Source organism: Sphaeramia orbicularis, chromosome 5, assembly GCF_902148855.1.
Source record: "Sphaeramia orbicularis chromosome 5, fSphaOr1.1, whole genome shotgun sequence".
Lineage (NCBI taxonomy): Eukaryota > Metazoa > Chordata > Actinopteri > Kurtiformes > Apogonidae > Sphaeramia > Sphaeramia orbicularis.
In genome coordinates, this window is record NC_043961.1 from 30,693,078 (window position 1) to 30,981,435 (window position 288,358).

Below are 288,358 nucleotides of genomic sequence, written 5' to 3' on the forward strand. Positions count from 1 at the left end.
ACAATTTTATGTCCGTATTCAAATGTTGTGAGGTATGCTGGGTGATTTTAACAGGGTCCCAGCTCACCACAGGCCGGGTCCCAGCTCACCTTGGACTAAGTCAGAGCTCACCACAGATCTTCACAGGCCCGATCGCCGCCAAACTCGCCAAATGAATAGAACCATTACCTGACTATCTACTAGGCACAATTTTATGTCCGTATTCAAATGTTGTGAGGTATGCTGGGCGATTTTAGCCTCTCATGCTATCGTACAATGGCACCACGGGTACAATGCCGCTAGTGAGTTGTAATCATTATTGTAGGAGGGGTTATACGTAATCCTTCAATTTATCAAAAACAATCAAAATCAACACAGCTGAAGATGACTGGATTTCAATCAACAGAAAAGAGGTGAAAAATTGTAATCTGCATACTTCTAACAAAAGTTGTCAGACAAATGTGCAGTAAAAAGATATGAAGTAGGAAGAAATGAAAATGAACATATCCAAGGACCATTCCACCAGTGTCCCATTTGTGCAGGGCAAAGTTGCCTTTTCATTATTTCCATATGCATTATTAAAATGTTTTTGTTCTTCACAAATATTATAGGCTATATTAGGGTTATTGTGTCAGTACCTCTCACCAACAGTCGTGGCAAATGTGCAATTACTTGTTAAAATGTTGGCTTTGCATTATGCTGTTTAAAACTGCCTTCACTGAACCTGTAACTCTGTTATGCTGCTGTGTTGTACCATAGATTTATGACTCCATTGACATAATGAGCAGGTATAAAAATTGATTAAATGACTGAAGCAAATTGCCCCAAACCAAATTGAAAACAATGGATTGCTCAAAGGAGAGTAAACAGTTGTACCTGCTCTGTGGGAATGCTGTACAGGGTAAGTAATGCTGATGTATGTGAAGAATGCAAGTAAAACTGTCTTTAAATACCTGAGAGTTTCTGTAGGTTTCTGGGGGGTATAGGTGCTGCTTTGATTTGATTTAGCTACAAAATATACAGTGTCATAAAATATTTGACTATTATTCTTACAACACATGCAAATTTGTATTTTGTCAAACTTCGTTGAATTTCATGTTTGATGTTTAATGTTTTTTCATGCTGTTGTTTCTTAAAAGCCTAATCAGATCCATGGTCTGCAAATGCCATACATACATACAATTCCTACAAATCCTATATACATTGCATCAGTTACATACTCTTAGACGTAAGAATGCCTATATGTACAATCCCTATAAAATACAAATTTTAATAAATAAAATATATATTTATATAAAACATGCAGGTTATAAATTTCATGTTACAGACTTGAAGTAATCCTTCACATTTTTGTGTGCCAAAATAAGAAGTAACTACTGTATGTAACAAAAAAGACACTCTTCATTTGACTTGAGTCATATGCACAAACAATAAGGTGTTGAATAAAGAAAGCCCAGTGATAACCTCATTGCAGAAAAAATATTCAAAGATTTAAAGATTTTGTACTGTCAATTCACTAGATGCACAGGACATATAGAGAAGTGAGATACTGTTTCTCTCTCCCCTTGTTAAATGCCATGCATTTAACCCATAAAGACCAGGTGCTACTTTTGTGGCAGTTCCCAAATCAATTTTTCCTCTCTATTTAACCTTTCTTAAGTGATTTATTACCATTTATTGTAATATTATTCTCTTTATATTGCATTTTTTCTATGTAAATCAGATATTTTCCTATATGTAATTCACTGATCATGTAGCTAGATGTTCATAAAAGCTCAGATTAAAGTTGAGCGGTTTTATATAAAAACAGAGAAAACTGAAGAAAAAGTGAATTTTCAGCAAAAATATCAATGACTGACCATAAACCCAATGTGTCCATCCACTGTCATTGATCCAACTCCATTGGTTTTACTGGTGAATCAATGTTGTAGAAGATGACGGTGTTTCCATGTTCACTATGGAGCCTCTGAACATCCAAACAAGGTCATATCTGATGACCATGAAAAGATGACAAACTGCATTTTACCTGAATTATTTCAATGTACTGATAGATTTAATGGTTCAGAAGTTATTAAACATTTTAAATCAATAGATGCTTTTGGTTGCCAGTGGCTTTTTGGGTCTTTATGGATTGAACTAAAGAGGTAAAATAGAATAAGGATAAATAAGTGGCATAAAGAATAAATTATAATACAAAATAAAGTATATATATCAATCTATTTAGGATTAACCCTACAGCATGTTATTATAAGGGATAAATGTCAACTCAGCTCAACTTTATGAAACACAAAGAACAAAGACTGCTGAAACAAAGTGCATTACATCAATAATAAAAACTATCAATTTTAAGAATAAAAACACTAAAACAAGAGTCTCATACTGGGTCAAAAAAGAAGGAGTAAAAATAGGTCATTAATAAATTAGTTAGTCATGTTGTAAGCCAACACAGTGAAACTCAAACAACTAATGATGTGTAAATATGTTTCTTTTGTGTTGTACAAGGAGGTCGCATGAAGTGGGGGGAGGAGGAGGAGGAGTCGCAGGAGTACAATGCACTTACTTTAGTTCAGTGTTATTTTTGTTATCTGAAGCTTTTATACTGAAAAACACCATATCCTACATTCATCATTATACTGTGTTACAACACCTTTTGTCTTAGATTCATTGATTTTGCATAGTCTAATATATAATCCTACAGATTGCATATGTTTCCTCCAGTGTTGTAGCCTCCGGTTACCAGAAGCCTGTTCCTATTGTTAGAGTTGAGCTGCTGTAACCATCCGCCCGCCCTCCGTCCTGCCGCCGGTCAACCCACTGCTAACGTCTCCGCCGTCGTCACGCCATTTTCCACTGACGACTGAGAGGATCGAACCGGCCGGAGAAGAGCGAATAATCTGAGCTGTGAACCGCAACAAATACGGTACAATCAAATGGAGCGTTTAGTAAATTCAAATCGTATTTGTGCCTTTTAATATTTTGTGTGTGTTCCGCTTGATCAGACGGTGACTTATTTCATTGTGGTTTTCCGTAGTCGTTGTAAAAACTAGGCCGCGGAAAGACAGCCATTTTAGCTACCGTCGGCTAGCTGTTAGCATCATTAGCTTCGGAGCGTCGAGACATAATTTAATGTTAAACACTGGGCCCACAATCATATATAACTTGTTGTGTATCAAACCGTACGTTAGTAGTCACATTATTCTGATGCTCTCGTGTCAGTTGCTCAAAATTAGCTATCGTGAATAAACTGAACGGTGTTGCTTTAGCTAACCATGCACGTCTTCAGTTAGCATAAAGCAGGCCTAGCTCCATTTGCAGCCCTTCGCTCAAAGCGTGTTCAAGGAAATACGCGAAATACTACATGCATTTGCGTATTTTGCAGCACGTTGATGTGAGAAGCAAAAAGGCGCCATGCCTCTTGTGTAATTGAACTGAACAATTAACCTAAAGAAGCCTGAATAATTTGTATAATATTATACTTGGATTCACGTCGTGTTTTGTACCCAGTTTTTAAGATTGTCTTGAGATTTTGTGTCTTTGTGTTAATATAGTTGTATCCCCCGAGTAATGTTCAAGTATATCACTTTGAAAAAAAAAATTTTGGGTGTTGTGGGTACTTAATTGTATATTGCCTGGTTGGTTGTTTCATTGCAGACAAATGCAACACTACCTCGGCCAAATTGCCTTAGGGGATAAGGTCGGATGTTATGTGAAATCGGTTTGTCAATATGCAGAAATATTAAATCAGTTTTGAAGATCTGTGGACTTAAAGAGGGAGAAGATGAGTCTGGTTTTTGAACAGGCTCAAATGGAAAGAAACAATACTTGTGGTCAAATGTGTATTTATTTGTTTTTTGTGTTATTGCATCATTAATAACCCACTCTTGGACATTGTTTTTCAGACTCCATCATGCATCGTGACTGTCCTCTAGACTGCAAAGTCTATGTTGGAAACTTGGGCAACAATGGAAACAAGACTGAGCTAGAGAGAGCATTTGGCTATTATGGCCCTCTCCGCAGTGTTTGGGTGGCGAGGAACCCCCCAGGCTTCGCCTTTGTAGAATTTGAAGACCCCAGAGATGCTACTGACGCAGTACGTGAGCTCGATGGAAGGTAAGTAGTCTTTAAAATAATTTTAAGACCCAAAGCTGAAGACAAAATCAAGTCTTGTTTGAGGTTTTAAAGATTGATAATGACTGTGTGGTTATTTTTATAGGACTTTGTGTGGCTGTCGGGTGCGAGTAGAGCTGTCCAATGGTGAGAAGCGCAGCCGTACTCGTGGCGCTCCCCCCTCATGGAGCAGACGTCCTCGAGATAGAGATGACTACAGGCGTCGTAGCCCACCTCCAAGGCGAAGGTAACCCACATGTTGTTTGGCGGTCACCACTAGAAACAAAGAACGGATTTATTTTATCTGAATCCTGTTCTGTGACTTACTGATACCATTCTCTTACCCACAGTAAATTTCCTGATAATTGTTCATATTTTTCAAGTCAAGGTTTTTTCTAGTGTGTAATCTTTTGTGCTGAGTATACATTTGTTTGCAATGTCTTAAGGCCTGCAGTTTCATTTTCATTACCATTATGGGTTAATTTGTGTGGGACCAGAATCTAATAGACTTCAATAACCAAAAACATGACATAGGATTAGGACATTATAGTAGGTTATGTAGCAAAGCCATTTCTGATTCAGAATGCATCTTGAAATCTGGCCATTGATAGACATTAATCTGACCTGAAAGACTGACAAAGTCTGTTATTATTGCATTCAATTACAAATTAGATCCCATACAGGAAACACTAATTTAAATTTGGGGGGGATTTAAGTGCCAAATGTGATGCCTTTTTTTCTCTTATTGTTTGAGGATCCTTTTCATTTTTCATCTATATTAATAAGAATGAAACCCGTTGCAGAGCCACCACCATGCCTCTTCTCACCACCCTCAATCAACTAGTCCTCTTTCAGCATCATGTGACTGCTGACCATCGTGCCCCAATCAGCTTGGCTGGTGCTGTCACATGACCCAGGCATGGCCAGTCGTCAGGTTGCACCAGCCCATTGGTTCCTCAGCATGCCGTTCTCAACCTCCTCCTCCTTCAACCTTAACCCAAACGGCAGCGGCCCACCTCACATTCCCGACCAATCAGCGTATTACGTTCCCAAATGTCTACAACCTACCAGCAGCAGCCTTCGGCTAACCAATTAAAGCAGGAAAAAAGCCACAGCCAGCCCCCATCTGCCTGCCACCTAATCACCTTGCAGCATCTGGCCAGTCCTATTCAGCCAATTCTACCTACCCGGCCGACAGTCTGCCTCCCTTTCGTCATATCTAGCTTGTTGAAAACCAAAAATACTAGTAAGTTTTCCTGCTTCATTCAGTACACTGCTGATTACAGTTTTGAAAGTGAAGAGACAGCTGGTTTAAAAAAGGTTGTTCTTTTTTTTCTTATTTGAATCATTAGTTTGTCATTTTGTCGTCACCCTTAACTGTAACTTCTTATTTTAAAGGGCAGTGGTCCAACATCAAATGTCTGGAACTTCACATTTCCAGAGATTTCGATTATAGATTATCATCTGGTCTCTCTTGGGGCTCTGAGCAGAATTATGAAGTCACACGAATCAAAAACTCTTCTCAACCCCCCAGTGGATACCAAAAACATTTTTCTGCTTTACGGTTGGTTTTAGCAGAATTGAGTCTGGTTATTCTTAATGACCAGTATACGATTTAGTGACTAGCTTCAAATTTCCTACGTTCCCCTTTAAAGTGAAGTGGACCAGTTTGCACAGATGGTGGCCTGTGTGTGTCTGTAACTTCCACACTATGGCCATTCCCACAGCACAGTGTTAAGAGAGCTGGTAGTCCCATCCTTTTCCACACTTGTGTATTCTAAATTAAAATACATTACTTTCGTTATTTTATTAATATTTTACCTCTTTGCCCATAGGTTAGTGGTTTTGGTAAGTTGAACAAAGATGAACAGAAGGCAGATGTTGAGTTCATGTACTGTGGGGAAGGTGTTTTCTAACCACCTACCATCTTTATGGGCTCGGTCCACTCAGTTTTATTTTTGACATAAATGTTCTTTGAAAAAACACTTGAATCATTTATTTCCATTTTTGAGTTATTGAGGTAGACAGAGGGCTTCGATTAAGGAGGCTCACATTATAAATGGATGTGAATGCTGTGGAGCTCTACGGGCGATCAATCAGTCTGTCTTTGTTTGTTAACATGTCTGTATTGTCCCTGCGCAGATCCCCTCGCAGGAGGAGCTTCAGCCGCAGTCGAAGCAGGTTTGTCACAGTTTCTTTATGATACAAAACAAGTCTAGTGTCAGACCCTTACTAGAATAGAAAAGGATGACATGACTTTTTTATTTAAGTTGGTTAATGTGAAAGGATGCTGCTTCACTTTGCAGGTCTTTTTCCAGAGACAGAAGGAGGGAGAGGTCCCTCTCTCGGGATAGGAACCACAAACCTTCAAGGTCCTTTTCACGATCAAGGAGGTTAGTAAAATGTATAGATGGTAATCTGTACAATAGAGAGTAGATCTGTTGTAAATACATTTGGTAATAAAGTTCACCTTTAAGAATGAAACTCACTGCTAAACTGGCCATAAATGCAGGTTACTTGAAATGCTTAAAATGTTGCTTTGGTGGTTTTGTCAGTACTTCATTGCATTCTGATAATGCTTAACTCTATTTTTTTTTCCTTGTCTCTTCACAGCCGCTCCAGGTCAAATGACAGAAAATAGAAGGATGTGTGTCAAATGCAAAGGGAGCTAAAGAAAACGGTTGTACAGTGGTTGCCGTTTCATGTGATGGACTTACACATGACTGTGTAGTCATTTTGCGTTGGGTTTTTTAAACAATCAAGCATTTTAGTGTCCTTCCCCCTTCCTCATCAGTCGTCATTTTTCATGTGCATTGGGTCAGTGTGCACATACAGGCCTAATGCCCTGAGTCACGTCTCCCTGTTCGGTTCTGAACCAGTTGTGGCACCCAGCATTCCAGATCACCAGTATATCTTTAAGAGCTTTGGTTTCTGTCAATGAATGTACTGTGTATTATGACATGTAGTGTGATAGTTTCCCATCTTCATTGTTAAAATGCCAGCTTTTTTGTGTTTGTTTTAAAGGAAGGATTGGAATAGTATGTAAGAAATTCCCTCCTTTTGATTGTCTATACGCCAACCTATTTTCAATGTGTTACTTTCTTACTTCATACTGAAGGTTTCCATCTGTTAATGGATGGTTGGTTGTAAAAACAAAAAAAATAGTAAAGAAAGAAAAAAGCACCCTCAATCAAGATGCAGATCTATAGCATTGAAGAAAACGGTGTAATAAACAAGGGTAATTTTTGTGTATGAAGTTTTCCATTATTTTTCTCTTTGATACTATGTGAATGGTCTGAATAAAAAAATACTGGTTGTTTAAAAATCTGTTTCTCATTGTCTTCCTGAACAGGTTTTACAATATTGACATAATGCCTCCTCTTTTCCACCAGAGGGCAGCACCACACTATTGCTCCACAACAGGACTTGGTCTGGAAAGTGTTGAATCAATCTAGGACAAATCTGAAGTAATTAGCATTTTGCTTATATGCTACATTGCGGAATGAAATGCATTAAAGAGCTTATACATGAAATGCTTCAAATTTGTTTCTTCTCGTAAGATAGTCTTGTCCAACCATCACCTCCCCTCAGACTGAAAGTCATTTTGTGTTTTTTAACTTGCCTGAACTGTACGGAGAGCTGAGTCTTTCTGAATAATCTCTTACTCTTTTCCAGTTATCAGCAAAAATATTTTATACTGTTGCAGGTGCAGATTCAATCTAATTTGCAGTCACTGAATTCTGTGTAAATGCACATTATAGCATAATCATGTTAGATATTCTAGTTTAGATAATTCCATTTTCTGTCAGTGTGTCCATAAATGCTTTCAGTGTTTTTGTAATCTCAAAATCAAATTATATGTAATTTGATCAAGTGCATTTTCTTGGTGTGTAGAGTTACAGCAAATTGTTAGTGACTCGAGTTTATAAATCTGTCTGCACATGGTTTCTGCTGCAGGTTTTTATTGCTGTTTTGTACATTTCTGTTCCCATTAACACAGTGTAGTTCCTTATGTCACCTGGTGGTGCTGTTGAGGCTCACACTGCACATCAGTTTTTTTTTTTACATCTGCGACAAACAAGTACATTAAACTACTGAGAATGGTAGTCCAAATTTATTATAAGAATTTTAAGGTTTTGCAAAGATCCAGGTCCCCTGTAGATATCTGTATTGTTAGCAGAAACATAGGCCAGTTATAGCTGATTAAAAAGTTTGTTCAACCTTCAAAGGCCAAACAGTCCATCAACCAAAAGCAGCAACTTATCCAACATTTTTAATAATGATCCACTAATTATATCACTACTTGTAAGTAATTGAGGTAAAATACAGTTTCTCAGCTTTTCATCACGATCAGATGGTGAACATGGAAACACTCATCTTCTTCAACACTGATTCACGAGTAAAATGACAGTTGTTTTTATGTTTAATGTTATGTTTTGCAGAAAAAGTCACTTTTTCTTCAGTTTTCTCTGTTTTGATATAATAACCTTTGAATTTACTCTGAGCTTTAATGAACATAATCAGCAAATGAAACAGAAAAATGCAAAATACAGAGGATGATATTATAATAAATGGTGATAAATCATGTAGGAAAAGTTAAATGTGGAGAAAAAATCATTTGGGCATTGCCAAGAAAGTAGTTCCATATCTTTAAAAGGTTAATGACTTCAGAAGTTTGAAGTCTGTGAACTGAGCTGCAAAAATGCAATATATATATACATATATATATATATATATATATATATATATATATATATATATATATATATATATATATATATATATATATATATATATATTCATTAACAGCAGATGTTTTAAAACTTAATCTATAGAGACCCAAACAGCCACTGACAAACAAAACCATCTACTGATCTAAAATGTTTAATAACTTCTGAATCTCTAATCCTATCGATACATGTAAATAATAGGTGTAAAATACACATCTTTTCATGGTCATCAGATTTGAACCGTTTGGACGTTCAGAGGCTCCATAGTTACTGTGGAAACACCATCATCTTCTACAACATTGACTCTCACCAGGAAAACTCCTGTAGTTGGATCAGTGACAGTGGATGGAGACAGTTGGTTTATGTTCAGTTAATGACATATTTACTGAAAAAGTCACTTTTTCTTCAGTTTTCTCTGTTTTTGATATAATAACCCTTAACTTTAATCTGATCTTGTATGAACATCTACATGATCAGTGAATTAAATACAGGAAAATACCTGATGTTCACTGAAAAAAACACAGAGGATTATGTCATAATAAACTGCAAATATGGAGAACAAAATATTTTGGAGCTGACACAAACGTAACCCTGGGTCTTTATGGGTTAATTTCATAATTAAAACCCTATTCTTTCATCCAGACTCTGAAACTAGTTTGATTCTAAAATATAATCCAGTCTTGACTCTTGGATTAATCTGTGTGTGGGAGAACTGATCCTTCATGTTACATTTCAGGTTTCTAATTATATGAGTGTTATCTTACATTAGAGGTTTATATGATTTAACATCTTGTGACCCAAGTGGAATGAGATGGTTTTTAGTTATTTGTCAGGGTGTGTGTTGAAGTCCTCAGAAACTGACCCGGCAGGTTCAAGCCCCTTGTCTGTATGTGTGTCCTCAGATTCCCTCCTTATGTGTCGTACATTATGTTCATGTGGACCTTATGTAAGCAGGTTGACTTGAAGTTTAACCCTTTCACCGGCTCTGATAAGCGATAAGACATCCAAACAGAAGTGTCCTTGGCTGGTTGATAAAATAGTTCTAGTGGTGAACAGAAGAATGTGTTAAAATGTGCACCGAGAGTGGGTTAAATCTTGAGTTTTTTATGAACCCACTCACTCATATTGAGTGGATGTATTTTTTTCATTGTGATTAATGTGAGTAAAATAGAAAACACAGATAAATAGTATTTTCACTCACACAGTGTCATACATGGAGATAATGAGGTTTTTGTCATGTTTTATAGCCTTTATGATAATAATAATTTTTTAAATAAAAAATATAATAATAACAATTATAATAAGAATAGTAAAATAATAATAGTAATACATTAAGTCATGTGTGAAAAACCGTCTAAATGTAGCCGACAGTCGTGGATCTGTTCATTCCCACAGTCATTAAAAACACCCACCAGTGTCCCACCGCCCAATTGCTTTTTTTCCGTCACACCCCCAGTCCACGGCAGCTCCTTGTTCACGCAACCAGTCCACGTGAACCGGCACAACATCAGAACATGAGGATCTCAAATCTGCGCGCGCTTTTCCACGAGTTACTCAAGTCTGCGTGACATCATAGAAGTGATGACTCATGGTATCCACGGAGACGGGTCTCACATTCTAGGAACCCGCGGAAATCCACGCAGAGACTTGTGGTATTTCCACCCACTGTTATGTAACAAAGATCCTTAGAGATATAGAGTCTGTGTTTCAGGCGCCCACGGAAGAAAGTAGTCCACAGTGACGAGTCTGAAAAAAAAAAAAAAAAAAAACACTTCAGCCTTTCAGAGCTAATTTTAGGTTTTGTCAGTCTGTGGAGGAGGAAGCATGAAGTAAATTTCTATGTTAAAAATAAAGTCTTGTAAAATGTACTGTAATAAGTATTAGTATCAACATATACCGGAAGAATAAATGTGTAAATATTGCATTAATAAAACAGAAAAATAAAATACAATAGTACAGGGGTGTCAAAGTCATTTTAGTTCAGGGGCCACATTCAGCTAAATTTGATCTGAAGTGGGCCGACCCAGTAAAATAAAAACATAATAATATATAAATAATGTCAACCCCAAACTTTTCTCTATGTTTTACAGTGAAAAAAGTAACATTACATTATGAAAATGTTTACATCTACAACACAGGTGTCAAACATGCGGCCCGGAGTCCAAAACTGGCCCGCCAAAGGATCCAATCTGGCCCCTAGGATGAATCTGAAATACAAAAATTACACTGACGATATTAACAATCAAGGATGTTGAAATCATTTTAGGTCAATTCAATCTATAGTGGATCAGACTTGTTAAATGTTACTAATAACCTATAAATAATGAAAACTGCAAACTTTCCTCTTTGTTTTAGTATAAAAAATTAAAATTAGGGGAAAAAAAGTTACATTTACAGACTATCCTTTCACAGAAAATATGAATATCCTGAACAAATATGAACAATATGAAATGTCTTAAGAGAAGTATGTGGAATTTTAACATTCTTGCCTGTTACTAAATCTTTAAGTTGTGATGCGCATGTATAAAGGATCATCTTAGGCGTAATATTATTAACATTGCACTTTTTTTAAAAGAATTTTCAGGTTGTTCATATTTGTTCATGTTATGTTCAAGTACGGTTCATAGATTTTCATCATGGAATTTTACTTCTTTCACTCAAAAACATAGAGAAAACTTTGGAGTTGACATTATTTATCAGTTCTTATCCTATTATTTATATTATTTTACTGGTCTGGCCCATTTTGGATCATATTAGGCTGAATGTGGCCCCTGAACTGAAATAAGTTTGACATCCCTGATCTACAAACTATCCTTTCAAACAATGTGAATAACATGAACAAACTGAAAACAATGTGTAATTTTAACACTATTATGCTTTAGTTTATCATTTCCACATGTACATTATAACTTACAGATCACAGTGGATCTACAGATACACACAATATTTAGTAACAGGTGGAATATTATAAAAAAAATTGCATTTCTCTTAAGACATTTCAGGTTGTTCATATTTGTTCAGGTTATTCAGATTTTTTGCAAAATTATACTTTGTTTTAGTGTAAATACATGAAAATATTTACATTTACAAAGAGAAAAATTTGGAGTTGTGAGTATTTATAAATTATTATGAGATTGAATGTGGAACCTGAACTAAAATGATTGTTAATATTTTAGTGTAATTTTTGCATGTCACAAATTCATCCCAGGGGCCGGACTGGACCCTTTGGCAGGCTGGATTTGGTCCCTGGGCCGCATGTTTGACACCTGTGCAATAAAGTTTTATTGTCATTGTTTCAATACAATGGGAACCAATTTAGCAGCATGTTTCTCAGCATTCACAAGTAGAATAAAACATAGAATAAATTTGATACACTTAATGTATATTCACTTCATTTTTAAGATGGTTTTAATGGCTTGGAAATTTTAGGAAACTTAGAATTTATATAACACACCATAATGCAATAATATATGCAATAAAACAATTATAAACTAACTATACTTTTTGGTAGCTTTATCAATAATTATGCTAGTAAATATTTTAGGGAAGTATTATTGATGGGCAGAGTAAATAGCAGCTAATAAATACAGTGATATAGAGTATAGTGCCCAGCCAAAAACAAAGGTCACAAAACTATATTTTGTGGGTCTGCTAAATGTTACACAATACTTATGCAATTTCACAGTAAATATCAGACTTACTTCCATCCATAGCTGCATTACTGTTTTGTCAAGATCTTACATTGATAATGGTAGATTCTGACTGCTTGGAAAATCTTAATCACATTCCAAAGATTCTCAAGTAGGATCAGGTCTGGACTCTATGGTGGCCGATCCATGTGTGAAAATAATGTCTTATGCTGCCTGAATGACTTCTTTTTTTTTTTTCTTTTTTTTTTACAATTTGAGCCTGACATTGTTTTTTTGGAATATGTCTGTGCCATCAGTGAATAAAAAAAATCTAGTCTTCCTTTTTTATAAAAGGGAAGTGGACTGTGTGTGTGTCTCAGGCATCACACGAAAATCCAGAAAGAGCTGACTGCTGCAGTTTGGCATACTGATGTGTTTTTGGTTAAGGAAAAGACTAGCAAAAACAACAAGTTGATAGGACCAATATTTTGGGAGATATTAGTAACTTTGGAATACAGTAGCCTGCCCAAACTCATAAACCCCTTTTACACAGCATTTTTGTTCCAGGAATATTTCCCCTTTATCCCAGAACGACGTCTGTGTAAATGAAATGGTGGCTCATTTGGTCCCACCTCTGTCACGCCTCTGTAACGCCTCTGGAGGAAGTAACAGAGCCGTGATAAAGGTGGAATCACGATTCTGGAATGCTATGTAAAAGGAACACCACTAGTTCTGCAATCAAGGTGTGACGTTTTGATGATGTATTGCATGTGTGACCCCCCATGCCAGAGGAATTTATTAATGAGCGCGGGCCGTGTACAGTAAACAAACATATCAACGCAACCAGAAAGATGTCAAACTGGGGAGACGCCGAGATCCATGAGCTGTTGTTGGTGGTGGAGGACTCTATCCATGCTAACATTTGTGGAACGGTGAAAGACAGGCCAACTCTGAGAGCCAACATCACTATGTTTAGGGTATTTTCAACGCACAAGTTTTACGTCACAGTATACACTGCGCTGCATCACCATGCCTGTGATTCCAGAATACAAGTCCACTGTGTAAAAGTCCAGCCTGTCTCACCTCTGTCCCTCCTTTGGCCTGGCTGTCGAAATCGGTCAGTGGTGGCATAAAGGCGGGAACAACATCTCACCTTTTTTCCAGGATCTCTGCGTAAATGTGACTATAGAATCATAGAATTGAGGTGGGTTACCTAGCAACAGATAAACAATAGGGCCACATTGCCATGGTGTCAAATTACATGTGCAGAAACAGAGATACCAGCTGAGAGGTTATTCAACTGAAAATGCCAGTGGAATTTGCCGAGAAAGTAAAGGAATGGACTGTATTAGAGGATCTAGAACCTGTGGGTCCCCATGGGTCAACATGCTGGTTCAGTATATTTGGATTCAGCTGACGTTTTTAAACACATAACATTGCTGAACCTAGACCTGACCAACTGAATCAACCCCAGATCATAACACTACCCCCACAGGCTTGTGCTGTAGGCACTAGGCATGATGGGTAATCATTTTATCATGTTTTCTTCTCATCCTGATGCACCCATCATAATGGAACGGGGTCAGACTGGACTCATCAGACCACATGACGTGAAACACAGTCCAGTCTTTATGCTGTTTAAGAAATCAGAAGCTACTCACTGCATCAGATATGATTTTTTGTTTGTTTTTAATCAGTAATTATTGTATGGATAGCTTTTACCTGTTTGCTTAGTTAAATCTAGGTAGTGTTTTTTTTATTTTGTTTTTTTTTTTTGGCTGGGAAGTGCAAAACAATATTTGTCTTCAAAATATAAGTGAGAGCTATAAATTTACATCAAATACAGTACAACACTAAATATACATGGGAATAATATTTGAGTTAAAGAAGGTTATTGTTATAGTCCACCTTCCACTTCATATCTGTTTTTTAAGGGCAACACAATTTGATCAGTATGTCAGTTATTGTGAACAGTTGTTGTTGTGACGTATGTTTTCTTGAGTATTAAGAAAAATGCACAGATTTCAGATCACGTTGAAATATGATTTTTTTTTTTTTTTTTCAACTTAGACATAAAAATTGAATTAGCACAGAACAAAATACAAGCAAAGATACACAAATGCAACTTATATTTTACATCTTTTGAACAGTCTTTACTCAGTGTTACTGAAACTAAAATGTCGTGAAGTGTACATTGTTCTTTTAAGTCACAGCCTTTTGGGGTTGTATAATTGAATAGGCTGACATTGGGATTAATTGTGCAGCTCTATGTCTGTCTGTCTGTCTGTCTGTCTGTCCTGATCAATGCAGCCCAGTTTGCGGTGTTTTATTAAGCTCATGCAGAGACGTTAATTAAAGCTGTAAGCACAGTGAGTCTCTGTCTGAACCAGTAGTCTGACGAGTGTTAATGTTTATATGTGCGTTATGCAACTATCACAGTGGGTTGCCTAATGAAGTCACCATAAGCAGAGCTCCCTTGATAACCTCATGTCTCATTTGGTTAAATAGTTAACCAAACGGTCCTGCAGAGACTATGTGCTTCATGTGGTTTTGTGTGACATGAAATTTTTCACTGTGTATGCAAAACAAAGGCCTGACTAAAGTGCAGCACATAGTGAATAAGGCAATTTGACGGGCCCCACAGACCCTCTGCACTGCAGCTGCCTGAGCAGAGAGATAATAAAGTGTGTAGTCAGCTGTACAAATGTCGAGGCTTTGCACTACAGCTGCCACTCGCTCATAAGCAGCATTCTCTCATTTAGTTTACTTCATTAACTACACTACCTACATGTATACTCATTGTGAACGGCCTCCAAGTCTAAGTGTTTTGCTCTTGTTTCCCATCAGCCGCTGCTTAACAAAGGCCTCAGTGTGGTGTCAGCTCAGATGGGCCTTTATACACTGCATTCAACAGTTAGGGCTCATGCTGTCGACACAGTGGGAAGCCGGAGGAGTTATCTACTGGTTGACTAAACAAACTTGGCCTCGACCGAGTGGGTGGATCAAACTTTTGAGGACAATACATGGTCAATGTGGGGGTTCAAGGCTGATGGTTATTGCACATCCAGAACAGTAGGTTTTAATAGTCTGAATATGGGTACCAAAGCCTTCTACTACTTTGTCCAGTCAGTTTTTCTGCCTCAGAGGCTTAATCAAACTAGAAAGACAAGACACTTTGAGTACTTATCACCCCAGGGCTCCATCGTCCTGTAATTCAATCCAACAGCCTTTTTCGCAATTCACAAAAACATGATAAAACAAATTCCAGCTGCTGTCATTTTTCATGGATTTGCTCCAAGATTTAATGTGTTTATCCATGCACCATGAGGTAACATTCACCAGCAGTACCGTGCACTTTTTATTTACTATCAGATTTGACTTCACTGTTCACATTATTATTATTGTATATTTTTTAATAAATGTAGTTAGTGTTAGATTCCAATGTAAACTGGTCGCATTCCTTAAAGCAGCATATGACTTTCATTACAATTTTTTTTTTTCAAATTTGTAAAACCCTGAGTGATAGCCTAATTATCACTAATGGGAATGGGAATTCCACGCACCAGCAATTTTGCTATCTTTTTGTGAGTGCTGAACCCACATGTCACCTTTACCTCCATCCACAGACTATACTCAGTCTTTAAAACAACCCTGTGTCATGGTGGATGTGAATGATAGGACTTACGAGCATGGTGCTGAAGGGAGGAACGGACTTATTAAACAAACAATACAACGGAGAAGGATAAACATAAAACCTGGGGATGGGGGCAGGCAGAGTCCATAGAACTGAAGAAGGGTGAAGAGTCCGGGTTATGATGATGTGCGGTTGACAATAATCCAGCGCTGCATGGCTGCAGAGATTAGCTTTTTATACAGCCCTAATGAGGCACTACAGCTGTATAACATGGAACAGGTGAATCTGATTGGAGAGGGAGGGGTCGGCGGTCATGCCAAAGCAGACCGTGACGCCCTGGTGGACTGTATAATTTTACGTTGTAGTGATCTGGCTCATTTCTTGCCAAATCTGTGAGAAACTGCCATTCGCCATTCCCACAATGCACTTCATGGTTAAATTTCCGAAAAGGCCAAAGTAACATTTCAGTTTGTTATGTAAAGAAGTGGACTGTGTTTATGATGGAGTCATCTTCGAAGTTGTTCACCATGAGGGAAGTGATTCAGGAACATAAGCAAGGAAAGACTAATGTATTAGTGATAATTAGGCTATCATTCAGATTTTACAAATCTGAAAAAAAAAAATTGTGATGAAAGTCAGACACTGCTTTAAGTGACCGCATCTACAAAAGCAGTGAAATTATAAGTGTTCATATCATTACCTTCAGTAAAAGTATTAATACACAGAGTGAAAAATTTCCACTTCAAATAAAAGTTATGCATTAAAACCTTCCTTTAAAGCTGAAATGTGAAAGTATTTTTGATATTCATTGTGCAGTAAAATGGTCCCTGTTAGTGTTTTACAATTATGTATGATTATTTGGATTAATTTTAATGGTGCAGTTGTGTATAAGTTGCATCTGAGCTAATTTATAGCATGTGAGGGACTCCTTACAGAGCAGAGCTGTGAATAACTTCTGTAATGTGATGTAAAAATCACATGAATTCTGAACTGACTGTTCTGAGTGAGGACACTTTGAAAAAGATCAGCTCTGTTTCTGATCCTGGAATACAGAGGAAAACAACTAAACAAACTTACAGCTACAATCTGAGTCACACATGAGGGAAAACTATCCGATTTGTGCCACTTTGGAGTGCACTGTGAATGTAGTCTGATTTTCATGAAAGTGCATGCAGAGGTTTTTTGTGTAATCATGCTGACAAGCAAAATCAAAAATAGACATGGCTAAAAATATAACCTCCATGGGAGAGGCAGTCAGGAGCAAATAATGTCTTGTATAAGTATCTACATGTTTCTGCTTGTGCCTTATCAGGGTTTGTTGCTCTATTCATCTACTGTGAGTCATGGTTGCATTTTCTTTGTTTGTTTTCTTTTTTGTATCGGTATTGCACTTACCCAAGTAGTCTACTTTAATTGTTTATTTTTCTTAATGACACTTGAACACGTATTTAACAACTTTATTAACTAGTTATGTTTCTGATTTAAAATCTAAGTAATGCCAGCATTAAAATATGGTGTTTTGTATAGAAAGTAGTACATCAAATCATACTTAGATACAGTAGAAATCCTGATTACGCTTGAATGCATCAGTGATAATAGTTCAAACATTCACTCATATATGTTTGTTGTATTTTTAAACTATGCAAAGCACTATCCTATTCTGTATCAAGTACTTTTACTTCTGATCCTCTTTTACTGATTTTTCTTTTACTTCTTTACTCTTTAATTTGACGTCTTAGAGTAATCTGTTGATCTTTATTATATATTCTTTTGCATTTGTACATACTTACAATAATGACCACCAATAAACACCGCCGTATATGTATAAAGCATAATAAATATCTATAATGTTATGTTCTATCCTGCAATTCTTGTGCTATTGTATGGATAGTATGGAGGTAAACTCTTGGGTATATTTTTGGATTTTGAGTTGAGTTTTTCTGTTTATTTATTTGTTTATAGATTGTATTCTGGATAAACAGTAGCCCTCTGTATCTTTGCATCTCAAACAGTCTCACTGAACCATGTTACAGTAAAATCATTGTGGAATCAGATACAAGCAGAAGATGAAAATATGTGAAAATTAAGCTTGTTGTACTCTTAAACATAACACTACTGCATTCTGTATGCAGTATCTTTACATCTGACTCTTTTATTTAATAGTTTCAGAGTAATCTGTTAATTCTCTTGCATTTTTAGGTATTGACAATCACCAACAAACACAGCTGAATGTTGTGTACTGTAAAATAATTCTATCTTGCAACTCTTGCCCTATATCAGGGGTGTCAAACTCATTTTAGTTCAGTCTTCAGTCAGTTCAACTTCAAATAATTACTTTTGTTTTACTGCAAAAAAAGGATAATTACATCATGAGCATGTTTAGCCTTTAACATAAAAATAACCTATGAACAACCTGACATATCTCAAGAAAAATAAGGGCAATTTTAACAATGTTATGCCTGTTACTATATGTTTTGTACATTTGTAGATCCACTGTGACCTTAGAGCTGTAATACATGTGTAAATGATAAGCCGAGGCACATTATTGTTCTTAATATATTTCAGGGTGTTCTGGTTATTCACATTTACTTGTGAAAGGATAGAAATGATCATAATGGAATTTTACTTTTTGTACTAAAAACAATCAGAAATATTTTGAGTTGTCAATATTCAAGTAAAATGTTTGGATCAAATAGCCTATTCTATCTTTGCATCTCAGTCATCCTCACTGGACCATGGTGAAATCAGTGTAAGATAGGATATAAAGACAAGATAGAAGGTGTGAAACTGAAGCTTGCTGTAAACCACAGGTGTCAAACATGTGGCCTGGGGGCCAAATTCGGCCCGCCAAAGGGTCCAGTCCGGCCCTTGGGATGAATTTGTGAAATGCAAAATTTACTCCAATATATTAACAACCTTTTTAGTTCAGGTTTCACATTCAGACTAATTCAGTCTCAAGTGGGCAGGATTCAGTAAAATACTATCCTAATAACATATAAATAATGACAACTCCAAATTTTTCTCTTTGTAAATGTAAATATTTTCATGTATTTACACTAAAACAAAGTATAATTTGGCAAAAAAAAGGTGAATAACCTAAAATGTCTTAAGAGAAGTAAGTAAAATTTTAACAATATTCTGCCTGTTACTAAATGTTGTGTGTGTTTGTGGATCCACTGTGATCTGTAAGTTATAAAGTACATGTGTAAATGATAAACTGAGGCAGAAAATTGTTAAAATTACACTCATTTTTTTCAGTTTGTTCATGTTATTCACATCTTTTGAAAGGATAGTTTGTAAATGTAAACCTTTTCATAATGTAAATTTACTTTTTTCTGCCCTAAAACATGGACAAAATTTTGGAGTTGACATTATTTATATATTATTATGTTATTATTTTACTGGTGTGGACCACTTCAGATCAAATTTAGCTGAATGTGGCCCCTGAACTAAAATGACTTTGACACCCCTGCTGTAAACTCTATTCCACAGGTGTCAAACATGCGAAATCTGGCCCGCCAAAGGTTCCATTCCGGCCCACGGGATGAAAGTGCAAAAATTAACCTGAACAGTCAAGGTTGTCAAAATCATTTTGGTTCAGGTTCCACACACAGACCAATGTGATCTCAAGTAAAAATAACAACACAATAACCCATAAATAATGACAAATACAAATTTTCTTTGTCAAAAATTATGTGGAAAAAATTTGAGTGAAAAAAATAAGATTATACTGTGAAAATATTTACATTTATAAAACTATTTTTTCACAATAAAATGCAAATAAATACATAAATATAAACAAAGATGAACAACCCAAAATGTGCACTTTTAACAATATTCTGCCTGTGACTAAATGTTTTGTGCATTTATGGATCCACTGTGATTTGTAGTTGTGTTAATAATAAGAGATGTAATATTGTAGAAATTGTTCAAATTGTAGTTTCAAACTCCAAAATTTTAACAATATTCTGCCTGTTACCAAATGTTTATGTAACATTGTGTGTAATCTACATGTATAAATGAAAAGTCGAGGCATAATATTATTAAAATTGCACTAATTTTTCAAATAAAATATCTGTTTTTTCAAGTTATGCACATCTTTTTTTGTAAAATGTAAATATTTTCATAATTTAATTGGGGTTTTTTTGTACTTAAACAAAATGAAAAACATTGATTTGTCATTTTTTATAGGTTATTAAGTCATTATTTTACTGGTCTGGCCCGCTTGAGATCAAATTGGGCTAAATGTGGCCCCTGAACCAAAATGAGTTTGACACCCCTGCTCTATTCTGTATCAGGTACTTTTACTTCTACTTAAGTAAGCAAAAGATGTTATATTCTATCCAGCTGATCGTTCTGTACATTATAGTCTTTTGGATCTTCTTTTTTTTTTATTTCGATCTGTGTCCTTCTGTTAATTTGTTTCTAGATTGTATTGTGGATAAATAGCAGCCTCCTCTATCTTTGCATCTCAGTCATCCTTACTGTGCCATGGTAAAATAAGTGTGGGATGAGCTATAAAGACAAGATAAAAGGTGCAAAACTGAAGCTTGTTGTAAACTCTATTCTGTTTTAGCTACTTTTACTTCTACTTAAGTTAGCATTAGATTTTGTTTTATTTTGTTTGTTTGTTTTTCTCATGCCTATACTTTTTTATTGCTTCCATGCTGTAATGCTTTTAATGTTTTATGTAAAGCACTTTGAATTGTCTTGTACATGAAATGTGCTATATAAATAAACCTGCGTTGCCTTGCCTAGCAACAGATGTTATATTCTATCCAGTAAATTGTTCTGTATATTATAGTCTTTTGGATCTTCTTTTTTTTTTTTTTTTTTTTTTTTTTTATCTTGATCTGTGTGTGTTCTTCTGTTACTTTGATCTGTGTGTGTTCTTCTGTTACTTTGTCTGTAGATGGTATTGTGGATAAATATCAGCCTCCTCTATCTTTGCATCTCAGTCATCCTCACTGGACCATGGTGAAATCAGTGCGGGATCAGATATAAAAACAAGATGAAAATGTGTTTGTGTCTTTGAGAAGTCCGTTAGATCCTTGGTAAACATGAGATCATCAGATACCAACATCTTTCCCAGTGGAACACAAAAACATCCACAACTCCGCTCCCCTCCTCACGCATGCGCAGTGAGAGCAAGAGCCGGGGGTAATCAAACACACACACACACACGTCCCGGACTGGAATTTCCTCTAACTTCAGAGCCAGCCTTTCACGTGTGCTCATGTGTTTACCGGGCTAAATCCACGTGTGAGCACAGAGACCCCACCTCCACATAGCTGAGAAAGATCCACGCCCACAGGAGTTCATAAAAGTTTAGCCCGTCCGTGTCTGTCAGAAACCTTGGAGACAATATCAAGTGTTGAGGTTGAGTGGCTTTAGTTTAATAGAAGGGTTGGGTTTGATTTCATCTGCCTCAGGCATTTGATTAGAATTTGATTAGAATTCTTCTGAACCATTAAACACAACAACAACAAAGAGGAGGAGGAAACATTACACTTTCTGCCAACAGACTGAAACAAGGAACTTAAACTGAACTAACATGTAAGTACAACACTTACTGCAGTTTTTTTCTTGCATGAATAATATGTGAATAATATTGCAATGACCTCTAGAAGTGTGTCCTATTCAACTTGTACATATTGGGATGTAACACAGACTATATGTAATATTTAATACATAAGAAACATAACCTGTACATTTATTAGTCTTCCACTTCTTAAATATTTATGTTTCCATCAGCAGTACCTCCAGAAGCCCACTACCTTTATAGAGACCCAGTAATGCATGTATGTCCTCTGTAGGGGACAAGTTTCACAGCTTTACAGAAAAAAACAAAAACTGCAAAATAAAATAATAATAATAATAATAATAATAATAATAATAATAATAATAATAATAATAATAATAATAATAATGATAAAAATTCTATGTGTAAAAACTGTTGGTTCATGCTGTTTCCAGACCTAAAACTAAAACTTTTATTTCTTTGGTCTCAATATACTTGTCTTTTTTAATGTTTTACTTTGTCTTCTAAGAATTCTTAAAAGCTTCTAAAAAAAAAAAAAAAAAAAAAAAAGTTCTTTGTGCATGTGTTTGGTTGAGGATGTGGGAGTCGGCCAGGACCCAGTACCAGCCCAGTTTGGACTGGGAGACACGAGCTCCGGGCTCACGTGCAGCAGTGTAGTAAACTGGGCAGGGTCTGGTCTGGTGTGTCGTCTGCAGATTCCGGGTGTGAGCCGGTTTCTACCGTCATGCACGAGTCCCTTCTCTCCCGCCACAGTCTTGAATCCCTCCTCTCCTCCCCTCTTCTCCCCTCCCCATAGCCGGATGCCTGACGTAGCATCCCGTGACGTGGGGCAAAAAAAAGGGGGATCCATATAGTGACTCACGTGTGCTCCCCAAATGTTCCCACACCCTTAAAGTATGATGAAAATTTAAGCAAACTGGGAAAAGATCAGACTTTATTTAATCAGACTGATAACAGGTCCAGTGTTATGTAACTAAAGGTGGGAAGGGGAGGGGAGGGGACACTGACACCCACTACCCACTCTATTTCACTGACACCATTCAGGAAACTTAACTGTCTTAAAATGGCATTATTAATAATACATTGTTTCCTATACAGTCTTTTTTTCTCCTATTTATACACATCAATAATAACCTTTGACCACATTAAATGATTACATAAGGAGTCCCAGTTACATTTTATCTATCAACAATAAGTCACATTATTTCATGAGAAAAAGTAAAAATAGAATATCCCAACTTTATCTGTAACAGTGTACGTATTGTCACCTTCCTAAAATTATTATAATTAAAATCAGTCTTTAAGATTTTTCAAGAAACACAACAAAACTTTACCAGAAACAGAGTATTTGTTGATTAAGGCAAAAGTCGTCAAAAAAAAAAAAAAAAAAAAAAAAAATAGGAAGGTGACAATATACATGAATGTGTTATTCAGTATTCTAGTATTCCACCCTCCCAGACCCCTGAGACACCCCCCTCCTGCCTGGGATGACGTCACAGCTCCACCTCTGTCTGATTCAAAAGTGCACTATTCATTCCTTAATACTGGCTGAACTCTCTGTTGCATTTATTTATTTATTTATATTTGTCAGATTTGTTATTTTTATTTATTTATTTATTTACTTTTTATACTATTATTTGTATATTACGCTTTGTATCTTTAAATCTACGCATTATTTTCTTAAACTTATATGCTTAAATGCGTCTTCCCTTTTGACGTCTGGTTGTTTGTTTAAATTTTTGTACTGTATACTCAAATGTTTTCAATAAAGTTGAAAAAAAAAGTGCACTATTAAACAGTACTTATCCAATAAAACAGTCAATTACCCTAATAGTGCTACTGAATACAGTATTTGTAGTATTTGACATTAACCAGTAAAAACTAGAAGAACCTGTTTCTATTGTAGACTTTAAAGCATTCATAAGATTGTTGAGAATGAATGAACTGCACCTCCCGGAAAAACACCACCTTACATGATGCACATGACTGATGAGGTCATGGCCAAGTCAGGTGATCTAAAAAGACAAGTTTATTCACTTTTTTCCTTGAGTATGTTTGTTATTATGCAGAACATAATTTCTATAAAACCCAGATGTAATATGTTCGTTGCACTGGTTGCAAAGATTTGTGTCCTAATTTAACCCAGAGTCTACTGGAAAAAGTCATTGTACTCACCACCAACAGGATTTATTAGTGTACTTTACATTATTAATGTGATTACAATGACCTGTCATCTGTCAGGGTGCTTTAGTGGGATAATTAGAGGGTCTGGGAGGGGTTTCTCCTGATTGTTTGCTGAAATAGGAATCTTGCCCAACCCTTCCCGGATGACTATAATGACATATTATCCTCCAGAGACCCAGCTGTTTCCTTCCTGAAGCCTGTACAGTAAATGTCATGGCTGTTTAACCCTTAATCTCATTGCAGTCTGTGTTTGCATACATTGTCCTGATGTGATCTATGGTAGATTTATAAAGTCTTTGCATTAAAGTTCTGTTTAAATGAATCATTCCTGATCAGCTGCTTATTGAAGGTTGGACCATTGAGTTGACTCCCTGTCTGTAAATGGACTATTAGTGACATCTTGTGGTGACTGTACCAGCCTGCAGTCAGTGCTGGGAGTGTTTGAGGACTTGTCCTTACATGTCTGTGTGAGATTATGTCCAGGCATGTACCAGTGTTTCACATAGGAGGGCCCAGTGAGTCAGACCTCTGTCTGTCTTATAAAAGCTGAACAGTGACACAGCAGGGCTCAGATGATCTTTTGTTGTCAGTGAGGAAGCTTTATTAGAATCTGCTTAGAGCAATGGTAAGCCTTTTTTATTTTAAACAATTTACATTTTTTATAATTTCATTCTTTTTTAATCATAAAAAGAAGGCGTTTCAACATTTATATATAAAATGTCTATTTTTTTAATTACACAGATATCATAGTTTAACCTTTTGTCTGAGAAATCTGTGCATCTTATTTTTTCAGAAATAGTTTTGGTAGCTGTGTATTATATAAGAACTGTCACCATCATTGTCCTTCCAGTCCTGGTGGGTATTCTCCACCCAGAGGCACTGACAGCGATGCTTTGTCTTCTCTTTTGTGTTTCCTGCAGTGTAAAATTATGGCCACTCACAAACGGATCCTGAGCTCCCTGGGGAATGGGCCTACCCGAAGAAACCTCTTTGGCCCAGTTGACAGAGAGCAGCTGACAGTGGAGTACCAGGCTGCCCTGCGGAAAGACCTGGAGGAGGCTTCACGACGCTGGGGCTTTGACTTTATCTCCGATAAGCCTCTGGAGAGCAGTGATTTCCAGTGGGAGGGGATCCCAGGTACCAAGGTGCCCCTGCTGTACCGCTCCTGTATGTTCGGTGTGGGTCCAGCACAGGGTCGCAGTGAAGTGGTGGCAGCAGTTTACCCTAAAGCAGGAAGGGTGGGTCCATCAGAAAGTGAGAAGGAAAACATCCTAAGAACCCCAGAGAGATGTCCACACAACCTGGAGAAAACCCCAGAGAAAAGAGAGAACACAGGACTCAAGAGGAAACAGACTAATATAACAGGTACATATTCTAATATTCTAGTCATGTTCTGAGACTGCATACTAGGGCTGGGCCACGAAACCAGAAATGGTCTGTTGTATTCAGTGTTATGCACAATTCAGGAGTTTAACATTAAAAACCAGATTTCTTTATCTTTTTTCTCACCGACTTAGCCACCTCATTTCTAGTTTTTACCTTGTATATATCCTTTATATGGTATATATTTATTCTACTCTCTTTGGTATATCTTCAGTATCCTTTGAATATTTTCAGTATTCATTTTTATTTTCAGTGTTTTTCAGTATATTTTCATATAATTTCGTGCTGTATCTTTTTATAGTCTTATTTTTGCATAAACAGAACAGATCTGCTAAACTGATTTTCATTGTTCCTATAACAGTGATTATACAGATCTATTCTATTCTATTAGACATATATGCTATTTGTCTGATATTGATCTCTTCAGCAAGAAAGGTCATGGTTTAGCAGTTTGCCCAGCCCTGTTTCTCACCTCTTGTACCTATGAATGAGCTGTGTCATAATGACTAAATTCTCTTTTCTTTATTTCAACAGATTTCTATCAGGCTAAAAGAAGAGTAGTGGGAACGCCGAGGAAATCTGGCGAATGATTCCTTTTTGTTTTGCTTTTTTAAATTTTTTTTATTTTTTGCAGTTTCATGCAAAGGTGCCAAAATACCCACATCCTCCCAGACCGTACTACACTCAGGACTACACAGACTCTGCACAATCCATCATGTGGAGGATTTGAACTCAGTAAATCATGTCAATGGAAGGGACCTCAGCTACGTATAGACCTCAGCTATGTGTATTACTACAGTGTAAGGTTAATTAGGGTACTGTATTCTGTCCAGTGGGGTTGGTTTTATTCCAGTGGTAAGAAGGGGACATTTGAGCAGAAAGGATTAATGTTAAATCTCTGGAATCAGTGGATTTATCCTTATTTGAATCAAGGGCTTGCCAAAGTGTTAACTGACATTTCCTACTGTACATTCCAACGCGCTGAAAATGCAGTCACATCTCTGCTTCTGGACATCTCTGCTTTGTAGAGACTCTGTACCTCGGGGATGTGATGAATGAAAACAGAGCTGTACACACTTGAAACAGATGTCATGTGGGCCCGTTTTGGCTCTTGAACCTAAATCCACTAATGTTTTTCTCGTGTTTTTTTTTTAATTTTTTTTATAGTGTTTGATATGAGCTGTGTCTAAACCAGGATTTTTTACAAGCACTTCCTATGTAAAATGTGTCATATTTTATATGTGCAGATGTACAGTCATTATGATTTACTCATAGGACATTTCTTGAAGAGTTGTGATGTACTGTACAAGTTGTTGCTTTGGGTAGATAATGATCAACAGGAGTGCCAACATGTCCTCCGCCATCCCCTCCATCTGCTGTGTGTTTCCAATTGCAGATCTTCATAAACTGTTCAGTCCAGACCCTGACATGTACAGCACCTCAAATCATAGGTTATGAGTGTAACTCAAAGTCATTGGAATACTTTAAACACCTATATTTAGTTTTAGTTACATGTAATATATCAAGAGATTTATCTATAGATTTTAATGCAGCACTGTTAAGTAGCATATTCATTAAAACATTGCAGTATTGCACATTTACAGCCAATAGGTGTTGTACTAAGTACACAGTATCAAGTGCCTTTATGGCATTTGGTTCATTTTTGAAGCTCCATAAATGACAATCAGACATGTTCTCAGAAAATACTGTATTATTTACTACGCTGCAGTAAAAGCGCTTTATTCTTTTCTATTTGGAAGCACGGTGCAATTTAACAAACAGTTATATCTGCCTCAAGCAAAACATTTGTTCATGACACTTATTATTGCCTATTGATGGCAAATCCTGCTGCTATGGGTATTCTGAATGGGTGTCGAACAAGGTCACTGCATCTTCTTTGCTCATTAACTGACAGATTTGAATTGTTCATCAAGCCAGCATTACCCCAATACAGAATTGCACTTCTGTTTGTAGATGCTTGAGCACAAGTCCTACATATTGTGTTACCTTAAAAGCTACAAATGAAAAATCTATCCTTATTTATTGTCAAAAGCTATGCCTTATGTTAATTTAGTTTTGTTTTAATTATTATGAGAATTCCAAAATCAAATAAAATGTTGAAACAAAGTTTCCTGGTAATGTTTCACTTCATTGTTTTTATTTTTGCTGTGTGAATGGCTGAGACGGTGCCTTGAAAATGATTGCTGCTGTTAAATTGTTTTGCCAATCCTGTCTGAAGGGAAAAAAGCAAACATGAGCCACATGTCCAAGTACTGGACTGGACTATTTCTAGTTAATTGTACTTCATACATCTACATTTCAAAGGTATTTCTGCTATACAATAATTTCTGCTAATTAAAGTAATCAGAGGTGTATAATGTACCTAAAATTAATTTAATATAACTAAGTTTGTGCTCTCAAATTCAAATTAGAGGTACCTTAAATATTTCATTATAATTCTGTAGTTTTTACGTAAACATTTAATCAATGTATAAATCTATGATCCACTTCTATAGATAAATACACTCTAAAGTATATGACAGGTTATGCATCATCAGCTGACTATTTTAAGCACATTTTGCTGATAATATTAGGTATGTGCTCAGTGGGAAACAGTCAGTTGAAGGTGGGTTGAGCACAGCAGCTGTGTAACAACTCAGTGCCATAGCTGCTGCCCTGTGGACTTAATTATAATGTTTTAAATGCATGTGTGTGAGCGCCTGCATTTCTTTTTCTTACAAACTTTATTCCAGCTTTGATCCCTGGTGAGGATGGAGTTTACAGGTCTTTTTGTGTCTGCCAAATACAAGCAAGTAATGTAATGACTGAAACCAAACTGAAGAAGCCCAGAGAGGCTCAAACAGGCTCATGGAGCGATGACACCACTTTGTGTTTTTTCTTTCTTTGTGAGGTGAAACATTGTTCAGACATACACTGTGTACTTTGGCCGCAAATCACTGCAGTCCCACATCAGCACACATTGGGTGTATGTGTTTATACTGGAGGGTTTAGGGGATGAAAGGCCCACAGCAGGTCCATCCATGGGCCCCGCTGTGCTCCCTCCTCCTCCTCCTCCTTCTCCTCCTCCCTCTCCTCTGGCCTCAGCAGCACACAGGCACCTGCACGCCTGCGCTAAGCTCTCCCATCCCCCCGCCCTTCTCCCTCCATCATCTGTCCCTTAGCTCGCACATCCATTATAGGGCAGGACAGCGAGCATTTGCATCTACACTGAAAGAGAGAGAGAGAGGGAAGGAGGGAGCGGGGAGAGCAGGAGAGGAGGTAAGGGAGAGCAGCAGAGGGAGGCGGAGGGAGCATATGACAAAAAGAGGAGAGAGAGAGAGAAATAGATCAGAGCGTTAGAGAGAGAGAAGAGAGGGAGTGGGAGGCTGCAGATATCGATGCCATTAACAATGGAGCTTTAGGATCCAGGGAGGTAATAGTCAGCCAGACAACGGCTGAGGGTAAAGATATTTGAGGAGGGGGGGTTCTCCTCTGTGAGCTCAGGGGGAGGAGGAGGGTGGAGGAGGAGGAGGAGGAGGAGGTGGAGGAGGATGGGCCTCGAACACAGACTTGCAATGGCACTGCAAAAATTGGATTAAAGCAGTATGGTAACGTTTCTGATTTAATTTCTCGCTGTGCTGCTTGTGTCTCATCCTCATGTGTTCGCATCCACGCTTGTTGACGTCCATCGGCCGTCTCTCATGTCACAGTGTGTCTCCTGCCGAGTGCAGGCTCAGGCATACCCCATCCTCTTGTTTTCATGCCATAGACATCTGTCATCTCCATCCTCATCTAAAGCCCCGCTTCTCTTCTGACCTCCATGAGCCTTGATTCATCAGCCTGTGCTTTTCAACAGAGCACCGTTACGTTAGAGCATCAGCCATTGCTTTTGCCTCTGCAGCTGTATGTTGTTTTTGTTGTCTGCTTTTATATGCAATGTTAGAGACTGCATCCCTTGCTCTTATATGAGCTATTGCTTTGCTACTGCATAAGCATCTGACTTTCTCTTACAAGATCAGAAAATGATAAATCACCAGGGGCCGCAGTCATCTGTTTTTCCTCTCCATTACAATTTGATTGTAACCTACTTTGTTTGCCTGCTCCTCTATAGCTGATTGGGAACAGCGCTGGATGCTTGTGCTCATTTCACACTGTCACGCAAATAAAATACTAATAAATCCTTGCAGCGTCCCATCTAGAGAAATTAGAGCAGTGCTATGAGATGCATGGTGTCATGTGTCTGCCTGCGCTCATGTTGGCAGAGTCTGATTACAGTGTTTTGACGTCAGGCAGAGGGGTCATTAACAATCCCACCATCTGCCAAGCTACATATATAGAATGTATTACTGCCCAGGGAATCCCCTCATGGATCAATGATATGTCTGCAGAGGAGTCATTGTTTAAGGGGATTATAGCATCAGACTATTGTTTTTAGATGAGGAAGGGCAGACACACAAGTAGGCTGATGCCAAAAACAGTAAGCGCTGTAACATCATTATCTTTAACATGACTGCAACATGCATCTCTCATACTGTATTTCCACAGCAATAGTACAGTACAGTAGAGTATTTTGTATTAACGCTGAGTTTTGGTGCTGCACTAGAAGGGAAGCAGAATAACTCATCCAGTTAATGCATGGCAGATTTTCTGTGTACTCTCTGATGCTTCCACCCAATCAATTAAAGGCATTAGCGCCACAGTAACTAACACACTAATACATGTGCTAATGCATTTTTAAAAAATCCACCATCAGTGACTGTAATTATTACATTAAAATGTAAAATGATCATCTTCAGCTGCAGTCTAAATAGCGAATAAGCTTTTTTTTGCAGTGATTCTTGAGCTAAAGCAGCTGCATTTCTTTGACTTGAGTAAAGTTTTGTCCATGATACTTTATGTGGTGGACACTTTACACCTTCTTGTTCTCTGATTCCCTTAGCTGGACAAGAGCGAGGTGGCAACTCTAGGCTTACCCTCCACCACCAGCCATGGAGGCTCTGACAGTAACATCAGCACAGACGGAGCAGGGGCGGCAGCTGGGGTCACGGGTGCTGAAGGTTCAGGGGCCGGAGAGCCACAGCGGACACGTGCTGCTCTGGAGCACCTGCAGCAGAAGATCCTGAAAGTCACCGAGCAGATTCGTGTGGAGCAGGAGGCTCGAGACGACAACGTTGCAGAATACCTGAAATTGGCCCACAACGCCGACAAACAGCAGGCATCCAGGATCAAGCAGGTGTTTGAGAAGAAGAACCAGAAGTCAGCACAGACCATCGCACACTTGCACAAGAAACTAGAGCACTATCACAAGAAGCTGAAGGAGATAGAGCAGGTATGTGAGCAGATGTGGAGCTGCTTTTTTACCTCATGATAGACACTAGTGCTTTGTAAGGACGGTTGAGTCCGAAAATAGACTGATGATTCTCATCCCCTAACATCCATTTAAACTGATGCATCATCCTGTGTCTCACCTAATTCTCATGCAAGACCTGCTTCCCTCATCTATCTTCCTAAAGTTCTCTCCCTTAAACCTAATCACCTCTGTCCTGCCTTTGATCCTCCACTTCTCTGCTTCCTCATTTCTCTTCCCTCTCTACAGAATGGACCAGCTCGGCAGCCCAAAGATGTCCTGCGGGACATGCAGCAAGGATTAAAGGACGTTGGAGCCAACGTTCGTGCAGGAATAAGTGGTTTTGGAGGTGGAGTAGTTGAAGGAGTCAAAGGTGGAGTATCTGCACTCACTCACACCGCTGTGGTCTCCAAGCCAAGAGAGTTCGCCAGCCTCATTAGAAACAAGTTTGGAAGTGCAGATAACATTGCTCACCTGAAGGACACACTCGAGGACGGAGTTGGGGGACACTCTGAAGACACCCCCACACCCCGTGCTCTGAGTGGAAGTGCCACTCTGGTTTCCAGCCCAAAGTACGGCAGTGACGACGAGTGTTCCAGCGCCACATCAGGCTCTGCAGCGGGTAGTAATTCTGGGGGGGCTGGAGGAGGAGGCGGAGGAATATTAGGGCCCACCATGGGGAGCCCCAGATTGGACGGGCACCATCACCACCACCATCACATGCACAGCTCCTGGGACTCTCTACTTGAGGGCCTGCAGGAGATCAAAGCCAGCCAGGCACACATGGAGGATGCCATCGAGGACATGAAGGGCCAGCTGCAGAGCGACTACTCCTACATGACACAGTGCCTGCAAGAGGAGAGATACAGGTACTGACTCCAAAAAATGACCACACAACCTGCAGGATATGGCAAATATGGACTCATGGAATGATTCTGAAGGAGGGTTATTGTAGTTAATGAATACTCAGACTAGAAGTCAAAAATAAGTTAGATTTAAAAAAAAAAAAAAAAAAAAAAAAAAAAAAACTACAACAAAGTACAATTTCAGGCAACATCATCTGTGTTTACTTCCATGATTTGTGCTGTGGATTTGTTTGACTTTAAAGAAGAGATTTTAGAAATAATTTATAAAACACTTAAAATATTCATTAGACTTTTAATTAAACTACTTTGCACATTATTGAATCTTTAATTAAACATTGGTTTTGTGTCAATCATAATTTCAATCACAACTTCTTTTTTCATCTATAAATCAAGGCTTCCTCATAGTGAAACATGGGGAACTAAAATTAAGTAAGAACTAGGCTAAAACTAGTCAGTTCATCAAAATAAAACCAAAAAATTACTCATGCAATGACACTTAAAAAACAAACTGAAAGACTAAACAAGAATAAAAAGTAATAAAAATGTCAACATTAGAACTCTTAAGACTTTTAAGAGAAAGTTTTGTGTGTCTATGATTTTGTGATTTTTGTGGTGAATGTCCAGGTATGAGCGACTTGAAGAGCAGCTGAATGACTTAACAGAGCTGCACCAGAACGAGATGACCAACCTGAAACAAGAACTCGCCAGCATGGAGGAAAAAGTGGCCTACCAGTCCTACGAGAGAGCCAGAGACATTCAGGTAAAGCTCCTGCAGATAATGACAGAATGGATGATTTATGGACACAAATACGTCCCAGAGTATGTGATGTCCTACTACTGTACATTGACACACTCACACACTGCGGTCACTCTGTGTGTGTTTGTGGATTTGTGCACACAGGAGGCTGTGGAGTCATGTTTGACCCGCATCACCAAACTGGAGCTTCAGCAGCAGCAGCAGCAGGTCGTCCAGTTGGAGGGAGTGGAGAACGCCAACGCCCGAGCTCTGCTGGGAAAACTCATCAACGTCATCCTAGCGCTCATGGCTGTACTGCTGGTCTTTGTCTCCACGTTGGCCAACTTCATCACCCCGCTGATGAAGACCCGGGCCCGGGTGGCTGCCACAGTCCTCCTGACCCTGCTGCTGTTCGTTCTGTGGAAGCAGTGGGACTTTGTGGAGACGTGGCTGCTGCCCAGCTGAGCTGCCGGGGGGACTCCAGACTTAGCAGCAGAGAACGACAAGCTGGTTTCAACTCAGTCACCTCAAAGGATTCAGAGACCAAAATAGCACTTGCTCCTTCTGAGTGAAGATGGAGTGTGTGAGGCTGTCAGGGACAAAACATGGCACTGTGGAGAACATGTGCAGAGAGCTGAGAGGTGTTTACAGTGAAATACAGGAATTCTCTGCTCGCCAAGAAGCAAGCATCATCTCATCTCACCTGATATGTTGGTGAAGTCCAATCATTGATCACATCGCTGTCACCAAAAACTCTTTGGATCGTCTTTTTCTAATTATTTATGACAAAGACTCGAGCGACTTCTAATGACTGTAAAATGCTGACCATGCTGTAAACTTCATGTTGAAGCTATAGTATATTTGAGAAGAAAAAGTTTTTTTCATGAATGTTATGTACTCATGCATGTCCTCATATGTGCATTAAGATGCATCTAGCTGGCATGAGTTAACATTTCATTAATGACTCAATGAATCTTCTAAAACTGCCATTTTGTTGTCAGAAATACAGTGCAGATATGTTGTATTCATTCCTGGTTCTGCATCCTGTTGTGGTGTTGAAGCAGTGCTTTTAGGCACATTTCTTCTTTTTGTCTTTTTCTTGAAATCAAATGACCTGTTCTAAGAAATGTTACCTGAAAACATCATTATAATCCAACAATTTCTGTCCATAAATGCTATTTCAAAACTACAGTTGTAGAACACCAACTATTTACAGTGTCAAATTAACTGGCATGTCAAAATGTATCAGAGTTTATATCCAGTTTGCAAAAAAATCATTGCTGTTTTATTATACAATGTAAAAAAAATAAATGATTTCATATATTAGGCTGATCTCGAATATATCCTAAGCTTTCTGTTTTTATTCTAACCTTTTTTAGATAATAACATGTTGCAATAGAACAAATTAATAGTTTCTAATGAGCTATCCACTATAAAGAAATTAAAACAGATCATGGCGTTACTGAGGTTTTATTGATAAGCAAGTCCTTTGATAATTGGACCATATGATACACATATAAATCATTTGTTCATACTTTTTTTCACAACCTGACAACTAACGGGTTATTATTGCTCAATGTGATATTTATAAATTATACATTTTTAAAGTCATCCATCGCAAAACACAAATGTTTACAACTTTTTGACTTTATAATAAAATGTTTTAACTAAATTAACAATAATCAAGGAAAATCAATGTTAATATAATAAAATACGAAATTTAATAAAATAAACCAACCAACCACATAATGTATTCAGCAGTTGAGGATAAACTCCGTGCAGTGTGTTTAATTTGACACATCATCTTCCTGTTTCATATTTTATTCTACTGGAGCAAAGCCAGTTCAGTTTTACTTTGTCACATCACAACATTTGCCTGAACAAACAGAGCTACTTTGTGCTTCACAGTGCAAATGTTTTAATTTAGGACATTAACAGTCTCTTATATTACTATTTCAAGTTGTTAATAAAACATGAAAAGCAATACTTTGTGGTTTCCGAATAGCTTCATGTTTTCATTCAGAAGCATTTTGGACATTGGTGTTGGAAAAAAAACCCTCACTAATAATAGATTCACTTGATGATCCGTCAGTAGAAAAGCAGTACAGAGTACAGGCCTAATCTTCAGAGATGAGTTGCATTTAGAGCCCTCTCATCTGCAGCATCTTGGCCTGGCTCAGATTATATTTATTCATGGTTTCTGCGCTTTAAGAAAGCATTATAGATGCTGAATTAATAGCTTCACATCAACTGTCGATCCATCTGCTCATCCTGTGGATTATTTCAGTACGACTTTACCACCATTTATTTTAAGTCCATCTGAGTTGTGAAGCTTAATTAGTGAAAAGATGATAGCTGACACATTTTTGGACTATTTATATAAACTATAGTGTCACTGAACCTTTTAATGCAGTCACATGATGCAGGCTTGGCTCACATCTATGGTAAGTCGTACATTATTACCTCCGCCAGGAGGTATTGTGATCACTTTATTTTGTGTGTTTGCATGCGTGTTTGATTATTAGCAAGATAACTCAAAAAGTCATGGATGGATTTTCATGAAAGTTTCAGGAAATGCTGATACTGGCACAAGGAACAAATGATTAAATTTTGGTGGTGATCTGGGGGGGTAGATCTGTCTTGGCGGAGGTCTGCGTTCTCCGAGTGCTTTTCTTGTTACAATGCAGTAACTTTTAGTTAAGATGGTGCAATTACAATACAACTATAGTTTATGATAGAATGAAATGATGTTTTAAAAAGGAACACAAGAGGAAAAAAACATTTCACATTTGTCTTTTTAATAATTACCGTCAGGCAAAACCCATAGGACTATTACATTTATGACAGGTATTCTTACATTACAAGACAGAACTCAAGGGAATCAGTGGCATGGCCACGCCTGACCACTAAAAAGTAAGACATTCACCGTCATTAGATTGTTCCAACTTTTACATAGAGTTCACAAATGTAATTTGCATTTGACTCGTATCAAACACAACAGGTTTTCTGGATTACCTAGCAAATTCTAAAGACCTTGATAGAAACAGCAGAGTAGAAAAAAAAACGTTGTATAACAAGCAGAAGAATTCCTGATTTTATCTTAATTACCTGTCAAGATGCAAGATGTACAATATATTGCTTTCAGGTGCTCAACTTAAAATGGGTAACCCAAGTCTGCCCAAAACACATTCGTCAGTTCTGCAGTCTGCCCTTTAACTCATCTCTGACCTCCTGCAGGAAAAAAGCAGGGGCCGGGTGTCCAGCCTGGGCTCAGACTACTCTAACTGTCCCACCACAGCGAGAGCTGCCATTTAAAGAACTTACAGGAGCTAAAAGATAAACAATCACAAAAATAGGACAAACAGTATTAGCCCCTCCTCAAAAGTGCAGCTTTCCCACCAAATCATTCTCTAATAAGTGTCAAAAACTCACACTTTTTTTCCACAAAAGTGAAATGTTAAAAAATATATCTAAAAACAAAAACACTTCCTGTTCACTGAGAGCAAAGGGCAGAGGCTTCAAGCCTAAGACACAGTATTCAGTCACAGCAGTACAGTTGAGGAGAGGATAGATTGAAACATATGACACAGGGATGAGTATAAAAAGTCTCCACAACTGACATTTCACAAGAATTAAAAAAGTTGAACAGGAGGCAACAAAGAGACTGGACTTGAGGCTGTAATATCAAAATCTATGCAATCATGTTGGCAGATGTACCCCTTAGAATATTTAGTGCACTGGGATAAAATGTACTGTTATATGTAAAGAGCACACCAACAACATGATTACGAGAAAATGCTCTGAACTCCAGAATCCATGCTGCCTTCAGATGTAAAATGCTGTCTGAAAAGAGCGCCTGGGTGTTTATAAAAACATGGACACACAGATTGGTGTTCAGCAGGACACAGTCTGTAATGCTCCCACAGTCTTCAGGCCATAAACCAATGTGCTGGTCCCACAGGCTGAGAAACCTGTGACCACATTTATAAAAATGTTTCTGATTTGATTTACTCAAAAAAAAATAAAATCATGACCTCATTTAGTTTTCCCTCTGTTTAAATCCTTTCCTTTCAAATTACAGAATGTACACCTCTGATTTTTCTTTCTCTTTTAGATTATGCTACTACGCCTTGACTGATGCTCATAGCTGTCCCATTGCCCTCATTGCCATCTTTTTTTAGTAAATCATTTCAAAGTAATGATTTAATAACACCTGGGAACACACCAGAGAACATTTTCATAAATGCAGTCTAAAGTTTCCATGTTCAGGTCGACATCACAGCGAGAGGTACAGTACCTAGGCAGACCTCTGGGTATAAAAGAGAATATAGGCCTGAGTGTTGCACACTTCCTCCACACTGCAAACCTTCATCTCAGAGTCATTACAGTGGACCCAGAAACCTGAGGACACAAACACACACACACACAAGTTGAGTAAGAACACAAAATGAGGATGTGTGAAAGAGTAATTCAAACCGGGTCCATCCTCTTCCTCACCTCCTTCTGTGTTGTAGCAGTATGCGGTGTAGTGCCCTGAGCCGAAGCCTTTGCCATGATGCATGACTACAGCAGACAGATCGTAGATGTAGCCTCCTCTGTGGACGGAGTGACCTGAGCCTGTGCAGCAGTAAGGTTTGATGTTCAGAACCTGGTCAAAGGCCACATGGACGCCGATTTTCTCCCTGTGGTTCCGCCCCGACCATCTGCCATACAACAGAGACTATTTATAATCACTTCATAGGGATCCAAGCCTGCTGCTGATTTAAGAATTAACATTCCAAAAGCAAGCAAAAATGTTCTAATAGTGAATAAAAGCAATTCCATTAGAAAATCATTTAACAATAAACACAACAAACAAATCCACATGGGATGCAAAACTTGCCTGAAGCGTTTGAGGTGCAGCCGTAGAACCTGAGGTAAACGGTAGATCAGAAGCTGCTTACGTGCCTCTGACAGAACTAAGGGTTTGTGGGATGTTTTCCGTCTTCTTTCTAATCAAACCATTAAAGAATGAAATGGTAAGTATGCAATCAAAATGTTTTGGTAGAGGTGACACGTTTACACTGTACATCAGTCTGCAAAGAAAGATTTAGTGTGATTTGTAAGACGCCTGGTATAAAGGGCTGTCAACAGTGAGCCAGCTCTCCTTGCCTCACCGAGTAGCTATTTGTGTATGCAGAAACTTATTTTACATACATATTGATGTAGAAATGTAATAAAAACAAATGCCCCACTGATGTAAAAGCAGTTTTTTGCAACTTTTCAAAAGTTTGCTTTAGATTCACTTTACATTTTATGGAAACACTTCTGTCGTGGTCCTGGTCTGTTACTGGCTGAGGACCTGGACAAGACAAACGTCCCACAGCTGCAGGTGATGTCTCACAGTCCAAACTGGGTTTGTGCTCTGGTGGTATAAACTCCTTTTCTGATACGGAGTGTATTGGACCAAATGCAACATTATAGACACATGATCAAATTAATCCTTACACAAGGATTAGACATTTGTGTAAACCTTTAGCCTGAATCAGTTCAACTCTGGTTCAGTTAAAATTATTTAAGGTGGTAGATTGTCACCCTGAATACATTCATGTCTAATGTTAATGTAAGAACTTATCATGTTACAAGAACACGTCTATGCTATACATGAGAAACAATGTACTAACTGTTGCAGTGGTTGCAGGCATAGATGCTGCCTTCAAGAGCCTCCATCTCCGTAAACTTGGACAGCATCTCAGTGAGGGTGCAGCTGCGCTGGTAAGCTGTAGAGCCTGAGCTTTTATTGATGCTGTGATAACGCTCTGGAAACTCCAAAGACAAATCCCAGAATGGCTCAACTGTGTTAGACTTGTGCTTACAAGACAGACATGTCACCTAGATAACACACAAGGACAAGAAAACAAAGACAATGTAGTTACCACACTACAAAGAACAGGCCAGTGGTTAAGCAGTAACTGTAATAAAAGTGATCCTAGATAAAAGTCAAATCACTGAAAACAACATAACACACAGAAGAATAGTAAAACATTATTTAGAGTGAAATGACAGAGGAATAAACCAGAAGAATTTCTATAGAAATACCATTACAGGCTCAGTTTCCCAGACATGGATTAAGCCTCGTCTAAATCTAAAAACTTTTGTCTGTACATGTTAAACTCTGAATGTCGCAAAAGTGATAAGTGAATCATGCAATAACAAAGTGCACAGTGTGTGCGTCTCACCTGGCTGAGTAGCTGCCCATGAAAGATGGTGTTAAGAACCTTTAGCACTTGCTTGGAAAGTTTCCTCTTGGTGATGGGGATAACTATCCTTCGTTTGGACCCTTCTGTGTCCAGCTCCTGCTGAACTTTATCCAGCAGCTCACACAAGAACTCCTGGGCATCCTGCTGGTCATACCCACGGAACGCTGGGATGAGGTTCCACACAGAGTGTAGCATGGCAAAAGGAGATACCAAAGACCACCGGCCTGACCACATGACCCTGAAAAGTGTATGCAACTCATGGCACAGAGACATCTGCTGGCGAGTAGAGCAGCGAGGCTCTTTGGGCTGGACCAACTCCGCAGCCTGCGCAGGGGGAAGTGGGGTGCTTTCTTTTTTATCCACTGGCAAATTCCAACTGGCTGCCTTCCCCACGCGTCCGAGAGGGCATCCAGTCATTGCTGTGTCACCACTGCTGACTACACCTCCTGTTACACCCTTCATGTCCTGTGAATGATTGGTCTTAGCCAGCAACTCCTCAGTCTCACAGAGGTCCAAAGTGAGAAAACACTCCCTGAATTTCTGCAGGTGGCTCAGCACTTGCAATATTGAGTTCATATAGCATGTGTTCCCCAAGTTGCGCAGACCAGTGACACCTGGAGCCAGTCTCTGTCGTGTTGCGGCATGTGTGGAATAATACCTCCTCAGTTTAGCAGCTCTGCCATTCTGAGGGGCCTTAGGAGACAGGGGCATTAAGGAAGGCTTCTTGGGAGGAGGAGGTAGGCGTTCTGGAGGGTCGCGAAATTTGCGAGGAATGAGTGTGATGGTTGAACGTGGCGCCTGAGTAAGAAGCCTAGCACTCTTTCTGGGAGGAACATTACCAAGCTCTTCCATGAGTCTCCTTTTCACCTCTTTCTTTTGTCTTCTAGCTTCCTCAAGTTTCTCTTCGCGCTGATTCTGCAGCTCCTGATGTTTGCTCATCCACCTCCTCAACATCTTCCCTAAGAGAGCTTTCCTCCTGTGGCGTGAGGCCAACTGCATGCCAGGCTGTGACCCACTTTCCCCAACCCAGGGGGTACAATCCCCTCCAGTTGATGAGCGTAGGGACCGTCTACCTGGGCTGCGAACAGTAGAGAGTGCACCTCTGAGGAGTTTGAGGTCTCCCTCTGCATTATCATTGAGTACATAGTCTCCACAGGCAAAACAGAAAACATCCAGCTCACGCACCTCCATAGCCAGTGGGTGCTGAGACTCCTGAAAGTGTTTCAGTGAGTGCTCCTCCATGAAACGTCCACAGGCCACATGGGAACACTTTAGGCATGCCCACACGGAATCGGTGGTGCTGCAATCCACACACTGCCATTTTTGAGGATTGAGAATGGAATGGTCGTGGCCCAGACGAAGGCGTCCCACGTGTTTACAACGATCCATCTCTCCAGATACACATGTGGCCTCACTGATAGGACACACGTCCTGCAACCAAGCAGCAATTCATTCTGAGGGAAATACACAAAAAACAGACCAAATATGAAAAACATTCCAAGAATCTGTTGAAAAGGCTTACTGACTCATGCATTACAAAAGATACATGATTTTAGACTACATGAATGTCACAAAAATCAAAACACTAAATATATTACATAAGTAATTACTTAAGTAAATTGGCCTTGTGACAACAATTGACACAGAATTCACAATACAAAGTTTAACAGAAAAAGCACAATATATTCATTCAGAATAAGCTGTATCGTTTACTTACTGTAAAAATAATTTGCTCGACCAGGTTTGGGACTACACATCAGAGAACTCAGCAGCACTGTTCAGCTCAATCACCATACCTACTGTCAACCAACAGCACCAACGGGAACACTCTGAGAAACAGGGATGACATTCAGTTAACACTGTATATCTACATTATAATTACTGTTCATAATGAAGTCCGATTTTGTACCAGGGCTGTATTCAATGGGCACAGCTCGCCTTAAACTGCATTTGAGAATTTCTTAAGAACTTTGTCTGGCAATCTAACATTGTGGGCCTTGATGGTTCTGTACAGCATCTTATGTAATAGTCATTGATTGTAAAGTGTGATTGAAAACCATAGATTTGTAGTTAAATACAACATGAACAACTGTAGCACAAGCATAATGTTATATGTGGCCAGTTAATGTTTAAGATTGATTTTCAGTGCAACCATGTTTCTCGTATTTCTTGAATGACCACAATATAGTCAAACATACTTAAGTATTTTAAAAGGACATGATTACATATAAATCTGCTGAAACAAGAGGAATGACAACAAGTCTATTAAGACTGTGTGCTGGATTCATTTAACTGTCTGCCTTGATGGTACCCTGTTGTGTCTTTTTTAATTTATGTTTTTCCTGTTTAAAACCTTCATTACTTTAAAAACTGAAGTTGTGATCCAAAGACGCCATTAAGTTGCATGCAGGTGCAACTGGTTTGCAGTTGCATTGCGGTGCTGTGTTGTGCTGTGCCATTACATGTTAGTCTGTACATTAAAGCTCTGAAGCTTTAATTAAAATGTGGTATTATCCCCGGCTGCAACTGTCCGTGTTTTAAAGCCCGTTGTCTGGCTCCGACTGGCTGGCTTTTATCGCCATGCTAAGCTACCACACCAACACCATATTCACCCAGAACAAAGAACAGTCAGAGAGCCACTCTCCAGGAACATCCAACAACTTTGTTGGTCTGAGGCAGCCCACCAAGCTTAAGTTAGCTAACACCGCTAACCGCTAGCTACGACAGCGCTCCTAATCCAAATTAGCACTGCCCTGCAATATACAGGGTTAACAATACACTTTGTTAAACACAGAGGATTTGCCTGGCACAAAGTAGTCAGGGTTTATGTTACTAGCTTGCCAAGGTAGCTAAAGGCAGTGTTAGCTAAACGGCTAACTGGTTTGCTGAGGACAATCGAAGTTAACCTAATGGTTGTTGATGGTCGCTAACGTTAACTGACGCTGTACGGTTTAGCTCGCTAGCGAACTGCGCCGTAAATCGTTTAAAAGTCCCTGGTGACATTCATCACAGAAAGCCGGTTAATGAAGTGTACACTAACGCCGGGCCCTATGTGTGTTCTTGTCTACAAATGGAAAAGCTGGTTAACGTTACCATCGCCAACATCCATCCATCCGGTACACTCTAAGCTGGTTGTTGTCCTCCTCTCTCAGATTGAACAACCCAACTCTCGATCCGAGCCCAGACCCCGCTGCTCTCATTGGACTGGGACTGAGCGGCAGCCGGCCTCTCATTGGCGGAATGGCGGAACAACAGGCAGCAGGATGGACCGTCCGTCCGTCCACCCACCGAGGCCACATGGAACAATAACCGAGGCTGGACTGCGAACCCGGGCACGGAACAACTGCCTGCCGCTGAGCCTTTGACCCCTGTGTCCCTGAAATCCCTGTGCGCCATGTGTCAGCTGCTCTGTGCTAATCTGATGAATGTATTTAGATGTATGCTCCTGTTTTACACCAGCCACTGTCTAAACTCACCCTGATGGCTGGGCATTATGGAAAAGCTTTGTTTAAGAGTATTCAGGGACCTGACACTGCAGGTGATAGTGATCCAGTGTCAAGTCAAGGAGTAGTCCAGTAAAATTCCAGGCAGAAATTATTCAAGTGGTGTGTCTCAGACTCATCCCAGTAGTTTGGGGTATAGTTCATTTAAATGGCTAATGTTACACCCCACTTCGATTACGACAGAAAAATGCTTTCTTAGGAGGAACCTTGATAAAAAAAATATAAGGTCTGACTATTTCCACCAATCATTTTTTCTTTCTTTTTGATTAACACGTTTTACATTTTTGCAGGTGCATGATTGCTGTACTAAAACAGCCATGTTTTTAATCTAACCAGTCAAAGTTTACATGCTCACAGTCCACTCAGGTACAAATAAACTTTATTTGTGGATCTGCACTAACTCTCACAGGTGTTTTCCCTTTTGCACGATTAGACCTTTTTCCCAGGACTGTACACTTTATACAGTGTATGGCTGGCACATACAGCTATACTCAAGTTTCTCTTTGTCCTGTCATTTTTCCTGCAGCTGCCAGATAGGATAATTTACATTATCTTTTGTCACACATGAACTTCAGTTACCTCAAACCTGAATTAAACATAATAACTGACAGAACCTGTAGGGGTGAAGATAAAAATATTACACTCTGAAATATAATGTATAAAAAATGAATATACAACCTCAAAGCTTGTACTTGGTAAATAATTATGCCAAATTGCATTTAAAATTAAATGGGAATTAAAAAGTAGACATTTGTAGCGTTTACTAACTCTATAACAAGGCAAAATTTCAGAGAAAGTTATGTAATCCTGAGGGATTGTCATAAAAATGACTCCATTGTTTTGTTAGCTATGTGCTTCAGATCAAATAAAATGAGTGTACAACAGCAACAAACTCCTTTTCCAAGTTTTAATAATGTTGAAACTCCAGAAATGAAAATAAAAAATTCCAGGCTTTAAAAAAATGCCTGCATACCATACTGATCCATAGGACCAGGATTAATACACCACCAGTACAAATATAAAAAGTAGATCTCTCCATCAGAACTGCTCAGTCAACGCACATTACTTCCAGTCATTTGTAATTTACGAAGTTTGTTGAACAACTCCAGGTACTGAGTCATGGTGTCCACACTGTCTGCTGGGGCGAAAAGGCCCTCGGGTTTAGCAGCAAACACAGATGGAAGCTCAGGGACACTGGAGCCGAGAAAAGACTGCATAAACTCTTTCATCAGATTCCAGCAGTCGCCTGGAACCACACAGGGACAATACTCCACCTGAGGAAATACAAGAGTTAATGTAGCCACAATCCAAAAGTTAATGTTTCACTTTAGTCAGTGTCATCTCTAAATGCAATATATTTACCTCCACTGATATCCCTCTGGCACTGGAGCTCATTGTCACTGTACCAACTTTAATTAAGAAGTCACAGTAGCGATATCTTGATCCACGACACTCCACCTTATGTCCTTTAGCATTCTGGAAGTGGCTTTTTAACTTCACCATTAGGACATCGAAGTTTGCATCTGCTATGAGGCAGGGTCCGCCTTCAAACAGGGCCATGCAGCTCAGGGGAGTTTCAGAGTTATGCATCACATACAAGAGCTTGGAGGGCTGACCTGTAGATAGATTCAATGTCAGAGATATTATGTTTATTTTGTCACTTTAGTATTTCACTTCCACAAGGTAACCCACTTTAACACAACTTCTTAAAAATAGGTATAGTCATATTTAATCTGTTATACTATGCCTGGTAGTTGTAGTTTGTGCAGTTAATTGTTGTAGTCTTACAGGTGCATAAACACACACTAAAACAATACTTTAGTAGGTGCACTACCTGGTCTCAAAATCTGAGATCCTCAAATGTATCATAGTTTGTTGATTTTAACATGCCTGTATCAAATGCATATGATAACAAAGACATTCTTATCATTTAAAAAGAAAGTGTCTCTAAGTCTTCTTTGATTTTTAAAGTTCCAATAAAATGTCAAACTTATATTTCTGCAGTAGATGAAGTTGATTAGCAACAGCCTTTTAATGATTGTAACAGTTATATAGCACCAAATCAACAGATTCAATAGATTTTCTGGAAAGGCATCCAGTTAATGACAAAATTAATCATTAATTAATGTGATTATTGTTTTTTGATTGACCACTAAAGGTTTGGCCAGTAAAATCAAAAAATGTATTGAAATAAAATTGAGAATTGCAATTTCCATAACTACAGGTGATGTTTCTACTTGCTTGTTTTGTTTAACCAGTTGTCCAAAACCCAGAGAATAAATTTATAACATCAAATCCTCATATTTTAATTACTGATCTATATCAGTGACTACTTCCTCTTCTGCAATTTAAATAGTAGCTATTTTCGTGTGCACTTAGATAACCTATTCATGATTTCAGTAAAAGATGATGCTGTATGTGAAGAAAATTCAGTATTACCGCTGACGTTTGCTGTTGCATGGTACGTTTCACAGTCCACACAGAAGCTGCCCTGCTTCACAGCTCCCAGCTGCTCCAGCTTCTTGTGCAGGATGTCCACCGTCTGCTGCACACTCTTCCCCTCCGCCACGGGCACCTGACACACACTTCAAACACAGCGACACATAATGTTACAAAACGACAGTATCATCTATACGTGTGTTTAAAAAAAAAAAAAGCCGAAGCTGTTGTAGTTCAACTGTGTGAATTCTGATGGGAGCGGGTCCGGTCTGCGGAGCATCATAGGGATAAAACAGGAGTAATTACATAGGCACGGTGATTTAGACGGTACAAGGCTATATAGAAACGCTAAGTTATAGATGTATCGATACAATGCACTGTTTCCTGAAGTGTTAACATGTAAAAGATCGATTTCTGTCTCACCAAGTAACCCCCATTGATATTTTGCCTCTTTCTGTTTCGGACTGTGCGTCTGTTGACTACTTCCGGGTCAAAACTAGACTTCCGGTAATGCAAAATATTGTTCGTTTAATATTTACGATTTAAAGCTACAAAGAGAAACTCAAAAAATAATTTCAATAGATTGTGGAAATCATGCTAATGTAATAAGCATAATTCAAACACATAAGTGTATTTTATAGCAATTTCTACCTGGTAACGTTTCTCGCTGTACCTACGTCACTTCCTTTTAAAAGAACATGTGCGCGTGTGGAACGACGACTGTTTACAGTATTTAGAAATACTTCACATTACCCTTTACATGCCAGCAGATACACACATATCGTTTCCACACTGTCGATAAAACTACAGAGATGCCTAAAGTTAAGAAATCCAGGGGAGGAGGAGGTGAGAAGAGCGGAGAAGCAATGGCTCTGGCCGACCAGATCCTCCAGGCGGACAGTATCAGAGCCCGAGGCCGGGTGAAGATCAGAGATAACCGGGCAGACAACGAAGACACGTACGTAGACGAGCGTCTGTCGAGGAAGATCTTACAGCAGGCCCGAATACAGCAAGAGGAACTTCAGACTGAATATGGCCTGGCACCAGAAAAGAAGAAGAAAACACCAGTCACTTCTCTGGGTAAAGACTCACCAGCTCTTCCAAAGTATTAAGTTTCTCAGTTGAATCAGATAGGGAAAGAATTCACTGTGTACCAGGTGACATGTATTGATTTATAGTGTTCTACATTTTATATTCACTATTTTTAATGTGCAGAGAAGAGATATGCTTATAAACCTGGGATAATGTATGTGTAAGTATTCAGATCTGTATGAACAATCCTGCTTACATAAAAGTACATAAACATTAACTATTTGTAGTTTAAGTACTGGTTTATTCCCTCTGACTGATATAATATTATGTTTGACTTCACTAGTTTACTACTGTAGTGCCAGTGTGCTCTTATTATTGGATCTGCTGGAGATGGAAATGGTTTGAACTACTTTAGGTCTAATTTTGTCAACAAGGGCATCAGATACCTCTGGTTTTCGGACTTTATTACTAACCTGTGATTCCTTATGTGATGTTGAATGATTTGAACATTTACTGAAATGAAACCCTGCAAAAAAAAAAAAAAAAAAAAAAAAAAAAAAGCTTAGAAATAAAAAACAAAACAAAATGATTAAAAACAAAAAAATCACTCTTGGTTAGAGTTAACATCTGAAATGTAAGCCGACCATACACTGTTTTTTGTAAGGCATCATAAGACAAAAAGGTTGGAAACCACTAGCTTGTTATATTATCTGTTGTGTCAAATATTCACCTGAAAACTACCTATAATGTTCAGTCAAATGTGGTGGAGTGAAAATAGGATCTCCCTCTAAGATGTTGCACAAGTGAAAATGCTGAGTTACTTTACGTCACTGTTATTAATTTGCAGATTTTAGTTTTTTCTTTGACTATCACTGCAAGAATTGTAGACAAACAACTAAACATATTACAGTCAATGCTGTGGAGAGGACACTTTAAATAGATACCCTTTACTTTTATGTGATAATTGCTTTATACACAAGCTTTAGTTTATAAAAGTAATTTAAAGTAATTATTTCCTGAGTTTGGAATGGTTATTTATTTGTGGCTGAATGGGTGCAAACTCCCAGCTGCTAGGAACCACAATCTTGTAAAATCCTCCTGGACTATAGTAGCAGCATATTAAACTATATTTTCAGGATGGTTTGACTTTGATTAGGACATTTGTCTTGTAATCATATTTCAGGGCCTGACACTCAGGATGCAGACTCAGATGAGGAGTGGCCTGCGTTGGGAGAAGCCGGTACTAGTGGAGCCGATGTTGGATTTGATACCGAGGTTGTCGTTGACCCTGATGATGAGAAGGCCATTGAGATGTTCATGAATAAGAACCCACCAATGAGGCAAGATGTTGCATCAGCATTTTTAAAAATCCAATCCTCTGTGTGTATATTGAATTTAATTGACCCTCAGTTTATTTCTAACACTCTGGGTTTTCAATGTTTCTTATAGACGGACCTTAGCTGACATTATCATGGAAAAGATCACAGAGAAGCAGACGGAGGTAGGAACAGTGATGTCGGAGGTGTCAGGGTGTCCAATGCCTCAGCTGGACCCAAGGGTCCTAGAAGTGTACAAAGGTGTCGGTAAGGTGAGTTACTGCATTCTACTGAATTGCCGTGAAGTAAATGCACCACAGATACAGAATAATGCATATCAGTGACAATGAGAGGGAAGAAGTAATGATAAATTCAGTCATGATTAACTAACACCTAAACTGTGAAGCTTTGTATTCTTTTTTTTAAAATTTTTTTATTATTATTTTTTTAAAATTTAGTCTCATCAGAAGTTGGCTGATGTGGTTCACATATTTTTCATTTTTAAACACAGATTACACAAGTGATGCAGGGCTCCCATGTAGGGATGTAACAATTACCAGTATAATGATAAACCGCGGTAAAATTGCCAACACTTAGTATTACTGTTTAAATTCTAATTATCGTGATAATCGTGTTTGATTACCGCAGAAAACGCCTATGTAAAGATATGCTTTTATGTCAAATATTTGAGTATAGTTTTAATTTATTACAATTTTGATTTTATATACTTAATATTTGGAACCAGTATTCACTTTTAAAGTCTTTGAAAAGGTTCGTTAAGCATCTTTGTGTTATTTATGCAATAAAGTATATACATTTTTCAAATCGGATTTTATATATTTTTTGTGTGTTTTCTGTCCTTTTGTGTTGATATAGTAGGTTAAGGTGAAAAAATAATAGACAGATGAGACAGATGAAGTTGTGCTGAAAACAAAGATACCAAACATGGGTATAGTAAACATTTGTTTATATAGTATATAAAGGCAAAATCAAAAGTACTGAAAAACGGCCAAAATAGGCTCAGACCCCTGAGGGTTAATATTTGAATGTTTCTGCTGACAGAAGGTACATTGTGACAGTTATTTGATTTGGGTTTTTTGTTGTTGTTGTTTTTTTGTTGTTTCTTTTTCCAAAATACAACTTGGTTAAATTATTTCAGTGTGTGTATAAGTACTTTTTGAACATTTTGAGCACAATTTCAACAATACCGTGATAATAATGATAACCGTGATAATATTGGTCACAATAACCGTGATATGAACTTTTCATATCGTTACATCCCCACTCCCATGCATCCTCCAAAGTCCTCAAATATAGGGAATTCACCCAAAAAATAAGGCCTTGTAGTAAAATGTCTTAAAGACATTTGCTCAGACATGGGAAATAGCTTTTTCTGATTATTTTTTGACATCATAATTTAGAATCTCAACATAACTGGTAACGCACCAATTTAACAACAGTCATACAAGACTTATTCTGCACAATGTTCCCAGATTCCAAGGCTGCATTTGTATGGTTCACCCTTAAAGACCTAGAAGTGTTTTTGTGGTGCCTTCAAAATGTAATTTAAAATGTTCCTGTGTAATTAGCATTTTATCTATCTACCTTTTTGTCAGTGAAAAGCAGGCATTTTCAGGTATATGTAATTTATTGAGCATGTAGATGTTTAAAAAAGTCAAATGAGAGTAAATTTAAAGAGTAAATTTAAAGGATATGGTATCAAAACGGAGGAAAAAGAAGAAAAAGTGATTGTTTCAGTAAAATATATTAACTCTTTAAGTGCCAGACAGTTAAGGGGCTAATAAGCCTTAAAAGTGCCGCAGAATTTGGCCGTTTTTCAGTATTTCGCGTCGTTTTAATAATATTTGAGGAATCCTGCAGGAAACCGCTCGGTGACATCCGACCGATTGCTGATTAGATCCAAAACGCACCGGACGCAGCCGATTCATTATTGATCGTAATTTGCATAATTTATAATAATAATAATAATAATCTTTATTTATATAGCACTTTTCATACATTAAAAACTGTAGCACAAAGTGCTTTACATATCAGTTTAAAAATCAGTACTGCCCCCCACCCACACCCACCCACTCACCCGCACACACACACACACACACACACACACACACATATACATGCAAACCCACAAGCTCACACATAGTTAAGAAGACTGACTGAGCACGGGTAGACCAGAACAAAAATGTACAAGTAAAAGTAAAACATCAATTTAGGAGGCGCTGTCTCAGGGAGCCATCCGCACCAGGAGGCAGCCGCCGACCCCGGCGACCAGGCACCAGCAACACAGCCCCGCATCCCAACTAGTGGGAGACGGCCAACTGGGACCCCCACCCACCAGAAAGGAGCGGACCCCAGTGAGAGAAGGCACCACAGCCCCCGGAGTCCACAGCCGCCCCCCGGCATGGAGGGCTCCCTCTGATGAAACACTGGAGAATAAGAAACATTAAAAAGATATAAAAATATTATTCGGTCGCGTGACCTCAAATTCCCGTCTGCTTGGTCTCAAAAGGGGGACACAGAAAGAACGTCATCGAAATGTGAGAAAGAAATGGGGGTGGATGGTTTGTTTGTACACAAATATGGCGTGTTCTCCAAAGCCGATCTGATCGGCCCGTGGCACTTTACAGGTTGTTTTCGTAAAGCCGATTTAATCGGCCCATGGCACTGAAAATGTTAATAGCTGAACATAAAAACAAGTGCCCACAGCCATTGTCATTTTTCAAATTACATGGGTTGTATTTGTAAATCAATGTTAAAGAGGACAATGGTGTTTCCATGTTCACTATGTAGTATCTTAACGTCTCAGTGGATCATATTTGATGCTACTGAGAAAATGTTTTTTAAATTAATTATTCAAGTGTATCAACAGGATTAGTGGTTCAAAGGTTATCAAGTATTTTAGATCAGTAGATGCTTAGCAGTTGTTTAGGTCTTAGAGGGTCAATAGCTAATAATGCCTTTTTTTTTTTAGATTTTCTTTACTGTAAAATTGGCCTTAAACGTAATTAATTTCCCTTGAATACTACACAAAAATATGAATCTGCATCATGCAAGTGTGAAGACCACCTGTAGTGCAGTTAAATAATAATTGTCATTTCCATTTGTTTGTTTCAGGTTCTCACAAAATATCGGAGTGGTAAACTCCCAAAGGCTTTTAAAATAATCCCAGCGCTGTCAAACTGGGAGCAGGTTCTGTATCTGACTGAGCCTGAGACGTGGACTGCAGCTGCCATGTATCAAGCGACAAGGTAAGAATGGTGTGGATGATTTTACACAGAGAAAGTCATCACACATGCAACAGGTAATTCAGCGCAGTTTAATTTGACTAATTTGTTTTGTTTTGCGTTGTTGTAGAATCTTCTCATCCAATCTGAAAGAGCGAATGGCTCAGCGATTTTACAACTTGGTGCTGCTTCCTCGAGTAAGAGACGACATAGCAGAATACAAACGACTTAACTTTCATCTCTACAGTGCCTTGAAGAAAGCCTTGTTCAAACCAGGAGCTTGGTTCAAAGGTAAAATTACATGTTTAAGGCATTACTTTTGCTGTCTAAAACATGACAAATTGTTACTAAATGAGGAAAAAAACATGTTTGAAAGCCTTGTTCCACTGACTGCCCATCTAAAAGTAACTAGTTGAAACTTTATACATCCTGATATTCCTTGTAGACTTTCAGAGAGTAGCCTTCATGTAAGGTGTCACTAACTATTGTTTCAGCAAATGCTCAGTGAATGCTAGAATAAGCTCCCGTTACATATGACCTTTGGGAGGAAAAATGGATAAAGAGAATGAAAGCGAGGATTTGACAGCTTATAGCAAAGAAGAAAATACAGGCTTTCTGGGACGTGTCACATTTTTAATTCCACTTCTAAATTTAGAAATGTATTCTGAGGACATTGACAGAGGATTAGCTGCTGTCCATTGGGTAAATAACACCATTGGTTCTGGAAGCACAGTAATTAAGACACTCACATTTAATTGGGTCAAAATATCCTTAATTTATCTGCAATTTGTTTTTGGCCAATGATCGTTGAGGAGGATCTTTTTTTTTTTTTTTTTTCTTTAATCCTGCCAGTCCTGTGCGATCACAAATTGTCCCAGTTTGATAGGACTATTTTCCCCAAACATCCCATGACCCATATTTGAAAACCACTAGTATGAGACAGCACCGCTAGGTGGCGGTGTTGGCCAAACATACACCATACTGAACACTATTGTCAGTTATTAGACAATTGACTGTTAAGGTTAGAGGTTTTACATTGATCGTTCTTTTAAATTGATATAACAATGTAATTTTTTATGGAATTTAACTAAACAAACAAACTAACACGTCCAGAAAATTGTTCAGAAACACTTTTCCATCAGGAATAATTGTCACAACGATGAAAGTGCAATTGAAGTGTTTTTGTGTAAAGCTCTAGTAAATGTTTAAAGTGGCAGTTTGCCATTTCAGCTTTATTAAGTCTGAGAGGATATAATATAGTATAGGTATAATAACATGGGCGTGGAGACTAGAGTGTGAAATGTGAGGACATTTACTTAGCAGAAAGGCTTAATCTTCTTCACTTATGTCACTTATTGTTACATTAACATCAACATTGTTTTTCAGAAAGTTCTCTTAATATGGATTTGACATGAACTCATTACTTTTGGGGGATTGGGGAATGAACAGACTGTAAATTTAATATTCTGGCTTTTTTTTTCCACATAGGTATACTGATTCCTCTCTGTGAATCTGGGACATGTACTCTCCGGGAAGCGATCATTATTGGAAGCATACTCACAAAGTGCTCGATACCTGTTCTCCACTCCAGGTAACATTTCCTCTCATTAACACACATACCAGCAGATACGTGTCAGCGCCACATGTTTGAAAGTGATAGTTTTCAGCTTATCATCAGGTGCCACAGTTAATGAAAGCGTAAAGTTGCATAAGAGGGTTGTATAACCAGCTTGCATGACAATCTTTTCTGTCTTTCAGCGCTGCAATGCTTAAGTTGGCAGAGATGGAGTATAATGGAGCCAACAGCATTTTCCTGCGCCTGTTGCTTGACAAGAAATACGCCCTGCCTTTCCGTGTCCTAGATGCCTTGGTGGCTCACTTCCTGTCCTTCCGCAATGAAAAACGTGTGCTTCCTGTGCTGTGGCATCAGAGTTTGCTCACCCTGGCTCAGCGCTACAAGGCTGACCTGGCATCAGAGCAGAAGACTGCACTGTTGGAGCTGCTAAAGATACAAACACACCCTCAGATCTCAGCAGAGATTCGAAGAGAACTGCAAAACTCAGAGTCGCGGGATCTTGAAATTGGGCTCCCTGTTACAGTTGAAATGGCGTGAGGAGTCTTTCAAGTCAGATGCATCCTCTTCATCCTATGGCGGATGTTGGATACTCATGCTTTCTTTTAGCATGTGTAAAATGTTAATGCTTGATTTATTATTTCTGTTTGATGGACAGCAGATTCCAAGATCACACTGACTTATTACAGTGTCTCATAAATACATATTCTGGCTGGGATTGCACATGTAGAAATGCACATCAGTAGTGATGTAGATGTGCATTTGCAGTTCAGTAATTGTTTGGAAACACACTGTAAAACTGGCATATGTATTCATTTAATTAAGAGAAATTCTGTTGTTTTTGAGGCAACAGCTTGAATTAAAAAAAATGGTTTGAAAAGGATTTTTTTTTCTTTTCATTATATATTTGAAAATTTCAAGAGTAATAAGATGGCAAGAGCTATTTACACCCTGTGTGGTTGTTTCTGTTAAAACATTTACTTTTTGTGACCTCCCTCTGTGCCTCATGGCCGGACAGTGTGTTGAACTTTAATGAAGCTCCTGCACACAGGGTTTATATTTTACTTGTAATAAGATGAATATTACACGAATATTTAATATTTACCCTCAGCTGCGCAACGATGGCCACAATACAAAACCTCCTATCTGAAAAAAATCACTTTTTTCAGGAAACAAACAAAAAAAAAAGTGGATCCTGGAGGATTCTGTTGGATTTCTGTAAATTGGCTTAGAGTCTGATTTTGACCAACTCTATATGTAAAGTATCATGAGGTAACTTTTATTATGATTTGGTGCAATATAAATAAAATTTGTTTTTTTTTTTCTTTTTTCACCTTTATTGAAGCAACACCAAGTGACACTGATTGATGGTTTAGTTTTATTATAGTATGGTCTTTGTTGTTGTCAGGTGACCTTCATGTCATAAGAAAGAGCGGGATTATCTTGCAGATAGACTGAGAATGTGTAGTCATCCTTATTCTCACCATTTAATGTGACTACTCAAAATCTAAAAAATTTGCAGATAGGTTTTGTTTTTTGGCCATCGATAAGACAGTAAATGAACATTTTCTTCTTGTCCATGTTTGGGTGAAAAACATAAAATCTAATTCTCTGTGGGAGGCCTAGCAGTAGGGCAACACATCTATTTCTTTGTATAAATTGTTTTTCCTTTTTGCAAATCGGGATTTATTTAATTGAAAATGCCTCTATTAAGTCAAATGAATCCTTGAAGTGCCTGGTAAACCACTTTAATACACTTTATAAACAGTTATTGGACAATAAGCTAACGTTAGCATTAGCTAAGTAGCTATTGTTAAGATAACGATGTAGCTAATCTTAAAATGGCGATGTAGCTAAAGGTGCTAGCGGCTTGGAGCTAACGTTAGCTTTGTGATGTATTTTATGTTGGGAGCAACAACTTATAAGTACTTAGCAGAGGTGAGCTCGCTGCTTTATTGAACTTTACTAGTCGAATGGATAGTGGTAGCGGTGAACAGCTTCAAAATGCTTCAATATACAAAAATAAAGAAGTGGTTGTCCGGGCGGGATCTGACCCGGTTTTGACCCGAGACCACCGGGCCCTATATCACCTGAAAAGCCTGGAGAAGACCGGCCAGGTGTCCCCCTACTTCGGTGGAGTCCAGACAGACATTCAGCCGGACATGAGGAAGATACTGACAGTGTGGATGTTTCAGGTAGGAACACTGAACCCATGTGTTATTTAGTTCACGCCATGTGCGTGATGTGATGATGATGATGTAAATGCGGTTTCCTTCCTCCAGGTGTGTGAGGAGCAGAAATGTGAGGAGGAGGTGTTTCCACTGTCAGTGCATTACCTGGACTGTTACCTGAGCCGCCTCTATGTTGAAAGATCGAATTTGCAGCTTTTAGGGAGTGTTTGCATGTTCCTTGCCTCTAAAATGAGAGAGACTGTCCCACTGACTGCCAGCAAGCTTTGCATCTACACAGACAACTCAGTGTCAGTGTCTGACATCCTGGTAAATGAACCTCCAACATTGATTTACACATTTAGAAAGTCAAGTCAGGATCATCTGTCTGAATGGGATGGAACTACTGTAGTGCAGAACATTTGGAAACCTTGAAAGCAGGGGTCCTTCAGGGGCCACAGTGGGATCTCAGCTGGGTCGGACCAGTTATAACTATAGTAATCTATGGGTAACAGTCCAAATTAATCTGTTTTAGTGTGAAAAAAGTCAGTCATCAGTGGGCCCCCGTGGCCCCCCCACACCCGATCATCACCAAAATTTAATCATTTGTTCCTTGTGCCAGTATCAACATTCCCTGAAATTTTCATCCAAATCCGTCCATAACTTTTTGAGTTATCTTGCACACAGACAGACAAACCAACGCCGGCAAAAACATTACCTCCTTGGCGGAAGTAAAAATACAAGAAAAACACATGTAAGGTGAAAAGAACGTGCATTTTAGAACATTAGAACATCACTTTTTGAACACTCCAACAACATAAGTGCAGATCCAGACACCTGTCAACATCCACATAGTCACTTTGAACATCATTCCTTACATTAGTACCATTACTTCATGGTACCTAACAAAGAAAGCAGTTACACTCACTGTTCATGTAGAGGTGGACCTTACAGACCCCGCAGACCACATTGGACCTGACATTGTTGCCTCACTGTACCCACTGTGAGTTGATGTCACTGTCTTGGAATGTGTGCGGAAATGACCAAAAATAGTCACTTGCCCGATAAAAAGTTAAGAAAAGAACTGCACTTTCAACAATATTATGTTGCAGCTTATTATCACAACCTACAGATCACAGTGGATCTATAAATGTATAAAATATTTAGTAACAAGCATTATATTGTTAAAATTGCAGTAATTTTTCTTTAGACATTTCAGGTTCATATTTGTCAGGTCATTCGGATTTTATTGTGAAAGGATAGTTTGTAAATCTAAATAATATCATCATGTAATTTCACTTTTTTCACATTAAACCAAGAAAATTTGGAGTTGTCATTATTGATATGTTATTATGCTATTATTTCACTTGAGATCCCATTGGTCTGTATGTGGCCCTTGAACTAAAATGATTTTGACGCCCGTGACTGTTAATATCTTCAGTGTAATTTTTTGGACATTGCAAATTCATCCCACAGGCCAATTTGGCGGGCTGGTTTTGGCCCATGGGCCTTATGTTTGACACTCCTGCGCTAAGTAAGGTATTAGCTCTGTATCTTATTTATCACCACCATTAATTATTAATTTATGGTTAGTTTAATGTAACGGGGGAAAAAATCCAGAATCCGATTGGCCAGAGCCTATTCAATCAATCCAATCCCAGAAACACTGGATTATTATTATTTATTATTAAAATGTTACAAGGATGGGGGGTTCTTATTTTGTGAGAAATAACAAGAGAAATTTGTTATGACTTGATGGTGTCCAGCGTCCCAGCAGTGGCATTTTTATGGTAGATATGTTGGGATGCTTTGTGTGTTACAGCGGTGGGAGGTGTCTGTGGTGTCATGTTTAGACTGGTGTCTGGCCTCGGTGGTACCGTCTGACTTCCTGGAGCCAGTTCTTCTTTCTCTTTCTTCTATTGAACCTCACCATCTTCCAAACATACGCAAGCTTGTTCACTCCTACATTGCATTGGCAGCCATAGGTAAGTTACATAACTGAGTAAATAAAAAGAGGAGGCTTGGGATAAACAGGGAGTGGATAAAATATTTAAAATATTTAGAGAAATATGTTTCCTCCCTAAATTTAATTGACTGATCATTTGTTTTTAAGGCAGGTTTATCAGACTCTAAACACAGCTATCCTATATTTCTTTTGAATCACACATATTATTGTAGTTGGTTAAACATTAAGTGAGTGTTGAATACAACTGTGAAATAAAGTGACTTGCTACATGGTGGACAATGGGCACAAAGCAGCCATAACTTTGATTACGATGTGTCAGCAGTTCATTTTGGAGCTGAGTTTGTGTAATCCTGTATTGTCTGCTGTGAAAGACCTGTGTCCATCCATTCAGCTGGCTGATTTCCCACGAATCTCTGTGATGTTGCCCGAGGCAACAGGTCACAGGGATACAGTCAGTTGGGCTGTGGTAGCCACACCAGGACATGACACCCATAAAATTAAGATAAATCCTGGTTCCCTACATTGTAATCGATTCAAAAGGGTGTCTGAGTGTGGATTGAATGGCTGATTTTTCTTCAGTCTTTGTCCTGCCTGAGGCCATTAGGTTTATGTGTCAGATTAACAGATTTTGGGAAACAAAAGCTTTTAAGCACCTGTCTTTGTCTTTCAGGGTGTGTCTGCAATTATACCTTCAGTGTAACTTTCTACCACACACAGATTTTACTGACATGGACACTACTGCATTAGATTTATGCCTTTGTTAAGTGACGTACATAGTAGCCATCAGTCAGGGAATACTGTTAGTAATACTTTTTTATGTATAGTAATCTTTTACCTTTTATTGTCAGATTGTAGGTTTTTAGAGTTTTTGCCCTCTACCATTGCATGTGCGTCGGTGAGCCTTGCCGTGCAGAAGTTGAAGTTATTGGATGTTGTCAGCTCTTCTGAATCCGTGGTGACATTTTTGTCCAATCTATTGGCAACTAATCTGGTAAGGATAATATTTAACTGATACTTTCAAACACAGCGAAACCATAACATTTCACTATCTTTTGACTTTGCCCCTTTGTCAACAATGACTGCTTTGTTTGTGATCATTTCAACCAATACTCTGATCAAATACTTCCAAAAAGTGCACATCTCCTCCTGTGTAACACTTGTATTTATCAAGACAAAAATCCTGCCCATATTTTTTTTTAAGATTAACCTCATGGTTGTCATTCTTTTCATTTGACCCTGAACAGAACTCTGTCCTCCTCTGCTGTGAGCAGCTCAGGAGTGTGTTGGAGCTCAGCCTTCCCTCTTGTTTCCAGACCAGTGTTTGTGGATCAGAAGACACAGGTCAGGGGTGAACTACACCCCCACTGACACTCAGGATGTTGTGCTGACATCAGCAACATCGCCTTAGAAAAACAAGCTCTAGGACTTGTGTATTGCTAGGATGTAGTAAAAAATAAGAAATTACTAAATGCCTAAATTCCATGAAATGATCTGTGTACAAGTACATGTGGGTATTCATCTTACCTGTTTGTGCCTTTTTTTTTTTTAGTTAATTTTCTCTGACATTTGCAGAGTTAGCAGTTTGTTTGGATTCACTAAATTTGAAATATGTGAGTCTGAAAATACTCTCAAGTTTCATTAAAATGTAGTGGAATCTTTACTGTGATTAAAATGCACATTCTAAACATTGTATTCAGAAATGTCAATGAACTTGTACTATTATAATGTTGGCTTTACATAAACAGTTAAATAGTATGTGTTTGTGTTAGGATTCCATACTATTAAAATCAATTATATTTATTTACTTTAAAAGGTCTGTATATAGGCCATCAATTACACAACTTGCCAGCACTTGTTTGTCTGTTCATTTTTATTTTTTTTAATGATTTACTCATTCCATCACAACAGCATGGCAGATAATACAGTCATAAAAAGCCAGTAACTTTGGCAAACAGGATTTTTTTGATGCCAACAAAGGGGAAAAAATGCCCACAAGCCTGCTACATCTGGGACTAGCAAAAACAAACACAATGACATGAAATGCATCCAGTTTAGACCTATTTTCCCAAAGCAGACAACTTTTTCCAGTGTCACACTTAATAAATGATAAGACATGATGTGAATAGCTCAGTCCTTACCATTAACCATATCCAGTTAAACACCGATTCCTGATTTATATGCCAAAAGTAACCCTAGTTTATATTCTTTATATTCCAGTTTCTGAGCAACATTGTTTGGCAGTGTGAAAGCATTATGCAATGTCTGTTACAAGAACCCAATACTCAAACAGGAACAAATGGTTTGGTTATCAGGTTTCGATTATCTAATAAAATGGTATTTCAGGCACTTGCACGTTATAATGTCAATCCAATTAAGTAACTCCAGTGTGCAACATAAAAGTTCACACTTAAAAAAAAAAAACATAGAGGTGTCTGATCACCAGATGGTATTTCATGAGGCAGGATTAACATATCAGCCAGATATGGAAAATATAATAAAATATCTCATACTTGTGTAAAAATGCACGACTTAATGAAATTTATTAAATGTGTACATGCAGTTCAGTCTTTTATTGGAAACCTAACATTTAAGTGTTAAAGATCCAGCTGAGCTTTTTTTCTTCCCATATGTGACTAATCTGCTAGTCCGTCCTTGGTACTCAATACCCCAGGCCTCTAAATATATTAAACTAAATACAAGATGAAATACGCCCGAGCATCAATATTTAACTGAAAGGTTACACAAGTTGAGTGTCACATTAAACCTTGATGAAGCTCATAACACGTGTCCTTCGAATGGACGTAATGAGCTCCACCTCCCTGTGAAAAACACAGTCCGTGGCCTCCTGTGCATCAGGTTTGGGAGCTAAAGCAGGTTGTACATGTTGTGCAGGTTGCTCTTGTCAAGTCATTGTGCCATGATTATCATTCAAGTAATTATCCAAACTTCAAACAAGTAATTTCAGGGTAAACAACATTGAAAAGTGCTCTGAGAGCTTAAGTCCCTGTTACAAAAAAAAAAAAAAAAAAACACCTTTAAATTAAGATAAAATGTTCAATAACATTAGCAAATTTGCTCTTTGGTTTGCATGAAATGTCGATTCCCTACATCCTAAAACAGTAAAAGCCACAGTATAAGCAAAATATGAAAAAAGCCTCAAATTTCACTTGTATCTTTTCGGTCTAATTCTATATTATTTTATTGTCAAAGATGATCAGCTATAAAGAAGCTAGAATCCAATAGAGATATTAAGTCATAAAACACCTATTCAACTGTCCTGACACTATATATGACTGACTGGATTATAGAAATATGTTGCAGTTCTAGTAAAAGCTCAAGCGTGACTGCAAATTTGACTGCTGTTGAAGTACTTGGTTCTGCAAACTCTGATCATTGTTTTGGGTTCCAGTGTCAAATTTTGCACTAATTACACGTTTGATAATTAGCACTCAAGTTGATATTGGAGCTCTTTGTTCACCAACAGGTCTCTTTTGAGACACCTTCAAATGGACATCATCTCTTCTAGATGGCTGTTAATCAGGTTCATAAAACACTGTGCCACACTTGTCATTAGTCAATGACCATCTGATGTACAATCTGATGTTTCACAAGAAGTTGTGCCACTTTTTGGTTCTGTGCAATTCCTTAAATTAAGCACAATATTTACCACAACAGTGTGCTGCTAATTACATAAAAAGAACTTGGCTTTGGCTATGTTGTCTTTAGCTCAGTAGTTTACAGTCACAATAAAAAGTCTTAATTCAGCGTCCTTGACTAAATCCTGATCTTTAGCTGGGTACAGTGCTTCGTAAAACCATGGCCTGTTTGTAAGCTTCTGTTACATTATCACAGTCCGTGATTGAAAAGGCACTGTCAGCCACTCCAGACTCATAGCAGTTCCATGGCCTCAGACGGCCATCACTGAGTATGCCGTCTTCCTGGATGTCTAGCAGATTGTCAGCAGAGACACATCCTCTCATGGTAGCCTTGGCTGGTTTGTCCAGCGGTGTTGGTGGTCCAACACGGTCTGGTAGATCCAGCTGATCAAAGGACTCTGAAGACAAAATGCTGTCCTCGCTGATGGCCCCACTTGGTCTCAGCCTGGTGCCTCCATGAGGTAAAGAAGCTGCCAGCTGGTCTAGAGAGCCAAACTCCTGCAGTCCCCCAGAGGAGAACTTCCCATTGCGCTTCAAGATGCCCTTCCTGTAGGGTGGGGCTGAAGGGCACTCTTTAGTTTGGGGTACCCAGCCACAATCACTGTTCTCCGGAGATGACGAGTAGTAGCCTGACTCCTGCTCTGTGGACTTCTTCTTCAGGATACCTTTGCGAGGCAGTGATCCAGCTGAAGGGGCGTTGTCTGGTGCAGACAAACCCAAAATGTTCTGTGGTTCTACTGAAACTACAACAGGAGTTTCACTTATCGCCTTCTGTTTGACACTGTTTCGCCTCTTTAGGATACCCTTAAAGGGGCGACTGTCTGTGCTTCCTTCATGAATGGTCTGAGAGACATTGTTTTCCTTTCGTGACCTTCTCAGAGAGCGTTGCCGGACTACTTCTCCTCCACCACCCTGGGAGCGAAGCAGGCAGCGGACCTTTGAGCCGTTCTCCAGTAAAGGTCGCGATGTGCGACGCAGCCAGCTAGCAACACTGGCCAGGCCTGCAGGGTGTGGTGTGGATGGAGAGGCGGGTGAAGGCGTCTGCTCCACTGGACTGGTCTTCATCTCGGCCAGTAACGGCTGCTGGTAGCCCCAGTTGAGCCACCAGTGTCCTGCAATCTCCTCTATTGTAGCTCTGCGCTCTGGATTTACCATTAACATCCACCGAATCAGCCCACATGCATCTGAGAATTAAAAAAAAAAAAAACAGTCAGTTCAGTTTGTTCACAAAACAATTAACGTGCAAGTGGAATATTAAAGATAGAGATTGGATGAGTGAAATGGGAGGACTCCCTGATAAGCTATGTGGAGCTTGAGAATAAGATCCAAGACACAAGGTAGATAATACTCTTAAAAAAAAAAAAACACTCTACATTACTTAATGGACTGAAGACATGTTCTGTAAGGGTAAACACTGGTTCAAACAGTTGAGAATAAAATAGACACATGATAAATTAAAATCACTGTACATTTTATACGGATTTTAAAGTTGAATAAGTTCCCCACCAATTATGATGTTCAACCATTACCATATTTCAATATTGTTTGCTACATATTGGACATTTTTAAACATTTAAGACATAAAATTAACTAAAAACAAAACTGTAAAGAAACAAACTATAAAGATAATGAAGTTCTAATCTGAGATTCACACTCACCAGATGGATTGGTGGGTTTTCGATAGTTTCCAGTACTAATCTGCTGGACCAGTGTTTTATGGTTGTTGCCATCAAATGGCATAGTGCCATGAACCATGGTGTATAAGAGCACACCAAGAGACCAGGTGTCCACCTCTGGTCCACGGTACGGCCGCCCATTCACGATCTCTGGGGAAGCGTACAGTGGGCTGCCGCAGAAGGTTTGAAGATACTCATCACCGTGGTAGAGGTTTGACAGGCCAAAGTCTGCGATCTGCAAGAGGAAAAAAAGAGGTGGATGTTACATCATTTGATCACTCACAAATAAACCAAGTTCCTCAAAGTTTCCCATGTGTGTCATCACAACCTCTCATCAACTACTCATAGAAAACACTGATTTCACATTTTAAATAGTTTACAGTGAATCACCTCTCTGTTGTTCATGATCATGTTACAATAAATCAGCGTCATTTATACTCTTACAGAATAAATGAAATGTAAAAAAATACTGCCTACAAGATAGTTTAATGATCACGAACCCTGTGCCAAAGTGTTTAAAAGCTCACTCGTTTCTGTGCGGGGGGTGTTTTCTTACACCTACCTTAACATTACCACTGCCATCTAGTAAAATATTTTCCAGTTTCAGGTCCCGGTGCACTATTCCATTCTAAAAAAAAAAAAAAAGAAAGTCATCATTATTTTGCATAATAATACGTTATGAAGATCATATCTCCACCCGGGCCATTACTGGAAGATGTCTATATTACATAAAAGGATTAGTTTTTACTGGGTCAGACGCACATTCTTTTCAAAGTGAAGATTTTTTTTTTTTTTCCTGGTATGTGAGCTATGCTTCATTGTCCTCCACTCTGCAGGGGGGAATGCCTTTAACTTGGCCTCAGTTTAGATTTGGTTTGGCTTAAAAAATGCAGGTCAGCTGCTTCTTACGCAGGCACACTTGTTGTAGCAACGGACTCATCCTTTGTGGGGTGTTATGTAGCATTCATTTATTGTTGAGATGCACTCATGAAGAAAACAATTGTGTGCGTCATAAAGTGATAACAGTACGGGGTTGAGATGCCCTATTCCTGGCTGATTTAAATGTGGGAACTTAATGTGTGACAAGATATCAGTGCTCTGCATAAATAAAGGCAGATGGCTGGCATAGAATAACAGGGCAGTTCACCCTATAAATATTGTCAGCAAACATGCATGAACTTTGTGCAACTCGCTGCACAACAACTCTAAAATATTGTTTCGATCAAATGTTCATAATTACACAGTCCTGTACTAAGACATAATGTGTGTGCGTGTGTTGGTAGAGCCCTTCTGTTCCATCACACCCTCATTAGAGTGTGAGACCATGCGTGTGTGTGTGTATGTGTATGTGTGTACTGGAGCTCCTGGCCTTTAGCCCTGACACTAACTCTCCACAGACCAACCGCTCATTTTGCCCTGCATCGTTCTCACAGCCTCCCTGTTCAGTGACAGGCTGACAGTGAATAATGCCCATTATGTAACTTTGGGGGTGCTAGCGCCCTGGAAAAAAAAAACAATGAGCTCGAGCAGCCGGTCTGAGTGGAGCTCTGCGTCATTAAGTCTGACGGGTGAGGACAGACAGGGCTGCATTTTCATAGTGTGCACATACATAAAGACATAGCTCCACTGTAGCTTTTATGCAACACATCATTATTAGGTAATGTACACTTGACTCTTTTTTCACATGGCTTTTATATGGTGGGTAATAAAGATAAGGCAGGAGAAAACAGCCGTACCTGATGGCAGTAGTGCACAGCTGACACTATCTGTCTGAAGAAGTGTCTGGCCTCCCGTTCAGAGATGTTCCGCTTGTCACAGATGTAATCGTACAGGTCTCCTCTGCTTGCATACTCCATCACGATCACAATTTTGTCCTTGTTTTCAAATACTGCAACACCAAACAAACCACAGAAACCCACTTATTGAAGGTTATAAATAGCCCTACAGTTATTTTGATAATTAGGAATTAGCTTTTATAGGACTGTGGGCTAATACTAAAGCTAATAAAAACAGTTTCCAAAACAATGAAACTACATAAAGAACAAACTAAAATGACAGATTGGCAGATAAAAAAGATAATTTTTAAAAATCAGAGAAGCATTTGCTTTCCCAAACTATTGTTAACGGTTCATGGAAGAAAAAACTGGCTTTGCACAATACTGAACTTTTACAGAATAATAGCTTTCAAGGTTTACCACATAACACCTGAAAACCTCAAACTAACATTAAAACTATGCTAAAACCAGCAAATTTGGAAAATAAAAAAGTAAAAGTAAAAGAATAAACTTCAAGACTAAATAAGAGTTTGTGAAAAGGTCAAAACTATAAGTCTGGCACCTATACAGCAACAGACTTCAGTTATATAAACTTTCTTTATAGACTAGTTCTCACTAATTTGCACAAATAAAATTAAATCTAACAATCGAGCACTGAGGAGGAGAGCGCTAAACGATGACCATCTCATCAGGCATGAGGGGCAGCAGAAGACACGAGGCTCTGCACAATAGCCTACAGCGCTGATGGGGTATCAGTGCTTATGTAACCTTGCAACTGTCCCTGGCACAAAGACTTGCGTGACCCAACTCTAAATCTAAACAGAGACTGATTGAAAGTCATCTTTTTTCCCCCTTCAGGCATACAGATTACAAAAGTCACTTAAGTTAAGCAATGGAACACAGGCTGAATACGAAAAAAGATGATATTTGTGCAGACGTTCATACCTTCATAAATGGTGATGATGTGCGGATGACAGAGTGAGGACATGATCTCAATTTCCCTGCGGATGTGAATCAGATCCTGCTCATCCTTTATCTTCTCCTTTCTGATGGACTTTATGGCAACCTTAAAAGGAGAAGTAATTTTAGACTTTTAGAACAAAAGAGCAATGCATTCCAGCTGTAATGATTCACTGATGAATAAACTCTACACAATAGATTGTGGGATTTATTTATGGCTAAAGGCCCTTTTTGCTGTTTTTTTTTAGCCCCACCTCCACCATAATTTCGCTGTTGTCTTTTTATGTAGCCTCTTATTATTCACACACTTTATGATACTGCAGCTGGCTGTGACTAAAGAAAGGAAAATCTATACACCCAAATAGACTTTCACCTTCATTTCATTGATAACAGCAAAGTTATACCACATAGCAAAACTGAAGGACTTTGAGATGAGCCAGAAATTTCTTGAGATGGTTTACAAGAATCTGGTATGGACACTTAGATGTTAACAAATTGTTCAGAGTTGTACTACAATTAAAATAATGGGAAAACTACAGATGCAGCTCAGTAACAAGTACCTGCTGAGTATAAAAAAAGCTCCTGACATAAGTGATGCATCTTGTCCAATGAGCTCGAGAAAGTGTTTCAGATTACAGAAATTCACAAAAAATATTTATCTGGAAATCGTTTGTTCTAAGTACAGTTATAGTGTTAAATTGATGAACTGAATTAACTGCTTGTAATTGAACCCAAGGTTTCTTTTTTCTTTATAATGATTTTTGTGTAAATTATGTTTGTCTGTTAAGTTGATCCTGTTTGTTTCTGTGGAACCAAAGATAATTTTCCACTTTGTACATGATAAAGTTCAACCTCACCTAATCTAACCTGATCTAGTTACTGTAGACCTAACAGATACACCTACACAAATTGGAAGACACTACAAAAAGATATCAAACTCACTTTATTTTTACCCTGAACTTCTTTCCTTGAGTTTTGATGACTGCCATCATTGGATTTTATTACTTTGGAAAATTACATTTTCATTATTTCATCACTATTATGTATTTCACTGCGTTGTGTGTTTTAAATACTCAAAACAAGAAAAGACTGGATTGAATAAAATGAATGAAAAAATGATACTAGAAATGAGCATTATTGGGCTTTAGGCTGCTGACTGGTCACCTTCAGCTCTAAGAAATTACCTGGATTTGTAATTTTCCATTACATTGTTTAAGTTCTGAAAGAGGTTTCTGGATCAACTGTTTGTATTTAATTATTTTCTATCTAAGGCTTGTCCTCTGCTGTGCATAACAAAGGCCAATGAATTGAAAATTCTGTTGTGTTGTATCCAAGAACGCGGAGTATTGTCAACTGTAATGAAATCCACTGTCTCTTGTTATGTTTATCAGCCTACGGGATCCAAAGCTCTTTAAATCTGAATGTAACCTGTTGATGTCAGTATTCCAACACCTCTCACATCCAGAAAAATGTGTCTGCATTCAGGTCTTTAGGTTGGATTTGTCTATTTGAGGCTCAGATGCCTGGGATTCCTCTGTGCGCTGAGTGCGTCACCAGTCCCCCAGAAGGTTAAGAGGTGTCGTAGGGCACCAGATGCCACTGGAGGTGGGGTGTCCTTGTTTCCTCTTGTTCCAGGCCCTCAAGGCTACAGACGCGAGGATTGACTGAAGCAGCGACTTGTCATACAGTTATCAGTTTAACCGTCTCCCGTCATGAGTCACCGTCTGGCCCGGACGCTGCCGTCATAACCAACTTCACACCACACAGACCTTTTTCCTGATTCTGGGAACTGAGGTTTCCTGCGTTTGTTTGCATTTCTGTCAGACAGGCTGACCTCCCACTCATGATGAGTTCACACCCCTGTGAGGTTATCTGTCTGTGTGCGGTCTTTGTTGCAGTCGGTCTGTTCCACGCAATACGCACTTTAAGGTTGAAATCTCTGATATTTGACACAAGCGTACTGTGTAAATACTAAATACTGCATTTTTTATGCATCAAATCTGAAAAGTTCACTATCGATTGGTTAAGTGCTTAATTGGAGCGTCTGCTTGGATAAGTGCATTTGGCTGAATAAACCCCCTTTAACATCCCCCCACTTAAATGGATTATGTAATCAAACATATGTGGTAGAAGACAATGACAACAGCTGTAGTCAGAGTGCACAGTGCACGCAAGATGAAGCCATCCTTTGTGTTGTGTCACCGTGTCAAATTACATACCTTTGTCCATCTTGTTGACAGATCTACTTTAAGTCCACAAAAAAAAAAAAGACGTCTCTGTTGTAACTATGCATTCTAACTGTTCTGTAAGCTCAATGTTCACTTTGAATTTAAGACATACATTTTTTTACAACCAGTATTTCTGAGAATGGAACATGAGGCATGCAGATGAAGTAGCTGCCAGAAGGGATAAAACTCAGACTCCAAGTCATTTCCAATAAAAACACAATGCATGTCAGGCCATGCACGGGATGGGTGTGTCCACAGGGCTGAATATTCACCTCTACCTGTTTACTGCAGGTACCTTAAGGGGAATTCCTAACACTAACTTCCTCGACTTCACTGCACTCTCACTCATAACAAACGTGACATTTTAACAAATATCAATGGCCAGTAGCATGACCTGAGAGCAGACAGAACTGCTGACAAGAGTTCACTTCTGGGCCAAGTATCTGTTGTTGAAAGTACTGGAATTATGACCTACTGGTAGTAGGGCATCTGCATATTTGGTGTATTGTTTCATCTGGATTACTTTATAACCTCTGTTTATGATATGATGCTTCAAATATAAGGCTACGGGAAAAAAAACTTAATCCAGAAGATGCAATTGATACTTAAATCCATTAGCCTATATGTATAATACACATGTAAAATGTAAATATTTGGTAAGGTCTTTTAGGTTTAATAATGTAAAAGGTGCTATATATCACTAACAGTATTGGCTTTACATACATTGAATGAATTAATTAGAGACAAAGACAGAAATGATGTTTTATGACATATCAGCATCAGCCAAATTCATCTAGAGTTTGATGTTAGGTGAATTATACATTTGGATTTTTACTTTGACTAAATTCAGTTAAACAGTTTCTAACCACATTGCTTAGTCTCTGACTTTACTGTCTTTCATGGATAGGGAAGGCGATATCAGCGATTGACTTTCTCCCACTTCAGTCTGGCATTATCATTGCAGCCTTCACACAACTTCTAGAAATAATCCCAAACTGTCTTTTTCTTTTTTTTTCTTTTTTACTGTCTGTCAGATTTAGGCTGGAGTTAAAATCTTTCAAGCAAATTCCTTATCATTTGTTTGCCAGCTCCTCTTTGTCTCCTTTAAGTCTTATCTCAGTCTAGCCTGCTTTAAATAACTCCCATTTCCCCTTAGGTCATGGGGAACTGGAATGCACCTGAAAGGCTACTTGCAATTTCCCCTTTCTTCCTTTATCACCAGGAACTCGGAAAGTTACCCAACTTTCCTGCTGGAACAAATTCACTCAACATTTTCAATGAAAACGCCTTTCCTTAATTCATTAGAACTCATTCAGCAATACTTTGATGAACAAACCATGAGGTGTTGATGAGATAATGGTTCCAACTTGCATGTATTCATTTTGATCTGAGAATTATTGTTTAATGGTCATCAGTGTCAAACTCATTTTAGTTCAGGGGACATATACAGCCCAATGGGATCTCAAGTGGGTCAGACCAGTAAAATAATAGCATAATAGCTAATCTATTAATCATCTGAATCTGAATACTTTATTAATCCCAGGGGAAACTTGTGTTACATTTGCACCATGCAAGTATAAAAAAGTAGCAGTAAAGAAATTATCAATATTTATTAAAAAAAAATTAAAAAAAAGACAACTCCAAATTCCAACCTCCATCATTTAAACAATACTATGCCTGTTACTAGATACTGTGTGCCTTTGTAGCTCCATTGGGATCTGTAATGCACATTAGAAGTTGAGATGTAATATTGTTAAAATTGCTCTTATTTTTCTGAAGAAATTTGAGGTTGTTTGGGTTATCCACATTTTTGTGAAAGAATAGTTTTTAAACTGTAAACATACTCCTAATTTAATTTTACTTTTTGCACTAAAACAGAAAAATGTAGAGTTCTCATCATTTATAAGTTATCATGTTATCATTTTACCGGTCTGACCCACTTGAGATCAAATTGGGCTGTATGTGACCTCTGGACTAAAGAACTAGAGAATTAAAACAGTGGATGGGAGACACTGGGTTAGTGTAAAATGACACACTTTTTAATTTTTTTATTAACACTTTCTAAATTATGAGTATGTATAAAAACATCCAGAATATGAAAAAATAACAGAACCCCCTCTAGAACAAACTATACTTGCTTTGTAACACACCTCAGCACCAGGCATACATTGTCTTTTGGTCATTTTACATGGAAAGAAATGGGTAATACAGGTTTTAACACAGACAACTGAAACCAAAGCCTTGTGTTGGTTTTTCTACTGATGACAAACCTGTGTGCAGACTGTCTTCTATAAATAGTACAGTCTCTAAACAACAGGTGGCCACTGGGACAGTAGAACAAACAGACCTTAATACTGACTGCAGATGTGGCTGTACTGATAAAGGCATTACAGCTGGTCCAAATAATAGAAGTAAAGTCCAACACAGTCTTACCAGTCTGCCGGACCTCTCCTTGGCTTTCTTCACTTTGCCGTAGGTGCCTTTTCCGAGTGTCTCCAGAAACTCGTACCTGTGTTTGAGGTTGTGTTTGTGGTGATGTCTCTTCACCGCCTGCTTCTTCCCGGGGGCCTGGGACGCGGTTTTCCCGGCACCAGGAGCGTTTTCATCGGGTGAAATTCCCCCGACGTGGCGGCTAATATTCAAGCCATCCATGTCGACAAAAGTCTGTGTTTTTCTTCTTTTCTTCGCTTATTTTCGGACGCAGGTGTCGACGTTAAACCGCATTCCTTCGCGCGAGCCCTGCTGGTTTGCGTCCTAAAAGTGTCCCAACTCCGACTTAAAGAGCAGATTTCTACTGATAAATGTTGGAGACGAACGGGTAAACGTCTAACTGAACTCCACGGTGTGTGTTTGTGCTTCTTCTTTGTGCTGGGACCCACTGGCACTAGCTGCAGGTTTACAACATGCTGAGCAGCGGAGTGGAGCGGACACGTCAAATAGTGCAGGAGGCGGGCCAGGTACGAAGGAGCGCTTGGTTATAAACACCTGGAGGGACCGTGATTGCAGATAATAGTTTATTGTATTGTTTGTGTGTGTGTGTGTGTGTGTGTGTGTGTGTGTGTGTGTGTGTGTGTGTGTGTGTGTGTGTGTTTTGTTCCCATTGTTTTATTAATGTTTACCACCATAAGACCTCTGTATTTCCAATACGCAAAGTAAAACAAAGTAGTCTATATGGTTTAATGGCGCTTCTTGGTTTGAAGTACAATCTGTTGTACACTCTGGTACACTAGCCATAAAATAAATATAAACATCCTACTTACACAATTTAAAGATGAACTCAAAGTAGAAATGTGTAAAAACAAACAAACAAAAACAACAAATAAATAAAAATACACAATGTAGACGTCGCCGTTGTTAATATCGGGTTGCGCGGAGATATAAACTGAGCGCACCATATAAACCACAGGTGTCAAACATGCGGCCCGGGGGCAAATCCGGCCCACCAAACGGTCCAATCTGGCCCGTAGGATGAATTTGTGAAATGCAAAAATTACACTGAAGATACTAATCAGTAGTGTAAAAATCATGTTATTTCAGGTTCCGCACATACACATATAAACTGATTAGATATCAACTGGGTCAGACCAGAAAAACACTGTCATAATAACCTATAATTAATGACAACTGCAGATTTTATCTTTGTTTTAGTGTAAAAAAGAAAAATTACATGAAAATGTTTACATTAACAAACTATCCTTTAACAAAAAATGCAAATAACCTGAAGAAATACGACCGACGTAAAATGTCTTCAGAAAAGTAAATGCAGTTTCATCAATTTTATACCTGTTACTAAATGTTTTGTGTATTTGTAATTATAATGTAAGTTGTAACGCACTTGCATAAATGATAAACTGAGGCAGAATATTGTTAAAACTGCACTTGTTTTTCTTAAGACATTTCAAGTTGTTCACATTATTCAGATTTTTAAGGAAAAGATGTAGATATAAACATTATCATAATGTAATTTTACTTTTTTCACTGGTATTATTTTACTGGTCCAGCCCACTTGAGATCATATTGGGGTGAATATGGCCCCTGAACTAAAATGAGTTTGACACCCCTGATATAAACTGTTGAGCAAATCCAGCTCCTCACATATTTATCAGGTAAAGCAGGGGTATCAAAACACTAGGCCCGAGGGGCTAAAACTGGCTGCCAAAGGCTCCAATCTGGCCCGTAGGAAAAATGTATGAAAATCTGAAATTACACTGAAGATATTAACAGTCGAAGGTGTCCGACTCATTTTAGTTCAGAGGCCACATACTGCCCAATTTGATCTCAAGTGAGTCAGACCAATTAAACAATAGTATAATAACCTGCAAATAATTACAATTCCAAACTTTTCTCTTTGTTTTACTGTATAAAAGTACAAATACATGAAAATGTTTACATTTGCAAAACTGTCCTTTCACAAAAAAGAAGAATAACCTGAACAACCACGCACAACCTGAAATGTCTTCAGAAAAATAAGCAAAATTTTAACAATACTCCACTGTGATCTGTAAGATTTAATGCACATGTGCAAATGATAAGCCAACTCAGAATTAAAAACAAACAAACAAACAAATAAACAAACAAAAACACTTAAAATGTCTAATTACTGAACCCGTCCTTCTTTTTCCCACATGTATCTACTTTTAGTTGAGACAGGAAACTGGAAAAGTACACAGACCCTTTTATTTTATGTATTAAAGTCCTATTTCTGCCTCCTCACAATCATAGTCAGCTTCACGGAGCAGTAACATGTTTGGAATTCAATTGGGAGAAAAAGCACACAATGTGCAAGAGACAGTTGAATAGAGTGAATACAGCAAGAGGCCAATGGAGACCAGCATGGAGTTATAACACTGTGGGTTGAGTAATTTTGGAAAGAAATGTGGTATTCGGTAATATGTGGCCAAAATACAAACTGTTCATTGTGATTTAACATCTAGTACGTAATCAAAGTGTGAAAAATGTACTAATAATTAAGTTAGACACTCTTAAAACCCACTGCCAACTGGTTGCTACTACTTGACAATAATAAGACATTAGTATTATGAGTAGTTCTTTATTTAATTTGACACACATTAATTAATCCATATTACTAATTAGTGAATGAATGAACTGGTGAACTAGTTATTTTCCCCCATAAGGTTCTTTTTGTACTCAGTTAAGAGAGTTGGGAAGGTAATGCAGTGGACCAATCCTTTACAAAAAAATCATGCTCCCTCCTCCTTATCCTCTTCCTGTCCTGTTTGGCTCTTTGACTGAGTGCTGTGACCTGTATGAGAGACTGTACAGAACTGAGAGAACAAGTACACAATGTGCAACAGTTGGTTTAGTGGTGTAATGACAGCTCAGAGCCACAAGAGACCAGTATGCAGTCATAATGTTTGAAGGTTGAGTAATTTTGGAGAGAAACATGAATAATAGATTCCCTGATACATGTTTACTACTACATATTATGCATATTTTAGTTTGATATGTAGCCCTAATATGTGTTCTGAGGCAACATCTAGTACAAGTACAAATACGTACAAAAAACGCACTAAAAATTAGATTTGGCACACACACTGAATCAGGACACTCAGATTAATCTAGTTGCCAAGTGGCTGCTTTCTCACCATTTGAGCTGTAATTGACCTCTTAACCAATTGGAAACTGTCTTTGAAGTATTTTGTTTTTTCAGTTCAGTTTTCTGAGTGGCGTGCCAGCCTTTCTTCACTCGTGCAGAAGGAGAACATCATACACAAACCAAACAATAAAAGTGCACTTGCAGCCAAGAATAACAGAAAGAGAGAAGAATGTAACCTAGATAACACAAAATACTAGTCTGTCTGTTTGTACAGATGATGCATTTCTCTGGATAATAATGCAAAATGTATCCAGATGTGTCATATTCTTCTTCTTCTTCAAATACATATTGACAAGTCACTACACAATGAAAAACAAGTCAATTTCCAGCTGTTTCAAAAGTGTTTATGCAGTTCCATGTGTTTACCTGAAGAGGGGGCTCATTATCAGTGTGTAGTGCAGGCAGTACATATACAACTTTCTTTCTTTTGGCCCTAAGTTTAATAATCAATATGAGCAATTGCAGTTATTGTGGCAAACTGCTGGCATAAGAGTGGAAAAGAGTGGAAAGCAAGACATGCATCAATACACAGGAAATGGGAGATGTTTGATGAATATAGCTGATAAATAGAAGGAACAAAAACGGGGAAGTACAACATTTCCTCATGTACATGCCTTAAGTCTTCCTGGGTGCAAAGTTAGCCTTAATTAGTTTAAATAATCTTATATAGTATAGTATAGTATAGTATAGTATAGTATAGTATAGTATAGTATAGTATAGTATAGTATAGTATAGTATATAGTCACTCACATCCAGGGGAGCAGCAGGTGCTGGGACAGTGATGGCATAAAGAAGTTGATTCTTTTTTAAACAGGTTCAAATATTTATGTTGATAACAAAATATAATGTATGGATGGATTGAGAAAAAATAAAATCCTATTTTACATACATACATCACCTCATACACTTCACACATACATTTCATAGACTAAAGCTTTACAGTTTCAAAGATATTTATCTGTGTTTATGAATGTATTTCTAGTTTAGGCTGGTTTTATTACTAAAAACTTCAATATTGCACATGTTTACATTCCATTATTTATAGGAAGTGGTGGACTGTAAATGCTGAAGTATAAAGTTGGGGTACTTCTGCTTCTGTTTTCTTGCTTTAATATAGTTTTTATTCCACACTATTTTTGTCTGACATCGTTAGTTACTTTTCAGATAAACAATTTATCACTGTAGGAGCAATGATAGCAAAAAGCAAAGATAAATATCATCAAAAATGTTGATTTTAAATGTCTAGGATCAAAAACCTCTTAGATTATCTTGAAAATTCATTATCATAAAGCTGAAACCAGACCTCTTTGTCTGATCTTATGAAAACCTCACTTTTTAGAGGTGAAGATATTACACATTATGATATTCTAGAATATGATGCTTTGCTATGCAGTTGTGGCCAAAAGTTTTGGCAGTGTCATCGATTTTATTATTACAAGCTTTGCTGCTTCAGTTTTTTATTTATTCCAAAAATTTCCCATGCGTTTCTGAGGTGCATAGAAAAACAATTATAAGAATTTAATATGTTTTAAAGACTTATAGCCAATAAATCCCTTTTATGCAAAGAGTCAATTTCTGTTACTGCCAAAACTTTTGGCCACAACTGTAGGTTAAACTACACATCAGGATATAAAGTAGTTCAAATGAGCTACTCATAATGCAGCAGTAATATGAATCATACGCAAAGCAAAACGCTGTGTACACACAGCAAACAACATAACTATGTGAAATGCATGGTAAATGTCTTTGTTCTGTGAACAAATCCTCGAAGTGCAATTCATGTTCAATTTGCAATACTATCTACTATCTACTGTTAGTTTTGACATACTTTAAATTTGTCATGACTCCTGCATGTGTATATTTATATTTTTACATTATTATGTGTATTTTAGATTCCATGACAAGTAGACCCTTTACCGAACCCTTATTACATGTACATACATACATACATACATACATACAAATGTATATAGCGTACACACACATTTTTTACCTCCGCCAAGGAGGTTATGTTTTTGCCAGGGTTTGTTTGTTTGTTTGTTTGTCTGTCCGTTAGTGTGCAACATAACTCAAAAAGTTATGGACAGATTTGGATGAAATTTTCAGGGTTTGTTGGAAATGGGATAAGGAAGAAATGATTAAATTTTGGTGGTGATCGGGGGTGGGGGTGGGGGCAGACCACAAAATTTCATCAAAATCTGTCCATAACTTTTTGAGTTATGTTGCACACTAACGGACAGACAAACAGACAGACAGACAAACAAACAAACAAACAAACAAACCCTGGCAAAAACATAACCTCCTTGGCGTGGGGGGGCCCACGGGGGGGGCACTGATCAGCCTTGGCGGAGGTCTGCGCTCTCCGAGTGCTTTTCTAGTTTTAACATGGTGTGAGACATTTATTTCTTCTTTCTTTTTGTACCTATTGGTACCTATTGTAACTGTGAAAAGGCAAATAGTGACTTTGATTGTGCAACCTTTATTTTTAATGGAGTATTTTCACAATGTTGTATTAATATAGGATCTGAAGACTTCTTCCACCACTGCTCTCAGGGGTCAGCTCCACTCATTCTGTGCAGTGGCCTTTATTGAACCACAGTCCTACATTTCCCAGACTGCAGTTCGTGCTGTCCAACCCCGCCCTTTACTTTGCCTGACTTGGGTCTTGTCGACTCTCTGTTTTGCAGTGATTTGGTTGCCTGGTCTCAGTTATGTGAGTTGTTCGGACACACCTCGTCCTGCACCATCACTGACTGTCCTCTTCATCATCGTCACCGCCGGTAACGCTCATCTCCACTCGGCTGTGAGGCCGTACGTCCGTCGGTCGGGATCCTGTCCGCTGCGGGTTGGGAGATGTCCGCTGGCGTCTCCCGACCGGAGTCAGTTTAGGAAGCTCATTTCCTACGGAGGAAAACGTCAACGTTGTTTTCGTGCGAAGGCGGTTTTCACCTAGAGACAACTATCAAAACCACCCATCCTCCTTTCATCACGGAGATGTATGGCTGTGAAACTGTGCCCCGGATTTGATACATGAAGTTAGAGGCTGTTTGTTGTGCCAGGCCAAGGCGAGGACGGACTGGAGATGCCTTCAGGCTAACGGTGCTAACGTTAAATGGACCACAAGTAGGTCGCATATTGTTTAGCACATCTGCCGAGGCTAGGGACTTTATGTGCACTGCGCACTTTGCAGTCTGTGTTTACACTGAGCGATAGCTAACACAAGATGTTGAAATAGCGATAAGTTTGTTTGCCATTTGTGTCTTTACATTTAGTCACCAACACTAAACTTCTTTTACTAGCTAGAGGCACGGCGTTAAGCTAGCTAGCCGTGCTAATCAACGCCTCAACAAAAACAAATGCCAAACTCTCACTGTCCTTAGAGACTGTGCACTGATACGCCAATGTTAATAACACTTTTAGATGGACTCTTTAAAATCATCTGCCACAACCTAGCAGGTGGGTGTGCAAGTATGACTACTGATTAACGATCTAATAACGAAAAAATTGCGACAAGGCAGTTCTTTGTGACTGGCGTTTAATTTGCTGCAAGTTTGGAACAGTAAATCAACCTGTTTATGTACTAGACAGCAGCAGCTCACCTGTCAGCCATGGAAGGAAATACACAACAGAAAAGCACTCCTTTAGCTCGGGAACTAACCAAGATATTCAGCAGTTACAATAAGCACTCCGTACAGCTCAAGAAGAACCTGAAAGAGACAAATGCGTTCTTCAGGGAAATAAGACAAAACTACAGCAATGCCTGTGCATCAACCATCTCGGATTCAGCTTCTCTGGAGGCAGGTAGGTCTGAACCCTAGCAGCATCTGTGTATGCACCACTGGATCTTCATACTAAGTAGATTTAAAGCATACTGTAAATATGCTATAGCAATGTTATATGTCTGGTATAGTGCAGAGAGCCTGAATACTTAAATAACTGCTTACTCCTGTTAAGTGATTTATGTACCAGCACCTGCACTCAAATATGCTTTAATTAGGTTAAACTGAAGAGCTTAACCCCCCTCTCAAAGGCATGAGGGGGCTAAGTGCCCCAAATATGCTGAGATTTCACCAGTCACTAACAAAGAGCCTGGGTTTTTTTACACAGTTCTGTTTCCTTGCTTCCTTTGTGTGTTTGTTTGTGGTGCTTGGTTATGTAAACCTTGCTTCATAGTCTCAGAAGACCTTCAGTTATTAATAATCTTGCCAATTGTTTTTATGCTTATGCATTTCATTGGTCAAGATTGTTTCCTTAAATGTTTTTTTCACTGTCAGTTTGATCCTAGCATTTCATTAGTACCATGAGTCTTTTCAGCCATATAATTGTGATTAGCCTGTCTGAAACATTGATTAAACGCACAGGAGTGATAATGTGATGTGTCACATTAAAAGAGGCTTGCCTAACAGGGCTGTGATGTTCTGTCTGCAGAAATGCCCAGAGCAATTATCTTGAAATTTCAATGGACAATTTTAAGCCGCATATTATCCATTATCAACATAGACATTGAACCTTTAACCACATTTCCTGGACACAACCAAACTTAAATTAAGTTGTCTTATAAATATCCTGTTTACTCATACTTTCTGGACCAAACTGCATATCACATGATGCAATAACATTATTCTTAAATTGTTGTAAGCCACTAAAAATAATGCAGGGGCTTGGTATAGTGTATCTAGTAAAAGCAGGTCACACAGTCATATGTTCAGCGCCGATTGGCCTTGGTGTGAGTACGAGTAGAGGAATGCTGCATTAAGCCTCCACTAAAACCACCTTTATAGTAGGGAAAAGACGGTGGCATATAGAGTAAGCCAACTCTGCTCTCTGCTCTCCCTGTTATATAAGTGCGTTAGACCATGACTCAGCTTCACTGAGGATTATGTCTGGTACCCTCAGTAAACAGGGTGAATTGGTTCCTCTGTGTACTCACACCTGAGGGCTAAACTTAAGAAAGATGAGCACAAGGACAGACATGAGATGTAAATTGTTTTATTATTCCTCTTGCTGTGTGATTATCAAACAGTGGTCTCCTGTATAATGTGAAAGTAATGATACAAAGGATACTATGTCACTGATTACTCTGATTACTCTTTTACCTAATGCTTATGAATTGTAGGTGAACAATGTTTTTTCAGGTTGGTCTTATTGTGATATTTAGTGACAACTGGCAGTAAAGCTCCAGACTGCAACCAACTGAAAACCACTCCAACTTCTCTTACAGTGGTCACAAAAAAAAGATGTGGTGGACTTGGAACCCACGTTTTTTGTCTGTCCAAGGCTTTTTTGTGAAGCAGAAATTAGCTCTAGTCCACACTCATGCCTAATAAGAGACTTGAATGTACCTTAATGCTGAATACCACATACTAGAAAACAGAAAAAAGGAGCATAGGAAATCTGTTCTGTACCATAGAAACATGTTGATGCAACATTCTGTCAGGCCTTCTGTAGACATAAACAGCTCATAGTAAAGCAACAAAAACCCAGTGATTCCTACTTTTGCATTGTTATACACAAATGAAAACATATTTGACTCCATTTTTGCTAGTACACCCTCCTGAATATCTCCAAACCTAATACGAATCAAAATGTATTCCCTTCTGGATTTATTTCTTCTTTGGTTTCTTTTTTCGTGCAGGTCCGCTCAGCTGCATCGCTTTCCCCAGTCATGAGGAAGAGTTCCTATGCAACACAGTGGGTGCTGCCCCTTACATCCTGGTGCTGGGCCAGGACTGTGCGGCCCGCTACCAGCTGCTCAACTGTCTTCTGGGGGAGAGGCTTCTGCCGCTGGGCCCTGAGGCCGGAGAGGCTTGTGAAGGAGTCCAGGGCACAGTCTGCAAGAGGCGGAAGCTGTGTTTCAGCCACGGGAGGCAGACACGGCTCAGTCTGGCGCTGCCTGGTCAGTATGAGCTAGTGCATCAGCTGGCAGCTAACTGTGGCCGCTGGGACACGGTGCCCCGAGAGGACCTGGAGATCCACGAGGAATGTGAAGACCCAGCCCACAGGCTAGCTGAGCTGGAGATCACCCTGCATCACCCACTGCTTCAGGTAGGCTTTAAATCAGACAGTGGTTCACAGCGACAGTAACTGCATGTAGTCTTTCATTATTTTATTTTGTTATCTTGTGGTCTGACATGAAATCATGTGTTGGCTTTGCCATCATTACTTTGTTTCCTGTAACTTTCTTAGTGTCTGAGCATATTCATTAGACCGTGGAAATAGAAGTCGATAAACTATAGTTTTGGATGAATATGATGAATAAAGATACAACAAAGCAATGACATCTACCAAGATGAGAAAACATATATTTTGACATTGTTAGGCAAAAATTCTTTTAGGTATTTTGCGTAGGCTGGACTTCAGTTAGCAATATTTTCATTGGGAAAAAGCTATTACAGTGGTCCCTCATTTATCATGGGGGTTACATTCTAAAAATAACCTACAATAGGGAAATCCACGAAGTAGTCAGCTTTATTTTGTACAATTATTATATATGTTTTAAGGCTGTAAAACCCCTCACCACACACTTTATACACTTTTCTCAGACAGGCATTAACATTTTCTCACATTTCTCCCTTGTTTAAACATTCTCAAAGTTCAAACCTTTGTAGATTTAAAAAAATAAGTAGGGTATTATAGAATACAGCTGTGTAACTTCTACCTTCCTTCAGCATGTCCAGAAGTCCAACTTTTTGTGTGATAGTTAGCATCTTCCTCTGCCTTTTGGGTGCGAGCAGGTGGCTTTGTCAGTGCAGAATGTTTCGTCAACATTGTGGGTTTTGTTGGGGAGAAAACTTGCAAACATACAGCACTTCAGTCACACTGCTAGCGATCGAACATTTACATAAATTTGGCAAGCCGAACGCATTCTGTACTGTACAGGAGACACGGCACGGAGGAAATTGATTGACAATGGTCTACAGTCCCTTAGCCAATCAGGACGCAGAACACAATGCGTGGATTCTCCCTTAGCCAATCAGGATGCAGTGTGCGTTCATACACTGTAAAAAAAAAAGCATGCAGAATTACACAAAAAAAAATCTGCGAGACTGCGAAAGGTGAACCGCGTTATAGTGAGGACAACTGTACTTGCAACTCTTCATTATGAGCCCCTTTTTCACTGCAGGTGCTTTTCCAGCAACTTTTACTTTACCAGGAACTTTGAAAAACCTTGGCGCGTTTCTACCAAGCTGAGAGTATTTAGCGTGCTCCTACAAGCGCATTGCAATCATATGTCTGTCCACCTGAATATGTTAAAGAGCTTATTCAGCAAATATACTCAAAAGAGCCTGGACCTTGTCGAATGTATACCAAATACCCTCAAGAGAAGTTCAGCTGGAATTCTTTTACCTAGCTAAATAAGTTCCTGGTAGTAAAAGTTCCCGGGACAATGGGGGAAAGGGGCTATATTATACCTAAGGCAGTTTGATAGTAATCAAGACTTCTGCACCTCTTAGTTGTGTTCAACCTATGCTGATAAATATAGAGAGCTTCAGGGGGAGGGTATTTTCACATTTTTTTCCCCCTAATTTTTGCCAACTGTAGACTTAACCTAAATTGAGTAAAATTTGTCTCTGAGATTCATCTGCAGATTGAAGTTTGTCCAGGATTCAGGGAGTTCTTGGGTCTTTGTTTGCTTTGGTTGTTTAGTGTCCGACGAAACTGAGGGCAGTGTGGTTGGGTTCCATTTTGTTTGAACATGTCAGTGAACGTGTTCTTAAGAAATGACAGATAAACACAAAGACTCTTACCAAGATGACATGGTAAAACTGAGTCTTTTCATCCACGACTGAAGATTGTCCATGTCTAAGTCTGGCCTTGGCGTAATACACGACAATGAAAAAAATTAGTTACCTGCGAGGCTTGGTACTAATCTTGTGTTTATTTTGGGTGGTGGATTTTTTAGTTTGTAGTACTGCAAAAAAGGAAAGTGTTTTTCTTCATCTGTGTCTTCAGTTTGAACAGTCCTTTCTGTTCACATGTGGCTTAGCTCACAAACAGATTACTGAGTAGAGCTGATTATTGTTGTTCAGTGTTTCACCTGATTTGTGCAACTGTTTAGTAATACATTCTTTTCTAATAATTTTTCTTCTGTTCATGTTTGGGGCATGTCTTTAAGCACATGCACAGGCTACTCTTTAAGTTGTGTTGAAGGAGGAGTTATTGCTCACAGTGGTTCTCAGACAGTGTTCATGCTGGTATTCAGTCAGCGCAACCTGGAAATTACAATATCTTGTTGGAATGAATGGATTTAGCATGGTGCGAGGATTGTAGTCAGTTCTTATCATGTGTGACACGTGGAAATTAGTCCTTAATCCTTTAGACCAAGGGTCCTCAGAGAGCATCACACTGCCCCAGAAACTAGGCCCAGCTCTGCTTCAGGGCGGCCCACTTGCCCTGCCCCCTTACGTAATGCCACTGGTCTGGTGCGATTCACATGACTAGGTCATGTAAAAAAAATCCCAAACCCTTTGCTGTGATGAAGTTGCCATGGTTTTAGCTGGGTCCTGGGACACTAGTTGTTCAGGCTATGATGAAGTTTATTCTGTTTTCAGTTTGAAAGCGCAAATGTGTATTTTGTGGAGCCTGAACAAGACCTGGTTACTACTTTTCTGCTCACCACCAGTTAAACACTTAATACAATTAGTACACAATTACTAAATTAATTAAAGTTGAAACAAAATTTTATTACATTAGGATATTTTAAATCATATTTTGTTGAAAACCATAGTTTTCATAATCTCTCATGGTAAATTTAACCAAAAATGGCATACATTTTTTCTGGCTGCTTCAAATTAAGTGTTATCTCAACAAAACAGAAAATGTAGAGGTTTAGACAGTCACTTATAACTCTGTTAATTTTCATATGTGACTAAAGTCACAGTCAAATAGACACACAGAGTATTATTTTGGTCAAAAATCTTAAGTTGCTGAAAAACAAGTGTTGTGACAACTCACTTGTCACAACACTTAGAGAGGATTAGAGATTTTGGTGCTACGGCTATCATCAGAGAAATAATTGATTGCTGACACACTCGGTGAGGGATAGAGACAAAAGCACCAGTATGATTTAATATATTTAAAAATATTCTTTTCCTTAAGTCTGTTTCTTTGTTAATGAAAAAATTTGTTTGAGCGGCTTTGATCGATGCTTTCATACAATAGCAGTAGTTCTAATTTGAGTTGTCATGCACTAAACATAGCCTTGTCAGAAACTACAGCAGTGTCCCTCTGGGCTTTATGGTGTAGATGAATGAAAAAAAAAAAACATTAGCATGTTTAGGTCAGAGTAAATGAAGCCACAGAATCTCTCTGCTCTCTGTGAGATTCACACTCTACTGCCACAATCACAGCGCTCTGCTTTAGAGGCCTCCGAAGACAACCACCGCACTAATTAGCCTTATCCTGAGGTTTCCCATGCTTCAATGCAACCTCAACTTAAGAATGCAGTAACCCAGAGGACGCTAAAGGTGCTAACCTTTCGCCACATGTCTAAAATGCTTTTGTGGTACATATTCTGTTGTGTTTATTGCCTCTGCTCCATGAATTCACATCAGACTGTCTGTTTCTGCTTGTTACCAGACAGGTGTGATTTTAGCAGTGGCGCTTAAAATCGGCTATTAAAAGAAATGTCTAATTCGTTACACAGTCATTAGTGGTGACCTTGTATAAGTGTGTTAGACAGTAATAGTCCTAAAGGCAAATGGAAAAACAAAGTAGTAACTTCAAACTAGCCCACAGACCTTCTTTTGAAGGGTTGTTGTTGAAAACTGACTGTATTAAGGCAATTCAAACATTGTACTGGTTTTGATTGGTCGCAACAAATGTTTGCAGGCTATCTTTGTTCCAGAGAGACTGTTCAGATGGGCCCGGCTCTTGTTTCTTGGAGACAGGACTGACTGTCTCCTTTGTGTAGTTGTTGGTTGGTCATTTCTGCCTCTTTTCTCTAGCTGCCTTTTTCCCTGTCACAGTCTCCCTCTGAAAATCTCTCCCAGTCTATTTTTGTGAAAAGTTGTTATTCATCAAGGGTTAAACAAACCTTTTACATGCGTCACTTTTTGGCCCTGTCACAGACATTTCCCAAGGCCATCACAAATATTTACATGCCTTTATGCGTTGAGAAGTAGAACAAGCATGTAATTTATTTTTTCTTCCTTTTGATGTGGATGCCCTTATGCCATCTGGTAGCACAAACATACAGTGTCTGAATAAATCGAAATCATTGACATAAATGGTGTTTTTCATGTGAGGAGGTCGAAGAGTTTAGGCATTATAAATACTGTAGAACATTTTAATAATGAAGCAGTCATGTTTATACCGTACTTCTAGACTAAAGAAGAAAAAAGTCCTAAAGGATGATGCAGTAACTCGGACATTAGCCTATAAGATAAAACATTGTAGTTTAAACCATAAAATGTCAGAGATGTGGATGAAGCCTCAAGTGATATATCCTCTGTAGATGTAAAGTCATCAGTCAGTGTAAAGAATCAAAAACATTTGTCACATATTTTCATAATGTATACACTAATGAAAACAGTTATTAATATTTTATTCCTCATAAATATTGTGCTTCTGTAAATATATCTGCCAAGATCTTTGCTTTGTACATTACGAGCGCAAATCCATTGACCTTCATTTTGGTGTGCGGTGGAGGAAAAGAATATCATAAATAAAAGCCAAATTCTTAGATGTAATTTTAATGTCACATTAAAGCTTGAGAAAGCAGAACTTGAAGGAAAAGAAATTCCAGAACTTCCCTCTACAGCTCTCTCTTCTTTGTCCAAACCAAAAGACTAGATATAAAGATAGATGATCTGGTGATGTTAAGTCATTATGGAAAAATGAAGCCAAATTATCCTACTATAATGCACGTTCTGTGTCCAGCGTCCGGTGTCCGATCGATGTGGCAGCACAGGAGGGTGTTTGTATGGATTTTCCTCAGCCTTCACAGGCCCGATTGCTGCCATGCTCGCCAAATGAATAGAAACATTACCTGACTATCTACTAGACACAATTTTATGTCCCTATATTCAAATGTGAGGTATTCTGGGTGATTTTAGCCTCTCATGCTATCGTACAATGGCACCACGGGTAGAATGCTGATAGCACACACACACGCACGCACGCACACACGCACACACACACACACACACACACACACACACACACACACACTACCTTGGAATGGGTCCAAGCTCACCACAGACAGGGTCCCAGCTCACCACAGACCAGGTCCCAGCTCACCTCGGACCAAGTTTGAGCTCACCACAGACCTTCACAGGCCCGATCACCGCCAAACTCGCCAAATGAATACAAACATTACCTGACTATCTTCTAGGCACAATTTTATGTCCAAATTCAAATGTTGTGAGGTATGCTGGGCGATTTTTGCCTCTCATGCTATTGTACAATGGCACAACGGGTACAATGCCACTAGTCTCAATAATGGGACTATGGGACACAGACTAGAGCAGTAGGATTGGAATTTTGTCAGAGATTGGTACTTATAGCTGTCAACTACATATTTAAACCCTGAATCTGAAAATAACTACTATTATAACCATTACGGAGTAGATTTCATACAACCTTTCATTTGAAAAGCAAAGGTGCAGAAGTCGATCTCTGACAGAGTATGTAGAAAGGAAATGATGGATGTTTTGCTTGTGACACCAAAAAACTATCATGCAATTTGATGGGTTATTTCACAGTAAGTATTCTCTAAATAAAATTACCAAATTGATTTCCTTACTTTACATATTTCTTTTCTTTTATTTGGCTCCATATAAACAGTTACTGATCAGAATTACCCCATTCTGTGTCATGTTAACTCTCCACTATGTTTGCTTGTGCAGGGAAACTGCTGGAATCTCTGCTGTGTGAAAGAACATGCCCGAAGTGATCGAAAATATTCTTACCAATAGTCATTTGGAGCCCATGACTTAAACATTCATTCATTCATTCATTTTCCATAACTGCCAATCCCACTTAAACATTAACAAAGCAACAGAACATAGAATGAAAGTAAATGTTATTTATCCCAAACTGATGCAGTGAGTAGCTTCTTATTTCTTTAACAACCAGCACTTTGATAGAGATCATTGCCAGGATTTGTCAGGCTCATGAAGCTTGTGAAAGAGAGGTTCAGGGAGCTTGAGGCATTATTTTCACACTGTTTCACACTATCCATTGAGAATCTTTGGGATGTACTGAAGAAGACTTTATACTGCGGTCCAACTTTTCCAACTTTTAAAAATGTCATCATATTCTACACTTGTATTTTTGTAATAATTTCCTAAATAGTTTTTGTCCTGAATTAAAAGTAATATTTTATTCCTTGTATTATTTTTGCTTTGTCCTTAGGAAGCGAAGGTCATGGTGGTGCCTTGTCCGAGTGTCCAGCCCATAGAAGAAGCCCTGGAAGACTACACTCGTGGTGTGATCCCCATCATACTCTACGCCATCAACCAGGACTCCTTGAGCTCAGAACAGGTGGCTGAGCTGTGGAAGGTCAAAGAGATGCTCCCATTTCCTTTCTGTTTTATCCGTGTTCCTGACACGATGCCAGCAGCCTCCCCGGAGCCCGGCCGCCGCACTGAGAAGGACAAGGACAAGGAGAAGAGCCCCCTGCACAAGCAGCTGGTCTCCCTTGGTTTACTTAATAGCCCAGCAGGAAACTGCTCCTGTGGTGCACCTACACAGATGCCCACCCCTGGCGCCAAGCCCCAGAGCATGCTGGGTGAGGCCTTTGAAAGACTGCATCGGTTGCTGGTTCCTTTTGCACGACAAGTACTTCAAAACCAGCAGGTGGAGGCTGCCAACCTGCTCAATGGGCTCCACTGTCGCTGCCTCGATCTTTTCATCAACCAGGTCAGAGGACTGTTCATGGTCACTGTATGTTCGTGAATGTGTTACTGCTTTCACCCAACATGCCCTCTGAAAATCCCCATCAGACCTTTATGCTCTCTGCTCCTTTTTCAGGCGTTTGACATGCAGCGGGACCTGCAGATAACACCCCGCAGACTGGAGTACACGCGTGAGAAAGAGGGTGAACTGTTCACTTCCCTCATGGCCATCGCCAACCGCAAACAGGAGGAAATGAAGGAGATGATTGTGGAGACACTCAGCAGCATGAAAGAGCAGTTGCTCGAGGACGCTGCCAACCTGGAGTTCACAGGTCAGTGTCATGACACTTAAGTATTAGTAATGGCCTTTCCTCTCTTCACTCTGTTCTTTGTGTGTGTGCTTTTTTAAAAATAACTTTGTTCGTGTTGGTTTTTTACATGCCCTGGAGGTGGAATTCCACTTATGAGAACAAACCTTTTAGGAATACAGACAAATTGATAACAGAATAACTATATTGGTCATATCTATAATGTGCATCCTTATGATTAGGCTATAAACCTTTTTGAAACTGAGGTAGATCCTCAACTAAAATAAAATAAGACGCACACACAACCACCAAAGATTGAATCTTCATTCCAATAACGTAAGTACAAGTACTCCTGAGATAAAACTGTGTTGTTTACCTCCCATCATTTGTGTGGGGTTTTCTTAAATGGGTTGTAGGTTTAATGAAATTTGATTTTGTTTTGACAAAAACATGAAACACAGGGTTAGAAAACACCAATGAGGAAAAAATCAGTGTTAAATCAGTGTTTCTGAGGAAAATATTTATCAAAATATATGCAATTACGAATCTGAAAGTGCATAAGAAGATCACTAATGAAGATTGTGATGTCTGATTTATTTCTTGCAAGAAGGCCAGGATTTACATGAACTAAGTAGTGTATTATGACATCATTTAGTTTATCATGTGCTGTGAGTCATTTTTCACGTATGGGCTTCTGTGCAGTTGTCTAGACATCAGATTTTCTGTAAGAAAGTCATAGATAAGATAACTTACCACACCAAGTACCACGTTTAAAAGTATAGGAATGAACTCCGCTTTATGTTAGCATTTCACATTCTTCAAATTATAACTTAATAAAACACTATATACTTATTTCATTGTTCAAAACGCCTGTAGTTATGTGACAACAGGGTCATTGTGTTCAGTTTAGTGGACTGACTTTAGAAGTTTATCTTGTCTCCAGATAAAAACCACAACTCACAAATGAAGGAGGTGAAGGCAAATTGCAATCCATTTATTCACTTAAAAAGGATGTGGACTGATGTCAACTGGTCTGTCCCTCTTTGATAAGATACAGGCTGTTCTGGAATCTTTAATCTTTAACTATTACAAATTATGATGAATGGTAAGTTTGCAGAAAAGATGTTTTGTATTTCCAATTGGAAACATTGCCTTTAGTCCCGTGTTTCCAAATTTGAGATTCTGGGAAGTCAGAAAATGAAATTTTCTTCTCATGAACTCTAGTAACGTTGATTCTGTTGCTTTGTGTTTTATTGTTTTGATAATGATGGTACATACGGTTATTTCACTTTTATTTTTGCTTTGTCTTAAATGTATTATTACCCCCACCAAGTGAAACGACGGAGGTTATGTTTTCATCAGGGTTTGTCTGTCTGTTTGTCTGTTAGCAAGATAACTCAAAAAGTTATGGATGGATTTTCATGAAATTTTCAGAAAATGTTGATCCTGGCACAAGGAACAAATGATTAAATTTTGGTGGTGATTGGGCGTGGGGATTTTTGTTTGTTTGCCTGTTAGCAAGATAACTCAAAAAGTTCTGGACTGATTTGGATGAAATTTTCAGGAAATGTTGATACTGGCACAAGGAACGAATGATTCAATTTTGGTGGTGATGGGGTGGGGGTGGGGGGACTGATTTGTCTTGGCGGAGGTCTGCGCTCTCAGAGTGCTTTTCTAGTTTTTGTTGATTCATTTCTGTGAGAGACAAAAATGGACACCTGTCTGTAGGCTGTGTGTGAAGCCTGCTAAATATTCCGAAGAACAGAGAAATTTCTTCTTGCTCCCAGGGCTACCACACCGCAGCCCCAACACACCATCAGAACGTTTTTCTTGTGCCATGTCCAAGAACTATTGTGTGATTGGTCAGAAATTTGAAGTGGGCATGGTTAATGTGGAAAAGCAGAGTATACCTCCTGGGAGTTTGGCACTTGAGTTTCTCGTAAAATATGAAATGTTCTGGCAAGAATGAACTTTGTTCTTGTTCTTGCCACCTCGAAGAAATTAACAAATGTCTCTGTTCTTGCAGAGTATGTAGCAGGCTTTACTCAAAGTCTGTTTCTTTAAAGTCTTTGGTGCAACCTGCAGGGCCGTGGCTGAGCCAGCTCTATTTCACAATCTGTTCACAGAGTTTAGCACTGACTCATCCTTTAGAAGCTGAGAAAAGCTCCTTTTCTTTTTGGCTGTTTCCTTCCAGTTTTGCCTCTGAGGCCAGTTTTAAAGTTTTCTATTTCCACTTTTTGATTAATATGTAGGTTAAGTTTACCAAATAAAATCCAATGCAAATTTGACAACCTGGTACAGCAGGAAAAATGTGGAGATAAAATGTGACAATTGCTCCAATATGAAGAATTCACTTGGATTGAAACAAAATGTAGAAAACTGTGCACTGCAAATTTGAAAATATTTAACAGAAGAGAGTAAATATCTAACTATAATTGTTTTATTTATGGCCTTGCATTTAATGCATTCAATTTAATTTCAACTCTGGAGCTGATGTGGAAAACCACTCATTATTTTTCCACTATATTGACCACAGTTTATTGTTGTTCTGCCTGTTGTCTGTTCATTTTGTCTGTATATGCTGCCAACTAATTTAAGGCCAGGAGCTTATGTTTTACTCATTTTATTTTTAATTCACCTTGCACAACTTGCATAGATCCACTGCAATCCATGAAACTCTTTAAAATTAAGTTATTTTAGCTTGTGACAATTCACTCTAAATTGTTTGTTTTTGTAGTTATTTCATTATAAAATATAAATTCTCTGCTTGTGAAATGGACTTTTGTTCAACATCAAATGACTGTCACAGTAACAGTCATACATTAGATCTAATTCTGCCAGTTGTTCAAGGACAAGGCATTAACTTGACAAATAATTTTCTTTGACTGCAGACATAATTGTAACAACCAATGGAGAGCCTGTTACGTCAAAGGAGATCAAATCTTGCATCCATCAGATCCAGGAGCTGATAGTGCTTCGTCTGAATCAGGCTGTGGCAAATAAGCTCATCAGCTCTGTGGACTATTTGAGGGAGAGCTTCGTAGGGACTCTGGAGCGATGTCTCAACAGTCTGGAGAAGTCGCATATTGAATCTTCTGTCCACAATATTACTTCCAATCACCTCAAACAGGTTTGTGCAAATGTAGTTAACACATTTAGTGTGGATTTAGGGAATGCAAGACACTTGATTTAGTGTAAGCAATATTTATTAAAATTCTTGTGGTCTAAGAAAAACTTGGAATTAGGAACAATAACAACAGCCGGATTCAATGTTTAGAAAGAAAAGAATAGAAAGAAAAAAATCTTGCACACTGTTCATCTTTTGTATTCACTTCAAATGTTTGGAGGGTAACCATGGGAGATGTTTTGGCCTCTACTAATTATCTACATGAACTTACATCCCAGTATCATAAACAAACAGAGAAGAAAAACTCAAGTGTGAACTAACAGTGGGATTGCAAAAAGGCAAACAGAAGAAAAACAAACCAAAGCGGTCAGAAAGTGACACACATGTACACATTACAACATACTGAGCATAACTTAAGCAGTGGCCTTTCCTACATGTTCACACTGTTTTCCATCTGCTACAGTTATTAAATGCTGCCTATCACGTGGAGGTCACCTTTCATTCAGGGTCATCTGTAACACGACTTGTCTGGGAGCAAATCAAACAGGTGAGCATCAGGCTAATGACATTCATTTTGTCTTCTGTTATTGTAATTATACTTTTCTTTTTTTCTTTTGTTCAGACAAGGTATAGTTTTTGATGTTACCTGCTTGAAAATTTTGACTGTGAGCAGGTAACATCTAAAATTATACCTTGTCTGAACAAAAGAAAAAAAAAAAGGTGAGCGTCTCCTCTGCCAGAATTCATGATCTGTGACTTTTTTTTAAAATATCAAAAATGTCTTGTTCATTTATTTTGTGTCTTTTCTAGATAATCCACAGGATAACCTTCGTGAACCCTCCTGCTATTACTCCAGAGTGGAAGCGGAAAGTGGCCCAGGATGCCATAGAAAGCCTCAGTGCTGCTAAACTGGCCAGAAGCATCTGCTCCCAGTTCAGGACCCGACTCAACAGCTCCCATGAAGCCTTTGCAGCATCCCTGCGTCAGGTTAACTTCCATTTTTTTTTCTCAATTTTTCTCAATGTCAGTTCTCAGTTTGCTTAAATGAGCTTTACCCCTATCTTGTAGAAAAAGATACATGATTTATCCGATTATTAAATTGCATAGTATGTAATTTCTGTCACTATGGTGGCTCTCATTCAAAATAATTATTAAATCTGCAGTGATGACATTTGAAGTGACACTGCAAAAAATAATCACCTTTCAGCGTGTTGTAATTCAAGTGGTCTGAGATGACATGAGGCTTCTGCATTGTCTCTGTTTCAGGCAAAATCTACCTTATTATGTAGATTTTTTATCTAATCTTATGTTTTCACATGGGGAGGGTTAAATAAATGATTGACAGCTTTATTTACGAATAACAGGTCAGATAATCTTCTGTAATGGCATGAACTGACATTAGAACTCGTAGATTTATATTTAGTCTCATAATTTGGACCGAGAGGAGAGAGCTGCAGAGGGAAGCTCTGTATTTTTATATTCTGGTGTTTTTTGTTTTTTGTTTTTTTCTTATGATTTTGGTTGCTGCAACTTTAAAGATGTAGTAGTAGTTGTAGAGGATGTGAGTAATCTAGGATCACTTTACCTTTATGTTTAAGGTTAGTAATGCTTTAAAAGTGGATGTGATGCCACTGAAAGGCAACCAAATGAAATGGAGTTACATTGAATAAAATGAAAGACTTCTCTGAATTGCAGCATTGTTGGAAACATTCAATATACACCAAGTGCACAAGTCTAATAAATGTATAACATAAGCTAATTTATATCTTAAAGAAAAATAGAAAATAATTTCCACTGTGTCATGCCACTAGTGGGTTTGATGTCAGTTTTACAAAAGTATTTTATTGACAGATGAAGTCTGTGCTGAGCTGTGGACAGACCTACTTGTACTGATGTTTCTTAAATATATGGTTGGAGCAGCTCTACATTAAGTGAATGTGCAAACATCAGTGACAAATGATGTACAAAGGAAGGAGAAAAAACTAGGTTTTAATGGGAAAACATTGTAAGGTTTCTTTGAGAGGGGATGTGTCAATAATCATCCAAAAATCATCCAAAATTAGTCATTAAAACCATTTTGCATAAACCCATCACTGATTTGCATCATCTGCTGTTTCTTGTTGCTGTTTTATCATAAACACTGGATTCTGCTCGGATTGTGTGTGCCATTGATCACATGACCACAACAAAAGGTTTGTGGGAATTTTCTGCTGACTCACCTTAAACCCTTTGTCCCTGCCTATTGCCAATAGAAATGCTGAGCTGGCTAGTGGCAGGACAGCAGGAGCACTGAGATATGTCTTCATTTATTTGGTTTTATTGCTTTTCAAAAATAGCTTTTTTTAATTCGATAGAGGACAGCAGGGAGATGATATGACATGAACTGAGAACTATGAATGAGGCCTTGTGGTCTTTAAACACTTCAGGTTATTGGATTTCCCAATATTTCTGGTCTTAGTCTTTCTGTAAGAATGTACATGTATTTTATGTAGTTTATGAAAATAAGAATAATTGCTGACGACACGCTAAATCTATGTTTTATCTCCCTAGGATCCAAATTTACAGGAATATGCCATGAATTTCCATATCTACAATTTGATTGACTCTTCCACCATCAAACCAATGTAGAATTAAATCCATTTTACTGAAATGTCAGTTCAGTTGTTACAAATAGAACGATGAAAAAAATTATGTTAGTGACAGAAACATGCTGTCACTGACACATGAAACAAATAATTCAAATGCTAATGAATGAACATGATTGATTTTTCCACTGTCAAATGTCATTTAATGTCTTTTTCTATGCGTTGCCTCTTTTATCATATGATATATTCATATCATATTTATCTCTTGTGGCCTCTTCAAGCCATTTTTTTCTTTTTTTGGCATTAGGATTTCACAAATAATTGACAATTATAGACTCTTCTGTTCATAGGGAAAATGGTTTCATGTGTCGTATTATTAGTATTTTGCTCTACTAGATAATAGAGTAAACCCATTTTTAGGGAAAGGTAAAATTGTTAAAAAAAAAAAAAAAAAAAAAGATTTATCTGCATGTTTGTCCAGAAGGCACTATCAAACCCACAGTGATGTCTAGGAAACAAAGGTTGAAGTCGGTGTTCAAAAGAACATTGAGAACAACAGCTGGGTACTTGTCAGAGCTCACTGCTGTTGGCCTCTGTTTACTAAACACCATGTGGATGAACCCGATTCATCTGGGAACAATGTTCTGTGGGTAACTGAGACTAAAGCAGAACCTTTTGGGTTTAGTGAGAAGCGGTGTGTTTGGTACAGACCAAACACTGCATTCCTACATTAAAACCTTATTCCATCTGTGGAACATGGTGGCGGTGGTATCCAAGTTAGGGTCTGTTTTGCTGCCTTTAGATGTGTTGGAATCGTTAATTCTACAGTAAAATGTCAAGGCATTTGTGAACTTAAGCTAAAAAAAAAGTTACTTTGACAATGAGACAGCCACCTAAATACAAGTAGTACAAAGGAAATCTTACAGCACAATAAATGTAATGTTTAGGATGGTTTAGTCAAAGGCTTGACCTTAATCCTAGAAAAATGCTGTGGAAGAACCTGAAACGGGGAATTACTTAAAGGAAGTCAACCATTATCCATGGGTTGAAGATATTCTTTACTCAGGAACAGACTAATGTCCTTACAAACTGATGTTCAACCCTGATAAACAATTACCATAAACATTTAGAGGTATTGTAAAACAAATTTACATATTCTTGCCACATACAAATATTTAGGATTGGATTATATTTAGTATTACATATAAATAACTGAACATATAATGCTTTTCGATCATTTGTTCAACTGTGTTTCCTTTATCTAGTTTAGAAAACTAATCATGGTTTAGGTAATAGTTACATAGAAAGACAATTCAAATGGATCACAAACTTTTTCTTTCTCTTTTTACTCCTCCCACTGAGTTCACACTGTAGAATTTCATGTCTTTTTAGTTGAATCATTTCTCTTTTGAAGCTCCAATATGTAAATGTCTTCAGCTCCTGTTGTGGTATCCTTGACCAATCGGTTTTAGTCAGAATGCTCTGATGACAATCCTCACATGACAGACATCGTGGGTCACATCACTGACTATATTTCCATGCCCACTAATTCTTTACTCTTAATGCTGTCACATGTGCTTGTTTTCATTGTCCCAGTTTAACAGAGGAAATGATGTTTTGCTTTGTATATTTCTGGGAGCCTTGAAGTAGAAACTGAGCTAATGAATAATAGAAACAAAAAGTAAAAGTATGCCAAGAATATAAATGTGGCTGTAGTGTTCTGAAAGACATTCCCCCAAGTTCCACCAAAAATAAATATACAACTCTTTTTTTTTTTTTTCAGGTCATAGTTTGATTCAACAATTATATCTATATACTGCTATCTGCTATACATTATCGGCTGCACGGCCCCAAATCTGAATAATGATATGACCGTTGGCAAGGCAAGTTTATTTGTATAGCACAATTTATACACAGGGTAATTCAAAGTGCTTTACAAACTATAAAAGACAAGTTATAAATACACAGACAACAATAAAGATAAAAGACTGAACTTTAAACAGATTATTAAAAAAAATAGTTACGACAAAAGAAGAGTTCAGATAAAACCAATTCAGTTGCCATATGCAGAGCTAAAAAGAAGTGTTTTCAGCTTGGCCTTAAACGTTGTCAGAGTTGAGGCTTGTATAATTGTATGATTAAAAACTCACAATACAATGACGTGTCACAAATCCCACAGATGAGATATGAGTAAATGACAGCATGAATGTCCCACTTGTGTGCTTCATATCGAAGTCAGCTTTATTGTCAGTTTTGACATGTACAGCACATACAGAAGACTGAAACTGCAAAACTCTAAGGGCCACGATGCAGCAGGAGCATAGTAAAAAAACATGAAAAATGTAATATTTATGCTTTTAAACTTATCTACTTTATATAACTACCAAAGTCTGAAAAGAGCACACTCATCACATACAGTTGTGTACCTTTACCTTGATTTAATGATCATTTATTTGCTCTTTTCAGTGTTCAAAAGACAACACCATTTTCTAAAGGGCAATTTACATTAGTTAGAAGACAGAGAATAAATTTACCAATCCTGTATGAGTAGTTCTCAGTTTTTATTTGTGTTTTTTTAATGTTTGTAGTTGGAGGAAGGACACACGGGGCGTCTGGAGCGAACTGAGGACCTGTGGCTTCGTGTGAGGAAGGACCACGCCCCTCGTCTGGCCCGTCTGTCTCTGGAGAGCCGCTCCCTCAGGGATGTGCTGCTGCATGGTGAGTCACCACCAAACCCTCCACTGAAGGGGATCCACACACTGCCACAAAACTACTTAAATCACGTCAGTAAATTGTTTCAAGATGCCATTAAGCACCTGCACAGTGTCAAACCTCTGCCTGACAAAGTAAACTTGCACTCAAACAATGTACAAGCACTTTCTTTTTGGTTTGAAGTAAATAGATGACTCATTGTTTTCTGACAGGCAAGCCAAAGCTCGGGCGAGAGTTGGGTCGAGGCCAGTATGGAGTCGTGTACTTTTGTGACAGTTGGGGAGGACACTACCCATGTGCATTAAAGTCTGTGGTACCGCCCGACGATAAACACTGGAACGACCTCGCGTTGGAGTTTCACTACACAAGGTGAATGAGGAAGTTCAGTTCAGTTAGTTAATTTTAGTTTTTATTGAATTTTTTTCTAGAATTATTACAATCAGTAATCATCAAGAAGCCACGAAACTAAATGGAAAAACAAGGGAGTATCGACTGGAAAGATGTCGCTTACTACACATAGCCTTTGTAGAACTCTGTAGGTTAAAGCAAGGAAGAGTGTAAAAACAGCACACACATACACAAACAAAGACACTTTTAAAGTAGTTAAGCTCTCAAAGACAGCACTGCATTTTCGTGACACTCCAGAGGTATGCATGGGAAAGGTTTTCAGAAACGGTAACATCCATCAAAAGCAGAACTGTCACTGGGTTTGAAAGGTGCCTTGTTGTAAATGTCAGACTCCACCCAATTAATTATGACTTTCCATTCCCAAAGGCTGTTTTGTGCACACATCAGTACATACAGGGTTCATACAGGTGCTTGAAATCCTTGAAAATGCTTGAATTTCATTGTTGTGTTTTCAAGGTCTGAAAAGTGCTTGAATTTTAGTTTAAGTGTTTGTAATTCCAATACTGTGATTTATTTATTTTTAATATTAACTCTGCCTGGTTATGGCAAGCCAAAGCTACTTACAGAGAGGTGATACATTTAGAAAAATACAACTTCATGTCAAAAAAAAACATTCGCAGGTGTTCTCAGGTCGACTTCAGGTAAATTTTTATCTTAATATTTGTTTCTTGTGTCTGAAGAACGCTAAGTGGCTTCCCTTTTTTTGGATAAAACTTGGTTTTCTTTTAATTTTTATATTTAAACACTTAATTATATATTTTTTTAAACCACTTAAAATACCACTACAAATTTGAAAATGCATGAAAGTGGTCCTTTCGACATGTATAAAAAGATGGGCATATTATATTTTCACATTTTACATAATTTAATTGAAAAAAAAAAAAAAAAATTGTTTGTGAGTTCGTCATTTTTTAGCCTCAGCCAAGATGGTGGTCACCTGAAATGTCAAATTGGGACTCTATCAATCTATAATTACAACAGCTGACACACAGCAAATGGTAATCTTGCAGTTTTATGCTTTTTCATTGTTTTATAATTTAATGTTTTATTGTAATATTAATATTTTTTATTTTGCAGAAAAAAAATATTGTTTCAATAAACTGTCAACCGTTAACATAATTTCTTCTTATATCCAAGATATTTTTTATTCTTTTTTCAATCTTAAATATTATATAATAATGTTTTTGAAAGTAATACAATATTATTTTTATAATGATATTTATTATTTACTCTTTTTGTTAAGCTGTGGTGAAATAATTGGTGACATATAAAATGTGGAAGTCTCGCTCAGTAAATGTATTGCATTTATAAGGATTGCCCAGTGACCCAGTTTTGTGAGTCTGTCGCTTTACCTTTTACTTCAGATTTTTTTTCATAACTGGTAATAAAAAGTTTAGAGTGTCAAAACTATTGTATTCAAGACTATATTTTGAAACATTTATATGTATTCAACAAGAAAATATCACCCAGGCACAGCATGTTATGACCATTTACTTTTTGGTGTCAAAATAGCCTGTGCTTTTTTGTGAGTCTGTCACTTTTAGGTTTTTCCCTGTTTTGACTGACAAAAACTAATCTGACATATTTGGCCATATTAAATGTTTTAAAGGTCTATTTCTTACCTTTCAATTGATGTAATTTGCAAAAGGTTAGTGCAATTTGTTCAAAAGTTATGAGACCAAATAGATGGAAAAGTTGAAAACAGGCTACGTGACTAGGTCCATATGTATTCTTGTAGATATGTATTATACTCAAGCAATAAGGTGCTGTACTGGAAACATTTGAAAATGATCCTTAAAAATGTTTGAAAACTGCTTGAATTTGACCTTGAAGAATGCGTACGAACCCTGAATGTAGTTCCAAGTGACTTAATGAGACTTATCTGCTCCAGCTGTCGTAAATATGAAGAACACAGGATTACGAGCTGCAATAACATGTACCAATAATATTATAATAATAAATATAGGGAGTTGGTAACAGAAAATGTCCTTTCCCTTTGGTTGTGTGTTACTTCAGGACTCTACCTAAACACGAGCGTCTGGTGGACCTGCACGGTTCTGTGATCGATCACACCTACGCAGGCGGCTCGAGCATTGCTGTGCTGCTGATCATGGAGCGACTGCACAGAGACCTCTACACAGGATTAAAGGTGACTTGACAAGGCAGGAATGTAATCACTGCTTTGGAGATAAAGCATTGCAGTAAACCTTATCCTCTGCCTATAGCTGAGTTTTTCTTCTTTAATGTGTCTGTGCTTTGTGTTTGTTCCTGCATGACACTACCAGGCTGGTTTATCACTGAAGGAGAGGCTACAGATTGCTCTGGATGTAGTGGAGGGGATACGCTTCCTGCACAGTCAGGGCCTTTTGCACAGAGACATAAAGCTAAAAAATGTACTGGTAAGTGCAAACCAAATGGCACCTCAGCAAATACACCATGGAGGCTTTTTCTGTTTGGGTCCAATCAATCGAAAGTGAACATCAGCAGGAAAAAGTGAATTTACAAACATCATTTATCAAGGGGGGTCATTTTTTTATCTCTATTTTATGGAACTGTTATCCTTTTTAAAATACCACTTGTAGAAAAAAAGTTACAGCCGATTTTATTGATTGGAGTTTTTACACCATAGTCATAGCTCAAATTTGACACTAAAAATTATATCTAAAAAATTTGAAAGTGTATTCAGTCTGTTGATTATATGGATGACTGTTAAGTTTCAAATATTAGATTTTCATCATTTTGTGAATATTATTGATATTTATGAGTTTGAACATTTGTGAGATGCTTAAAAGGCCCTGTCCACATGTTAATATTAAATACATTAAATAAAACATTGTGATTATATCTGGCTTGTTGTTTTAAAAAATAAGTCAACATTTTGAGTGGTACAATGGTAAGGAGTTGTCCACATGTTATTATAGCAGCCTGTCCATGTATTACCACATTCTCATGTCAATAAAACATAGACTTTTCAATAATTCACTCCAAATTTTATTTTCAGCATAGTTGAACATAATATCTAAAAAGTTTTGTCCTACTTGATATCAGTTTCTGTCGAGAACCGCATGTTTTGAATGTTTGCATAAAGCTTTGATTGATGTCCGTTTCAAGTCCACACCTAAAGATTTTATCTCCCCAAATTTTGTTAGACATAATGTTAAAGTGCTTATAAATTCCTACTCAGATATGTATAATAAATGCATATAAGTTATTCTGCTTACATGACACAATGTTGAATACAAAATGTGTCCTCATGCTACCTCTTGATCAGACCCATATGTGACTCTAGCAGGTATTCAGGCACTCGTTTGGAAGCATCTCCACAGCTATCTAAATTAAACAGTGGGGATTCTAGACAATAGATAAGAGTCAGTGGATTCAAGGATACGGGGTAATGTGTTATTATGTAAACCAGTGGTTGTTGGCAGCATGAAAAGCTGTAAACTTCACACTTAGTCCTGGAAGGCTGATGGGTTTGCAGGTCATCAGAAATACAACTGCCATGATGTTCATTATGTTACAAAAACCACCAGCTCCATTTTTTATTTAAGACTAAACACACATGAAACCAAAATCTGCAGCACTACGATCTGTACCTAATGAACACCTGAAGTTTTAGAGATAGATAGATGACATTTAACTGAAGAGTACAAAAAACAGGAAAATTAACATCACTTTCAGTTTCTAGTACACTCGAGAGACAAAATGTGGAGTGGCATTACATCATCTACACGCACAGTAATCTATGTTTTTGTTTAAGTTATGCTACACATAAAGTTTCACACTCTAGTGATTCTTAATGAGACAATAAAGTTTAGATTTTATGTCATTACCATATTTCATTAGACTGTTTTCTCATTATTTAAAAAGCGCTTTGCTCCTGTTCATAAATTAATCCCAGCGCATTAAGCATTTCTGTTTATTAACACAGTGATGACTGTATGAAATGTTGAGTCTCTTATCACTTTACCTTTTTCAGCATCTACTATCAGTGATGTTTTTTCTTTAATACAGTGTGACTTTAATGACCACTTGTCTCTTGTCGCTCTTCCAGTTGGACAAACAAAATCGTGCAAAGATCACTGACCTGGGCTTCTGTAAACCAGAGGCCATGATGTCTGGGAGCATCGTAGGAACCCCGATCCACATGGCTCCAGAGCTGTTTACAGGTACAGAAAAGATGAACTGTCTATGATGAGATTATGGAACAACTTCAGACTGATCCACTGGTCAGAGGACAAACACTGCCAGTGGCTCACAAAAGCTCATTTCACTGTTTGTTTATTTTGTTGTAATTACATGACCTTAATTACAACTGTGTAGAAGCGTTCATTTTTAGTCTGTTTGTTTTGTATTTTACTAAGATGCACCAGTAAAGTTCTTCATCTCTGCACACCAAGTTTGCTCAAACATCTACTGTATGTTAAAGTAGATTATTTCTTATTGTGGATTGTGTTTTCCTTTCAGGAAAGTATGATAACTCTGTCGATGTCTACGCCTTCGGGATTCTTTTCTGGTATCTCTGTACTGGTTCAGTAAAACTCCCAGAAGCCTTTGAGAAGTGTTCCAGCAAGGACCAACTCTGGACCAACGTTAAAAAAGGTAAACAAACCTACATCTAACGCAAATGAAGACCTATAAAAACACATTGATGATGACGCCCCCTCTCTCTGTCCTCAGGGTCCAGGCCAGAGCGACTGCCCAGCTTCGACGAGGAGTGCTGGCAGCTGATGGAGGCCTGCTGGAACGGAGACCCCTCCCTCAGGCCTCTGCTCGGGATCGTAGAGCCCAGCCTGCAAAGCATCATGGTCCGGCTCTGCAGCTGCAGCACTGAACAGAAAAGCAGCAGCCTCGAGGACTCAAACTGAAAACACTCCTGACTAACTAACCCGTGCTAAGGATCCCAATCAGAAAAGTATTTTTGTTGTATTTATGAAGAGCTGTTTGACAACAGGTGATCAGTGGATTCTGTCTGGGTCATCTTCTGTGTTCGCAGTCGTTGGATTTACATTATTTATGAGGAGCTCATACAGACCAGTTTGTAGATGTGTGTTCTACTGTCTGTGCTTTGTGTATTTGTATACAAACTCTACAGTGTGCTTTTCTTGTAGCTGCTGTGCTAATTGCTACTTGGTCATAGGATTGTTACTAGATGCAAATTGTTTTAAAAGTAGTCCACCCCCAGTATTATGAAAAAATTGAGTATATAAAAGATTAATTTTAGATTGTATTTAAACTGAACATTTCTGCATCTGTACAACACCTTTTTTAATAAAATGTTCTGTTACAACAAGCATTTGTGTTTTGTAAATCTAACATTAAATTTCACAAGTTTCAACTGTTTAAACTATATATTTTTTAAATGAAAACACATTTCTGTGTGCAGGATATAATGGCAAAGCTGAAGAATCCCCTTTCCAAAGTAAGTAATCATCATTTTTACATTCTGTTAAAAAATTAAAAAAACAGATATTGATCAGTCCTAACATTCAAATGTACTGTAAAAATGTATATACATCCAAGAAAACATTCACTATAAATATAATGTACATTTATTTTAGCCAAAGTTAATTATTCAAGGTAAAATAATTACTACTAATACTATAGTCATGGAAGGATCTTGACTGTTTCCATTTCAGGATTAGAATCAGCAGAGGGGATTTCTGACTGGACATCCATGAAGAGAAACTGATAGTAAATGAAGAGAGTCAAGTAAGAAACTTTAGCTCCACCTAGTGATTATTTAATGCATGTTCTTTGGCCATAACATTTATGATGCAGATCCAAAATTGTCCAGACTATGGGAAGCACTATTTTTACTTTCAATAGTGTTTACTCATCTGAGGGTTTAAATTGAAAATTAAAAATATTAAATTGTTATGATCACAGTGAATTTGGCTGTTTTATTGTGTTTGTTTGTTTTTTTTTAGTTTTTACAATTTAATCCATCCTTGTCCTTCAATGACCACATATATCCCTTTTCACATATCTACATTTTTTTTTTAGCATTTATGTCAGCATTATTTGTTATGCATTTACAAAAAAAAATGGCCTCATAGAAGATTGTTTTTCTTTCATTTATTCATTTCTTTTTGTGGCAACAGCCCAGTTTCCAGCACGGATCATTAAAGTTTCATGATATTGTATTTCGCTTTATAAAATGCGCCACAGGCAGATTCATCTTTATCAGCAAAAACACAATGAACCCACAATAAAAACTGCAACTGTCTCTTTTACTCATTGAATTTTGGTGAAATCCATTACAAAGTTATTCCACATAGAAAAATACCAGCCATTTTCTAAAAACTACCCTGTAACACTACAGCGTCGACATCTAAAACAGGTGTTGCATTTGAAGCATGTGATTACTGAGCGCCATTGTGGACAGTTTTTCACATAAAACATAAAAAAAAAAAACAGTAAAGAAATGTAACAGCAGTGAGACATGAGTGACATAAAACTAAAACTGGTCCCTTTTTTGTAGCAAATATGTAATATTTTTTTTCTCCATCGTAGCAGTGTTTACTATTATATAAACAAATAGCTGTAATGCAAATACAGAACAGGAAAAGAACACATTTTTAAAAAGTTATTTGACTTGGCACTGATAAAAAATTGAGGTAAGATGAAAATGGTAGAAAAGGGTTTAATCGGTAAAAACGGGAGTGGCAGAGTAAAAGAGACAGACCTGATGATGTATCAGTGGCGTTGAAATGACATTAGACTTCACTTTAAATCCATACGGTTGTAAAAATGGCCTCTGCAGCACATCAGACAGAAAAACAGTATCAGAAACTAACACGAGACCATTCCTCTCCAGTTTCTAAAACCATAGTGTGAATGTGTGAAGCTGTACACATATTTACTTAAATGATTCATTTAAAGATATGTCCTTGATTCATTTACAGGCCACTCTGTACAGTTAAAATGGATTACAGCTCAAATAGTCTTACAGCACACATTTACATGTATTTCATTATTTTACAAAAGACAAAAGCCTCACAGCTAATCTATAAAATACAGCTGTTAAGTCACTGAACTCGGCTGAATGTATTCATCCCTCAGGGCAGACGATGTAAAATGAGAGCGCTCTTTATGTCCGTAAAAAATGAGCTCCCAGTGATTAAAAACAAAGATGTATCAAAAGTCCTTCGAGTCCTTTTCCATGTGCACATGCAGGTTTGTCGCCTCGTTGGTGTGAGGTAATGAAGGCAGTTCATAGCGCCGTCTGCAGATGGGAAAACACCCTTCATTTAGAGAAATAGCTTATAATGGAGCTTCCATCTACAGGCAGGGGCAGCCAATCAGTCCTTTTGTTTTCAAGTTCAGTTCAACGTCCATAAATTCGTAAATAACTTGTGTTTGTCTCCTCAGTCCGTGAACATTCTGCACTCGGTGCCTCTGGGACATTTCAGGCGTGTAAAGTAAAACCTGAGTACGAGCCCCGACGTAGAGCTGACCTCAGTCTGGCACAAATATGAACAGCAACATAAGCAGGCAAGACTTTACAAAGTAGTAATGCATGAAAAGGAATTCCCTGAATGTTTACAACTAAATGACCCACCCAAAAGCATGACCTCTTTATTGTTCCACAGTCTTAAAAACAAAATGTAAATCCTGGAACAGAAAAACACTACAAAAAAAACGATCAACCGCCTGCGAATCTGTGCAGACGGCGTAAATAAAAAGTGCATTGCTTCAAGTATGTAAACAAAATGATTCTTTAAAGGGAGAGTGGGACTCGGTCAGTCAGTGTGCTGGAGCCGGGGCCAGAGCTGGGGCCCCTGAGGTTTGGCACACATGTGTGAACACACACGCATACACGCATGTACAGAACAACACGCAGACTGTCTCACACACTCCTTCAGAGGATGATGATGATGATGAAGAGGGTGAACTTTTTTTTTCTTTCCCCCCAGATCTGAAGGAGATGTCCGGTGCTCTCTGTTTTTTTTTTGCAGTCAGTGGTGAAGAAGGAGGCTCTATGACCTGCAAAGACACACCCCTCCGTCAGCGTGGTCACATGGAGGTGTTGCAGTGGCTGCTGGGAAAACAGGGTGGTGCATGAAAGAGGATGAGGAGGAGGGTTGATGAAGAGGGATGTGTTGGAGCCAAATACAAGACAATAACAGAAAGAACACAAAAATAAAGAAACAAAAATAAAGATGTGAGACAATGGACGTCTTTGTCACACAGACACACACTGAGGTGGTGACAGACGCTCAAATGATGCACCAATCTGAAGACAGTGATCCTGATTGGTTTGAATGAGGATCAGAGCTTCATGGGATAAAATTAAAGAATAAAAATCTATGATTTTTGGAAAGAGAGAGGGGGCAGAGAAAGTTGATTAGTCAATTATAATTCTTTTACTGTGAGACCCTACTGTTGTTCTCCGCCTTTCTATGTTCTCACCCTACAGATAGACGTCAGTTTGTCTCTGCTGTCTCACTGTGTCTCAGCTTTGGTCTTGATACTCAGTTCCAGCAGCAGATACAATAACTACGCTTGAGTTTCATTGAAAGCTGTCACTTTTCTTCATATTTGACTTTGCAGTTGCAGATTTTGACCTTCACATCAGTGCAGTTAAAGCGGGAACTTCACCGTCCTGGTCCAGGGATAAATATTTACTCATATGATGCAGAAGGTGGATGTCTCTAACTGTATAAAGTTCTAAAAAAATCTCTTAATCCACTCTATTTCCATGTTAAATCTCCTCTTCAGAAAGCTAACCTAATGAAGCTCATTCATTTTTTGTGCTAATAAGCGAATGAACCAGTGTATGGTCATTTTAATCACAAATGAGTTTCTTGCATTTAAATGAAATATTATTTGAGAATTAAAATGTCTTGAGAGAAATATGCCTTAAATACTTAAATAATTAAGTATCTGCATCTCTATCAACATTTGCATATTTTCACATATATCCAAGAGAAACACAGCAGTTCATGTGCACTGGAAGAAGACTGGGCATTTTTCACATCAGTGCACGGAAATTAAATTAAAAATCTAACGCTTCAGATCCAGAATAAGGGAAATAGAATTCTAAAAAGTGTTATTGATGTATTAGGAGACTGTAACTATAGAAATGGGCCTTAAGTGACTATAACTAATGCAATTACTATTATGTTTTTAGTTATTTATTCCTGAAAATAAGATACATTTCTGCTTTTGTCACAGTTTTTTGAACTGCTGAGCTGCAGGATGTGTGCTGTCTTCATTTGGCTCAGTTGTAACATTTAAGGTCATCGGGTGGAAATGAGACAGACTACAGTAAGTGATGACAACAGTAGGCACTGAGGACGGCTGCACAAATACTACAAATACACAAACAGGTCGACAATGACGTCTGTGACACACACTAACACGACACTAGACAAGCTCAGATGTACAAACAAACAGGAGGTTTTTAATGCTTTTATGACTGTTTGTGCTGGTGCTGATACTCACTCTGATCCTGACGAGTCTCCGTCCACCGTCCCCGCCTTGATCTTCAAGGCCACGCCGTTCAGCTGATCCGGAACGCCAGATTTAGCCGGACCGGCCCGGCTGTCGCTGGATGAGGATCCATGTGGGGACGCCACCCCTGAGACATTTTCACACAGCTCGTTGTGGATACGATTGAGGCCGTTTCTCTCAACAATCGGAGACAGCTGCTTTTTCTTTAGGATCCCTGAGGAAAAAGATGGAAATTTAGAAACAAAAAAAATAAAAATCTGTATTTATGTTGTCACTTTACTGTTCCATGTCACAGTAAAGTGACATAAAAATATGGATAAAGTATATTTAAGTATCAAGTATAGTATAAGTGTAAGATAAAGTATACTTTCTTAACTTAAAAAATCTCTCTATCTCTCTATCTATCTATCTATCTATCTGAGACATTTATTATTATCATGTAAACATCTTAATAGGACTATTGTCCTGTTCAGCGTAAGCAATATTTTGTGAATATAAACATAGTCAGTGTTCGAGGTGCTGTTTCTACCAAATGTATGTGAAAATCATAATTTCAGGTTCTGGAAAATCACAAAAGGCTGCATTTCACATTTTGTTTTCATAGTGACAACGGTCAAAGTTGCAGCAGTTTCATATTTAAGTCTTGTATAGACGTCACCTTTGTGCGGATGGGCGTTGAGGTTTGGTAGACCCGGCAGCAGCACCGTCATGGCGTCCTGCGTCCTGTCCTCCGGTAACGTCCTGGTGTCACGGCTGAAGCTCGGCTCAGGGTTGTTCAGTGTTTCTGCCTTCAGTCGGTCTATGACTGTGAGTTCACTGTCAGTCACTGCTGCGTAATCTCCAGGCCAGTACATTTTACTCAAACCATTGTCTAGAAAACACAAATGGGGATTAATGAAACTGAGGGGAAATAACTATTGTCCGCCGTGTTAATAGTTTAGAACAGTGGTGTTAACCTCCACATACAGTCCAATGTGATCACAAGGGGGTTGAACCAGTAAAATAATAGGCATAATAGCCTATAAATAATAATCCTTTTTTTCCTTTTTGTTTTAGTGTGAAAAAAGTAAAATTACATTATGAAAATGTGAAAAACCTGAACTAGCATGTACAACCCAAAATGTCTAAAGAAAAGTGCAATTTCAACAATATTATGCCCAAGCTTATTATTAGCACCACTTACAGATCACAGTGGATCTATTATTTTGTTAAAATTATAATTTTTCTTAAGATATTTCAGGCTCATATTTGTTGAGGTATTTATATTTTGTTGTGAAAGGATCGTTTATAAATGTAAATATTCTCATAATTTAATTTTACTTTTTTCACATTAAACCAACAAGAAAATTTGGAGTTGTCATTATTTCTAGGTTATTATACTGTTATTTTAGTTGAGATCACATTGGTCTGTATGTGGTCCCAGAACTAAAACAAGTTCAGCACCATTCAGTGTAATTTTTGCACTTCGCATATTCATCCTGTGGACCAAATTGGACCCTTTGGAGGGCTGGTTATGTTTAATACCCCTGATCTAGAAAAAGACAGCAGACATTAAAACTCCAATGTGTCTCGCAGTGTTGAAACTAGTCCAACTATGCTCATTATTCTTTTTGTCTGACTGCGTTCTCATAGTTTCAGATAAGCTCCTGTACCTTGTGTCTGTGGCCTCTTCACCACATTAGATGCCAGGTTTTCCCAGCATTCCTCTGGTGGGAGGGGGCCCTCCTCATCCTCACTGTCAGAGGAATGTGTGGAGGCGTAGGACCCACTCTGGTCGTCCTCCAGAGACAGGTCGCTGTCTGAGTCGCTGTCGTGATCTAAACACAGACCGACACAATGAACTAAAGCTGATCTAGTTTAAAAATCCAGTGAATCAGAGAAACAGTGAATGGGATAAATACCGTCCAAGTGCTCCTTAGTTTCATGGAAGTGTGATGTGTGGTCGTTCAGAGCGATATGTGCCTGGCTGTTACTTAAACCATCATCCCTGAACAAAAATAAAAACGTCATACCGTTTACCTTCCTGTAGCTGTAGCCAACTCCTACAGCATATTCACGTCTGTTTTTATTTTACCTGAGGACAAAGGGTACGTAGCTCTGCTGACTTTTGCCGCTCTGCATGGTGCCGTTCAGAGACACGCTGGAGTCGGCGAAGGGGAGGTGGTACAACCTGCTGTCCATGTAGTTGGTGTTGCATTTGTAGCCCTGTAAAGAAAAACACAGGCAGAGGAAGGATGGAGGCTTTAGGGAAGAAACACAACTCTAACAGAACATAAGGCCAGTGTGGTTTCATTAATTTAAGCTGCTGATAAGGAACAAACTGTGGCTTAAAGGAAGGGTGTTGTTCTGTACTTTCTTATCTTCAAAAACCAAATCTATGGAACTGTCCCAGGGGTCCCAGGGATCATTCATGCAGACGTATAGTTTCATTAAAGAGTTTCCTGTAACAGCCTCACATTGTAGCTTTTAGCATTTACTACTTAAATCGGATGCAGGGTCATTTGTTAAGGAACATTTCCAGTTGGGAATCAGGAACAAACAAATGAACTTCAGCTAATGTATAGTATAAGTTTTGTTTTCTTTGGGAGTTACAAATGAGCTAAACGCTGTTCTGTTTGTGTAGAACGTCAGATGTTTTATATGTGTATTATATTTCACTGCTTTGTCCCCAATAAATAAATGAGTAAATATATAAAATAAATCATTCTGTATACACTGAATGCACAGCATCTTATTTAAATACAGCGTGTCCTTATCAAATACATTTCGATATAAAATAAATGAACATATGTTTGGTGCTTTAAAGCAGGGCAGTGAATTTAGCATCAGCTCAAATTAGATTCACGCCTTTACTTGGTAACAGTGTCAGCTTTTTTCCACATTTAATACATTTAGATAACAGTGGAGCTGATTAGTAGAGGAGAATAAACTCCATCAGCCTTTGAATAAATAGAAAACTCTGTTTCAGGCTAATCCTATCAAGATGAACATATAATTATGCCCCAGACACTTTTAAGCTCTAAGCTCTAAGCCAGTGGTTCCCAACCTTTTTTGGCTCGTGACCCCATTTTAACATCACACATTTCTGGCGACCCCAGACATTCAAAATAATTTTAGATGACATTTAGTCTATATAATGTATATTATTATGGACGGAGGCAGAAAAGCCAGGTGTAGATTACTACACAAAGTGAGAATTTGATTTTCCTTGGTCAGGATATGTACAGTCAGTCCAGCTTGTATTTACAAGGCTGACAATTAATACTGAACAAACAAGAACTCAAACTATGAATTATGAAAGAGCTGCAGCATCTGAAACTGACCACAATGAATATTTGAAAGATAAACAGTACCACAGTGCTTCAGTTTCAGCTTCAGAGTTTGTCATGTCTTTTATGGATTGGGATCGTCTCTGTCAACTCAACATATACTTTTTATTGGTAATTTTTTTTTTTTTTTTTTTCATCAATTACTTAAAATTTCAGGCGACCCCATTTGAATTCCAGGCGACCCCATGTGGGGTCCTGACCCCAAGCTTGAAAAACACTGCTCTAAGCTGCTGCTAATAGTTTGACATCTCTGGAGAGCAGAGGCTATAAAATACACATTAAGTGTAATTGGTTGATCTGGGAACAGCAGTTTTAGTGTGTTTTCAGGGAGCTCCTGGCATGTGACTCAAGTTAAGTAGAACATCCAGAGGTGTCGGACTGAATGGAGTGTTTTCTCGCAGTCTGCGGTGGAGGACTCACTGAGGCCTTGGATTTGATCATATGATCAGGACGCTTGCGGCTGCAGCAGTATTTCATGGCGCTTCTCGCCTCCTTATTGAATATGATGCGGAAGAAGAAAATGAAAGGACCCTGGATCAGACATGAGAAGACAGAGACAAGAGAAGAAGGTTGAGACAATGACAAGACATTCCTTGGAAAGTGTCTAAGGGGGACTCGGTGGACTCACCTGTACACAGTTGAACCCAGCGAACAGGTAATGGAAGATAATCATGTCACTGTTGACGGAGAGGAGGGCCAGGAAACATGTGACTAGGACCAGGAAGAGAACACCACCTGCAGTCTTCAGGCCAGAGCTGCATAAAATGAGTCACATGAGACAAAACAGAGAAGTTACTAAGCAGCTGTCAGGATGATTTTTATGCATGCAATGACCTAAAGATGGAAAGTGATGATAAATGAACAGAAACAACCAAAGCAAAGTCACTGAGTTCATTGATGTTGGAGTAGGAGACAGAGCAGCAACTGTATGAGGATACATGAGGACGAAACAAGTCTGGCTCAAAACTATATGTAGACGTCAAGTGTAAAAATGAAAAAATGTCGCAGTAAACATGAGCAACACTGACACCATGTGTCCATTTTTATTTTTTTTTTAACTTTGTGTTATACAGGGTGGTTTGGAAACACTGTAGAACAGGGGTGTCAAACTCATTTAAGTTCAGGGGCCACATTCAGCCCAATTTGATCTCCAGTGGGCCAGACCAGTAAAATAATAACAGTGAAAAAAAGTAAAATTATATTCTGATCAGGTTTAGATCTCCAAAGTTTCCTTAAAAATCTGAATAACATGAACAACTTGAATAGACTTAAGAAAAACAAGTGCAATTTTAACAATATTATGCCTCGGTTTTTCAGTTTATCATTTACACATGTGCATTACAATCACACAAAACATTTAGTAACAGGCAGAATATTGGTAAAATTGCATGTACTTTTCTGAAGACATTTCCATTTGTTCATATTTGTTCAGATTATTCACATTTTTTGTAAAAGTATAGTTTGGTAATGTAAACATTCTCATGTAATTGTACTTTTTTACACCAAAAAACAAAGAAAAAGTGTGGGGTTGTCATTATTTATAAGTTATTATGATAATATTTTACTGGTCTGGCCCACTGTATGTGTCTGTATGTGGAATCTGAATTAAAATGATTTCGACACCATTGATTGTTAATATCTTCAGTGTAATTTTTGCATTTCACAAATTCATCCTGCGGGCCAGACTGTACCCTTTGGTGGGCCAAATTTGGCCCCCGGGCCACATGTTTGACACCTGTGCTGTAGAAGGTTCTTCACCTACTTCAAAGGTACATGGAGAAGGAGAACAGCTTACAACAGGACATGAACTTCAGCACTTGTCATATGGAAGAACTTAATTTTACTCTAAATATAGACCAATGCGTCTCAGTGACTGACTTTCATCAGAGTCATCAGGAAATACAACCAGCTGCATTTAAATAAAATATGAAACATGAAAAAAAAAAAAAAAATACAAGGAAACAATCAGTCCTATACAACCACACAGTGAATGTTTCATTGCTGTTTATGGTACCCATGCACTATATATTTGTAAAAAAAAAAAAAAAAAATTTCAAACTGTATAAATATTTAATCATGTCTTGACTGAATGCATTAAAAATGTAAGATCTAATTAACCTGTGGGTTAATCTGCAAATTGTGTTCTAATGATTTAATGTAAGACTTTTGCAGAATTTTTTAATGCAGGATACTGTCTGTTTTAGCTGATGGTTGAATGTCTGAATTTACATTGCACTTTGTGTTTCTGAAATGTATTTTAATTCATATTTAACTTAAAACACGTAAATAACTTAATAAAACCTCTCAAAAATAAATATTTGTGTTCCCTCAGTACAAACAGATCATAAACTTTCACAATTTAACAGTTTGAGGGCTTGAAAGTTGGAGAAGCAGCAGAGGGTCACTGAGCTGTCCCTCTGATGTGTTCATTCCTAATCCTGTCGGTAGCAGTTTAAACTCCACAGTTTTCACTTTCAGACTCAGCTTTACTGTCGTTTGACGAATGTTACATGATAGAACGAAATATAGTTACCCAGGTCTCGGTTTTAGTAGCATAAGAAAATAAAAGGATAAAATATAAAATAAAATATATTAAAGGGAAATAGGATAGAATAAAAACTACCATAAAATATGCTAAAAAAAAAGAAGAATAAGATAACTGAGTGCACCTCTGTGGTGCAATAGGTTAGTGCTTTCAGCTGTTAACCAAAAGGTTGGTGGTTCAAGCCCACCTGGGGATGACATCTATTTATGGCAGTGTTTTTCAACCTTGGGGTCACCTGGAATTCAAATGGGGTCACCTGAAATTTCTAGTAATTAACAAAAATAAAAACTTACTAATATATGGTGAGTTGACAGACAATCACAATCCATAAAAGACATGACAAACTCTGAAGCTGAAACTGAAGCACTGTGGTACTGTTTATCTTTTAAATGTTCATTGTGGTCAGTTTCAGATGCTGCAGCTCTTTCATAATTCATAGTTTGAGTTCTTGTTTGTTCAGTTTTAATTGTCAGCCCTGTAAATACAAGCTGGACTGACTGTACATATCCTGACCAAGGAAAATAAAATTCTCACTTTGTGCAGTAATCTACACCTGGCTTTTCTGCCTTTTTCTGCCATAATAATACACATTATATAGTCTAAATGTCATCTAAAATTGACATTTATTTGCAACATAGTATAGCAAACTATTACATGATCAAAAACAAATTAATTTAAGCCAAAAAAAAAAAGTCTTTGTTTTGAATGTCTGGGGTCACCAGAAATTTGTGATGTTAAAATGGGGTCATGAGCCAAAAAAGGTTGGGAACCACTGATTTATGGGGTCAGCAAGGTGGGACAATCCACTTGTGACAAAGGGTTGAGGAGTTTTACTCCCCAGACCAGCAGATAAATTGTTGGGTAATATGCCCTTGAACAAGGCGCAAGGCACAATAACATGCCAGTCCATTGTTCCTACTCTGCAAGGGTTAAATACAGAGGGCAGGTTTTGGTGTGTGTTGCATGTCCACATATAATATACTGATAAATAATAAAGATTCTTCTTCACTTTTCTTTTGCATCAGTGACTGGTGTAGTTAGATTATTAAACTACTTTACATTTGAGAAGTTGCAGTGGAAATGATTTACCATCTACGAAAAAAATATGAAAAAACAACAACAAAAAAAAAAACAGGAGGAGCAGATTCTTAGTCAAATATGATGAAAAAAACACCCAAAAACTTCCAAACCCAGTAACACTACATCTGCTAAGTGACGTTCACTTGCTTTAAAACAGGCATCGTGGCGCTGTTTTTATTTGTATTTTTGGACAAATGCTGGGACACTCACACACGGGGCTCCTTCTTTTCCATGCTGTGGTGTCGTAGTGAGCAGGAGGCTCTGGAGGACAGGATGTACAGGAAGATGTTCATCTAGAAGACACAATAACACACTGCATCAGTATCTACAGCAGGAGTTAGTGACAGAGCAGCAAACTAAACACAAGGACTCTTACTGTCACAATATTTTCAGTGCAGCTGAGGTAACTTGCACGTTGACAATGACAGGTGTGTTCACTGTAAAAACAGCTCTAGTTCTGCCTCGGTGAGATCATAATGAGTCAGAACGCTGGACGACAACATGGGCCAGGTGGTGTTTTTGTATCTTTTTTTTTTGCATTGCTGTCACTCATTTACGGCCTGTGCTCAAATTTTGTCAATCTACAGTCAAAACTTTTGTCTGAAATTAAAGTTTCTGAACAGGTTTGATTTTCTGCAGTTTTTCTACGTGGATCAAAAACCTTTAGAAAGTAGTTTGACCATAACAAGCTTAATACGCTGATACACAATGTCAAGGAAACGCTGTCCAATGATGCAGCTCATTATACACAACTACATCTGCGGGCAGCTCGGACACATCCTTCAAATAAAAATACTTTCAGCTCTGGCAAAAAAAAAAAAAAAAAAGTGGAAAAATACCCATAAATTTGCATGTATTTTGCAGTGTTTTGAGGCTGTAACTGAAAGGCTGGTCATGTTGTGTGCACTTGGACTGTACATTTGTGTGCGTACTGACAGGACAACAACATCATCCTCATTGTCTGAATAAAAATAAGACTTGCTGGACTCAATATGAGGGACTTCCTGGTAAAATAAAGGTTAAATAAAATAAATAATAAATATGCAAAGTTTCTGTGTGTTTTTTTATTGAATGACGGATATAAAAATCCTAAATATTTATTTTATTTTTATGTAATCTTTATTTAACCAGGCAAGACAAGATTAAGAAAACATTCCTATTTATTTACAACTGTGGCCTGGCAAAAGGCAGGGCTTTTTAAGGGAGAGGGAAAGGAGCTAAAAGAAACAAGATTAAAATTGCAAACAGAGCAATGAACACACAAGCATAAGTTAACATATTAACCCATAAAGACCCAGTGCTACTTTTGTGACAGTTTGCAAATCAATTTTTCTTTATATTTAGCCTTTCTTAAGTGATTTATCACCACTGATTGTAATATTATCCCCCTTATTTTGCATTTTTTGTGGACATCATGTATTTTCCTATAGATAATTCACTGATCAAGTAGATGTTCAGAAAAGCTCAGATTAAAGTTGAGGGTTATTGTATCAGAAACAGCAAACTGAAGAAAAAATGACTTTTTCAGCAAAGATATCAATAACTAAACATAAAAACAAGTGTGACCATCCACTGTTATTGATCAAACTCCAAAAGTTTTATTGGTGAATCAATGTTGTAGAAGATGACGGTGTTTCCACAGTAACTACAGAGCCTCTGAATGTCCACATGGGTCATATCTGATGACCATGAAAAAATGACAAACTGTATTTTACACCAATTATTTCCATGTATTGATAGATTTTGTGGGTCAACAGTTATTAAACAGTTTAGATCAGTAGATGGTTTAGGTCGCCAGTGGTTGTTTGGGTCTTTATGAGTTAATAAATATTTGCGAAGACACAGCTAAAGTACATGCCTAAAACAGCAAGAGTAACAGGACAGGGTAGCAGCAGGATTGATGTTTAAAATGATCAGTAATAAATACACACTACAAAAAAGGCCTGGACAAAAATAAGAAAGTTACACTCATTATTGGGTTAATATGTCTTATTTCTAGTAAAATTATGTGCCCGTGCACTTTTACGCTAAAATTCTTATTTTAAGCAGAATATACTGGTTTACAGTCTTCATAGTAAGATTCTTTTATATATACGGTTTTATGAAGATGTAATGACTCAGTAGATATGTATAGGCAAAACTGCAGAAAACAAAATTTTCTTGAGGGCAAACAGTTACTGTGTCCGCTATACTCATCCCGTAACAATGTAGATTGTTTTCTTATAAATATTGCTTAAAATTAGTTGCAATATCTTTCAAGATAATGATCTTTCAAGATAAATATTCCAAATTCAAGTCAGTTTATCTTAGTCAGATATTCTTTTTTTGCAGTGCAGACTTGTGTGTAAAGGTCATTACTCTCATTAGTAGCTGAATATGCACTGTGGTACATATACTGATGTTGAATAGAAAGCTGCAGAAACTCACCGACACGACCATGGCGATGGGACCAGCGAAGCTCCAGATGAGAGTGTCGTACATGGACAGCCAGCAGAAGTCTGGGTTCCCGTACCCTTCAGGGTCCAAACCCACAGCCAGACCTGGACACAAACCCACAACACAAGCTTCTATCATTCACCTGCTCAGGTTTTCTCCCTCGTACTTTGGGTAAACTGATTTATTTAAAGGTTCAGACCTGTGATGAAGGCTGGCACTCCCCAGCCAATCAGGTAGTAGAACCTCATGGGTCCATAGTTGATGTCTCGAACTTCGCTGATCATGCGGTAAAGGTGAAGCCCTTCCAGGAAAAGCCAGGAGAACGTGCAGAGGTAGAAGAAATGCAGCAGGATGGCAATGACGGTGCACAGAAACTGCAAACACAAACGTAGAGGGATAACCAAAACACTCAAAACAACCGAGGTTATAGTTTTAAATCATCGTCTTTCAGTTTCATTTTGGAATGTTTCTTTGTGTTTAGTTAGTTTTAGGAGTGCGTAAATTGCTATATTTTTAATGAATGTAGCAAAGTTTTTATTTGGTTTAGTGTTAGTTTTTCAGATGCAGCAAGGAAAGACTATTAAAGATCCAATATTGTGCAAAACCATTTTATTTTTGCAAACCATGAACAATTAACATGCATGGAAAATCAGTATTATCCTGATTTTATGTCCAATTGTATTTCATTTTATTTGTGTTGCATTGTTTGCTGTAATTATTCCATTCTTGCGTTTTGTTCCAGTTGATGAAATAATTTAGTATTGTAGAAATAGGATACACCTCAACCATTAAACCCAAACTAAAATATTCTAAAAAAAAAAAAAAGGTAGCACATTTGAAATTATTTAAGTTTTTTTTTTAACTAACTATAATAACCCTGAATCAGAGGAATCAGGTAAAAGTGGCTGAAAAGTTCAACTATGTGTGTTTTTTTTTGGTACCGGGTTGTCGGCCTGGTTGATGCCCAGGATGAAGATGAGCTCAGAGAGGAACAGAGCTGTGGCTCCGTTGTTAATGATACTGGTCTTGTTGCACTGCATCGCTCTCAGGCAGAGGAGGAAGATGGAGGTGAGGAAGAGGAAGCCCAGCGTGACGCCCACTGTGCTCCATGTCAGGATTTTAATGGGCAGGATCTCCCCATTCTAACACAAACGTCACAGTGAAAACAGTTTGAGTGACAGAGGTAAAGTGTGAGGACATTTGTGGTTTAGGTGTTCCTGCGTTTCTCACCTCCCTCCTGGAAACGTCCATGAGTACCGCGAAGCTGGTCATGTGATAACACTGACAGCTGATGTGGGTGCTGTTCCTGAAGACCACCTCACAGCCTTTTGCCGACCAGCCGCCGTTTCCTCCACTGAAAAAAAAAAAAGAAAAAAAAAAAAAAGGGAAACTTAAGAACATCATCATTATTATTATTATTATTATTATTATTATTATTATTATTATCATCATCATCATCATCATCATCACTATTATCATCATCATTATTATTATCATTATTATTATTATTATCATCATCATCATCATTATTATTATTATTATCATCATCATTATCATCATCATCACCATTATTATTATTATTATTATTATTATTATTATTATTATTATCATCATCATTATTATCATCATCACTATTATCATCATCATTATTATCATAATCATTATTATCATCATCATCATTATTTTCATCATCATCATCACTATTATCATCATCATCAATATCAAAATCATCATTATCATCATAATCATTGTCATCACCATCATCATCATCATGATTATTATCATCATCATCATTATTATTATCATCATCATCATTATTATTATCATCATTAGTGTGTGTTTGTGTTGTTGCACTCACAGTATGGTGTGGTTCCAAAAGACACAAATGGGTTTGGAGCGCTCCTCGGTGGCGACAAGGCGGAACTGCACTGTGATGGGTTTGTCCAGGGTGTGCTGCAGGAGCTCGTCGTTGTCATGCACTGTGATGCTGACCACCGGTGTGTTGATGACAGGACGCTTTGGAACGCTGAGGACAGAAGCCAGAAATGAAGTTAATATGAGATTTCATTCTGTGATGCTTGACATGGAAAAAATATAAATCCTCCTGAGACCTAGAAAGTAAAAGTTTTGCCTTTTTTTTAACATATATAATTGCCTTGGTTGGGAATAGCATGATGCAACAGTTTTATCAGATTCATATTTTATTTATTTATTTATTTATTTATTATGGAAAATCCTTTGCTGTGGACAGCATTTTTTTTTTTTTTTTTAAAGTAAAGCTGTGAAACTCTTGTCCCTTAGGGAGGACAAAAATGCATTGCTGAGTTAAACTGGGTTGTGCACAGTTTTCTAAAACTAAAACACTCCATGTGTCATTTTTTGGTTTTTCTGTTTCAAAGTCAAAGCAAATAAAGTGTGTACTGAAAGAAAAAAAAAATAGTGGTAGGTGCCTCACTGGGTCAAAAACAACAAAAATGTAAAAGTTCATAAGGAAATTAGGTGCTCATTAGTGATAGGGGTGGAATAGATTTAAAACAAAAAGGAAAAAAAGGCTAAAAACCTCAATTGTCAATGTTTAAAAGTAAGTAATGCAAAATTACAATAGCCAGAAACTAGTCCAAGACACTGATACAAAAATAAAATACTTCTGTCACCTACAGAGACACATTACCAATGTGTTTCCACTACACAGAGTCTTTGTCAGGGAATCAAATATGTTGTATAATTGTTTTTTTTGTTGTTGTTGTAGTTTCAAAGCAAAAAAGAAAAAAAAAAGAAAGAAAAAGAAAAATCAAACAACTAACATTAACTGGATTTAAAACCAGGGTTTGTACACATTTTTCAAGGTGAAATTCAAACACTTTCAAGGGTCATTTTTAAATTTTTCCAGCACATCCCCTTATCACTGGAGTAAAATATATATCTACAGGAATACAAGTGCTCATGATTATTTTTTCCTCTTTTTAATCACAATGATGTACATTGTATTATGCTATAAATATCTAAAATTATGTTTCACAATTGCAAAAAGTTTAGAAATTAAAGAACACAAAGTTTTATCCAGAAAAAGGGAAGGCGTTCAGGTACACTGGCACCGAGACAAAGATTAAGATAAAAATGTACCTGGGGTCTATCGTTTTCGACATAAAGTTTTATTTTTCAAAATGTATCACCACTGTATAAGTAGCATTGGCTTGCCATCCAACCTGGTAGAGTTAATATTAACCCATAAAGACCCAGAGCTACTTTTATTGACAAATGAATTTTTCTCTATATTTAACCTTTTTTAAGTGATTTACCACCATTTATTATAATATTATCCTCTGTATTTCACATTTTTCCCATGTAAGTCATATATTTTCCAATATTTAATTCATTATTTATGTAGATGTTCATAAAAGCTCAGATTAAAGTTGAGGGTTATGATATCAAAAACAGAGAAAATCAAAGAGAAAGGGACTTTTTCAGTCAAATCTATCATTAACTGAACATAAACCCAGTGTGTCCATCCACTGTCATTGATCAAAGTCCATGGGTTTTACTGGTGAATCAATGTTGCAGAAGATGACGGCATTTCCACATTCACTACGGAGCCCCTGAAAATTCAAATGGGTCATATCTGATGACGATGAATAGATGACAAGCTGCATTTTACACCAATTATTTCAACGTATTAATAGGATTAGTTTATTAGAAGTTATTAAACATTTTAGATCAGTAGAGGATTTTGGTCGATGGTGGGTGTTTGGTCTTTATGGGTTAAAAATACAGAAATAAATCACATCACAGAGTTACAATTGCAAGCATTTAAACAAAAATTGAAGCACTTTTCAGAACTTGAAAACACAACATTGAAATTCCAGCATTTTCAAGGATTTCAAGCACCCGTAGGAACCCTGTAAAACATAATCAATGTAAAACTTCAGCTTCAAACTGATGACAGATTCAGAATGCGTCTGTTTACTGTTCTTACCGCAGACTCCTCTTATCTGGGTCGTAGCTCTCTGGTAGCAGCGAGGCCAGGCTGTGGAAGATGATCACACTGGCGATGGCGTCCTGCTGGCTGTCGTCAGGATGTCGTCTCTTCCTGTGAGTCGAGCGATTTCTTGTTGACGATTCTGGGAAGACGTCCAGGTGTCGGTGGCCTTTGGTGTCCACAGGCGGCTGGAAAACTGAATCAGGGAGGGTGACGGCTGTCTCCAGGTCGGCGGGACGGGGGCCCCTCAGGGACTGGTACCGAGGGAGTTTGGCTCCGGCAAAGTTCATCTTTTTCAGACGGTCGATGGAGATGACTATAAAACACAAACACAGAGAGGCTTAAAGCTTTGATAACACGACAGAAAACAAACATTTAACCACAAACCCAGGGTCGATGTGATGCAAAGATGCCGTCTTTATGTAAGAGAAAGAAGGCAGCGCCAGTGGGGATACAGCCAGTTTTCTGAAATACTGAGGTCAATTTCAGTCCAAACCCTTGGAAATTTGCATTTTTTATTCCCTGCTGAATTATAGAGTATTTTCTGTAATGTTTATTTCCTTGAATATCATGTATAATTTGTTTTCAAGCCTTCCATGATCAACCAAAATAAATGTTTATTTTTTTTCTTTTAGACTTAAGTAGCTAAGTTTTAAAAACATCTTGTAGAAAAACATTTCTGTAAAATCTAAGCTTTAAGGATTTTTCACTGTTAGTAAATAATTCAGTCTGATTTTGAATATTACTGATATTTACTAAGTTGAACTGCACCTTAAAACTGTGTATCTTTTTCTTTTCTTTTTTTAATAATTCCTTTTCTGAACCCGCTTTATCCTCACTAGGGTCACGGGGTTCGCTTGGAGCCTATCCCAGCTACTTACGGGAGAAGGCGGGGTACACCCTGGACATTTCACCAGTTCATCTCAGGGCTGAACAAATAGAGACAAACACTCACTCTCACATTCACACCTATGGGTAATTTAGATTAACTGATTAACCTATCAGTGCATGTCTTTGGATGGTGGGAGGAAGCCGGAGTACCCAGAGAGACCCCACGCAGACACGGGGAGAACATGCAAACTCCACACAGAAGGGTCCCACCCCCATCGACTGGTGTTGGAATCGAACCCAGGACCTTCTTGCTCTGAGGCACGAGTGCTAACCACTGCACCACCGTTTGGTTTTTTTTTAATCAATTTAATCTTTATTGATAAAATAAAATGAAACTATGTACAATTAGGGCATATCCTTTTCTCTTAAAACATAAAGACAAACTAATGTGCTGTTAATAAAATCAGTCATATGGGACATTACATATTGGATCCACTCTCCCCAGTATGAGGTGAACTGTTCCAGTCAATGATTAACAAGGGCTGTTAGTTTTTCCATGTTGTCCATTCATTGTCAGTGTCCATCCATTTATTTATTTAAGGTTGGCCTCTCCTGTGATAATCACATCCTGGTAAAAGCCTTTTCAGCTGCAGATTTAGATATTCATCAAATATTTGTTTCTTTTTGGCCAAAATACATCATTTCAATCTCAACAGCCAATGCAACTTTAATAATGTCTTGTAGGATGTTGTACAGGGGGGTTATAGGGGATTTTTGAGAGGAATCTTCATCTCTTCTACAACAATTCAGGAAAAAAAAAATCAGTCTGGATTTTACATATTAGTAAATATAGATTACATTGTACACTGATAAAGGTGTATAAATGCAAATAATGGAATTTCAACAGTTCATTTAGTGCTTCCTTCATTATGCAGTATTTCACAGTATATTTTTCATTAATATGCATCTAAAGATTCATTCATTTTATAATATTTAATCAGATGCTGCACCTGAATAGCACAGATGTAATGAACTAACATGGTGGTTAATAATAAAAACAGTGTGTGTGTGTGTTGCTAAAACACCCACCGATGTGAGGTGTGACGATGGTGAAGGGGCTGAGGTAGGTCTTCCTCATGTTCTGTGCCAGTGTGTTTGCGTATTCCTCGTAGTGGCGCAGCAGAGCCGCCGTTCCTCCCTCTGTGTGTTGGATCAGCTCCCAGTGTGGCCGAGTGTCTGGAGACAGGATGGCGCTGCCCACACGGACCAGATTCTGTCAGAAAGTAGCAGGTTTTCAGTGAGACAGGGTGTCACAGCGGAGAGTGAAACAAAGTGCGACATGTTCCCTGGAGATACAGAGTGAGAGGCTGTGATGTCCCACCGAGACTGTCGAGAAATACTTTTTCTTTTCTACAAAACAAGAAAGAACCTATTGTCTCATGCTCTGAACACCAGTGTATGTGTGTATTTGCATCACCTCAGTAAAGTGGACGTCCTGCGTTGCGGTGAGATTAAACCCCTGCTGGCTGCTCTCGTGCTGCAGGAGCCTCTGCGTGAGTCGATATGCTACTTTCACGTCGCTGCCGTAGTATTTCTGTGTGTGCATGGTGGCGTTGGCCAACATGGCGGCTGTCTGCTGAACGCGTCCAGGGTCCAGGAGCGATGCGTTACGGAAAAACTTCTCAGACTGAAAAAAAGAAGACAAACGTGAATAAATGATGTATAAATATTAAAATATTAAACTCAAATGGTGATACTGTGATTTAATATTTACATCTGAGTGCAAATAAACTTTCTAATAGAGCTAACTAAAGTGTCTATTTTAACCCAAGTTTTTATCTTTTCTAAAAATAATAGAATATAAAACACTAACAAAATATATCTAACTGTCTTAATAAGTTACTCCAACTAACACTGAGGTAAAACAATGTTTTCCATAATATCACAGGAAAGGAGCAAGATTATTTTCCTTATTAAAGAGTGACACCATTTTAACAACTTATCAATTTAAGTTGAGAGTACATTTTAATTTTAATGAATAATAAGTGTGGAAATAAAAAAAGGTAAACAAATATAATAAGAAATAACAGGCACAACAAAAAATATGTTTTTTGATTCCATCATGTAATAAAGGCTTTTTATTTGTAATCGCAGTGTTTCTGAATGTCTTGATTGTAGTTTTATTTTTACCATCTACTAGTCTTTCGTTTTATTATTTGTATTTTGGGCAGTCTTTCAGCCTTTTTGGTTACATATGATCCAGTTGTGCCTAATCTTACACATACAGTGCTCACATAATTACATTTCTGTGTTTTTGACCCAGTGCAAACACTTAATATAAGCTGTGGTTTGATCACGTGTTTAAATGTTGTCATTTTTTTCCCATTGGGTTCACTACAGTCTTTCACACTCCAGACTTTCATTCTAGTTTAAAGAATTCTAGGAGAGCAACATTTACTTTCACGCAGATGGCAGATTTTTTTTGCTCAATACAAAATAATTTAGCAATATTTAAGCACTGGGCCATCAAAATCTTCACAGAGACATTGACACTCCACAAAAACAATCCACAATCATACAAATGAGGATGTTATCATGGCAATCTGAGTTAAATGTTACAGCTGACAGGGAGAGGTGCTCCTCACCAGGGCTTCCAGCTTGCTGAAGGTAACAGAGGTGCAGTTGAACAGATTGGGAGGCAGCCAGCCCCGGTGCTCATCACAGTGGCGGATTGCAGTGCCTAGCAAGGAGGAGAGAGAGAGGCCGTTATCAGATGAGAGGTGAGAAATAGACTGCTGCTGAGAAAGACCTGCAGGCAAGTTTCATATACTGCCATTATTATATGGTAATTTGATGAGCTGCTGAAAAACCATCATACCAAGAGTTCCCTTGGGACAGGGAACCGCTGCCGGGAGACCAAACTTAGTCCTGGGCCACCAAATCCCAGCCTCGATGGCCTGAGGGCAGCTGTCATAGATGACTGAGGGAGGCCGAGCAGGAGGCACAGCAGAGAAACACAATGATGATGAGGGTAAGAAAGGAAAAAAGATTCAATATATTTGAAGTTACAATGAAAAGTCTTTAAATTTTGCAGTTGAAGTAACGTCGCATTAATCAGATCTGTCCTGACCTTCACAGCCATTTGCAGAAACCTCAGCAAAGGGGTTGTCGCAGCGGTCACACTGGCGGCCGATGACTCCAGGTTTACACTGACACTGGCCGCTGTCTCTGTCACAGGCTCTGGAGAACGAGCCCACCGGGTAACAGTCGCACAGCAGGCATGTGTCACTGCCTTCAGGACGGTAGTGGTTGTCCTGGAAACGCAGTTAGAGAGAGGAAGTGATGGTTAATATATATATTTACATCCATTTTCATCACCAGCCTCCTTCACTTTCTGCCAGCTGTGGATCTGAGAGCTCCAGCTGCTGGTTCTCAAACATCTGTCTGATGGAGGAGATGCAGGGTAATTATGTCCTTGAAGAAATGAAACATCCCACTTCAACAACACGGAACACAAACTATAAATGTGAGTTACTTATTAATGGTTTATCATTTTTCATGTATTTTCTTGAAATTATGACAAATAATTTTCCCCTGGAGGTGAATAATAATGACCTGTATCTGCATCAGATAGATTCAGTATGCATGAAATGAAAACAGAAATCCAATGCTAGTATCAATGGTAATTTGTGACTCTCATCCCTAGAGGGGCTTTATGGGGATTGGAGGCTGAAACGGCGAAGGGAGGGGAAATTAAGTACATAATTTAAAGACCTTTTGACATATTAAAGTTATGACCTCAATGTGCATTTAAATACTTATCTGTTGAGTCATTTTCTATTATCAAATGATGTAAAACTATGGTAATTAAGTTTATGACCCACTAAAACTACTCTAAGAGAGTCCATGTATGTACGGTTTTATGATGTAACAGAAAATATCCTCATCTATGAACTGTGGTGGCATTTACTCCTGTTCCAGGACAGTGACAGGTGGTAAAACTGTACTACAGGTGAGCTCAAGAAAAATAAACCTGTGTTCTGCCACCAAATGCTTAATGATGCCTCAGATAATTAGCTGATGGTGAACTGGGCCTCAGTCAGAGAGTAGAGCCACATGGACAGCATATGCTACTATATTCACTCACATCACACTAACGCTTTTAATATTCATAAGTAAGAGCCTCCAAAAAGAATAAATCAGAAAACTTTCCCCTTAACGCTGACAAAGGCGAAGAATGAAATACTCAAGAATTCGATTGATAACATTAGCTGAGAACCACGCAAACTGGTTTATCCATGTTTCCACCTTTGTTTCTTTAATACACCTTCCATTTTATGTTTGCATTTTTGTAGTTAGTGGTGAAACAGCCTTGGGGAATAAAAAAAAAAGTATATTCCTTGTTAAATCATTTCATTATGTTTAATTTACCGCAACATCTAACAGTCACGCTGGAGGTTTTTTGTTGCAGTTTTATTCCCAAAGACTGGGTTATGACCTACAGGTGGGAAACAGGATTTTATTTGAGCGCAGATAAATTTGCATTTCAAAAAACATTGGCTGGTACTGAATGCTTACAGGTATTTAGGATCTGCGTTGGTATCACATTTAAATCTGTATAATTGTAATAACAGTATGTTTCATTGTTGTTACAGTCTCCTATATGCCTCATTTCCTTCCCAGTATCTTTTAAAATTGCTGTAAATAATAAAAAAGAACTTCAGTTCCTGGTGACTTCTGGCCCATTTCAGAAAACACTGACTGGTACCGAATGCTTATGTCATTGTGACAAATGTACTTATAACAGTGAATCTAGAATGAAAGGCTTACATGTATGTAGCCTGTGGAGTATCTTATCTCTGCTGTTTTACATGATCCCATTTTAGTGTTTTTATGTACGGATTTTTTTATAACATGCACAAAATAAAGCTGGAATCAAGCATATATAGTATCTTCAAACATGGTGGCTGGTTCATGTATTCAAGACGATATAAGCAAACTTTTATTCATGCCTAAATTCAATGTTGTCATGATTTAGAAATAAAACCAATGAATTGGGTTGAGTCAGTTTTAAAAACTGGTTTCCCACAAAAATAAAATAAATTAGTGAAACATTGATGTATAGAAGCTGATAGTTATTGCATGCTATGCAGAGGTGTGAAACGCCTTCTTCATACATCCATCTCTATCCTCCTTCACACTCACACTCCTCCATTTGTCATGAATCAGGACTCACCTTGCATCGACATTCTCCGCTGGTCTTGTTACAGTCGGAGTCAAAGCCTTTGTCAGTCTGACAGTTACAGGGGCCACAGGTCTTATGACCCCACCAGCCTCTGGGACACGGCAGGTCCGTCCTGTAGGAACCAACATCATCAGTTTACTGCAGAATAAAAATTAAATATACAGGACAGAACCATCACTAAACAGATATGAAAACTGTACTTTTTCTCGCAGTAATGTCCAAAGTAGTTGCTGGGACAGTCACAGGTGTAACCGCGAGGTGAGCTCGGCTTCCTGGTGCAGGTGGATTTGTGTTCACAGGGGTTCAGAGAGCAGGCATCAGTGCAGTTTATCCCATAGTAACCTGAGAAAACAATGAAGTAAAGAAGATTATAGCCTTACTGCTTTCCTGTTTATTATTATTGTACATACAGGGGTTGGACAAAATAATGGAAACACCTAACATTGTGGCATCAAAGAAGGTGTTTCCATTATTTTGTCCAACCCCTGTATACTACAGTGGTGGCCAAAATTGTTAGAACACTTGGCATATTTAACCCATAAAGACCCAGTGCTACTTTTTTGGCAGTTCCCAAATGAATTTTTTTCTGTAATTGCCCTTTCTTAAGTGATTTTATACTATTGTCCTCTGTATTTTGCATTTTTCACTGTAAATCACATGTTTTCCTATATTTGATTTCCTGTATTTGATTTAGATGTTCATGAAAACTCACAGTAAATTCAAAAGTTGTTCTGTCAAAACCGAGAAAACGGAAGAAAAAGTGACTTTTTCAGCAAATCTCTCATTAACTGAACATGAACCCAGTGTGTCCATCTACTGTCATTGATCTAACTCCATGGGTTTTACTGGTCAATCAGTGTTGTAGAAGATGATGCTGTTTCCATGGTAACTATGGAGCCTCTGAACATCCAAATGGGTCATATCTGATCACCAGTTATTTACATGTATTGGTTACAACAGGTATTAAACTGTTTAGATCAGGAGATGGTTTTAGTCGCCAGTGGATGTTTGGGTCTTTATGGGTTAAGTGATTTCATCTGATTTATTTTTTAAATTGGCCATTAAAATACCCATAAAACAAATGAAATACCTACAAAGTCATCATTATGCGCTATAAATCATAGAATAGAAATATCATTAGGAAATGTAGGTAGTTTTCTTTACAAAACACAAGCTAGACCTATTTCACTGTCAATGTCACCCACTCATGTTCCTTCCCAGAAGAAGCCAAATACACTTATATAACCACTGTCACGTGTGATCCTGGTTAAATTAATGGTGATGTGTGTCTTATGATGCAGCTGTGTGATTGTGTTGAATGTACAAGGCCTGTCCTGCTCATTAAGTGAATAGTAAAGTTAAAAGTGAATAAAAACAGTAGGACTCATGTCACTTGATTGTGCTCAGATCAACTTCATTCATTCATTCATTCATGAACATAATGAAATGAAATCATGTTTTGGAGGTAAAAAAAGTCAATATTTTCAGCTCTGTCTGGTAGTCTAATAATTTTGGCCACCACTGTATGTCAAGACTGAAATAATTTAATAAAGGTGCCACTTCTAATGATTTTTTCGTTAAATATTTAACTGTTAAAGACCTAGAACTATTTTGATGGTGAATTCCACATGAATTTTTCTCTACATTTAACCTTTCCTAAGCGATTTCTCACTGTTTGTTATTTTATCCTCTGGATTTTTCAGTGAAAATCTGTATTTTCATTTGTTTATTTTACTGATTTTGTAGATGCTCATAGAAGCTCAGAATAAATTCAGTGGTTATTGTGTGAGAACAGAGAAAACTGAATCAATAAGGCAGAGAATGACAGTATTTCCATGTTCAATATGGAGTCTCTGAACGTCCAAAAAAGACAAATATAATGCCACAAAAATTTGAAAAACTGCATTTTACCTGAATTATTTCAAAGTATTGATAAGATTAGTGGGTCAAAATGTATTAAACCTTTTAGATCAGTAGATGCTTCTGTCGTCTTTTTGGCGGTTGTTTAAGTCTGAGGGTTAAATTATGTTTCAGGTGGTGTGCTAAATGTCTTGACAGCCCTGGTTGTTATTTATTTATTTATTTTTGGACATGTGGACTGACCAGCGAGGCAGGTGCAGGAGTAGCTGTCCCAGTCGTCGCTGCAGTAGCTGTTAACAGGGCAGGGGTTGGAGCTGCAGGGGTCTGGTACGCTGCAGCCCGGCTCCACGTTCACCTTCCGGGCCTGAGACAGACTCAGAGCACCACCGACCCGCAGACCCTGCACAGAAACCACCACACATACACAGAACACAGGAAACAGTGATTTTACACTGATGGATTCATGCTGGACACTTGGGATTTTAAAATGGACTCAAACATGTAAACCAGGCTCACCAGTATGAAGAATGTTTTGATTAGTGAAATGTTTTAAAGTGCCCTGAACTGTTGTTAGTGTTCAGTTTAAATTTTTCCAAACATAACATGATAATCCAGTCTTTTTTCACATATTGCAGTTGCTGTTTTAACCAATTTTTAACTTCATATTTTAACGTGTATTTAGGATCTACATCTCCCTGATATATAAAACACTGACACAATATTTATGCCACATATTTCTAAAAATAGTGTGTTTCAGTGTTGTTCCAGTCGCCTATTTGCCTCATTTCCATCCCCATCTCTTATAAAATTGCTGGAAATAATCAAAAAGCTTTAACTCCTGGTTACTTTTGACCTGAGTAAACACCAAACCAGTACTTGTAAGGTGAGCTGCTCTCTGAAGTCCTCTGAGAACTGCTTTTAAACAAGATGACAGATGATGACATAAATGCAGGACAGACCTGTATACAACCACGGAAGCCATGTTGAATTTTCCCATCAGCCTTTGGTACACCACCAACGCTCACGGTCTTCAACTTAGAGTCCCGCAGCTTCCCGTCGACCTCCATACTGGCCTAAAAATACACATGAAGCTTGTTTCAGGGTTCGTACACATTTTTCAAGGTCAAATTCAATCACTTTTAAGGGTCATTTAAAATTTTTTCCAGCATGACACCTTATCACTGCAGTAAAATACATGTCTACAGGAATACATGTACTCAGCATGTACTATTTTTTCACTTCTTATCATAATGATGTACATTGTATTATGCTATAAACATCTAAAATTATGTTTCATAATAGCAAAAAGTTTAGAAATTAAAAGAAAAAAAAAGGGAAGCCACTTGGTGTTCTTCAGGCACACTAGCACCGAGCTAAAGATTAATAACTGAGAGCACCCACTAATTTTCTCTTTTGACATAAAATTTTATTTTTCAAACTGTATCACTTATCTGTAAGGACCTTTGGCTTGCCATGTAACCTGGCAGAATTAATATTAAAAGTAAATAAATTAATCACATCACCGAGTTATAATTGCAAGCACTTTTCAAAGCTTGAAAACACAACAATAAAATTCAATAATTTTCCAGTTTTTCCAGCACCGTACAAACCCTGTTGTTTAATGCCTTGGTTAATGTGTTGGTTGCCACAACACTTGTATAAAAACTAACCAGATAGAGTCCATGGTCCAAAGACAACACAGCTTTGTGGTGGCTCGAAACTCCTCCCAAACTGCTGATATCAAGCTGCAAATGATGCCAGTCTCCATCGTTCACCAGCACCTCCTCCACACGGGAGAGAGTCGAGTCCTCACCTCGATGCAATCCCATCAACACACTCCCCCCGCGAAGCTGGAGGAGAAACAGCAGGAGGGAGATTGAACCGATGTTCGATAACAGAGCAGAGAAGAAAAAAAATAGAGACCACCAGGAATCAGGAAAGAGCAAAAGGATGAACAGAAACATTCAGCTCGGATGATTTCTTTACAGTCCAAAGGTCAAACCCCATATGGCTGCACATTATGAGCAAACAGGACTAGAAATAGAAAACAGACTGTTATGTAACATCAAATAGAAGTCAGAGAAAAAAGCTGAAAAAGTAGCTGCTAACAGGGATGAAAATGTCAACACAGCGCATGTTTGAAGAGAATATTGTGTTGTTGGTCTGGGAGTCAGATGATGTTCAATGATGTGCAGCGACTCAGGCGTCCAACAGGTGGAGCTTCGCCCCTACAAGGTTTAGTCTTTTAGAAAATTCACTGTAGATCCATTCCCTGGTTAAATTGAACATGACAGCCATGAAGGTATAGATTCTGACTGCTTGTTTGAGTGAATTTACAACCTCCTGACCAGAATTAATGACCATCTCGCACAAAAAAATTCTTTACATTTTCATCTTCTTTCCAATTAAAATGTCCATTTTTCCCCTTGAGGACAGATTGACATTGCTGTGTATTGCAGCATTTCCCTGACATTAGAGGTGTCTATGGAGAAAAATAATATCTGATGCAATTTGGTCTCAAGCAGATGAAGACCAGGATGTTGTCGTGCAGTGTGTGTGTGTGTGTGTGTGTGTGTTTGTGTGTGTGTGCAGAGAGGTGGAGGGCGACCTCACCTGCAGAGTGAGGTTGTGCTGCTGTCCAGATGAAATGTGCAGCAGTGTGGCGCTGGACTGTCGAGTACGGAACATGAGCTCAATATGCCAGGAGACGGAGGCGGCCGCCAGGTTGTTCCACTGCAGGACGCTGTTACCCACAAACCTCTGCGGGTTGGACATAACTATAACAGCAGGAGGACACAGAGCGATAGGAGTCATGCAAACAGGTGATTTAAATGTCAGTCTGTCAGAAAACAGAAAAAAAATGGGCCAATTCAGTGCATTCTAAACTCTGAAACCAGTCAGGTATTTAAAAAAATCTCATCTGCAATAAAAAGTGAACACCTGCACTGAACAGCAGCTTCATAAACATTTACAGCGCTGGTAATTCATGTGAATAAAACTCAAGGAATCTGAGAAAAAGTGTTAAAAAAACAGCAAATGATTTAACACCTCAGTGATTCCCCTCAATCATTAAGTGAAACAGTGAAATGAAATGCATCTTTTTAACTTCAGTGCTATGAGGTGTTTGCATAAATCAGAAGGAAACTGTGCTGTTTGGTTTAATTTACACTTTACACCAGGGTCAATGTATCCTGGATGTCCTGTTTTTTTTTTTTTTTTTTTTTTTTTTCCTGTGACAAGAAGGTGACACTAAAGGACACTTTTGCACTGTGTAGCGGTTTCTGTTTCATTAAGCTGTCGCTGCACAAAGTGAAGAACAGCAGCCGCTTGGAGTGATTGATCACTGATGGCAAATAAACCTGATGCACTTGTTTTTGTTGGATAGTGAAAAGAGTGAGATGCAAAGAGACGGTGCAAAAGAATTAACGGTAAAGAACATTTACACCAAAAGATTAATATACAGAGATATATTACATACATTTATCCTTAATAGTGGTTGTTTAAGGCTGGTGTTTTTTAGGATATGTTGAAATTTCTTATATATTGCACCTCTTCCTCAGATTTATGCACATAAATCTAGATGCACCACAACCTCCTCCACACTTCCTACCTTCTGCAATGTTACGTTGGCAAGGAAAACACAAACTTCTAAAGCCTTTCCGCTACTTTGTAAAAAAAAAAAAAAGAAAAAAAAAAAAGAAAAAAGAAGTGTGTTTTATTTTTGTTACACTCTCTTACATGGCTCATTTTTCTTACCCTGTCTCTTCTCAAATTGCTGTAAACCATAAATCAACACACATAACAGCTGCAGAGTATCAGGTGGAACAAAAACAGACACTGGAGAATACTGGGACAGAAACATAATATACACACTGTATGCATGTAAAACTCAATAAGCAATTAGTCTTAAAACAGCTCCATTTAATCTACGTCAGAGACAGGTTGTATTTGATACTCATAACAGATACTGAGTCTATCGAAAATCTGGTCTGCAGGCTTTTTATGATTATACACGCATGAAATTAGTTCAGTTTCCCTAAAAAAAAAACCTGTTATTCGTCATGACAAGCAGCCAGAACTGCAGTGAATACAACTATTTGTGGCAGTTCAGATTTTCCACCTGCTATTTTTAAGGATAATGTGCTTATGCGCCACTTTCTATATTCAAGCGACTGTGACGGTTTCTACTTCTGCCTATTTTAAACTGCACATGCTCTGCACTAAATGACAGGTTCACTTGGAGGTCACGCAGACCGACACACTCCAGTCAAAACTGCAGATAAATCCAAGCCGGATTTCCTCCTCCTTACAGCTCCCGTCCTGATACCCCCACTCTCTCACCCCTTTCGCAGTTTTGTCCTCCAAATCCGAGTGGGCAGTCACAGCTGAAGGAGCCCCACAGGTTCACACAGGTCCCTCCATTCAGACAGGGGCTGTTGTTGCAGAAATGTCTTTTTGCAGAGCATCCTGGGAGGGCGAGAAAATAAGAGGCTGATCTATCTGTTTGATCTATCCTACCTCATTATTTCATCAAAAGAGCAAAGAGTGAGGGTAATGAACTATTCATGGCAGGTACAATGATCATTTACTACTGCCTCTACCTTCCTGCTGGGCTCATTAAAGACCCTGTTATTTTCTTTCCTCTGCCATTGGCTTACACTTGGCTGCTCTAACAGTAAACACTGTTTGACTGCAGAACAGTCAAAGACATATTGGATAAAGTGAAGGATCATCTACAGCAGATCAAAATGGCGCATACCTGGAAGGGTGCCGTTGTTGGCGATGAAGCTGGCCATGTCTATGTGCTGGTTATCGATGCGCAGGTGCTTCATGCAGCCCACAAACTCACGGTTACGCACAGGAAAATCCTCTGGAAGCTTCGGGACCCCTCCGAGGAGCAGGGGGCCGGTCAGGTCTAGAGATCTGAAAACAGAAAACCAACATTAGTATGACGTGTGATTTACCCAGTCTCCACCAAAACATATCATCAACACTAATGTGAGGAAAACCCACGGAAAATTCATCACGGGGATAACTGTGGTGCTATTTTTGCCTCTGAAGATGAAGAGGGAAAACAAGGATAAACATCCCAATAAAAGAAAAAGCCAAGCTTGACTAACACCCCCGAGATGTGGAAGTTCATTTCAAAACAAGTTTACTCTATCTCGTAATGAGCTGCTGCTAATGGAGTAATTTATTAAATTACTGAAGTTAATATAAAAGTAATGAGGGAATGTTTGAAGCAAAGAGAAAACTGTTTCATGAGGCATGACTGCTGAAGAATTTTCAAGAACCCTCTTTCCCTTTATTGAAAACATTTAACTGTGTTCTTACTTTTTGGATCCTGATTGGCTGCCTTGTGCAGAGCAGGTGTAGTTTCCGATCACATGACCAAACCTCAGGGCCACGGAGGAGTCACAGTTATCCACCGTAACCACGACGACCTTCTGGTCTGAGGGGCCCTGTGGGAGTCCGGCCTGGTTTAAGATTGGCTGTGAAGACAAAGCAATGAATATCAAGATTAATTATGCAGTGCTGTCCTTATGTTTAAACATTTTATGAATGCTTTCTTTATTTCTATTGACTAACCCTTAAAGACTAGAACTATTTTTGCGGTGACTTCCAAATAAATCTTTCTCTACATTTAACTTTTTCTAAGTGATTTATCATCATTTATGAATATATCGTCTGCATTTTTCGGTGTAAACAAGTCAGTTTTATTTACTGACCATGAAGATGTTCATAAAAGCTCAGAATAAATACAAAGGCTATTATATCAGAACACAGAAAACTGAAAAAAAAAAACAACTTTTCAACAAAATACATCACATTATCATAACTGAACACTCTCATTTATCAAAATATGGGTTTAATTGGGGAATAATATTGCAGAAGATGATCCACATTCACTATGGAGCCTCTGAACGTCCAAATGAGTCATATCTGATGATGACAGAAAGCTGAGAAATTGGACTTTTATTCAATTATTTCAATGTATTGATAATATTAGTGGTTCAGAAGATATTCAACATTTTATATCAGTAGATACCTTTGTCGACAGTTCAGGTCTTTAAGGTTTATCTTATTCATTTATTGTACTTGAAGTGCTTTCAAAATTACTGTTATTAATTTGATAGTTTAATTCTTAATGCTTTGACAGTATTTTTGATTAATACTCATGTGAGTAAAATATAATGAATGAAATCAAAACTGATGGCTCTGTTATATATTGTAAATCTCTGTGCACATTTGAGAAACCACACATGTTTTTTTTCATCTTGAAATACATCTGAGGATTTAACAGTATTTGTCTTTTACCGTTTTGTATTTTTGGAGACAATGCTTTCATCAGAGAGGACTATCTCACTGTTATTTTAATATCTGTCTGCCCAGGGCTTGGATTAGAGCAGGGCAGCTTAAACTGTATAAATAGCCTGATTGAGGAGAACAGATAATAGTACAGGTATTATCCTATAGTAATATCATAAAGACAATCAAAGTCTGCCAGAGGAAACTGCGCTGCCCTACTATTATTTTAAGACACTGTGGTATTTTTGTCACTCTGGGTTTAAAAATAGGATGCAGAAAAGGCTCATTTATCAAAATATCTGGATTTAGTGAAGAATAATCCATAAAGCAGGCCAAAAACTTCTGGGAATTTCAGCCAGTACTGTGCTGTAGGTAGTTTTATGCATGAGATTACAAACTGTAGCTGTGAAACTGGGAAAACGACTAAATGATATTTTGCATCACGCTCAGTTCAATCTGTGTTCAGCTCCTGCTCACTGTTGTGGGGCGTTTTAATAATTCATATCATAACAGTTAGAGCTCAAGGCAGAACACACACACACACACACACACACACACACGGAGGGCTTAGTCTCTGCAGGACACCATCCCTGTCAACAAAGGACCTTCCTCATTGTCTGAGAAATCAATGAGAGGGGGGCAACAAAAGGAGGAGGGGTCTGCGGGGGAGAGAATGATGATCCTGTCAATAAAGGTCACGACCTCTTTTCAGACTGGACCGTTTCTCTGGGGTCATCCAGAGCTCATATTAACCTTAAGTGTAGGTTCAAGCTGGTGTTGCGAGCGGCGACCGCCTACAGGCGAGGACGAGGCTGAGCCGTCAGCTGGTCAGACGGGACTTAACAGGAATTAGCTCACCTCATGTGCAGAGAAGACACGAAGAAGCAATGAACCCGCCTCTCCATTGTGTTCCTCAGTGATGCTGAACTAAAATAGCTCTCCATCCAGCTCCTCCATGAGCTACAGGAATGATCATTTCCTGATTGCTATGTCTGTCTCCTCTCAACTGTCTGAGCCTTTAATTTAAAGGCTCATATAAAAAGACACCCAGCTGGAGATATAGATTTTCTTCCTCCACAGCAGACTGGACGTCTCATGTGACATGACAGTTTATTAAGACTAAACCATCATTATCATGCGCTGTGGTGGAGCTACGATGATGCCTAACAATACTGCACTGTAATTAAATCTTTTAACCCCTTAAAGGATGAGGTCTTTTCTTTTTAAGGCCTATGGATCTGCTATTCCTGTCCACATGCCTTAAAAAGTCAGTGGACGTCTTCAGCGTCTTCTCAATGGTATAACGTATGTCTTGTTTGGACATTCAGAGGCTCAGCTGTGTGGCAGAGAGTGTGAAGTCGTCAATATTTTCACACTATTTGTATTTGTTATTCAGCTGATAATATATTCCTCAGCATCCTCTGTTGTGTGATATAATAACTTTTCTATTAATGGCCTGAATTGCATCACAGCATCTACATCTACAGAAGACAAAATTAGAACAATTGGCTTTAACTTGTTTTGGAAAAGTTATCTGTAGATAAAAATTACTTTGGAAGTCTAAAACATCTACAACTTCCATAATTAAAAAACAAAATAATTTTCCAAAGGTTCTGCCTGAATTCATAGCAAAAAAAAAAACCAAAAAACACAATTGTTACTTGCCTTTTTTTTTTTTTTTTTTTTTTTTACAATTCTGTTAAATAAATGAATCACTGCCTTTAAATGATATATGTTAAGTGATGCATGGCATTTGATTCTGACAGCTTGAATAGGTGGGAAAAATATCATAAATCCAGGAGAATGAAGGGGCCAAAAACTGTTCTAAGTCTTTGAGTGTTGTGCTTCCGTTATTTTCAACTGCTCCCTGCTCTGCACTGAAATGCTAAGCAGATGGAAACGGACACTGATGGAGGCTTTTATTTTTCATTTGATTCTCCTTAAGACCAATTTGTTACAAATCTCTTGATGATGAAACAAGCAAACATACAGAGTGAATTGCCAAAGGTGAAATCATCCGACATGCTCTTTTCCACGGTTTTCCCTTTGCTGTGAATGGTCTGAAACAGGCAGCGCTCCAGATCCGACGCTCCTTTCTCTGACCTCTGCTGTCATCAGTCATGGCTGTTGACTCTCTAATAATGACCGTCTGTCAGGACGTTTTTCTGCTGCACAAAACCCCGTCCTGTCAGCGCTGATTGGAACGTACATATTTGTTCTGGATCACATTAAACTCTGCTCTGACTTACCACTACAGGGGATTATGGGAATATGAGTTCCCTGTCGCACAGAGTGACAGGGGTGCACATGGAGGCAAGAAGCACAAATATGGGATCTAAGATTGACTGGAAATACCATAGCAACAAGAGGGGACGGCCCTGAAGCGCAGCGTCGCCGTTCAAAGCCGAGTCAATACTTCTCTTGGCTTTTCTTTACCCTGCTTTCGCTGCTCTCCTGCTCTGCTTTTCTGTGGTCGCTGGAGAACAGAGAGAGGGGCACCTTCCCCGGGGCCGCATCATTCACTGCCCATAGTCCCAAAGGAAGCACAGACAAGCACAAAGGCAGCGGTCATTGCCATTCTCCACAGTCCCCCGCTACCATGAAAGCCACATTTCAATCTAAAATGCCCCCTCCCCATCCCACCCTGCCCCACCCCCTGCGGACAGGGACGGGTCAGAGTGGGCCACTGTGGGATACCTCCAGTGGGAGGGGCTATCTTTCTACCTCAGTGACTCTGAGGATGGAGGCCATGAGAGCAGGACTCGACCTGAAGAGTGACTGGGCAAAGTTTAATACTGAAACTAAACTACTGAAGTAGAACTAGTTAACCTGTTATTTTAATCGCTTCATCATTTATATTCATGTTTTTACACTGGGAGTTAAAACCAAAAAACCCTGCAGACATAAGATTAAACCAGGCAGTGTAAACCTCAGTACAATTATCTAAATATAACTGAAGATTAAAATGTTGCTCAATGAGGCTATATATGGAGATCGCAAAGATGCTAAAATCCATGGCTTGACCTCAACTGTATCTCTGAATAAGTCACCCTATCACTCATTTGCACTAGATGAAAGATAATAAAAAGAAGCTCAAAATGAGTTATTTTCACTTTAACACTTAAAGACCCAAAAGCATCTACTGATCCAAAATGTCTAAGAACTTTTAAACCACTAATTCTATCAACACATCAAAATAATTCAGGTAAACTGCAGTTTCTCAGCATTTCAGCATCAAATGTCTTTTGAAGTTTGAATAAATGAGCTAATTATATTCAATGAATTAATGTTAAGGATGTATTTTGCTGAAAAAGGTATGTTTTTGTCAATTTTCTTTGCTTTGATTTAATAACCTTTGAATTTACTCTAAGCTTTTATTAATACCTATATGTTCAGTAAATTAAATATATGAAAAGACTTTCTCTCAAAAATGCTAAAGATGACATTATAATAAATCAATCAATCAATCAATATATCGATCAATTGTTAAATCAATCACATCTTATTTATATAGTGTCACATCATAACAAAAGTTATCTCACGACACTTTACATTTAGAGCTGGTCTAAACCAGACTCTTTTGCCAATTTACAGGTAATGAATATGGTAAAGTGAACCACAGAACAATACCAAGTATGTAGATGACAAACAAGATGCCATATTGCATTCTGATATAAGTTTTTTAACTAAAATAATATCTTGACATGCACAGTTACATTTTGTAATCACCAACATTTCAGTTAGTGACTCTTATATTGCACTGTTTCAAACTTTAGGTGTGGAGTTTTTTGGAATCATGATGCATGTACTGTTTTTTCTGTTCTACATATTTCATCATTTAATTATGTAATGCTGCTAGACATAACTCCCGGCTCTTTGGCATCTACTGTCAGACATCTGTTCGTACTGTTCATGAACCCCACGCCGTCTCAATCACACTGACAGATGTAAAACTGACTTCTACTGGGGTTTTTTGAACCAAATACCAACTTAATGAGACTATAATGTGGTTTTGGCAAATGACCAACTAGTTTTCATCCAAAAGTTGACAGGATTCCCCCTTCATTTACTCGTGCTGGTTCAAATCAGACATGGTTGTGTTATCATAGATGCTGAATAGAAAATGTACGCAACGGGGGTGTTGCCTGGCAACATCTTTATGATGCAAAGTGACTTCCTCAATGGACTAAAATGTGACATCCTGTGTGTTGGTCCTGGTGGGAGTGGGAAAGCACTGAAACAACAGCTCCATACATTCCTCACTGATTGAAATGTTTTAGTCAAAACATATCTAGTCTGATCTGAGCACGTCTGTAGAAACACCGTCTTCATGCTCTCTGGGTTTTTTTTTTTTTTTTTTCATGTCCCCCCTCCTCTCGTCTGTTTTTGTCAGTGTCTGGATGGCTCCTTGGCTCTCTTCCAGATTATCAGCCTGTCAGCAGCAATTCTTTAGTCTGACACAGAGGCTCAACCACAAACTTCTACAGCTCAGGTTTTCCTGCCTGTGCTGAAAGTTAGACCCACCATACTGAACGCAAGACGGCCAATATGAGGGTGTATGGCTGGTGACATTTTACACCACATTCAGACACTTACAACATAAAAACATAACCTGCTCCGCATTTTTAATACCCCTCAGCCAAACATAGTGCAAGATTCCGTTGAAAGTTACTACCCAATAATTTAGAATAGATTGTCTTTGTGTAAAACTTATTACATACATATTTATATTTGAAAGTACTCAGATATTATATCTGCACAAGGCACAAGGGCATTGGACCTTGAAAAAGTAGGTCAAGGTCACCTATTTTTAATAGGCCTCTGCTCCATGACAAGGTGCATCCACAGTATAAATTTGGTGCCAATATCTCAAAGCTTTCTTAATGTGATTATATCATTGAATAGACAGATGGACAGATGACAAAATAATTACAATACCCCTTCAGACAGAAGTTGGCTGAGGGGTAAAAACAAGAAAATAATAAGAAAATAATTGCCACTTGCAGCCCTAGTTATCGCTGAAGCCTTCAGCGTTACAACTGCACTGTTTGTCATCCACAGTGGATCAGACATGTGACCTGATTTCCCTTAAAAAAAATTCAGGGATATTTGTGGCAGAACACAGAGTGGCAGATGACACATTTAACCAAAGGCATGTCAGCTCCTGTGTAATAATTTAATGAATGAAATTAACACACAGCCAACTCTATGCTGCTGATAAACAGTGCTAATGATAAACTGTGCAAAAACTCCTAATCTAGCCAACATTTTCCATCTAACATAGAGCTGATAAGTATTTTGGGATATAGAGTGTGCACAAGAAGATTGCATTAATATAAAAGATATATATATTTTTTTACTTTTCTCGCTTTTCTCAATTCTGGATCATACCTTGTTGTAGTAGTGGACTTCGACCACATGCCACTGGCCATCGCTGACGCCTCCGAGGACGTACGGTGAAACTGTCGTCTTAGTCTCACCTGACAAACAAGAAAAGACATGAGTAACTGCTCAGCAAGACGAAAAAGTAAAAAGGGTGGAATCGGCAAAAGCCCTTTTACCTGCAGAGAAGGTGAGCTGTATCTGCTCATTGATGATCTCCATCGCGATGAAGTCGTGTTTCTCGTTGAAGCGTCCGTTGTACAGTAATAAACCATTTGGCTCTTTGGTGGCAAACCTAAAAACACACAAACACAGAAGAGTTTAACAGTGGATTTCATCACTGGTATGATTCTATATTTTACTTAATGTTGGCAAATCTCATTAAAAGAGCAGCAATGAACCTAATCAGCTAAAGGGTTGTCCAACATATCTGATTCCTCTGCGTAATATCACAAAATCAAAGACTTAAAAACACATCATGAGCCACAATGTGACACTGGTGAGATTGATTACATTATCAAAACAAGAACTGGACTTCATTTAGAGTTTCTTAAAGGAAATACCAACAAGAGCACAACTTGAGTATTAATATGTGAGAAAAACTAGTCTAAAAACAACACTTTGGTTCTTTTGATTAATATTTGTGCTCATCAGTTTCAGAAAATAACCCAACTCTTCTCACATAATGAATTTCTACTTCTATTTTCTCGCTTACTCTCATTTTACTGTTTGTTTTGTGGTATTTTATGTAATTTGTGTGTTTTACATGAGAATTTTTTTACTACCTGACTATTACTGTCTGGAAGAGTGGATCTTTATCTTAGGTAATTAATGGACAAATAACAGAAATTTAAAGATAAAACTCTATATTTCAGCTTTTTGTTGATCTTTTTTTTCCTACAAAGTCAGAAATCATTGAGAGACTTTGTTGATTTCAGCCTATTTTCCATAACAATAAGCTCGACCTCAGCATATAAATAGATACAAAAATGACAGATTGATATATTGTTTTTAAAAAAAAAACAAGGAATGAAACAGAAAAAGAGGACAGAGGTTGGTTTGACCCATTTACAAACATCCATACTTTACATTCACCTTACGTTCCTCTCGCACAGTGTGACTTGTGACTTATGACTGTGAACATGAGATTTAACAGAGAGCTTTTCACAAAGATCACTGAACAGATAATGGAGTTAATCAGAAGCTCAAGACTAAGTCAGGCGGGAATGAAAGTCATATTTGAAGCCACGACCGATGACAAAGTAGAGGAAGGAATACACCGAATGCATGAATAGATAACACAGAGACACACTGAACCACACACTACAACACAGAGACAGGAAAGTAGGGCAATGTCAAAGCGGCAGCGAGGGGGGAAAGCCAGTGCATTACTGCGAGTAACAAGGCACAGGAAGACAGTTCAGAGTAATGACAACTACAGTTTCAAAATATATATTTTCATGGAGGTGAACACAGACAGCTGGAGCCCCAACCTCAGCTTCAGATTTCTGTTTTTACCCAGAGAGTCTAGGGCCAACGTGCTGCGTGAACCCTGCATATTAATACTCATTTCAATACATATGAACAGCTCAAACCTCGGGACCAGGTAGTTGACGGCACCTATCGAGGATCTAAGTACTATGTGGCGGTTTAAAAATATCCCTCTCTACCTGTCAGCTGTGGTCTGTGGTCGTAAATCTGATGGTGTGGAAATGGGTCACTGGGATGTGTGAAAGTATGTTATAACAAAGAAAATCCAGCACTAACAACCCGATTATTCATTATCAATCCCACTGGGGGCCCAACGAGTCTCCTGTGCACATCTGTTCACTGAGAAGCATAATGTATGTGAATGAATGGAATCCTCATTTATTCCATTAACAACCACCTTATAATTTCCCCAAAAGGATACGTTAGTTTGTATTTGGAAAAGATCGATGTCTGAATATAAGTGAAACTCACACTGCAACAGCAGGTCAGTGAGAATAAAACTAAATATTATTAAAATGTGATGGATTTTCAGGAAAAAAATAGATCCCTTAAAAGTAGAACAAATCTGATTCTGTTGGGTTTCTGTAAATTGGTTTAGAGTCTGGTTTTGACCAACTCTATATATAAAGTGTCATGAGATAACTTTTTTGTTGTGATCTGGCGCTATATAAATAAAATTTGATTGATTGATTGAGTGATTTCATGGGTTTTCCCCTGTAAGTCGCTTTGGAAAAAAGCGTATGCCAAAAATAAGAAAATAGAAAAAAAAAAAAAAAAATCTAGTTATAATGGGTCTCAAAACTAGAATAAAAACATCAGAATGTAAGCACGTTGTCATTATTACAGCTTACCAGTACCATGGTGACCCCCCTATGTGTGACTGGAAACCCCCCTCTACATACATGCACATTATTTATTAAGTCATAAACATAGTACATGCTATGTATTACTAGAAGGCTTCCATTCAACATATTTTTGCTATTTGGGTATATTTTGATGGAAATCATGAGCACTAAAGAACAATTAACCAAAAGGACAAGACATATGTCAAGGATTATTCATGGTCCGTTAGTTCAGGGGTCAGATATGATTTAAGGAGGTCAAGGTAGAGAACAGTTCCTTGTGTACAGGTCTGCAGCAACATCATGTTAAGCTGTATTCGAATTTAGTAATACATTAATTAATTTATATATAGAGAGAGACTAAATATTGTTAAATTGAGAAGTTTCTAAGTGGTCTCACTCTAAAAAAAAATAAGGAAAAAATCTTGTTCTTCTGTGCACAAACCAGTGAGTTAGCTTGATACTATTTAAATGTTGCTCAATATTTGCTAGAAATCTTAATATCTTCTTAAAATAATATCATTTTTCTGATAAAAAAACATCTGAACAGGGGCATTTTTCTTTTAAGAATGAGAATAAAACTAATTTCCCAGAATGAAAGGCCTTTTTGGTTCCTCAAAACTCCCTTTTTTTTTTTAGAGCAGAGAAATGCCATCCAGACAGTTTTTTAGGGGGGATGTCATTAAAAGTCTAAATATCTATAGATGCTCTCGGATAATATGAGCAGCCCCTTTTCTTTTTACATTCTTCGGGGCTGGAGGGCATACTGTTCGTGATGCTGTTAGTGCAGTATTCTTGAGTTGGAGAGGAGCCAGAGGGCAGAAAGCGCCGCTGACCTGCTTACTGAGAAAAAACGATAATCACGACCTCAGAGGGAAAAAAAGGATGTCGATGCTACGGTTGATAATAACAGCAGAGACAGAGTGCAGACAGAGCAGTCAGACTGCTTCTACATATCCAGTAAAAAACACAAAACGCCAGCTAGAATTAAGACTGCGAGTCTATTAGTCCTCAGCAGCTCTCTAGTCTTTGACGTATCGATTTAAGAGGCTTCTACACATTGCCCCCCTGAGCCCTCTGAACTATGAGAGTAATCAGCCGGAACTAAACACTGACTCAACTGGCATCACTGCGTGTCACATTAGGCACCCATCAGTAAAAATAACAACCAGTCTGCCCTTATGTAGGGGACCCTGTCACGCTATGCTAACACACTGCCATACATAAGATGTGTGCAGCGGTGTGAAAAAATATGCCTCCTGCAGGGATAGTGCAACATATGAGTGTAAAACACAGCTAAAAATGTGCCATAATGAACACTGAGGTGAAAAAAAATGAGAAGCACTACAGGACAGTACTATGCAAAAAGTAGAATGAATATATGGGCTCTTTTCTTCAGATGTAACATAAAAAGTCAGGAAAAATGTGCCCATTATTAAAAAACACAAGAACTACACAAATAAGTCAGTACTCAGTGTGAACTGTGTTTTCATGATCAAAAGTACATGAAACAATATAAATAAAAATATCTGACAGCTTGAATGAAATCTGAAAGAAAACGCCTGAAAATGAATCCAGTAAATCTCATATTGTCTGAACAAATACTATAAAGTCATGATAAGAGCAAAGGGAGGTCACACTAAATGCTCTGGTATGAAGAAGCTGTTTTTTCCTGAAACTTGCATTTTTCATATTGTACGTATTTCCATTTATATCCTGATTGTATCTTAATACCACGACTGAGAATTCATTATAACTTTGTTACAACAACAAACCTAGTAGTGGCCTAAGACTTTTGCACAGTCATATATGTACGAGGGGGGGCTGAAAAGTTCATAGCCTGACTAAGAAGGAGTTATTCCACAGTAATGAAACTTGGCATATATTAAATTCAACCTTTCCTGATACTAACTGCATGGTTTCCTTCCACATAAACCCACATTGGATAAATAATTTAGGACTTTGAAAAGTACTACATACATTTCATGAAAATGCTTGCTTTTCACCCCTCCCTCATTCTCCCTCCCCCTCTTGAATTCAGCTTCCCAGTTTGCAAAGTTGGTAAAGCTGGAGGATCATCCCCTATAGACACCATGTCAGCATGAATGTCCTTGGGGGCTAACCCCTTTTTCTGCAGACATTTGATAAGACGATGGTGCCACGGATGGTTCACCAAATGTCTCTGGTACTACTTTTCAAAGTCCTAAATTATTTATCCAGTGTGGGTTTATCTGGAAGGAAACCATGCAAGTAGTATCAGTAGAAGTTGAATTTAATGTATACCAAGTTTCATTGGTGTGGAATAACTCCTTCTTAGTCAGGCTATGAACTTTTCAGCGCCCCCCTCGTAAAATAATGCATGGCCCTAAATGAAAATATCATCTCATGTAGCCACAACCTAACCACATCTTTTTTCACTCGGCTCTGATCAAGCAGTAACACATGGACACATTTCATGTTCAACAGTCTCTGTCATGTAAGCAGAGTAACTTATATGCATGTGTTATACATATTTGAGGAGGTATTTATAAGCACTTTAACATTATGTATGACAAAATTGGGGAGATAAAATTTTTAGGTGAAAAATGTCAAATTACTGCTCAGTAACACATGGACTTCAAATGGACATCAGTTTTTTAAGCTTTACGCAAACATTCAAAACATGCGGTTCTCGACAGAAATTGATATCAAGTAGAACAAAACCTTTTAGATATTATGTTCAACTACACTGAAAATAAAATTTGAAGTAAAATATTGAAAAGTCATGAGAATGTGGTAACACATAGACAGGTTGCCATGGTAACATGTGGACGACTCTTTACCATTGTATGCATCACCCAAAATGTTGACTTATTTTTTAAAACATGCCAGATATAATCACAATGCTTTATTTAATGTATTTAATACTAACACAGTGTTATTTACAACTTGTGGCGGTCCGTACTGATATAGATAAATTACAAATAAAGAGTAGTTCTCGGTAAGAGTTCACAGATAGTCTTTTTAAATGTGACAGATTGAATAAATTTAAATTTCTTTAGATATAATTTTTAGCGTCAAATTCGAGCTATATTTTTATGTCTGAGGCATGGCTATGGTATAAAAAGTACAATCAATAAAATCTGTTGTAACTTTTTTCTACAAGTGGTATTTTAAAAAGGATAACAGTTCCATAAAATAGAGATTTTTAGCTAAAAAATGAGCCCTCTTGAAAAATGATGTGTGCAAATTTACTTTTTCATGTTGACGTTCACTTTCGCTATTAGTATATTAAGCTCATGTTGCAAAACTGGAAAAACTAAGGAAGCACCTACATGAAAAAAACCCAAAAACATGAATGAAATATTATTTGAGTATAGAACAACAATAGAAAACAGTGACAAAGGGAAACATAAGATACAGAGCTCACTTTACAAAGCTCTATCGACAGGAACCGCAGCAACACTAACATGAAAACATTTTAAAGGAATAGTTTTTTTTTTCTTTTTTTTATCCTGAATGGGTGGTGCAGTAGGACGCCAATCCATATAGCCTCATTTTGGAGAACCACAAAGATTAATCAGGATAAATGTACAGTATTTTAATATGGTCATTGTTGTTGTACTGTACACTACATATGGAAGGATGTATGGAAATATAACGTACACTTAAACTCACTCAACTTCATTCAATCGTCTAAAAATCCGATCTCTCTTTAAGGATCCCTATGGTTTGTATTTCTTTTGTGTGTGTCTGTACATGTATGTGTATGTGTGATAAGTTTGTATACGTTGCAGTGGGTGGAGGTGAAACATTATCTTTGATGACAGCTGTACGTGACTGTGTGGTACTTATGGATGAGAAACTGAACCATCATGAAATCTGACTTCTAGAGGAAAAGCCCATTATGTAACATGTACAAATATTACATATCACATTCAGAGCTTCACTCGTTCAATAAAAGAAACACAAATACATAAGTACATGGCATTTAATAGTAGTCAACAAGCAACAACTTGGAATCTCAGCCTTAAATTGCATGGCTCCGGCGCCAAATCTGGGAGAGAATGGGACCTAAAATTAGCGTCCACACATGAGCCGTTGATCCTAACGGTAGTTCTTTCTGGGCGACACCTGATCCGTGCAGGTTCAGGTGACAGAGCTTCTCGCTGACCTCACCTGCCTCTGGCGCTCTGTATCGGCACCTTTTACTTCACAGCCTCCCTGACCTACCCGTGAAATGAAGCCCGCTTTCAGAACTGGTCTGAGCAGTTCTCCATCAAAAAGCCTGTCATCTGAACCGCACTTAAAGCAGGGCCGAGTCCACAACGCTCACAAGGGGGATATTATTTGCTCCGGCAGCCATTGTGACTGTCAAATCTTGCCTCGGACGTCTAAGGTGACATGTATTACAATAAGAGAAGCAAAATGGCAGAACACCATCACTGTGATACGGTGCAAGAGGTGATACATGTTGTGACAGATATCAAACAGAACGCACAGCTTTTATCGTTGATTACGTTTCATCACGTGGAGTTTTCACGCTGATGGAGGTCCTGCTGTCTTTGCATGTGTTCAATATTCACAGCTCATCTGCTCTTTTCTGAGCACCTCCTCCTCATAATCAACCATCAACCAGAGCAACCTCATAGAGCTTCAGATTTATCCTCCTAATACGCAATTAGTAAAAGTGAATCGGACACTCTGGACTCAAGAAAAACACAAACGCCTGGCAAAAAAATGAAAGCAAAACCGAAACTGCTTACTTTTAGAATGAATGTGATGAAATTTACATGAGAAGTCTGCAGGTTTGTGTGTCTTTTTTTTGTGCTGTGCAGAAAAAATGAGGAACCCCAGGCACAAATCCTTGCCATTTTAACTAAATGCTAATTTTGGTAAGAAATAGCACCTCCAGCTCTCTGGGAAAGTGCTAACGTTAGCAATGACAACGCTGTTTGCACTTCTATGTCACAACCTCAGAAAAAAAAAAAAAAAATCTTTTCTGGGATTACTTTAAAACTGATGGACTAAATCCTTTTGATTCTTGTCTGTGACTCATGATAAAAACAACTCATCCCATACAAATAACATCAAATACATTGATCCATTAAGACCCAGCGCTACTTTTGTGTCAGTTCCCAAATGAAATTTTCTTAAGTGATTTATTACCATTTAGTAAAATATGATCTTCTGCATTTTGCATTTTGAATAAATCAGGTATTTTCCTATATTTAATTTACTGATAATGGGTTAAAACACTGTATTCAAAACCTCTCTGACAGGACATTTTAGAGACAATTTGACAGATTAGTGTTGCTAAATGACCCACATTTTTACTTTTAAATTCATTTTTTCTTCAGTTGGACCATAAGGAATTATCCAAAACAAGGAGCTACTTTATATTGAAATAAATGTTGGAATGGCAATCAACTAAAGTTCGCTCTCTGACAGGACTTTACTGTGTTTTGACCCTTATATAGATGTTCATAAAAGGTCAGATTAAAGTTGAAGGTTATTATATCAAAAACAGAAAAAATTGCAGAAAAAGGGATTTTTTTTCAATAAAATATATCATTAAGTGAACATAAACCAAGCATTTCCATCCACTGTTGTTGAACCAACTCCATGGGTTTTACTGGTGAATCAGTGTTGTAGAAGATGACAGTGTTTCCATGGTAACTACAGAGCCTCTGAACGCCCAAATGGGTCATATCTGATGACCATGAAAAGATGACAAACTGTATTTTACACCAGTTTTATACATAGATTGATAGATTTAGTGGATCAACAGGTATTAAACAGTTTAGGTCAGTAGATACTTTTGGCTGGTGATGGGTGTTTGGATCTTTATAGGTTAAGAATATACTGAATAATAAACTACTTTCAATATTATTCTGTGTTATGTCAAGTAAAAACTACTCTTAATTAAGCATTTTCTTCATTATAGTACAAAATACAATGTAGACACTCGGAGAGGAGCTGAGAATCAAAGCGAGGCCTGTGCAATATGAGGAAAATCTAGAACAAAGATGATATGTCTGCATTAAATAAACAAACTAACATCAGTGTCATCACTAAATTAGCACTGATTAATGTGCGCTGGTGTTAGTGTGAATGTACGGTGCATGTAAACACAAAGAACACAAATAATAATTATGACATATTTTTATCTCAGTGATGACAATGGTATTTAACACTTGTAAAAAAAACACAAAAAAAAACAAGCACTAATATAGGTATTTGGAAGACTAATAACTCGCTAAAAATAAACTTCATAAAACATGTTAAAGCTACAATGAGTAAAATTTCTGCATAACAAATGTTTAAAGGTGACTAGGTCTATGTAATTTATTTTGGTATATATTTTAAATTATCTTCAAATTCAGTATAATCTGTAATTTTATTTAGTGTAAGAGCCTTTTTTTTTTTTTTTTTATCAGACATTGTGTTTTTTTCTGTGGACCAATGAACTGGGGTTTAGCTACAAGTATTTAATACACTGCCCCTGCTACTGCATTCGTGTTGTATGTTACAGTTCCATGTCTGGGTCAAAGGGACACTGTGTTCAGGTCACATGTGGAGGTGGAGGTGTGGCTTCAAATTCCACTCCTACCATCATTCACACATGTCTCTGTGGCGCAATCGGTTAGCGCGTTCGGCTGTTAACCGAAAGGTTGGTGGTTCGAGCCCACCCAGGGACGCAAGTGTGTTTTGGGAGGAGACAGCTGTGGCCTAAAGGGTTAGAGAAGCAGCAGCTATTTAGTTATAAAGGGTTGCTGGTTAGATTCCCTGGACTGGCAAAGAAATTGTGGCCACATAACCCAACATTTACTCCTAGTCTGCAGTGTGTGGTGTGTTCCTGCATGTTCAGCTAGGGTCAGTTTCAGTGTGTGTTGTTCACATGTCCTTCTAAATAAATAAATAAATCACTTGTCACTGGAATCATGTCATCTTTAAAGCTGCTTGTGGCCATTTTTGTCTTAATATTGCACACGATCTTCTACTGTTTTGATTGAGACACCACTACCATCAGATATTACACACTACACTGCACCTAAAGTATTCTGACTGTGAGTGCAACAGACTTCCAAACCTCAGTAATGACTTTATATGCACACATGAACAGATTTTATCTCCTCACACTGATGTCGGCCTCTGTCAGGCTTCACCTTGGTGCTGAAATAGACCCGGCGGCGCTGAGTCACAGCTCAAAGTGACCAGGGACGCTGACTGTAATAAGATCAGACTCACTCTTGGCTGCAGGATTAGCATCCTCATATTATGCAAGTCTCCTCTCCAGAAACACAGCTGCTCCTTCTTTTTAAGTTCCACCAATTCAACTCACAGGATGCACTTCAGTACTGAACACACACTCCTAATGCACAGGATCCTTTACTGTTATTTAACCCTTTAACCCCTGATGTGTTATTTTTTTGTTTGTTTGTTTTTTGACATAGTTTTCCTTGTTGTTTGTTGTTTTTACTGTTTGCAGTGTTGTTATGATTTTCCTTTTTTTTTTTTTTTTTACTGTGTTTTTACTGAATTTTGACCGTGTCACTGCGTTTTGGAGTTCAACCAGGTGTTAAAAAGCACCTGGACTGAGCCCCATAACAAAAACTACTGGGCCAAAATTCAAATACTTGTTGTTCAGTGTGTTCCAGGTTGCAGTTCATGTTCCAACACCCTAAATCTCTTACTGATGTATATTCTAAGTGCCTTATTTGGTAAAAACCTGTAAAACGTGGGTGCTTCTATGAAACTGGGTCCTAAAAACAGGACAGAGGGGCTAAGAATTCAAACCAGATGTAGACTAATGTTATGAAGGAAGTTTGGAAGCACATTGAGTCTATTTTAAAAATAAATATTTACTGAGATAAAAGAGAAACTATTTTTACATAAAACATATTTTTGTATTATTTTTATACAAAATTCGCGTGTAACAAGATAAAAAAAAGGACACGAAAATTACGAGCTACTCTTTTTTTTTTTTAAGTATCTTTTTATTCTCTCACAGGTACATTTTGGGGATCAAACTAATTATGCAAGGCAGAGTGTTTCACAAAAATGACCGCTGTTGCAAAATCACTCAAGATTTACATGTGTTTAAATGGGCAGGTTCTGCATGTAACACCAGTGGACATGATGGGTTACATACGAAACCTGGAATGAGACTGCCGATTCATGAAAAACCCACATGTCTGGATTAGAAAAACCACTAGGATCATCAAATTTAGCACAGTGTCTTTATTTATAGCTGTATATAAGACCATTTAAGCGATGTTTTCCAGATCAAATGCACTGACACCTAGGTAGCTTTTCCTGTCCCAATTTTGGTCCTATTTTTGGCCCCAATATTTTATTTAAAATTCATTAATTTTGGGATGGCTCAGGGCAAGAGTATAATTTTTTTTTGCATTTATCAGAGGTCATCATTAGGTACATCCTGGGGGGAAATATGCCTTAATTTGTCTTTTATTATTGGGTTTAAAAAAGCTGGCAAAGTGCCAGACACTAAAATGAACCCAGTTCCATAGAAGCACCCACTTCAATTCTTCTCTTTGTCTTTTTCTGTTATTCCACCCTATTATGACCCTAAAACACACAGTAAAGCAAAACCACCGAAAAAAAGGAACACAAGCACATACTCACAGCAGCTTTTACGACACTGAGACTGACGCAAATTCACAGCAGCACTTTTACCTGAAATAATGTCTCACTCAGGGGTTAAAGGGTTAAAGTGCAGCTACTAAAATCTGGTGCTAAAGGGTCTCTACAGATAAAGGCTGTTGTTCAGTGGTCCCATTATTGCTATTAAACACCATTATGGTTATATAAATGTGGGGGGAGGGGCCACGCTTCACTGGAGGTGAGAGCGTGTCTGCAGAAGTGGGTTGTGGAGGTGGATGAGCAGTGATTCACAGATTACTGAAAGGCCACGGAGCAGGTGATCCAGGTGAGGTGCTGCTTACGTGAGAGAGAGGGTAAAGTGGAAGCGCTGACGGAGGCCCTTGAAGGTCAGGAAGGAGTGAGGGGGGAAGTTCCGCGTGGTCATCTCGCAGTAGGGCTTCTCGTAGCCGCCGGGGGGACAATCGCACTTAAACCCACCGACCAGCAGGTTGACACATGTGCCGCCGTTTTTGCAGACGCCTGCAGCGCAGCGGCCTGAGCGCGATGACAGCTCGCAGCGTTCGCCTGGAGACACAGAGATATGGATGGAGAGGAGAGAAGGGTGCAGAGAAATGAGGATTAATATTATTCATGACATGCTTTTACCTCAGAGACCCCACACTGTATATAATGGGTTCATGTCAGCTATGCTATTGGTACATTTACAGAGGTATGACATTATCCAACCCCAAACAACCTGAGAAACATTCAACTACACTGTCTAGAACGCACAGGAATATGGGTGGAATAAATGAAGATATTGTTGCACACCTGAATACATGACAGGTATAAAAAAAAAAAATTACATGTATTAATCACATATTCATTTGCAGTTTTAATTGAATATATCTATCAGTACTTGAAAAAATTAACCAGATATTTACCTTTTTTTCTCCAATATGTCTATTTTTTTCTTATTATTTTCCAACAACAACAAATAGAACAAGAACAAATCAAGATACATCATCTGAACTCATAGATGGACGCAGGTGGCAGACCCAGAGACAATAAGCAACACATGACAAAAAATATAGAAGAAAGCACAAGGCAGGTGACTTTACATCAAACAAACCTCTTAAAAAATAGCAGAAATGTCCAAACCAATGTACGACATGAGAGGATTCTATATTTTATGAAACACATTGCCTCTATTATGTAATGTACTTATCAAATAGTCCACATTTTCATGTGCAGTTGTGTTATGGTTGGGCCTTTGTCTGTTGTCCGGTTCAGTCAAACACATTTTCTTGTCCTGTAGAGTTGCCTTTACTGTACATTTCCCAGTGACACTGACATTTGTTACCTCAAGTAGTATTTACAGTGGGTCACACTCCAGTAAGAATACTTGGCATTTTAATAAAACAATGAAACTATCCTAATTGCACACACACACACACAAAAAAATTTTTTAGAAAGCAGCATTTGCAGGTATGTTAAATATGTAATGTGACCACAGCTCAATCTTGGTCTGTGTCTGCGATTTCACTCTTTTTCTTGTGTCACACCCAGCATGACTCTCTCTCCTCCCTCTGGGAATATGGCTGCAGTTTGTGCTGCATTCATATTCAGTGGGACAAACATGATGTGAGCAGCAGCAAGGTGTTGGAGGTGTTTATGCATCCACACACTGAGACGGTCAAAGGAAGTCATTGCACATATCTACAGACTCCGGCAGCTAAAATAATGGTTATTTGGTGAGTTCATGTTTATGTTAAAAAGATTTTTTTTATCATTTTGTTTTATATCGACAACGGTAAATGTGAAATGCCAAAGCAAACATGGGAGAAAGATGAAGATAGAGCAACTGAACCAGGTTCAGGGTTATGAAGAAAGCCTCTTCACCACAGGGTGACTGGAACACATCACATGAATGTGTAAATAAAATCCACTAAATCTGATTTCCTGTGGCTTATTAAGATACTGCACCTGAACAGCAACTGGACAGTTGAAATGTCCCATTTCTTTATCAGTAATCTAATGTGAATCTATTTCTGTGCTATTTGTCAAAGTCAGCCTACAGTACATTTAAGGTCAGAAGTTCCAGATGTAGCTGCATGAAAAACAATGACTGTCCAACCTATTATTAATAATGTCCCCAGCACTGAATACCAGTGCCTTTATTTAATCATGAATAAGATAATGTGATTCAGCTCTGGAAAGACTTCAACTGAGCATGTTTTTATGATGTGAGAAGCAGATTCTGTCCAACCACTGACCTTAATCGAAATGAATAGTCATGTTTTTTTTTTTTTTTTTTCATTGTTTTGGACTAGTCCTTCAATGAACTATATATATATATATATATATATATATATATATATATATATATATGGATAGATAGATAGATAGATAGATAGATAGATCTATAATATCTCTTAAATATTTTGATGCAGAGCAACACTCCTATCTTCCTCTCATGCTGTGCAGCTGCTGAAAATGATATTACCACTTTAACTCTGACATTTGATTTTCCATATCAACAACCAAAATCTGATTTGTTATAATCAGATTTTCAGATCATTTGTTTCCTGCCCCTTAAGTTAAACTCAATCATGAGCACTAACTGATGACTCCAAATACATTTTTTCCTAGATTGAACAGACATGATTTGTATTTATACTGAATCATCACATAGAGGTTACATCAGGCGACTTATATAGAGATTCACAGACCGTGGACCGTCAGGCCATGGACCGTGGACCAGGCCTCGCCCTCACCCTCCTTAGCCCTGCGGCCCGGCTCTCATGTGCCTTTTGTCTGGACGCTCCGGACGGGAGGCTGCAACTGTTACTGAGGCGAGACTGCGCTGCCATGCATGAGGTGGAATGTGTGTCAAAGCCGCTCAGTCAGCAGTGTGGAAGACTTCCGCTGTGTGCAGCTCTACTGTAACACTGGCACACTCAGCCCACAACTCCATCCAAAGCACTGATGCACAGACTTCTTATTTACTCTCTGACTATTAATCACTCCATTCATAGCCCACTGAAAACAAGTTTCTTTGTCTTAGTTCTGTTGTCAGGGAAAGTCTGTGCAGTTCAAGTGAGTTCAAAAAGCTCCTGTGGGACATTCGAGTGATTAATAACAACTCAGAACATTTGTTAAATTTACATAATTAATATTCAGCAACTAAGACACTGGAGAAAGACAGTGTCAACTCAGTAGCAGTTTGACTTCTAAAGCATTTGTAAGCTATTATTCAACCGTAATGCTTCATATTTTAACAATAACCTGTTGTATTAATGATTAGAAAAATACTTGAGGCCACATTTATCCATTTTATCCTTTGCTATTGTGGCTGGTTTTGTCTGTTGGGTCTTAAAATCACAAAGAAAATCTCCTCCCCTGAACTGTTGACCTCCTGGAAGAAAGCGGCAGAACCTTTTGTTAAACATTAACTAGCATTTATAACTGCAGGTTTAAAAGGCTTATTGTTAAACTCAGAATATTTAATTACTGAAGGCTTAATGAGTGACTACTATATTTACATCCAAGCATTTCACAACATTTTATTTTATTTATGCTTCTTTTAAGATATAGAGCTAAACATGAAAAAAAAAAAAACATTAGTGGACATTCAGTAAGACTGCCTTTTTTAATGTGGTGTAAAAAGTCAGAATGCCACAAAATGGGGCACACGATGATGTCCCCATCATTTTCTTGCTGATGACAAACAGCTACAGCCGGCCAGTGGGAGAACAAAGCCTTTCTGTTTCAGCGCTGTTTGCCTTGTTATTAATTCAAGAACTTGCTGTAGGCTATTAATTACTTGTGTTTCTTTAAGTCGTCTCAGTGGTCTTCAGCAAACACAGTTACAATATAAACTGCAGTCACAGAAACACTGCCACGCATGCAAATAAACGTAATTATGAGCAGAATAAAGATATAACACTGACACTGTGACAAACTGTGGAAAATATACACGTCCTCTGAACATTCTGGTACAAAATTAAACGCATGCACCTCAGTGTTGATACCTGATAAAACACTTCTCTCCCAGTGGGACGTCTCGTGAAAAGCAGCTTTGTGTTGCCAGGTGAGCAGCACCGTGAGGCAGGGAGGGGCTCCGAGTCACAATTTCACAGAATATCTCACTCAATAATTCAGACACGTCTCCTCTGCTCTATTTACGCCCCTCTATAAGTCCATCCAGTGCCCACACTCTGTGTTATCAGCCTGCATGAATCATTAAAAACAACAAATCGCACAAATAACACAAAGATGCTGCTTTTATTTAGACAGGACGAGTGCACGATTTAGTGTTCTTTTTGGCAAATGGACATAATTACGCACAGTCGCTAATTACACAAAACATGTCCTTTACTAATATGAATGACAAATTATCCACTGTATTCACATTTATTATCAAAGTTATGGTGTGACTGGACAAACTAAAGGAGGACTTCAAAGTAAAACATGTCACAGACTAGATCACACAATGTCACACTGTTCTTGTTTTTCATATCTAATAAAAAAGCAGCTCATGACTCATGTAGAAAATGAATTTGCAACATCACGAATCGATCCCAGAGGAATAAACCTAATAATGAAGTGCCTCCATAAATAAACAAACCTCTCTTTGCTGCAGATAATAATATTCCTTTTAATGGATGAATGCCTTGTAAACAAACATTTGTCAGAAGGTGCAGTCTTTAAACACACCCAACTGTTCCTGCAGAAGTTTCCTCAGAGATCCTGAACCTGGACACGTGTCTGTGGGCTGCCAGGTAACAACCCCCCCCCCGCCCCCGAGAGGAACTGAGTGGGCGCATCCCTGCAGATTCACCGAAGGCGCTGAGCCCTGGGACGGCAGAGACATGGATCCACTTCGACTACAGCTGAGACTCAAGTTTGCTCAAACAGATCTAGTCTATAATGAGCAGAAGGTCAGTGAGAGGATGTGCAAAAGAGTTTCAGCTCAAGAAGGAGCCACTCAGGATTATGAAGGTGAATAATGAGATAAGCACGATCAATAACGCAAATGACCTTCAGTTGCATCAGTGATCAAACGCAACCAGGAACATCTCACTAGACTCAAATTAGAAACACACATACATAGACCTTAGAATAGAAGTGGGATAAAACATCAATACTGGAATGTGCTGTCTTACTTCCTCTAATCAATACACTGACACAGGTATTGATATTTTATTAGAACCTACAGCACAAGTGAACACAGGAGCTACAGTCGATGTGTGTTGAAGAGGCACCGAGTTAAGACTTGATGCTTTTTTGAGTACATTGTTTCACCTCAGGTGTGAACTTCTGTGAAACTGACATCGTAATGTCGCGAACAATTCCTGCTTTTCGCCTTTTTATTTCTTTTCTTCCATTAAACAGACAAAATCATGTGTCATAGATGACTGTGTAGTGAGGCATCATGTAAGAATCAACCAATATGTTCCTTCAGGAGGCAAAATGTTTATCTTTCTCCTTACAGAGCCGGTACTGATCAGTGATAATCAAGGAGATCAATAACCAATTTTTGGAAAATTTTAGGTAAACAGCTTAATTACAATCAATTCAACACAAATTCCATCAAACTGACCGCAAAATTAAAAACAGAAAGTGTAATTCAATATTAAGTCAATAGTATTTATTTAGTTTTCACATTTTAAATTTGATTTCTCACCAAAGTTCATTAAAGCTGCGTATGACGTTTATCACCGATTTTTCATAAAATCTGTAAAACCTTAGTGATAGCCTAAGCTGGGACGCTGATAAGAGGGGAGACATGAGAAATTCATGGGGCCCAGCATTTGTAGGGGGCTCACAGAGCAGTGGAGGGGGTCCAGTGGATACAGGTTAGAAGTTGTGAAAATTTCATGTAAGAGCCGCTGTATAAGAGAGAGATAGAAGTCAGGAGTCGGATGTTGAAACCAAGTTAAGTTTCAGTTTCAGTTTCGTTTTCACGCGAGCTTAAGTGATGTTATGTGTGGACTGCACCCACACACTCCCATCCCCCCGGCTCCAACAGGTCGACAAGATACTGAATTTTATGAAAGGGTCCACAACGTTTACCTTTCATGGGGCCCACAATTGGTAGTGGCGCCCCTGAGCCTAAGTATCACGAATCCGTTAGTCTTCATGTGATTACGCACCTGAATCACTTCCCTCACGGTGAACAACTTCGAAGTATACTCCATCACAAGCAATCCGCTTGTTTACATACCAAACCCAAACCAAACTGTCACTTGTCACTTTTTCAGAATTCCATGCAGCCGCAGTATGGCTGCAGCAGCAACAAACAAGGAAACAGCTTCATTGCTTCTTGCTGCTGCGGCTGCGTGGAATTCTGAAAAACCCCAAGTGACAGTTTGGTTTTGGTTTGGTATGTAAACAAATGGCTTGTGATGGAGTACACTTCGAAGTTGTTCACCATGAGGGGAGTGATTCAGGTGTGTAATCACAGAAAGACTAACGGATTTGTGATACTTAAGCTATCACTCTGGTTTTACAGATTTGATGAAAAATTGGTGATGAACGTCATGCACAGCTTTAAAACTTAAACTCATATCAGCTTCAAAAGCATGAAAAAAAAAGTTTAGAAAAAGTCTGCTATGTCATTGTTATAAAAATGAACTGGTAAATACATAACTATTTCCTTTCTCAGATTGGAGACTGGAAACAGTGACCGGCGGCTGCATCAGAGCAAAGAAGAGAATTTGAGTTCATTGATTTTATCAGTTATTGAATTTACAAATTTCCAAAACTGTAAAAATGTGATTATAAGATGTGATAATCTGTCAAGGCTTGATTACGGATTTTTCCTTAACATTAAGTACAAATGGACACTGAATAAACACATACAATATTAGAAATAAAAATGCAATATACTGAGTGGATCTAAGCCACACTGTGCATTAGTGACTCTGTTGACTCCAACCTGAACTGTCAGTATTTTGTACTAAACTCAGTGCAGCACAGCAATATAACACACAACATCAAACTGGTATAGTTTTTAAAACAGATTTTATTATGCACATTACTTATTAATTAATGTTTTTCTACTGACTATTTTATCTTGTTTACTAGTGTTTTATGTATGTGTTTTTATTGAGACCAATGCAACATAATTTAGTTTTTACAGTGAATCTATGATGTAATATTTAAATGACAAATAAAGAAATCTATATCTAACTGATGAGATGGACTTTTTACACACAGTAATCACTAGCCAGTAAAAGCTGGTACTGAACATGACAAACTGGACAAACTGACTGTGAAGGTAAAGAGTAGCAAAACATATAAAAACAGATTGGTTCCAACATTTATTGAATATTGGATCGTTGAATTGGTGATTCAGATTTATTCATTTAGGTCAGGGGTGTCAAACTCATTTTAGCTCAGGGGCCACATTCAGCTAAATTTGATCTGAAGTGGGCCGAACCAGTATAATAATAACATAATAATATATAAAGAATGTCAACTCCAAACTTTTCTCTGTTTTACAGTGAAAAAAGTAAAATTACATTATGAAAATGTTTATATCTACAAACTATCCTTTCAAACAATGTGAATAACATGAACAAACTGAAAAAAATATATAATTTTAACACTGTTATGCTTTAGTTTATCATTTACACATGTACATTATAACTTACAGATCACAGTGGATCTACAGATACACAAAATATTTAGTAACAGCTGGAATTTTATTAAAATTGTGCTTACTTCTCTTAAGACATTTCAAGTTGTTCTTATTTGTTCAGGATATTCAGATTTTTTGCGAAATTATACTTTTTTTTAGTGTAAATACATGAAAACATTTACATTTACAAAGAGAAAACTTTGGAGTTGTGAGTATTTATAGGTTATTATGAGACTGAATTGGTCTGAATGTGGAACCTGAACTAAAATGATTGTTGATATCTTAGTGTAATTTTAGCATTTCACAAATTCATCCCAGGGGCCGTACTGGACCCTTTGGTGGGCCGAATTTGGCCCCCGGGCCCCATGCTTGACACCTGTGATTTAGGTATTGATAACTTTTTTTACTTAGCTGTTCCATTATTTCTAATAGACTGACATATGCACTGTTGCCCATAAAGTTGGAATCATTTTAATATTCCTCTTTTTATTCCTGTCTATATACATCAGTTATTAGCTTTGACCTGGTGCAGTAATTACATACTGAGTCTCAGTTACATTTTATCTAGAATAAATCACATTGTCACAGTCATTTCATGACAAGATGTAAAATATTTTATTCCAACTTTATGGGCAACACCGTAGTTAATTTCAGACACATGTGATCAAACTTTTTTGGGATGGGGACATGGATAATATTGGATAATTAACCAACAATCCTATTTTTCCTCCTGTAAACTATCATCACAGCTGTCCACAGTTGAAAGGGATTTAGAAATTCTTAAAACTTGGTTTGATGTCAATAGATTGTCACTTAACATTAAAAAAAAACTAAATTTATGGTTTTTGGAAATCGAAAAGAAATTGATGAGGACATTACATTAAAAATATGTGACGCTGAAATTGAAGGAGTGTTTGATATGAAGTTTTTAGGGGTTGTTATTGATCACAAATTAACATGGAAACCACATATTAGATATATAAAAGGAAAGATTGCAAAGTCAATGGCAATGTTGTATAAGTCCAGAAATATACTCAACCATAAGGCACTACATATAATTTACTGTTCACTTATACTTCCTTATATGTCATATTGTGTGGGAGTGTGGGGCTCGACATATAAAACAACTGTAAATACTATAGTCCTCTTACAAAAACGAGCCATACGTATTATTAATAAGGCCGGTTACTATGAATTAATTAAAATTAAAGTTACTCCCCATCTGTGTACAAAGGTTCTTCACAACACGAGTCTAAATATGATTTGTGAGATGTTTGTAAAATTGTTGTACAAAAAGCTAAAAAAACGACAAAAAGCAGATGTATATCTGTTGTTGGAGTTAAACTATGGAATGAGGCCAGCATGGATTTAAGAATGTGAAGCCCATTTTTGATATTTAAAAAAATGGTACGTAAGGCAATTTTTGAAGGATACAACTGTTAAGCTCTAATAAGTAATAGGTAAATAATTTATTTTTGATTCTACATTAAATTACCATTAATTTGGTGGGTTAAGTTTTCTATTTTTCTGGTTTATTTTCACCTTTTTATGTTTTTGCTTGTTTGTTTGGTTGTATGCATTGTTTTTTTGCTTGTTTTTTTTTTTTCTTTTTCCTATATTGGATGCTGGGTAGCTGAATTTGTTATGTAGGACAGGCATTAATATAAGCATTTTGCTTCTGCCTGTGCCTTTTCAGTAATTAACCTGTTGGTAATGTTTGTAATGTTTGTAGTGTTGTTGTTGACACTGGTTGTATTATTATATGATGACTGAATAAAGAATTTCATCATCATCATCATCATCATCATCATCATCATCATCATTACATCAGCCTTTAAGAATCCATAACCAGACGACCTCTAGTGTTAAGAACAGCTGAATCAGAATAGTATCACAGTATCAGGGTCTGAGATTCCTTCTGATGTGCTTGCCAACTAATCTAATGCACCACATATCGACACATATGTTCTAGTTTTCATGAATGGAAAACTTAAATCATTTTCTCTGCAGTCTGTGATTATGCATCAGACCAGATTTAGGTTGATAACAGACCATTTTCCATCAGGAACAGACCAGACTGTACATGATGACGCCGTTTCATAGCTCTCATTGCAATCCAGCTTGGCAGCATGTCTTTTTTTTTATTCATTCCATCTCTCAAAGGCAAAATTCAGTGGCTTTCAGTGGTTGGCAGGTGTTAATTTCGGCACTGATGTGAGGTGATTGGAAAATTCAAGTGTTAACCAGTTTTTATTCCAAAAGCGTGTCTGCACATTAAAATGCATTCGTAATGAGTGAATGAATTACACATCACAAAGAGACTGAGGCTGATGATGTGATGATCTCAAACAGGCTGGATGCTAAGTATACATCCTCCTCATACAGATGGTCTTTGCTCTTTGCTCACACTGTGTTTTAAAAGACACGTGTGTGAGAACTAAAGCAGGGGAACATCTTGTTGTTGAGCGTCTACATAATGACTCAGCCCAGCCAAATCATTCAGTCCGTCAGCAAAGATGATGGCTGTTATAGTTTTTTTTTTTTCTTCTTTTTTTTCCCGCTACCATCTGGCAACGCCCACGGTCCAACAGTTCGACAACACACACACACACACACACACACACACACACACACACACACACACACACACACAGACAAATGTGCACACTCACACATCCATGCTCCATTAACACATAGACATTTTACAGATTTCCATCCAACTGCTTTACACATGTAATATCCCACATTTAGCAACCCACCCAAAACACAAAGAGAAGAATTTAACACACGGTTACACAAAAAAACACACACCAGGATTCACTACAGAGTGGAGAGTGAAGCTCACTGAAGCAGACACTGAAGTTTGAGCTGTCCATCACAGATGAAAACACATCAAATAAAACCTGCCTGAAAGAACTCGTTTGATCAGTCTGACATCTTAAATCTTTAACTCTGAAGTTGTACTCGACACACTCAGATACCTGTATGTACCAGCATGTGGGTCCGAACCCCCGAGTGATGCAGATTAATGTGTCTAACTCTGCAGCTTTCAGTGGATCAGAACGAAAATACGCCCACTTCGCCCACTCACTCTCCCTCTCTCTGCCGATTCACGTTAAAAGCACCTGCAGTTCAGCTCTCGACACCCACAGCACTGCATAAGAATATAAAAGTGCCACTCAACCTGGACTCAAAGCCCACACACTCAAATGCCGATACTATTTCAGGCTTCATAAACAGCTGCACAGAAGGAGAAAAACCTTTTAATGTTTGATGGGGAATAATGGAATAATAGAAGTGATGCCATTACTGAGAAACTTAGGTTTTTCACAACAAATCTTGAGATACATTTTTTACTTTAGCTGTTTTTTTTTTTTAATTGTTGTAAACATGAACCATGACTTAACTGATGAAAAAAATCAGACCATCACAGCTGTTTTTCAATTGCGTATCATTGTTTTTTAATAAAATGCTCCACTTTTTTTTTTTTTTTTTTTTCCTTTTTCGTAAAATGGCCCGGATTCAAAATAAGGGCATTTATACCTATAACAACCACCAGGTCAAAATTACACCTATATAAATGCATGTTTATGTTTAAACATCCTAGGTTTTTAGATAACGGCATTCATTTATTTATTTGTGATGTGAAAGATTCATGAAGGTTTACTGTAGAAAATAGACAGATGCCACATTTCTTCAGCCAGTTTCAGTTCAATTGACTTAGTTTGGTTAATTTGGTAAACTACTGTGGTTACATTTTGTGTGTATCTGTAGCTACAAGCCAGATAGCAATAGAAGAGAATGAAATGAAACATTGTTAGATAGGTAGGCAAATATTTTAAAATATGTTTGCAGTTATTTAGAACATTTGAATTTATTAAAGATTATAATGTAAATTGTGTCTCTTATCACATGTTTAAGGGCCCCCATTTATAAGCTGAGGACTGCTTCTGGGGTGTCCTCTTATAAAATGTATCTTGTAAATGAATTGTCAGTTTTAACTGTTGTAATAATATGGTAATAAATCGATTGACTGATTGAAACTAAAATCTCTGTCATAATTTCCTGTATAAAACTTACATTAAGATTTTTTATGCTGAGAAAATCATTGATAAGACTGAGGTGGATTTATCAAGATAGAGTAGAATTAAAAATTTGCTCCAACATTTTCAGAGATTTTCCACCTGATTCATGTCCAATCCAATCCAATCCAACTTTATTTGTAAAGCACTTTAAAACAACTGCAGTGGACCAAAGTGCTGTACAGAAGAATAATTAAAACCAAAATAGAAGAATAAAATACAGAATAGATTTAAAGACATAGAAACTGTACAAAAAAGAAAAAAGTGCTATACAGAAGAATAAATAAAACCCAAATAAAAAGAATAAAATACAAGAATAGATTAAAAAGCCATACAATTAAAAACAACAAAATAAATAAACAAATAAATAAAATTGATAAATAAGAACAATAAACCACTACCAAATAAAAACAATAGAATAAAGATAGTACCTTCAAATATCTCACATGGTTTCAAAAGCCAAGGAGAAAAGATGGGTTTTAAGAAGGGATTTAAAAACAGACAGATGTGATGACATGACACATATGTATTGACAGAGCAACAATACTGGACTGACCAATCTGTAACTTGCATGATTCGACGTCATGTTTATGGAAACCTTAGCAAAGGGGATATTAGAGATAGTATCTAATAGTACCTGGTGGTGTCTGCTTTCACACAGAAAAAACATCAAAAAAAAGTTGTGCCAAGTTTAGGTGAATCGAGCTTCTACCAGCAGTGGAAAAGCACCATAAGATTTAAGAACCAAACAAATATGCAGATATTATCTTAATACATGTTGTTATAGATACAAATACTTTAATTACAAAACCAGACCAAAACACAGGGAATGACTCAACAAACTCCAGCTATGATTTAAGACATTCCTTTATGAAGAGACTGACTTCACACAAAAACAGAAGACATTCTTGTGAACCCTATGCATTTTAGATATACAAGAAACTTGAGGTGGTTCTAGTCTGAAACAGCAGAACATAAAATGAACCATCACTAGCTGCAGTTATACTCAGCCCTTTCAAACCTACTGTCTTTGATTTAGCAGAATTCAATGATCGGATTCATGAAACCGAGCAGATAAACACCACCAACTACATCTGTAAATGTCATCTTATTAAGCAAAAAGGCCAATAGCAGTCCACAAAACTGAGGCCAATGTTCATAAAAAACACTGGTGCATCCATAATAATGAATATTCCCCTACAATTAGTGTAGTATTCTCAAGAACATAATTTTAAGTCCAATTAGGTTCATACTGTTCACTTGAACTTATAAAGATTTTTTTTTGTCAGACAGATGGAAAAGGTTAACTTTTTTCCATCTGTCTGACAAAAAAGAAAAATAAATCTTTAGAATTTTAAGTCAATTCAAGACCACAACTTCCTTAGCACTAATGTGAAAAAGATAATCTTCCAAACATTGCAAAACATTTTCAGAAATCTTGATTCAGCTGATACACATGGAAATGTAAAAGAAAAACACAGACCTACCCTCTTTAGCAGATTAACAATCTTAAAAATAATGTTATGTTTAGAACTGGTTTGGTCATACCATACCGTATCTGTAATTGTGGAAAAACACGTTCCTATTAATTGCTGTGCATCTGGTCTTGGTTTAGGTGGTCTTGGGTTCAACACTACCTCAGGATGTCCAGCTAATGACATATCCTCAAAAACAACAGTAAATAATGCACAAAAATGTAACACACATGCATAAATTGTGTAATTATGTATGACAAACTGAAAAGCATGGTGCTTCAAAGACAAGATGAGGCTCAAAATCACATTAAAAAGTCAGAATTTGACCCACTTAACTGCTCTACAAAAAGAGGGGCAACTACCCTAACATTCATACTGTATAAATTAGCATAGTTTATTTCTCTTCCTCTTTAAACTCTTTTTCAACTTCTCCCTTTTTCTTTTCCAGATAAATAGTGAACAGACAGTCTTTAACCCTTAGAGGATGTGACTAATTTCTGGAGAAAAGGCTGAAACGATTCCTGCTGCCAACAGTAATAAATTAATTCTTCTTTATCACAAAAAAAATGTGACCATACTGTGTGTTTTGGGAGGTTTTTCTTTATCTTAGGTATTTTTACTACGAAGTATTTTTACAGCCAGGGGACACTCTCCATCTGTAGTCATTTATAATTAATCATTTCATTCTATTACTCCTCTCAGTGGTAACATACTACTGCTGTTGTTTTTGACAGGGAAAGTAAACCTTGTTCTGTGGATGCCCGGGCTGAAATACAGCAGAGACAGAGGTTTGTTATGTCATCTCTCCTCCTGTTCGCTCTCAAACTGTCCTACACCTCAGGCTGAAGTTTTGTCGAGTGTAGGTGTGAAGGATGTACAGTATGTATACAGATGATTCAATCACAGGACACACAAATAGATGACTGCATCGCACCAAAACTACAGCGATATCTAAACAACCCTTTTTATATAAGATTTAGAGAGCTGTGATTACTGCCAGACTTTAACGAAACAGTTAAATATTAAAATGCTTCTTTCTTTGCTGTAAATAATTCTAATACATGGATTAAACTGATATTGAGTTCGACTCTAATTAAAACAAACCACTTCTAAAATAAGAGCAAATTGTGGCGGCTGTTTACAGGCTCATGTTTATTCATGTTGACAAATCAATAACTCATCACAATCTGCCTTTATAAAGACCTGAAGTGAAGGAGGCAGATGTAGACATTAAAGCTCCCATGGGATGTTTGTGAATTTAGACAGTCACATATTGACCACATGGTGAAAAACGTCTCTTGTCATTCTCTCTTTTTTTCTGTTTCAACGCTAAGAATGATGGCCACCCCTGCCCATCTTCAGTCGACTTTTGATTCGCTGGCTGATCGCAGGTGAAAAATATATAAATAAATGAATAAAACTCCACGTGAAGCTGCAACACTCAATCACCCAGCCAGTAACAGGCCAAGATTATCACTCACACAGCAGGTTATTAATTAATTACATATGTTAGGCTGGAAATCTGAAGCGAGGGATGACTTCAAGAAGGTGAAACGCAAACTTTGCCAAGAACCGTTCATTCATCAATCGTCAGCCTCAAACAATGCTCATTTCAAAAATGGAAGAGGCCTAAAGCTAACTTAGCATCTTTAGCATCTGTTTGTTCTAACAATAGAAATCTGAGATACACAAGCATGATTAGGCTCATCCAGTCATTACTGCTTTTGTCATGTCATTTAAATCCTCATGAAACAGAGTATGGCAGAGGACTATATGTATTTTATTTTACACATTATATGTTTCCTTTAACCCATAAAGACCCAAACATCTACCATCTACCAAAACCATCTACTGATCTAAACTGTTTAATACCTGTTGATCCGCTAATCCTATTAATACATGTAAATAATTGGTGTAAAATACAGTTATTCATCTTTTCATAGTCATCAGATATGACCCATTTGGACATTCAGAGGCTCCATAGTGAACATAGAAACACCATCATCTTCTACAACATTAATTCACCAGTAAAACCCATGGAGTTGGATCAATGACAGTGGTTATCGTTATGTTAAATTAGTGATAGATTTTGCTGAAAAAGTCCCTTTTTCTTCAGTTTTCTTGATTTTTGATATAATAATCCTCAACTTTACTGTGAGCTTTTATGAACATCTACATGTTTAGTACAATAAATGTTGGAAAATACCTGATTTTTACAGGAAAAAACACATAATACAGAAGATAATATTACAATAAATGGTGATAAACCACTTAAAGATGGTTAAATATACAGGAAAAATTCATTTGCGGACTGCAACAAATGTTACACTGGGTCCTTATAGGTTAAATGGAAATGTAAAGAGGCCATCCCCTCCCACAAAGCCTACTACTGATAACTGGCAGAATTCATCATGATTCGACATATCATTCATTTGGATGCAAAATTACATAGTATATGCCCCTGACTGAAGGATAAGTCAATATGTCTTATAAAATACCAATAACTAGAAAAGCACTCGAAGAGCGCAGACCTCCGCCAAGGCAGATCACCCCCCCAAATCACCACCAAAATTAAATCATTTGTTCCTTGTGCCAGTATCAATATTTCCTGAAAATTTCATCCAAATCCATCCAGAACTTTTTGAGTTATCTTGCTAACAGACAGATGAACAAACAGACAGATGGACAAACCCTGATGAAAACATAACCTCCGCTATTTCACTTGGCAGAGGTAACAATATCCACACAATGATTCTTCCTCATACTGTAGCCAGATATTGGTGTGTTAGACACACTTAACCCTTTCATGCACGGTGGACACTTTAATTCCATTTCGGGTTCATAAAATATTCCCCAAATCCCTTCTGAGTCGTATCAGTATCAGTTTGTAGACATCATGCAACAGTGGAGTCAGATAATACCAGTTCATGTTGCTTGAAATTAGCTCATGCATTGAACAAACATATGAACAACGATCACACATAATTACACATAATTACACATAACTCCTATCAAACTTTAGACATATATGTAAAAATGAATAGTTTTGTGCTTGAGTTTTGTGTAGAAATCAGAGTAATTGAAACAATCAGAAAAGGAAGTAGAGGTGATGTTAGTGTTTTTCTATTAACAGTGGATATTGTCTCATATTAAGCTTTTGTTTGTTTCAGTTTTTTCTTCATTGTCACAGTGAGTATTCATCTCTGTTGTTTTAAAAATACGTGATTTTCTGTGAGCTTATATACACCACAAAACATAATACAACCCAAATATGACCTGATATTACTGTCAGTGTCAGTTACAGCCATTTTACCCCATTGTTGCATCGTGTCCACATATGTAGACACTTTTATACAAACCTAATTCTGTAAAAACATGACGAGGATTTCATGTTTAGCATTGTTTTAAATAAGAAAAATAAATCATATTCATTTTTCTCATGGTGTATGCATGAAGGGGTTAAACAAAGGGTCTGATTTGACTGGGATTCCATTTGTCTGTGCTCTTTAAGATTTGAATATTTCAAAGGCTTATCATTGCAGATTTCTGTTTCTCTGTAATGTAGCCCTGTGTTACCAGTGTTATGATATTCCTGCTCAGGCCTGAAACAATTTTTCTTGCCTTCTTCCTGTTTAAATAATTTAATTGGTATCATAAATGTATCATGAATATTCAGCAAATCACTGGCATGAACTGGAGTGAATAGAAAATAGGGAAGTGTTTGGTTGTAGGCAGTAAAAATGCAAAAATCATCAGACTGATCTTGCTTTGTAAGTAATTATTTCATCAGTAAATCTAGGCGTCTCACCTGTGTAATCCTCGAAGCATTCGCAGGTGTATCCTCCCTCTCGGCTGCGACACACACCGTGGGCTCCGCAGGGTTTGGAATAACACAGGTCGATCTCGGTCTCGCAGTAATCTCCAGTGAAGCCGGTGGGACAGCGGCAGCGCAGCCCGGCGATGGGGTGGATGGGTCTGAACAGGATGGTGTCAGATGCAACAAACGGAGCCAGGCTGTCGAACTTCAGCACAGACACACACTTCATGTAGTTCTCACAAGGTTCTCGCAGGCAGATGTTGTCGTCAAATGGAAGAACTTCCTGAGAGGAGATCTGAGCGAGCAGGCTGCGGTTCAAATACAGCCGCTCCTGAAGTTCTTCAGAGCCGAAAAACTCCGCACTGCCGACCTCGAGCCCTCTGCCAGGTCTGTCTGTTCCATGAGTGGACGATCCTGACCGATGGTGGACCTCATCTGGGACGGGAACGGCTACAGACAGGCTGACATTCAGGATGCGAGCGCTCACGTCTGTGTCGTCCTGGATGTTGAAGATGACGACGTCTTCAGGGGCAGCAGACAGGACACGGGCCACACCATCCAGAAACTGAGCAAGCAGCAGGGACAGGAAGTGCTCCTGGGAGGTGTTGGCCAGACGCAGCGTGATGCTGTTGGACAACATTTCATCTGTGATGATGGTGACCTGGAGAAGACACTGAGCCGACACTGAATGGACGCCATCTGAAAGAGAGCAGACACAGGAAAGAGGCCTTTAGAGTCAGGCTCATCATCTTTTTTGAAACTTCTATCTATTCAAGTTTTATGACAACTATACAAAAAGCAGGGACCTCCCTAGCAGACATAAAAGTGGATTTACTGGTACCTGTTGACTTATTGCTGTACTAATACTTAAGCATACTGCCTTCCAGAAGGCTCATCATCTCTAAACATCAGACCAATCACAGAGTTCATCAGAGGTTATTATATGTCAATAATAGGTAGGAGAGGTCTCTGAATCAAAAGGACTATTAAAGGTTTATTTGTGTACATGGGGTCAGCTGTTATTTTCACCATCATTGCAGATAAAAATCTTTGAAAACAACTTTGGCAGAAATCCAGTTTATATACAAGGTATTAACCCTCTGGTATCCTGCCCAGAGAGGTCCTTCTAACCGCCAAAACTAATCTGCACAGCACCGTAGTAATTTTAAAATGTTTTTCATACAGTTTGTCAACTTTTTTTTTTTTGTATTTAATCAACTTGAGCCATAAATAAAAACAATTCATTCATTCATTTCTGAACCCGCTTTATCCTCACTAGGGTCATGGGGGGTGCTGGAGCCTATCCCAGCTACCTATGGGTGAAGGCGAGGTACACCCTGGACGAGCCGCCAGTTCATCGCGACAGTGCTATCCACTGCCAAAAATAGTTAAATAAATAATAATTCAGTAATTGTCATATGTTTAACAGTTTTACTGTCATGTTTGTAATGTAAATAAACCATATTTTTTGCTGCAAAAAAAACACCACAAACTTTTTTATTTATAAACTGCATAAAAATTGATTACTTATTTTTTCCTTTTGCAGCCTGGCATATGTAAATGATTAACAGCAACACTGGTTAATAAGCATAATAATCTGTTTTATTCTAGGTCAAATGTTAAATACTAAAATGTGTTAATGCGTATTTTGTACTCACTTCGAAGCAGGGTGCTAGTGTAGTAATTTCCCATTGTTTGCAATGTGCTGATTTTAGTCACTGGGTCAGAATTTTAAAATTCATGCAAAAAGGAACAACTTTTGACTCCTGACCTAACACAAATTTTGAAAAATAATATGACCTTTTATAACATGTAGTGCAAAGTTTGCATAATATGCTCACCTGAATACCAGAAGGTAAATGCTAGATTCACATCATGATTAGTGACTTATATTCACAATATGTTTTTTTATTTAATGAAACAGCCAAAACCACTGATATTAGTACAGAGGATATTACAGGTGACCTCATGAAAAGGGCTGTAATACTGATTTATTAACAGTGTGGGAACACATCTGACTTTTAATGTGCAAGTATAGGTGTTAACAAAATATATAACTCAATGGTAGTGGCTTTAGACTTTATAATGTGTATAAGTTATATTTCATGACTTTAAAAGTTATGATATGAAATGATCATATATAGTAAGAGCAGCCGATACAGGGCATCATCATCTGTCTCCATAAATCGACTAAACAGGCTACTGACTAACACATAAAAAATGTTATCAGACCCTCACTTTAAAGATGAGCTGATAAACACGATTCCTGTAAAAACTGAGGTTCACAGCTGCCAAAACATAAAGTGAAGCATAGATGCAGGTATGGGCATGGTGGGGTGTCAGGTATTTCCAGTGTCACATGTCGAAACAAAAGATGAAAGAGTTTAAAGCAAAATACCCTAAACTGTGTATAAATTGACAGTTAAATAGTGAACATTAACTCTTGGCTCAGATGAGTGTGTCCATCATGTGCCAGGAAGGATAGCAGACGTATGCCAAGAACAAGTGTATGTTTCTTTCATTACACTCCAAGTTTCAAATCAGTAATTTCACGCCTTTATTCGCAGCTCTCCCTTTCTTTTCTTTGTCCGGAAGCAGAGATGCTACTTCATTATACATGCCATACTAAAAGCCTCATTCAACAGATAAAACATTCCACGGCTCAGCAGATCTTTTGTCTTTTATCTTAGTTTAAAACCCAATCTTGATCATGTTTCATCTTCTGTACATTTAATTCTTTGCTTGATTTTATTTCTGCAGTTATACAATAGATCTCCACTCTACCATGCCTTATTTCTCAATTTGTGATCCTAATATCAGACCAATGCCCAAGACAACACCCCTGCCATTAATATGACCCTTCTAATGACATTATAAGGAACTTGAAACAGGACTGAAGTTCCACAAGATAATTCATTGTTTTGAATCCAAACACACACAAAAACACATAACAAATGAGTTAACAAAAACTAAATCAACCCAAAAGCACTGTGTCTTTAACCCTCATAGACCTAAACATCTACCAGCTATAAAAGAATCTACTGATCTAAAAATGTTTAATCATTAATCCTATCAATACATGCAACTAATTCAGGTAAAATGCAGTTTCTCAGGTTTTCATCATCAAATATGACCCATTTGGATGTTCAGAGGCTCCATAGTGAATGTGGAAACACCGTCATCTTCTGCAACATTAACTCACCAGTAAAACTAATGTCGTTTGACAAATCACAGTGGTCAGTTTCTTCAGTTTCCTCTATTTTGTTATAATAACCTCAAATCACCCTGTGCTTTTATGAACATTTAGATAATCAGTAAATTAAATATAGGAAAAGCAGATTTTCACTAAAAATACAAAATGAATAGGATAATATTTTAATAAATGGTGATTAATCACTTAGGAAAGGTTAAATGTGGAGAAATGTTTTGGAAGTCGCCACAAAAATAGTTACAGTCCTTTAGGGGTTAAACTGCAAATGTGGCTTTAAAATGCTTCATTGTGTCACACTCGTGTCTGCAGAAGGAAAGAGTTTGCATGAACAAAGCTCATCGTCTTGCATGTTTTTCCACTGTGTCCACGTCAAAAAGCAAAAAGAAAATGTCTAATTAGCTGACGGTTACGGACAGCGGTCAGACCACTGATCACTGAGCAGTAAAATTATAATGAAAACAGTCTAGATTCTGTGCCATCCAATCAGAACGGAACATAAAAACAAGATTTATATGTTACTAACAAGCACAAAACCTGTGGAGCTTTGTCTGATGCAGCTTTTATGTCAGTAGACAAAGGACATTGCTGTTGCACAATTGTATGACAAACTATTTACATGCACATCTTTGGAAAAAAAATTGCTTGTTGAACCTTTTTCTTTGAGTATCAGTACTACAGGAACATCATTTAAGACTGAAAGACAAGGTTAAAATGATATATTTAACCCTTTCATGCATGAATTATGAGAACCTTAATGGGTCAAAACACAGTAATGTCCAGTCAGAGAGTGATTTTTAATTGATTGCCATTCCAACGTTTATTTCAATATAAAGTAGCTCCTTGTTTTGCATAATCCCTTTTGCCCTAACTAAAGCAAAAATGAATTTAAAAGTAAAAATGTGGGTCAAATTGTCTCTAAAATGTCCTGTCAGAGAGATTTTGAATATCGAGTGTTTTTATTCCTCTTTAGGCCTGAAAAAAACAATGCAATTGAAGAATTTTTTATGAACCTATTTTTCATGGAGTTACAAAAAATATTCACTCAGCTGGACGTCATGCATTTAATTTTTGAAGCAAAGAAACATGTATTTACTGATACACTGTGTGAAAACTATGAAATAATTTTTTTAATACTGCTAATCAGATGTTGTCACATTTTAACACACTCTAATATTAGTTAATACTCACTTTATGGAGATAATATGCAAAAACAAAACAAAATAAAAAAAATACAGTCTAATAACAATAACAAGCAATTGATTTACACTCAAATGTGTTAGTGCAGATCAGATTTATCAAGAACAGCAAAGGTACAGCAATGCTATGAATTGCAATGTATGGGATGATGCATAGGCGTCCACTGTGTTGGCTGATATGGAACTAAAACAATAAAATCCATGAATATATAAGAGAACAGTTGTAGAATAACTGTCCACTGTAGTGACCACTATGCATGAAAGGGTTAATGTTAAGTTACGCATTCAATCCTAATTTTTGATCTTCAGAGCAGAATGACCTACAACCTTTTCTTCTTTTCACATGCATTTTTAGTAAAATGTGTGTTTAAGGCCACAGTCTGTCCACTATCACAAAGCCTATCAGATTACCGGGGCGCAGGTTTCTCTATCCTTAAACGCAAATACAAAACAAGCTTAATCAAATGAAATGTGTCATGAAAACAAGCCTCGCCCTCTTCCTCTTAAATAATCAATGGGACACTTTGTTTGAGGAGTCTGGACGGCGGCCAGAGAGCAGAACCTGTGAGCAGAACTCACACAAACAAACAGCACTGCTCAAAGTTACCAGATCCCTGTTTGGCAAAGAGCGAGTTTAAACACAGGGTGCCAAGGGAGGGGAGGAAAAGGAGGAGGAGGAGGAGGAGGAAAAGGAGGAGGAGAAGGAGGAGGAGGGGGAGGTCACAGAGGAAGAGAGACAGAGAAGCATGTTTGACACGGCTTTAATCCTACTGCTTTTAGTTAAGAGCTTCCAGGACAGTAATAATACAGGGCCTTAGCAGAGGAAGTGAGGAAAAATCAAAGCACAGACACAAGCAGGGTCGCTCCTCTAATTTACACATTACTGTAAACACACACAGACACACACACCTGTGTACGCAAGACAACACATGCATACAAAAAGGAAAAGACAACAGGGGCAGCAGCACAGCCACGCAACCTCTACGGTCTGTGAGTTCTGACTGCAACTCATGATTTATCTGTTAATCTGCTGAATATTTTTAGGATTCATTCACAAATAGTTGAATCATCAGTTCTCAGTGTCTTGGAAATTCTCCAAAAGATAAATCTGAAGACTCTCAAATGATTAACAGGATAAAAGAGAAATAGCAACATGTCTGCTTCGCAATAATAAACCACATTCCACTAAAAAAAACATACTTTGAGAAGTAGTTCAGCTATTTAGATTTCTATTTTATCATCTTCGTCATAGTTAAAGAAGAAACCAGCACATAACTGAATTTACATATTGGTCTTTTGCCATTTTTACTTACATACAGAATGTGTAACATATGTCTGTTTGCTGTTTGATAACATTAGCTAAGTCCATTTCTAAGCTAACATGTGTTTAGGTTGTCTAAATCCATGATACCAGCTAGTACAATAGACTCCCAGGGATTTTTCAGTGAATATCCTTACGTTTGCTGTAACGTTCTTCAACACCTTTGCTGCTCTTCTACAGCTGCAACATTAGATACTGTTAGCTTGGAAACAGAATTAGCTAACATCAACAAATAACCAGCTCCTGGAAATACACAGACTCCGACACAAACTTCATACAAGAAAATACTCAAAACAAAACTGCAAACTTAAACTACACTGTATACATTCAGCTTTAATTTTCTGATGATAGACGATTAGTGCAAAATGCTTTTTTGAAGTTTAAAGATTCACTAAGTAATATTTTCATCCCACCACCTCACCCTCCCCTACAGTGGCTGCAAAAAATGCAAAAGACCCTCAACAGAGCCATTGCATGCTTTTTCTGTTTTTGCCTTTTTTGATTCAGGGATCTTAAGTTTGGACCACATTCAGAAATGCTATAAAACTGGAGAATAAGAAGAATAATAAGAACCCTAGTATAGAAATAACAATGGAACATAAATGGACTCATTCTAAGGTAATGGAAAAACAACAAATGTTATTTTCAGGTGGTCATACACCAGTCTATATTATAAAAGCCAAGTGACCTCTGTTCTGCAGACTCTGATCGGATGAACCATAGCTTGGATCTACACACAGGACCTGGAGTGAATCACAATAAACTGTCATGTTCAGTCCTGTGTAAAAGTCTATGGTCCACGTCCATGTACATTAGTAACACAAAACATTGTCTATCCTCAAGTACTATGAATACAACAGTGATATACCAATACAAATATCTCAACTTTACCAATTGTCAAATCTAACATCTACTAAATGTGCCAAATATAATAAATACAATTATTCACAAAACTGTGTCTCTTTGATTTCCATTTTAAATCATTCTACAAACATTGCATAACTTAGAACCAACTTCTACAAAAACTCTGCTTCCCATTTTATCAACTCTACTGCTTCTAGAACTCATGGATTCCCACGGGTCAACGCGCTAGTGAAAACATAATTGTGCATTGTAGATTCCATTTCTGTATATCAATCCCTTAAATCCCAATCCCTACAAATATTAAAGGGATCAATAAAAACACCTTACGTGAGTCATACATTTACACAAATGGCTTACTGAACACAACGTATGTTTCACAAGCAGCTACAATTTGTCCTCTAAAACATGTGACAGATTCATTTATTTATTATAATTTCAGATTTCAACAGAAGACCACTTCAGCTTTTTGAGACATGGATAATAATAAGTGCTCCTACAATAAAACACTCTCATTTGTACATTTCTAAAGTTATGGTGAAATCCTTTTTTACCCGACAGAAGCAAAACAACACTATATCCTTCCTCTGAATAAAAACTGTTTCCCCTCACTCATTCAGCTCATATATCCGATACTCTGCAGCAACAGTAGCCAGCTCTCACTGAACTGGGGCTCAGAAAGGTTAGGCCACGTATAAGGACAGACATCGCCTTAATTATGTCCTCTGCCAATTCACATTCTTGGATGGGAGCTCTGGCAAAGCTCCAGACGTGGACGCAGTGCTGGGAAACTGAGCGCGAGGAGAATCTGCTCTGAAAGGAACCAGACCATCCTTCAAAGAGGTCATTCTCCATGGGCCGATCCCGCGTTCAGGATGGAGGGTAAGCGGCCAGTTTGGGCCAAAAGGAGGAAAAGAGCGATAGTTAGTTGGTAACAAGACAAGGTGCCAACTCTGAAGTGTGACACTGCTTTCAGCCCGGAGTTCGACCCCCTCTGGGCCTCTGGGTGCCAGGAATGCTCTCAGCTAGGAAGTGGCGCCAGGGAAAAGATTAAACACACACACTGTGGCTGCAGGACTGCCAAGGCTGTGTACGCCATTGTGTGTTTGTGTACTTATGAGTGTGTGCATGTAGGTGTGTGGGCGATCTATACGTCAATATAAGCAGAGAAGAGAGAGTACAGTCATCACAAAATCATCCAAACTGAGTAACAACAACAGCACTACAAAACATTTGAATTAAAATAGTAGAGTCTGTAATACAACCATATGAAATTAATCACAAAATGGACCAAAATAAAGCAGGTTTTCTGTTTTCAAGGCTGTGGAATCCACTGTTAAGGACATATTTTCTAAACTCATCTATTATATTCTGAAGGTCTTCTATAAAACCATGCATCCTATCAAAGAAACCCAAAGACCTGAGAATGTAAATAAACCAGTTCATTGTGTTTTACAGATAAATTTCCCTCAGTGACGCTCTGAGGCTTAAGGTTGAGACCTCAGCACAACACAGAACATACATTTTCAGCCAGGAGGCTGAAGAGGCGAAATGTATACAGCTTTTTACCACTGAAATATTAATGACTCCTGGTTTTAACCATCAGGGGAATTACAGGAGACAAATCTACTGACATCTGTGAACACAAAGAGTCTGTAGGAAGGAATGTTTCCAACAAAAAAACACAAATTAACCAAGATATTTAAGCTTCTCTTTCTTGAGATGTCATTGGCTGGAATAATAGAGCGCTGAGAAACAGAAAGAGACAAAAAGGGAGAAAACAAATCGGTGAGACTGGCCTCATTAGACCACAAAGTTGCCATCAGATCTCCCCACTGAATCCCAGAAAATGTCAGCAAAGTCATGGTGGATAAAGATCAGAAGGACTGTGTGACCAAATTACTGAGGACAGAGACATCACCCACAGCAGCGACAAGAACCCAGACCCGACCCCTCTGAGACTCACCCGCCTCTAGAGCTGTTTATCACATATTAGGACAATATTCTCATTTTAATGATGACACAGAGGCCTTTTCAGTGTTTGGAGGTAAAGTCAATTATGTGTCATAAGAATAGAGGAGTCACGATAACAAAGTTATAACATTAAAATGCTGTAGCCGTCTAAACTTTCTTAGCATTAACAAACGGGTGGTTTGAAAAAAACATCACCCAACATGTAGTATTAAGTGTTTTTGACAAATACAAAAGACTAGGCTAAATGTCACACTCATGTTTTAGGAAAAAGCAGTACCTTAGATAAAAGAGACATTAAAGAACTCAACTTGAAAAAGTAAAAGACCCCAGTGTCGAAGTCAGTGGATAACAAACACACTCTGTATTGTTGTGTCTTGAATAACAAGAAATATGCAAATTCTGCTGACACTAAAACTTGGAAAAACAATGCAACTGTGTTTTGGCTGCAATTATTATTTTCATTGTCGCTACATCTTCTCATTAATTTCTGGATTATATCTTTAAAAAAGTAATGAAAAACATTGTTTCCCAAATCAAAATATACTGTATTTCATTTATGCATTCGCATTAACACTAGAACAGCCAACAGCTCAAATCTACCCCATACAAATTAAAAGATTTGCACATTGTTTAAGTCATTTATTACCATTTACAATAAATGAGACAGAAATTTACCAACCACATAATATGCAGATATTTTCTTCTTTTCTTATACCCATTTTCACTGTCAATTTAGATTTGTATCGACGTCTATGTACTGTCAATAGTGTTTTTAAAGAGACTTTTATTATAATTCCTTACTGTCAATTATTGCTTAATACGGTGACAGATAATATTTTTGTGGGCATGAAATGGAGGCTGTATAAAAAAAGACACATTTGGTGGTTTTAAGACTAATCAGTCCTCATAAATGAGAATCTAAAAGACGCAAAGTTGCAGCATTTTGGAGAAAAGTAATATCTAAAATGGTAAATCACATCATTAAAGTATAGTATTTGTACTTTCAAATATTAAAAAGTGCTTACAGAGACATGAAATGGATTTATGTGACCATTAGAGTGAGTGGAAAGTCAGTCAGACAGTCTTATGACTAAAGCGTCAAAAAGTGACCAGACAGGATGAGAAACGCTAAGAATCAACATCTAGAGTCAAAGAAAGTGACAAAGTGATAAAAGCTAGAAGCACTGTTATTGTTTTCACCACTAGACACAGAACTAAATGAAAAGAATGGAGTTTGATGATGAATCATCAAACTATTCTTCTTCTACATGAGTGAGTTTGATTATGAAGGCATAAAGTTATTATGGGATGTTCTTGTCTTTGCTAAGTTGCCATTTGTTGATCCACGGTTCAGACTAAACTGACAGTTCTGACCTTGTTTAAACAATTCCAAACAGATCTTTAGTACAGCTATTGACAACACAAACCGTACAGAAAACAGAGGTGATTAGTGGTTTTACTGAGCTAAGCTAACAGAGCTACAATGTAAAGTATCAGCTGACAGCGCATGAAGATTATAACACAGTGTTCATTTTATGGCCTATCAAAATAACCAGCTTTGAGTTTTTGTTTGAAGAAGAAAACTTAATGATACCGAAATACAAATGAGTGGAAAAAATGAGCTTTCTCAAATGGAAAATGGCTACCCTCTCAGCTCCCTAAAATTAAAACAGGGGAAGGGAAAGAAATCCAAATGGTGTCATCTTACAAATACTTAGGCATTATTACTGATGAAACTGTCCTTTAAGCAGCACACTGAGCATCTAGTACATACACTAAAGCTAAAACTTAGTTTTCTCCTCAGAAACAAATCCTCTTTGTTCATACAAGGAAACAATTAATTTCTGCTAACTTTTTTTTTTTAACCTTTGATGGATAATGGTGATCTTCTTCTTATAAAAGCATGGAACATCTTTCAAAAAAGGTGGACAATGTCTGCCATTGTGCCTTACGTTTTATGACTAGCTGTGGAAATTGCGTTCACCATTGTACTTTGTATGCTGCGGCTGAATTCCCTTCTCTGTATGTTCTCAGGTGGTCTCATCAGTTGATTTTCATTTACAAATGTATTCTCGGGCTCCTTCTATCTCACCTCTGTACTTATATGCAGAAAAACCAACAACAGTATGCTTTGTTTTTGCAGAAAAACATACTGATGGTGGTTCCTAGAGCCAGAACAGAGTTGGGTAAGACTGCATTTCAATATGCCGCCCCCTCTGCATGGAATGTCCTGCAAAACAACTTAAATCTATCGGAACTTGTTACTATAGGTGAATTTAAACCTATTTTAAAAGGAGTGTGAAATCATTGAGCTTGGTCAATGTAACTGTTTTTAAACTTGCACAAATGATTGTTTTGTAATTATCGATTGTATGTTTTTTGTATGATGTGTTGATTATGTCTTGTCTTGTCAGAAACTGTGTGTTATGCTGCTTTTCTTGAGCAGGTAACTCTTGGAAAACAGATCTGTAATCTCAATGAGGCTTTTACCTGGTTAAATAAGGAGATATCTATCTATCTATCTATCTATCTATCTATCTATCTATCTATCTATCTATCTATCTATCTATCTATCTATCTATCTATCTATCTATCTATCTATCTATCTATCTATCTATCTATCTATCTATCTATCTATCTATCTATCTATCTATCTATATACATATATATATCCTTTAGTGTGGTACAGTCTGTGGCTGCAAAGCGTTGATTTGTTGGTGGTACTTTTAAGTGTGTTCTGATATGTGACTTCCCTCTGCTGTTGTGAATTTGGAATATCAATAACGCATAAAACTTATTTAATCAATGAATGATGCAACTCTAATAGTGTAGTGCAAAAGCTTTTTTCATTTCTCATTAGTCAGATTATTTTTCCAAAACCAACATTATAGATTCAATGACCAGGGTCAAAGTACAGACAATTACAGCTGACTCAGAGTTTGCTCAGAGGTACTTCAGCAGCTTTAAATTCCACTTCCTGACTTACAGGTTAAACACAGAGCCAATGAAAACAGCTTCCAGTTATTATGGGATGGATAGACACATTAGAGACCCCATAAAAATACCATTTATCATCATGGCAGTGGAGACCCGATAAATAATCGCACTCAAACAGCTTTCTCAAGCAGCCATTCATCACATGTGTAATGGAGCCACGTAAAGAAGCCACACTTGAACTGAAGCACGTTAATGCTGCGATCCATGGTGAGCTGAGAGTCCCCGAGAGGCAGCTGGGAGTTTGAGCGCAGAAGTGTGTCACGTTGGGGGGAAACCTCCGGGTAAGAAGGTAATGAGGTTGAGCAGAGGCTGTCGTAGCTGTTCAAGATCAGTACAATATAGTATGAGCAGCACGCACCGAGAGATCACCACATCAAAGACGCCAACGCGGGGTCCCGTTTCCAAGATCAATAGGCAGATCATGAATTAAAAATCACTTTGGAGGGATAAGGCCCGTGGATAGTTGCAGAGTTCACAGTCGAACTAATGCACTGCTCTGCAAACTTACAAGCTTTTTAATGAGTTTTTGATTTGGAATTAAGTATTCCCAGCTTTACTCTCTGCTTGGTTGTTTGTTTCAGAAACGAGAAGCCATAAAAAGAGACGAACCACAGTAAAAAAAAAAAAAAAAAAGTGTTAACAAGCTACTGCAACAAGCTGCTGCTGTCAGAAGTGTGGTGTTGAGATGCCGCTAACAAACACACAAGGTCACAGAGAGATGACACAGCCATACAGTGATCAAACAGAGCAGTGACCTCATGTACGGTCCCCATGGGGCCCGCACTTTAATTTAATTAAAATAAATACTGCGCCCTTGGACACACCTGTAATCACACACATTGATCACTTCTGTTGCTGCATATGTGTATGTATGTACACGACCCAGCTCCATTTATGACATCACACTGGGTCTTTCTTTGGTCTCCCACAGTCGGTCGTGTCACCATCTTGACACTTTTATGGCCGGTGTGAGACCAGGCCTTACAGATGCTGAGAGCTGTCAAAACGGGGCCCACCGGACTGTAAATCTGTTCAAGAGTCAGACGACAACTGGAAACACAACTGTTCCAACACTGTGGATTAAACAAAAGACAGGTGTTAAAGCCAGCTGACGCTTTTTACCCGCACTTTTCTTTTCTTTTCTCCTTTTAAACTGATGGACACTGAATTTTCCCCTGGGACTGCTAAAGTTCATCTCTATCTGGGTCTGTATTTCCCGTATGGTGTAATGAAAACATCCCAGTGACATAAACACATTAAAATAACTGTAGCTTTTCAACCACACTGACTACATGCATCAAGAAAATCTTACTGGTAAGTAAACTTTTCTTCTGGAAACAGAAATCATTCAAGTGTGTCAAAACATAAAACATTCTGTCCATCTAAAGAAAAGAATCAGAAAAGACTAAATAGTGTGATTGTGAAATTAACCTATTTTTTATTGTGTTAGAACAAGGCTTGGGACCCAAAATGTACCAAATTATGTCATGGATTAAGTCTTTTACATTGCTTTTGTCTTGCTGCATGATTTACATAATTTTTGTCCTTTGTCTCATTTCACATAGCTTTAATGAGGTCGACAGTCTTCTTAAACTCATCCAGAGACCACTCCTCTTACATTTTACTTAGAAAAATGTATTCACATATTATACTATTCTTGTGTATTTTACTCTTAGGTTCTCAAACATGTTCCCTGGATAAATAATTATCAAATAACAAAATGAATAAATAAATCAAATAAAAACATTTTTGCACTAACAGTTGGTGCCAATAAAGACAGATCCATGACCTCCATTTTAGGTCCCAAACACCAAGGAAATGCTGGGATAATCAACCAATAAATAAATAAATAAATAAATAAAAGATCCAAATATTTGTTAATTTCAATGCAGCAAAGCCCAAATTTTGGACAAATGTTAAATGTGTCTGGATATGTCATTATACATCAGGGATGTCAAACTCATTTTCTTCCGGGGGCCACATTCAGCCCAATTTAATCTGAAGTGGGCCGGACCAGTACAATAATAGCATGATAGCCAATAAATAATGACAACTCCAAATGGTTTTAGCGCAAAAAATAACATTCAGTTATGCCAATATTTACATTTACAAACTATCCAAACAAAAAGGATGTGAATAACCTGAAAAAAAAAAGAAATTTGTTAAGAAATATAAGTACAATTTTATCAATATTCTGCCTCAACTCATCATTTATACATATCTATTACAGATCAGATCTACAAAGGCACAAAACATTTAGCAAAAGGCAGAATATTGTTAAAATTGCACTTAATTTACTTCAGACATTTTAGGTTATTCACATTTTATTGTTAAAGGACAGTTTGTTAATGTAAACATTTTCATAATTCAATGTTTTTTAGCACTAATTTAAAGAGAAATAAATTGTCATTATTTATAGGTTATTATGATATTATTTTTGAGTTTGATGCCCTACTTTGCACTTTGCAAATTCATCCTGCGGGCTGGATTGGAACCTTTGGCGGGCCGGTTTTGGCCCCCAAGCCTAATGTTTGACACCTGTGTTATAGATGAAGCGCTGAACCCACAGACATGTCCCTGGTCACAATTAATATTCTCATCAACTCAGCTGATGTCACATAATCATTTTCTTTTTTTTTTTTTTCCAGTGAAAATGAAAAAAAAATCCATTAAAACTGTGACTCATCTCAATATGTGTCAAAATGATTGCAATCATTCAAGCCCAAGTTAGAACTCATCACACATCAGTCAGTAGTTTCATTCTTGGTCCTTATGGCAATAACAGTATCTGTGGGGACCCAGGAACAGGTAACAGAGTTTTACAGGTCAAAGGGTATTTTTTCACTCTGCTGCTTCGGGATCTTTGTGATTTCATGTGAAGTGACTTCAGAGTGTTGTTCGGCCTCTATATGGACGTACATGAAGAGAAAGCACCCAGCAGGGAAACAAGCTTAATCCTCACCTTCATACCAGTCTGCAAGCTGGGCTTCAATTAGCAAACCAATAAAGGAAAGAGCGGAGGATCAGACCTGAGACCTGGACAGACACTAATGTGGGCTGAAGGGAGCGGAGGACCGAGGGAGCTCAAGTTTGTATGTTTCAGCAGCGTGGTTCAGTCTAAAACCCATTAGATCAAGCTCATCCAACATCTCCTTCATTAAAACGTAGTGAAATTCAATGCATAAGCAGGAATCTCAAGTGCTGGTGATCAAAAGGGACGCTGGTATTTAGTACCAGCTAAGCTGTATCTGAGGAGCAGGCGCTTGAATTAAACAGGACTGAAAGGTGAAACACTCAACGGCCTGAATGGAGACTGATGACTAGAAGGGTGGGGGGGTGAGGGTGAGGGGGGTGGAGGCTATGTAATGCAAAAGGAGGCACAGGTTTTTCATCCCATTACTCCCAAAGCCCCAGAAACACCCCCCTTCACTCCCCTCTTCCTGACCCCCCACTAGACAAGCAACGGCTGACACCCCACCTCCACCACGTCTGCATAATGACTGCTGCCAGGCCTCCATCCACCTCCAGACCACAGCTCCTCCACAAGCATGAATCCAGGCTCAGCAGGTCACTGTGTGGAGCCTTTAAAGCTACAGCACATAACGCTTCCACATTAAAATATCAATAAAGGAGCTCTTCACTGAGAAATGGGTGTAATGTAACCGCACTTTAAGCCGTTTCCCAAGCAGTTTGAGAACATTAATAATTAATCCGCAGATTATACTGATCTTCATACAATAATTATAATCCGAACTGTTTTATGACATACTGTAAATACTCCTCAGATAAAATTAGTCTTACTTTAGCTTAAAACATCCAAAATTAGATGCCTTAATCTCAAAAAGTCTCTATATTTTTTTCATAAATAGAGCTGAAGTCCTGCCCCTTTCACTGTGTCCAATGGGACTTCATTTCAGATAAAATATGAATAGCCATCAATGTAGAGAAGAAAATCATTTTTAATTGTCTTAATTCCGCTGCCTTATACACTTATAATGTTTGTCAGTCTGAAAGAGCATTTTACAAGCTGAGAAAGAAGTCATAGTTTTTGGTAAAAACAGTAAAGAAACATGTAGTTTTATGTGAAATGGACTGTTCTTCCAACATCAAAACAGCCTTGGTACATTTGACCTCAACCTTAAAGACTGTTAGAGGTGACAATTGTATTATAAGAGGTGAAAATCACTACAGATTGAAATATCATCATGTGAACATATTTCACTAATTGTAACGTGAAAAAAAGTTTAACATGATTTCTGCTTGAGTCGCATTAATGGTGGTTGTCATCTTCTGCTTTATGTTTTATTTTTGTTTTGTCTGACAGATCCCCAAGCAGCAGAAATTACATACTGTGTGTTTAAATACAGGGAAAAAATACTTAACCTGCAGTAAGTATTGGGCTGTGTCAGTGTAATGGAAACAACAAGACAACTGCAGCAACAGTGTAGATCTACTTCTGTCACCTATTGTTTATTACTAGCTTAAATTCCCGTGGATAAATCCACTCCTCTAGCTGTGGGATCATGTCCTTTAATGTGCCAGTGAAAAACATCACAATTTGTTAGAACCACGCAGATACACAGACAGACAGATACTGAGACCATCCAGTATTATGATAAGTGCTAGCAGAATCCCCGATTAATGTATGCTTCGCATTAATGTGGTATTTTAAGCTAAAAGTCCTTCGGTGAAAAGAAAACTCCTTCCTGCAGAGTGTGCATAATACTTTGTCGGTTGACTGATCTATCTTATTTTTTTTTGTACTCATATTTCCATCCAGAGGGCCGACATGCTGTTTAGTGTCTTCCCTCTTTATGGGTTGGTTCTGCTGTCTGTCATTACCAGATCAACTGCCCATTTGTGCATGTGCAATGGTAACTCTGTTTGGACAAACTGCCCCAAATGCGACGGGAGAGATAGAGCTGCTCAATTATAGAAAAAAACAATAATCACGATTATTTTAGCAATAATTGAAATCACGATTATTAAAAATGATTATTTGTTAACCTTAAAGTTGTCTATTTTTTTTCTTGCAAAACAATGTAAAATATACTCTTTAAACATAAATAAAGCTTTTAAACACTAAAACAAAGTATGTTCACTTTTGTACAAAACAAAAAAAAAAATCTTTGAATGTAAATAAGTATACTGTAAATTCAAGTATGTTTCCTTTTGTAAACAAATAGTGCACTGTAATTAAACTGCTTTAGACTTGCCATAGAACTGTTGCAATAAAAAACAACTCATGTAAAGTGCAAATTATAAATTCAAGTATGTTCAATGTAGTATGAAACATGGTAAATTATACATATATTCAGTGGCGCACCGTGAGGTTTCAGTTAAGGCCTTCTGTATAGATCAGCCATCTATAGAATTTGCACGTTAGGGTTAGGGACATATTGGTTAGGGTTAGGTTCATACAGGAGTTGCAGCTACAGAGATTCAGAGATTGAAGATTGCATTGCGGACAAAGTTGTAGACGGAGTTGTTTTTTTGTGTTTTGTTTTTTCATAAGATTATCATAAAGGTGGCGGTGGTTAAACTTTAGATGGTTAAAAAGGTTTGTTGTGTTACCGGTCGGTGCGGACACAACTACAAAACACTTTTTGCACGTGATGTGTTTTTGCTCTTCGTCTTCTTCATCAAACCCAAAGTGATTCCATACAATTGAATTTGACTTGCCTTTTTTGTTTACCAAGCGCTTCTGCTGTGATTCTCCTGTCATCTTTCAAGACCGCTAGGTACAACTTTCCTCATGGGGTGGACCTGCCGGCTAGCTGGCAGCTGTAGAGGGGGGCGGGGTGGAACAGCTCATGGTAGCTTGCATGCACGTGAATTAAAACAGCTCAAAATTCATAATAGTTTTTTCTCTATTACATAATTTTTGTAATCGTTAAGTGTAATAATCAAAATCGCAATTGAATTTTGATTAATTGCACAGCCCTAGGGAGAGACATGACGCAACGTGAATTAAATCAGTCCCTCCTGACTCTAAAAAAAGGAATTTTAAAGAAAAAAGATATTTAATGTGGAGATGGGACTATTCCTCAACTGTAAGTACCAAATTGGCCAGTTAAAAATGTCTGAATTTCTCAGAACTGTGCAGATACACACATACACACACACAGATGCTCTGAGACCTTCCAGTACTATGATATAGATACTGGGTTATTTTCCAAAATGAGACATAACAGCCGCCTAAGATAAAAGAGTTCATATCCAGGCGTCTTCACCAGGTAAAGATGGTAAAGTGTTTTATTGTCTTTTGTCAGCTGAACTCCCAAATGAAACCCGCCAGTAGCTTGTGTATAAAAGCAAACCCACTTACAAGTCTCAGTCTCAGAGGAAGAACTGGACAGCATGTTCAAACACCTACGCAACAGATTCACTGTTATCTGTATCTGAGCAATGTTAAGGCAACACTCTATTATCCATTTCATCGTAACTGAGTGTATGAGTGTTTACATATGATCCCTTGTTTCAGAACAATATAATATAGAGGGTAATTAAACATGCCTGACCTGGTTTTTAAAACAGTCATTTAGAAAATTCCAACAGTAACTGGCTGTTTCATCTTCTGCAGACCAATTAAAGCTAAGTGCTGAGAAAAAAAGAACAAAGATCAGCTGTAATGATAACCGCAACACAACAACACCTAATTCCCTGGCTGCCTGGGAAGTCAATAATAGGAACTGCTTGTGTAGCTCAATGTCAAACCAAGGATGTTCATTTGAGTCAGAGCTGACCCACAGTCCCTCTGCTGATTTCTCCATTCAGGAGGAAAGCTGACAAACCTGGAGGAAGGCCATTCGTACTCATTTGCCGAGTCGACCTCTACGGGCAGCCTCAGCATCCCCCCGATGACACTTTTCTGCTGTATCTTTTAAAAAAAACACAAGACGAAGAGGGGCATACCATAGATTCTTCTCCCATAGTGAAGCGGCCTTCGAACCACAAAAAGGATCTGAACTCTTCCGATCAGAACATTTGCATATCAAAGGGAAACTGCTGTCAGCGTAATCGTAAAGAGACATTAGTATGCAGAGACGTGACCAAGCATGAGGTAGTTACTCAAACAAACCTACTGAAAGACATTTGATAGATATTAGATGTCGACAATCCAGAGGCAAAATAACAACTTTGTCATTTATTCAGAAGCTTGTCCTCAGGAGGTTTTAACAGCCACAATTAAATTACTTATAGAACTAGACAATTAAATGTGATTTAAAAAAAAGGCATTTCTTCAACCGCTCTCTGTCCCTTCTGTGTCTCAAGTGTAAAACTGATGTGGGAACTCATTATTTCTGGTCTTGCCATAAACTTCAAAGATGTTGGGTTGAAATTATATGTGAAATGGAGAGATTTTTCATATTGATATTGAAATAGACCCCATGCCCCTGATCCTGGGTCTGCCAAGTAAATATGTGAAAAAAGCAGCCAGCAAAAGACTACAATATTCTAACGTTTGCAGCTAGGAAAAATATTCTTTTGCAGTATGTCAGTGTCTGTGGTTGGCCCCTGGAATATCTTACCAATATTATACATGACAGTGTAGATCAGTTCTACAGAGTGTGGCGCCCATTTTTGGACTATATTGGACCAGACCTCTCCTCCACCCTGTTAAAAGGACTATTGCGCATTTGAAGGATATTCATAAGTGTGACTCCTGTACACTGTAAGTCTGGCCCACCAACTCCTGTATTATGTCATGTTTTTATTTCTCAAGTAAGAGCTGTTGTGCATGTTTTGTTGTGTGTCTAGTCTTCAACCCTTTCATGCACAGTGGTCACTACAGTGGACAGTTATTCTACAGCTGTTCTCTTGTATATTCATGGGTTTTGTTGTTTTAGTTCCATAGCAGCCAACACAGTGGACACTTATGCACCATCCTATACACTGACATTCATACCATTACTGTAACTCTGCTGTTCTTGATAAACCTGATCTGCAGTAACATGTTTGAGTAGAAACCAATTGCTAATTGTTATTAGACTGTAATGAACACAGGGGTTTTTTTTAAGCAAAAAGGTTTTTTTTTGCATATTATCTCCATGAAGTGAATAATAATTAGTATTAGGGTATGTTAAAATGTGAGAAAACATCTGATTAGCAGCATTAAAAATGTTTTTATCGCATAGTTTTCTATATCACTTTCTGACATAAGGTTTCAAATACATGTTTCTTTGTTTCAGAAATTAAATGCATGGTGTCCAGCTGTGTGGACATATTTGTAACTCCTTAAAAAAAAAAAAAAAAAAAAAAAAGACTCAATCACATTGGGTTTTTTTTTCATGCCTAAAGAGGAATAAAAACACTCAGGAAAAATATCTTGACTAAGGTTCTCATAATTCATGCATGAAACGGTTAAAGACATTGTTCTGTTGAATGAAAAACAAAAATTGCAATAAAAACAATGAAAAAAATTTGGAAAAAAAAAAAAACTGCGTCTGAGTGAACAGTAAAAATAGACTCGTTCATTACACCATCAAACTGTGAAGGTTCAATCATGTGACCACTGAGGCTCTCGAGGAAACCATCTGTTTCACGAGCCTGACGTGGTCCTGTCAGTGTTCATCCACATCTCACAGCGATGAGAGATGTTAAACTGCTGCACATGAAGGTTCACCTCCTCTACCAGTCACACCTCTCACCCTCTCGTCACGTTGATGGTGTGCACTCTGGACTTAAAGCATATGAAACCAGGTCACTGTGAAATCTCGGTCTGGTTCAACACTAAATGAACGCAATGTAGCGTAAAGGTAACAGCCTGTTAAATAAACATAATCTGTCACATTCACAGTGTGAGGGGGCTGGTCTTTGAAGGATTTCTGTGCTCCAGAAGATGTCTGGAATGCTCACTCCCAAAATACTGATTGTTAAATCATCCATTATTTGTGCTCAGTGAAGGTTTACTTTTTACTGTATCATGTATATTATACAGTATACACTAGAACATATGACACTTAGAAGACAGCAATCAGTAAAAAGAAAACAGCCTGAGCTCCATCAGTAAAGCATTAAAGCTTAGTTATTACATTAATTGCTGACTGTTTCTACAATGAATTAACTGATTTGAGTAACTGAGACAAAAATTAAGTCAGATTGAGATTGAATATTTGTATTGCATTGTATTTTTCATTCATTTATTTTTTACATTTCTTGGAGTGTCTTTGAGCTGTGGACCACACCAGACATGGGAAACACAGATCAAAGTTCTTCACTTTTTTATAGAACACAAAACTAATAAAGAGTTTAATTAAATATCAAAATGACTCTTTACTAATGTAAGTTACATAAACACTAAACCATACTCATATTTCTTCCAGACTTTAGAAAACAAAGCAGTCCAGTTATTAAGCATCCCCATCAGCATCATCAGTCTGACTAAACATGTCTGGATTTGGACATCTAGATAAATATAGATTGTCTTAATTCATTCAGGCCAATGGACAAGAACAGATGTTTGTTTCTTATCTCATTCAGATAAGATGTCGGCCTCTGGATGTTTTCACATCTGCAAACTTCAGCAACATAAAAGATTGTTTATCTGCTGTGATGTTTTTTAACCTCTTTGGTTTTCTATTGGTTTGAAATCCTGTGGCTTATATTTATACTTTTTATCTATATTTTTACCCTTACTGGTTGAGAATATTTATTCTATTTATGTTATTTAATCAATGGATGTACACTTGTATGTTGCTTCCACTGGCACAAATAAAGGTATTGATTGATTGATTGACATTGAAGAATTCCTGTCTAAAACTTATACAAACCTGTGACTACTGTGATTATTAAAACTCCTGCTTCTTAGGATTAAAGGTAATTAGATGGAATAACACATCGTTCTACAAAGAGCTGGTTGCTAATCAGCCTGGTGCTAAAATCATCCATAACAATAAGCAGGCACGTAAAAACACACAAACAACTGCATAACTGTACAATCACTGAAACATAGGGTTCAGGGCCATAACTGTATTTGAATACACAGGGTGTCCCAAAAAACTTATCATTTCATCACCTAATAATTTCTTTAAAATGTGTTTGCTCTTTTTGCTCAAAAAAGTGTTATAAATTGTATTATTCTGCTTTCAGGACTAGACATACCGTTTACTGCAACAGAAAAGGCCTTCTGTGTATTGAAGTACACCCAAACTCAGTCAAATGTGAATGTGCAACATGAATTTGTTAGAAAATTTCATAAACAAGTGCCAACGGGAAAGCAGATTTGGATGTGGCATAAGAAGTTTCAAGAGGAAGGCAGTTTGTGTCGGAAAAAAGGACTCCACTATCGACTTGATGTGTGCTCAATCCCATATAATGCGCGTTTCAGCCCCGCCCCATGTCCTGTGTCCGTCCCATCGATGTCTGATCAATGTTGCAGCACAGGAGGGTGTTTGTACAGGTTTTCCTCAGCCTTCACAGGCCCGATCGCTGCCAAACTTGCCAAATGAATAGAAACATTACCTGACTACCTACTGGGCACACTTTTATGTCCATATTCAAGTGTTGTGAGGTATGCTGGACAATTTTAACAGGGTCCCAGCTCACCGCAGACCAGGTCTCTGCTAACCTCGGACCAACTCCGAGCTCACCACAGACCTTCATAGGTCCCATGCCGTTGAGGACTATCTACTAGGCACAATTTTATGTCCATATTCAAATGTTGTCAGGTATGCTGGGCGATTTTAGCCTCTCTCTACTTTCAATTCTTCATCCCTGCTGCCATACTCCATTTTCGCCAGTGTTTATGCTGCCGTTCATGACATTTCTACTGCTAGCAGACGATGCTAAAATGTGAAGGCTGCAGTTCACTACCGCTGTAAGAATTTAATCATGCTTCACAGACCAAACAAATACATGCTCTTCCCTTCTTGCCTCACATGTTGGCTCAAATTATTACCTGCACAATGCATGATTAAATGGTAATTTACAAATGGATAGTGGTGGCAGACAAGTTCTACTTATCATGTTATCATACAATGGCACCACGGGTACAATGCCACTAGTTTATAATAACTTTGGAACATTATAAAATTACCATCCCCCCAGAATTTTCCATTTGAAATTTGTAGAATAAAACATTCTATGTCCAAAATAAATCCTTTTAAGTATAATTTCTCCTGACCATGTAATCACTCTGATATGGACATCTCAAATGATGTCAGTTTTTTTGGGACACCCTGTATATTGATTTGGAAAAAAAAAAAAACAAGTCCCCACCTGGATTTATCTAAGTGAACACTTCCGAACCCTCCATTGAATACGAACTGCAGTGATTAATAGGTTTCATCTGTAACAGCTTCTTGAACCCTAACTGATGCAGTGAGTAGCTTCTCATTACTGAAACAACCATTAATTTGCTAGAGAGCATAAAGACTGGACAATACCAGGGTTCATCAGGCTCAAACTGTGAAAGACTGGTTCAGGGAACACAAGATGACATTTTCACACATGGACTGGCCACCACAGAGTCCAGACCTGAACCCTGCTGAGCCAGAGAAGATTTTACACAACTCTCCCATCATCAATGGTCAAAAAATGTATGTAAGTCTAGATGGAAATAAATGTTGTGCCACTTATTTAGCAGACAATGAACAGTGAATGTGTCCTGTAAGGCAGACTATGAAAATATTATGTGTAGTTTATGTGTGTTTTTGCCAGGCTGTGCAAATTTATGTAATGAAGGTTGAACCATTTTTTTGTGTTTGAGTGCGGGATAAGTTATTACTATATAGCACCAAAGCTGTATGGTCTGATATTTTACACCAAACAAAAATATTTTTACTGCAAAAGATGTTTTATCATTTCACATTCTCACCTTATCGATCCTCAAATCCACCCCATATCACAACAAACGGACAAAACAGACCAGACTTATGAACGTCTAAAAGCAGCTCTCGTCAGTGTACAGTGGGATTTTTGTACATTCTTTTAAAAATGGTGCGTGTACAGTAAACAGAGGAGGTTATGGATGGATAACAGCTCCAGTGAAACTCTCCTGAAGACACCAGCGCTGGGGCAAACAAGTGGACACAAAGACAGAGGGGGGAGAGCGGCCTCAGACTCGACCCATTGTCTGCTGGGATATGAGGACAATGCGGGACAACGCTGAGATATATACAAGCACCACAAGGTCTCACCCCAGCGATGCGCTGTCCCTAATCCCAAATATAATTTCCCCTCTTTACACACAGATGATGTCATCCTACCCCCCTCCTCACCTCAGCTCCTCTGCGACCAAGCGTAGAGGAGCGGGGGCTCACAGAGGACATTCAGCTGCTGAGAAACAAGCCGGTGGCAAGAAATCGGACACCCTTTGAATGCATCGTTATCACAAATCCAGCATGAGGACAACACTATCGGATCACCTTAAGCTTCTGAGTTTAACTCTGAGGTGGAGGCCTGTCACATGCAAGATTAAACTTTATCGGTCAAAAACACCAGAGATGGGAAGTTTTTCTCTACGGTCAGGTGTCCATGACTTCCTGACTGTCCTGTAAAAACATTTTGTCAGTGAAAGCAGCCGGCAGGACAGGTCACCGTGTCCTGAAGCATTACAGGTCCCCCCCCACCACCACCACCTCCTCCTGCTCGGACCAAAGAAAGCCTTACATGCTTCACTGCAAAGAGCGAGAGGGGGACAGTTGCTCTTTAGAACTTTATGTGCCTCCCCTCCCCCCCATCTTCCCTCCACAAAAGAGACCTTACCCCTCGTCCCCACCCACAAGGAATTTCTCAGGCATTGCTGGGTTCACCATGACAACTGGGTGCTTAACAAAGCATTTCTCTTAGGCATTCTTCCTTTCACAGGGGAGGGAGAGGGGGACAACAGTCAAAGGAGGGAGAGACATAGAGAGGAGAAGGGGGAGTGGGAGGGAGGGGAGGTGATGGGAGGGAACCGTGGAGGTTGTAGGGGTGAGAGCCATAGACCCGGGAAGATAGGAGGAAAATGGGGAATGGTGACAGGCAGACAAAAAGAGGAAAGAGAAACAGTATCAAGGTTATAGGTGATGTAAAAGGGAAAAAAGAGGAAAAACACAGCGACAAACATTCCTGCAAGTCTACGTGTGTGACTAACACCACGCAGGGAGGCGATGAGGCCCGGAGAATGAAAAGAGCGCAATAGGGATGACTCTAGACACACAAAACACCAGGCCAGCGTTTGCAAGTGGTGACTTTGAATCCTATGAATCAACCATAAGGCAAACAGAAATTCAGCAACCACAAACAACACAGAGGAAGAAAGACCCAAGAAGAAACAAACACACTCTGCTAAAGTCAAATAATTATATCACGAAAAAAAGAACCGGAGCACTCCAGCTGTTGGGAGGCCACACACATACAGTACGTGCACACAAACAGCAGATTTGTGCAGTTTAATGGGTTAGAGTTACAGGCAGCTTTGACAAATCAAACCCCTGAGAAAGTCCCTCCACAGACAGCTTAAAGTTTTAATAGGATCTAATTAAATTATGTTGGCTGTGAATGTCTCGGATACTTATTCAGGGTGCGATGCAGCTCTATTAAAATTCCTATCCTGTCACATTATTTTTATGCAGGAAGGCAAACGGCGGGGGCAAAAGGGGTCAGGTCAAGTCTAAAAAACACCACTGAACCGTGCAGAACATTGACTTCTTGAGTGACAAGATTGGAAAAACAGTCACACAGCATTAAATTGTTAAAGGACCCAAATTTGCAGAAAAATAAAAACTCGTAAATTGGCGCGGTGAAGTTATTTGGGCTTGATGCCAGCAGGTTTGGCTCAGAAAAGCTTTGCAGCAAAGTGGTTTAACCTTGGAGCATCAGTGAGCACTTCAGACTCACACATGAAACTCAGAAGGTTCTCTCTGCTGACAGCGGCCACTGAAAGAAAACATGTACCGTCCACCTGTAATTTGAGCATCTTCACAGCCTGCAGTGTGATGTGAGCTGAATCAAAGTGCCATCATTAGATATGGAGGCGTGTTTGTCCGTTAAATCTCTGCACTGGTGCTCTCAAAGTGAACATGACTGTCGGCTTGGAATGAAAATTTCAATAAAAGTGACCTGATGAAATAGCGGGGAGGAGGTTTATATTATGTACAAGTAAAATAACTCATTCACATGCATCTGTGTCACTCCTAAAAGAGTCATTTCAAAATGTAAAAAGGTACAGAATTAACACTTTATAAAAACAAGTGTATACATATATATATACGCAGTAAAGTGACCTCACAGCGGAAACAGCAGGTAAAATAATATGTTCTGAATGAAGGATGTGGATAGATTAGTTATATTTTCTATAGGAAACCTAACGGAGCTCAAGGATGAAAGGAAAGCGGAGAAAAAAACCTCTGCCCTTATATGCAAACACCTATTAATGCAGGCTCACGCTTGCCTGAAAACAGTAGATCAGCCTGAGTATGTCAACACTGGTCTGACAGATCCCAGGATACAGATGCAGCAAATCTAATCCTGCAGACGATAGCCAGCCTCTCACTATGCAGCGGGACCACAAATCTCTTTAATTATCTCTAACATTTGTATTACAGTTATCATTCTGCACATGTTTTTGTGCTCTTTTTAAAACTACAGCACCAGCTAATTCAGATGTAACTCCAGTGTGACTTTATCAGTGTCATTCCTAATTTTCAGAGGAGGAATCTAAAGTGTAAAAGTGTCGGAAATCTCACCAACATAAACCTAAACACATATAATCACTAATTTATGCAAACGCACACAGCTGGTAAATAACAAGGCGGTGGGACACTGGAGTTATGCATTTGTTCGGTGTGTTTTTACGTGCCTGCTTGTTGTTATGGATGATTTTAGCACCAGGCTGATTAGCAACCAGCTCTTTGTAGAATGATGTGTTATTCCACCTAATTACTTTTAATCCTAAGAAGTAGGAGCTTTAAGTATCTAGACTATTTGTTTGCAAAGATAATTTTCCACACCAGTAAATCCTAAATACATCAATAAGAACACTGCACTGCGCTGATCACATTAGCAAGTGAATTTTTATCACCGTCCTTATGTCACTGTACACTCACTGATACACTAAGTGTTATTCCACATATTTCATCGCCTCTGCCATTATCTTACATGTCAAAGCCTGTGAAGGTCAAAGCCAATGTGTTAATGCAGCCTCTTTACTTTGTGTGTGTGTTTATTTCAACATTGAGCTTTTATTACAATTTTCTCACAAAATTTATGTGTTTTGTCTAGTGTGTCTCAGGTTGCTCTTGTGGGTGTTAGTAACCGTTTTATGTAATGTAATTAAAAATGATGACTCGACTGCATCTAACGTGGCAAAGCTCCACTCCACACATAAATCTTTATAGGTGGAATTACTCCACACTTGTCTAAATCTGCCAGCAGGTTGCATGAAGTTACCCAACAGATGAATAAATATAATCAGCAATGTTAACTACAAATTGACCTGCGTCATGTAAAGTGCTTTAGTCAACTCAAGCTGTCTGAAGTCATATAGGAATAGACCTGACTGTAACTGACTGTGTTTTACAAAATGACTTCAGTAATTCATGGGGTTAACATCTCACATGGAAGCATGTACAAAAATGTCATTTAATAAGATCAAAATATGGCATCGCTTCAATGTTGCTGTGGGAAGTTCCGCAAAATATGCAGTCCTTTTTTTTTGTACATATTCCAGAATTTGTAAAGGTAACATCACTAACATCACTTCATAGCACCTCTTGCATTAATTATTTATGAAGCAGAAATCATAGTGTGGGCTGATGGCAGTGACTACTTTCCTCTGTTCTTTATCAGCATATTTTCCTCTGTATTTTTCTTTTCTTGGTGTTCTCAATAAAAAAAGAGTTTGATTCAAAATACGGCTACTTTTTAAGAAATGGGATGCTTACTATTGTCGGTACCAACTAATATCCTGCTTTTTGACTAAAACCAAACATGATATTTCACCGATAGCAGTAGCAGATGTTTATTTGCTTATTTATTTACCTTTATTTAACCAGGGAGTCCCACTGAGATCAGAAATCTCTTTTGCAATACATGTGGGATTAAATTTGGCTTGTTTAAAAAAGCCAGTTCAGCCATTTCTTACAGTGAAGATGCAGTGGTTTCTCTTATTGTATTACCAAAAACATCTTATCTACTGTTCAATCCAACTTCATATGCATCAATCAATATGGCATAAATCATGTGTTTGTGAACAGCAAAGCGCTGACCCTAGCAAAAACAAGTAAATATTACTAAATAACAGAAAAACAGAAAGTAACATTAGTATTGTAGCAGCTAAGCCAAACCACAACTTTAAATATTGGTGTTTACGTTGGTCTACGAGCAAAATACATCCAGAACAAAAGTAGTGAAAGTTTACTAAGTTAGAGTCACTAATAAAGAAAAATTCACTCAAAATGCTGGTTGGCTCTGGTTTTGAAGAACCCGCTTTATCCTCCCTAGGATCACTGGAGCCTATCCCAGCCTGTCCCACCCTGGACATGTCGTCAGTTCATCGCAGGGCTGACACAGAGACAAACAACCCATCACTCTCCCATTCACACCTATGGGCAGGGGCCGTTTACACGGCGTAGGATTCAGTCGACTCCGGGAAGATTTCACCGCGGATTAGCCTTCTGTTAACATGGAAACGGTGCCTAGAGTGCCTGAATCCGGAAACTTTTGATACCAGGGTCCAGGGTGGAATGTTATCGATACGCTCCGCATTTCAGCTCCGTGTTAACGCGAATCGGAACGTTCCAGTGTAAAATATGACGTCACCGCATGCGCGCGCAGCCAAGAACCGCCAGTTAACCCACTCCAGGCCAGTTGGTGGCGGTAATGCGCCTCCAAGCTGGTTTGCCAGCCTCTATGACACAATAAAGCTGCAGAAAAAGAAGGAACAACCACAACAACAATGGCCGGTTTCAGAACAACATACGTGCTGCTAACTGTGCTCAGCTCATCTGTCCAGACAAAGAAGTCCTGCGTCTTTGTACGACCACTCGCCATTGTTGTTTGTAAATAGTGTTGTCCGCCTCTTCTTCTCCTTATTTAAAGGCTGTCTAAACCGGAAATCGTTTGTGCGCAGGCGTGTGTTTTACCGCCACTGTTTCACTACAGCTCTACATCGCCAGCTACTGGTCTGGCATGGCCACTACAGCGTATTCAGCCGTCCTCGCGGACTCATGTTAACGCAGATCGTTATCATAGCAGCTTCGTCTTAACGCGGAATGATTTTATAACGCAAAGGAGAAATCTTTGCAGAGTGTTGCCGTGTAAACGTACCCTAGATTAACCAATGAACCCACCAGGGCATGTCTTTGAATGGATCTACTTCAAAACACTGTCTGCACATTACAATACATTCACTTTTAGAATGCCTTTATTGTCATTATACATATCTACAACAAAATTAAAAGAGACAACTCTCTTGTGGTGCGTTGTGGAAAACAGTTTAAAATTTAAAAAAAAGTGTAAATATACAGAAAAAAAAGTGTAAATATAATTATATATTTTCAGGATTTTTTTAGTGGATGATTTATAAATCTACTAGCGCGTTGACCTGTGGGGACTCCTGGGTTCTAGATCCTCTGATACAGTTCATTACTTTACTTTCTTTACTTTCTTGGTAAATTCCACTGGCATTTTCAGCTGAATAACCTCTCAGCTGGTGTGTCTGTTTCTACACATGAAATCTGACACCATGGCAATGTGGGAATGAGGACATACGTCATATCACATGACATATCTGGGAGGCTGCGCCATTTTGAACTTACAAGCTATTGGTTGCTATGGACAACAGCATAGTACAGATGTGCAGGAAAGAGCTGTTTAAATCAAGATTTAAGAAAAAAATAGATAAGGCACCGGCGAAAGCAAGGGGTCCCGATCTGGAGAAGCTCAACACCACTGCTAAGCAAAGGTATTTGGAGAAGATCAGAGATATGAATAATATAGACCCCTACGAGCTCACAGGCGTCCGACTGGTGCAAGGATCTGGACTCTGCCACCCTGTACCTACATGCAGTTAGTTAACTATCTCGTTTTTGGCATAAGTTACTACACAGTGGAAGAATTCAAAATGTATCTGTGAAGTGACTGGGGTTGGATTGTAGTTCAGTGATGGTCTAGTTAGTGTGTTGGTGGGTTAGTGTGTTGGTAAGTGTAAATGCATTAAACTAGTCGGAAACCCACAATAACATACCTCCAGGTCTCTATGTCTGCTGTGTCAATCAGGGGAGTGACTGGAACAGTTTTTACCGCACCAGTGTCTCCCAGGCATCTTTGATCGGACGGATTTTACAGACAGTTTACAAAAACAATGAACGCACCCCTATAGCTACAGTCAGCAACTACGTCATAGTCGGGGGTGGGGAAAAGACCCCCCCCCCCCCCATCCACTACAACGTAAAAACGCGGAGTTTCAACTTGTTTTGCTTAGGCTAATAAGTTGTCATGACATACTTTGAGACCTCTGCCTTCTGACAAGGATCAATATGTACAAAAATTAAATCCACTGAAGTTGGATTGTTGTCCATACGTTTTAACAGACTGGGCCAATGATCTGACACAGTGGTCTGAAGTGTCATGTCCAGGTATCTTCTGTTACTAAATCAAGTCACCTGGTCAGGGACTATATCATTTTTGCTATAGATATGATGAATTAACCTTAACATAATTTCAGTTCCTGATATTAAATAGACAAATTAATGTTAATGAATGTTGTTGTTGGTCCAATATGACGTGAGGTTAGCTTTGCACTGAAACAGGCAATAGAAATGTCCTATATTTGACTTTATGCTTGGAGTACATTAGAGTCAGCACTTTTTTTTTTTTTTTTTTTTTTACATATACCGTACTTAGTAAAGAACTTTAATCAGTACTTCTACTTTTACCAGACTTTTGTACACAAGTATTTGTACTTCTACTTAGGTACTGAATGCGTACTTTTGTACATGTTGCGAGGAAATCTACACAAATTACAAATATAGTACAAAGCTCAGTAGCATTTAAACAATTTATCTAATATTCCTGATACCCCTAACATAGTCTACAATTGTTTGGAAATGGTTAACATTACATTAAACTGACCTGAAATGAAGTGCTGATAGCAGACATACACATGTTAGGTCCCAAAATCTGCCAAACTCTTGTCTTCTGATATCTTGAAGCCATTTTATCCTCCTTTGTGGTTCTGTTTTATTATTTGATAAAATGTAAAACTTTAATTGGTGATTTTTTTTTTGTTGTTGTTTATTAGCGGTGCAAACAGGCACACAGCAACTCTTAGGCATTATGGCTAATGGCAGAGACCGGTTTGTTTTCCCCCTCGGCTCTAACCGGATGTGACATTTGTGGGTATTCCCATTGTTGCCGACTGTATCTATGGAACTGTTGGCACCTGTAAGTTCAAAATGGTGAAATGGGGCAGGGACAGTGGTTGTTACGTCATCTCCTCAATCCTTTATCTGTTACAAGGTAACCCACTTCAATGATGATTCTGTGATTCTGGGCATAGCAACATGATTGGCCACTGGGAGGCCATTGTATTCCAAAATTACTAACATCTCCCAAAATACTGGTCCTATCATCTTGCCATTTTCGCTAGTCTCTACCTTGAACAAAAATATATAGGTATGCCAGACTGCAGCAGTCAACTCTTCCCGGATTTTGTGTGATGCCAGAGACACAGAGACAGAGTCCACTTCCCCTTTATAATATAGATAGTATAAATGTGCATAAACCAATATATATGTGTAATAACACTTTATCATATGCACTGAAAACATCAACTAATCAGCACTTTTGTCATTTATTTATCAATTCATCTGATTCAATTATGTAAGATTTAACTCATTTCTTCTCCGAGGCAGATATTTTATTAAAAAAAAACAAAACAAAAAAATAAATTGTAGATCAGTGTTACCGCAATGAATAATTTTAAACCTGATTGTGCTTGTGTTAAAACTAAAGAGAGCCCAAGTTGTAATTTAATCTGAAAACTAACAGAAATCAGAACAACACAATGTATTACATGTCTAAATTCAGCTCATTGAAATCTGTGGATTACTTTTTTAAGGTTACCCTCTCAAACCAACTATTTATGGAAATGCTTTAAAGTGAGGTGAAGTGTAGCTACATTCACTCATTACATCCATTTCCCAGTGAAGAGCGGGGCTCAGAAACACTGTTAATCACCGTCCAACAATATACAAAAGAGCCCATCAAAAATCGTCCATCATAAGGGGCCTCTTAAACGGCAGCATAAAAAGAAAGATAATGGGAAGACTTGGGAGGTCCCTGGAGAGAGAAGCCTTTGAAAATTGGGGTCAGCGGCATCTAAGGCAGGAGCTCATCTTCCTCCCTATCTCCTCCTCCTCCAGTACAGTCTACTGACCTTCCGTCTGTTACAGTACTACCGAATTTTCCAATATGTCCCCTGATTACAAAAACACCACCCCCCCTTCCCCCTGTTGTTCCTCATGCCACCCTCCATCTCCATGTGTCCTGCAGGGGTGCTGACACATATACCCCAGCAGGTGCAGGACGCGTGGGGAGACAAGGCCTCTAATTGGTCCTTGGTGGAGTCACAGCTGCTGTCTTCAACTCCAGCCTGCTGTAAGCTCTAGACCCTGCCCCTAAATCGACAGCTCACTATTGTTCTCCAGAGAGGACAAGCACGGCTCCGTCACATATAACGAGTCGACTGCCCACGCGAACCATACAGGATCTGCTATGTCAACAAAAAGGAATGCACTTAAAGCTGTCAATCGGAAAATTTACACTTCTACCGTGTCATTTAGTTAAATCAGCTCAGTCCCAGTGTTCCTTCTGTGTCTGTCCTTATGTGTCTGTTCTTTTTAACCTTGATGTCCAGCGACTTAATAACATCCCCAGTTCTGCTTGTTTTTCTCAGGTTATGCCAAGGTCAAAGAGAAGGCATATTTCCAGAAAATCACTTAAACTGCATCGAATCATCTCCAACAGAGAGTGACGACAGACTCCCTGTGGGGGCAATTCGAGTTCAGTCACATTTTACAAGCAAATAAAACTATAATTTGTGCTGGCATGCAAAATTAAAGGTGCGGGAAATAGATTTAAAGCATGCAGCAGGTTAGGAGGACAGGACCAGGAGAAAGGAAACACCAGGCTCTACATTACTGTCTCAAAGCAACAATTCCCTGTTATGTGTAGATTTTAAAAAAAATACCATCAAACAGACATCCTTAGCCTTGATTCACACAAATACAGCCATTAAACTTAAGCCTTTTGTCAAATTACACAAACAACTCACTACAACAACACAACATTAACCCTCATTTCTGACTGTAATTAAATGAGGTCCTTCATTGTATATAGATGGGAGGAGGGGGGTGGGGGTGTGATGAGGAATTACGGGGCAGGATCAGTGTGCCCAGTGGAGTGTGCAGGATCCAGCAGGAAGCAGACATGCTCAGACAAACACTTATTTAAATATCGACAATAGACCGGGCTAAATCAGACTTGTATAAACATGTTGCCTGATTAGGAGTGAGAAAAAAATGACAGAATGTTCACCAAAGGACACAAATTACCTTTATATCAACACTGAATCTAAATGCATGATCTTTATAACCTGGTAGAGTGTCGTATCATATAAATATCCTGCAGCGAATGTAAATCTTCCTTCATGAATATTTCCATTACAGCGAAATCAGTCTAGGTTAGCAGAGCCAAGAAAAGACATACTTAAATCATCATCAATTACATTATCCAGTGAAGTGAAAATGTAAATGAGCAGACATGACATGATAATGGAAACAGAGCAGGAATACTCCTGAGTGAAGCTTCACTGCTCTATTTTGGGTGGAGTTTGTAGTTACAGACAGTGAATCTAAAGGTCTCACCTGACACTGAGATCCTCATGGAGGCCTCCAGGGGTCTGTTGTTATCCAGGGCCTGGCTCAGCTGGATCTCCCCTGTTGTTTGGTTCAGGAGGACCAGATTCAACTCGTTGCCCATCTCAAAGCTGTAGTGAAGCTGATCGGAGACGTCGGGGTCGTGGGCAGGGATGCGACCGATCACTCCGGTAGGAAAGCTGTTGGCCTTGTCCGTCACATAGTTGTTGAATATAATCTGAAAGTTTTTGAGCACAGGGATGTTGTCGTTCTTGTCGACAAGTTTAATGTGGACGGTGGCGCGGCTGACAAGAGGAGCAGAAGTGGCCTGAACCACGATGACATACTCAGATCTCGTCTCATAGTCCAGGTCTATTAATGCAGTCAGTTCACCGGAGAAGATATCCAGCTGGAACACCTCAGGGATGTTTCCCTCCACTATCTGGTACATAATCTGAGCATTACTGCCTTCGTCTGGATCTGAAGCTAATATATGTGCAACTACAACACCTATGGGGCTGTTTTCCTCCACCAGAATGTCAAATTCATCTTTCTCAAACACAGGGGGGTTGTCATTCACATCTAGGATTGTTACTTGGAGGTTTATTGGTGTTTTCAGAGGAGGCAGACCTTTATCTACAGCATAAGCCTGCAGGTTATAAACAGGTACATTTTCTCTGTCTAATCTGCGCAGAGTGCGAACAATCCCAGATGTGGATTCAATTATAAAATCTCCATCACCATCCTCCCCACCTTGAAAGGTATAGAAGACACGGCCATTAAGCCCAGAGTCTCGATCAGTGGCAGAAACCTGGACCACACTGGTGAACACTGGCACATCCTCCATCACTGAGCCCACATAGTGGTCTCTGAGGAACCGGGGGGAGTTGTCATTTACATCATTCACCAGAATCTCCAGATAGGTGGTGTCAGACTTCTGAGGGATGCCGTTGTCTCGGGCAGTGATGGCGAGCGTGTAGGACACCTGGTCCTCATAGTCCAGCTCTATCTGTGTGGTGACAGCACCAGAGTCCGGATCAATGTCAAACTGAGGGATGCTGTCGTCCATGAAGTAGGTGATGCGTGCGTTCTCACCTGTATCTTCATCTGTGGCACTTATAACCACCACAGTGGTGCCCACGGGCCTGTCTTCATTGATGTTGACAGTGTAATGTGAGCTCTGGAACACAGGCCGGTGTGTGTTGGCATCTGTGACATTTACAAACACTTTAGCCGTGTCAAAGCGTGTACCATCACTGGCAGTGACAGTGAGGACATATTGACGTTCCAGCTTGTAATCTAAAGGCAATGCCAGTGTAATGAGGCCTCCTCCACTCTGGCTTGTGATGGAGAATCTGTTTCGGGTGTTACCACTGGATATCTGATATGTCACTACACTATTGATGTCCTGATCCACAGCTGACACCGTCACCACACTGGTCCCCACGGCTGCATCCTCATTCAGTCGCATGTAATAGGCTTTCTGAGTGAACTCGGGGTTGTTGTCATTCACATCCAGAATAGTCATGCTAATGCTGGCTGAGGAGGACATGACCGGGTAGCCGTGATCACGAGCCTCCACTCCAAAGTTGTAAAAGTCTACACTCTCCCTGTCCAACTCGGCTGCCACTACAATCCAGCCTGTGCTGTTGTTGATGCTGAAGGGGAAGTTTGGCGTGGTTTCAGTGAGCCGATACTCCAGTCTGGAGTTTTCCCCAGAGTCAGCATCTACAGCTTGGATGTGGATGATAGAGTATCCCAGAGGCACGTTTTCTAGCACGGTGGCCTGGAAGGGGGTACTGACAAAAATAGGGGCATTGTCATTAACATCCAACACCTGCACTGTGACCAGACCACTGATGTTCGACAGAGGGGGGCGTCCTCCATCCTGAGCTCTGATTCTCAGCGTGTATTCTTTGTTTGCCTCATAATCCAAGTGGCTCACCAGGTCCATTTTACCTGTCTGAGCGTCGATATAAAACTGCCCTCTGGTGTTTCCACTCATGATGCTGAAATGAACAACAGCGTTACTTCCTCTGTCCTCATCTGTGGCTGTAACCTGCAGGATCTCTGTGTTCGGTGTCATGTCCTCTGGAACCTGGACCACATAGCGTTTCTCACTAAACTGGGGGGCGTTATCATTATCATCCTCCACCACAATGTGAACAGTGGCTGTGGCGCTGCGGGGCCCGGGGTCACGACCTTGGTCATTTGCTTCAACTAACAGCATGTAAGCCTCTACCGCCTCTCGATCTACCAGGCCTTTAGTGCGGATTACACCAGACCTGGAATCAATCTCAAACACATCATTGGAGCCATTACTGTTGAGAATGTGATAGAGGATGTTACCATTAACAGGTGCATCCCCATCTGTGGCCCTCACAGTCAAAACTTCATATCCTATCTCTAGATTCTCCCTGATGCTTTCCTTATAGTCCTGCTGCTCAAAAACAGGACTGTGATCATTTGTGTCACTGACTGTGATGGTGAGAGTGGCCATGGCTGTACGCCTGGGCGTGCCATGGTCAACAGCGGTCACACGGAAAACATGAGTGTCTTTTGTCTCCCTGTCCAAAACCTCCACTGTGGACACTTCCCCACTGGCTGCATCCACAGCAAAGAGATTATTGGAGCGACTATCAAAGAGGGCCTCTATGAAATACTCCAGCCTGCCCGCCTCCCCCTCATCCACATCCACTGCTTTCAGAACAACAACAGGAGTCCCAGCCGGCTTATTCTCTGCCACAGACACTTGGTACATTGGGGGCTGGAACTGGGGGCTGCTGTTGATGCTTCTCCTCCTCCTCCTGCTCACAATCCCTGCATCAGACTGAGCTGCCTTTTCTAACAGCTTCCCCAGATGGCCCTGTCTGAAGGGCCCCTGCCCCACACGCCAGTGGATGGACACGGGGGTCACTTTAGCATTCAGTCCTTTCCCTGTCAGTACATCACAGAGCAGGTCCAGCTCTAGGAGAGTGTCCTGCCTCCAGCACAGAGTGTCAGACACAAACAGGTCCCCCTCAGAGTAGTAAAAGTTCCGGCTGTTGGAGACTCTGCAGCGCATCGGGGCCCCTGGTAACAGACCCCCCACTGGAAATAACGCAGAGCCGGCTTGGTGGCATTGTGAGCGGCTGTGACTGCTGAACAAACTGAGCACCTCCAGGTCCCACTGAGGTGTTCTTTTACGCTTGTTTGAACAGTTCCTTCCGTGGACGTGCACATCGTACTGGCCGGTGAGGAGGTGTCTGTACCCGGAGGACGCGTCCGCGCAGTCCGCCACAGTGTACACGGTGAAGGGGTTGGAGCGCAAAGAGGAGCACTTTATAGAGTCTGAAGTAAACACAATGCCCTGGGATGCGTCTGTCTCCAGAAACCGCTCCGTGAATTTAGGAGCGAGTACCTGATCCAAAGTACACCGTGCGCCCTGCTCCACGCCGGCCACCAGCGTCCGTGGCCCCGCATCCTCACTGATGTGAACGGTGTAAGAATGCGCCAGCCACACCAGTTTACACCACAGGAAAATAAACAACAAATCCCATTTACCGAAGTGCATCGCTCCTCAGTTTGTGTTCGGGTTCTGGAGTGGAAATCTGTGCAGCTCCTTCAAGCCTTAAACTTTCCGCCTGTGACTTTCCCTTTGTTGCAGTAGAGCCATGCTTTCCACGGACGCGCACTTTTCTCCGGCTGCTTTCAGACGCACACACCCGCAGTAACCTTGGCCGGAGCTTCTCACTCACACACATCCACACACACACACACTCTCCGGCAACAACAACAGCAGATACACCTCCGCTCCGTCCGCACAACTCCGACTGAATGGTGAAAATGGCTCCTGCTCCCCCTCCGCCTTCAGGCTCCTCATTAACATAAACCTGTGTGTGTGTGTGTGTGTGTGTGTGTGTGTGTGTGTGTGTGTGTGTGTGTGTGTGTGTGTGTGTGTGTGTGTGTGTGTTACAGAGGGAGGAAAACAGCTCTGTGAGAGGTCTGAGGACTGTCAGAAACCCTGCCACCACAGATAAATGAAGACTTCCTCAAACCTCCATTTATTAAGAGAAAAACAAAAACACTGGGGACACAGATTCATTCATTCAGCCACTTTGTTTTAGGCTTTTTAGTCCATTTTGGGAATTACCATGAGAAAATGACCCTCCTGCTATTATTCACCACCATTTTTTATCAACCTCAGGGAAAAATCTGTGTACCACAAACGGCTTTTCGACTGTAAATGAGCATATTTCAATACAAGACACAAAGATGTAACACTGTAAATTTAAAATTTTAACCCTCTATGACACTGGTGTCAAACATGCGGCCCGGGGGCCAACTTCGGCCCGCCAAAGGGTCCAATATGGCCCCTGGGATGAATTTGTGAAATGCAGATATTACACTGATGAGATTAACACTCAAGGATGTTGGAATCATTTTAGGTCAATTCATTCTCAAGTGGGTCAGACCAGTAAAATACTATCATAATAACCTTTAAATAATGAAAACTACAATTTTTTCTCTTTGTTGTAGCAAATAAATAAATAAATAAATAAATAAATACATTTACGCAAAAATGTTTACATTTACAGACTAGCTTTTTACAAAAAAAAATGTGAATAACTTGAAATTTCTTAAGAGAAGTATGTGGAATTGTACCAATATTCTGCCTGTTAGTAAGTGTTTTGTGTATTTGTAGCTCCACTGTGATCTGTAAGTTGTAATGCATATGTCTAAATGATAAACTGAGGCCTAATATTGTTAAAATGGCATTTATTTTTCTTAAGAATTTTCAGGTTTGTATTTGTTCATGTTATGTTCAAGTACAGTTCATAGATGTAAACATTTTCATTGAGGAGTTTGACTTTTTTCGCTCAAAAACATAGAAAAAAAACTTTGGAGTTGACATTATAAGTTCTTATCCTATTATTTATATTATTTTGCTGGTCTGGCCCACTTTAGATCATATCAAGCTGTACATGGCCCCTGAAGTAAAATGAGTTTGACACTCCTGCTCTATGAGTTAAAATCAACACTCACTTGGTGTTTATAATGAAACCATTACTGAAATGTTAAAGTCAACACCATAGTAGTTAACATTTAACTCTTTAATAATGTATAATTGTACAGAATTACCCCACAGGCTATCAGCATTACTACTGTTATATTTATAGATTCTTTAAGGCGATTCTTTAATTTACCAACTATAGGAAGGCAAGACCTCTTCAACACTATTGGAGTATAAAAACAACACCCAAATTAACACTCATCAATTCAACTTTTGGAAATTAACACTTCTACATTTGCTGTGTAGAGTTCAGAATCAGATGGTAATAAGAATCAGCTGATGTGTTATGATTATACAGGTTTTATTTACAAAGCTGTTCATACATGATGCAAACCACAATAATTAGATTATCAAGTAAATATAGTGAGGTTAAACAAAAAAATCCATGGTATGTAGGAGAGGACACTTGAGTTTTTTAACGAAACTCGAAACTGAAGAAATCCAGGTGTTGTGTTGAGTGTGACTGACACCTAGTGGACAAACTGCAGTCACACACCTGAGGAAACAGTCCACTTCCACTGATTCACCTCATTCAACCTGCACAATACAAGGTCAAATTGGATTTATCTAAGTGTGAAAAATGTGATAGGAGCTTATAATTAAAGATTAGAAAATATCAAGAAAAAAATAAATCCAGTAAATCACACCGTTACATAAAAAAACCTAATGTGCCACTCTACAACACACAGCTTTGGAACTAATTTACTTAGGTGCAAATGTGTGATGACAGAAAACACATGGAATGTTTGCTTAAAAATTCTAATAAAGAAAAAGGTGGTGTTTAAAATAACAACAACAAAACTCCCATTTTCTCAATAGCTGAAAGTGAAGCCCTGTGATGTAGCAAAACTAGCTAGAAAGAAGTCATATTAAAAGGAAAGCATCAGGTAATCGGAAGTTTCAATAGTAAATAATGTCATGTAATAATTATAGTGGATATAAAAATGTTAAAATGGTTCTTGTGATGTAAAAAATTAAACCAAGACAAATACTTTCAGAAGCTACTCCACTTTTAATAAAATAATAATGTTTACATACTTTGCTTAATGTTTTAGTTGAGTCACCTTTAAAGATAAGATATACTTTATTTATTTAAAGGAGCAATTTCAATTTTATTAATACTTTTAAGGATGTGAATACAGTTACCACCACTAAATCTATTTAAACCTTATTAATCACTGGTTAATTTGTGATCACTATTATAAAGTAAAGAAGCATTTTGTGCAGCTGCATTAGCATATTTTAGCCTCTTTGGAGCTCTGGTAATTCTGAGTTTGGAAATGAGTGCTAATTTTCAAAGGAATTTAACATAAACATTGCAAAGTAAGCAGCTCTAAATCTACAGCTTTATGAATATAAAAAGTCTAGACACCCCTGTAAGACCTCAGAGTGAAAAGGTCATTATATGAAAACTGAAACAAGTGACTTTTTGAACAAAATACATCATTTACTGAAAGTAGAGACAAGTATCTACAGGCGCTGTCATTTATTTTACTCCATGGGTGTTAACCCCAGAAACGTAATAACTCCCCACAAATATAATAAACCCCCAATGTAATAAAAAAAATTTGCAGCTTTTTACATAATAATCCCACAAACATAATAACAGTTACCTACCACAAACATAATACCTCATTTCCCACAAACGTAATAATTATTACTTTTGTGGGGATTTATTACATTTGTGGGACAGTAAAAATCTTCATTTTCCAAAATTGTAATAACTTCCCACAAATGTAACAAATTAGTACATCACATATATTTAAGTAAAGCATGCATAAATATTCATTCATATTTCTTTTCTTCCCAGTTATTCTTGTCCTTTGGACAGTTGCCTTTTTAGAATGAGTATTAGTTACACCACATGGCACTAATTCCAGATAACTAGGTGTTTAAATACAAATACAAATGGAGGAACAAAACAGAATGGGCAAAAATGTTGTAAAGGTTTTATTATAAAAGCTTCAGTATGAACTGGATATCATTTGTTCTCATTAAGTATCATATAAGCCTATGTTTGAACCATGTAAATAAAATGTCTGGATACGATAACAAAGGAGAGTAGGAGCACACTGTGGGAAAATGAGGTATTACATTTGTGGTAGGCAACTGTTATTACATTTGGGGGAAAGTTATTACATTTGTGGGATTAGAACGTTAAAAGCTGCAAATTTTGATTATGTTTGCGGTTTATTACGTTTGTAGGAGTTATTACGTTTGTGAGGTTATCACAAGGGTTTTACCGGCGAATTAATGTTGAAGATGCCAGTGTTTCTATGTTCACTACAGTCTCTGAATGTCCAAATGGTCATATCTGATGATGAAAAGCAAAGAAACTCCATTTTACCTAAATTATTTATATGTATTGATAGAATTAATTTTGGATCAGTAGTTTTGGTCACTGGTGGCTGCTCAGGTCTTTGGGGGTTAATTTCTCATTTAAGCATGATCATATCCATTCTGTTGCGGATTATAGTGGCTATTAAAATGTTAGCAAATGTTGCTAGCATGCACTTCTACTCCATTTTTCTACAGAATAAACTTCTTTTCACACAGCACTTCTTGTTTCATCCTTATATAACACTGCATTTTAATGATGTAGAAGGACACCAGACGTCAACATGGTTAGCTTTTTACTGTTTTATTGTTGCTGGAGGCTCTAATACAATATGAATCATAAGCTTTACAAAATAAAAACAAAATACAACAAAAAGATTCCCCTCCAAAAATGGAAACAAAGGTTTCCACTGAGACACAAAGACAAACTGTGACCCCCAACAAAGACGAAGTAGGTGAGAAGAGAGAAGAGTTGAATAAGCCGAACAGAGGGGAAGAAAACTGTCATGTTATACACAGTGTGTGTGTGGGGGGGGTTGGGTTGACAACGTGAAGGTAACAGTCCATCCCCGTGTTTGATAAGTTTACATTTCCACCGGCTGAGGCCCTATGCATCCACAGGCTCACATGTATGTGGACAGAGTGGAAAAAAAAATAAAATAAAAAAAAAAAAACAAAAAAAAAAAGAGTAAAAACCTTCAAACACAAACCGAAGGCCCACCTCGTATTTGCACGGTTTACATTGTCCAGAAGAATGAAAGATACACTGACAGTTATAATTTTATACAAATATATCAGGGGGTGCCGTAGACAAAAATAGGTGCAAAAAATAAATTTGATGTACATAATGACAGCCCCGCCACGTTTACACCTTTTACAGCACAGTCTGTGTCTAATTCCTCTTCACGGACGAAGAGCACGACCATGTCAAACAAGCCGAGGTCACGTCAGCTGTGAGAACATCAGGGATTATTACTACAATGACCCTCACACTGTAAGATTATCATTAACCGTCGTAATACTATAATTATATTCATAATAATGTGGGAGGAGAGAGAGAGAGACAGAGAGAGAGAGAGAAAAGAGGGGCGAGAGAGAGACAGGGGAGAGTGAGTGAATGGCTTCATGGCAAATGAGATGCATGAAAACAAAACCTGACAGAAAAACAAGAACAAAAAAACAAATAAAAAGCTAAGCATTTTCTCCTTTTTTCTTTTCCACAAATAAACAAGAGTGCAGCACTGAAACAGGCATGGAGGGAGAGACGTAAAGAAACAGAGAAAAGGTGGCAGAGATGAGGCGAAGAGAGAGAGAGAGAGAGAAACAGACAGAGAGACAGAAGAAAAGAACAGTAGGATCTCTAGCAGTTATGCTTGCGTTTGAGCGCCTCCATCAGGTCGATCTTCAGAGCCTCCTGCACTGACTTGTCGGCCAGAGTTTGAACACTCCTGTGTGGAAAAGACAGAGACGAGACACAGTCAGTCACGAAAGATCAAATATCAAGACAACCTGCAAGTGGCACAGTCTGTAGAGAGGAATACTGATGATGTTAGTTTGTCTACTTCTCCTATTCTGCGGAGAAAACGTGGTTAGAAAACAGTGTAAAGCATGCACAGTCACATGTTAGATATATTTATAAACCCTGCACAAACCGAGCATTAATATCAAACAACCTACCCAACGTTTCCAGTTCTGTGTCATGCATTTCAACCATGCTTACACCTTCTACAGAAGTAGTCACCATCCTTTTACATTTTACTTTTACAGCTACAACTACGTAATGGAAGTGTATGTAGGCCTTTCACTGTTATTAACCCTGTTATTGTAATTATCTGAGCCAAATGCAGTTTCTTTTGTAAAGAAATGTCATTATTCATCCTCATTTCCACATCATTTTCCACTGTTTTAATGACATCTCGATACGCTTCACCTCTATCGATGCCTCTCATCATCTTTGTATTTTTCAGTAATAGGCTTTTTACATTTAGGTCAAATCTACCCAGTGCAAGTTTGTTGACAAAAACAAAAAGGCAAATAGAAATGGAATTTTCATTTAGTATGTACTGCAGTGTTCACTATCAATTAATGTCTCTTGTCTTCCCATGCAAAATGTGTGTAAATAAACGGCTGCAAGGCTTACACTCTAGTAGAGTCATAAAATAAACATTAAAAATGACAATTAATGAACTGATCAGCCAAACTTTCATTACAGACTTAACTGTATGTGCATACATTAAACTAAAATGACAGATATATTCACTACTTTTTGCTTTAAAATGTCACCGGCAAAGCAAAAGTGGTGAACACTTGAGCTAATTGCATCTTTATGTCATTTTGATTATGGTGTGAAAGCGTACCATAAATATCTACGAATGTGCTTCCTCTGACAGGACAAAGTGCTACATGCAGAATAAACACAAAGTTTGAGAAAACCTTATAAGGGCAACAAACTGGAAAACATCAGGGGTAGCGACTGGTTTGACTATTGACATGGTTAGTGCGTCAGTTTCTCGTTTGTGAGACTAAGAGATAAACAAAACTTTAATGACATGCCTGCAAAATCTGCACCGTTTCAACAATGACGAGCATGCAAATAGTGTTCATACAGTCATCTGACACGCTCGCACAGCTGAGTGAAAAGACCTTCACATTTAACAGGTCTTGTTTGATTTGTGTTTTCTATGAACTTCTTTTAATTTTTACAATCCTCCAAAAACCAAGTGCATCTTGTGTCTAGTTGTTGATCTATACAGATTAACGTATCTGAAAGACTTACTATAAGCAAACACAGTAAAAGAGGAAATGGAAAATATGTAGAAATGCAAGTTACTTTATGTATATAGTTGTGTTTTTAGTTCATGTTGCACATTTCTTTGTTTTATCTTAATTGAATGTGTCTGTTCTAGAGTCAGACATAAACACATTGTTACCCTTCCAAAAGAAAAACATAAAACACTATAAAAGCATAAATAATTTTACCGTTTGAACCTAAATTGAAGGAATTAAATGCTATTAAAGGTAACGGTTAATACAAAACAAGAGAGGACTGGCATGGACTTGGCATTATGGGATAAGAATGTTTTCCTCTGTTCATTTTCTATTTTCAGACAAACACACACAATAACACACAGATGTAATCACTCTTTTCATGCCCGGCTGTACCTCTGACCCTAGTCAATGAAGATCTGACGCTGGGTGAGGACCTGCGACAGCTCCTTCTGGAGCTGCCGGTACTTTTGGTTATCGGGCAAAGACTCAATAGATCTGGAGCACAGAGGAGAGGTGACAGGAAGGACAGACATGGATAAGAATGGCAGCAGTCATGAGGGACAAAAGGCCGTGAAAACATAAGATTGGCAGGAGAGATTGAAACGAGGAACGGGGGAAAAGGAGAGAAGGTGATGGGAGGTCAGGCAGCGGAGGTGGGTTTGAGTCAAAGTAATGAAAGACCAAGGAAAATCTGTTGAAAGAGTCAGCAGATGGACACAAAGGTGAAGCGGCCTGGCACTCAGCATGACTCGAACAATAAGAAAACAGAGCCGCTGAAACCCTGCAGGAAAAGAGAAGGTCATCACTGTCATTCCAACAGAATCACAGAGCAGCAGATTTACCTCAGGCCGTTGACGATGTCTTTGGTCTTCCCAAAGTAGATTTCATTCAGTGTGGAGCGAATCTTGTTCTCCATATCCTGAAATGAAAATAAAGACGTCCTTTGAATACGACCATCATTCACTGGCACTTTCTTACACCCAGTCCTGATTTGGATGATTTAAAGTTCGGTCGATTGAATGGATAATATTACTTCTGTGGGTTTAAAACACTGTGGAATATCAGCACAATACTATAAAGTTAGAGTGGGGTAATATATAAAATTAATTTGATTAATCGAGGTTTTGCTTTCTGAAGATTATGAAAAATGACCTAATCTCAAAATCGAGTTCAGAATCAACAAACATTTTAAATATAACCTGTTTGCTTCTTGTGATATAGTAATTATTCAGTAAAGAAAGACTATTCTTGAATCAATTCCCACAGTCAGAAAACAGTTGATTAAAACTGTAAATTGCCCATAACTTGAGAAGAATTATGGGCAATTTACAGGCAAAGATTTATTAGTTCGACTGTATCACACAGCCTCTATGAGGGAATATTTCCTTCAATACAATTAAAGACCTATTAATGCAGGACTAATATTACCTGTGAACCTCTGCAATAACATCATTTGAAATAATTGTGGAAATCATTTGTGATCTTAATCCAGAATGAATCTGCCATATCTGTTATTTGTAAAGTAAAAATTCCAAATCACAGATGACCTACCCTATTTCAGCAAATGCAGAGGTGCTGTGATAATATTAGCCCCATGGGATATGGGGATATGCAACATTTTTGTTTCCTGTGCACATTTATTTCTAGATCCTGCTCCTCAAGGATGATGGAAGCTGCACTGGTGATGATAAATCAGTTTTAAAAGGTGGAAATCTGAGAGGCTCATGTCACAATACAGCAAGGATGTTCACTGAAAGAGCCAACTTTCATAAGACTGACATCTGAAAATGATGAGCACGACAGCTAGAGTAGTGAATCTGCACTTGACATCAGAACCAAAGAACAATATTAAAAAAACAGACTTTGCAGATGGGCTGGATGAAACACAGACATGGGGATTTAATTTCCAAATTCCAATAGGTCCATGGGTTATACTAGTCCTAATGCAAATAGGGTTTAAAAGAAACTATTTTCTAAACCAAAATGTATTAATCTAATCGGATATTAGTCCAATACTGACGTGTCCATACATTCTTTGTTATTCTATGTTTACATCATGCATGGGCAGTGCACCCATAGGTCTGTACAACTCACTGGACTGGATTAGTGCTAGTTATCATCTTATGCTCAAAGTCTATGCATTGGTATGAGCACTGGAGAGTCAGATCAGAACATCTCTGGTCTAATCAGATAAATCAACAATGTTAGCTGTGATACTGACTTCAACAAGGCGGCCGATGTTAGCGATGTGGGGTGAGGACTCTCCAACCGTCTCATCTTTTTCCATCTGTGAAAAAGAGAAAATAAACTGAGCTCATACAAAGACATCTACAAGTGCAGATGGTGTTGGCAGTGATTTGATGTTTAGTTCCACACTGCACCTGTCTTGTAAGGCTGCCACCCAGGTTCATGGTACCAGAGCCGGTCTTGGTTGTCTGGAGCCACAGCATGACGGTTGAGGTGAGTTTGTAGTGAGCAGTACGTCCGCTGGACTTCTCCTGTTGGCACAAAAGAAACAAGAAATCAATAAATCTATTTGCAAATGGTAATCCACACTGATCTCTGTTATAATACTAATAACATGAAACTGGGCAGAGTAGGTTTCATTTGAGCAGCTTCTCACCTGCACCTCCACCACATGGATGGAGTCCCAGCACCCTTTGATCTTCTTGGATCCATCCCCGGCCTTCTTGATGAGAATAACTCCAGCGAAGCCATGATCCAAGTCCCAAAGGTACACGGAGGACACGCCACCCTCAAAGTACCTAACAAATATGAAAATACCAGAGGTTATGTGTGGGTGGCCACGAACCTCACATACTTCCAAACTTTCAATGAGAAATGAGTGGGTGGTGTTGTGCAGGTACTCACAGATCCCTGTACTGGTCAAAGGCGTTATTGGCTTCAACCTCGAGTTTCCTCAGGCGAGCTGAAGGCATTGCACCATCTTCAATAGGAGGTTCGTACTTATTACTCCATGGGGATCTGATGTATTGAAAGAGTGCAGCATAATTCAGTTAATGTGCATTGAACTCCATGTTCTGGTATGCAAGTACATATGTACAAATCAAGAACAAACTGCTTCTTATATTTTATTGAAATTTTCCAGTGCCTCGTGACTCTATTCCTGCTGACCACCCTACAGTCAGGATGATGTAACACACAAAGCTGCATGTTCCACTGGTTGAATTCAATTCACCCATCCATTATTATACAAGATTCTCCTGTTCATGTGATCAACATTAACTAAGAATACATATGAAACTGTACACCAGATTATGTTAGTTCAGAGTTCATTTAACTCCTGTTTCCACTGGGGCTGACCACCTTGGCCTACTGGTAGATCTGAGATATCACTATTTCTTTCAGAATTTTTTTAAGACCTTTCTGACCCTAGAGGACGACTATTCCACACACAGTTCTTTTCTCATGGCTTTTTACAGCTGCTTTATATTTTTATTTAACCCACAGAGACCCAGTGGGACTTTTATGGCAGTTCCCAAATGAATTTTTCTCTATATTTAACCTTTCATAAGTGACTCATCATCATTTATTCTAACATCATCCTCTGTATTTTGTGCTTTTTTTCACAGTAAAAATCATGTGTTTTCCTATATGTAATATACTGATCATAGATGTTCATAAAAGCTCAGATTAAAGTTGAGGGTCATTATATCAAAAATAGAGGAAACTTAAGAAAAAGTTAATTTTTCTGTAAAATATATCTAACTGAACATAAAACAAGTGTCTCCATCCATTGTCATTTGTCAAACTCCATGGGTTTTACTGGTGAGTCAATGTTGTAGAAGATGGCAGTGTTTCCATGTTCACAACGGAGCCACTGAACGTCCAAATGGGTCATATCTGATGACCATAAAAAGATGACAAAATGCATTTTACACCAATTATTTACATGGATTGAAAGGATTAATGGATCAATAGGTATCAAACATTTTACATCAGTAGATGGTTTTGGTTGGTGGTGGCTGTTTGGGTTTTTATGGGTTAATTATTTTTTTTTACTTAAGCATTTGTTAAATTTTCACAAAAATGCATGAACGGACAAAGATTCAACATAACCAGTGGTCTGGAATTCAAGTAGTACAGTATTATATATAGCTCTAATTAGGGAGTCTCTATATCACTTGTCATATAAATATTCTGTTTTCTCCAGTTTCTGTTAAGAGTGTCCTTTTTGGGTCTCACCATACAAGTCAGCTTTTCCATAACAAAAATATCTTGAACTATTTCCCACCACTGATCTGGCTTTGGAGCGTCACTTTATGTTTTTATGACTTGGGTTGGGTTATGACTATGATCGTATAAGAGGAAGCAGACCTCAAATGTAACCAAGCACTCAATCTATCAATTTCTAAAATATTTTTAAGTCTAAAACTTAGATACAGGGTTCCTACAGGGTTCTACAAGTTCAATTTCAGACTTTTTAAGACCTTTTTAAGATGACTTGGAACACAATTTAATGCCCATTTTACAGCCATACTGACAGAAATTTGTGACTTCTAGAATTTAGGGAAATTTATTTATTTACTCCAACGCTTTGATTCCCATTGTTCCAAGTCATTTCTTACCAGGGGCTGGAAAGTTAGAGATAATTGGTTCCTAATTTCAATATATATTGTCAGGTTGGAACAGGTGGAATTGAGTAGAATAACGTTACTATCTTTGCAGCTTGGACATTTAACAGACATATTTAAACATAACGCAATCAACAAGTTCATGGCAACATAACTTAAGACCTACCATATCAAATGTATTACCTTTTAAATACTTTTTTTAAAGGTATTAAATGCAGATTTGTAAAGTCAAGACTTTTAAGACCCCGCGGGAACCCTGTACATAAGATAAAATATTTAATCTCCACCGAAAAATATTCCAAACTGAACATCTGCTGCATCTGTCTGCTGATTTGTTGGCTGCCACAGAGAACCCAAACATGGTTAAAAGTCAAGTAGGTGTTTGGAAGCTTAACAGTTCACACTAAGCCATTCCTCTGTGCTTGATGGACAAGGAAACAGTGATGGTTGAGTGAGCATGAGATATTAACCTGTTTAGCTCTGGGCCATTTGTTTCCAGTCAAAATCATTTCATTGTAAATTATGAAGTAGCCGAAAACAGAAGCTTCATTCATATAAAACTAAGTTATAATTTAAAAAAAAAACAGCAAAGGTAAGACAAAATTTGTAATCACTGCATTACAATGTAACGTTTACTTTGCGCTTCCTCAGCTCATTCAGTGAGTTTTATCAGTTGAGAAATAATACTTGTACTGTTGGATCTACTCAGTGTCAGCTTAGAGTTGCAAAGTTTGTTGTGTTGGTCAGTTTTATCGAATTATTCATAACACACACTGGACTGTGAGCTTGTTTAACACATTTGCTCATTTAAGTGCTTGTTGTTTGGATTGTGTTCCGTTTTCCGAAAATTGCTTTTGTTGAACTTTTAGTTGATGTTCTTCTGGTTACGTGGATATATAGCTTGTGTATGTTGTTACAAGCATCATATTGTATTACCATGGCAACACAGATGATACAGGCTTTAGAGAGAGAGCCAAAAGTACGATAAAAGCGGTAAAATAAAAAAAAATGAAATGTGATTGTCAGATTTTGTCTCACTGGCCATCTTGTAAAATCATAAATAAATCCACCTGTACCTTCACAAAACTCTACAGAAATGATCTAAAGGTAAAAACACAGCTGACGGGGGCTACCAACAGTTTTGGTTTTTTGGTTTTTTTTTACATGGTTCTGCCTGAAAACACTAAGCAGAGCTGTTAGTGACTGGAGATATAAACACAAGGGCAAAATCCACACCTCTGTGATGTCCCAAACAGCAAAACAAGATTGGAGAAAAAAAAGAAGAAGAAATTACAGGCAGAGGGAAGGGCCTCTGCAGATAAATAAACCATCACAAAATGATCAGACGTAATCACTGAGAGAAACAAGTTTGACAAGTCTATATTGTGTTTTTTTTACGTTAATGTTTCTTATTTTGACTGTAAAAAATCTTACCAAAATACGGCTTACTTTTATTCACTAACATTTATTTTAAAAAAGGTGTCAACATTTGAAGTGAACATTTAATATCAGATAATCAGATTTCATTTCCTTATAATAAGGCAGGTCAAATATTTGTTTATCTCACTGTGTGTGGCCCAGGGGCGCCTTCCCTGTTGCATAAGTGCAGTTTTATATTCTACCTGTAGGAGTCGCCGTCTCGGTTGTAATCGCAGAGTAGATAATCTTTCCCCACTACTTTATCCCGGGCAATCTTCAGGGGCTGGTCCACAGAGGAGAGGAGGTCCTCACACAGACTGGGCACCTGGACGCAAACAGGAAGCAGAAGTCAAACACATAAACAAAACGTTTTTCACACAGCCAGAGAAATTTTACAAGAATTTGGAGCGGTTCTAAACTATTTAGACACCTCACTAGAAGGGTTCTGTTTGACTTATAAAACAAGAACAAGCTGTTTGTGTCTCTTCAGGTTTCCTGTGAAAAAAACATACTTATAAACCCAAACTCAGGAGAGGAGAGGAAAAGACAAACAAAAAGCTCCTGGTAAATGACGTCTTCAGTTCAGGGTAAAAAGTGCAAATTCATGTTTTTCTTCTCAAATTACGGATTCACTCAATACAGAGAGGTTTGTGAGTGGAGGAAGGGAAAAATATCAACAGGAAACATTATATCTGCTGGATAAGGGGGTACAAATTACTTCTCACAGACTGACATGGGCCCGTCCTCCATGTCCTCCTGCATCAGACCAGAGACACAAAGGAAGCCCTGTTTTCCTGAAAAAGCCCCAGTGCCCCCATCGCACACACACCTGGCAGCTCCAACGGGGTGAAACAAGGAAAGGAGGGGCGGACTAAAGTCGGTGGGAATAGAGTGTTCAAGAGAAATGAGAGTAAACGGAGAAGAGGGAGACAAAAGGGACAAACTGGGTCGAGGAATGAAGGAGGTGATTTCAGGTGACTTTGTAAATTTCCAGGTTGAGCGGGGACTGTGGAGCCCGAAAAAGTGACTGACAGCTGCGATAATGATCACTAACAACCAGACACAGAAAGAAGGGGTGAGGAAAGAGCAGCTGCCGGGAGGAGAGAGGTCAAAGGTGAGGGAAGAGGAAGGTGAGCAGGTGGGGGGTCCGGCTGGAATGGAACGGATATACCCACAAAACAAGGTGCTAGGCAAACAGCAGCAGCAGTGTGACTTGATCTGTGTCTGATTTAGATTCATTTGTCAGAGGCAGCTAAGAATGCTCTGTAAAAATCCATGTTTTCTGGATAGAAAAATGGAGGGAAAGACCAACTTATTCACGTGGAAGGGAAAACAATGAGTTTCACCGTGTGTACGAAAATAACTTTGATATTAAAGACTGAGAATAGCTTTGTTTACCCTGATGAGAGTGAAGTGCAGGAAAAGAGCAGCACTTGCAGAGAATGGAAACAACAGATTTGCAAAACACAGATAAAACCACAGACTTCACACACACATGCACCCACTTTGAGGCAGGTAAACATAGCAAATGTCAGCTAAAACAATCTCATGGCAGAAATAAGGGCACAAAGAACCAAAATACAAAGAAATGCGCAGATAAAATGGGTCAAGATTGATAAATTCAGCCCGAAGTGTGATCAAAAGACACTAAAAATCAATACTTTCTACAGCATCCACATGGATATGATTTATTTTGTTGGCCAATCATTTGGTAAATAATCCTGTGTGTATTGTATTCATATAACACTGTATGTCTGGGTGGGAATAGGGACAGAAAACTGGCTCCAAATTGTTAAATCCATTGGGATCGTATGGCCCCTCGCTTATCATTTTCCTTGTAATATATTATCGATGCTGGCATGTTTTTCTGATAACTCCACATTGCAGAATCATGACATCAAATTCATGCCTCCACAATGTTGAAACCTTGTAACAACAGAGAACCATGGTAGAGAAAAGGAAACTGTTCAAAGCCTGATTTCATTTGACAAAAAAAAATAACAGCAACATTAGTTGTAAAATAAGGTTTTATATTGATTTTTACAGAATCAACTAGAAAGCACTCGTAGAGCACAGACCTCCGCCAAGGCAGATCAGTGCCCCCCCCCCCCAGGGTTACCTCCATGTCTTGGCAATGATCTTTTTAAAGGTATTGTATCCTCTGATCTGGCACTGTACATTAACCATCTTGTTAAGGTGGATAAAATGTTTACCTATCTTGAGTTGAATCGTCGAATAACTCAGTTCAAGCGTCTCAGTAGGTAGTGACAAACCATGTGAGGTTAATCCAGAGTGTGGAAAACTTGGGGGACATGCTGTGCAGAACTGGTGTTTGTTGAGAATGTTGTCCGTTTTGATTGAAGACTAAATAAACTAGAAGCACTCGGAGAGCGCAGACCTCCGCCAAGGCAGATCAGTGCGCCCCCCCCCCCCCCCCCCCCCAATCACCACCAAAATTTAATCATTTGTTCCTTGTGCCAGTATCAACATTTCCTGAAATTTTCATCCAAATCCGTCCATAACTTTTTGAGTTATCTTGCACACGGACAGACAGACAGAGAGACAAACCACCACCGGCAAAAAACATAACCTCCTTGGCGGAGGTAATAATCTGTCAGTGGATTGATTACAAATCCAGCCACTGAGAAGAATTTATGGTGACAATAGATAAATAACTCATCAAATCTTAGCTTTGGTCTTGGAAAAATGACAAATCAATTGACAAATTTATTACACAGTTAATCCAAACCTGCAGCTGTTCCAGTGTCTTTACTGCCTCACAATGTGTACGTTTCAGTTTAGGTCAATTTTAAAACTCAAGTTGTATATTTGCAAAGTTTAGAGCAGACCAGATTCAGTCAAAAGTGTCAAAACTTTCTTCACAGTTTGTGATCTGATAATCCACAAGACCGTAAACATTTAGGAAAAAGACTTTCACTCACATTTCATTTGTAGGGAACATAATTTCATGGCAATAACACTAATGACATAACCATGTGTTGGTGAGGAATTCTGACAAGATAAACACAGACACAAACTCACCAGGTCAATGAGGTCGCTGAGGTTCTTCTCGATCTGCTGAGGAGGCAGACGCCTCATCAGGTCCAGGGCACAATCCAGCTGCTGGTCATTCTGAAAACACAGGAAAACAGCTATTTAAGATCTAGAGCAACGTACGGTCACAGATGATAGTTAAATACAGTTCAAATGTCATCACTGGTGAAGGTCATTCACACATTTTCAGTTTCATGAATTCTTGTAAAAATAAATGAGAAAAAGGAGTGAAAGCAGTGTGTACTATTGCCATCTTAAAAAAAGACACGACTCAAGTAATTTCTGTCTTAAATGTATAAATAATCCTGAAATAAATTTGATATACAATAATATGAAATAAAAATTTTATAAAAACAAAACAAGTGATATATTATTTTACAAAAAAAAAAGACAACAGCAAGAAAATATGAGAAACAATAGTGAAACACCTCTTTGTTGGGTTGACTGTAGACGCCTTAAGTGCAAAGCCTCAACATACTCACTATTGTAGAGTTCATAGTATCTGAGGTTAAACAAGAATTGTTTTAAACCAACACGAATGTTTGTTCGCTGCTAGCAAAGGTACAAAAGTATTAGGTTTCACTTTGTTTACAGCCAAATCATGCAAAGACCAGTGATAATTGAAGATAACATTGGTACAATTACTATACATTCGCATTTAAGTGGATTCCTACTGCCAACAAAAAGCATCAATTTGGCCATTCAATCAGCATCAATAAGACATTTTAGAAACTATCTTTATTAGCAGAACCTGGCAGAGGCCAATAGTTAGTGTTTGTATTAAGAATTGAAATTACAAAGTTTGAGGGAAAATACATTTAAAAACAACCCATGAAATCACCTATTTTAGTTGAACTTATCTTTACGTTTAATTTACGGTGATACTAAGGGTGCAATGGTACAGGTAGCCCATGGTTTGGTCCATACCTCAGTTTTTGGGCCACAGTTTCGGTTCAGTTTTGGTACGCGTTTTGTGTGTAAAGAGAACAGTTTTTTTACTCCCAAAATTATATTTTTATTTTGCTTGTCAGTAAAAACGGAATTTCACAGTAGGAACAAATTATATCATTGTACTTAACAAGATGACACTTTCTGTACTGAACAATAGAACCCTTTCTTATTCCTTGACTACTTGTATACAGTCATATAAAGCAGGCATGTGCACACATAGGGCCCAAAGGGTGCTTTCTTTAAACAAATAAATTCCTGTTCTGCATAGGGATGTGAACGAAAACGGCGGTATAAAAACGCCACAGTTATCTACCATACGCATTTCCTTGTAATAGTGTGTCTTGGTACTTAAAAGTGAGTTACTGTGTACAAAATGTATTTAATCATTGGTCAGGTTGGGTTGCGGGTCTAATGTAGGGTGAATTGTCCCGTGCAGGGCAGACCGAATGGTACACAGTTTTCCCGAGTGCCACTGCATCCCTAGGTGATACTGGTCGACTTCTACACTGGAGCATCAAATATTTCACTCTTTTTTGCTAAAGATGGAATGCTCTACGTTTTATGGGAATGAAACATTAATTACAACAGCCAGGGGTAAGATAGAGGACATGAGGCAGGTCTGAACCCAGGCCACCAGTGGGTTTAGACCTTCCACAATATTCATCAACATGTAAAACCACCATCAGCGATTCAGCTCTTTTCACTGATTACTAATGTTAAGCCTGGTTGAACTTCAACATCTCAGTCAAAATACTCATCTTGTGCCTAACTGAAGCTGCCAACATGCCACTAACAACAGGGCCACTTTCTTGAGGTGAAACTGGTTGATTCGCCTTCTACCATATTTTACAGGTATATCACATGACTAAACCCCAGCTGATGACTGGAAATCTCAATTTAAACACATGCTGTGGATTAACAGTGTGCTTGAAACCTGTCAGATTGTACCTGTCACAACAGAGCAGAAGTCTCTGCAGGACTTCACATATGTCCGTACTGTTTGCCAAGACCAACTAAAAATACAATTCCAATAACATATTTGTGAGGTGGCCTAATGAATTTGCAGTATAGTGTTAAAGTCCTACAGCATTTTATTTAACTATCAGGCATCAGGTTCAACTAGTCTGAAAGCAGGCCTACTTAAAAGGTGTGCCAGTTTTTTACCTGGAAAAAGTGTTCATGAATATAAAAGAAGCCTCAGGTAAAAGATCAGACTAAGCTCCTTCACTTCTCCACATGAGGCAGGTTGATAAAAGCCTGTGAGATTCTGTGTGAGGGTATGACAGGAGTGAGACCAGCTGCTCCACAAGGAATATTCACACTCATGTGGGCAAACACTGAGATGACATCTACCAGTTGGTAGACTGAACAGCACTCGATTTGTCATGTGAGTGTATTTTGTAGACAAAAAAACTGAAAATCTGCTGAAGATAAAAGTGCAATTGAGCCTGAATAGGCTAGTCCACAGTGAAACCAGAGGTTGAAAGACAGTTAATTTTAAAGGCTGATGATATAATAATAATAATAATAATAATAATAATAATAATAATAATAATTTAGAAAGAGCACATTATCCATTTAAGGAGCTAGCCTATATGTAGTTTTTCTTCCTCAAAATATCCCATTATGACCTAAACCTGTCATTATAGTGTTAGAATTATTATATTATAGTGTAGAATAAAGACTCCTGAAGTTTTTTCAAAGATGCCAATGTATTGGACTGTAGAGAGATGAACTGAATATATTCATATTCATGAACTAATGGGTTTATGTGGTCAGGGAAGACCTAGGACACGTTGGAGAGACTATGTCTCTCGGCTGGCCTGGGAACACCTCGGGGTCCCCCCAGAAGAGCTGGAGGAGGTGTCTGGGGAGAGGGAAGTCTGGGCATCCCTGCTTAGACTGTTACCCCCGCGACCCGGCCCTGGATAAGCAGTGGATAATGGATGGATGGATGGATGGATGGGTTTATGTGGCCACTAGAGGGAGTAATGAGTCACTAGGTCTCCCGTGGTGAGGAAAACTAAGCGAGGAGACCTTTGACCAAAGAGCCAAAAAGTGACCAGATGGGATGAGAACCACGAAGAAACAACTTTTAGAGTCAAAGAAAGTGACAAGGTGATAAAAGCTAGAAGCACTGTTGTTTTCCCCACTGGACACAGCTCTAAATGAAAAGAATGGAGTTTGATGCTATAATCTCAGCATTTCTTCTACACAAGTGAGTTACATTATGAAGCTTATGAAGGTATAAAGTCATTATGTGATATTATGTTCGCCAAGTTCACTGTTTGTTGTTTCATGGTTCAGAACTTCAGACTAAACTGTGATAGCTCTGACCTTGTTTGGATGATTCCAAACAGATCTTTAATGCAGCTACTGAATTTTTTTTTTTTTGCTGATTTCTGGTTGTATCTGCTAACTCAGTGGCCTTTGTGATGATTGTAATACAGTGTTGTTCTAAGTGGCTATTAAAAAAACAGTTGTTTTCTTCAGAGATAAATTGACAATACCATAGTAGCCTACAGATGTGTGTAGTATTACACAATGAGATTTATACTTTACTCAGTGAATGATAAAGTCTGATAATACATGGTGTTGATTCGTTGGTGGTTTTGGTAGTCTTAAGTGTGTTATGGAATGCGACGTCCCACTGCTGGTGATGGTTTGGAATATCAACTGCATATTAGTCAGTCAGGGTTAAGGTTGGGTCTTTGACTTTCTTAGAAACTGGATAACTTCTCAGTCCAAGTAATCATTACCTAAATTATTCTGAATCACTGAGCGCTAAACATCAAAGCTATTACACAATAAACCAGAATCTGAATATCAGACCAACTATAAACAATAGGTGATTGTAGATGGAGTATCATTCAAGTTAAGAGGTACATCATTACAGATCAGCATCCAATAAAGCTGAAACAGATTATAAACATCCTAACAGTGTTCATTAATTGATTATTTGTAATGGTGAGACAAAGTATGAGGTATATATGCCCAGAAAGCCAAAGCAAAGCAGGAGCTCTGAAACCACACGTTCTGTCTGATAGGTTTAATGTGTCATGTAGCATCAAAGGGGAGGAAATCTTGTGCAGTTGGTAGATGATGAGGTACTGAAGTGTTACCAGCTAATGATCAAACTGCAGACTGGGATGTGAAATGTGCTGCTGTAACATTTCTAGGTGAGGATGAGATATTCAAGGTGAACAGCTGCTGAAAACAGAGTGATCCAGAAAGCATATCATATTGTTCATATTTCTGATCCAATTCCCATCTGCAATGAAACTCTTACATCGCAGTTGGTGTCGTTATTACACTGATATGGTTCTCTCACTTCCTTCTCACCACCCACTGTTTGAAGCCAAACAAGAAGAAGAAAGATTTATGGCATAATGATGAACTGAACAAATAACTGCCTGGAGGGTTTGATCAAATGTATGTCCGTGATCAGACAGGTCAAAATTGTTACACAAAGGTCTGATCACGATTAACTGAGCTGAACGTGATCATTTTTTTAAAAAAAAATTGATCAAATATTTTCTGTTCATAAAAACAAAAAGGTCATACTTCCATCACCATTACTAGTGTGAAGTCTGACTGGTGTTTATTTTTCGTGACATCTTGTCTTTGCACTGCCTCCTCCTACTACAGTTTAATGATTTCTCAGTGGGGAATTAACACTATGACTGTTTAAGTGGTAGTATTTGGCAGGAAGCATTTCCATGAGCATCTTCTGACAGTAATTGCTTTAAATATTTCTGTAATGGGCTTTGTATATTTCATATTTATGCATTCGCCAAAGTTGAAGTTTTGCTTGCAAAGCCTAAAATGCAAACAGAAATGTAACCTTTATTTATATGCTCTCATGTTTAATGTTAAGTAGCTCTTCTCCTTCTTCACAGGCAACATCTGCATTAGAGAAGAATCTGCACTGATAGGATGTTTTATGAACTATTGATACATAGAAAGTAGCACCAGTAACGACTGGCTGTTGGTACTTGGCTTCTAACCTGGACATACTGGGAAAATAGGAGCTCAAAAGATACAACTGTTCCCATCTAGATTTCATTTATTCAGTTTTGCATGTATTGATTGCTTACACTGACTTTTATGTTGATTTATTTAGGTATTTATTACTTTGACTTTCAGTTCAAAAGTTGTTTGGTTTAATAAAGTGATGTAGCACTGCTCCAAATTATCACCATTAGATCAGCCTTTAATAATCCATCACTGGGCGACCTCTAATGTGTATTATCAAACTATCATCATTCTCTAATAATGGTAAAGAACTGAATAGTAAAATACAATTCAATTCAGTGGTGTGACAATTTATTGTCAACTGAAATCAAGACACTCGCTTGGTGTCTGGCTGAAAGATCAACAATAAAGTTCTTACACTTAGAGGCCTATTTTATGGAGGAAAAAAAAGGGCAGTTTGTCTTTATTTTCTCCCTTTGACTTGTTTTCTTTTTATGGACATTTACACAGTTTGCTTGTTTTTAACGATTGTGCAGTGCAATAACCGAGCAAAATAAGAAAGACTGTGACAGAATCTTGGTATTGATGCATTTCAAAGAAGATAGTTTCATTAGGTGTGTGAAGAATCCATAAAACACTACAGGAAAATGTATGATTTGTATGTGATAAATCATTGGCAAATCCCTATGTCATCTCAGGCTACTACCTCAAAGACCAGAAAATCAACACAACCTTAAGCGTTAACATAAAAGGTTTGTTGTGATGCAGCAGGCAGACTTTTAACTCTTGTCACTCAACATTCCTGCACGCGTTTTATCTAATATGAAGAACATTCCTGAAAAAGAGAAACTGTCTGACCCTTTAAGGAAAAAGTCCAGCAGCAGTTTTAGGACAAATCACATAAAAATATTAACCTCTCGGCAAGGCAAGTTTAATTAAGAGGACATGAAGAGAGTTTTCATTGTGACAGCCCAGAAAGACACTGAACAAAGAGGACAGCAAAGCCCAGCCTCGCCTCAGGGTTTTCTCTCCTTTAAATATACAGTGAACAGCAGGATATGAGTGAGCAGAGGAGGACAGACCAGCCACAACATGAACCCTTGGAGAATGTGGAGGGAGAAAAGGGTATGTTTACAGTATATGGTTATACTGCGCATTATCAGATGATGGCATAAAAAAAAAAAAAAAACCTCACCTTGGTGCGGTTGAGATATTTTGTTATGACTACAGTGGTTAGAAAAGTTTTAAAGCACCTGAAATTATTCTAATGACTTCTGCTGTGTAACTGCTTCCACCAGGATGGACCAAAGCACTTTCTGATCAATCTCTACATAACATTACAGCAGTCCTTATCAGCGTGATGACTCTATTACAACCAAATCAATCATTTCTATGGTTGCAAAATGTGCTCATAAAGAAGAGAAAACAAAGAGGTAGACTGTAAACTAGTTTAACAGTGGTTATCCATGCACAGCCTTGTGTTCGATCGGAAAAGTGAACACTTCCTGCAAAGGGTTGGGCAAAATGTCTATTGTTAATTTCATTGTTAGAAAAACAAGTACTGTCATATGGCTGTGGTTTGTCTGAGAAGTTTGACACTAAAGAAGATCTTATTTCAGATCTGTATCATTTTATTAGAAACTTTTTTTTTTAAAGGTTTGCTACTTAACTTTCAGTTTTTCTACAGTATTTTAGACTGAAAGGCCATATGGTCATTTTATCTCGACTGTTTATGCCCAGAACATGGGCTGTATTGTGATATGTATTATTTGAAGAAAGTTTCCCCTTCTACATAACATAACAGGAGTGTTTTTCACATAACTTACATTTCACGAAAACACGCATGTATTGCTGTTATTTACATCACAGTTAAAAACTTTACAACACTGTTTACCCAAAGTTATTTAATGATTGTTCATTATTACGGCACAAAAAGATGAAGTATTACTACAGCACATTATGGTTACTTCATCCATGATATTCTTAGTAATGTTCAAGTGTATAAATATTGTAATAACAGATATTGTGTCTTGTGAATATATACAGTTCCAGATCAGATAAGAAAAAAATCCAATGATGTCACAACCTACACCCCAAGACCACTAAGGAAAAAGGAAATTTTTAAGATTTTAGTCACATCCCAGAGCCCTACTTTTACATTGGAAAATACTCTGAATCACATGGATCTACATCAAAATCCAAAAGCAGCACAACCTCACTGTACAACCCATAATATACATTTACGCCACTGTCCTGTGACTCCTCTGCACACAAATTTACACCAAGGCAGCTGCTGAAGGACAATAACATTTTAGAACAGAGGGAACCCTTCTTCCATCAACATTTTTCTAAAGAGCGACCCTGAACATAAAGGTTTCTAAGCAATACCTCCAAAGCCATTTCCTCTGCTCGGAGATGCTTTTTGCCTGTCTTAAAACCTCTCGCAGCTGATTAATCAGTCTGCTACATCAAACACCTGCGCTTCGTGACGCTGTGTTTACCAGTGCTCCTGTCTCCATGTAAACACTCACTCAGACCAACAACTCTAGGGGTCACAAGAGTGAAATGAGGCTGAGCCAGCAGGATGGATGAGGTGAGGCAAAGGAGAGTGGGCGACTGTGGAGAAACACCAGCTGGTCCTCCCAAACTCTGGCAATGGGAAGTACTTCAGTGTGTTCACGTTTATAAACACTGCAAAAGTACAAGATGTTGCTCCACTTTGCTATAACAGCACAAGTTACATATAAGCTTTTCCAGATCAAAATAAATGACCAATCAAGATGACATAATTGGTATGCAAGAAAAGTATAAAATCAAAGAGGAGGTAATGATTACTGATGTATGCAGACTCTCAGATGTGGACATTTACCCCTATAAAGTCCATAACAATCTCGCAATGTCACGCTTAAACCCTAAAAGCAGGAAAACCTGAGCAGAGGAGACTGACAGCTTGTCATGGTTAGGAATAGGAGGAGCAAGCGGTCTTAATATAGCTACAGGCGACCCGGCGCTGGACTATTTTAGCCTCTGGGTGCGTGGATGTGCACGGCAGTGAGGCTGCATGTGTGTACGATATATTAGGAACCTTCGCTAATACTATTCACGAACTTGTGTCAAATCCAAAACATCCTGTGCTAACTTTGTGGCTACGGGGCACCTAGCTTAGCTAACACCTAGCTACTGGCTAGCTAGCTTTGGGGGATAGAGCTGCTGGCTGTACCGTGAAGCTAATTCATTCGCAGAAGTTTTGCAAACAGTGCAACTTAGATCTGCATGGGTGATTTATATGCTTGGATCCCCTGCTGCTGCCTGTCCTCTCAGGTTACCACCCAGCCACCCGAGCTAGCGTTAGCTTAGCTTAGCCATTAACGCTTGGTTAGCAGTAGTTAGCAGCCCCACCGAAACCCTCTTACCCCGTCCCCGTCTCTCCCAACAGCTCTACCGCGGCCCTTACCATGTCTGCGGCGGTCTCAGCGGGGCAGGGGAGCGCGATTTCACCGATGACTGTCAACCTTAGCTCTACTGTGGCTCAACTACTCGCTCCTATCGTCTCTTGTTGTTTTTTAGTCCCCCGTGGAAGATGTTTTGTTCGCCTCTCCCTCACTGAACCCAGCCCTGTCAGCGAAATTCACTTCCTCAACCGGGCTACAGGAAGGAGGCTGCAGTCAGAAAACAGGGCCCGCTTGCATGTCCGGGTCAGTCCGGGCTTTCTCTACAGCAGCCAATAGCGAGGAAGCAAGAAAGGCATTGCCAAGTATGGAAAGAGAGGAGTGGTGCAGTAAATATGCAGTCAGAGAGGGCAGTAGATGCACAAATATACTGATGGAGGAAGAAAGGAAATCCTCCCACTGTAAACAATGAAACAGAAACGGTGTCCCCAGAGGTTGCCATGGTATTTATTTAGGTCAGAATTTTTTAATCAAAATTTCTTGTTTTATTTTTGGGAGCATAGTTTTTTTTATGTACATCACATTTTCAACATTTAATACTTACCGTTAACTCGGGGTTTTAAACATTTATTTATTTATTTTTACCCTTTTTATGTTTACAACATTTTAAACATTCATATTTTCTGATGCGCCTGCAATTTATTTCATTAAAAAAATATTTAGTAATTTATCACTAACTAGTTTTACAGAGACTGGACTTACATTTTTATGAGAAATTATTTGAATATAATGTTGAATTTTTGTGTCTTTTTTATTGTTGCAAATGACAAATGGACGCTTATTTAATGTTTCGTAGGTGTACAAAAACGTATAGCCATTATTTCATTTAAATGTTTTGGCAGAGATGTGTATGAGTGACATCACCTTTTGCTATATAAAAATGAAATCATTAAACGAAATGACCCAGTAACTATCATATGCAAAAGATGTTTCGTTTCTGTGTTTTTGTGTATCTTGAGTGTATATTGTGTCTATGTAACCTTTGTGCTTATGTAGGGCTCATGACAACACATTTACTTGAAAAAGGACAAAAAGAATCTGTCTGTAAACCCACTAACATCTGTATATTATTGTTTGTGCGTGGGCTGGAACTTTATGAATTTCACTGTACAGCATTGAAAACTCCAGAAAGAACAGAAATCAGTTTTCATAGTTAAAAAAAGATTACACTGAATCTTTTTGAAAGCCTATATTTTCATTACAAGCAAGGGTGATATGGAGAGATCATTTTAGTGTCAGATCTCATAAACTTTTGATTACTGCCCATGGCATTAACTGGCTGTTCTGTTCTGTATCTGATGTATAATATAGCACCGCCTTTGTGTTAATCATTTCCTGTGCATAAATAGTATGGAGACGGGAGGGTGGACACCTCCACCAGCAGCGTGAACTGTGTGGCTTACTTGGAGAAGTTGTAAAAATTATTTGCAGCTGAGTATCTGTCTCACCTCCAAAAAAAGAAAGATATGTGAAATATGCTTTAAAACTCAAATAGTATTCATATTTTTGTTTGTATGATAAAAAATGAAAGAAAAGGACTGGTTTTACGCGCTTTAAAGCACAATTAACGTGTAACTATTACTGTACTGTATATTACTGTATATTGTGTTGTCACGTGATTTAAGACATATCTCGCGATACTTAGCGGTGTTTCCTGACAGCTGAAAACATGGCGGAAGAGTACGGACGGAAGTGGGACCGATGCCTCGCTGATACCGGCGTGAAAACAGGTTAATGTCAGCCGTGTTTGTTATTCAATCATTTTAGCATGAATTCAAGCAGACTCTAATATATGACACTTTCAAACAAGTTGTGCTATGGGCCAGAGTTGGACCGGGACCTTTCATTTTCTTTGGGAGAGTTATGTGACCATGCCGGTACACTACTCTGAGGTCAACTGAACTAAGACCCATCTGCCCCGTGAATGAAAACATGTGTTTTATTTAATATAATGAAACCTATTAGTAAATGGCCACATGTCCCCACAAGGCTTGGGAAGTGTCTCTGCTTTGATTAAGAGACTTAACAGAGTGAATAAAGTGCGTGTTGGGAGGGGTGGTGGGTATAATAACACAGCCCTAAATGACAGTTTTGTGTACTTCAGTTCTCTATTCTCACCCCTGCTTTGAACTTTTCTGGCATCTTATTTTTCCATATTCTGTGCATCTTAAGTCACTATATTGAGTATATGGTTCTGGCTTAATATTCATGTGTCCCTCTAAAAATAGTGTTTTTCATAGGCAGATACTGGTTACTTTAGAGGTCAGGAGATAAACTAATGTTGTAAACCCACAGTAATCATCAGTTTTGTGTTGCTTGTGATGGATAATTACATGCAAATACTGATAAATCCATGAGAATGACAGGAGTATTTTTGCAGTATTTGGTGGTGAGGAAAGGAGTTAAATTGGAGTGAAGAATATTTAGATTTGTTTGGCCACGTACTGACAATAAAAGTGGCCAAAAGATTAAATAAGTGTAGGCATTAGATGCATAGATAATGATTATATTAATTACAAAGTCAGTGGTAAATAATGAGACACCACTAGGGTCTTTCCATCTTGCAAGTATGATGTTATTGCTGAAGTTAACTTGTAACACTGTGAATATTTTCACAAGGCCTTATTATTTCGTTAATTTTGATGTATAATCCAGTCAGAGCAGATGTCGGCTTGGCAGGTCACTGATATCTTAATGGTGGATGTTGTTTCGTGTTGAGTTTATCTGCAGTATTTGGATCAGCACTGGTGCAGCACTCAAACACTTTGAGTGGCAACCAGTCTTTTCCAAAAGATACTTGGTGATGTCAGCTTTGGCACGTTAAAATATGTTTCCTGCTGGGAGAAAAAACATCTGCATTGTGGAAGTTCTTAAAGCTAAGACTCTCTGGAGCATATGCTCAGCTGTTAGTGAAAAACATTCTTTTTTCATTTCAGTTTTATGCAGTTGGAAAAAAAGTAAATTGACATCTTGGAAGATATCCTTTGTCTAATTTGCTTAGCATTATGTGTGTGTATGTGTAAGTATTTCATCATCCATAAATAATTTGCTTTGAGGCATTTAGTGCCATACACTACTTTATAACTTTAAGAACAGGATTTATGTACAAGTTTTGGAGATAATTATAATACAAACTGACACTGAAAAGTAGTTTTATTGTAGCTAAATAGCCCTAAAAGTGGAATAAAATCAAAAGTATGCTAACTGATGGCAGGAAATAATAAATCAGCAACATCCTCTTTGTCACGGGAAACAAAAATATTTTTGGAAACATGGAATTTAATTTGAGGAACCAGTTAATAGAACAGACTTCGCTTCGCTACAGCCTCATTTGTTTCCGTTCATGACAGTGGTGTTGATGGTAAAAACTGTAATAAATAATTAAGTATTTACTTTGAAAATGTACATGTAATTTATTGTCTATGCCTTGTCGGCAAATAAGAGGGAAGGGCAGAGACAAAGTGAAGATGTGTATAAATAACCCAAAATATGTTGTTTTTAATTAAATAACACATTTTGGGTGAAATACGTGAAACCTGAGTTTTACTGCTGCATTGTGAATAATCAAGTGAGAATGATGTCTTTTGAAAGACACAGTTCAAGGCAGGCTTGTTTCTCAGTAAAATGTGCATCTGCATCTCTTTTCACTTACACAGAACTGACTGTCACCTGGTAATGTTTGAGAGTATGATTTATTATATTTAAGCTCTGCAAATGCTGAACAGTGGCTCCATCAAATACACAGAACAAATGTTCAACAAAAATGTGCGAGTATGTTGAAGTTGCAGTGTGGACTGGGTTATATAACCTGAGGGGTCATTTTAGCTTCACTATGATTGAAATTGATGGCTGATTGATACCATTTACCAGAGAAGAGTTGCAATAACAAACATGCAACAGGCATTCAAAGTCTACAGAGTAATTTCTGGCCTCTGGGTTAATACATTTCATTGTACTCCAGTGCAAATGTTTTTCTTATAATCTATCCCCCTTGATGTCCAGACAAAGAGAAAAGAAGCCAAAAGGAGATGATGATCTACCCTCATATTTTGCCAGTGCTTTTACTGTAATACTGTCTGTAGAAAATCAGAGGTTTCAGAAATGTTCTGGCTCAAGAGCAAAGAAAGAATAAGGCTCCTATAGACAAAGAAAATTTAACTAAACCTTTGCTGGAAGTAGACAGAGAGGACAATGATTTTTTTTTGTTGATCTGTGCTGATAATGAGGATCTGAGGGATCTTTTTGTGGTCTTGTCTGACATTTGTAAGTTGTATAGAAGAGAAGAGTCTGAGGGTTCTGGTTCAGGCAAATCGGTCATGCTGCATAGCTCTCTGAATCCAATTAAGAGTCGGAGGGGCCCAAATGGCTGTGTTTTTTATGTGTTTTCTGTGCTGGCTGGCCTGCTGTTGGGTGTGGTGTGGCCTGCAGCGAGGTGAAGTTAAAGCGCACAAACACATTCCTTCGCAAGATCACGCTCTGGCCTAAGCGCTTCTACCAAACCTTCCACAGCTCTTGCAGCTTCTGTGCCACTGACTAAACCTCTGCCAAACAAAACTGACCCTTTAAGACATCAGTTATGTCCGTGAGCACTCATTGTCATACAGCCTGAGTCGCCATCTGCCTCATGGACACTGTCATCTCCCTTCAGCTCAGTTTCCCCTCTCTTACACCCCTTTAACATTTTCATTTCTGTCTTGGATGTTTGTGCTCTTGCTGCTTTTTCTCACACTCTCTGCTCCTAATGAGGAATGTCTTGCTAACTAGCACTGTTTACCAACTCTTGCGTCAACCACAATAGCGCACCCCCACTGACATCATTGCAAAAAATGTACATCTTTGCCAGTCAGGTTTTGACTTGGATATGACACGATCCCATTACCTCAGCTCTGAAATCCAATGATTTAAATTTGTAGTCAAACAAAACCTCTCATTATTTTTTTTTGTTCTTGTTTGCAGTAACTGGCCTTGGTGTGGGATTTCTGATCTCCGTCCTCTTCTTTAAAAGTATGTATCATGCCTAAAGAAATTGTCTGTTTGGACTACTTTAAAGTAATACTTGTTGGACGAATGGTTTTCTTTCCCAGAACGTACATGGCCTGTTGCATTCAGTTCAGGTTTGGGGCTGGGCATGGGATATGCCAACTGCCAGCATGACTTCAGATCACCACACCTGATTCATGGACGTATGATTAAGGTGAGGCCTGAGGTTAAAATATGTGGTTTGTAAGAGGCCGATGACACACTAACACGTGAAACTAAACTCTTTATGTGTGTTCACTTTCAGGACCAGTAGAAAAGGACGCCAGAAAGTCACAAGTCCCTCATTCGTTTTTGTTGTCATTGTTATCGTGCTGCTCATTCCTGTAACAGCTTTAACGTCCATAAAATGTCCACATTGTGTTCAGCGAAGGGCTGTGGATGTATATTTAATAAAGTGATTATGGGAAACTTTCTCCCACTCTCTCTGTTTTTTGTGTGCATATCTGAGAAGAATGAAATGTGGTTTGGGGGTGGGAGGTAATTTTGTGTGTTAATGAGCTTGGAGACCCGAACTCCTGCTGTTTTGGAATGAGGGCCAGGTTCAGCATCTGCAGCCCTGTTACAGAGTGGGAGGATGAAAAGTTGCACAGAATGATGGAAGAAGAAAAGAGTCAGAAGAATAACATGAGTGTTGAATATGAATGTAAAAAAATAAAATGGTGTTTTTCAGATATATTCTTCTGGAATATGCTTTTAAAGCAGCTCATCCTGGTCTCCTCCTGGTTGATGTCTTAATCCTACATAACTCATTGCAACCTTCATACCATTCTTTGTAGTCTGAGTATAATTTGTGTGTGTTGGAAAATTTGTGTGTGTGCTTGCTGTGACCGAGACTGTTTTCATCACAGAAGCCGAGCAGGAGACGTCTGTTTCAAGAGGAATCATTTACACTTTGTATTCATTGGCCATGTGTCTGTTTGCCAAGAGTGTTATGAGTGTGATTGATCACCTACAGTATGTGTGTTTAGCATGACCACGAGCGTACGAGGAGAGAAGAGGAATTGCTAGTGTGAGTGTGTGCACGTTTATCCAGCCCCCCGGTGAAGCAGAATCCAAGGAATGCAGAAGAATGCCATTTCTGGACTGGAGCTCGGTCTTATTACTAACAGGTGAGTTCTGCACTTTGCACGTCTGAACATAACATACTTTGTGGACTTGTACATCAAAGGACACATTAGCACATGCACTCCCACTATCAAACACATGCATGCTTATATTTTCCTTGCCGTCACAGTTAACAGTTTTCCCAGCCATGTAAGCACATACATTCCTGCAAACAATACAATTCAACTCATTCCAGAGTCTTCAAAGGCCTGTTTTCTCTGCACCGCTGTACTGCAATGCATCAGCCGCAGAATAACCCTGTCAAAAATTAAGCCACGTCTCTCGTCCCTGTCCATTAAAATATTTCTTTGCAAGTGAAGTGTGAAACAGATGGGGGTGCTTATGGACACAAGCCAGACTGAACACCTGCGAGCATGGGTGAAGTGCAGGTATTACATGTGTGGACGTCTGACGGAGCTGAGATATAACTTGGGCAGCCAGTACCCATCGGCTACACCTGTCTGTGCCTGTCTGAAAAGTCTTCACAATGAATCATAATTACCCTTCTAATAACGCTACGTTTAAGAAGTGATCGTGTAAGACTAGACATGCAGAGCTGTTTGAAACTGCTGTGTGTTAATGTTGCTATAAAATCTGAATGAGCCAATGGAGTCAAATAACCTGAAGCACTGATGAACATATTTGAGGGACTGCAATACATGATTTAAGCTTTTTTGTACTTTTATTTCTCTATATTTTGGAGTGAAATACTCTAGTATAGGCTCCATTTACTTAAAGTAAAAGTATGTATGTATTATCAGCAAATATGACAATTAAAAGTTGTCTTTAAGCTGTAAAATGTTCCTTCTCAGAGTTTTAGATTCATTTTGACTGCTACATTAATTTATATATTGCTTTTTATTGCCTGCTGATCTCGCTTGAACTACTTTATATACTGCATTGTGTGGATTCATCTCCAGAATTGTATCACTATCCTGTGAGAACCACATATCTGTAAAAAGTCAACCTTTCATGAACTCAGAAAATATTAACCATTTTCAGCTGATTCAAGAGGGTTTTCCCCACGTATTTATCTTAATGAGGAACTAGAAGCACCCATTAAATTACAGTCTTTGGGTGATTCATTCCACTTCTGATCATACTTGTTAAATTACTGTGTCCTTGCAAGATTCTTAGCACCTATTAGACCAGGCTCAATATACTAATATGATAATGTAATAGTTTTGGAAGTTCAACCAACTAAATGCTTCTACTAGTGATATCTGAATAGTCTAATCTGGATTCTCTGTAGGTCATGTGTACATTTACTTTTTTATCCTAGAGCACAGATGTCAAACATGCGGCCCGGGGTCCAAATCTGGCCCCTAGGATGAATTGGTGAAATACAAAAATTACAATGAAGATATTAATAATCAAGGATGTTAAAATTATGTTAGGTCAATTCAATCTAAAGTGGGTCAGACTGGTAAAATATTATCATAATAACCTATACATAATGAAAACAGCAAATTTTCCTCTTTGGTTTAGTGTAAAAAAAAAAAAAAGTAAAATTATACAAAAATGTTTTCATTTACAGACTATCCTTTTACAAAAAAAAAAGTGAAAAACCTGAACAAATAGGAGCAATTTGAAATGTCTTAAGAGAAGTATGTGGAATTTTATACAAAATTCTGCCTGTTACTAAATCTTTAAGTTGTGATGCACATGTATAAATGATAAACTAAGGTGTAATATTGTTAACATTGCACTTTTTTTCTTAAGAATTTTCAGGTTGTTCATATCTGTTCATGTTATATTAAAGTACGGTTCATAGGTGTAAACATTTTCATAATGGAATTTTATTTTTTTCCCTCAAAAACATAGAGAAAACTTTGGAGTTGACATTATTTATAAGTTCTTATCCTATTATTTATATCATTTTACTGGTCCGGCCCATTTTAGATCATATTAGGCTGAATGTGGCCCCTGAACTAAAATAAGTTTGACACCCCTGTGCTGGAGTCTATGGAGGCAATAGCTGACCACTGTCAGTAGTTGTGAATGGGATATGACACTGATGACAGCAGCAGTGAATCAGATCTAGTTGCCGTGAGCTCAGTTAAACAGGCTGTTATTCATTTCATTACAGCTCACTGGGTTCACTTTATAGGAGCCTATGGAAGGAAATCATTAAACCAAACGGATCACAATCACATCTGTTTTGCAGTTATATTGCATTATTATAGGCTATTGTGGTATTCATTTTTCACATTTCATATCTATCCCAAAATCTCCAAATCCCACATGCAAGTGGAAAGTTGATGCAAGGCTGTAAATAAAGCCTGCATATATGTGTCTTGTTATATTTTCATTTTTGCTCAGTAAATCTGATGTGCGCTCACTCACTTAGGGAAACATCTGAAACCTTCCAGCAGCTCTTTCCCTCCCTCTTGGTTTTTCTTTCGTCCAGAATCAGCACAGCAGGACCCCTGTCTGAGGGCTGAACCGCGCCAGCCCCTGCTCCAGAGTTTTACAACAAAAGACAACAGCTTGGAAAGTGTTTTTGAGCGGAGTTACACGGGAATTTAACACTGGACGGGAGGAGAACAAAGGGGAGGGCCGGTCTGGGCTGATGGACTGGGAGAGGAGATAGCGCTCATAAGTCAAACCGATCCCACATCTCCCCCATCCTTCCCCGCAGGACGGATGGTTCTGTTCTTTCCGGATGATGTAACTGTTTTATGACAGACCGGGCTCGGATGTTCACTCACCGCTCTCAGACTACTCACTTTTTCCTGTAATTATCAGTGCACGGTGGTAGCAGTCGGACAGCCGCATCCTCCGGTTGTCGGAGCCCCGTGTCCAGGTTTCGGTGAGGGGGCTCAGCTCAGCGGGACGTTGCGCAGTACTCAACCGGCTGTACCCCGGGGTCGGTGAGTGTCTCAACTAAGGCCACTGTTAAGGCAGAGGTTTCCTACCTACTTATTAGCCGTGTATACAGTGCAGATATCACCACACTTTTATGCTAATTGGAGTTTTTGCTAGCGTTAACTACTTTTCTAACTTATCTACAGTTAGCTAGCTCCACTTGTTAATTACGGTTAAACCTCTTACCTTTCGATGTTAGTGGAATTATTTACTATTTACCTAAAATAAAACTGTTAAAAATGTTGCTTTATCTGAACTAATGGTGTAAAAGGAGACCGTCTGAGCTGTTAATCTGATAGTGATAGGTGTAACGCTAACGTTAGTAACGAATGAGAGAAAACACTATGGAAACTAACAGTTGGAATAAATGTTTAAAAAAATGCCACACTGTTTTGCTTTTGAATTTCATGCAGTTATTTTTAAACAGCTATTTTTCTTGTCAATAAATCACCACACATTTGCATTGAAACTGAATGTAATTAACGTTGTAACGCGTTACTATAGAAACATCTTCAGTTTGTAACGTGGTATTTATTATTATTATGATGATGCGTTTACGGTCGGCGTCCTTTAAATATTGAAATAATTCAAGTATGTTGTCCAAAATATGCTGAAACTGTCTTCTATCTGATCCATATGGAAAAGTGTTGAAAAGTGCGTTAAGTAGACGACGTGGGTGAGCACCAGGCTTTTCACTTTTTTATAAGCAGCAGGAGAAAAGGATTTTGTAGGTTGTAAATGACGTGACTCGTCGAGGTATTTTTAAAGTAGAGGACGAAACATCACAGGGAAGCCTCGGTGTTTAGGTGTATGGAGCACACATTTGTCCTCTAAGTTCTCACTGTGTATTTCATCCTGTATTCAAATGACTCCATGCTAACTGGATAAAAAAGAGACACATGGACTCCATATGGTTAATCACCAGGATGTTGTCTCTCCACATCTGAAAGGATATGCAAAATATTTTTTTTTTGTCAGATTTAGAGCCACATAGTATCTAAACATTCAAGAAAAGAAGTCAAAGCTCTGTTGGGTGTTGTGTGTTGTGTGTGTGTGTGTGTGTGTGTGTGTGTCTGGCCCAAGGTTAACAGAGCGGTAACATGCTGTGATTTTCTGCTCCTTTAGGTGCAGTCATGTGGCAGAGGATTCAGATTTGCTGCGCACTGTTTGCACTGTATTCAGCGGCAGCGCCTGCACACATCAACCGCCTGGCACTGTTCCCTGACAAAAGCGCCTGGTGCGAAGCCAAGAACATCACACAGATAGTCGGGCACACGGGATGTCAGCCTCGCTCTATTCAAAACAGGTCAGAATGAAGGCCCTCTCTGTCTCGCTCTGCCTGTCTGACACTGTTTGACTACAGCTGAGATCAAATCTGGATGTCAGTGAGTTGCATCCTCAGAGTCAAGCCTTATTCAATATTTAGGCCACATCAGGTAGTCTGAGTTTAGCATGGGAACTTAAGACAACTGTTTTGTGATTTTACATGTTATAATCGAACTCACAAACACATACTTTTACATATTATATGTTATACTGATATACCAACACATTTGATCTACACTGTAGTGGTAATGTACAACTATACAGTAGATTTGTTTTTTTCTTTTCACATTTTGCTGGAAGCCATTGGCTAAATTTAGTGTTTGGTGAGAAGTAGCTTGCAGTATAACCCTTCCATTATACTTTCAAATACCTAATTACTGATCACACGATATGCTGAGCAGACTTCATCTATGTATGTCGACATCAGTAGTGTAATGAAATGAATGAATGAAAGACAGTGGCTGTGCACATTAGTGGAAAAGTGCAATCAATATGCAATAAAATCTGAGGCATTATTCTGTAAATAGAGGGCAGTACTGTTGAAAAAAGCTGCTGATGTTCATAATTTTAGTGTCAGTAATACACACAAATCATCTACTCAGCAGTCAGTTACCTTGTATGTACTGATTAATGATTTCTCTACTCTGGGACTCAGCTCAAAGCACATTCAATGGTGGATCTATGAGAATAGTTCACAAATATATTGTTTCACTTTTCACTTTAAGCAAAGCTTATTTGAACAGAAATGAATAGTGAGTTTTTACAATATCAGAATGGTGTTGATATTTCTGAATAATCTTTAAAGCATATGTTAATTTTCAGCAACAGTGGAGCTCAAAGACACAGAGGAGTAGATGGTGAGGATGTATCTACACGGAGAAAAGCCTACATGCTTGATCTTTAATGAACAAAACATGTAAAGTGTCATTATTCTCCTTCAAAACATTTAAATGACTTGAGTGATTTTGGGCGTTAATTTTCTTGCATTCATTCAGGATATACACAGCTTTTTCACACACCTTTTTAATTAACTATTCATATCTGCCAAAATTTTCTAGTATAAAGTCAAAATAAAGCTGCTTAGTTTTATAGGAATTCTTCTCATATTAATTGAGAAGAGAAGACAAATTGTCATCATCTGTATAAAGCATTTAATTTCTAACCCCCAGTTAACTTGACATTTATGAATAACAAGCCTCCATTTTGCGTGTTTTGCTTGAGGCCATCATTCATCCATGGGCTCGCTAAATTAGTTCAGATTGCAGACTTTCCTTTCCCAGCGGCTCTTACTTTGCACAGAAATGGTCGCTGTGGCCATGCAATTGAATCAAGCATGTTCTGTCTGTAGGCACAAGGAAATAATAATGCACTCTCATTACTGTCTCTCGTTGCAGAGCTTGTCTGGGCCAGTGTTTCAGTTACAGCGTCCCCAACACGTTCCCACAGTCAACAGAGTCTCTGGTTCACTGCGACTCCTGCATGCCAGCCCAGACACAGTGGGAAGTGGTAAGAGTGATTGCACATTAGCTCATGTAGCAGGCCCACACCAATACTGACTTGTCAACCTCACATACAAACCACAAGTTTCCAGTAGGACAGATGGCAAGCATGCACCGAACACTGACAATGCCAGGGCTGAACAAACACACAGTCAATGGAGAATGTTTTAACACATTTCTCTCACAATAAATGTAGTTTCTCATGAAGCCTGAGCCTTTATTTTATATTCTTGTACAGCTCATTGTCCCCTGTAGCTAGAATGAATCCAGCCTTGTGACAACAAAGGCTTTGTGGTGAGGTGTATGTAGTTTGGGAAGCTGCCAGGTTGGCTAGGCGGGTGGGACCACAGGTGAGGTCACCTCATGTTTCAGTGGAGAATATTGTATCTCCTGCTCTGAGTGCACATTGGCTGTTGTATAGATTCATTTTTTTCCCACCAGATGGTTGTGTGAGAAAGGTCAAGAAAGTGCATCTCCAGTCTCTTCTTTCTTTTAATTAACCAGAGATTGTTTATGTCTGTGGGTACAATTGTTTTTGAAAGGCTTTAAAGAAAATTCACCTCAGAACATTACAAAGTCTGTTTGCATGAAAGGCGATGCTTCTCTGTGGTAAAACCACCAAACTGCTGGTTTGGCACAAGTGGAAGATTTTGATAAAATTGCTGAATAATCATTTTTACTGAATAATACAAACAGTAAGATGCATTTTGTGAGTGTGGGGAGTCTGTTGATTTTTGTAACACTGAGGCTCATTCTAATTGCATTTTCCCTTATTTTGTACATGTAATTGAGGACAGCTCTCTCAAATATGCTGCTATTTTAGTTTTGTAGAAGAATTGTTTTGCTCAATGAATTTATTTTCTCTGACGCCTTAGGTCTTTGGGGTTGAGTAAACTAATTCCTTTTGTTTTCCACAGAACTGTAGTAGTAAAATTTTTTTTTCTCCTTTTAAGTTTAAAATTGTTCCACTGAACAAAAATCTGCTTAAAATTCTCATCTGCTGAAGTATTTTTTTGTGTTCATTCACTGTGACGTTTGGCTTTCACTATGCAGAATGACATCTGTGCACTGTTTTCCGGTTTTTGCCTTTTCTCACACTCGATACTCACCAAAAATGTGAATTTAAAGCACAGACCTGCCACCTGGTTTTATGAAATCTCAAAAAATGAAGCATAAAGAGGGGGCTTTTATGGAAGCATTGCCTGGCAGAATGACTTTACCATATTGAACATTTTTTGTATTTCCTGTCTTAGTTTTCTGTGATGTGTCTGTGAGCTGCCGAGATGCAAAAAGACATAATCTGGCAATAAGATACCATCATCATCATCTTATAATTTATTTTATAGAGTGTCCATGAATGTCTTTAATCCATTTTATATAAATATCAAGTCTTGTAAATCCACAAATAATTCAGTGTGAAATTCTAAGAGCCTTTTCTACATATCTCATGTATAATTAATGAATCCATCTTTTCATGTGTTTTCATCAAAATGTGTTAATATCTTTTGTTTTAAGTACATATTTCAGATTTTGCAAATATTTGATAATCACTGGACCTAATGCTGTCTTTTTACTTCATACTCTCTTTAAATACATGTTGACAAAATACAGATTACCTAATTCATTCTGATGTAAATCTTATGTATGCACAGGATCACATATATTGTACTTCCTTTTAGATTTTTCTGCATTACTTGATTATATTACTCGGATAAAGGAAAAAGAGGATTTGTCCAAATCTAGTCATAAATTTGGTCAAAATTATGTTGAAAGTCTTAAAATTAAGTGTTAGACAACAGTTAACAGCCTATTTTATATATTACAAAGAAAATTATTAAGATTCAGAAAATGGTAAATTAATGCTCCTTTTCCTAATAATGTACAATGTGAACCAACGTCATATCTTTGTACGTACATATTTATATGTATGTAGAACTGGGTAACATGGCCAGGATGGCCATGCTTATGATTTGAATCAGTTTTTTGTGGCTTTGTGAACTGAAGACAAAATATAATTAGAGAATGACAGGATTCTAAAACTATATGCCATATATGACTAGAGAAACACACTCACAATTAATATATTACAGGAAACAAACAAGAACAGGCTACAAGGAGCGTCTCCAGAGGTGTAATCTGGATTTTGTGATTTAGACATTTTTCATGATTTTCAGAAAGTTAAAGATTAAGGTTAAAAATTTTGTTGATCCCTAATCGATCAAATTTGACACAGTAAAGAGCAAAAGTAAAACTGTAAAACTATATGTACTGTATGCATAGATCTATAAACACAATAAAAACATTTATACAGTCTAAAGTATTAATAAAAACCTAGATTAATTGAATTCATTCATTATATTGCCCAGCTCTATATGTGTACAGTAGTGGAAAAATGTTTCTGGACACCCTTAAAATTTTATGCGATCTGAACTATTATCATGAAATATTTGAAAAAAAAATCTTTTTTGTGTTTCAAAAGGTGTGGCTGCTACAGACAGGCACGAAAATAAATAAATAAATAAATAAATAAAACTACATGACAGTTTTAACGTGTTGTCCCCTGGGTGTGTTCCATTATTTTGCTGAAACATCCAGTTTTGTTTTGTTTTTTTTTTTTACTTTATATTTCTTATTTTACTACAAACATGGTTAAACATACATAACACAAACAGGATCAGGGAGTCAAAACTTACAGGGATACATAAATACATAAATAAATATGCATTCTCACACAGTGTAAATGTGTCTGTACATAAGTTACACTTGCTTAGGCAGGTTTAAGCAGGTAGCGTTTTTGAAGTTACTGAGTTAAGAAAAGGGTTCACTTTTTCCAGTGTCCTTCTCCTACATCCTTTTGTAGCCTCAGATTATAAGTGATCTGCTCCATGTGATGTAACTGATTCACTATTTATAAAGGTGTCCGCAGAAGGCCTGTGTTTTCAAAGCCAGGATCTCGTGATAGCTTTCTTGCTGGCTGCCATAAAAATCCTTAGTAAATATGAATCACTCTTGTTTAAATCTCCTGGGGAAGTCCAAGGTATAGTGTGGGAAAGGACATATTAACCTCAAAGCCTAGTGCTTTGGACATTGTTTTGGACACTTCCTCCCTAAACAGCCTGATAAGGGGACAAGACCAGAATATATGAGCGTGGTCCACCGTGGTCTACTGCACCTCCAGCATGGCAGTGGGGTCCCCATTTGTCTAGATTTTTGTTTAGGGGTTATGAAATAAAAAGTAATCTTTTTCCAACAAAAGTCTCTCAAAGTTAGTGAGTTTGTGGATGAGATTTGCGTTTCCCATATTGTGTTTCCTCTGTTATTTCTATATTCATCTCTTTCTGAATCATCCAGTTTTGACCTTGATGAAACAGAGCACGTGCAGAGGGGAGCATGTGGGTTTGGAGAGTGGAACAACACTTGGTTCAGTGATTTAAGAGTGATTCTTCATGTAATATATCACAAATGCATGGAGTGTCCAAAAATATTTTTCTACCACTGTACAAGGAAGGTTTCTAGAGGAATAATCTCAATTCTGTGGTTTAGGCATTTTTCATTTTCAGTAAGGAGAAGATAAAAATTAATTTATCCCTACTTGGTGAAATTCAGTTTGTCAGAGCAGCTGAATAATACAGAGGGTAGTATAGACCAAAGGGTAAAACACATAGGCCAAAGGGTAAAAATAAAACCATAAACTTAATCCTAAAATATATAGTCTAAAGTATGAAACCTTGATTAATTGACCTTTATATATTGCCTGGACCTATATGTACGAGGGAGAGTCAAAAAGTTCTCAGACAAATGTACTAAAAAGTTTAGTTTTATTTATTCATATATTTAACAGACCTCCCTGCCTTGAATTTCACAGGTCCAGCTGCTCCTTTTGGATGCCACTCTTGATTGAATTTTGCTCTTTGGGTCAGCCTAGATCAGAAAGTTTCATCCCCAGTGACACAGTTTGAGTCTGAGAACTCTTTGACTCTCTCTCTTGTGTGTGTGTGTGTGTGCGCGTGTGTGTGTGTGTGTGTGTGTGTGTGTGTGTGTGTGTGTGTGCAGGTGACTCTGGACTGCCCGGGCAGCGAGGAGTCTCCTCATGTGGATAAGCTGGTGGAGAGGATCTTCCACTGCAGCTGCCAGTCCTGCAGTAAGGAAGGTGTCCAGGAGGGGGCAGTGATGCAGCTGTATCCAGCAGATAACGGCCTGGACTCTCCGTCTTTACCGGACGCTCTGGGAGGGACTCAGTCCAACCCTCTGCCCCACTCAGATACACACTCTAAGCACGGTCACACACACACAGAGCACCACACACTACCACACACATCAGACGGAGGCTAGGTCCATCATCTTCGTCTCCTCCTTCCTCCTCTTCTCCACATTGCATCCTTTGTACCAATCTGTAGTAACGCCACAACACTTTGAAAATATGACTTCACCTTGTGTTAAAACATTTCTGTAAAGGCACATACTCACAGTCATGCTTTCAGAATACACTCTGTTGTATATAAAGCCGTACCAACGCACCAGCCTATGCACTCTTATTTTGTTTGCTGATTAACACATGCATTTGTGTGTATTTGTGCATCCAGACATGACTATAGTTCCTCAATAGTCTCAATACTTTATTCTGCTTTAAATCCAATAAATTTTATCGTTGTGATAACTGCTGTGTTGCCTTTATTGTTATAGTTGAAGTTTCTTTTTGTGGAATCAAAATGTCCATGAATCTCAGACACATGAATCTCTGTCTTTATCACTGTGTGGCAGGGGTGTGTTGATCCAGTGCACATGGTTGTGTTTACCTTAATAACAACATTTTTTAGAACGTTTGGCTGCTAAGTGAAGCACAGAGGAGCTGCGTGATAGAAGAAAGACCCACTGTTCGCTGCTTTTTTTTGGACAGAATCTAAGATAGAATAGAATAGAATAGAATAGACAGAATTTTTTTCTCATCAGGCCAAAATACTTATTTGGATCTCGTGATGGAAAACAAGAAAAATTATTCCAAAGAGTTCTAATTTAATAATTTGTCTGACTGTCATGGTTTTCAGCTTTCTTTAACATGAATTTTACTTTTGATTATCAGTGCTGGGAAATGCAGTACATGAACTGAGATACTGGCACATAAGACAAGCCAGTAAGGAGCAGTGGTGTAGATTAAAAGTGCATTGTTAGTTGTTTCAGTAACTTAAACAACAATCAATAAGTTTTGTATTTTTTAATGTCTACACAAAGGAAAAAATGCCCCTCTAAAAACAAGTTTAAAAAAATTAATACAAGATATTTTTGCCTGAATTAAGCAAAACAAAAAAACAAACAACTGCCAATAGAACAAGTGAAAATTATTTTAAGATTTCTTGAAATAAGATTTTCAAGATCTATTGTCTAAAAATAAGTTCTTATATCTCACTGAAAAGTTACTCTTTAGGTGATTATGTATTAGTTTAAGTGTGATAAGATATTTTGACTAGAAATGAGAAAAATACATTTGGTAAGATTTAGATTTTTTCCAGTGCAAAGCCCCAAATTACACCATAGGTGAAAGTACAGTTTATTTCAGTTGCTTTAATGCATATTTTTGATCTGAAATGAAGTTTCATGCTCAACAGCCACATGACGTCTGTATATTGTAAAAGCAATCAATCATTCAATTTGATAACTGTATACGATGATAATGTACAGTTCTGTACTTATCCTCTGTTGTTAAATGCATGTGTTGATCAGTTGAATAGCACAAAACAACCCTGCAAGAGTTAATTACATGAGTCATTATATGTAAAATGGTTGAACCAGATGTTGTATTCTGTCGAATATAATTCCTCTTTTACAGTTTTTGTACATGTCTCTCAAAGTGAATTTCTCTCAGGTGAGTCTTTGCTGAAACTAATGAAGATACAAAAAGTATAAAGTTGAGGTACTTGTAGCTTGTATACTTACACATTTGTCTGACACTTTTTTTGACTTAGTTGACTGTTTTTCATTTCCTGTCTTACCAGTTCAAAATCCCCTTAAAAATTCATTGTCACAAAGATGAAAAAGGCCTGTTTTTCTGAGCTCATGAAAATCGGACTTTTTAGAGTTACACAGTTTGTACAAGTTATGTATATGATGCACACTGCAACAACACAATAATATATATTATATTTAAATCAAGCCCATTTTTAAACATGTACAGCAGTAGAATATAACATACAGTAAAATAAACCCAAAGTAAAGTAAACCTATATTAGACTGACCAGGGATGATTTTATTGCACAAGGACTACATTCACTTCTCATACTTAACCCATAAAGACCCAAACAGCAACTGGTGATCAAAACCATCTACTGATGTAAAATGTTTAATAACTTCTGAACCACTAATCTGATCAATACATGTAAATAACTGGTGTAAAATGTAGTTTGCCATCTTTTCATGGTCATCAGATATGACCTATTTGGATGTTCAGAGGCTCCGTAGTGAACGTGGAAACAACATTGTCCTCTACAACATTGATTCACCAGTGAATCTTATGGAGTTTGATCAATGACTGTGGTTGTAGACGCTTCATTTTACATTCAGTTGTTGATATATTTGCTGAAAAAGTAACTTTTTCTTTGGTTTTTTTCTGTTTTTGATATAATAACTCTCAACATCTGAGCTTTTATGCACATCCACATCAGCAAATTAAAACAGAAAATACCTGATTTTCATGGAAAAAATGCAAAACACAGGATAATGTTATAATAACTGTAGATAAATCACTTAAGAAAGCTTAAATAGAGAGAAAAATTCATTTGGGGAGTGACATAAAAGTAACACAGAGTCTTTATGGGTCGAAGTATATTTAATTTAATACTTATGTATGTCTCTTTGTGTCAGGTTTAAAGGAAGAACTCTGAATATACATTTCCACTGCTAGCCCCGAGAAATGTTATGCCACACAGTGCTGCATGTCCAGTTCTGCCTCAGGGATGATTCCTACATTCATTTCTAATTTGGTGTTTTGCTCTTTTATGCTTTACTGTCCTGCAAACTGATTTGCATTCTATCTTAATAACAGGGACAGTCAATAAATTGTAATGCAAAATGTGAAAATGTGAATCTTATTTAATTGCTTGTAATTAATGAAAGCACTAAACCATAGTTTAAAAAAAAAAAAAAAAAGAGTAGCAGTCTTGTATTGCAAAGCATTTTTACTCTTGTCCAGGACTTGTCAATGCACTGACATCATCACATTGAAAAAAGATAAACTGCGGATTTTGCCAGTAATCCATTGAGTGGTGCTGCTCATAGATCTCCTTATACGTGAGGTGACAGCTTGTGTTCATGTGCTAGCTGTTGACCTGAAATGTCACCAAAGTAACATGAATTTCCATAGCAACCTGCCGGATGCTGTCCAGTAAATGGATCCTAAGTGACCTCGTGCTTCGCTTGAGGCAGACATTAAAAGACTCAGAAGGACGCATTGTGCTTGATGGTCCAAAGAGGAAACAAAGGGAACATGCTCACAAAAAAATATACTCAATAAAATAAAAACAAGAGGGAATTGTTTCAGTGTGTATATCAGAGTTCATACATCATACACCCCATATTGTGGGAAAAGTTCACAGACTGTCCAGCAGATGTCAGCAGACATTACAGTATATTTAATAAACACTTCTTAAATCATGTTCCAACAGCTGGAAATCAGACAGCAAAATAAACACCAAATGTTCTGTCTTCAACATCATTTCTCTCCTTCATCCATCATTTCCTATATGTTCAGGGGATATGCTTTTTTCCCATTTCCCATTTCACACACAGCATTCTCCCATATCCTCCCATCTTTTTTCTTCTTGTTGCGGGTAATTAAATTTGAACAGCGAAAGGTTGACTGTCTGTCTGTACTGCAAAACAAATCGATCATCCCCTTATCTCGCAGCCACACAGCTGAAACGCTGAGGAGAGTGAAAGACAGAGAACTTAGAGAAGCAGACACTGAGATACCACAGCTTACTGTTGGACACAAACTTGTTTATCAACCTTTAATATACTTGTTTAGTGTAGTATTTCCAAGCTCATACCCACAGACAGCCTTTGTGCTTTCTGACACAATGACACACCAACATTTGTTTTCTTATAATACATGTTTTCTTGCACACTTTTATACAGAAACACCCTTTGAGGTAGTGAAGCTTACTAATCCTATTTTCCCAAGATGTTATCTGATCATCTGACAAGAGTGGAATTTACTTATGTAAATCTGAGTAAAGGGCGCTTGACTGAACCCCAGACCACGAGCAGCCTTTTAAATAATTTAGTGTGGCCATTTTATTTGATTCAATATATCTGCTACTTCTTTTGTGTATTCTATTCTATTCTATTCTATTCTATTCTATTCTATTCTATTCTATTCTATTGCATACATGCACCTATATCCCCCCCCACCCCACCCAATGATATTATTACTTGTTTAACCCTTTATAGGGCACTCACTGAAATACTCTGAAATTCAAAATTTCAACCTCTGTACATTATTGAACATCATCATCTCCCTCCTCTTGCTATAAAACATCTGAGCAGCACTTGCTAAAAAACAGACATGCAATAAAAGAACTGTTATGAGGTCATAAACTGACAAAAATCACTCATTTTCACTATTTACAGCTTCAAAATGTCTATAAAATCTCTCTGAATCACTGTATAGTGTTATAAAAACCAACATGCTTCTTGTCCTCACTGAGGTGCAGGATTGGCTCCGTATTCAATGTTTGTGTAAATTACCAAAAATAGTCACTTGCCTGATAAAGGGTTAAAATGTGTCTATTTTTTTCTATTCAAGCTAAATGACAAGTGGACATAGTAAGTATAACACAGCACAGCCTGAACTGGAACTGAATCAGTTTGGAAAATGAGTGGAAATAATCAGCCCAAACAAAGAAAAAGAGGTGATACAAGAGAACAAGAGTGAGGAAGAGAACAAAAGAATGGTTGGCAAAGAATGGGGAAAAGCGCAAGATGTAAAATTATGTTGCATAATGGAAAAAAAAGCAATAAAACAAAACTTTAACTTTTAATTATAACTGATGCAGAGAGCAGCTTCTCATTTCCCAAACAATCATCTTGGTCTAGAGCATTAAGATCTGACTGTGTTTCAGTAGTAAAAGGTCATGTGGTCTGATGAGTCCAGATTGAGTTCTAGACTGATGGGCATGTCAGGTGAGAAGTGAGGCAGATGTAGTGATTACTCAGTATGCCTAGTGCCTACAGTACAAGCCTGTGGGGGCAGTGTTATGATCTGGGGCTGCTTCAGGTTATGTGTCCAAAAAAAAGAATGAAAATGAATAAAAGTTGTGATGTTGCATGAGTTTACTGAAATTGAAAATTTTTTTGACCAGACTATGTATAAGTTTATCATGTATGACATAACCTTTGGAAATGTGTACGGGGAGTAGATGTGCACACTGGTGCCAAAGCAGCTCTATTTTCTCATAGGCTTCATATAGTTTAACACTTCAAGTCCTAAACTGTCACCACCAACCAAAAGTATCTACCGATCTGAAATGTTTAATAACTTTTGAATCACTAATCCTATCAGTGCATTTAAATAAATCAGGTAAAATAGATTTTCTCAGTTTTTCAACAGCTTCTGATATGACCTGTTTGAACATTCAAAGACTTCATGTGAACATGATTCACCAATAAAATTCACATAGTCTGACAATTGACGGTGGATGTACATACTTGTGTTGTGTTAATTAATGATATATTTTGCTGAAAAAGACATTTTTTTCTTCAGTTTTCCCCTTTTTAATATAACCTTTGAATTTACTCTGAGCTTTTATGAACATCTACATGATCAATGAATTACGTTGCTTCATAGTCCAGATTTTTCCAGATTTCAATGAAGTCCAGATTTTCACTGAAAAATGCCAAATACAGAGGCTAATATTATAACAAATGGAGATAAATCACTTTGGAAAGGTTAGAGAAATATTCATTTGGAGGTCGCCACAAAAATAATTACAAGTCTTGAAGGGTTAATAAAATAAATATGTAATTCATTCATAACTCATATAAAGTCAGATTACTTTATTTTTTACATGTAGGTAGATTTGTTCTGCAGGAAGCTGATGACAATTTAACAATGCAACACCCAGCACAACAGACACTGTTACATAATCAATCATGATAAAAAAAAAAAAAAAAAAATTCCACTTCCAAATTAGAATGTCTTTACATTTAACCTTTCTTAGGTGATTTTCCCCCATTTGTTCTGTTATCATCCACATTTTTCAGTGAAAATCATATATTTCCTTTATTTAATTTACTGATCACGTAGATATTCATAAAAGGTATGTGGATTTATTATTTAGGTAAATTATTTGATACAACGTTCTGGATTTGTTTACTTCCTGTACAATATTTTCATTCACGGTTCAGGTTCTATTTGTGACAACGTGATCGCGCACGGAGCGAGAGTGCGCGCGGCGCGGATTTGCGCGCTCCCCCAGCCGCACAGAGCCTTCTTCACATCAGCATCACTTCAGCAGCGCAGGCTCCAACTCACAGGTGCTTTTCTCCGCTGCTGTTTGAAAGAACCTGTTTAATTCTGTTCCAAGTGTTTATTTTATTTAATTTTTTTTCCCCATCATTACAAAACACGACATCTGGTACTTGAAGGATTTCAAGAAATTCACCATAAAGACAAACCGGATTTAGCCGCTGGAGGCAGGTAAACAATAAACAAAATGAATAATAATGCATGCATGTTGTTAAAATGTGCACTTTGTTGTGCTGTCTGTGTCATGCATGTGGTTCATTCATGGAAACAAAGAGTCAAGTTTAAGTAAAACATGCAACAGTATCCAATATGTCTGGTGAGGCTGTGCAGGTTCCTCGGGTTAAAAGGTTTCCAATTGATTCAGCGCAAAATGAATATTGGCACAGTCAGAGCTCTGTGGCAAAGCTCTGATCGATATGATCAATAGGTGGAGCCATGGGAAGACATTTAGGTGTGTATGTGTGTGTGCGTGTGTGAATGAGTGAGTGCAAAGTCGAGATAGGCTATAGGTAAAGCATTTACATAGAGTAATGAGTTATTGGCTGTCTGTAAGATGTGTCTCGCTCTTCTTATTTATGGTTTTAACATTCAACAAGAAAAACAAATAGCTGCAACTTAAACAAGAAAACTACCTTTTAGAACATTTTGTGTGTAGTTTAACAAGGAAATAATAACAAAAGATGTACAGAAACACAGTCTCCTCACATCAGCATCAGAAAAATCCAAACTTTACACACGTTAACAGTTTAAATCATTAATATATATTGGATATGGTGGTGAAGATTTATAAGTGTACCCCTTAAACTGAATAAAAAAACCTAATAATTGAAAAGATGTTTATTGTACACAATGATGGGACAGCAACAAAAGGCATACAAAAGGTCAAACCTGTGGTATAGATTTGGCCTTTACATATGTACATATATATAATTTTCAGTATATTTTCAGTAACAGTTTCATTATAATTAGTTTTTATATAGTCTTTCTTTAAGCACTTTAAGAATCTGCTGGTAAACAGAACAGAACTGCTAAACTGATTTTTATTGTTCCTGACAGTAAAGATCTATTCTATTCTATTCTATTCTATTCTATTCTATTCTATTCTATTCTATTCTATTCTATTCAAACAACATAGATGTAATTAATATATCAAGCACATAATATGTTTAAGCATTTCATGTCTATATCTGTAGCTTAAAGTGTAATTACTTATGGGATGAAGGGAATTGATTACATTGATTATGTAAAATACTTGAAACAGGAATGATATTAATCAGAACATCTCCTCGTCCGTCTGTCTGTCCTCCTCTCAGGATGTGTGGCATGGACGTGGACCTGGATGATGGCGGTTCAGGCGAGGAGGAAAAAGAGGAGGAGATCTGGATTGGGGAGGGGGTGAAGATGCTGCCCCCTCCCGTGGCCCACAGTGGGGGCACCGCGTGGGGCAGTCGCAGGGGCCGGTGTGGCTGCCTGGTCTGGGGAGCGGTCCTGGTCCTGTGGAACCTGAGCATCGTCTTAGCCAGCACTGTGCTCCTGGCTCTGGTCTTCTCTGTGGTACTGCTGCCGGCGATGCTGCTGCTGTACGCCGGTTTCCTCTGCCACTCCAGGGTGAGCTGTCCACAGCAGTGCAGAGCCAACTCAACACATCCTACTTTGTTATTTATTCATGTGCAGGGATGGTGTTTACTTTTATTCTCCCTGGCAGCTGATGCACTGATAGCATTTGAGCTGCACAAATCAGGTTATAAAGTTGCACTTGCATCTTAATCCTGTCTTTGGATGAATAGTCTGCAGATACCAGGCTGCATTGACTCACTGGCGCAGGATCAAGACATTTTTATCTCTGGTTACTCTTTAGTGCTGACAGAAATCACAAAAGGCTGAATTATACCGTGTTATCACCGCAGTAAATACAAAACAATGCAATATCTGTAATAATTTGCAATAGCAGAAGTAACATGTATGATGTTTTACAGTGTATTACATGCTTTCACCTTATTTATTTCCACTCTGTCTCTGCAAATAGGTCTGCATTTATATTATTATGCAAATCAGGCAACTGCAACTTAGTTTTTAATTTTCACCTGAACAAACATTTGTCTCCTAGAAGGCCCATTACATTTTCATAAGTATGTAAACATGTCACGTTGATAACACAGTATATAATTACTGTGTTCATGTTTTCACTGCAACCAAATGGTGGGGAAAAAATCTGTTTTTGCAGCTGTGGGAGGAAATTTCTTTGTTCTTATGTACAAGTCATTAACAAGGAGTAAGACTTCTACAAACCTATCAGCTTTACCATTAGTGTTATGTTTAGGCATGAATGCCCATGACATTTGTAAAGAATGAGAGGATTTATCTCTCATTAAGGTGAAGACAGTCATCAGGCGCCTCTGCCGGAGGGAAACAGACAATCACAGTCTTCAGGGGAAATCTTCTTGGCTCTAGAAACACACTCCACAAAGGGGTGCAGGCTTTTTCCTTATGTTGGTGCTTATTGCTCAACCTTCTGTTCAAGCTCATGCTAATGTAATGAACGATGGTGCCCGTCAGGCAGTGTTTCTGTAGTGAACAGATGGGTGTGGTTCACAGGAGGATCATCAGCAAAAAGGTGATGAATCTGGGAGTTGCGCCAAATCAAACTGTGAAGATCTGCAGCCTTGCCCTCGGTTCACTCCACTCATCCTCTTCTGATGATGATGACGATGTTACGTGTCACCTTTTTCTATTTAACAGAAGCCTCTGATGTTTTGGTTTTGTATGATGTAGTTTCTGAACTCACAGCAGAGTGGATAAATGAAGAGCATACACAGTCTGTACATGCAATGAGACTGTATTCGTCATTAGACTCAGGAAAATGTCAGTTCAAAGCAAACAATTACAGATATTGTCAATCAGAGAGTCCTTTCAGTTCTGGTGACAGACTGAACATGAAGAAAGGAACCCACTGAGACGAAAAGACTGTCTGAATCAGTGCCAGCACCAGCTGTGCAGACGCACACCGACAACAATGAGCAGCGAAATGTACTCAGTGAAATCACAGTCTGCACTTGACAGAGGTGTGTCTGTGTGTGTAGGTCTGCGTGTGTGAATCCATGTGTGTTTGTGTAACACTGTTGCTATGGTACATTTGTAGGGGACAAAGTTTCCTGACAGCATATAATAGAAATTATTTCACCAAAGGGGCTTCATTTGCAGAACAATCATTTGCAGTCTGTGTTTGGGAGTTTGACAGAGAAAGAGAATCATTTGTTCTTATGCCCTGTGAGTGTGTGTATGCATGTGCGTGTGTGTGTATGACAAACCATTGTCTATGCTCTAGTGAGGTGTAAGTGTGTACTTGAACAGCTGTGACTTTCTGCTGCTCATCTCCTATTCACTGTGCTTTCACCTCTGGCTCCATTTCCCCTTCTTTGCGTAACATTATTTTGTTCTCTTCCTCATTCTTGTTTAAGCTGATGTAAATGACTATTTTTGAATATTGAGAAGAAATTCTTACATTTTTTTTGTCTTCTGACAACACAAAACACAAAACCTAATTTCTTTTGCTATCTTCCTCTATCAGACTCAGATTAATATTTAATTAGCCAAAAACCAGTTGAAAGTTGATATTTTGCAGAGAGCATTGCATCATGGGTTGTTAAGAACATTACTGTTGCTTGGGTAGCAAATGTCTAAAAAGTAATTTACAGCGATTCTTTAGTGATCCTGAGAGTGTTTGGTTAGTTCCCTTCACCTGGCAGGAGTTTGTGTAAGTCTGTGTTTTCCTGACAATTTGAAGTCAGTGTTTTTGTAACATGTATGTCTTTGGCTTTCAACTTAAATCTTGCCATTAAAGAAATTTAAAATATAAATCTACATTGAGGCAAAATATATTGAGATATGATTTTTTTTCTTTTTAAATATTGAGGTATGATTATTATCATTAAAACTATTAATGTTTACAGTAAGAATTGACCCTAGGTGGTTATGTTAATGTAATGTATATTTAACATGACTGTAACCCTAACCCCTTTTCATTATGTAATATTTAGTGGTATCTAGCACTGAATCAGCAGATTGCAACCACATGAACATTCCCTGATTATATCAATCAATCAATCAATCAATCAATCAATCATTCATTCAATCAATCATTCAATCCCTTTATTCGTGCAACAGTGGGAGCAACACACAAATACACATCAATCAATCAAATACATAAATACATAATAAAATAAATATACTCAGTCTGTAAGGGAAAAAATTTAGGTAAAAAGTATAAATATGAAACCACAGGATTTTAAACCAATGAAAACAAAGAGGGTCAAAAACAACTCTACAGGTAGACTATGTTTTTCTCCTGGAGTGTAGTAGGGCAATAGCTGAAGGTACAAAGGAATGTTTGTATCTATTAGTTTTAGCAAGTGGAAGTCTGAGAAGTGGACCAGATGGAAGAAACTGAAACTGTAACTGTACACTTAGTATTTAACTTTTGGTTAAAGTTAAGTACTAAGTCTCTGGTGCAGAGACATAATATATAATGGTAAAGCACTGTAACAGTACATGCTGCCTGATATAAAATGTTAAAAAGAAGAGGTAGAAGTCTACGGTGGAAACATAGCCACTTTATAAGCAGCTCATTCTTTGACAACAAAAACACAATAATTTTTATTTTGATGGTATTATGCAGTAATGACAGTATGATTATGAATATTATATTGCAGTTCTGTTGTGAGGATCTCCTAAATCCACCTAAATCTTACCCTAAATCACTGAAAACCCGCTGTAGTTTTCTCCCTGTCCATATTTTCCTTCTTGCTCACCGTCACAGGTGATTGACAGCTCAGAGGGTTACCGACAGCTCTGAGATGCTTATCTTAACTCTTGAGGGAAACTGGGAGAAACTGTCACAGCCCACTAACAACGTGGTCCCACTCCCAGCCTCGAAGCATATGTAAACCTTCACATACCTAGACATACATTCATATCCTGAACTCCAGCTGATGCCAAACTGATCTCCACGTCCTCTGGGGCACTTTTGTCTACTTTTCTGATCTCCTCTGTGTTTGTCCTCACAGGTCCTTGACGCCCCCTCAGCCATCTGCCATTACCTTGACGACAACAGCTGCTCCGCCCTCATCATCCTCGGCTTTGTGATGATGTCGCCTCTCGTGGTTGTGGCGGCGGCAGTGTTTTGCGGGCTGCTGCGAAAGTTTCGAGTGCTGCTCCTCATTCAGCCGATCACACGAGCCTGGTACAGAGGTCGGATACTGGACTGGGTGGGCAGCGTCCACGCCTGGGTCTGAGTGAGACGGTACCGGAGCTGCTGAGGGACAGACATGTCAGCAAGCAGCAGCAACTTAGATCAGGACAAATTCAACAGGATGGATATACAGTATGGTAGACAAAATAAAAGAGCACAGATTAGAAAATCAGTCTTTAGTTTCTGGAGTTGATGTCAGTTTTTCTCAACACAGTATTAGACTCAATGAAGCCCCTTTTCCACCAAAAATCCCAGGAACTTTTATTATCAGGAATTTATTTACCTGGGTAAAGAAATTCAGGGTAATCTGTGTGGTTCGTGTTTCAACTGCATCTCAAAGTTCCCGGAAATTTATTCAAATTTGGCTCAGTCGTTTCCAGTCACCGACTCGAAGTCCTGTTGAATTTCTTTTGAGCATGTTCAGCAAATACCTTCAGTGAGGTCCAGGGTCTTTTAAGCATGTTCGGACAGACAAATGATTGTCATGCATTTGTAGGAGTGAGCTGCATACACTGAAAAAAACATATTTGTACAATGGAGCTGGTCATCTGTACACTTTTTGTAGCTTCTCCTTTTTTGCTCCATTTTCCAAATGATCAAAACTCAAACAAAGTGAAGTTTGTAGAAATGGAATAAACAAGTTTGTAGCTATACACTGGCTTAACCTTTGTGGGTGAATGTAAGTGCAGAACGCTGCAAGTGAGTTCCATCTATCAGCGCTCTCCAGCACAAGATTTCCTGGGAATCTGAAAAGTCCTACCCTCCTACTAGGAACTATTTTCAGGGAAAGTTTAAGGTTGAGGAAAAATTTTTTACCTGGGTAACTTTGGTGGAAATGCACTGAGGTTTTTCAAAAATTCTGGGTAAAGTTCCTGGGAAAGTTCCTGTGGTACAAACTGGGGTGCTGTAAATGGGGGGTAAACATGACAAATTCATGGGGCCCAGCATGGGGGGCCCAATGGAAATATCGGTTGGAAGTTGTAAAAATTTCGTGTAAGTTCCGTGGTAAAAGAGAGGCATAGAAGCTGGAAGTTGGAGGTTCAAAGTTAAGTTTTACTTTCCTTTTCACGCTCGTTTTGGTTGTTATGGCACTTATAAAATGCACCCCTATACCTCCAGTTGTTACAGTATGTTCATACCCCCCCAGCTCCGATGACAGATTTACAGATAATCTTTTTTCTGAAGGGCCCACAATGTTTACCTTCCATGGGGTTCACATTTTGTAGCGGCACCCCAGGGTGCAAAAGAGGCTCAAGATGCTAATGAAAGCCAAAGTTTGTGATGCTGTGTTGCAGTGTGTTACTCTGAGTTGTGCTCTGTCATTTTGTCTACCTCTTGTACATTTTGGGTCATTTTGTGATTTGTTGAGTACAAACGTATTAGATTGTGCTTAAGGTCATTGTAGCATATTCCACTTCAGTCCTATTTTACAAAACTCAATATTCAGTACAATGAATCTTGGGACGTTGCATATTTTTTTCTCTTTTTGCTACACAAATGATAAACAAAAACTAAGCTATGACAGCAGACTCTCATGCAGCCAAGCTAAAGGAAATTCATTTTCATTTGCCAAGGTTGCATTTCAAGGAGAATAATCTATAAAGAGCACCACAAACGATAGAAACTGTTTTAATATGGCAGTGTTTTGTTTTATTTTGTGTGGTATTTTTGTGATTTTGTATTGCCTCTGACTATACTGACATGGAAACGTGGGATTTACCCATAAGTATTTGACGTTAATCGTGGTTGAACATTAGAAATTTAGCAAAAAATGTAAAAGTACATTAACTCCAAACACTGCACTCAGTGATCTGATTTGTTGTTGCTCTGGTACATTGAACTCTTTTTCCTCTGGCCCTCTGACACCCTCAAAAACAAGGTAGATGTAAAGAATAATAAAATAATAAAAAAATAATTTTACATTATTCACATACGGACTTGAATTAACCAACAGTGTTTATGTGATGTAGCATCATTACCAGTCATGTTCTCTGGAAGGGTTAGAAATAAGTCCTCACCAATTTAACCTCAGTGAAAGTGAACTGGATTACGCTTTGACAATGAGAACAATCAACACCCTTCATTAGAAATCAAGCCAAAGTTGACAGTATGATGGAGTAATGGCTGCTTAGTGGAAACCAGGTGTTAAATATGGATTTTATTCATCAGACTGTGTCTCATTCGGCTGCTTTTTTCTTTCTGTTCATGTAAATTCATCAAGTACAAGTTCTGCACATCCATTTTATGTGTGTTCTCGCTCTATAATCAAGTCCTCAGATTTAAGCTGCACTTAATCAACAGAAAACCCTGAATCATTCTGGTAAAGAGAAGTTATTCCTTGTCCTGTACAGATGATATGGACATTTACTTTTATCATTGGATGTATTTATTTGTCTTTTTATGTCCATTATACTGTATGTACACTATTTGTTTGTTTGTTGTGATAAAACACATTATTTAAGAGAACTTTGAAGAAAAAAAGGGAAGATGTATTTTGTTCATTTAGCCAGGGCTGTATGTGGGTAAATTCTGCACCTGAAAGGATTTATTGGAATGATTACCCAGGATAGTCAGAATAGGCTTTTGTTGGGCTTTTCATTTTGGTGCTGTCATCAAAACAGCAGCACATTATCATGTTCAACCTGTCCTTCAGTTAAGGAGAACCTCTTTCCCTTGAGTGTCTCTTTTGTGATGTGACCTGTTTACTGAGGTTTGACGATTAGAGTCCAGTGAGCGATGATTTAACATTTCATTTACACTTCAACACACTGAGAGGGCACTATGACCCATACAAATTACAAAACAGTATTAATAATACCTTGGAAAAAAAACCCAACTCGACCCAGATACCTGATTGTTTGCATCCAGATCTTTACCCTCTGCTCTGGCCTCTAATCATTATTAGCAGTACACATTAGTTAAAAAAAAAAATAAATAAAAGAAAATGTTTCCTCTGAGGTCTATGCTGCCCACACTGTTCCTACAGAAAAAAACAACTTATTTTTCAGAGTGTTGTTGTGTCTGCACAGATCCTGCATTTAGGAGCTCCACAGCAGCAGCTCAGAGGCGGTTGTGTTTCCTTGAATGTTTACTAGAATAATTATCTGCATGCGGAAGCTTTTCTCCCTGCTCACTGGACTAATATACCAACAGAACAACAGGTATGGATTAAACCAACAAACGGTTACGTGGTTAAGAGCTGCTTTTGAATGATCCAAACTTGTTATCTGCTTTCTGACTTAAATAAAAAATGGCTCTACATGTTTATATGAAGACACTCATATTAAAATACTGATATTTCCCATGTATGCTGACATGTTAGCCAGGTCCAGAGACTGTTTTCCAATGGAATAAGCTATATTTTTTATGTGGATATGGTTATGTTCAGATAAATGCTTAAAAATGTTAAAAATGGTTGAAAAGCTCAAACTAGGACGAGAGTTGAAAATTAGCTAAATGTCATTCTACTCTTCGTGCAGAACATCAGCTATTCTACATGTTCGCTATGTTTCACTGCATTGTTCTGATAAATAAATAATAAATAAATAAAGGGACATGATCAGCCTGTACAATACTATAAAGCTATAAAGCTGAAATAATTACATTTTTAGACACATTCCTCTTTTCATTCCTATTTATACACATCAGTAATCACCTTTGACCGTGTACAATGATTATATATTGAGTCCCAGTTACACCTTATCTAAAGAATAAATCAAATGATCACAATCATTTCATGAGAAGAGGTAAAAATATTCGATTCCAGTCTTTTGGGTAACAGTGTATAATCTAGTTATTCCACCAAAGTCAGCAGGTTTCACAGTCTGAGAGCTTAAATGTCCTGTAGCAAATTTCATCTAATAGTTGGAATATCTAATCTGGACCAAAATGATCGATTAATACCAAATATCTAGTGCTGCCAGCAAACAAAACTGTATTAATACAGTATATCACATTTCATTCCAAGTCAATGCAAAATGTGCTGCAAAGTGTGAAGTACAAGTTGCAGCCATGACAACTCTGTGGGCAATGTAAGATAAAAACACATAAATCAACATGTGAGTTAAAAAAAAATAAATCCATGAAACAAATCAACACTAGCAACAAACAACTAAAATTAACAAGAAATGATAGTTAAAGCCATTAAAAGCAAAACAACACCTAACATTAGTGCAATAGGAGATGATAAAGTGGATGTAAAGATAATAAAGAAAATTAAAGTAGAATAATACAATTAAATGACTGAAAGTTGATATTAAAAGATAATAAAACACATAACACAAAATACTGCATATGGAACTTTTATACATGCCAGTGTGTAGTAACAAAGGGGAAGGTAAAACAACATTCACAGTGATGGTAGAAACAGATTTTGTGCTGGTGTTGTGGAAGTAAATCTGCAGCATCAGACACAGTTTTAGATCAGTTGAGGGAAAGTGGGTGGCTGTTGCTGAAATCCACCTGACAGGGTTACAAATACATTCAAAGGTTACTCTTTGTATGCAAACTGTGCTGTGGAAGTTCTCTGAAAACTCGCTCTGATCTCTTTACTGCTCCCCTGCAACAGTGAAAGTGTTAAAATAGATTTAGCTAAGAAGAAAATTGTCTTTAATTTAGGTCACTCAGTTACAAGCATGGTCTCTGTTGTTAAGTGGTTGACAGTTAAAATACTCAGAGTATGGAGGAGGAAACTGCAAAATCACACCAGACAACGGGCTATGACAGTGTTAGTTAGGACAGTTCAGTACTGAGAGCTTTAAATCTATATTATTACCTCCGCCAAGGAGGTTATGTTTTTGCCAGGGTTTGTTTGTCTGTCTGTCTGTTTGTTTGTCTGTCCGTTAGTGTGCAACATAACTCAAAAAGTTATGGACAGATTTTGATGAAATTTTCAGGGTTTGTTGGAAATCGGATAAGGAAGAAATTATTAAATTTTGGTGGTGATCGGGGGGGGGGGGGGGGGGGGGGGGGGCACTGATCAGCCTTGGCAGAGGTCTGCGCTCTCCGAGTGCTTCTAGTTCTAATTTTCTTTTAAAAAATCGAAAGAGAAACATATCTTTAAATGGTTCAGAATTAACCCATAAAGACCCAGTGGTACTTCTGTGGCAGCTCTCTCTCTATTTAACCTTTTTAAAGCAATTTATCACTGTTTATTATAATATGATCACCTGTAATTTTGCATTTTTTTTAGCGAAAATCAGGAATTTTCTATATTTAATTTACTGATCATGTAGATGTTCATTACAGCTCAGACTAAATTTAAAGATTATCAAATCAAAACAGAGAAAACTGACGAAAAAGTGACTTTTTCAGCAAAGATATCATTAACTGAACATAAACCAAGTGGGCCCATCCACTGTCATTATTAAACTCCATGGGTTTTACTGGTGAATCAGTGTTCTAGAAGATGACGGTGTTTCCACATTCACTATGGAGCCTCTGAATGTCTGCTATCTATTTATCTGATGACCATGAAAAGATGACAAACTGCCTTTTACATGACATACTTCAACATATTGATAGGTTTAGTGGTTCAGAACTCATTAAACATCTTCGATCAGCAGATGGTTTTGGTCAACAGTAGCTGTTTGGGTCTTTATGGGTTAAAGGTTTGGGCCTACATCCACTATTCAGACCTCAAACCATCTCAGTGTGTGGGAATAGAATTGTGAAAATGTAATAATACCTTAAATCCCTAAACTCTACTTGATGCTGTATGAAAATGTGTAGGTTATATTACTTGTTACTGCCATGAAAATGACACATTTATGACCTTCTTTTACTGTACATTGCTGAAATAAAAATCTTTTTGTGGCAAAGCAGTTAAAAAGGTGATGCTAACTGTCAATGATGAACTAAATCCCGTGTAAAGGTAGGACAGTTCTCTTCATATCTCACCAGCTCTTTATAATTCAATCCATTATAGCTGAAGTGTTCTTCCAGCTGCTCTCACCAGTCCCACACAGCTTTCACCACAAGTCGAAAATGTGGGTTTTTCAAAGTGGACGCTGTAATGGGTGCTTATGTCTGCCTGAGTGCTGGAGGATACTTCTTATACAATTATTGCACTGAGGTGACAGCCTGAGCTGGGAAACGAACAGCTAATATTAGCTCTACAGTGTGAGTATAAAAAACAGACACTGTCATTCAAACCATAGAGACGTGTGAGGCTGAAACGAGGTGTTTAAAAGGAAGATGGACTAAATTTATTCTGACAATGAGAAATAATGTTGAAATGCCTCAGTGTAAACACTCAAGCCATCTTTTTATAACGTATCCATACCAGATAAAGCAGGAGGGCAAAGATGGAGAAGCACTATTCTAACAAATCATTCAGAAACATCAAACACTCCTCAAACTTACAGATGAAATCATATCATGTCTGCCTCAGATTAAAAGGATTTTCCTCTCTTTACTAAGTTTTAGCTCTGTTTGCTATACAGCTAACAGGTTGCACACTTTGTTTTCAGTGCATTTAAGATTTTGTTTCTCGATTAGAAGTGCTGTATTCTATGTATTTTTTTGTAACTTAAATCTTTATTGAGTTTTATGGACAACAATTATAACAATAACCAAATGGGGCGGCGCCAGCCTCTCCCGACCCTCGGCCCCCTGGTGGTATGGCCGCGGTCTTTGACGAGGGCAGTGTGAGGTAGCTGGCTCGAAGGCATCCACTCCTATCTCTTGTATAGGAAAATTTAAAAATTAAAAATGGTCACTCCACAGTGGACAGACTGTCTCCTAAATGGTCTGAGAGTGGTCCAACTGCGGAGTGGACTAGGTCTACATTCAACGACAAAATAAAACAAGCAACAAAAAAACCCCCCAAACAAACAAAGGAGAGGGAAAAAAAAAAAAAAAAGGGGGTGCTGGGGGTTGTGTGGGGGGTTGATGGTGTCCTCCCCTCTTTGGGCTCTGTGTGCTGGGCTCCACCCCCCCCACCCCCCCATAGCCATATTAATTTAAATTGATTCATATAAACTCAAAACAGATAGTAACTGATACAAATACATTGTTACAAATATTAAATTATTTAACTAGTAGTATTGTGACTGCCTCTGCCGCCACCGCTGCCACAATAATTCTAGCAAATTAGGCTACTGGTATTATTAAATATTTTTGTATTATTACAACAATTATTATTTTCCCCCTCACTCCCCCCTCTCTCTTTCTCACTTTCATTTACACGCCCCTCTTCCCCTTCTCCTTATCACCCCTAACCAAGCTATATGGTTTAGTTGCTATTTACATTTATGATCTTTTTCTTTGTAATATGACGTTGTTGTTGTTGTTTGTCAATACTCTGTCATTGTTGTTGTTTTTGGTTTGTTTGTTTATTTGTTTGAGTTTCCCTTTGTTTATGTGTTGTTGTTGTTGTTGTTTTTCTGTCCACATTGTCTTGTTAACTATCACTAATAAAAACAAAACAAACAAACAAACAAACAAACAAACAAAAACAATAACCAAAAAACCAAAAAAGAACAAACAAGAGAACAAATGAGTACAAAAGAAAACAATGTGCCCAGGTAGCAATAGTCAGTCAGATTTTGTGTAAATAGTCCATTTATTCCACTTTTTATCCAGTCGTGGTTCTTGCAGTCTTAGTCTGTGTCAGTTTTACCATTAGAAATATTTCTTCAAATGTGGATATCCACTGGTCCTTGAATAGAATGGTTGCCTTCCCCTAGTTCCTTGTTATAGTTTTTTGGTTATTTTAACCAAACATTCAACCTTTTTAAGAATGGTAGTGTCCCAAAATTTTCAAAGATATAGAATATTAGGAAACAATGGAATTGAATAACCCAATATATGGTGCAGTACGTCCTCAATCATCTTTCAAAAAACAGTAATATATGGATGTTTCCAAAATATATGTGAATGATGTACATCAACTTCACCACATTCACGCCAACACCTATGATGCATCTGCAGCTGTTTGCTTTTTAATTTTGGAGTAATACAAAACCTTACAAGATTCTTCCAGGGAAATTCCCTCCACAACTGAGAGCAGGAGGTTGTTTGATGAATCCTCCTCGTGTTCAAACAGTCTTCATCACAAATACTAACCCTTTCATGCATAGTGGTCACTAGAGTGGACAGCTATTCTACACCTGTTCTCTTATATATTCATGGATTTTGTTGTTTTAGTTCCATATCAGCCAACACAGCGGATGCTTATGCACTATCCCAAAAACTGCAATTCATATCATTCCTGTAACTTTGCTGTTCTTGATAAACCTGATCTGCAGTAACATGTTTGAGTGTAAATCAATTGCTAATTGTTATTAGACTGTAATTAACGTTTTTTTTTTTTTTTTTCTTTTTGCATGTTATATCCATGAAGTGAGTGATAACTAGTATTAGAATATGTTAAAATGTGAGAAAACATCAGATTAGCAGCATTAAAAATATTTTTATTTCATAGTTTTCACACAGTATATCAGTAAATACATGTTTTTTGCTTCAAAAATCAAATGCATGGTGTCCAGCTGAGTGGACATTTTTGCAACTCCATGAAAAACAGGTTCATAACATAATTTCAACTACATTGTTTTTTTTTTCATGCCTAAAGTGGAATAAAGACACTCAGGAAAAAAATCTTGATAAGGTTCTCATAATTCATGCATGAAAGGGCTAATATTAAATTCTTTCTCCCATTTTTCCCTGATTTTTTGTGTTGTAATTTTATTGTCATTTATACATTTTTATATAGGGATGTGATAATGTTAAGATTGCTGTCTTTATATGCTTTAACTATGACTGGACTACTGTATTCCATAATAGCCTTCTGGACATGACCTTCATGACCTTCATGACCCTCGTCTTTGTTTGCAGTTCATTCTCCTTTTGAGCAATGAGGAAGAATTATCTTATTCTCATATAACTTCAGGTGCATGATGATTATGATCAGATTAGAATGATGATAACATTGGATGGACAAAAATACACACAGAACTTACTATTTTGATAACTGAATAAGAACTATAAGTTCAATCAGATGTGTCTATTACCCTTAAGATCACTGTTTCTCCACCTGATCAGGAATTTGAGTGTGATGTAAATATGTCAAAAAAATAAATAAAACAATTTTCCAGTCTTGAATAAACCTACATAACAGAGTCCATCATCTTGGATCGAACTTGTTCCATAATATTTTAGATGCGGTGTCAGTGGGTTGTGACAGTTTTCTAATCACCGTTATGTTCAGACTGAAGCCCCTTGATATGAGGTTTCCATTTCACAAATATTCTAATGAAATCATTCACTATGCTCATCATTTACATCTCTCAAACTGGGTGGAAAAAAAGCAAGATGTAGGTGGAGGAAATTAATCAGAATTTGAGCCACTTGCATAAATGAATCCCAAGCTGTTATTTCTAGAGAGCTGAGCTGAGGGAATATAAGATCAACTAATCTGGGCTCCAGTGAAAAGTCCATTTTTCAGCTTTGCATCATTTTAGAGTGGACCACGTGTTGATAGCATCTGAACTTTAACCATTTACAACTTATAGAATTAAAACACTGGTGTGATTTACTGCTAATATTGTCATGACCAGGAAATTATGGTCATGTTTTTGTCTTGTGATTTCCTCTTTTATTTTGTAAATGGTTTCCTCCTCCTTTGAGTGATTTTTATTTATTTATTTATTTATTTATTTGTTACTTTTGAAATAAAGACTGTTAATGTCGATTTTGGTCTTGCAGTTGTGCTTTTGGGTTCAATTCCTTGTTGAGTCATGACAAATATATTGACATGAGTATAACTCAAAATCCTGAGGTGCTGGATAAATTCTGATTCATTTCAGATTTGGTTATGTAAAGTGAGATTTAAAAACAAAATCTGGTATATTTTTCCAGAAAAAATTGTTGTTGACCTAAGCAAGCGGTTATATCTTAATGAAGTTGAATTTTGACCTTTAGTCACCAAAATCTAATCAGTTCATCCTTACAGTTGAGTGACCATTTGTGCCAGTCTTTTTAAAACCCTCACTGAAGCAGGTCTTAGATCAACTATGTTTCAAACATATCTAGGACTGTAATGCATCTAAAAAGAACACACAAGAAAACTGTAGACTACAAAAAGTGGACAGGTAAAGAGTTCAGGTTTTAGAAATACTGTCTGACAGATTTTTTTTTTATTATACTGAAAAAGGCAAACAATCTTGTGTTAGCGTACCTGTAACCTAGCGTCTCCCTACATTATCTACCTCCCCCTAAATCGAATCGAATCGAATCGAATCGATAAATCTTTATTGTCATTGAACAATCATACACAGTATAATGATGCAACGAAATTAGGGCTCAATACTTTTCGGTGCAGAAGAGAATAAAAAGACAATAAACAGAATTGAATATACACAGGGCAATTAAAAAGTGCAAACATGCAAAATCTAATCTAATCTAATCTAATCTAATCTAATCTAATCTAATCTAATCTAATCTAATCTAATCTAATCTAACTAATGTCTGACTACCTGAATTAACTGTTGAGTCTGTTCAGTTCCAGTAAAATTGAATATTTCATTGTCGTCAGTCCCAGTCCTAGACCCAGTAACGTCCTCAGAGCTTAGATTATTATTTTATGTACTTTGAGGTAACTTTTACACACACCCGCATTGATTTGTCTCCATGACAACATAGGCTTCACTGCTGTTTCCCATGGCAACAAAATTATATAAGAGTATGCTGATTATCTATAATTTCTAATCCTGTGAGTGACAGTGACACGAAAAAAAAAACCCCAAAAAAACACAGCATAGCATAAGATTTCAACACATAACACACAGATGCGTGCAGATAATAGTCTATTGTAATGTGTTTTGTCCACAGAGTGTGGTGTTCAGAGCTGAAGTAGGAGGTGTAAGTGTTCATCATTGTCTTGGTTTGATACTCCAGTTCAAAACATGAAAAACACAGTGACTCTGAGTTTGAGGATGATTATATCTGTGTTTTCTGAACACTGGAGCACTCCAAGCCCTCTTCATACATCGTTTTCCAATTTCAGGAGAATGCAGAGGGACAGTAATCTTAGAATACACAGGAAAAGCTAGTAGTAACCCAATGAGAAAGTCAATCATCCGAACTCACTCACACTGTTTATTTTCCTTCTGAGTAAACTGGAGCCAAAAAAAAACAAAAAAAAAAATGGCCAAAGCACAAGTCTTGCCAAATATTTGTGAAGCTTAGCCAGGGAATCCTCATGTCTCCAGTATGATGCTCCTGAGGACAAAAAAAAACATAAGAATCTGGTCACTTTTCACCATGAACTGTAAATATCTACCATTTTAAAGTGAAACATCTGACCGTGTCGGGAACTGGAGAGTTACCCATAAATCCCCAGTAGAGGTTACAGTTACCAGAGGAGGCTTAGGTCACATTTTAACATCTAATGCAAAACACAGGTAGAGGCACTAGGTTATGTACTGGTTAGCTCTGAAGGTGTTAAGGAAAAGGAACCTACTGTAAATTAGCATAATATATAATTAGCATAAATTAGCTACCTAATCTGATATCTGAACAGACTTCAGACAGATTGGAGATTATTTGACATCGGAAATCAACTCAACAGGTTTTATTGTCATAATAGAAAATAAAATTCACACAATACGATACAGAGCAAAACAATGGAAAAATGGTCACTGTTAAAATGCATCTTGACTGAACTCGCTAGTGTAACCAAAAGAAAAAAACAAAACATTCAGTTACTATACTTATCAACTATGATGTGGTTTCTTAATCCGCTCCAAAGCAAACAAGGTAAATTGGACAGGTACTCAGTGTCAACACACTAATCTGCAGGATTACAAAAAGCTGACACATTGATTTGGTCTTATCAGTCAACACATGAAGACCAAACATAGCTTCATCTTAGTGGCAAACACAGCAGGAGGAGCACAGCAGAGACACTCTGCTGATAGGGGTGAGGACAGCAGCAAAGTATACTTTTAAAGAGATGCAACAGTATTTCTGTATGTGACCCCCTGCCTGATGGATCCACTGGTTCTCCTGTTTGCTGCTCAATTACCAATGTTATGCATTAAGGTAAATATGCATTTAGCAACTGAAGCTCAAATTATAAATGGGTTCAGAATGCACACATAAAAACCTTATCTACTGTGAAAATTTTCACTGTGAAATGTAAAATTTGTGCATTTTGCACCTGTATTGAGAAAATGGAAAAACCAAATCACCCTCAATATTGATGTTGGAGGCACACAATTGCTATTTTAGTGATAATCGAGACCTCCATTGTAAAAGCTTAGTTCCAGCAAAAACAACTGTCTGCTTGGGCTAATATAATAAATTATTTTCCCTCAACTATGAGAAAGAACTTTTTTTTTTTTTTTTAATCAAATCCTATCACAATGCATGCAAAATGTTCCGTAGAACTTTTGGGCTGTTCCTCCACAATGTATAAACCCACTTCTCCCTTTCAACCATAAGAAACTATAAATAAATAAAAGCTCTTATAAGGAAGTAGATGAGCTAGCTGAAAACAGAGAGGGAATATATACATATATAAAAATGTAATATTCAGAACTGTGAAGTGCATTATGCTGAGGTGTATGTAAATTTCTAACATCAGCTCCAATTTGGTGTCCTTGTTCATAGTGAACTGCATCAGTTCACCGTATATGTGTATTTATGGGGTGTTTGTTTTTGTGCTTACACTGTGTATGCAGTATAATACGATTATGCGTGTAATGGACACAAGTGGCTGAGCAAATAACCACTGTGTTAGTACACAGATGTTCACCGGCACGAACGAGCAAACAAATTCAGATTCCTCATTTTCTCTGCACATCCTGTGGCGGCCGGCAACTGGTGATAAAGCACTGGAATACAGAGGAATAATTACCAACAGGCAGTGAGGCGCGGCGCCTACAGCAGGCTGTCAGAGGAGACAACACTTCCAGAGAGGGGTGGGGGCTTCTAATTGGTATAATAACCCTTTTGTCATATAAGGTTCATTTATATCCACTCATCTAATTAAGCACTGCAAAGTAGGAGTTATGGGAATACTCAAGGGTTTTGGGGGAGTGGTGTCAAGAGCTGCAGACACCACCATGAAACCCAAACTGACCAGCCACATGCCAACAACTTTCACATAAACACTCACTGGTGGCAGCAAGAGATTGTATGTTCCATTTACATTACTCACATCTTACATGGATTATGTCAGTGTGCCTGGAAAAAACACACTTTAGCTGTAGAGTATATGTATGTCATGGAAAAAAGCTTCAATAAAAGTATTCGGTCCAGTGGCTCTGTACATTTGAGTTCACCGCAATTAATCTGAAGGGATGTTCAGCCTTAGCAAACCAGGGGCAGATACAGCAAATCTACAGGGTGGGGAAGCAAAATTTACAATGAACATTTAGTTGTTTTTTCTCAGCAGGCACTACGTCAGTTGTTTTGAAACCAAACATATATTGATGTCATAATCATACCTAACACTAATATCCATACCTTTTCAGAAACTTTTGCCCATATGAGTAATCAGGAAAGCAAACGGCAAAGAGTGTGTGATTTGCTGAATGCACTCGTCACACCAAAGGAGATTTCAAAAATAGTTGGAGTGTCCATAAAGACTGTTTATAATGTAAAGAAGAGAATGACTATGAGCAAAACTATTACCAGAAAGTCTGGAAGATACTATTAAAGAAGAATGGGAGAAGTTGTCACCCGAATATTTGAGGAACACTTGCGCAAGTTTCAGGAAGCGTGTGAAGGCAGTTATTGAGAAAGGAGGAGGACACATAGAATAAAAACATTTTCTATTATGTCAATTTTCTTGTGGCAAATAAATTCTCATGACTTTCAATAAACTAATTGGTCACACACTGTCTTTCAATCCCTGTCTCAAAATATTGTAAATTTTGCTTCCCCACCCTGTATGTGCAGCTATTCAGCCAACAACATTAACAAACTGGTCTGAAACTTCTTTAACTGTAATTAGTTAATATCATTTAAAAAAACACCAATGTAAATAATTCAGTTAGTTATTTGTTGCTTCATCTTTATCCTGATTGCTTGTATGTATGCCAACTCAAGGTCACATGTCATATATTAGGAATCCTGAATAATATCATTAGTAGCGTGTGTCTTTTTCACATATCGTAGCTAAAACATTTCAAAGTTTGCTAAAAAGTCTGCATGTTTTCTGCAGTTTTCCTCTTCAATTGTCCTGGGGATAAGGAAGGAAGTAAACTGATCTCTGTTGTTTGTCTGAATTATTAATTATATTAACAGCAGTTCTTTTATCAATTTCATTAAATTTGGTAAAAGCCAACAAGAAAACAACTTACAATTTGATGCAGATCAATAAAAAAAGTTGGAGACCAGAAGTGCATTTCACTTTCTATCTGCAGACTAACTCCTTAGCCCATGCCCTATTCTATCACCAAACTGCATGAAACTTGTGTAGATTTAGTGATTTAATGTTGAAAGAAAACTAAGAGTGATTGCATAGCCTCCTTATCAGACGTAACAGGAAAATAACAGTGGCACCAACTGACTTAATGGAGGAAAAAGGTCATCATTTGTGGTTCATTTGTGGTTTAATAATAATGTGGAACCAGAGGAAAAGTGGACTGTTAATGAAAGTCTTTGCCCTTTTAGCTTCACTGCCTTCCAGACTCCACCTGTCCTTCTGTTTCCCAATAGGCCACTACAACATGTTTCTAATCTTTTGCACTGAGATAGTGATTGAACTGTGATCAATAGTTCTTATACTGTAGATCCAGGTAAAAGCCTAAGTAACAATTACATCTTATTAACCGCTGACAATAGTGCCAACATGTTGTCTTATATTACAGCTTCCTGTTTCCATCCTGCTGGTTATTTTGATAGAACCCGATTATCACATATTATTATTACTGTATTTATTTATTTATTTGGATATACAGGTAATCAAGACTAATCATGTTCAGTATTAAATATCAGTGTATTCTGTGTCACAAATTGTGCTCACAATCACCAGCAATCCCACAGCTCTGGTTGGGGTAATAATCCTCCTCTTTCCTCCCGGAGCTCAGTCGACTGTGAACTGCTGAAATGGCTGTAAAATGAACAAGGCTTTCAGAAATAAGACGCTTTAATATCAAATCAGTCGGATCAAAAGAAAACATTAGCAGAGATAATGAAAAACAAACACAAACATAATTTCCTGCCATTAAATTAAAATGTTTTTTTGTTTTTTTCTTGTCTGCGCCTTTCCTGTGTTGCTCTTTGTCTCTTTCTGAAGCACTCTTGTGGAAATGAAGATGTCCTATGACTCATTTACATCTCAATCCATTTTCCACTCATGTATTCATCTCTCGCATACTCATCCTCTTTCCTCACGGTTCCCTGCAACAGAAAATTACACCTCTCCAAGACTTCACATTTCTATAATATTCCTTCTGTTTCTTCTTGTCCTCCATTTGAGCTCCTCTTGTGTCTCATCGTTTCTTCATGATCCTGTTTCTACACACAGCAGTTTGCAGCTGCACTGAGACAACAGTGTTAGTCTGTTTGGACCCCATTTTTTTCATCAGTTTTGGAAGTTTTATAATGATATTTGAGTCACACACTCATCGTTCCCAGAAAATCACTGTGGCATTAATTCTCTCTGAAAGATCCCTTTGTTTTTATTGCGTAGTCCTATAGGCCATTGGTGAACAGTGATGCATCGAGCACATAGGGAAAGAAGTATGTAAAGTGCACTTCTGCACTGCAAAAATCAAAATCTTACCAAGTGTACTTTTCTCATTTCTATTCAAAATATCTTATCACACTTAAAATAAGACAGAATCACCTAAAGAGTAACTTTTCAGTGAGATATAAGAACTTATTTTTAGACAATAGATCTTGAAAATCATATTTCAAGAATCTTACCAAGATAATTTTCACTTGTTCCATTGGCAGATTTTGTTGCTTAATTCAAGATTTTTTTTTCTTAATTCAAGCAAAAAAAAAAAAAAAAAAATCTGCTAGTGGAATAAGTGAAAATTATCTTGGTAAGATTTCTTGAAATATGATTTTCAAGATCTATTGTCTAAAAATAAGTTTTTATATCTCACTGAAAAGTTACTCTTTAGGTGATTATGTGTTATTTTAAGTGTGACGAGATATTTTGACTAGAAATGAGAAAAATACACTTGGTAAGATTTTGATTTTTGCGGTGTAGTACCTTTCACTGACATCAGTCACAAAGAGCTTCACAGTAGGAGGGTAAAAATACACAATAACACTCAAGACACAGTTCTGAATATAAAACACAGAATAACAGTCATAAAAGTCCTTGACTAGTTAAAAGACCACCTCCTCCTCATCATCTCTTTCGTTTTACATTATAAATGCTCCCATTACTTATCACTAAGTTTGTGTCCTCTCTTTCTCTATTGTAAACTCCAACCTGCCCAGTGTTTATCTGTCGTCCAGTGTCTATTGTTTATTGTTCTTTCTCTGCATTGTTCTTTTCTCCCTCTTTTGTTCACTAACTCCAGCCGGTCTAGGCAGATGGCCGTCTCAATGGCCAGTTTTTTGCTCTGTAAAATACATTTTTGCTCCCCATCGTTGCTTCTGGAGGATCTGAGTTGGCAAAGTGCTGTGATATGATTGTGTGTAATGATTATTCATGTAGTATGGAACTGTCAGGACATGAAAATAATAATAATAAAAAGGGGATAAATCAGGGTACAACTATACAGTCATCTAAGACCAAACTGATGCCCTAGAGAGGATTTTAGCTGCCACCTCTGGAACTGTAGCTCCCACTGTGATGTATGATGTTTATCTGTGCACCTCTGAAGGTTTTTTAATTTTATTTCAGAAACTACAGCAAAATCCACAAAATTAAAAGTACTAAAGAAACAAGATCCTGCGACAGAGCTGGGATGTGCAGGGGTAGAGGGGACATTAAAAGCTAATGCTGCATCATTGTGTTTTTCTGAGATGGGCAGGAGTACATGATGCTGCTGAGCTGCATAAGGCTGTGAGACGGAGAAGGAATCGGCAGGTGGTCCAGGATTACAGAGGACAGATCATACTATTTCACTGTGTATCTTATCAGAGCACCATTACTGGAAATTACATTATAATAAAAAACTAAACAAAAACAATCTGCCGATGAAATGTAGCCAATATTGGCACGTGTCACATAAACTACATCTTTAGAATTCAACACAAAATAAAGAGCTCTTCTCTTGCTTTATGTATGTTGTTATAATCAATCATGAAATATACAGGGGTTATATGCATGCCTTAATTTTATAAAGCCATCTGAGAGGAAAAGTAAGCAATCTTAACTCACTATTACAAGCAGGGTTAACCTCTCCTAATTTGTATGGTGTCAGTAAAGCTGAGGTAGCCATTGGATGGTTATAAACTGTATTCCTCAGATGTATGCTGTGGGTTATTTTTAAAACATAACCATTCCTAATAACCATTCCTATAAGGCAAAGTTGATAATATTTCTGGCCTGTGGTAGTAAACAGAACTGTTGAAATATGGCTCCTCTTCTCCATTCAGCAAACTAATGAAGTGAGGGGCATGAAAATTAAAAAAGCCATGCAACTGAAAATGAAAACATTATTTCCTGTTTCTGACACAAATAAACACAACTGCACCTTCACAAAGACTGTATACAACCACACACTTTCAATTTATAGTACCTAATGAGCTAGATCCATTATGGAATATAAGACCAGAGGGCCAGTGAGGTGTTTTCACAGTCAGCTACAGAACTTTGCTGATCCTATACATGTACAAAAAGCTATGTAACACACAAATGGAAAATAGACTGGTATGCATAGTATGTCCTCTTCAACTTGAAATGTTAGCTAATAATAACAACAACTTACAACAGATAAATCATTCATTATATTACCTCTGCATTTGTTCAATTTAAGTCATTTTCTTCTATTTATTCCAGTGTTTTTCAACATTGGGATTGGGACCCCACGTGGGGTTACCTGGAATTCAAATGGGGTTGCCTGAAATTTCTAGTAATTGATAAAAATTAAAAATAAAATCTTATTAACAAAAAATATATGGTGAGTTGATAGAGACAATCACAATCCATAAAAGACATGACAAACTGTGAAGCTGAAACTGAAGCACTGTGGTACTGTTTATCTTTCAAATGTTCATTGTGGTCAGTTTCAGATGCTGCAGCTCTTTCATAATTCCTAGTTTGAGTTAGTGTTTGTTCAGTATTAATTTGCAACCTTGCAAATACAAGCTGGATTGACTGTAAATATCCTGACCAAGGAAAATAAAATTCTCACTTTGTGCAGTAATCTCAACCAGGCTTTTCTGCATCTGTCCATAATGATATACATTATATAGCCTAAATGTCATCTAAAATTAACGGGTTTTTTTGCAACATAGTATAGCAATCTATTACATGATCAAAAACAAATTAATTTTAGCAAAAAAAAATTTCCATTTTGAATGTCTGGGGTTGCCAGAAATTTGTGATGTTAAAATGGGGTCATGAACCAAAAAAGTTTGGGAACCACTGATTTATTCCCTCTACACCAGACAATTTTTGTATTTATAATACTCGTGGCATTGTACCCGTGGTGCCATTGTATGATAGCGTGAGAAGCTAAAAGCGCCCAGCATACCTGACAACATTTGAATACGGACATTAAATTGCACGTAGTAGGTAGTCAGGTAATGTTTGTATTCATTTGGCAAGTTTGCCAGCGATCCGGTGTGTGAAGGTCTGTGGTGAGGTCGGAGTTGGTCCGAGGTGAGCTGGGAGCCGGTCTGTGGTGAGCTGGGACCCTGTTAAAATCGCCCAGCATACCTCACAACATTTGAATACAGACATAAAAGTGTGCCTTGTAGATAGACAGGTAATGTTTCTATTCATTTGGCGAGTTTGGCAGCGATCGGTCCTATGAAGGCTGAGGAAAACCCATACAAACACTGTCCTGTGCTGCAACATTGATTGGACATCGATCAGACACTCGCGTCGGACAAACATGCGTCGGACAAACACGCGCCGGACACAGAACGTCCATTATAGTAGGATACTGTTCATAGTCTGTTCGGCTGCTGATGTATCACAGTGTCACTCACTCAGATAACTCCCACAGTCATGTAGCCTGTAAGATCATGTTCTGGTCTAACATGTTGACAGGTCAGTTTTACATATTCAGTCAACCTATATGTTAGATTAGTGAAGCCTTGACCTCATGTATTCACTGAGTCCTTGGTCTGAATGAGAACTCCAACAGACTGAAAGATGATTTTGTCTTTGTTTGATGGATTGACCCTTGGATTGACTAGCATTTGCCTACACCACCGATGCCCAGGGCTGTTTCTTTAACTATGCATACACTGATGGGGTTGTAGGAATAAAGAAGAATGAGAGCTGGAATCAGTATTTGGCAGTGCTCATTGAGCCCCCTTGACCCCTGCTGCTCCCTCTCGTGGGCTGAACTCATTCTTTGTTCTCCCTTTAGCTTCTCATCATCATCCATTGTGTTCAATAACAACAGAATGTCTCCATGTCTCAGCAGAACTGTGCTACTTTGAGCTACATCGACACAAAAAGGAGTAAGTACATAACCAACACATGCTATTCAACTTTTGCACATACTATACTGTATTATCAGACAGGTAACTTCACATATGGGCCACAGGTGAAAGTTCTGTCCCAATAGAACCCCATCAGTCTCCTTGAAATATATGCAACTTTTCAATGTCTATATGTTGTATGTACACCATAGATGTACAGTATAACATTTATTAGGACTGGGTTCTGGTTTCAGACTGAAGCACCCTTTTCTTCTAACAGGAAGTTGCTAACTGGCATATCTGCCAAAAATGCTTGTAGCTTTTGCTTCTGTATTATGTGGCCTGTATTTTTTCAGCATTAAGAAGATTTAACACATAGAAAACCTCCATCTTATAAAAACAGATTATAAACAGAGTAATTTCCAACCTTTTTTGCAGATGTAAGTGCCTTGTCAGCAGTCTTAGTCCTTTGCCATTGTTGGTCTCTGGGGAAAATGCTTTCTGAGCTGCAGGAGGTTTCTGCAGGAGTTTTCAATAAGGCTGAGGGGCAGAGCTGTGTCCCTTTATGCACTTGTGATATATACCTGCAAATAACACAAAATTCAATGAACCTATAAATGAGTTGTGGGCTTCAATTTATCCATGCTATCCATCCACACATTGATTTCTAAAACACTAGTTTCACATTTTTACAACAAACTTATTGCATCTTAGAATGAAAGTTTTTATTTTATTTTGTCAAGTTATTGCATGATACTAATTCATTTAGATTTTTCTTGTCTGACAGCAATATGCTGCTATATATACCAAAAAACTCCAGAACTAATCACACTTCACAACTACCATCAATAAAGCTACAGATGTTTGTGTTTCCAATCACAAAAAGCCTGAAGCGCAACACATTAGCACACTAAGCTGAACATTAATAAGGTTAACTTCCCTGCAGGGAAATGTGTCTTCTGTAGTTTACCCATTGCCACACATGCACTTTTGTTAACACTTTAGCAGCAAAACTGTTTGTTCAATTCATACTAAATTAGATTTATATATTGCCAGTGACCCAGAATAGATGTCATTACATTTTGGGGAAGGTAGGTCAAAGTTCAAATTTTTTATGATTTTTAAAAAAATCTTCCCATTTACTTATAATGGGCGAACTATGTGTGGGGTTCATTGTGCCTGGCACCACTTTATTATTATGATTATGATGATTATACTTAATAAAATACAATTGGCATTCCATATAAAATAAAGGAAAAATATAGCTGTAAAAAATTGTTCAGTCACTTTGTTTTCACCTAAAACAATCATTTAAAACAAAACAAAACAAAACAAAAAAAACTTTTTACTTTCCTGGGTCTCAAGAGGATATATATGACTGTGAGTGTATTTCTGAATTGGGTTGTATGGAATCAGTTTTGTATCAAAATAATCAAACAAAATTCTTCAGTATCAAACAAAAACAAGAATTTGAGAAAGAATAAAACTCATTGAAGCAAAAAAAAAGTGTTCTCAAAAACTTGTAACTTGCAAACAAATTTGTGCAATTGAGTAAACTATTGATCTTTAATTGTTTTGTTTATATTTGTTTTATTTACAGTTCCCTCTGTTTCTTTCTCACCGATCAGATTTTTGCTCTCACTGCCAGCTTTGCAGTCACACTCTCACCAGCTCTCTCGTTTGCATTCTCTGAGTTTTTGTTTGCAATTCTGACACAAACCTCTCACTTGGGCGGGCTTTTTTAGGGGTGCATCACCATTGGCTAGTGAGTTTTTGAGTGACAGCTCAGTGCCCAGAAGTTGCTGAGTACATGCACACGCGTGGCCCAGAAGCGTCACAGCAAAACAAAAGTCACAACACAATTAACTGCAACACAACACAGTTAACCACAACACAACACAATGGCCCGGTTCCAGAAATATTAATGATTAATGACCAATAGTTTATTCACTTGAACAAATAATTTGTTTGCAAGTTATGAGTTTTACCTTTGAGATGACTTTTTTTTGCTTCAGTGAGTTTTATTTTCACTCAAATTTTTATTTTTGATTGATAATGAATAAGTTTTGTTGGATTATTTTGATACAAAACTGATTGCATAGAGCCTACAATTCACAACTTGTAAATGAACAAGTACAATCTGTATGAACAAACACAAGTGAACACAAACAAATGCAGAAGGAGGTGGCAAGCACGAGTTCTTTACTTGCAGATATATTTGCTTCTCCTTAATAAAGTGCCCTAATTTGGGTGTTGTAGGCTGAAGATAAGAGGAGAACTACCCAGAAGCTCAACTTTTTGGCCCCATTGGGCAAAAACTCCATAAATATGTAACTGACTGCTGTAATTACTGATCGCTATTAAGATTTAGTCAGACGTGTCATTAATGCTCTGCTCCATGGGCTCACTTTTCCACAGGCGACAGGTCATCTATATTTATATTTAGTCTTTTGATATTTGGGATAAAAACGAGAGAGCTGCAGAGGGAAAGTGTACATTCCCAGATTCTGGCTTTTTTTTTTCCTTTTTCCCCTGACTTCAAGGCCTGAAGATGTAATCTAAATATAACCTTTAACATGGATTAGATTAGTTAGCCCCAAAGCACCACTGTGTAACACTTCACACAGTCTCTAGTTTGGCTGTTAACCTACTTATTTGTTAGCTTGATACTCTAAATAAACACAAAGTGAAGAAACCAATACACTGCAAATCTGAAATAACAATTTTAACCAAAAATTAAAATCAACACTCACCTTGTGTTTGTATAAGAACTACTACTGAAGTGTTGACATCAACACTATGGTAGTTAATATTTAACTCTTTACTGCTCTTCCTGTTCCCCCCCAGGGCCCCAAAATGACATTCACAATAACAGAGAGCTTTCTTGTCTATCGTAACACTTTCCTACATCATGAAAGGTGGTGCTGCGCAAACGGTTAATTTAACTCCATCAAGAGAGAGCTAAGCTTATTAACTGTACATGACGGCAGAGCTAAGTTACTGTGGGTAGTGGTGACACAGTATTTACTGAGCGCCACCAAGCATATAAATGTGAGGATTGTCATCAACTCTGAGTACTATACTTATGGTGTTCCAAAATCACTGTACTAACATATCGCTGTTACAAGCTGACACTATCCATGACCCCCATGATTTGAAACAATAAAACTGTGGAATTAAGCCTACCCACAGACCTCTTTAACACTGTAGGGGTGTAAAAAAACCATCCAAATCAACATTCATCAATTCAACTCTAGAAAATGAACATTTGATTTGCTGTGTATTTGCGTCAACAACTGTGCAAGAAGAATATAAACACTTGCAGGTTTTTATTTTGCTTGCTTTATCTTTATCCCTGTTTTTCAATGCTCCACCATGCCTGCCAGACACCTACTGTATTTTCCTGTTTCAAATTAATCACTGAACCCAGTAGCTCAGCCCCCTTGTCAGCCACGCTCCCTCTCTCATTACCCCCCAATTGGGAGGAAGGAGAGCTCCCACTATTGCACATTATCTTCCTCTCTCGTCTGGCTTCACTGTCATTATTCTCCTTTCAGTTTACATCTTAATACTCTGAGTCTTAGTACAAAACACTGTGGTCCTCCCTCGGCCTTCCTATTTCCGCAAAATTAAAATCCATTTTCCATCGTTACCCTTTTGTCTCATTACAGCTTCTTCGCCGCCTCCTGTGGCTCCAGGATGAAAGGCAGAATCAATGAAGGCTTTTCATGAACAGTAATTTCATCCTCTGCATGAAACCTGCAGAGATCAGGAGGGGATTTTACCACATGGGGTCACTCAGGCCAGAATGAATTTATTACAGATGTGAGAAACTGTTTGTGTGATCAGTATGATTAAAAATGAACAGATGTGTGGGTTTTCATTGGTGTATACTTCACATGAATAAACCCTCTCCTTGCATCTTAAGTGTGTGATTATACAGATTAAACAATCAGCAATAGAGTTGATTTGTTATTTTGTGGAAAGGAAAACATGAATTTATTAAATTAGATTTTATACTGACATATCCTAATGAGTCTTGTGTGCTAGTAATGAGAACAAGTAAATTGTGTTTTTTTGTTTGTTTTTTTTTAAGCTCCTAAGGATGAGATACATGACACTGTAATTAACTAACACTTATATTGATGACAGCATTGATGAGGTGATTGTATTACTGGTGTGATCAGGTTACCATGATAATATTAGACATCTAAGTGTCTCTACGCAAAGTATCAGTTCGTCACTAATATTAGATTAAGGTTATTTAAATATTTGTTTCATTTCAGAATGATGAATGAGGAGCTGGAGGAGCTCACTTTAGTTCACCTGATACTGAATTCATGGTTGAAAATGAGGTTCAGGTTTTGTCTCATTCCGCTGTAAAAGATGAGACTGAGCTTTAAGAAAGTAATACATTTAGTAAATAAATTTAAAGTAGCATTTATGCATAAAGTGGATTAAAAGTTGAATTAAAACATATTAAAATTTTAATTTTCAACCACTTTCTGTAAACTGAAGGATGGCACAGTAGTGTAGTGGTTAGTATGTCTGCCTCACAGTTGGACCAGTGCCTTTCTATGTTGAGTTTACCTGTTCTCTCCACACTGTGTGGGCTTCCTCCAGTTTCCGCAGCCATTAAAAATAGGAATATGTGGGTCAAATCTCCTGCAGGTGCCCCTGACCATGGTACTGATGAAGAGTCCCAATGGCAGCTCGCTGCTCCTAATGTGTACTATTTCCTAATGCTAATGCTAACGCTAGGCATGTGTACATTAACAAGGCATTTTATTTTTGGATACACTGAATCTGAAGAATCATGTCTGTCATGCCACATCCTGTGTGTATAAAAACTCACTGCCTGTGCTCCTCCTGACCCCCTTTTCCTCCTACACTTTAGCCTTGTGCTTTCATTAAAGAGGGGTCTTCCTTGCAAGGGGTGCATAAACTCACACATAAGACCAGCCTTGATTTTTGTGTTCTCAGTTGACAGATTTTTTCACCACAACACCTAACAAGTACCCAGTGTACCTAATGAAGTGGCTGATGAGTATAGGTATATGCTGCTGCAGTAAAACATCTGCATTTTTCAGACCATTCTCTGCAAACTCTACAGATGGTTGTGTGTGAAAATCCCACTAGATCAGCAGTTTCTGAAACACTCAGACCAGTCATCTAGCACCAACAACTATGTCACGTTCAAAGTCACTTAAATCACCTTTCTTCCCCATTCTGATGCTCTGCTTTCTTAACCTTGTCCATATGACTGTAAGACACTGATGTTAATTATGACTTGAACAGCTGTATGCAGTAATGTGGCTTTTGAGTCACCTGTTGAATCAGAGAATATTTTGGAAATGCATTCACTCAAAAGTAAATGATTTCAATTATTTCCACCTGATTTTGCTTTGTTACATAATATTTAAGTAAAATTGGTTTTATTACTTTACAGTCTTTCATGTGTATTATAAATGAGAGTCTTGTAAACATTGACAGATGTTACTGAGTAGAAATACATAAAGTATGGCAACATGACATCAAATATATTATCTTGTATTATTAATATCTCCAAATTATGAAGAGGGATACATTTATTTAAAGATGATTACAATGTTCTGAAATTAAATAGAGTTTTAACTGAAATCTGAATAAATTTTCATTTACGTTAATGTATACTTTGGTAGATTTAACATCTATTTTTTTTTTCTTTTGTCAGTCGAGTGTTTTAGGATGGGACCTGTTTGGTTCATGTTTGTTCTCCAGCCTTGGAGTCGAGGTGCACAAGGACCAGTGATTTGTAATGAAATGTAACAAATTGTTGTGTCTATTGTCATTATGTGTCTATTGTCTTGTAAACACATGAGAGTTGAGCAGGACAACAAACAATCAATCAATCAATACTCACTACTGTGTTTACACATTAACAGCAGAGACTGGAGTTTGGAGAGGGATCAGGGTATAAACACATAGAAATAAGCCCTGGATAAACATGTGCCTATCTCAGTACATTTTCTACAAGCCTCCCTTATGTATACTTTCCAGCCTGAAAAACTTAAGAATCAGTTATTTGTCTGTAAACTGTGATACCACTCATATTACTCTTAAAATGTAATCAGTTATGGTAACAAAATGACATTTAATAAGACTGAAAGTCTGAAAACAATGAAAATTAAATTAAAAAAAATCAAACATAGCCTCAAATATTCTAATTTAATGACATCATAAAACTAAACTAAAAATGTGAATGTACCAAATCCCCGGACAAATCAACCTTTTTGACTTTTTCCTGCTACTACTACTTCTTGTGGTGACTGCTGTGGTCAGACACACCTGGATTAATCAATAATGAAAGACAGGAAATAAAGGAGCTGCTTTAAATTCAGGAAGTAGCGGGGCTGTGCATAAACCCCATTCAAACCATCCAAACCGACTAGTGAATTAATGTCTAACAAACACGCAGAGAGGTGACTGAAAACAGTAATGTCAAATCTGTGAACTATGTGAACACCAACAACTACCTGAGCTAATTAGCTTGCTGGCTGACAGATCATGTAATTCAATGCTAATGCTAATAATGCTAACATCAGCTAATACAGCAATGTTATAGCTAACTGAGCACCAGTAAACCTCATGACAGAATCCTCTGACAGTTTCATTAGTGTAACTCCTTAAACACAATGACACAAGAGTGAATGTCAGGGGGACAAACAAGTTTTATCCAACAAACAAGAGCTCCAAATGTCTGACTCAAGAGCTGAGCTAAAGCTACTAAAGCACAGACAACCTGACAGACACAGATGGACTCACCTGTCAGTCACAGCAGCCACCCCCTTAATTATGATGACTTTTTTGGGGCTTTGGATTATCTAAACGGGAGAGTTATATCAAAATACAGCTTCATACAGTAATCACAGAGGGGCTCTACCTCCCAGTACTTTAGACTGAATGTGCAATAACCTGCTAACTATGTCCCAGTACTTTTAATTCTAATTCAAATGTGCAATAACTTGTTACCTCTCAGTATTCTTCTTCTTCTTATTATTATTACTCTTTTTTTTTTATTTTATTTTTTTTATTTTTTTATAATAGTCTATTTTACAAATGTGTATTTGTGCTTGTATGTGCAATAACTGTTTTTTATAGGTTTTAGCTGTGTTTATGTTTTGTATCTGTCTTTTTTGTCATATCTTTACCTTTTTTTCTAACTCCTTTCCTGACTCAGGGAAATGCACAAGAATTTCGATGTACCTATACTGTTATGTATCTGTGCAAATGGCAAATAAAGTCTATTCTGTTCTGTTCTAAATGAACAATGGCAACAAGAGATGATTTATGCGTCAAGCTCAAAATAGTCATACGTCATTTTAACTTGGGGTCTGTGTGGATTGACTGACTTTTGGAGCCAGACCCTAGTGGGCATTCAGTTTACAGCAGATTTTTACTCCTCCACAATGACATCACTTTTCAGTCCTTGAAGTTGCTGGATTAATGAGTACAATCACACTACTAACAGTAGGCAGTAGGAGGTACTTTTTATTGCCCAATAGGACATTTGGCCCAAACCCAGTCTCTACCTCGAGCCCTGATCACAACCCTTCACAGCTTTTACAGATGGTAACTGATATGTGACTGAGCGTGACAGGCTCAAAATGGCATAAAAACAAAAACAAAAAATTGGCTGTTACAGCAAAAACTAAAATTCGCACGTAGCAGCACAATCACAAGGCTAATCACATATGCTGTTTTGTCTGTACAGTCACAAGTCCATCAGAGGTACATAACTAAGATGTTCACTATATAATCACAGTTAACCACTACAAACCAAACACATGAATACAGATTGTAAGCTGATACCAGTACATCCCTATTATTGATGAAGTATATATTCATTTTTTCTTTCCTATCATGTTTCCTTAAATTCTGCTTCATTCTCTCTTCACTGTAGCCAAAGATTCACTCATAATTTTCCTGTGTAGCTCTATCACAGGCTGCATTTATTTAAATAAATAAAGATATCATTACCATAAAGCAATGCTGGTAAACAAGCAACTTATGTCATCATCTAAGTTTTCTCAAGATGGCTGTGCCCGTTGGAAACAAAGTGAAGACAATGAAATGCAGTCATAACATAACATAACATAACATAACATAACATAACATAACATAACATAACATAACATAACATAACATAACATAACATAACATAACATAACATAACAGTATTCATTAGTTTTGTTGTCATTGAGTCAAACAGCTAAATACCACAGATCCTCTTTTTGTCATACTCTGGGAGTTTTACAACAACACTTCACTGATTCAGTGATTTCACACTGTTATTTAAAGATGAGAGACACACTGGTGCCACTGCTTCAATGTGTCATCACCAGTTCGACAGCAACATCCTTGTTGAGTAAGTGGAGCCGTTTCCCTTCAGACTCTCAGGACAAGCTGTGATTGACAGTGGATGATAATCACAATGCTCAGAGGGCTGCGAGTCTTTGTGTACTTTCACATCAAGACATGCCTGTGCATTCCTGCTCTGATAAAAGAACAGAGCCGCTGCTGTGTGATTAGGTTCCTCTGGGATCTTGACATTTTCCTGCCAGTTTGTGGCCAAAGCCTCTAAATCCTGGAAGAGAAAGACCAGTGGGTTGTACTGATATTGAAAAATACAACCTGGTAGCTCTTATTTTAGGTTGCCACAGTTGAAAATAAATTGTACATGTATTCGATATTTCACAGTTTATATTGATAAAAATAATCAATGTATAAATCATATGAAGGTAAGGCTGACAAAAAAGATGATTCAATAGTTGCCACAGTAGATTTAGAGTGTACATCTTCAATAATTCACTCATGATTGTGCCAGTGGGCTTTAGAAATCTCTCCCTACAGGCTCATACTGCTGACTGGACATCAGCAGCGTGCATTAAAGATTAATTGATTTTGCTCGTACTAGTTGTTAACATATGGTTTAATATTTTTCTTACTGCCTGCGACTTAGTTCTTCTTACGATTCCAGAGTTTGCCATTGCTTTAGAAGTGGTTTTCACTTTGTCTAAATGTTTACCTGATCTTCACCTGCCCTCAAAAGTATTCAGACCTATCACTTCAGTACAATTACCATACAGTTAAAATACCTGAGGTGTGGAATTAGAATCTAAGTTGTTATTTTGCAGCAAAATGGTCTCTGTCAGTGTTTACTATCATATATGATGCTTGTGGATTTTTTTTTACTGCCGAGTTATTGAATATGTTGCATTTTACTGCAGTAACCATCTAAGTTTGAGCTCATTTGAATACTTAATACATATATTGTTGGTAATTCAACAACAGAAAACCATCATATTATAGAAGATCATCGACTTTTCATGAGCCAAGAAATAACAGCCATGTTCTGATACTTGACAATACATTTACCAGTGAATACAAGAGCTTCTGTTGCCCGATAAGGAGGAGAATTTTCTCATTCTGTAAAGGAAACGGTTTGTCATTAACATTCAAAATAATCACGTTTGGAGAAATGTGGGAGTAGAAGTATAATGTGGCATAAAATGGAAATGTTCAAGTAAACCACAAGTACTTGAGTAAAAATACTGTTATGTTTCACCACTGCCTGCTGTAAACCAACATTTTCTCTCATACCATCTTCAACTCAGATCAGATTTGACCTGAATTATGATGTTACAATAATGTTGAGGAAGGTTTTAGTGACTGAATAGACTCTATACTCTTATAAAGGAGTCCTTATTGCAAAGGAGTCCTTCCTCCTCTCACTTCTGACAATCCAATGAAGTGGAAATGCCGAAAAACTAGCCTTGGGTGCAATGAGTCTGAACTCCTCCTCTTATCTTAGTATGCCTTAGTGGGGCAGTGATTTCTTGATAAAAAAAAATTTGATAAAAAAAATATGTGAGATTCCATCCCCGTATCTGTGCCGTCTATGTAAAATAAAATTCAACAAATCAACATGCACAAACCTGCTCTGAACTGAAAACACATTTGATGTTTGCCCTCACAGTCACGTACATGCCAAAAGGAGTTCTGCCAAAAACCAAAGCTCTCTATGCGATGTATGTTTCCACCCTAAGGCAGATGTCTCTGAAGTCCTGGTAACTGAACATCCTTTATCTGCCTGTCTCCACTGCCAGGAACATGTCACCTTGTTTAAGCTCAGGAAATATGGCCCTCGTGGTATCGGTTCACACACGCTTATCCATTAATCAACACAAACACACAAACAATGAGAGGATGAGAAACATAGATTTGGATTCACTTTTCTACCATTAAGCAATACTGAAGCAATATTTAGATAATTTCTTAAAAGTGAAACCACTTTTTTTTCTCCAGTTTGTCCAGTCCTGTTGTACTATTGTATTTCATGCTGTCATCCCAGCGGACTGCACCCTAGAAAAGCACACTGGTACAGAGTCTTACTGCAGACATCTGCAGACATGAAACTCCACAGGAAAAACAGCCGACTCTGTCCCTTTCAGTTAAGTGCTTCTGTCTACAGGGACCACTTACTAACACTCTCTGTAAAAAAAAGAAAGAAAAAAGTTAAGTTCACTTTTATTGTTGCCAAAGGGACACTTCACTTTATGCATTTAACCCCTTAAGTACATCAGGACCTGACCTCTTTATTTCATCGTCCCCTTGTTCCTGATCTTAAAGTTGTGCCTACATCATTTGAGAAACAAACAACCTGATTATTGACTATAGATACAGATATATCAACAACTTCACTGGAAAGGTTCTGTGGAGATTCTAGACAAGTAATGTGTTCATAGCAGCTGTTCTTATTGGCTGTAAAATGAACTCTTTGTTTACTTTTAAACAACCAGGAAATTTACTCAGTAATGTCTTAAAACTAACATGTGAAGCATTAGTAAGTGATAGTCAGTGCCATCTGTTCGTCCGTCTGACTCTCATACGCATAATATCCTTGAGGGAACTTATTCAAATTTGACAAAAATGTTCACTTGCAGTCCATTAAAAACCATATTACATGCATGATGTCTGTACTAACATTCAACATACTTTTGAGTAAATACACTGTAGAATGTATTTGTGGGGAGCAAACATGCTCAATGTATGAATACATGTCACTTCATGTAAGCCTAGGTGTCAGTTGGTGGAATGTAACCTTGGTAACGGGCCAGTCTCACCTCTACCAGTATGTGAGTAATGATGCACACCCTGTTTTCACCTATAATGCTATTTATACAACTGTTAACTTTGTAATGCTACAAACTGTACCATCATCTATATAATAGTACTGACTACTGTATACTGGACTCTGTTCATCTTCTGTCATTGACTGTTATCACAACAAGTGCAATGCATTATGGGATGTTTATGCTGGCAAAGTGTCTACAGCTTGTATACTTTTATAGTTTCCTGGAAACTGTACATAATTCCAACACTACTGAATTCCTACTATTGGTATTCTAAAAAAAAGAAATGCAGTCAATACTTAGAGACAAATAATGTTTTGATCCTCTTTTAACCGTGTCACTATTTACACACGATGTTTGTGTATTTAATGTTTAATTTTCAAGTCAAGGAAGTCAGTTTGTGGTAATTGTAGTTAAATAATAACTAGTTCTGTGTGAAAAGGTTCAGTGGACTGCATCTCTCAACACATCTGGTCATGCTGAAGTGGCAAGCACATGTTCAGACTGAACAGATCATGGAGAGACATGATTATAATAACATCATTTATGTGCTTTTCAGATCTGTAGTCTTTCTATTTTATGGATTTTCACAGTCTGAAACGGCAACAGTTGTACAGCAAACTGCAAATTTCTTCACTTGTAAAATTATCTTTTAAACTGAAAAACACCATGTGTAAATGATGGATGAAAAATTAATTAATTACATCTTTCCTCTATCTGTGGGAATCATACAAAACATTATAGTGAGAATTTCTCTAAACATAATTTGATCAAATATGGATTCATTATTAATCATTATCATCTGTGAAGTGAATGTGAGTATGGACATGGATGGTAACTGAAACTGGTTCTCAGAGATGCACTGTACAGCTGTAGGGCAGCAACTCTAGTCTCTAGTTCCATACAAATCAAAACTGGATTCTTGATGGCGTCTCTGACATTTGCTGAGTTCTCTTTGATTTCTCATTAATCAGGGCTGATTAGAAGCAGCTGCTGTCTCAGGTGTAACATCAGGCATGATTGAACATCGGCAGGAAGGAGCATCAGGACTTGGAGCGCTGCAGCCGACTGACAGCACGACACGTTGAGGGTTAAATGCGAGAGGGCTGATGAGTGCTGAATGTAGTCAAGTGTTCCTCATGGACATAGTAACAGTGGAGCAGAATAACAATGAACCTCACTTACAGGCTGCAGGATGGTGACTGAAACCTGAAAAGTTCAGCAAAAACAAGCAGCTGAACCTGTGACCATGAATTTTTAACATGTATACTGTGTACATCTGCTTCATTATATTTCAGTCAAATTAGCCAGAAGGCCAGTCTAGTGGTTCAGCATGTGGAGAAATGCATATATGATATAAATACATAATGTATAAAAATGTATATAACTCATTAAAGAACCTTGACCTAAACCAGTGGTTTCTGAACTGCCTTTGACTAAAACCATACTGTCTACTGTCTTTTTAGTGAGAAGTGACCGTATTTGGACAAAACATGGAGATAAGGTGGTCAGAGGTGAGTTTGAGGGGTGCTGGGTGGGCTAATGTTAAATACTACCCTAGTGACGGTAAATCAGTTTACGTCATCAAGCACTGTGTTATTTTACTGCCTTGCTAGTGTAGTCTATGAAAATATGTAGTATTTTGTACTCAAAAATATTTTTAAAATGACCTAAAAGTATCCTTACAGTTTTTAGAATAGAGTTCTTATGTGTCACTGTCAACTGCCAGATTCCCATGGTGAGGAAAAGTAACACCAAGGTCAAGTTTAAGATTTGAACTGATAGAAACCAACTTTTAGAGAAAAAAAAGACAAAAAAATAAACAATAAATAAAAAAACAGAAGCACTGCTGTTGATTTCACCGCAGTACACAGGGCTGAATAAACTGGCGGCACATCCAGGGTGTACCCTGCCTTCACCCATAGGCAGATGGGATAGGCTCCAGCACCTGTGACCCTCTGAAGGCCAAAGCAGTTAAGAAGATGAATGAACCAGTGTTTCTTCTACATGGGTGAGTGGGATTATGAGGTGATTATGTGATGTTATTATCTTTGCAAACTTTGCCATTTGTTGATCCATGGCTCAGACTAAACTGTGACAGTTCTGACCTTGTATGGATGACTCCAAACTGATTTTTAATGCAACTAGTGACAACACAAACTGGACAGAAAACAGAGGTGACTTGTGGTTTTACTGCAGCTCTTTTCTGTCTAAAAACAGAGCTAGGCTAACAGAGCTAAAATGTAAACTATCAGCTGATGCAGCACTTGACGAGTATAAGAGAAAGTGCTGATCTGACCATTACCAATACATCATAACACGATGCATGTGAACTATCAGTTTCAGACTTCACCTCTGTTTGTGGTTTTAGTAGCCATATCAATGTTATTGATAGTGTGGCATATAAATACTATTATTCACAGAGGGGAAAAGTAAAAACTTAAAACAGACGAATGATGACTACACTTGTTTATGTATTAAATTATTATGCATAAGTTTACTGCTATATAATGTCAGATCATCCTGAAATCTCCAAATCCACACATCCCTTTTGTTTTGGATGACTCCACTTAAATTTCTGGCCATGTGATCCTTTAAATCATTATCATATTCATCACCCATAAAACTTTGATAATAAGTAGGCTCTATGTGTCTGTGTTTGTCACTAAAGGGATGGTGTTTCTCCTGAAAAATTCCAACTTTAATGCGGTTTCTTACCCCTATGTATATGATTTGAAGCCAAATGTCTTAAATTTGTTATGTTTTCAACTCTACGCATCGGTGTGCACCCATACACTACAGAGTCATCCTCCACATAGACACTGGTACATATAAGCCTCCGAGAAATCTTCTGTTATGTGCTTCATGAGGCAGAGCGCCCATAAATAAACTGACTCTGTCTCTGCCATTTTTCCCTGTTGGTGCCGCACTGAGAGCAGAGCCAGGCTCCTGAGTTTACCCCTGGGGCAGATGAAAGAGAAGCACTGATGAGGAGGAGGCAGCGGATGGATGTATGCTTAGATGGTGAGGTGAGGGTGGAAAATGGAAATAAAGCTGAGTGGAGCAAAAGGTCAGATGAGGTGGCACAAACAGAAACTTAACAAACACTGATGAAAAAGAGAAGGAGGCTATTATCGTAATCTGGTCCAGGAAACATCTGGAGAAAAAAATACCCACTTTATTACTAAGTAACATGAACTTACAGTGCAGTCAAAGGCAAAAGTACATGTTGTCAATCACTGGAAGTAAAAGTAAACATGTAATTTATAAAAGTTTAAAACAGTTTCTCAAATCTTTACAAAATGAGACTTTGAGTGCAGAGTCAAACTTTACAATTTTTTCAGCCAGTTTATACTCATAAAACAATGATATTAATGTTTGATTAAAGCCCAACCTGCATTTTAGTGTTTGTTTGGGAAGCATAAAATTGAAATCACTGTATCATTAGAGTGCTTATAATAAAGGGCTCTGAAGTTCTACCAAAGATGCTAATGTATTCGATTGTAGAGATATGAACTGAATCTATTCATTCCAGTGGTTCGGCTGATTTATGTGACCACTAGAGGGAGTAGTGAGTCACTCTGCAGTTTGACCAGGGTGAGGAAAACGTACGCCACCAGGCCTTCGACCAAAGAGAGATGAGATTGAATGAGGACTGTTAGGACAGAATTTTCAGAGTCAAAGAAAGTGACAAAGGGATAAAAGCTAGATGAAAATTTGAGATTTTCACCAGTGGACACAGCTCTAAAAGAAAAGAATGGAGTTTGATGCTGAAATCACAACTTTTCTTCCACACAAGTGAGTTAGATAGAGACTTATGAAGATATAAAGTTATTATGGGATGTCACTGTTTTTCCTTAAATTGGCTTTTTTGATCCAAACTGTGACAGTTCTGACCTTGTTAAGCTAAGCTAACAGAGCTATAATGCAAACTATCAGCTGATCCAAGTTGTGAATATTATAGGACAAAGTGCTATTTTGATTGACTGTCAAAACAACCCATTATGAGTTTTTGTTTAAAGAAAAAAACTTGATACAGATAATACAGATGTGTGTGAACAATGAGCTTTATACTTAGTTCAGAGAGTAATACAGTCTGTGGATACATAGTGTTGATTTGTTTGTGGTTTCGGTAGTCCTAACTGTGTTCTAGTACGTGACTTCCACCTGCTGTTGAAAGTTTGGAATATCAATACAACTTAAAACCCATTTAATCCTTTAATGAGAGCACAGAATGTCACCTGCTCCACAAAAAAATATTTAGGAGCCACTCTCATTTTACCAGTAACCAGAGTGAAATGTAATAAGTACAGTTAAAAACCAACTTTCACCTGTGTATACATAAATTTAAAAAATGCATGAAATAAAAGAAGATATCTATCCTTATGTGCTGTATTTTTCTTTCATAAGGTCATCACAAACAACAGTATTCAAACAATGACAGATTGAATATTAAGAGGCAGAGTTAGAGTTAAGATTACGTTTCAGTTCCTAAACAAATGATGAATCCTTCCTTCTTCACTGTGTATCTCCCTGAGGCAGAAATATGAGGTAGAAATACTGCTGAGTACCTTTCATCCTCCCTCGGTCCTCCTACCTGTCTCTTTATTGCTTCAGTCAGCATCAACTGTGTGTGTGTGTGTGTGTGTGTGTGTGTGTGTGTGTGTGTGTGTGTGTGTGTGTGTGTGTGTGTGTGTGTGTAGGTGTGTGTGTGTGTGTGTGTGAGTGTGTGTGTGTTTACAACGAGACAGGTAGATGTATGTGGATTGCTTCCAAGCTGCAGTTATAAAGACAGACAGGGGTTGAGATTACTCACATGTACATAAAAAACACCCCTTAAGACACAAAACCATTTAAAATGTTACTTTAACAACTAGGTAAACAATCCAAGGGAAGGAACAAGATGACTATCCAGAGTGTAATATTTCATTGGCATCTATAATACTGCAGGAATTTAGCAAATAACCTAATATAAGAGGAAAAAAAGGGCGTTTAGTGAAGGCATCTGAATGTAAAATAAAGTGCCATTTGGCCAAAAAGATGGTACTGATAATAATGATAATGTTTTAGAGGCTTAGTTTATTGGACAAATAAACACAGATAGATAGATAGATAGATAGATAGATAGATAGATAGATAGATAGATAGATAGATAG

General features: G+C 38.0%; 14 protein-coding genes and 1 non-coding gene across 24 annotated transcripts; 10 read left to right on the top strand and 5 right to left on the bottom strand.

The window, feature by feature from the left end:
* Window positions 1-2,742: 2,742 nt before the first annotated feature.
* Window positions 2,743-7,267, top strand: srsf3b (serine and arginine rich splicing factor 3b). 3 transcript variants are annotated; one of them, XR_003935365.1, is made up of 6 exons: window positions 2,743-2,899; window positions 3,879-4,089; window positions 4,193-4,333; window positions 4,890-5,332; window positions 6,229-6,267; window positions 6,393-6,406. XR_003935365.1 is itself a non-coding variant. In XM_030133394.1 (6 exons), the coding sequence occupies exons 2-6, from the start codon at window positions 3,887-3,889 to the stop codon at window positions 6,725-6,727; spliced, it is 498 nt and encodes a 165-aa protein (XP_029989254.1). In that variant the 5' UTR covers window positions 2,743-2,899; window positions 3,879-3,886; the 3' UTR covers window positions 6,728-7,267. The 3 variants fall into 3 exon arrangements, 2 of the variants coding, with proteins under 2 accessions (XP_029989254.1, XP_029989255.1); XM_030133394.1 differs by lacking the exon at window positions 4,890-5,332 and adding an exon at window positions 6,700-7,267 and having other exon boundaries at window positions 6,393-6,479; XM_030133395.1 differs by lacking the exons at window positions 6,229-6,267; window positions 6,393-6,406 and having other exon boundaries at window positions 4,890-5,944.
* Window positions 7,268-21,432: 14,165 nt separating this feature from the next.
* cdkn1a (cyclin dependent kinase inhibitor 1A) lies at window positions 21,433-25,957 on the top strand. 2 transcript variants are annotated; one of them, XM_030133393.1, is made up of 3 exons: window positions 21,433-21,635; window positions 24,726-25,170; window positions 25,723-25,957. In XM_030133393.1, the coding sequence occupies exons 2-3, from the start codon at window positions 24,735-24,737 to the stop codon at window positions 25,776-25,778; spliced, it is 492 nt and encodes a 163-aa protein (XP_029989253.1). In that variant the 5' UTR covers window positions 21,433-21,635; window positions 24,726-24,734; the 3' UTR covers window positions 25,779-25,957. The 2 variants fall into 2 exon arrangements, with proteins under 2 accessions (XP_029989253.1, XP_029989252.1); XM_030133392.1 differs by lacking the exon at window positions 21,433-21,635 and adding an exon at window positions 24,209-24,430.
* A 2,444-nt stretch (window positions 25,958-28,401) lies between these two features.
* Window positions 28,402-33,469, top strand: tmcc2 (transmembrane and coiled-coil domain family 2). Its single transcript, XM_030133362.1, has 5 exons — window positions 28,402-28,796; window positions 30,128-30,517; window positions 30,785-31,404; window positions 32,026-32,161; window positions 32,303-33,469. Exons 1-5 carry the CDS (start codon window positions 28,794-28,796, stop codon window positions 32,600-32,602), a joined length of 1,449 nt encoding a protein of 482 aa, XP_029989222.1. The 5' UTR covers window positions 28,402-28,793; the 3' UTR covers window positions 32,603-33,469.
* Window positions 33,470-34,914: 1,445 nt separating this feature from the next.
* usp49 (ubiquitin specific peptidase 49) lies at window positions 34,915-42,084 on the bottom strand. 2 transcript variants are annotated; one of them, XM_030133354.1, is made up of 7 exons: window positions 41,470-42,084; window positions 40,094-40,205; window positions 38,356-39,807; window positions 37,801-38,008; window positions 37,020-37,128; window positions 36,635-36,840; window positions 34,915-36,538 (listed from the first exon to the last, which is right to left on the bottom strand). In XM_030133354.1, the coding sequence occupies exons 3-7, from the start codon at window positions 39,763-39,765 to the stop codon at window positions 36,435-36,437; spliced, it is 2,037 nt and encodes a 678-aa protein (XP_029989214.1). In that variant the 5' UTR covers window positions 39,766-39,807; window positions 40,094-40,205; window positions 41,470-42,084; the 3' UTR covers window positions 34,915-36,434. The 2 variants fall into 2 exon arrangements, with proteins under 2 accessions (XP_029989214.1, XP_029989213.1); XM_030133353.1 differs by having other exon boundaries at window positions 38,356-39,830; window positions 41,470-42,083.
* Window positions 42,085-42,344: 260 nt separating this feature from the next.
* Window positions 42,345-44,794, bottom strand: med20 (mediator complex subunit 20). Its single transcript, XM_030133381.1, has 4 exons — window positions 44,742-44,794; window positions 44,319-44,464; window positions 43,242-43,495; window positions 42,345-43,153 (listed from the first exon to the last, which is right to left on the bottom strand). The coding sequence occupies exons 1-4, from the start codon at window positions 44,753-44,755 to the stop codon at window positions 42,932-42,934; spliced, it is 636 nt and encodes a 211-aa protein (XP_029989241.1). The 5' UTR covers window positions 44,756-44,794; the 3' UTR covers window positions 42,345-42,931.
* A 213-nt stretch (window positions 44,795-45,007) lies between these two features.
* bysl (bystin-like) lies at window positions 45,008-52,367 on the top strand. The gene is made up of 7 exons (XM_030133365.1): window positions 45,008-45,398; window positions 46,534-46,690; window positions 46,800-46,938; window positions 49,802-49,935; window positions 50,042-50,202; window positions 51,400-51,502; window positions 51,670-52,367. The coding sequence occupies exons 1-7, from the start codon at window positions 45,131-45,133 to the stop codon at window positions 52,022-52,024; spliced, it is 1,317 nt and encodes a 438-aa protein (XP_029989225.1). The 5' UTR covers window positions 45,008-45,130; the 3' UTR covers window positions 52,025-52,367.
* Window positions 52,368-53,457: 1,090 nt separating this feature from the next.
* On the top strand, window positions 53,458-57,129 carry ccnd3 (cyclin D3). Its single transcript, XM_030134990.1, has 5 exons — window positions 53,458-53,679; window positions 53,767-53,982; window positions 55,475-55,637; window positions 56,467-56,609; window positions 56,863-57,129. Exons 1-5 carry the CDS (start codon window positions 53,458-53,460, stop codon window positions 56,968-56,970), a joined length of 852 nt encoding a protein of 283 aa, XP_029990850.1. The 3' UTR covers window positions 56,971-57,129.
* Window positions 57,130-57,484: 355 nt separating this feature from the next.
* Window positions 57,485-68,596, bottom strand: nuak2 (NUAK family, SNF1-like kinase, 2). Its single transcript, XM_030133359.1, has 6 exons — window positions 68,347-68,596; window positions 63,671-63,791; window positions 62,687-62,838; window positions 61,513-61,578; window positions 60,933-61,185; window positions 57,485-60,458 (listed from the first exon to the last, which is right to left on the bottom strand). Exons 1-6 carry the CDS (start codon window positions 68,563-68,565, stop codon window positions 59,407-59,409), a joined length of 1,863 nt encoding a protein of 620 aa, XP_029989219.1. The 5' UTR covers window positions 68,566-68,596; the 3' UTR covers window positions 57,485-59,406.
* A 140-nt stretch (window positions 68,597-68,736) lies between these two features.
* On the top strand, window positions 68,737-98,803 carry dstyk (dual serine/threonine and tyrosine protein kinase). 2 transcript variants are annotated; one of them, XM_030133343.1, is made up of 15 exons: window positions 68,737-68,870; window positions 74,218-75,331; window positions 77,166-77,575; window positions 83,888-84,394; window positions 84,506-84,701; window positions 87,569-87,807; window positions 88,268-88,351; window positions 88,615-88,791; window positions 92,978-93,107; window positions 93,314-93,470; window positions 95,526-95,658; window positions 95,795-95,908; window positions 97,564-97,678; window positions 97,977-98,111; window positions 98,190-98,803. In XM_030133343.1, the coding sequence occupies exons 2-15, from the start codon at window positions 75,139-75,141 to the stop codon at window positions 98,375-98,377; spliced, it is 2,778 nt and encodes a 925-aa protein (XP_029989203.1). In that variant the 5' UTR covers window positions 68,737-68,870; window positions 74,218-75,138; the 3' UTR covers window positions 98,378-98,803. The 2 variants fall into 2 exon arrangements, with proteins under 2 accessions (XP_029989203.1, XP_029989204.1); XM_030133344.1 differs by lacking the exons at window positions 68,737-68,870; window positions 97,564-97,678; window positions 97,977-98,111; window positions 98,190-98,803 and adding an exon at window positions 96,785-97,202 and having other exon boundaries at window positions 74,164-75,331; window positions 95,795-95,960.
* Window positions 98,804-99,586: 783 nt separating this feature from the next.
* celsr2 (cadherin, EGF LAG seven-pass G-type receptor 2) lies at window positions 99,587-201,113 on the bottom strand. Of its 3 annotated transcripts, none has more exons than XM_030133316.1 (34): window positions 197,317-201,113; window positions 163,894-164,601; window positions 147,243-147,465; window positions 136,141-136,256; window positions 135,971-136,059; window positions 129,605-129,762; window positions 129,030-129,193; window positions 128,612-128,737; window positions 126,884-127,047; window positions 125,941-126,120; window positions 125,230-125,343; window positions 124,514-124,670; window positions 122,611-122,752; window positions 122,402-122,522; window positions 120,296-120,479; window positions 120,044-120,145; window positions 119,811-119,905; window positions 118,643-118,852; window positions 118,255-118,438; window positions 116,332-116,650; window positions 114,217-114,384; window positions 113,589-113,712; window positions 113,300-113,500; window positions 112,558-112,732; window positions 112,350-112,462; window positions 110,133-110,215; window positions 106,926-107,052; window positions 106,718-106,828; window positions 105,043-105,173; window positions 104,870-104,955; window positions 104,621-104,785; window positions 103,627-103,839; window positions 102,960-103,182; window positions 99,587-101,498 (listed from the first exon to the last, which is right to left on the bottom strand). In XM_030133316.1, the coding sequence occupies exons 1-34, from the start codon at window positions 200,858-200,860 to the stop codon at window positions 101,492-101,494; spliced, it is 9,027 nt and encodes a 3,008-aa protein (XP_029989176.1). In that variant the 5' UTR covers window positions 200,861-201,113; the 3' UTR covers window positions 99,587-101,491. The 3 variants fall into 3 exon arrangements, with proteins under 3 accessions (XP_029989176.1, XP_029989175.1, XP_029989173.1); XM_030133315.1 differs by having other exon boundaries at window positions 100,674-101,550; XM_030133313.1 differs by having other exon boundaries at window positions 100,674-101,553.
* On the top strand, window positions 144,901-144,974 carry trnan-guu (transfer RNA asparagine (anticodon GUU)). The gene has a single exon. It is a non-coding gene; the product is annotated as a tRNA-Asn (tRNA).
* Window positions 201,114-204,985: 3,872 nt separating the features above from the next.
* On the bottom strand, window positions 204,986-225,139 carry capzb (capping actin protein of muscle Z-line subunit beta). Its single transcript, XM_030133377.1, has 9 exons — window positions 224,915-225,139; window positions 216,523-216,612; window positions 213,684-213,805; window positions 210,338-210,451; window positions 210,090-210,231; window positions 209,848-209,964; window positions 209,688-209,753; window positions 208,309-208,385; window positions 204,986-206,145 (listed from the first exon to the last, which is right to left on the bottom strand). The coding sequence occupies exons 1-9, from the start codon at window positions 224,915-224,917 to the stop codon at window positions 206,058-206,060; spliced, it is 819 nt and encodes a 272-aa protein (XP_029989237.1). The 5' UTR covers window positions 224,918-225,139; the 3' UTR covers window positions 204,986-206,057.
* A 1,403-nt stretch (window positions 225,140-226,542) lies between these two features.
* Window positions 226,543-230,362, top strand: LOC115418871 (MICOS complex subunit Mic10). The gene is made up of 4 exons (XM_030133401.1): window positions 226,543-226,639; window positions 229,866-229,913; window positions 229,994-230,103; window positions 230,194-230,362. Exons 1-4 carry the CDS (start codon window positions 226,579-226,581, stop codon window positions 230,200-230,202), a joined length of 228 nt encoding a protein of 75 aa, XP_029989261.1. The 5' UTR covers window positions 226,543-226,578; the 3' UTR covers window positions 230,203-230,362.
* Window positions 230,363-233,455: 3,093 nt separating this feature from the next.
* Window positions 233,456-241,403, top strand: nbl1 (NBL1, DAN family BMP antagonist). 2 transcript variants are annotated; one of them, XM_030133386.1, is made up of 4 exons: window positions 233,456-233,936; window positions 235,046-235,227; window positions 236,642-236,753; window positions 240,800-241,403. In XM_030133386.1, the coding sequence occupies exons 2-4, from the start codon at window positions 235,055-235,057 to the stop codon at window positions 241,076-241,078; spliced, it is 564 nt and encodes a 187-aa protein (XP_029989246.1). In that variant the 5' UTR covers window positions 233,456-233,936; window positions 235,046-235,054; the 3' UTR covers window positions 241,079-241,403. The 2 variants fall into 2 exon arrangements, with proteins under 2 accessions (XP_029989246.1, XP_029989245.1); XM_030133385.1 differs by having other exon boundaries at window positions 233,457-233,926; window positions 235,047-235,227.
* A 5,792-nt stretch (window positions 241,404-247,195) lies between these two features.
* On the top strand, window positions 247,196-253,402 carry tmem88bl (transmembrane protein 88b-like). Of its 2 annotated transcripts, none has more exons than XM_030133389.1 (3): window positions 247,196-247,436; window positions 248,579-248,873; window positions 252,329-253,402. In XM_030133389.1, exons 2-3 carry the CDS (start codon window positions 248,580-248,582, stop codon window positions 252,554-252,556), a joined length of 522 nt encoding a protein of 173 aa, XP_029989249.1. In that variant the 5' UTR covers window positions 247,196-247,436; window position 248,579; the 3' UTR covers window positions 252,557-253,402. The 2 variants fall into 2 exon arrangements, with proteins under 2 accessions (XP_029989249.1, XP_029989248.1); XM_030133388.1 differs by having other exon boundaries at window positions 247,207-247,432.
* The last annotated feature ends 34,956 nt before the right edge of the window (window positions 253,403-288,358 follow it).

Bases quoted from the DNA above. Each gene is read 5' to 3' on its own strand.
- srsf3b (XM_030133394.1), top strand. From the start codon at position 3,887: ATGCATCGTGACTGTCCTCTAGACTGCAAAGTCTATGTTGGAAACTTG. The intron at 4,334-6,228 runs GTAACCCACATG...GTCCCTGCGCAG, and splicing joins AGCCCACCTCCAAGGCGAAG to ATCCCCTCGCAGGAGGAGCT. The intron at 6,268-6,392 runs GTTTGTCACAGT...TTCACTTTGCAG, and splicing joins TTCAGCCGCAGTCGAAGCAG to GTCTTTTTCCAGAGACAGAA.
- cdkn1a (XM_030133392.1), top strand. The intron at 25,171-25,722 runs GTACATATTCTA...TTATTTCAACAG, and splicing joins GAAACAGACTAATATAACAG to ATTTCTATCAGGCTAAAAGA.
- tmcc2 (XM_030133362.1), top strand. The intron at 30,518-30,784 runs GTATGTGAGCAG...CCCTCTCTACAG, and splicing joins AGCTGAAGGAGATAGAGCAG to AATGGACCAGCTCGGCAGCC. The intron at 32,162-32,302 runs GTAAAGCTCCTG...TTGTGCACACAG, and splicing joins AGAGAGCCAGAGACATTCAG to GAGGCTGTGGAGTCATGTTT.
- usp49 (XM_030133354.1), bottom strand. From the start codon at position 39,765: ATGGATCGTTGTAAACACGTGGGACGCCTTCGTCTGGGCCACGACCAT. The intron at 38,009-38,355 runs GTGAGACGCACA...TGTGTTATCTAG, and splicing joins ATGGGCAGCTACTCAGCCAG to GTGACATGTCTGTCTTGTAA. The intron at 36,539-36,634 runs GTGAGGAAGAGG...TTGTGTCCTCAG, and splicing joins CTGCTACAACACAGAAGGAG to GTTTCTGGGTCCACTGTAAT.
- med20 (XM_030133381.1), bottom strand. The intron at 43,496-44,318 runs GTAATACTGAAT...ATCTATCTACAG, and splicing joins TGCAACAGCAAACGTCAGCG to GTCAGCCCTCCAAGCTCTTG. The intron at 43,154-43,241 runs GTAAATATATTG...GTATTTCCTCAG, and splicing joins CCAGAGGGATATCAGTGGAG to GTGGAGTATTGTCCCTGTGT.
- bysl (XM_030133365.1), top strand. From the start codon at position 45,131: ATGCCTAAAGTTAAGAAATCCAGGGGAGGAGGAGGTGAGAAGAGCGGA. The intron at 50,203-51,399 runs GTAAAATTACAT...TTTTCCACATAG, and splicing joins ACCAGGAGCTTGGTTCAAAG to GTATACTGATTCCTCTCTGT. The intron at 51,503-51,669 runs GTAACATTTCCT...TCTGTCTTTCAG, and splicing joins ATACCTGTTCTCCACTCCAG to CGCTGCAATGCTTAAGTTGG.
- ccnd3 (XM_030134990.1), top strand. From the start codon at position 53,458: ATGGATAGTGGTAGCGGTGAACAGCTTCAAAATGCTTCAATATACAAA. The intron at 53,983-55,474 runs GTAAATGAACCT...TGTGTGTTACAG, and splicing joins TGTCAGTGTCTGACATCCTG to CGGTGGGAGGTGTCTGTGGT. The intron at 55,638-56,466 runs GTAAGTTACATA...TTTTATTGTCAG, and splicing joins CATTGCATTGGCAGCCATAG to ATTGTAGGTTTTTAGAGTTT.
- nuak2 (XM_030133359.1), bottom strand. From the start codon at position 68,565: ATGGATGGCTTGAATATTAGCCGCCACGTCGGGGGAATTTCACCCGAT. The intron at 63,792-68,346 runs GTAAGACTGTGT...TCTCCTTTTAAG, and splicing joins AGGAGAGGTCCGGCAGACTG to GTTGCCATAAAGTCCATCAG. The intron at 61,186-61,512 runs GTAGGTGTAAGA...TTCCTCTTGCAG, and splicing joins ATGGCAGTGGTAATGTTAAG to ATCGCAGACTTTGGCCTGTC.
- dstyk (XM_030133343.1), top strand. From the start codon at position 75,139: ATGGAAGGAAATACACAACAGAAAAGCACTCCTTTAGCTCGGGAACTA. The intron at 93,471-95,525 runs GTGAATGAGGAA...GTGTTACTTCAG, and splicing joins TTGGAGTTTCACTACACAAG to GACTCTACCTAAACACGAGC. The intron at 95,909-97,563 runs GTAAGTGCAAAC...TCGCTCTTCCAG, and splicing joins TAAAGCTAAAAAATGTACTG to TTGGACAAACAAAATCGTGC.
- celsr2 (XM_030133313.1), bottom strand. From the start codon at position 200,860: ATGCACTTCGGTAAATGGGATTTGTTGTTTATTTTCCTGTGGTGTAAA. The intron at 122,523-122,610 runs GTACAGTTTTCA...TGGTTCCTACAG, and splicing joins GGACATTACTGCGAGAAAAA to GACGGACCTGCCGTGTCCCA. The intron at 114,385-116,331 runs GTAAGAACAGTA...TTCTGTCCTCAG, and splicing joins CCAGATAAGAGGAGTCTGCG to CGTTCCAAAGCGTCCTGTCA.
- capzb (XM_030133377.1), bottom strand. The intron at 213,806-216,522 runs GTGAGTTTGTGT...GTTTGCGTCCAG, and splicing joins TCAGCGACCTCATTGACCTG to GTGCCCAGTCTGTGTGAGGA. The intron at 208,386-209,687 runs GTCAGTATCACA...TTTTCATTTCAG, and splicing joins ACATCGGCCGCCTTGTTGAA to GATATGGAGAACAAGATTCG.
- LOC115418871 (XM_030133401.1), top strand. From the start codon at position 226,579: ATGGCGGAAGAGTACGGACGGAAGTGGGACCGATGCCTCGCTGATACC. The intron at 226,640-229,865 runs GTTAATGTCAGC...TCTTGTTTGCAG, and splicing joins TGATACCGGCGTGAAAACAG to TAACTGGCCTTGGTGTGGGA. The intron at 229,914-229,993 runs GTATGTATCATG...TTTCTTTCCCAG, and splicing joins CTCCGTCCTCTTCTTTAAAA to AACGTACATGGCCTGTTGCA.
- nbl1 (XM_030133386.1), top strand. From the start codon at position 235,055: ATGTGGCAGAGGATTCAGATTTGCTGCGCACTGTTTGCACTGTATTCA. The intron at 235,228-236,641 runs GTCAGAATGAAG...CTCTCGTTGCAG, and splicing joins CCTCGCTCTATTCAAAACAG to AGCTTGTCTGGGCCAGTGTT. The intron at 236,754-240,799 runs GTAAGAGTGATT...GTGTGTGTGCAG, and splicing joins CCCAGACACAGTGGGAAGTG to GTGACTCTGGACTGCCCGGG.
- tmem88bl (XM_030133389.1), top strand. From the start codon at position 248,580: ATGTGTGGCATGGACGTGGACCTGGATGATGGCGGTTCAGGCGAGGAG. The intron at 248,874-252,328 runs GTGAGCTGTCCA...TTGTCCTCACAG, and splicing joins GTTTCCTCTGCCACTCCAGG to GTCCTTGACGCCCCCTCAGC.